Source organism: Scyliorhinus canicula, chromosome 10 (assembly GCF_902713615.1).
Source record: "Scyliorhinus canicula chromosome 10, sScyCan1.1, whole genome shotgun sequence".
Classification (NCBI taxonomy): domain Eukaryota; kingdom Metazoa; phylum Chordata; class Chondrichthyes; order Carcharhiniformes; family Scyliorhinidae; genus Scyliorhinus; species Scyliorhinus canicula.
The window spans coordinates 82,480,040-82,743,774 of record NC_052155.1 but is presented as its reverse complement, the minus strand read 5'-3'; the positions used below and the strand labels follow the sequence as shown (position 1 = coordinate 82,743,774).

Sequence of the window (263,735 nt, the reverse complement as noted above, 5' to 3'; positions counted from 1 at the left end):
GTTTCAAATGTTTGGAGAGATCAAATCTCCACAAAATACATGTACTCCTTTCATGCTAAGTTGATTTGTTTCTGAAGGTTCACTGAAGTTTGAAGCTCTTCAGGTAGTCTCTCTCTGTCTGCTTGTCTGTCCAATGAGAACTGTTAGCGGGGGAGGATCTAAAAAAAAAAATCACTCAACGCACAGGGCTGCTGGTCCTCGCATCAAACGGTATATATCACAGGCGGAGAGATGGCGTCTGTTCAAGTCCCAGACCAACTCTCCACCGAACAAAGGAAAACATCCATTCTTATACATTTTTCAAAACCGCTACACAGCCTATTCCGGCTGGACCTTGTCCAATAATATTGGTTATACATTACATACATTAGTTATATATGCAATTAAATTTGACATTACGTAAAGTGGGTTGGTACCTTATGTTATGGGCCAGGATTTAGAGAACCCCAAAGTGTATCATAGAGTTCACCTGACCCACAATTTTTCATAGATTGTGGTATCGGGAGCACACAGCTCACTCTACAAGTGTGGTACAGCAGAAATGGACAAATATTTTTAAAAACAAAACAATGTTTATTCTGTGAACTCAAGTTAACCTTTTTAAAACAAACAGTAAATATCTTGGCAACCATTAATTCAAAGATAACCCCCAAAGACTACAACATTAAGTGATCCTTCAAGCTGTCCTTTTAACATCCAAAAGACTTAACACACCTTTAAACAGGAGCACATTAGGTTCACATTCACCATTGAGAACATTTATAATTTTGAATTCACCAAATGATCAAGAGCTAGTCCTTCATGGCAGAGAGATCAACAGCACAGCTGCTTTGGCTGACTTCAGCTGCAACACACTGAAAAATGAAACCAAAAAACACAGACACACCCGAGCTTTTCTCAAAGTGAAACTAAAAAGCAGAACCAGAGCTCAGCTCCACCCACACTCTGACGTCACTGCAGTAACATGAGCAGCTAACCACTTCTTAAAGCGACATTCTCATGACACTTAAATCCCTGACTTCATGAAGAAATCACTCATACTAACTGTTAAAATTATCTTTCCTGCCTGCACCTGACCGTGGGCTGGCGAGGATACATAATGCTCCTTGTCCTGTGGAGCTGTTATCACTCGCTGGTGAAGTACTCCCGAGAAGCTCTCATGTCTGTTTCCCATTCAATGCCTTAATATCAATCATCCTTGTCTCCCTGACTATCTCTGCTGTCTGTAATTAAATGATGTTATTTATACCAGTTTGCAACATAACCCAGTTTATGGTTGTTCAGGAATGTGGCCAATTCAGCTAAAGGCCATTTTGTGTCTTTAGTTTTGCTAACTCAGCTAACAGTCATTTTGTGTAACTTTTTTGAATTGTATGTCTGTCCTTTCTGATATTAGTAATTCTTAGGTTATACACCATATATTCCTACAAATTGCCTCTTGTGCAGGCATCTAAGCCAGGATACCTTTATCTAAAATCTTCTTTGTAAATCTGACTTCCAAAAAGAACAAACAACTGGACTTGTTGAGTTTAGATATCCTGATAAATAGATGTCAAGAAACCAGGTGAATCCTTAACCCCTTCATTTGTCAAACTCCACATTGCCCAGTTTAGGTTGAACATGAATTTCCATTTCCAACTCTCAATTAGGTTGCACACAAGCTGTTGAGTAAATTGAATTCCTTTTCCTCAAATCATCAAAGTCTGGCACCAGAACTAAAAATAATTTACCAAGTTAAATCAGAACTATCACTATATGAATGTTGAGTGCACAATTAATGCATATTAGTTGTAGACTGGATTACCCAGCATTTTGAATAACAATTAATGAGCAAGAGTTATTTAATGAAATAAATAACAGATTGAAAAAGTTGTTCAGTGGTATCAAGATAACCCAGCATTAACTGAGTTTCTGGCTATCAAATTAAAGTTGAGATTATTTCTGAGACTGAAATAAATTGTTGACATTCATTGAGAATTAAATTTATTAGATAGCTGACAAATTAACAGGCTTGAAGAGATAATCTGCTGAGCAGAGTGTTTATGCTGTTGCCTTGTAATTCCAGAGTTTACAAGAATGTGTCCTCATGAACGATATTGCTGAATTGATTAATTTGGTCCCCTTTGGATAAATAACTTCTGGTGTCCCAAATCTTTGGCAGCAAGGTTAGAGAAGATCAGAGAGGATTAGCGAGGCAAAAGAGATTCTAATGAAATATGAGTGAATTAATCTATTAAGGGGTAAGCTTAGACACTTCACAGCTAATATTCAAAGCAAAAACTATTTGTCAAACTACCTAACACTCATCAATCATTCATTTCAGAAATGCAAGGGTTTTTGATCTCAAATTGGAGGCACAGATACCTAGACATGTCGAACTATACTGCACCCTTCACCTCCCCAAATTTTTTTCCATTAAGCAAGGACAATATAGCAACCAGTGAACTATTCCCGAGCATAATACTTGTTCTTAGTTAACGTAGCACTGGTAAAGAATATCGGGCTGGATTCTCCATTCTTGAGGCTAAGTACTGGCGCGAATGGAGAATCCTTCGGAGTTTCACAGCAGGAAAATCGGCACAAACCCCTCACCAATTCCGGTGAGGGGCTAGCACTGGTGCCGCATGAAACATCCGCTTAACGCTCCGCAGAATTGCCAGGTCCTCAGCTGCCTGCACCAGTCACGCCGGAACCCTAACCCATCAACTGTGACTCCACAGTCCACCCTCCACCAGTCCCTCCAGCCCTAGCAGAAGCACCCCGCCCCCCCCCCCCAATGGCCAGCAGGATGGGTCCCAGGCGAGTGTGATGGCGCTGGACACTGCCTGCAGCCGGCGCTGAGTTCCTGACCGCTATGACCACGCGTAGCCTGCGCCGTCGGGAACTCAGCCCATCGGGGGAGGAGCATTACGGGTGGGCCGGCCTGACGCACCAATGGTGTTGCAGCGGCACGTGTCCCGATGATGCTGGTATGGAGGGGGAGGAGCATGGCAGACCAGCGTCAAACCGGTGCCGACCCAATTCTGGCGTCAGAATCCATTCTCCGTCTGATCACTATTTTGGTGTCGGGCTACGGAGAATCGAGCCCATTCTGTTTACAGAAGCCTTTTCAGTTTTAGTTGGTTTTGATTTCCTGCCATTCAATTTAACTCTTCTGATACGTTTATACTAAAACCCCTTTCAAAGGGGAAAGTAAGGATGCATAATAAATGCTGGTCCTCCACCCCAGAAGCCACGGATGAACATGTATCTGAGATCACCACTGCAGCCGCCTTCTCGAAGGTCAACCCACGGAAAGCCACTGGCCCGGATGGGATACGACCCTCACCAACATCTACAGATGCACCATAGAAAGCATTCTTTCTGGTTCTATCACAGCTTGGCATGGAGCCTGCTCTGCCCAAGACAGCAGGATACTACAAAAGGTTGTGAATGTAGCCCAGTCCATCACGCAAACCAGCCTCCCATCCATTGACTCTGTCTATAATTCCCGCAGCCTCAGAAAGGCAGCCAGCAAAATTAAGGACCCCACGCACCCCAGATATACTCTCTTCCACCTTCTTCCATCAGGAAAAAGATACCAAAGTTTGAGGTCACGTACCAACCGACTCAAAAACAGCTTCTTCCCTACTGCCTTCAGACTTTTGAATGGACCTACCTCGTATTAAGTTGATCTTTTCTCTACACCTTGCTATAACTGTAACATTACATTCTGTAGTATCTCCTTCCTTCCCTATGTACGGTATGCATTGTTTGCACAGCATGCCAGAAACAATACTTTTCACTGTATACTAATGTGACAATAATAAATCAAATTAAATCAAATCTTGCCAGTGATCTTCACATTTAGAACAAATCATTTGAAAGTTTGCCAAATACAATTATATTATGTTAAAATAGATTGTCCAACATCCAATCTGACCTGCAGACTCTGTTCAAGGTACAGATTGGCAGACAGACAGATCTGCAAGGAGCTGTCCCTATCACCACCATTTTACAGCAGCAAATGTGGGAGAGGAACAGTCTGTGATTGGAGAAGCAGTGCGTGTGTGACCATGATGCATTCTTATTCCGTCTTTGGCTCTGCTCTCTCTCTCTCACCCTCCTATACAGGCGTCAACCCCTTAAAGGGGTATAGGAGTCAAGATGGCGGAGTGGGCCATGGAAGCCATGAAGAACAGCAGTTGGAGAGGAACAACATCCGGTCGGGGCAGCGCGGGACTTCGGGTGGTGTGAGGAATAGCTGTTCCAGATTCCTCCTTGGCGACAAAATTCATAAAGCTTGGCTCAAATGGGGAGAGTGTCTACGAGTGAGAACAAGAACCCTGAGATAGATAGTGAACCAGACAAACACACAACCTTCCCCTCCTCCCTCCCTAAAAGCTTATCCGCAGGAGGCCTGAAGAGAAAAGTGAAGGCTGAAAGGCAGCTCACTTCCAACTCCTCTGCTGAGGCCAGCTCGGTGTGTGTGCAGCCAAAGGCAAACCCAACGTAAATTATGGTTAAATCCAACTCTTTCGCTCGGCCCTGTCCCCACCCCTTCCCTGCTGATTAGAATGTGGGTCTCGTCACCCTGGTGAAAAGATCCAGAGTCATCGCCCACCTGAAAAGTATGAAGGCCGACATAGTCTTCCTCCAAGAGACTCACCTGAGGGAAAAGGACTGACTGGGTACGAAAGGGCTGGGTGGGACAGATGCACCATGCATGCTGCAGGTGAGCCAGGGATGTAGCCATACGACTTAACAAGAGGATGATGTTTACAGTGACGAGGATGGTTATGGATCCAGGGAACGGTACATCAAGGTTAGGATTGATAGTCCTGGAAGGGGCACCAGTGGTCCTGGTCAACGTATACGCTCCCAACTGGGATGACATGAAGTCACAAAGTAGACCTTTGCAGAAATCCCTGAGAAGACACGCACCTAATCAGCATGGGGGGGGGGGGGGGGGGGGGGAGACTTTAACTCCGTACAGGACCCACTGACAGACGGTTCAAACCCCACATCAGGGAAAACATCAAACATGGCGAAGGAGCTAGACACGTTTGTTGTGTTTGGTCCTTTGTACTTTAAGATGAACTCACCAAATACTTTGATCTATTCAATCAAGATCCTTTTATTGAGTCTCACGCAGTAGGATGGCAATCTGATACAGAACACATTACCATGGAGTCTTGCTACTCCTCTGAAACTTACAACTTCTGCTGACCTGTTACATGTACGTTTTATTACCCTCTGCCTCGTGTTCTTCCAGGTGATGGCAGGATGAGCCATTCTTCATATACAGGTCTCCAGGTCACGTGACCTTGCTCTGGAGACCACATGGTGTACCATCATCTTCTGGTTGGAGGTCTCACACAATCCAACTGTGATATGGACCATAGGCAGATCACCACAACCTTCATGAAACAGATGGGGACTGTGGACCCGTGGAAGTTCACACACCCAGGGGAGAAGGAGTTCTCCTTCTTCCTGGTACGCAAAGTATATACCTGGATTGGCTATTTTGTAGTTGGGAAATAAATGCCTCCAGGGGTAGTAAGAGCAGAAAACTCCGCAATTGTAATCTCCAACTGTGCTCCACACTACATGAATGTGAGGTTGGCACAGCCCTCGTCAATGAGGCATTTTGCGAAACAATATCACAGACCATAGACGGGTACCATGGTGGAGAGGAAAAAGCTACAAATGGACCTTGAGATGCTCTCCACTAGAAAAGCAGAGCACCAACTCTGCTAGACACAGGGGGCTTTTTATGAACACTGAGACAAAGCCAGCTGCCTGCTGACTCACCAGCTGAGAAAGCAGACAGCCATGAAGGAAATAGCGCAAATCAGGCACAATAATGGCAGACTGGTAGCTGAACTGGAAAAGGTCAATGAAGCATTTGAGGCCTTCTATTGGGGGCTGTACACCCCCGAGCCCCCTGAGGATGGAACAATTGCTCGATGGACTGGACATACCAGTTGTGGGAGAGGATAGGAAAAAGGGGTTGGAAGCATCTGTAGTCACGGAGAACATCAGCAGGCGGGGAAGGCGCCGGGACCAGATCAATTCCTGGCAGACCTCTCCAAAAACATTGTGACAGCACTGCCCTGGCACTTGCGGGAGATGATCGCAGACTTGCTAGGAAGGGGCACTCTGCCACTAACATCAGCACAAGCCTCAATCTCGCTGAAACCCAAGAAAGACAAAGACCCGACTGAATGTGGATCTTACAGACCATCACGCTGCTCAATGTAGACGTGAAAATCCTGGATTGTTTCCTTGGAGCAGAGGAGACTGAGGGGGGACATGATTGAGATGTATAAAATTATGAGCGGCAGAGATAGAAGGAGACCAAAATAAACTTTTCCCCTTGGTGGAAGGATTAATGACCAGTGGGCATAGATTTTGAGGGGATGTGAGGAAAAACATTTGTACCCAGAGGGTGAGAGTTCGGAATGCGTTGCCAGAAAGTGTGGTAAAGGCAGAGACCCTCATAACATTTAAGAAGTATTTAGATGTGCACTTGCGACCCAAGGCACACAAGGCTTTTGGCCAAGTGCTGGGAAATGGGGGGCGCGATTCTCCGGCCCCCATGCCGGGAGGGAGAATCGCGGGAGTGCCGGGCGATTCATGCCACGCCGCCCTGGCACCCGCACGCCAATCTCCCACCCCCCCCCCCCCCCCCCAAACGGCGTGTCGCGTTTTGCGACATGCCGCTCGGAGAATCGCCACTCCGGTCGAGCGGCGATTCTCCGGCCCGGGTGGGCCGAGCGGCCTGCCTAATACGACCGGTTCACGCCGGCGCCAATCACACCTGGTCACTGCCGGCGTGAACAGCGTGCGACCGCTGCGTGTGGGGCCTGTGGGGGGCGGAGGGAGGATCAAGCACCAGGGGGGGGGTGCTCAGGAGGGGTCTGGCCCGCGATCGGTGCCCACCGATTGTTGGGCCAGCGTCTCTGAAAGATGCACTCTTCCCTCTGCCACCCCGCAAGATCAATCCTCCATGTCTTGCGGGGCAGCAGAGGAGAGGACGGCAACCGCGCATGCGTGGGTGACGTCATTTAGGCGTTGGCACTTTGTCTCCCTTTGGGAGAATCGCGCCCGGGATTAGAATAATTAGATCGTTGTTTTTGACTAGCACAGACTCGATAGGCCAAAGGGCCTATTCTGTGGTGAATGACTCTATGATCTGATGCACATTTTTAAGCCTTTTTCTCACACTTGTGATGCAAAGATTCAACAACACTTTATTTTGTAAAGGACTGTTCCCACCCCATCTGTATTTTTAGAAGCATGCTCTCTATGATCTTTTAAGATGCCCTCTTCAGTATTGTTTTATTTCCCAAATTCCTTTTTCTGACTATCACTTTTATTTTCTCTCAATTCTTTTCCCGTTGTCTCGTCTAACGCTTGTTTGCCGACATGTTCACTTTCCTGCTACCAAACCAAATTCTTAGTTTCCCGCATCTGACTTCTCATGACTCAGATTTTCTGAAAGCCCAACTTACTTCATTATTTACAACTTAATTATTGTTATTCTTTGCCCTTTACTACTACACCCTATGCACCAACTAATTCTTGAATACTTTTCTTCCCCACATTCACTGTCGCCACTTACACAACTTTTCAAACCACTCCCATGCTCCTCCCAATACTTATCTCTCTCTCCATGTGGCATCCTCATTGCCCAAGAGTGCTTATCAAAGCTCATGCAATCATGTCACAATGCTTCAAGACAATGGGACAGGCTCCAAGAACCACCTTAGTCACTACAGCCATTGAATCCGTTCTGCTGGCATTCTGCACCACACTCAAATCATCTAGCCAAGGGAGCTAACCAGCCCCTCCTAAAATATTAAGACTCAATAACCTAATTAAACAAACCACACTATTTCACATCATTACCAATGCTTTGATATGTCATCATATAAATGCTTATCCTATAACTCCAGTTCAGTAGTATCACAGGAGAACAATTATTATAATAAAAGCCTTGACTGCCTTGATTGCAGCGTTCACTCCCTGGAAGTATATAACATTTTTTTGAATACATTTCTGTTGCCCTACGCTGAACTTTGTCAGATCGGCTGTGGTCCCAATGGGGGGCCAGGAAGGCAGGAGCAACCCTGTCTCAGCCCATATCCTGGAGGCCCCTTCCGATTCTGTGGAAGGCAGGAGCAACCCTTTCTCAGCCCATATCCTGGAGGCCCCTTCCGATTCTGTGGAAGGCAGGAGCAACCCTTTCTCAGCCCATATCCTGGAGGCCCCTTCCGATTCTGTGGAAGGCAGGAACAACCCTGTCTCAGCTCGTATCCTGGAGCCCCCTTCCGATTCTGCTGCCGTTGGACAATTAACTGCCTTGTTTTGGGGCTCCCATTCCTCCTACCTCCTGGAGCTGCAGGCCGATCTGAGGGCAGGCAGTTGTTCAATCAGAGCAGCACCACTGGAGCAATAACCACTAATGTGATTGCACCTGGCCAAGATCCAGATCATGGACAATGTCCTGGAATCAAAGTAAGAGGGCTTGGGGTCATTTGAATGATCAAACCCATTTTGCAATTTGGCTACCCATTGGAATTTAATTCTCCGGGTATCCAAGCTACAACCCATGGCCCATTTCAGCTACATCAATCTGGAATATGCAAATTTGTGGTTATGTTTCATCTTTGCTAGGTTTCATTTTTTTTATTTCACGGAACTTGAAATTTGAAAAGACTTGCTTTGAGCACAGTTGTCCCATTGAAAAACAAATGCCAAATCAGAACACTGAATTCCATTCAAATGTGCAGCTTGAGATATATTTATATTTAGGCCTTGAGGTTCCAGTGGCTGTGCAAAAACTGGCTCACGAAAATAAAAACCTCACACACTCATGATTTAAACATTCACTCAGCATTGTATGTTTGTATAACTGTCAATAAAAGGTTGGGACTCCGCAGGATGTTGGCATCTGAAAAGAATAAAAGCTTGGTTAATGTGTTGGGCGGAAATCATCCAGATATCCAACCATAGAATGACACTGCATAGAAAGGTCATTCAGCTCATAATGCCTGTGTCAGGCTTTTGACAGAATTATCCAATTAATTCCACTCCCCTGCTCTTTGCCCATAACCCTGCAAATGTTTTCCCTGTGAGAATGTATCTAATTACCTTTTGAATCCTTTTTAAGGAGAATGACATCGCATCTTCTCCCCAGTCTATCCATATTGAAGTGCTTCGGGTGGAATTCTCCGTCAGCCGATGCCGGAATTGGAGAATGCGATTGGGAATCGGGCATCAGCCGAAAATTGAGGCCGGTGCCAGATGTCCAACGGAATGCCATGCTCTGGTGCCTCGACAGCGGCATGAATGCATTCTACGCAACACATGCAGTAAATGTTGTTGGCATATCATTAACAGGCCTGTCCTGATATTTTCCGGGGCTACCGTGATGCTCCGCCTCCGGCAGGAGGAATTCTGACGGCGGATTCACTTGTGGTTTTAAAAACTGGGAAACAGGCACAGTGGCTGCTGAGGGAGAGAGCGGAGGTAGGACATGTTCTCAGAGATGTGACCGGGGGCTGTCGGTCCTGCCGCTGGCATGATTGGCTGGAGGGCATCTGCCAGGGCCAGAGGCAATAGCGGGGGGTGACCAGGGGATGGACTGTGGTGTCATGGTAACCCCCGGCACCCCCGGAACCGGGGTGTCAAGGCATGGACAGCCATTTCTGCGGCCTGCAAGGTAGCCACCGTGCTGTGCACCCCACAGACTATCCAATGTGGCCCATGGTTCCATAGAGTAACACTGGCTGTGTGGGTGCATCTAACCAACCCGCCCCACCCCGAACCCCTTCCTCCACACCACCACCATCGCACAAACCCCACCCACAACTGGGCACTACCCAAGAGCAACGCCCACGGTAGCCCCTATAGGGGAACGCCAGATGGGGAGGACAGAGGGTACCTTTGGCATGGGTAACCCCAGCCACTGGTACCCCTGCAGCAGGGACGGGTGCTAGGGCCGGAGGCCCCCGCGGTGCCGGCCACCGATGGAGCCAGGGGTGTGGTGCAGAGGGCAGAGTGCCAGGGGGAATGGCTGGGTTTTGGAATCCAACCAGGAATGGTTCCCTTCAGCCTAGCCGCCGCAGGCCGGGTGGTGCACTGAGGCTGTACAAGTAGGAGCTCTCGGGGAGGACCCGGCAGCAGGGCAGCCTGTCCCAAAAGGACATGAGCCAGACAGTGAAGTTGGAGAGCTGGCTGCAAAACAGGCCAAGGAGTAGGTGGGAAGGAGGGTTTTTCGAGGACCTGTCGGACCGGGCGTGTCGTTGAAGACTCTGGCTGAGCAGGAGAACCATAGAGCATATCTGCCAGATCATAGAGCACTTGAACAACGGAGGTATGGGGGAGGCCCCAGAGTCCCAGTAACTTTCAAGGTGACAGTTGCTCTGAACCTCTTTACCGCCGGGTCCTTCCAGGCGCCGAGAAGGGACCCGTCAGGGATCTCGCAAACCTCGTGCACAACTGCATCCGCGCCGTAACGGAGGCCCTGTATGTCCAGTCAGCACAATATATCAGCTTCAATGTGGACTGAGCCCACCAGGATGCCCGGGCAGCAGGGTTCATTCCCATCGCTGCGATGCCCCAGGTCCAGGAGGTGATCGACAGGATGCATGACCCCCTACGAGCATTGGCGCATGAGGGGGTGGTCTTCACAAACTGAAACCATTAACATGCAGCTGGTGCGTCACCACGAGATACACGTCTGCGCCCGATACCCAGGCAGCATGCACACCGCCTTCATCCTTGTACACTCGACAGTTCCCAGCACCTTCGAGGCGCACCCCCGGGTGAGGTGTTGGCTCCTGACTCAGTGCATTGTTGGGGGGATGGTCTCAGATGGTCTCTACCAGTGTGGCATGTGTGGTGGACATCGGGGTAGGCCAAGGCCCCCTTGGTTCACTGTGAGGTCCACCACATCAGGGCGATGCTGGTAAAAACTACAAGTGATCCGCGCCCTCGTGATTCTCAGCCGCGGGGACTGGAGAATCATAGGAGGCCCGAGCGTAGGATGCCGGGCCCGCTAAATAGAGCCCATTAATACCATTTGTATTTATTTACATCCCCTCGCCAGCATGCATTAGTGACCTCACTCACGCCGATCCTGATTTTCCCCCAACGCCCAATTTTCCGTCCATTCGGGGAATGCGATCCATGCGTCCTGGAATGGAGAATCCTGCCCACTAGCTCTGACAAGGTGGAATCTGTATGGGTCGAGTTGAGAAACTCCAAGGACAAAAACATTAGTTGTATATCGACCCCCAAACTGAAGTGCTGTTGTTGGGCATTAAACAGGAAATTAGGGACACATGCGTAAAGTAACATCTGTAATTATGGGTGACTTTAACCTGCATATAGATTGGGCAAATCAGATTAGTAGAGGAGGAATTCCTTGAGTGTATACAGGATGTTTTCTGGATCTATACTTTTTTTTTCAATAAATTTAGTGTACCCAATTAATCTTTTCCAATTAAAGGGCAATTTAGTCTGTCAAATCTACCTAGCCTGCACATCTTTGGATTGTGGGGGCGAAACCCACACAAACATGGGGAGAATGTGCAAACTCCACACGGACGGTGACCCAGAGCCCGGATCGAACCTGGGACCTCGACGCCGTGAGGCAGCAGTGCTAACTACTGCACCACCGTGCTGCCTCTGGATTAATAAATTGAGGAATCAACTGGCGAACAGGCCATCCTAGCTTGGGGATGAATGACCATAATATGATAGAATTTTTCATCAAGGTGGAGACAATGCAGTTGATTCTGAGACTAGGGTCCTGAATCTAAATAAAGGAAACTACGATGATATGAGGCGCGAGTTGGCTATGATGGATTTGGAAATGTTACTTAAAGGGATGACAGTGGATAGGCAATGACAAATATTCAAGGAGCGCATGGAGGAACTGCAACAACTGTTTATCCCTGTCTTGCGTAAAAGTAAAATGGGAAAGGTGGCCAAACCATAGCTAACAAGGGAAAATAGAGATAGTATTACATCCAAGGAAGGAGCACACAAATTGGCCAAGAGAAACAACCAACCATGGGAATGGGAGCAGGTAGAGAGCAAACAGGGAATTATAGACCAGTAAGCCTGACATCAGGGACTGAAGTCTCCGACCCCCCGCCGGGTCGGAGAATTGGCGGGGGGGGTGGGGTGAATCCCGCCCCCGCTGGGTGCCAAATTCTCCGGCGCTGGAGATTTGGCGGGGGTGGGAATTGTGCCGTGCCGGTCAGCGACCGCTCGCCACGGCCCCCCCCTCAGCGATTCTCCGGCCTGTGATTGGCTGAAGTGCCGCTCGTTCTATGCAGGTCCTGCCGGCGTAGGTTGGAGTGGGTCCCTTACCGGTGGGACCTGGCGGCGCGGGCGGGCTCCGGGGTCCTGGGGTGCGGTGCGGGACGATCTGTCCCCGGGGGGGTGCCCCCATGGTGGCCTGGCCCACGATCGGGGCCCACCGATCCGCGGGCAGTCCTGTGCCGTAGGGGAACTCTATTCCTCCGTGCCGGCCGTGTCAGCCTCCGCGATGGCCTCCGCGAAGGTGAACCCCCCGTGCATGCACGGGGATGACGTCAGCAGCTGCTGACGTCCCACGCATGCCGCGCCAGCTGGCGGAGTCCCTTCGGCACCGGCTGGCACGGTGCCAAAGGCCTTCCACGCCGGCTGGCGGGGCGCAAACCACTCCGCGCCGGCCTAGCCCCTGAAGGTGCGGAGGATTCCGCACCTTTGGGGCGGCTGACATCAGAGAGGTTTTCGCCACTCCACTGCGCCATTTCTGCCCGCCCCGCCGATTCCCAGAGAATCCTGCCCAATAGTTGGGAAAATTCTAGAGTCCATTATCAAGGATTTTACAGCAGGGCACTTGGAAAACAGTGGCAGAATCAGACAGAGTCGGCATGGATTTATGAAGGGGAAATCATGCTTGACAAATCTACTAGAATTCTTTGAAGGTGTAACTAGTAGAGTTGATGAAGGGGAGCTAGTGGATGTGGTTCATTTGGACTTCCAGAAGGCTTTTGACAAAGAGATTAACCTGTAAAATTAAGATGCATGGGATTAAGGGGTGTGACGATGTTGTGATGGATAGAAAACCTGTTAGCAGACAGTAAACAAAAAGTAGGAATAAACGATTCTTTTTCCAAATGGCAGGCAGTGACTACTGGGGTACTGCAGGGAGCGGTGCTGGGACCCCACCTTTTCACAATTTTATAAATGATTTAGATGAGGGAACTAAATGTAATATCTCCAAGTTTGCAGATGACACAAAGCTGGGTGGGAGGTTGAGCTGTGAGGAGATGTAGAGATCACTTCAGTGTGATTTGGATAGGTTGAGTGAATGGGCAAATGAATGGCAGATGCAATATAATTTAGATAAATGTGAGGTTATCCATTTTGGTAGCAAAATCTTGAAGGCAGATTATTATCTGAATGGCCATAAATTAAGAGAGGGAAATGTGCAATGAGACCTGGGTGTCCTTGTACTCCAGACGCTGATGTAGCAGGCGGTAAAGAAGGCAAATGGTATGGTGGCCTTCACAGTGAGAGGATTTAAGTACAGGAGCAGGGATATCTTACTGCAATTATACAAGTCTTTGGTGAGGCCACACCTCAATATTGTGTGTAGTTTTGGTCTCCTTATCTGAGGAAGGATGTTTATGCTATAAAGGGAGTGCAGCGAAGGTTTATCAGACTGATTCCTGGGATGGCGGGACTGACATATGAGGAGAGATTAATTCGGTTAAATTTGTATTTGAGTTGAGAAGAACGAGTGGGAATCTCATTGAATCCTATAAAATTCTAACAGGACTAGACGGGTAAATGCAAGAACGATGTTCCCAACCGTTGGGTTGTCTAGAACCAGGTGTGACATATGGATATGGGTTAAACCATTTAGGACTGTGAGGTGGAGAAATTTAGTGACCCAGAAGGTGGTTGACCTGTGGAATTCGCTACCACAGGAAGCAGTTGAGGCCAAAATACTATGTTTTCAAGAAGCAGTTGGGGAGAAGGGGATCAAAGGACAAGGATAAGGTTGCATCAGGCTATTGAGTTGAATGATCAGCCATGATCATAATGATGCTGCTCAGTGACTACTTTCTGCTTCGTGGCTATTGGTAATCTTCTCGGAGCACAGACTGTTGGTGGTACTGAATCATCTGGTCTCATATGGTATATAACTGGTAGCTTACCAATTATGTCACAGTTGAAGAGATCCTTATATGCTTTCATCTCTGGGGCTTGAACTCGAGTTGTAAGGCATAGACCTCTGGACCAAGTTGAACAGGCACTAATGGAACGCTGTCCCGAAGACTTTGTAGAGGCTTTTCATTCTCGTCAACTATATGGAACTTGAAATTTCCCTGTGTGCAGTGGAGGGTTGCTACACCTTCGCTGTGGATTGTCTGTCTGCCATAAGTCACGAGGTTCGTCTGGGTGCTGGGAAGTGGTGCTGCATACGGGTCTATTTGTCGTAACCTTTGGCTGGATAGTACATTATCCTTTGTTCCAGTGTCAACCTTGACTTTAAGTCTGTTGTTACTGTTAATTATTCTGAGAGTGGTGACGATCTCACCCTTTCCTATGATGTTGTCAACACTATTCCAATAGAGTGTTGTTGGAGGCTCTGTAGCTTTACTGCTTTGGTCGAACTCCAATTCAATCATCTTACTAACGCTCATACCCCTAGAGGATCTGCTGATGGCAGAGGAGGGCTGCAGTGGTTTGAATCTGCAGCACTTGGCAATGTGGATCCATTCCCCGCATGTTTTGCATTTTTTATTATATGCAAAACAAGCTGTTCAGTTTGGTGGGTGCTGCAGTTGCAGCAAAGTGCTTTTTGTACTGCGAATACCTTGGTTTCCCGACTAAATGCTTCTTTTCTCTGATTGATCATTTAACAGACAGATATTGATGGCTACGTCTAACATTCAGTCCTTTTCTCACAGCAGCAGATTGTGGACCAATTTGCGGTATCTTCCACAAACTACTCGATCCCTGATTAGGTCATCAGTGAGAGTTCCAAATATAAATTTTGTTGCCAATATTTTTTAGGGTAGCCGTGAAAGATTGTGTTGATTCACCTGCTCTTTGGTTTATTGAATTGAATGCATGTCTATCAAGTATTATGTTTTTACCGGGAGACATATGTTTCAAATTTTTTCAGGATTATCTTGGGTCTTTTTCCTCCTCTGTCTCGAAAATAACGATTCGAATTTTTAGACAGTCTCAGAGCCTGCGAAGTTTAATAGCATATACGCGGCACCTATTTTGAGTTGTCGAAAGTGCAGCACAGCAGTAAATATTCCATTCCTTCGAGGGCTTTTCCCAACTATCCGCAATATTTTCATCAAAGTCGAGTGGGTCAATGTGGCAAAGTCCTTGTGCCGTACTGCCAACTCCAGGCACCATGTAGAATGTTGTACGTTCCCTGAATCGCCGACGCCAAGGACTCCCAAAAAAGATGATTTATTCGAGTTCAACATCTACAACACTTCTGCTTTGCCCTTGCTCCCTGGGATAACTCCCACACTCCCGCCATGTGACCTCTTTTGTAACCGCAAAATCACATTCTCACGTGGCCAATTGGTCCACATTTATACTGATTGAGCGGGGCTGGGGTTTTCCATCATTACAAGGCAGGGTGGGCTGGCAATCTCTAAGGTTACGGGAGGAGGGGCAGGCTGGCAGTTTCTGGTGCTACAGGGAGCAGGCAGACGAATGGGAAGTTTCCAGGGTTACAGGGGGCAGGGCGGGCTGGCAGTTACTAGGGTTACAGGGGCAGGCTGGGCTGGCAGTTTCAAGAGTTACAGGGGGCAGGGCGGGCTAGCAGTTGCTAGGGTTACAGGGGGCAGGGCGGGCTGGCAGTTTCAACAGTTACAGGGGGCAGGGCAGGCTGGCAGTTTCTAGGGTTACAGGGGCGGGCTGGCATTTCTAGGTTACAGGGGGCAAGGCTGTCAGGTAGTTTCTAGGGTTACGGGGCCAGGGTGGATGAGCGGGCAATTTCTAGGGTTACAGGGATGGGCTGATAGTTTCCATTGTTTCAGGGATGGGCTGGAAGCTTCCAACGTTACTGGCTGACCATTCCAGGGTTACGGGGCTAGCTGACAGCTTCCAGGGTTACAGGAGACTAGCTGACAGTTTCCAGGGTTCCAGGGGCTAGCTGACAGCTTCCAGGGTTACAGGAGACTAGCTGACAGTTTCCAGGGTTACAGGGGCTAGCTGACAGCTTCCAGGGTTACAGGAGACTAGCTGACAGTTTCCAGGGTTACAGGGGCTAGCTGACAGTTTCCAGGGTTACAGGGGCCAGCTGACAGTTTCCAGGGTTACAGGGGCCAGCTGACCGTTTCCAGAGTTCCAGGGGCTAGCTGACAGCTTCCAGGGTTACAGGAGACTAGCTGACAGTTTCCAGGGTTACAGGGGCTAGCTGACAGCTTCCATGGTTACAGGGGCTAGCTAACAGCTTCCAGGGTTACAGGGGTTAGCTAACAGCTTCCAGGGTTACAGGGGCTAGCTAACAGTTTACAGGGTTACAGTAGACTAGCTGAGGTTACATGAGCGGGCTGACAGTTTCCAGGGTTACAGGGGCTAGCTAACAGCTTCCAGGGTTACAGTGGACTAGCTGAGGTTACATGAGCGGGCCGACAATTTCTAGGGTTATAGGAGACTAGCTGACAGTTTCCAGGGTTACAGGGGCTAGCTGGCAGCTTCCAGGGTTGCAGGGGCTAGCTGACAGCTTCCAGGGTTACAGGGGCTAGCTAACAGCTTCCAGGGTTACAGTGGACTAGCTGAGGTTACATGAGCGGGCTGACAATTTCTAGGGTTACAGGAGACTAGCTGACAGTTTCCAGGGTTACAGGGGCTAGCTGACAGCTTCCATGGTTACAGGGGCTAGCTGACAGCTTCCAGGGTTACAGGGGCTAGCTGACAGCTTCCAGGGTTACAGGGGCTAGCTGACAGCTTCCAGGGTTACAGGGGCTAGCTGGCAGCTTCCAGGGTTACAGGGGCTAGCTGGCAGCTTCCAGGGTTACAGGGACTAGCTGACTGGTTCCGGGGGCTAGCTGACAGCTTCCAGGGTTATAGGGGCTAGCTGACAGTTTCCAGGGTTACAGAGGCTAGGTGACAGTTTCCAGGGTTACAGGGCCTAGCTGACAGTTTCCAGGGTTACAGGGGCTAGCTGACAGGTTCCAGGGGCTAGCTGACAGCTTCCAGGGTTACAGGGGCTAGCTGGCAGCTTCAAGGGTTACAGGGCCTAGCTGACAGTTTCCAGGGTTACAGGAGACTAGCTGACAGTTTCTAGGGTTACAGGGGCTAGCTGACAGTTTCCAGGGTTACAGGGGCTAGCTAACAGCTTCCAGAGTTCCAGGGGCTAGCTGACAGCTTCCATGGTTACAGGGGCCAGCTGACAGTTTCCAGGGTTACAGGGGCTAGCTAACAGCTTCCAGAGTTCCAGGGGCTAGCTAACAGCTTCCAGGGGCTAGCTAACAGCTTCCAGGGTTACAGGGGCTAGCTAACAGCTTCCAGGGTTACAGGGGCTAGCTAACAGCTTCCAGGGTTACAGGGGCTAGCTAACAGCTTCCAGGGTTACAGGGGCTAGCTAACAGTTTACAGGGTTACAGTAGACTAGCTGAGGTTACATGAGCGGGCTGACAGTTTCCAGGGTTACAGGGGCTAGCTAACAGCTTCCAGGGTTACAGTGGACTAGCTGAGGTTACATGAGCGGGCTGACAATTTCTAGGGTTACAGGAGACTAGCTGACAGTTTCCAGGGTTACAGGGGCTAGCTGACAGCTTCCAGGGTTACAGGGGCTAGCTGGCAGCTTCCAGGGTTACAGGGGCTAGCTGGCAGCTTCCAGGGTTACAGGGGCTAGCTAACAGCTTCCAGGGTTACAGGGGCTAGCTGACAGCTTCCAGGGTTACAGGGGCTAGCTGGCAGCTTCCAGGGTTACAGGGGCTAGCTGACTGGTTCCGGGGGCTAGCTGACAGCTTCCAGGGTTATAGGGGCTAGCTGACAGTTTCCGGGGTTACAGAGGCTAGGTGACAGTTTCCAGGGTTACATGGCCTAGCTGACAGTTTCCAGGGTTACAGGGGCTAGCTGACAGATTCCAGGGGCTAGCTGACAGCTGCCAGGGTTACAGGGGCTAGCTGACAGTTTCCGGGGTTACAGGGGCGAGCTGACAGCTTTGAGGGTTACAGGGGCCAGCTGACAGTTTCCAGGGTTACAGGGGCTAGCTGACAGGTTCCAGGGTTACAGTGGACTAGCTGAGGTTACATGAGCGGGCCGACAATTTCTAGGGTTATAGGAGACTAGCTGACAGTTTCCAGGGTTACAGGGGCTAGCTGGCAGCTTCCAGGGTTACAGGGGCTAGCTGACAGCTTCCAGGGTTACAGGGGCTAGCTAACAGGTTCCAGGGTTACAGTGGACTAGCTGAGGTTACATGAGCGGGCCGACAATTTCTAGGGTTATAGGAGACTAGCTGACAGTTTCCAGGGTTACAGGGGCTAGCTGGCAGCTTCCAGGGTTACAGGGGCTAGCTGACAGCTTCCAGGGTTACAGGGGCTAGCTGACAGCTTCCAGGGTTACAGGGGCTAGCTGGCAGCTTCCAGGGTTACAGGGGCTAGCTGGCAGCTTCCAGGGTTACAGGGGCTAGCTGACTGGTTCCGGGGGCTAGCTGACAGCTTCCAGGGTTATAGGGGCTAGCTGACAGTTTCCAGGGTTACAGAGGCTAGGTGACAGTTTCCAGGGTTACAGGGCCTAGCTGACAGTTTCCAGGGTTACAGGGGCTAGCTGACAGGTTCCAGGGGCTAGCTGACAGCTTCCAGGGTTACAGGGGCTAGCTGGCAGCTTCAAGGGTTACAGGGCCTAGCTGACAGTTTCCAGGGTTACAGGAGACTAGCTGACAGTTTCCAGGGTTACAGGGGCTAGCTGACAGGTTCCAGGGGCTAGCTGACAGCTGCCAGGGTTACAGGGGCTAGCTGACAGTTTCCGGGGTTACAGGGGCGAGCTGACAGCTTTGAGGGTTACAGGGGCCAGCTGACAGTTTCCAGGGTTACAGGGCCTAGCTGACAGGTTCCAGGGGCTAGCTGACAGCTTCGACGGTTACAGGGGCCAGCTGACTGTTTCCAGGGTTACAGGGGCTAGCTGACAGCTTCCAGGGTTACAGGGGATTAGCCGACAGGTTACAGCGGTGGGCTGGCAGTTTCCAGGGTTACAGCGGTGGGCTGGCAGTTCTCAGGGTTACAGCGGTGGGCTGGCAGTTCCCAGCGTTACAGGGGCGGCCTGGCAGTTTCCAGGGTTACAGGGGTGGGCTGGCAGTTCCCAGCGTTACAGGGGCGGCCTGGCAGTTTCCAGGGTTACAGGGGTGGGTTGGCAGTTTCCAGGGTTACAGGGGTGGGTTGGCAGTTTCCAGGGTTACAGGGGTGGGCTGGCAATTTTCAGGGTTACAGGGGTGGGCTGACAGTTTCCAGGTTACAGGGACGGGCTGACAGTTTCCAGGTTACAGGGACGGGCTGACAGTTTCCAGGTTACAGGGGATGGTGTGGGGCTGGCAGTTTCCAGGGTTACAGGGGGAGGAGTGGGCTGGCAGTTTCCAGGGTTACAGGGGATGGTGTGGAGCTGGCAGTTTCCAGGTTACAGGGTGTGGGGCTGGCAGTTTCCAGGGTTACAGGGGATGGTATGAGGCTGGCAGTTTCCAGGTTACAGGGTGTGGGGCTGGCAGTTTCCAGGGTTACAGGGGATGGTGTGGAGCTGGCAGTTTCCAGGTTACAGGGTGTGGGGCTGGCAGTTTCCAGGGTTACTGCGGGTGGTGTGGGGCTGGCAGTTTCCAGGTTACAGGGTGTGGGGCTGGCAGTTTACAGGGTTACTGGGGGTGGTGTGGGGCTGGCAGTTTCCAGGGTTACAAGGGATGGTGTGGGGCTGGCAGTTTCCATGGTTACAGGGGGCGGGCTGGCAGTTTTCAGGTTTAAGGGGGGGGGGGATGACAGTTTCCAGAGTTGCACGGGGAGGAGCGGGCTGGCAGTTTCCAGAGTTACTGGGGGTGATATGGGGTGGGCTGGCAGTTTCCAGGGTTACAGGGGGCAGGGCTGCTGGTACTTTCCAAGGTTTAGGGATGGGGCTTAGAGGCTTGGAGTCATAGACTTTTTACAGCACGGAAAAAGGCCTTTCTGCCCATTGTGTATGCAACGGCCATCAAGCACCTATTCATTCTGGAGCAAACTGGAGGAACAGCACTTCATCTTCTGATTAAGTCCGTTACAGCCTTCTGGACTTAACATTGAAAATTACATTGAGTGAAAAACTTTAGATTGTGAACCCCATCCAATTTGGGCCATCTCTTCCCTGTCCCTAGTTATCGTTTGACATACTGCTTACCTTGGTTCTGCCATTAATACATGTTAATCTCTTAATGTGCCACGGTAGTCTCTTATCACCCCCATTTACATTCCCTTTGTCTTTCTGTCCACGATATCTTTGTCAATCTCCATCTATTGTTGACCCTCTATTCAGCCCCACTACTCCACGTACTCGCCCTCCCACAATCTGACTTTATTTCCAGTTCTCTCGAGCTTTGATAAAGGGTGCGATTTAATTGCCACACTGCTCCCGAAATGCATGGCCAGTAGAAGCCGGGAGACATTTAAGAAGTATGTAAATGAGCACCTAAAATGCCATAGCATACAAGGCTATGGACCAAACACTTGAAAATGGGATTAGGATTAATATAAGCAAATTACTGCGATGCTGGAATCGGAAATAAAAACAGTAAATACTGGACAATCGCAGAAGGTCTGTGTAGCCATTTAAGATGGCCGCCTGCAAAGGACCATGGGAATTATGGCCAACCCAGGACTCGACAGATACAGAGCCTATGTGTATCTGAAACACAGGTAACCAGACCTGATCAAAACTCTTGCTTGTTTGCGTTTTAATGGCCCATTTCCAAGGACAATAGAACTCCAATCAAGCAACTGGTAGAGCCACAGACAGATCGGTGCCACTTCCCTTACTCATAAAGCCCAACTGCCAAGGTCAATGACCTCTAAGGACCCGCCCAGCTACCAAGGCCCCCTTATTGGCCGAAATCAAAGACAGTGATCGACTGTTCCTGTAAAACTATTGGGTCCAAGATTAAGGGCCACCCCAAAGAGCGCAAAATCCCAGAGGGGTAAAAGAGAGCACAGCCCTTCGTGCAGGGGCTCCAGTTTGGAAGCCCTGGTCACGGCTCCTCTACCGCTGCCGCCGGCCAAGTACACCACCAGCCCGGTAGTGGTGGCGACCCTGCGGATATGGGGCCAGTGGAGGAGGCATGTGGGGGAGATGGGGGCGTCTGTCTGGGCGCCAATCTGCGACAACCATCGGTTTGCCCCCGGCAGTATGGATGGGGGGTTCCGAGTATGGCGGCGAGCAGGGGCGGGAAGGGTGGGTGATATGTTCCTGGAAGGGAGCTTCGCGAGTTTGAGGAGCTTGGAGGAGAAATTTGGGGTGGTAAGGGGAAATGATTTTAGATACCTACAGTTGCGGGACTTTGTTCGTAGACAGGTCCCATCTTTCCCGCGCCTCCCGCCAATGGGGATCCTAGACAGAATAGTCTCTGGGAGGGATGAAGGGGAGGGTAGAGTCTCGGGTATTTATAAGGTGCTCATGAGGGAGGAAGGGTCCCAGACAGAGGAACTGAAACTTAAATGGGAGGAGGAGCTAGGCGGGGAAATGGAGGATGGGCTGTGGGCAGAGGCCCTGAGTAGGGTAAACTCGACCGCGACATGTGCTAGGCTCGGGCTGATCCAATTTAAGGTCGTTCACCGGGCCCATATGACGGTGGCTCGGATGAGCAAATTTTTCGGGATAGAGGACAAATGCGCTAGGTGCGCGGGAGGACCAGCGAACCATGTTCACATGTTTTGGGCATGCCCTGAGCTGAGGGGGTACTGGGAGGGATTTGCGGGGGTCATGTCCCAGGTGCTAAAAACAAGGGTGGTGATGAGCCCAGGGGTGGCAATTTTTGGGGTTTCAGAAGACCCGGGCGTCCAGGGGGAGAAAGAGGCCGATGTGCTGGCCTTTGCTTCCCTGATAGCCCGGCGACGAATATTATTGGCGTGGAGGGACTCAAAGCCCCCGAAGACGGAGTGGTGGCTTGCGGACATGTCGAGTTTCCTGGGGATGGAAAAAATCAAGTTCGCCTTGAGGGGTTCTGTGCAGGGGTTCACCCGGAGGTGGCAACCATTTATTGACTTCTTTGCGGGAGAGTGAGCGTCAGCAGGGGGGGGGGGGGGGGGGGGGTTAGAGTAGAGTAGGAGGGAAAATATGGCGGGTAGTACCGGTGGGAGGGGAGCGGGCTTGTGCAATATGTTACGGTGGAAGTATTGAAAGTACGTGGATGTTTGCACATTTTTGCCTTTTTTGCTTCCTTTCTGATGATGTCTGTAACTGTTTATAAAGCCAAAAACTACCTCAATAAAATTGTTTATTAAAAAAATAAATAAAAAAAAAAAAGAGAGCACAGCCATGTGTTCTGTCTCTTTCGGATTCGGCCTGTGCCAACCCAATTATAGCAGGAACAGCCAGCCAAGTTCAAAAGCAACGATCGCTACCTGACGGATGAGCCCAGCAGAGACAGAGCCACTTCTTTCAAACCAGCCAAGTGAAATCCAGATAAAGGCCTTATCCATTTTCACAGTGCCGGTCGCCCTGAAGTTGAGTATAGGTTATTGTAGCTGATAGGTGTAGTTTAACTCATAGTATATATTGTGTTTGCATGTAGAGATAACTCTTGTGTATGTAAATAAACCAGCTTTTGAACTAACTAACTGGTTGTGTGGTCATTTGATTGATAGAAGGGAAGGCTTGTGGTTCACCAACATTATTGTAGAGCAACATTATTGGCGACTCTGGTGGGACCGAAAAACACCAACATTATTGGCGACCTCTGATGGGACCCGATTAGAAGTGATTTTGTCACTCCGAGAGAATCCACAAACTTTTAATCCAATTGCGAGAAAGAGAAAAAACCACAAGTGCAAGTCCCATATCGACCAAATAGCCAAATTTCGGAAGTGTGTACTAACCCGCATACTTAACAGGAAGAGTAAGATAAACTCTTTAGAATTGTGTACAACTATCGAGGGATTGTGAGCCGGAAAATAGCTTAAGCCATAACCGCTGTTCAAATCGCCGCCTTATTCCCCTGTCCCAAATTAAAAGTAGAGAAAGAGATAAGAGAAGTAAAGGCCACTAAAGCAATGGAAAGATTGATGAATCCACAGGAATCTGAGGTCGCAGCAACCAACAGAGCAGAGCAATGCCCCATATGGGAGGAAGAGTTAAGCAAATATTTAATGGGGAAAGGATGGCCCCTTTGGTCGCATTTTTGCACTAATGATGAATCAGGTCCAGGAAAGATAGGCCAAACTTGGTGGGAGAACCTTAGCGAGGTCCACAAGAAAAATGCAGGGTAAGTCAGAAAGCCGATGGCAATAGTGTCCTGTTTGGCACAGTTGCGAGGCACAGAGGAGATTGTGAAGACGCTCCGTAGGCAGTTAATTGAGAAGGAAGAAAAGAACGAGTAAAACAGTAACGAAAGAGAGAAGATAATTGAGCAACTCCGGGAACAGTTAGCAGCTAAGGATAAGGAAATGGCCGATGTAAAACGCGCACATCAACCTTGTCTAGTTCACCTTAGTAGCTTCCAGACCCAGTACGATAAAACTGACCAAGATACACAGCCGGCAGTCCTGGTAAGAGAAGAAACAGAATAGGTCTCCCAGCTAACTAGCAAATGCGCAGATTTAAAAACAGCTTTGAGAGCGCTCCACAACTCCACTGACGAACAAAGGCAGAGTACCGCTGACCATTCTAAATGCCGACAGAAGGTAGAAAAGTCACAGTTGCTACTCTCAGTAGAGAATGGCTTCAGGTACAGTTTCGGGCAGGTTTTAGATGAGGAAGATGCTCCCGATTGGCAAGAGTTAAACGAAAGCGCCCAAAGATACGTAGAGGACATGGGAAATCAAAATCGAACCCCCCTTGCCCGAAAAAGAAAAGCACCCGCACCACCGACTGCACAGGCGGCACACACCCCCACTCACAATTCGACCCCCATGAATCCGGTCACCACACAACGCAAGTCATCGGATCAGGATGAGCCTGATATTGTTTACACCACCCCACTATCCATAACCCAATTAAGAATAGCTTGCATGAAAATGAGTCAATTCCAGCCCACCGCAGACCCGCACAACTTCTTTGAGGGGGTGCGCCAACAAAAGTATGTACGGCCTAGATGAGAGAGAGGAAGTAAAGCTAATAGTTATGAGCCTTAGCCAGTCCGTAAGGTCAGCTTTGCAAGAACCCCAAAATGTAGCAGGAGGAACCCTACAGGCAATGAAAACAGCCATGTTAGATGCCATCGGGTATAACAAAGGAGATCTAGTCGAGGGTTTAAATCACTGCAGGCAAAAGGGCGAACATCCAACCGTATTTGCTGGTCATCTATGGATTCATTTCATGGCAGTCTATGGACAATTGAACCGCGCACACCTAAATGAGGAGAACACCACTAAATGGTCCCGCACCTTAGTCTTGCATGCCACAGATGCAGGTCAAAAGGCTTGTGTAAACTACGACCCCGTAGATCACACATGCAATGAAGTTTGGATATTGAAACAACTTTCTAGAGCATGGGAACAAACCCTACACCGACAGACAGATCAGGACGAGATAGAAGCAAACATGCACCCAGATAGGATTAGCCAGGACCAGCATGGATAAATGAGGGTAGACACGAGTGACAGCACCCCAGAGCACAGGCACCACAAGGTTGTTAAAATTGTGGACACATGGGACATTACGCCCGTGATTGCCGACAAAACCCCCCGAACCAGCACTGATACCAACAACCAAACCCCCACCTAGGAACAATGTTAGGCCCATGCATAATGTTAGCGCCCGTTCAGACGACTTAGCGTTTAACTCCAGATTGATGGTGTTCGGACTCCCCAACTTGGGTCTGTGACACACGCTGGGACAAATCAGGCAGACCAGTAGTTACAGGCACAGTCCGGGGACATACATTCGATTTCCTTTGGGACACAGGAGGATCCCACACCACATTAAACTCCTCCACCATGTTGCAACAGGACAAATGGCCCACCACAGACACCATCACCCTGGGTGAATTCACAGGCCACATGAAACAAAGATATATCATAGCTCCCATACCCATTCAGATAGGGAACATTAGCACCAACTCCCCGTCATTTTAGTTGACTTACCCCAAACCGCAGAGAAACATTTTAGGCATTGATTTTATGATCCCCCATAACCTTCCATTTGACCAAGTAAACAAATGCAGATGGCGAATGGCCAAAACAACTAGGGCTCCCGCTACGCTCACAGTAGGGGATTATGAAAACAGGATTTGCTCAGTAGGGAACTATTGGTTTAATCTGCAAACAATTAGTGCAGACTAGATGATTAGAGAGGGCCTCATAAAACACAAAGCTTTGTTTGCTCAACACAAACACGATTGTGAGAAGATCCCAGATACAGTAAAAATTTAATGTCCCTATCCAAAGCAGCAAAAGCAATACGGCTTCCCACAGCAAGCCAAGGGTGAGATTTTGAAGGTTATTAACAGTTTGTTAGACCAAGGAGTTATTCGACCGGTAGCATCCACAAATAATGCCCCAATTAAGCCCGTAAAAAAGCCCGATGGTTCATGGTGACTAAAGATCGACTGCTAAGAACTTAATAAGGTAACCGCTTTAGCAGCCCCCACTGTTGCCACGAGTCCTGAGACCATGCTCGAGCAGGGAGTACAAGCAAAATATTTCACAGTGCTGGACATCAGCAATGGCTTTTGGTCCATTCTGTTAGACAAAACCTGCCAGTATAAATTTACGTTTCAAGGGCAGCAGTACACGTGGACAGAATTATCAGAATTACTAGGCCCACTGCGATCAATCGGATGTCAGGAAAACCCCAAAAAGGACCAGATTTTAAAGGAAAAAGTTCTTTATTTATCATCACCAACGGGAAGAGAGAAATTGAGCAAAAATTGATCGAGTCCAACGTTAAATTGCCCCTGCCCCAAAATATCACTGCACTCCGGTCATTCCTCGGTTTAGAAGGACATTGCCGAAATCATATAGATGGATTTGCCTCCAAAGCAGCCCCACTCTCAGAGCTCCTTAAAAAGAATGCCCCATGGGAACAGCTTCCGCAGCACACAGACGGCATTGATAATTTAAAACGCCTCCTAGGCACAGCCCCCGCTTTGCAAGTTCCAGACCCAGACATGCCCTATGCCATTGAAGTAGCAAGAATCGACGAACCCTATCAGCAGTACTCCTGCAAGAATGACACAATCACTTAGAACCAACAGCCGATGCCTCAAGAGTATTAGACCCCGTAGAGCAAGGATTCTCAGCCTGCTAACGGCACTTGCTTGCAATCTTTTGGGCAGTACAGTACTTTACGTACATCAGAGGCCTCAACCCAGTCACGATCTTGACCGAGCACACTCCTACGCAACTATTACTAGATGGTAGATTAAAGCACGGTTCAGTCAGCCAAATCAGAGCAGCTCGCTGGACACTACTGTTATGAGGCAGGGACATTACGGTAAAACGCACCAAGACCCACACATTTCTGACTGATAATCTCCAATATACAGGGACCACACATGAGCGCCAGATCATAGCAGCCCAACACCACACAGGACCCTTTATCCCAAAGTCACTACACCCACGAGCAGGTAGTAAGACACAGGATTCCCAAACCACAGGGGATACTTTAAAAATTTATGCAGACGGTTCGTCCACAATCGAAAATGGAGTTAGAATTACTGGTTGTGGGATTTACGTGGAAGACGCGCAGGGACGCCCACTAGAAAAGATCTCTTTAAAATTGCCCGGCCCATTTGTTTATGTTAACATGCAGGCTGATGTCTGGGCATGGTGGGAGGATGGGATCGTCGTTACTGTTATGGGATTTTAGATATTTGTTGTTATTTGTTGTTGGTTTTTGATTGTTGTTGGGTGTAAATTCGGGAGAAAAATTGTGAAAAAGGAGGAGATAAAATTAAAAAAAAAAAAAATTGCCCAGCCATCTCGGTTCACAAGCAGCAGAACCCGCAGCCATAGCCTATGTATTTCAGCACCCTGACTCTTTTCCAACTCCCGCAGACATACACTCATACAGCCTGTTAGTGTGCAATAGTTTAACAGAATTCCTGCCCCTGTGGGATTCTCGCGATTTTATTTCAGCCGATGGAAAACCTCTACCCTCTGCCCCGTTGTTAAAGCACATTCTCAAGACAGCCTCAGATCACACATATGGTATAATTAAAGTAAGAAGACATCATCGCTCCTCCCCACCCGGTAATCTAAAGGCAGGCGCCTTAGCCAAAGCAGGATCAAGCCATGGTCACTTCTGGCAGCCACCCGAAAGTGAACTGATACACTCAGTCCAGGTATCCCAGTCCAATAAGGGCAGCAGGGTAGCATGGTGGTTAGCATAAATGCTTCACAGCTCCAGGGTCCCAGGTTCGATTCCCGGCTGGGTCACTGTCTGTGTGGAGTCTGCACGTCCTCCCCCTGTGTGCGTGGGTTTCCTCCGGGTGCTCCGGTTTCCTCCCACAGTCCAAAGATGTGCGGGTTAGGTGGATTGGCCATGCTAAATTGCCCGTAGAGTCCTAATAAAAGTAAGGTTAAGGGGGGGGTTACGGGTATAGGGTGGATACGTGGGTTTGAGTAGGGTGATCATGCCTCGGCACAACATTGAGGGCCGAAGGGCCTGTTCTGTGCTGTACTGTTCTATGTTCTATGTAATATTGAGGATCTATCTCAAGCCTAAAAAGCAGACAACACCCTCAAACAGTTTTAGACGGTAACTTCCCAGCCCCCTATGATAAATGGAAGGGCGCACTGACTGTACAGGGCGGCATAGTTTTAAAAAACGGAATTTGTGGTCCCCACCCAGGACAGAAACCAGCTCATTGACCAATTTCATGACGTACACGGACATCAGGAGATAGACAATACCATTGCCCATTTAAGACCTTGGTGTTGGTGGCCCGATTTAAAAAGCGATGTAACCCATTATGTTGAGAATTGCCTTATCCGTGCACAGAACAATCCTGAACGTTACTCAAAGAAAGGCCAATTATGTCACACCCGACCTGTGAATGGCCCTTGGACAAATTTGCAAATCGATTACATTGGCCCCCTTCCCTCTTGCAGAAATGGTTTCAAGTACATGCTGGTTGTAATCGACACCTTTACAAAAGCCACTCCTAAGATTTTGACCCAACAGATATTTACACGTTGGGGTCTCCCCCGCAGCATTGAGTCAGACCAACATTCCCACTTCACCGGCAGAGTCATGCAAAATGTTTTAACAATATTTCGGATCAGGCATAAATTCCATATAGCATATCACCCCCAATCCAGTGGCATTGTCGAGAGAATGAATCGAACTTTAAAAGCGACCATTAGGAAGATGGTGCAACAGAACAAAACCGCGTGGGACACAGTCCTCCCATTTGCTCTCATGTTTATTCGGAACACAGTATCCAGTTCCACAGGTTTCCCCCCACCCTCATGACCGGACGGCCCATGAAGGGTATTGAATATTTATTAAGCCTCACCCACGAAAAAGCAGTCCAACAGGTTACAGATTACATTAAAGCGGCACAACTCGCTTCCGCTGTCCGATTAGGTTCTAGAAGGAAGCATAGTAAAGCCTGCTTTGACAAAAGCGTCCACCCCGCAGAGTACACAGTCGGTCAGCAAGTAATGGTTTCACCTTACAACTCCAGTCCTTTCCTCTTCCCCAAATTTGCAGGACCCTACTCCATTTCCGACAAAGTGAGCCCCTCCATGTACAAGATAACGTACCCCAATGGTAAAACTGGTTGGTTCCACTTCAACCAACTCAAAGTCTACGGATCACAATCTAGCCACTCCCACCTCATCTTTCTGGCAGTAGGAGATGATTACGCCCCGCCCATCGACAACCTAGTCCGACCCCTACGCCAACCCTACCCCAGCCATGCCGGCATTTATCCCTTGTCTACGCCCACACAGCCGAACTTGTCTCCATCCACAGGTACAGACTTCCACCTTGCACTTGACTCCAATGACAGCGAGAGCCACCCGAATTTGATTACTATCCCTGAACACTGGCGCGATCTCTCTGCCCCAGTCAGCCCAGCCTCCGGAACCACGATTTAGATATCTTTGACCCTCTATATGCACTCCCCCAGCCACTTCCACATCCACCGCCTGACCACAGTAACTTGCCCTCCACTCCCACCGCTCTTGCGCCTCACGACAAACAAGCCCCTCTTCGGCATCGCGACAAATCTTGCAGACTAGTAAGGCACGACGATTCGGATTATCTGACAGCCCACGCGGCCAAGGCACAGAAACGGCAGACACGAGTCTGGCAACCGGGAGATGGTGATGATTTAGATACTGACTCTCGTTTTGGTAATGCTTTCACAGCACTGTTTGGCACAGAATCCTGACGTGTCCAGATGATGAGAAAGAGACACCATCTAAGTATTAAGGTGTCCATGTTCTGATGGAGCCTGCACACCTTTTTCCTTCTTTTTTTCTACTACATGGTTTTAATTCATGTCGCCCAACACACAATTACTCTTCTGATTCGAGTATACGATACCCAATGTCAGTTAAAGGCACAAATTTGTCGAGAAACAGATCACTGTTCTCCCAGTCTTTATGCCCAGTTACCACATGACTACAAACTCTTACCGTCCACCCAGGACATCCAGGTAGGGAGTAACGGCACTGATCTCTGCCCTACCTGAGGACTCCAAATTCATCTGGTCAGTTAAGCTCGGGTAGTGGAGTAACGGCACTAATCCCCACCCTAACCGGGGATTCCACCCATTCGTATCCCGCAGCAGCCCACATGCACCTCATGTTCCCGACACTTCATACGCTCTGGAATGGTTCTCTATACTCTGTGTTGCCCTTGGCAGGCCTTAGTTTCACCTTCTCTGCTCACCCTTTCATTGTGGTATAAAGAATGCATTTTGCCACGTTCCGTACACTCACCCCTTCTTTTCTTTACCTTTTGCGACCCCCTGGTCACTCCCCACCTGCTATTTACACATATGACACAATTGGTTGCTAATCACTGCTGCTATACACACTGCTACACACAAACTACCTCTGAACCCAGGGACGAAACTCTATAAATTTGGCCGCCCTGAAATTCGGCTGGTTAAGATAAGCCTCAACCACCACTGGATTCTCTGGGAAGCTAGGGAGGAGATTGCTGAGCCTTTGGCTTTGATCTTTAAGTCATCTTTGTCTACAGGAATAGTGCCAGAGGACTGGAGGATAGCAAATGTTGCCCCCTTGTACAAGAAGGGGAGTAGAGATAACCCCGGTAACTATAGGCCAGTGAGCCTTACTTCTGTTGTGGGAAAAGTCTTGGAAAGGTTTATAAGAGATAGGATGTATAATCATCTGGAAAGGAATAATTTGATTAGAGATAGTCAACGTGGTTTTGTGAAGGGTAGGTCGTGCCTCACAAACCTTATTGAGTTCTTCGAGAAGGTGACCAAACAGGTGGATGAGGGTAAAGCAGTTGATGTGGTGTATATGGATTTCAGCAAAGCGCTTGATAAGGTTCCCCACGGTAGGCTATTGCAGAAAATACAGAGGCATGGGATTCAGGGTGATTTAGCAGTTTGGATCAGAAATTGGCTAGCTGATAGAAGACAAAGAGTGGTGGTAGATGGGAAATGCTCTGACTGGTGTCCAGTTACTAGTGGTGTGCCACAAGGATCTGTTTTGGGGCCGTTGCTGTTTGTCATTTTTATAAATGACCTGGAGGAGGGCATAGAAGGATGGGTGAGTAAATTTGCAGATGACACTAAAGTCGGTGGAGTTGTGGACAGTGCAGAAGGATGTTACAAGTTACAGAGGGACATAGATAAGCTGCAGAGCTGGGCTGACAGGTGGCAAATGGAGTTTAATGCAGAAAAGTGTGAGGTGATTCATTTTGGAAGGAATAACAGAAAGGCAGAGTACTGGGCTAATGGTAAGATTCTTGGTAGTGTGGATGAGCAGAGAGATCTCGGTGTCCATGTCCATAGATCCCTGAAAGTTGCCACCCAGGTTGAGAGGGTTGTTAAGAAGGCGTACGGTGTGTTAGCTTTTATTGGTAGAGGAATTGAGTTTCGGAGCCATGAGGTCATGTTGCAGTTGTACAAAACTCTGGTGCAGCCGCATTTGGAGTATTGTGTGCAGTTCTGGTCGCCACATTATAGGAAGGATGTGGAAGCATTGGAAAGGGTACAGAGGAGATTTACAAGAATGTTGCCTGGTATGGAGGGAAGATCATATGAGGAAAGGCTGAAGGACATGACGCTATTTTCGTTAGAGAGAAGAAGGTTAAGAGGTGACTTAATTGAGGCATACAAGATGATCAGAGGATTAGATAGGGTGGACAGTGAGAGCCTTTTTCCTCGGATGGTGATGTCCAGCACGAGGGAACATAGCTTTAAATTGAGGGGAGATAGATATAGGACAGATGTCAGAGGTAGGTTCTTTACCCAGAGAGTAGTAAGGGCGTGGAATGCCCTGCCTGCAACAGTAGTGGACTTGCCAACATTAAGGGCATTTAAATGGTCATTGGATAGGCATATGGATGATAAGGGAATAGTGTAGAGGGACTTTAGAAGGGTTTCACAGGACGGCGCAACATCGTGGGCCGAAGGGCCTGTACTGCGCTGTAATGTTCTATGTTCTATGTTCTATGGTTGGAAGTAAAGAAACGACTGGTTGGAGAAATGGTCCGACCACTCCCCGCATCGACCACGAGCTGCGAAAGTCTCTACTTTAAAAATTTGAATTTCTTGTCTCTCCAAAATGGTATTTTTAAAAAAAATGAGGGAGTCACACATGGTGACAATCATAATGGGTAATTGGAGTAAGGAGAGAAAAACAAATAAAACAAGGTATTACCCGAAAATAATAATAGGTACTATGCTTGCACTCCTAGGATTACACGGAAAACAAAAAACACAGGATGAAGCAAGGAGTGTTGACATGCGTTTGCCCAACGGACTGTTTTAACAAACACCTCACCAGCCCCGAACACTACCACACAACAGGCCACCACCAGCCAGGACACTACACCACACATAAAGACAGGCAACGAAACCCCCACCTGGTGCGAAAACATTGCCAAATGGAATCCCCTTTCATACATAGTAGAGGCCTTTCTAGTAATTGCAATAATCTGCAGTGTCATTCAGACACTCCGACTCCGTAAATGGCGAGCAGAAGCCTCCCACTCCCTGATATATACAGTCCCATCCCCCTTCTTTGGAATTCAACAAAATTAAACTCATGTAACAATCGCACACTGAGGTTCCACTCGCTAGAACTCCTCATTGTAGCCAGAGATCGGGACGCCATTTTGAAATGGCGCCATGATCTCTGAGTCCCCCAAAGCGACCCCCCCATCCCCCCGAGCCTAATGCTTGGCCCCGATGCTATGGCATTTCCAGTGCTCATCTACATACTTCTTAAATGTTATGAGTGTTTTCGCCTCTACCACCCTTTCAGGCAGCGAGTTCTAGGTTCCAAACACCCTCTGGGTGAAAAGGGATTTCCTCACAACCCCTCTAATCCTCACCCTAACATCTTAAATCTACACCCCTTTGTTATTGACCCAACTAAGGGGAAAGGTTCCTTTCTATTCGCCCTATCTATGCCCCAAATAATTTTATACAGTTTAATCAGGCCCCCCCCTCAGATCTCTCTGCCCCAGGGAAAACAACACCAGCCTATCCAGTCTCTCCAGCCCAGGCAATATCCTGGTGAATTTCCTCTGCACCCCCTTTCAGTGCAATCACGTCCTTCTTATAGTGTAGCGACCAGAAATACCCACTGTACTCCAGCTATGACTTAACCAGCATTTTACACAGCTCCATCATAACCTCCCTGCTTTTATATCCTTTGTCTCAGTTAATAAAGGCAAGTATCCCATATACCTTCTTAACCATCTTATCTACCTCTCCTGCTGCCTTCAAGGATCTGTGGACATGCACACCAATGTCCCTCTGATTCTCTGTACTTCCTTGGACCTTACCATTCATTGTATTTTCTTCCCTTGTTAGTCCTTCCAAAATGCATTACCTCACACTTTTCAGGGTTAAATTCCATTTGCCACTGTTCTCTCCATCTAACCAGCTTGTCTATATCTTCCTGTCAGCTAAGACTTACCTCCTCACTATTTACCACACAACCAATTTTTGCATCATCTGTGCACTTAATGATACTACGTTCCTACGCTCCTACGTTCACGTCTAGATCATTAATGTACACTACAAACAGGAACTGATTCCTGAGGAACCACCACTGGACAGAGGCTTCCAGTCACAAAAACAACCTTCAACCATCACCCTCTGCCTCCTGCCAGTAAGCCACTTTGGACCAAATGTTCCAAATTGCCCTAGATCCCATGCAGGACCTTGTCAAAAGTCCTTACTAAAATCTATGTAGGCTACATCAACCGCACTACCCTCATCTACACATCTGGTCACCTCCTTGAAAGATTCAATCAAATATGTAAGATTTGGGGTGGGATTCTCTGACCCACCGGCAGCGGGATTCTCCGTCCCGCCAGCCGGCCAATGGGATTTCCCATTATGGGTAGCCCCACACTGTCGGGAAATCCCAGAGCATGGGTGCGCTGCCGGCATAACGGAGAATCCCAAAAATGTGGAATTCAATGCATGATCTCCCTTTGACAAAGCCATGCTAACTATCCTTGATTGATCCTTGCCTCAAGTAGAGATTAATTCTGTTCCACAGAATTGTTTCTAATAGTTTCAAAATCACCTAAAGTTAAACTCACTCACCTGTAATTTCCTGGTTTGTCCCTACTTCCATTCTTGAATAGTCGCATCACATTTGCAATCTGTGGTGATATGCCTATGGGCTATATCAATGTTGGATGCTGTACAACCTCCAACCAGCAGGTGGTGATACAGATACACCATGCAGTCTTTTGACCAAGGTCATGTGACCTGTGACTCAGATATAAAGGGAACCACATTGTGGTGAATGTATAAGCACTAATAATTCACCCGTATACTGTGTTGCATTATGCCATGCCATTAACCCTGTGGGCTCCATCTATGGGCCACTGTGTGGCTTCACCCACAGGGGGAGATGTGGAGCATGTACGGGCTCCGCCCATGGCCTCGCCCCTTATAGGAAGTATAACAGCAGCTGACCTGCGGGACCACCTTCAGTAATGTACCAGTCGCAGGCAGGCAAAGTTGTAAGCTGATTAAAACCACTGTTTACTTCGACTCGAGTCTCCGAGTGAATTGATGGTCGCATCACACATCTGACCATGGACTGGAGAACATTGAGAGGGTAATAAGACATACATGTGAATAGTCAGTGCTCACTGCAAGTTCCAGAGAAGTAGTTAGCAGACCCCATGATAACATGCTCTGTATCAGATTGCCAACTTATCACACACTCAATAAAATATTCTGGTTTGGACAAATCGAAGTGTTTGGTGGATTTCTTTGTAAAGTACAAAGGACCAAACATAACAATGACCTCCACTCCTCCAGCAGCTCTCCTGTGACCAGAGAAGATTTGAATATTATTGTTAGTGCCTCTTCAATCTCCTCCCTTGCCTTCCAGCAGCTTGGGGATTTATCCATTTTCATGCCAGCTAAAATCGTTAATATCTCCTCCCCTCAATGTTAATTTGCGCAACTGGTGTCAGTTTCCAGAGGGTTATGGGGGGCGGGACTGTCTGTCAGTTACCGGGGCGGCCTATCAGTTCCCACGGTTACAGAGGGCGTGGCTGTCAGTTTCCATGGTTACAGGAGGCGGGACTGTCATTTTCCAAGATTACAGGGGGCGCGGTAGTCAGTTTCCATGGTTGCAGAAGCGGGACTGTCAGTTTCCATGGTTACAGGGGCGGAGCTGGCGGTTTCCATGTTTACAGGGGGTGTCAGTTTCCATGGTTACAGGGGCGGAGCTGTCAGTTTCCAGGATTACAGGGGGCGGGACTGTCAGTTTTCATGGTTACAGGCGCGGAGTTAGCGGTTTCCATGGTTACAGGGGGTGTCAGTTTCAGAGTTACAGGGGCGGGGCTGTCAGTTTCCAGGGTTACAGGGGCGGGGCTGTCAGTTTCCAGGGTTACAGGGGCGGGGCTGTCAGTTTCCAGGGTTACATGGGCGGGGCTGTCAGTTTCCAGGGTTACAGGGGCGGGGCTGTCAGTTTCCAGGGTTACAGGGGACGGGGCTGTCGGTTTCCAGGGTTACAGCGGCGCTGCCATCTCCGAGCTGCCAGAGTTCAGTGAGAAGCTGAGATGGTGCGAAGTGAGTGCCTCCGAATTCAAAGAGCCGGCCCGAGGCCTCGGAGCTGATGTCCAGCAGCTCCGGTGTTTATCTTCCCGCTCCCCCCGCTGAGTCCAGCTTTCCGAGTAGGGTGGCAGCGACCGGGCCGCAGCCGGGGTAAAGCGGTTGGGGACACTCGGTGATGAACTCATCTACCAGGCACCCAGTGGTCGGGCAGCGGCCGCTCAGGCGCTTGAACCAGGCGATGGTCAGGGGTTGGGGTTGATCTTTGTCAGCCTCTTCTCAGCTAATTTCCCTGAGACTTGGACGGGTTAGCAGGCGGCTGAGAGTTGGAGCAGAGAGAATGGAATCAGCGTGATAACTGGTCAATGCTCCGTCTGAAAACAGTAAAGTCATTGCTAAATGTACAATCCCAATGTTCAGTGATACCAAACACACTCAGCATCAGAATACCTTATGATACCTTTTGATAAAAAGTCCTCTGAACTGAAGAAGATAACTCCATGAAGTTCCTATTGTTAAGTGATATCAAACCTGAAACCTCATCATCCTCAGAGTGCAATCTATGTCAGATTTAGTTTCTTTACTGAAATGCTTCAGCTGATAGTTATTGGAAAACAAGAAGGTGTTTGAGCTTCCATGTTGCCCACTTACCTCATTGATTTTGTTGTCCTACAGTTACTGAAAGTTTGATAAGGCAACGAGCAGAACATAATAACTGCGAGATATTTTCACTCGAAGAAATTTCATTACATCAGCAAGAAATAGAGAGAATTGAATACATTGACAAATGGTGCAGAGATCTGAAAATTCTCTACTTTCAAAATAACTTGATTCCTAAGATTGGTAAGTGCAATCAAATTTGCGGAAAATATATAATAGTGAGTAACAACTTTTTATTTGTCAGTGTTAAATAAACTTACTAGTTGCAGGACAGTTTAACCATCATTTTAAATTAACAGGATAAATTCACACCAGTCTTCCTCTGCAAAGAGTAGCCATTTAAATAGAAGAAACGGGTTCTGATAATATGCTGTTGGCTGAATTGACCACGTTTAAGTATCTCCAGAAATAAATAAAAAAGGGCTGCAACATCTGTTTTATTGATAAACCTGTTTTCAGCCAGATTTTGTCAATGCATTTTGACAATACCCACCTACAGGAAAGATCTCGTTACACTCAAATATGCAGGCATGGAAAAGCATGCCTTTCACATGTGCATACAAAAATGCCTTGTACATCATCTACTGTTCTTTGACAGGCTAGTTTCAGTATCAATATGTCATTGCTGTGGTAGAGGGTTTTTTTTTGCATTCTTGAGTGAAAACTTGGCATATATCCTATTGGCAATAACATTCTGGCATATGTTAAAGATGAATGAAATGAAAAGGAAATGAATAATAAAGTTAAAAATAAGTATTTATACAAATCATTCAGAAAAGGAAAAGTTTGCAGGACTATGGGAAAAGATAAGGAAGCGGCACCAGGTGAATTGCTTCTTCAGAGGGCCAGCACAAACATGATGGGACAAATGGCTGCCTTTTTCTGTGCTGTAACTATTCTATGTTTCAAAGAGCGGCTGTTTAATCACTCTTTATCAGATCTGATGGTTACAGCTCCTTTGGTGATTAGATCAGAAGACATAGGAGCAGGAGTAGACCTTTTGAGTCTGCTCCACTATTCAATACGATTATGGCTGATCTTCTCCCTCAAGCCTGTGTTCTTGCACAGTCATCCCTTGATCATCACAATCTTGGATATACTCAACAAAATGTCACTCGCCAGTATTGCAAGGTAACAGAATGCCTATTTTGCATTCTCTTGTTTGTAATGCACCAGAACCTAATCAACTCTTTCAACTGGAATCTGTGGCTGTGAGTATCAACCAAGTCGATAATTTAGAAAGAAACAATCTGACTTTACAGAGTGCTTGTCACAACCTCAGGGTATCCCAAACCACCCACCACACAAAGTGTTGTTACTTTTATCATGTGTGAAACATGACAGCCAATTGGTACACAGCAAATTCCCATAAATGTAAACAAAATAAATGACCAGCTCATCTATTTCTTAGTGGTGGTTGAAGAAAAAACATTGGTCTGGAGCCTGGAAGAGCTCTCCTTTGCTTTGTACATTGTACAACTGACAGGACCTCTGTTTAACCTGGCACCTGAAAGATGTCACCTCTGACAATGTAGCATTCTGTCGGTATGGCATTGAAGTGTGAACTTAGATCATGTGTTCAATTCCTAGGGTGGGATTGAACCCATAGCCTTCTGCCTCAGCTGAGAATACTATCAGCCAAGGTTGAATTGACTCAGACAGCCTTGGAAATATTCAACGGATCTGTTGTATCATGTCCCTACATTGCAATAATACCTACCTTTCAAAAGTAATTCATTATCCTGTGAAGAAAATTGGAATGTCTTGAATTCATGAAAGGCATGATATAAAGCAATTTTTTTCTTTTTTTTTAGATATTTTATGAGCCATTGAAGTATGTCATCTCGATTTCATTTCTTATGCTGATCAACTGTAGGCATTGGGGGTCTTGATGCTCAGTAGATAGAACTCCTGCCTCTGAGCCAGAAGTTCCAGGTTTACATCCCATTCCAGAACTTGTTGGCCACTCAAGTAGCATTCATGATGCAATTCAAACAGGTTAATCATCAGCCTGCCCACTATACGCCAAAGGGAAAAAGTGTGTGTGTAAAGATGCGATACAAAACAAACAATTGTTGGCATAACGTTACAATTTCACTAAGATGTCCTTTCTCTTCACCCACTTTTATGGCTACTGCCATATGTATTCGGCGAGGGTCCTTGTAAACTGTGAGAGGTGGCTAGCTCACCGACATTTCCCCAACAATACGGGGGTTGAGTAGGCACCGGAATTAGAAGCCCATCCACCAAATGTAAATAAATAATAAGGGTCAATTGAGTTTGTTTACAAGCAAATTGACCCAATATTAGGCTGCCTGTTACAGAGTGTCATTTTGAGTACAGAATGTTCTTATAGGTCTTTCTTCTATGTAATTGTTTTACTGACATCGGTTGAGGGTTCCGATAATGTGCGGGCTTTGGCAGGTTTTCCAGTCTACAAAAAGGTGAGCTGTATGCAAGTCCTGTTTTACTAGTGCTCCTTTTCCCATAGTTATTGCTGTTACTACTGGTCTGCTGAGTTACTGTTATTGTTAAACTTAGTTATTTATTTGTATTAAAAAGTTCCTTCTTTTCAACATTGAACTTGACGACCTCCTTTGTGGTCCCCAAGTTAACATACTGCCCATACCATAATGCTGTTGGCATGGACTGGCAGGTGGGAGTGGGCAACCCATTCTTTCAGAGAAGTTTTTTCAAGCAGTGGGGAAGGAAGGGGGGTATAGCTTTGGGGGTGGCTGCCCTTTCTGCATTGGTGCACTTTCCCGGAGATAGTACCCACCCCTTCCTTCCTCCCTGTCCACACTGCTAAATCCACACAACCACCTCACCCCTCTCTAAGGTGACTGATAATTCCTTCCTAAAGCCTCTGACTTTGAGTCCAGGATCCAGTAAAGCCTTTGTCCTGCGTCTATTTGCTGTCCTGGCAGTACCCACAACTGTCTGCTGGGACTGCAAGAGCTGCTCACCACCTGTGCATGAACTTCCAAAAGGCATTTGATAAAGTGCCACATATTAAGCTTTCCAGCAAATTTGAAGTCTATGGAATAAAAGGAACAGTTAAAACATGAATTTGACGTTGCGTGAGTGACAGCAAAGAGTTTTTTTGAACTGGAGGAACCGCGCGTTTCTTGGCAGTGTGCCATTCGCTGGTGTGGGATTCTCTGCTCCCGCCGCTTGTCAATGGGATTTTCAATTGCAGCCATCACTGCTGCTGGGACACCCGTGGGCACTGCCGGTGTGAAAGGAGAATCCAACACTGGAGTATTCCACGTCAACAAAATATTCAAATTGAATTCTGAACCTTTGGACTTCTATCACTAGTTGTACTTAAAAATTCTATTAATTTCTGTTCTACTTTTTGCCACCAGAGGGTGATCAAACTCAACCCTTCCAGTTTCTGTTGTACACTTTCATCAAGCTGCTTGCATCTGTGACAGGTTATAAATGGCAGTCTTGAATACAAATTATTGACATTTCAGTTGTGAACTAGCATTGCTAAAATTATGATAATACAACCAATAATCTGGCAGTCGTTACCATACATATCATACGCTTATTTCCCTTTGAGAATGCTGTGGAGTGTTTGAAGGATTGCAGGCTGAATAACGACCCGTTGAATGGTGTTTGAGGGTAATGTATTGTGAGGGTTAGAAAACTTGTTGGCAGACAGGAAACAAAGAGTAGGAATAAACTGGTCTTTTTTCGAATGGCAGGCTAGTTGGTACTGCAGGGATCAGTGCTGGACCCATATCTTGAATGTTATGATGTACCAAGTGCGCATTAAGGTACTACCCGACTCTACCACCCTCCCAGGCTGTGCATTCCAGTCCGTCACCACCCTCTGGGTACAAAGGTTTTTCCTCAAATCTCCCCAAAACCTCCTGCCCCTGACCTTGAACAGCTGCTCCCTGTCCACCCTGTCCAGGCCCCTCATAATTTTGTATACCTCGATCAGGTTGCCCCTCAATTTTCTCTGCTCCAACAAAAACAACCCAAGCCTGTCCAACCTCACTTCATAACTTAAATGGTCCACCCCAGACAGAATCCAGAATATAGGAGCAGAGATATCTTGCTACAATTTTACAGGGCCTGGTGAGGCCACACCTGGAATATTGTGTGCAGTTTTGGTCTTGTCATCTGAGGAAGGATGTTCTTGCTCTCGAGGGAGTGCAGAAAATGTTCACCAGACTAATTCCTGGAATGGTGGGACCCATGTATAAGGGGAGATTTTGTCTGTTAGGATTATATCACTGGAGTTCAGAAGAATGAGGAGGGAATCGCATAGAAACCTATAAAATTCTAATAGGACAAGGTAGATGCAGCATGTTTCCAATGGTCTAAAGATATGGGGTAAACCTTTTAAAACTGAGATGAAGAGAAATGTCTTCACCCAGAGAGTGGTGTTCCAGTGGAATTAGCTATCACAGAAAGCAGTTAAGGCCAAAATATTGTGGACTGTGTTGTCCATTTGGGAGATTTATGGGGTTGGATTCTCCATTGCCCGACGCTGATAGCATAATCGACGATCGGGTGGAGAATCGACTCCGCCGCCAGTTTAACGGCGGTCAGCCATGCTCTGCCCCCTCGGAAATAGCGTTATCGTGTCGCGCGCAGTTGAAATGGCATTGGCGCATCATTGGCTGGCCCTCCCATGATGCTCCGCCCCCGATGGGCCGAGTTCCTGACGGCGCAGGACGTGTATGGTCTCAGCCGTGCAGGAACCTAGCGTGGCGGCTGCAGACTGTGTCCAGCACCACATTCGGCTGGGATCCGTGCCGCTGGCCAGGGGGGCTTCCGTGAGGGCTGGGGGGACTGGTGGGCGGTGGCCAGGTAGTGGGCTGTGGGGTTGCGGATGGTGAGTCGGGCCAGCCTATGGCCGGTACCATGTTGTATGACCCCGATCGCTGCAGGTCGTCAGCCATGCAAATGTGCGGCCAGGGACCTGGCCATTCTCTGGCCGTTTACGGCATGGGAGCTGAGAGTATCTCCCGGAATCGGTGAGGGTTTCACACAGAAACTTTGGTGGTAAAAGACCACACATGCTCCGTTGGCATCAACACTTCGTCGCTAAAACGGAGAATCTTGCTTATGTTCTTCCGCCGGATCTGAACTGTACTTGTTTTACTATCTCCTTACGGTCGTAAAGCGGGATGCAATTCATGCATGGCATGGAATACGAGGGATTCCTGGGGGAATACCAATATCTGTCTGCCATCTTGAGCAGGCCGCCCAATAGTGAGGTAGTGAGGTCCCTAGACTGAGGGTGCCTGAGAGGCACTGCCAGGCTGGCGGGGCACTGCCATGGTTCCAGGCTGGTAATGCCAGGGTGCCCAGGTGCTAGGTTGGTTTGCCAGGGATCGGGCCCAGGGGACCTGACCAAATAGAGGCGGGGTAAGAGATGGGGGTGCGGTTCCCGGGGCCTCGCCAAGGTTGGGGGGATGAGGTGGGGGACCAGAAATAGGAGTGGGGAGGAGAAAAAACTTAGCAGCCAGACAATATGGTGCCTCCAAGGAGATCCCTCTGAGTACGGCCTCAGAAAAGTGCCATTGAATAGAGAGATATTTTTCTCGCCGCCTACTACACCACTCCTCACCTCTCTTTCGCCCCCCCCCACCCAACCACCCACCAGAAAGAAAATCATCAATACATTTTAATATGAGATTAAATATTTAAAATAGCTGTTCATGTAGTGAATACAAAATGCCTGGGAGTAACCTATCAGTGCTCTTTACTGTGGAATGTCATCATTGGTAGAAATCAATAAAATAAATATTGAAAAATAAATTTTAAAAATCATGCAATGAATGATTTGGTGATTGTGAGTCCCATTGTCTACCAACTGAGCTAGGTAAGCTGTGTAGGAACTCTCTGTGCCAAGTCTTTACAATTTGTTCACTTTTTCAAATAGCCTGTATTTATTTATTTGTAAAAATATCTTCCAGTGGCTGGAGTTGTTATTTATAAAATTCTGGTGGTATGCAGACACTCTGCTCTCGAGCCCATACCATCATTCAGTTAGATCATGCCTGATCTGTGTCTTAACTTCATTAACCCAGCTTAGCTCCATGTCCTTTGATATCGTTTGTTGGCCAAAATCTATCGTCTCAGATTTTTAAATGATTAATTCAGCTAGAATCCAGTTCTTTTTGTAGTTTCACATTTCTACTATCCTTTGTGTGAAGAAATGTTTCCTAACTTTTCTGCTGAATGGCCTGGTTCTGATATGCCTCCATGTTCGAGACATCCTTCACCGCTGGAAAAAAGTTTCTCTCTCTCAACCCAATCTTGAGTGGAATTTCCTTGAAAAATTGTATTTTCGGCACCAAAACCACAGCGTTGCGATCTGGATTGCAATCTTCAGGTACTTTGTATAAAAAAATGTCCTCACCTGAAAAACACCATGTCTGAGCCGCAACACTGTCTGATTCACCTGAACTGGGGATCATCTGAGCACTGCCATCAAGGGTCCATTTAAACGGCTCCACAGCAGTTGCTCACAGTCAATCCAGGAGGATGGCAGCGAGAAGATCAACTCCCAGATTTTCAGAGGGGCCCCTGACTTGATTGCCTGATGCTTTAGAGTTGGGGCAGGCCACAATTTACCCACATGTTGGCAGGATGCCCCTCAGCAAGGTCACCAATCCCACCTAATAGATGGTGACCACACTGGTCAGTACCAGGAGCCTAAGAGGACAGGAGTCAATGTAGAAAAAAATGAATGACCTCCCAATGTCAGCAAGGTTAATTGTCCCCTATCTCTCCTTGACACCCGACCCTTCCGTCAATCCCTCCACCCTTCCGTCAATCCCCGGAATATCATCTTGAACCCACATGCTTCCTCCTTGCAGGTTCCCAGCACCTCCCACCAGCAACCTCAAATCACACCCCCAGCCCTCCTCATTGGGCTGCTGAAGATGCAACTGCAGATCTGGGAATACCTGGTTTACCGAATGGAGGAGTCCCATAGGCCAAATGGAGGAGTCCCATAGCCTTCACATCAGGACTCTACTGCAGGGCTCACCGGACCTGTCAGGGCAGCACAATCGCATCTTCAGAAGCCCAGTGCACCACTCACAGACTGGGTAGCATTGTGAGCTTTGTACCGGTCCTCTACATCGGTCTCAGGCCTCCACACTGGCGTTATCAGCCATGACCTCAGCGGATATCCCTTGTCCCCAACAAGCCATCCCTGCAGCCTGGGATAACACTAGCTAATCCCAGGGATTTGAGACTGCCCAAGGATGATGTTATCATGCATGCTCCCCAGAAAATGTGCCCACACGTGCATGTACTCATCTGGACATTAAGGGAGTGGAACGTTTTCCTGTTAATAAAGGACTCCCTGATGCTACGGGGCACGAAGAGCCACGTGAGCACCATTGATGGCCCCTTGCACCTGAGACAGTCCAACTATGGTCCAGAATCTCGCAACCCTTCCTGTCCTGATAGGCCGAGTCCATGATGAAATTTATGTAGTCCAATGCCCTGGCATAGAGCACATCCGTGACCTTATGGATGCATTTGTGTCTGGATGACTGCAAGATGCCACGTGGGTCACCCGTTGTGCCCTGGAGCAATCTTGTAGCGTAGAAGTTTAGGGCTGCCTTCCCCTTAATGCCCACATCAGATGGGTGCTTTCCCCGTCCACGTGGTGCCAAGTTGGCTAGAATGTCACACAGGTGCCGCACCGTGTCCCTGTTGAGGCGGTGTTTCCTGCGGGACATGTTATCTGACAACTCCATGAAGGACACCCGGGTCCCATCTCCTTCTTTGCCTGTGAATCCCCTGGTCATCTCTCGTAGTGCATCCTGCCTTTGAACTTGCCTGTGGCCCCCTGGCCTCCTGATGATGGGTTCTCCCTGGGTGTGGCCGGTCGTTGCTGCTGGAGTCTGTGCTTCTCCAGTGCTCTGATGAGAAGAATAGTCAGCTCCACTCAATCCATTTTGATATCTCTCAAAGCTGCGAGGAATGAGAGGGACAGTCCGGTTGGTGTCTCAGGCAGTTATCTTCAGACTCTTCCCTCACCCTTTATCCTCCCAGTCCTGGAAGCAGTCATTCCTGCACCTTATCCGGTGGCTAGCGCTCACTCATGTCTGGTGCCCTTCCCACTTCGTTACTTAACTGGCCCTGGTCAGTGCCTTCGACCCTTTAGAGTCACTTGTGGCCTCCCAATTTGTATTCCTCTCCCTTAAAATATACATCACCAGGGATTCTGACAGACTGTTTTAATGGTTGCCCATCCCTCATGGGCAGAGTTGCTGGATACTTATGTAAAACTTTAGGACTAATGCACCCTCCATGGCAGGTGCCTTGGGGTCTGTCAATTATACTTACACATTCCCTCTCGATTTCCTGCATCTAACCTTTTATCTTTGAAACATTCACCCATATCCTTGACTTTGAGAATGTGAACTGCTGACTTTATGATGGCCATGAGTTTCAGGAATTTTAAAGGGCACAATTACCCTCCGAATCAGAGGTAGGCAAGACTAAGAGGCACCGTTCCTACTCCGGCTGCATCATCCCGAGATCTCATTGCTGCCAGGCCTTTATACTTCAGACTCCTGGACAATCATTCATGAATTTTAAATTCTATTATTCTGCACCCGTCCATTTAAAAAAAAATCATTTACGGGATGTGGGTGTCACTGGTTAGGCCAGCATTTATGCCCATCCTTAGTTGCCCTTCAGAAGGTGGTGGTGAGTTGCCTTCTTGAACCGCTGCAGTTCTTGACTCACTGTGCTGTTAGGAAGAGAGTTCCAGGATGTTGCCGCAGTGGCAGCGAAGGAACGGCAATATATTTCCAAGTCGGGGAGATGAGTGATTTGGAGGGGAATCTCCAAGTGGTGGGGTTCCCAGGTATCTGCTGCTCTTGTCCTTCTAGATGGTAGTGGTCACGGGTTTGGAAGGTATTATCTGATGAACCTTAGTGCAGTGTATCTTGTAGATGGTACACATGGCTACCACTGTTCGTCAATGGTGGAGTGTTTGAACGTTTGTGGAAGGGGGAGCAATCAAGTGGGCTGCTTTGTCCTGGGTGGTGTTGAGCTTCTTGAGTTTTGTTGGAGTTGCACACGTCCAGGCAAGTGGTGAGTATTCCATTACACTCCTGACTTGTGCTTTGTAGATGTCGGACAGGCTTGGGGGAGGGGTCAGGAAGTGAGTTACTCGCCGTACGATTCCTAGCCTTTGACCTGTCTTGGTAGCCACAGTATTAATATGGCTTGTCCAGTTCAGTTTCTGATCAGTGGTAACCCCCAGGATATTGATTGTGGGGGATTCAGCAATGGTAATGCCATTGAATGTCAAGGGGCGGTGGTTAGATCCTTTCTTGTAGGAGATAGTCATTTCCTGGCACTTGTACGGTACGAATGTAACTTGCCAGCTCAAGCCTGGATATTGTCCAGGTCTTGTTGCATTTGGACATGGACGGCTTCATTATCTGAGGAGTCAACTTTGATCCACTGCCAACTTTGGTGTTGCAAACGTTTGAGTCTCTTCATCCGTTTTGCATGGCTGCAGCATAGATGGACGATTTTTCTTACAGTTCTTCTTTGGGTGCTTGCAGTGTGGATTCTGAACTCCTCGTCACCATTTTTCTTTGTGGTATTTTTAAAGGATTGGCTGTAGACCACAGAGGTGCCAACAAACAGAGCTTTATTGGAAGTGTTTACTCACAGGCTGCGAGAATAGAGTGACTGTTCGTCAACCCAAACTGTCGATGACGTCATTGGTATGTCATGTGATCAAACTCTTAAAATGACCTTGTTCCAAAGACGAACAAACATGACTACACAATGATTTTAGAGGAGGCTGCCAAATAAGTGGCCACCTTAAGGACCCTCTCCAATTAAGGGCAGATGCAGGCTTCTGAGCCGAAAGGATCAATAGGAGGCATTGAAATGATGGTCAATCCCTGCATTAGTTATATAAGGAAATACAAGCACTTTGACATTTTTGTATTCAGACTCTCCACACTTTTAGTAAACAAATTTTTAACGTCAGAGATGTTGTTTGGCATGAGTTAAAACTTATTAGATCATTAAAAATATACTTACACTTTAATTGATAAGCCCTAACTTTTTCTGATGTCTTTAGTGGTTATTTGGTGGGTAAGTGTGCAAATTCACAGCCTTTATGTATTTGAATGCCGAGTCTCTTGAGATGTTATTAGTCTGAAATTTGCAGAGGAGCAGGGCAACATTTACATCACCTTTCTGATATCTCTGTTCAACTGTGTGTGCAGATGCATAAATTTGACGTCTGATTTATTCAATAATAGTGAGTGTTCTTAGCTTTACCTTCTATTGCAAAATCTGAGCCGTACTGACTATCTTTAACCTGTTGATGTATGTTTCAGTTTGAAGTTTGATTGTTGGCTCAATTGACTGTTTATTTTTTGAGGTTTCATTTGTTTTACAGAAAATGTTGGGAGACTGAAAAAACTGGAATACCTCAATCTGGCATTGAACAACATTGAACGAATAGAAAATTTAGACGGTAAGTTGATCCGAACATATATTTAAATGTACTTATCATTTAATGAATTGTCTACCTGAAAATCTTTTTTAAAAATATATTGACGATCATATCATATCTGTGCCCTCTGTTTACTGACCCTTCTGGCACTGCAAACAGTTTTGCCTTTAATCTTATCAAAACCTTTCAAGGTTTTGAACATCACTATCAAATTTCTCTTCAATTTTTTCTGTTTTAAAGAGAACAATGTGAATTTCTTTAATCTCTTCACATAACTAAATCCTAATTCTCGTAAATCTACTTTAATTTGTAAAAATGTTCCTTCCTAATCTATGTCAAATTGACGATGTGACCCATCCAGACCTGAAAGTGGTGGTTCTGAATTCTATTTTGTCAGATGGGTTCTTCCACTTTTCGGACATTTACATCCCTTCTCATCCCTGTAGCCTTCCAAGTCTAACCAAGACATAACTTAGGGAAAATAAATGTAAATACAAATAGCAGGGAGACAGAAGAAAAAGAGTAAGTAAAAATCAAATTGAAAACGTAAGAGAATGAAATGAGTCTCGGGAAGGACTAGTAGAGAATTAGGGTGCGATTTAATGGCTGTGTGCGCTTAAGCGAGAGTGCGACAAAGCCGTTAGATCGCAGGAGAGGCCAAAAATGAGAACCGCACCACGCCGATTGGTTTGCGATCCAACCAGCCCACTCCTGTTGTCGAAACCAGGAACCCGTCATGGTGTGGAGAGAAACCAGTTATCACCACTTAAGGCCAATCTCCAAACAATTACAGGAACATCCCCCTATCTAATGCCCCCCCGTGATCTAGTCCGCCTCCCCAGCAAATGGTTACACAAGAGCCAATTAGTACTCCTTTTTAAAAACATGAAACAAGGAGGCGGCCAGCCATCTTTGCTCCTGAACAATGAGCCCAGGGCCACTGGGGTTGCTGCCCCGGTCTTTGGCAGGGGGAAGGGGAGAGCTCCCAGGTTGTTGGTTTCAGTCTGGGTGGGCCACCATCGGTGGTGGGGGTGGGGGCGGGGGTGGAGGGGGAAATGGATGTCACAGTGCCCGCGGGTCCATCATGCCATCTGCTGCATTGTGTGTTCCAGGGCAACCCCAGTCCCTGCATGTGTGCCCCACCGGCCACCCAGAATTCTCACTGACTGTAGAGGCTTCTGTTCAATTGGGAATTAGCAATCATAGTTAAGTGAGCACTTCACAGCTCCCTCCCAAGTGGATCCCCGAGGGTAAGCATATCATGTAGCATGTGGGGGTTATTGCCTAGCATTCTAATCAGACCGCGATGACTGCACACTGCCTGAGCACTGTGGGAGGCAACACCTTGGATGCAGCGGCCAACATCTGAACACACAAGGGCTGGGCCCCAGCACTGGGGGCCATTCCGGCATCCAGAAGGTGGGTGTGTGAAACAGGGAGGGGACCAGCACCCAGCCCAGATAATGTTACGTGCAGGTGTCTGGGGTACAGGATGTGAGGCCCGGTTAGTGGGGGCCCACATTACGGTCGGGTATGCATGGGCATGGCATGTAGAGCGACAAGGGGTGTGTAGGGATGTTGTGGGGGCGGGGGTGGGCTGATGCGGGAGGGAGGGAACAAGTGGGAATGGAGGGTCCCGGCGTGGAAGGCCTCGGTGGTTGTCAGTCTCACACCCTCTGCAATTCCTTACACATGGTACACGGGGTGGATTATAGTCTGGACCCTGCGGTTGGCTCTTTCGAGATGAGGGGTACACGCTGAGGACCCGGTTGCCCATCAGGCCCTGGAGGGGCTCAGAGGAAACCCAATGCGACTTAAGGTTTACAGGCTTCACTGGTCTTTTGGAAAGATGATGTACAGCGTGTGCAGCAGGTGGCTCGCCTCAACAAGGGGACGGTGCAACAGCACCATGGCACCTCATGGAGGAGGAGGACACCCGCTCCCGGTGGTCCTGAACCTCTACACCTCCGGATCATCCCAAGAGAGTGCGGAACCTCACAAGCTACAACCCACCAGGACATCCGCGAGGACATGGATGCCCTGTTTGCCTGGGAAGAGAAGTATATAAATATATAAACTTTGACATGGAGCAGGCCCAATAGAATGCCTGGGCAGCAGGATTTCTCTGCCATTGATGGGATGGCCCAGGTCCAAGGGGTAGTGGATAGCACACATGTTGCCTTGCACTCACCAGACGGTCTGGAAGTGCCCTACGTCAACAGAAAGGGGTTCCACTCCCTAAATATTCAGCCTGTGTGTGACCACCACGTGAAGATCATACACATGTGCATGACACCTATATCCTGGGACAGTCGGTCATCCCCGGCCTTTTCGAGGACCACCCCAGGATGGCTGGTTGACTCTTGGGAGATAACGGGTACCCGCTGAGGACCCGGCTAATGATGCCAGTATGGAGGCTGGTGATCGATGCGGAGATGTCCCGGACTCCCATGCCCGGGGAGATGGGGCATGGGATTGCTGTTCGGCCCGCATTGCGGAAGAAAGTGCCAGAGGCATCACATTTCTCAAGTGCAACGTTTTTTAATGCTGTACACATGTCTCCCAATCCCCCAATAGTTCTGCCTCACCTTCTCCCCCCTCTCCCCCCCTCCCCTCCATTATCATACTCTGCCCCACTACCCCAATCCCCATCTCCCAGTGCCCTTTCAGTGATCCTCTACCTGCTTAGCCTTCTGTGCTCGGTCCCTACGCCTAGGCGTGTCCCCGGGATGCAAATCCGAGGCGGAGGCAGCCTGCTGCCGACTGCTTCCTGTGGTCTTTGATGCCCCTGGTGAGCGTCCTCTGGGAACCCTGCTGGAGGGCATCGGCCCTCTTGCAGGCAGCACATGCCCTGTTGTGCCACCCTGTTCCGGTGCTGACTCTGAGATGCGCCGTTGTCGGGGTTGGGAGGGGGGTGCTGGGTCTCAGCAATGGGTTGGTGGTCACTGTCGCCATTCCATAGGGTGGATCTAAATTGGCATCCATTGTCCTCTCCTCCCGGTCGATGCCCATAGGGCCCTGGGGTTCACCTCAAGATGGAGATTCTCTGTTTTAGAAGTTGTTTTCAAAATTGATTTAAGGGATGTGGGCTTTGATGGTTAGACCATCCCAAATTGCCCATGGTGATTCTTGGAATCAGACAAGCAGAGAAGGAAACCTTTGGCCCATCGTGTTGGTGCTAGCTCTTTAAAAGAGTTCTTCTCCTCCCCTAAAACATAGAAACATAATACTCCAGATACTGGAAATGTACGAAAGATAATACTGGGAATAATCAAAAGGTCGGGCAGCATATGTAGAGAGAGCAAGGGGTTGACGCTTCAGGTCTGTGACCTTTCATCAAAACTGGAATAAGTCAGAAATGTAATAGGCTTTGAGGAAGTGCACATGGGGAGGGTGGGAAAAACATAAGGGAAGGTTGTACGATAGTGTAACGGGTGTTATGGATCAGGGTTTAGAGAACACCAAAGTATATTATGGATTTCACCTGACCTAGAACTGTTTATTGATTTTGGTTACGATGAGCACAAGAGCCTGCCTTTCAGGTCTTATTAAACAGAGTTCTTAGGCGTTTTCATCAAATAAACAAGCTTTATTCTAAGAATTTAGTTAACATTTGTATAAACACACACAGTAAGCATTTTTAGCAACTACAAACATAAAGACCCCACATAGCTACAGTAATCTATGGATAACCCTTAATGAATTCCCCCTTTAACTGTTCCAATTCAGTAACAAAATCCGAGTAAAACCAGAAACCCCTTTTCAAGGCTATGGCCCGGCACTCTTACTGGTATAAGACATGTTAGCGATACTTTGTACCCCTTAGCAAACAGCAGGTTTGAATTCCTTCCAGAAAGCAGTTATCTCTTTTAAGTTATCAAGTAGTCTGGAAACAGCTTTTAAAATGAAGATAGAGAGACACTTCTTTCAACCTGTGCAGTTCAAAACCATTCCAAACTCAAAGCGAAAGTAAAACCCACAGAGCCACAAACCAGCTCCAAACCCAAAGCAAAAGTAAAAACTCACAGAGCCACAGTCCAGCTCCACTCACATAATAACATCACTGAAGCCATGTGGGACCAGAAAAACATTTCTTAAAGGGACACTCCCATGACACAGGTTATAGAGATTGAAAAGCAAAAGATGTCATGGCCAAGAGGAGTGTCAATGGGCAAGAAACCAAAGATATCTCTTGAGGAGGTGTGAGTGGCAGGATCATACGTAGCTGTTGCTGGAAAGCAAAGATAAGAACATAAGAGAGAAACAAGTGAAGACAAAACCTCTGCAATGAACATGAAACAAAACTAGGTTATTGTCTAAAATTTTGAACTTGATGTTTGAACCTAGAAGGCTATAATTGCCCATTCAAAAGTTAAGGTACTGCTCCTTGAGCTTACACTGAGTTTCATTTGAACATTGCATTAGGCGGAGGATAGAAGGGTCAGAGTGGAAACAACTGGAGAATTAAAATGGCAGGCCATCGACAACTTGAGAACAAACCGGCTAACTGAACACAGGTGTTCTGCAAAGCAGTCACCCAATTTGCATTTGATCTCCCCAACATAAAGTGAATCAAATCATGAGCAGTGATTACAGCATGCTAAATACAAGTAAGTTACTGTTTCACATGGAAATAGTTTTTGGGAGACAGTGAGAAGGAAGGGTGGAAAAGACAGTTTATTGCATCTGCTGTACTTGTAAGGAAAAGTGCTGTAGAATGGTGAGGGATTGTTGGGGGTGACTGAAGAATGGATGTGGAAAGAGTAGGGTAAGAGAAAATGTGTTTGGTGGCAGCATCACATTACAGGAGGTGAAAATAACGGAGGCTGATTATTTGAATACGGAAGCTGGTAAAGGCGAGGTCAAGGAGAACTCTATTGTAATTCTGGAAGGGATGGGAAGAGATTTCTGACACCGTATTTCCGCAAGCTTCGTTGTGATAGCAGCACCCAGCTCATCTTTTGGTTTCCTTTCAGAATTCACCGATCTTCACTTGTGTTCTTTTTCTCACCCTTTACCCCCTGCTTTCACTTGCTCAACACCTATTACGTTTCTAACGAAAGGTCACAGATATGAAAGATAACTCTGGCTGGGATTGTCCGACCCTTCCATGTTGTGATCTGCACTGGGGGGATGTGGCAGGCCAGCCAAAAATCCATTGACTTTGAGTGGGACTGGAAGATCACAGGCAGCCGGGGCTGGAATCTGCTGAACATTTCTAGTTCATTTTCTTGTTTTAAATTTATCCTGCTCTGCTTTTTCTCCATCGTATTGATCTGATTATCTCTTGAAAATAATTGTTTAATCTGCTGCAGTGCGATCCAGATAACAGCCACACCCTGCATAAAAAGGTTCACCTTATATCGTTCACCAAACAAGTCTGTGTCCCCTGGTTACTGACCCTTCTGCATTGTAAACAGTTTGTCCTCATTTACTTTTGTTAAAACCTTTTGAACACCAGTATCAAATCTCCTCTTAATGTTCTCAGTTCTAAGAAGAAAAATCCAATTTCTCCAAGTCTTTCTCCTATGACCATTCTAGTAAATCTCCTCTGCTCTCTCCACGGCTTGACATCCTTCCTCAAGTGTGGTGCCGATACTGGCCACAATATTCCAGCTGGATCTAACCAGCGCATTTTGTATTCTATAGCTCTATATATTAAGCCGAAGATCCTGTATGCCTTTTTAATAGCCTTCCCAACTTGTCCTGTACCCTTCAAAGACTTGTGTAAGTACACCCACACGTTTCTATATTCCTGCAGCTCCTTTAAGGTTGTACAATATAGTTTTAAATGTTCCAACCCCTTCTACCAAACGTAATCACTTCTGTGTGTTACATTCTACCTTTCATGTGTCTGGACACCGTCTGTCTTTGTCCTCACAAAGTCTATTACTCTCCTTCTCATTGTTTATTATATTTACACGTTTCAGATCATTTACAAACTGTGAATCTTGGCCCTGCCTCTTTGAGTTCAGGTCATTAACATAGATCAAAAAGAACAAGCGTATCCATTCAGTCATGTGATTTGGACATTACTGGCAAGACTTTGGGCAGCATGGTAGCATGGTGGTTAGCATCAATGCTTCACAGCTCCAGGGTCCCCGGTTCGATTCCCGGCTGGGTCACTGTCTGTGCGGAGTCTGCACGTCCTCCCCGTGTGTGCGTGGGTTTCCTCCGGGTGCTCCGGTTTCCTCCCACAGTCCAAAGATGTGCGGGTTAGGTGGATTGGCCAGGCTAAATTGCCCTTAGTGTCCTAAAAAAAATAATGTTAATGGGGGTTGTTGGGTTACTGGTATAGGCTTGAGTAGGGTGATCATTGCTCGGCACAACATTGAGGGCTGAAGGGCCTGTTCTGTGCTGTACTGTTCTAATTCTAACCTGCATTTATTGTCCATCCCTAATTTCCCTTTGAGAGGTGCTTTCTTGAACTGCTGCAATCCCTGTGATGTTGGTACATCCACAGTACTAAGTTCCAGGATTTTGATCCAGTGACAATGAAGCAATGGTGATAAATTTCCTAGTCAGGGTGAATGTGACTTGGAGGAGAAACTGCATGTGATATTGTTCCCCTGTACCTGCTACTCTTGTCCTTCCAGCACAAGCTTGATTATTGTCTGGGTCTTCCTGCATGCAGGCCTGGATTGCTTCAGTATCTGAGGAGTTGCAAATGATATTGGACACGACAATTATCAGCGAACAACCCCACTTCTGACCTTCGAATAGAAGGAAGGTGATTGGTGAAACAGCTGAAGATGGTTGAGCTTCGTACACTGCCCAAAGGAATTTCCGTAGTGATGTCCTGGGACAAAGGTGATTGGCTCCTGACACCACTGCCCTTTCCATTTGTATTAGATGATTCCATCCTTTCTCCAGCCAGTGAAGAAATTCCCCTCTTGATCCCAATTCTTCAATTTTACCAGTGCTCCCGAATGGCATACAAGGTAATTTGCTGTATTAAAACAGAAAATGCTCATAAACTCAGCAGGTCTGGCAGAATCTGTGGAGAGAGAAACACAGTTAACGGGCAGGATTTTCCAGTACCCCCCTCTCCAACAGCATATTTTCCGGCATCGGAAATGGCCTAACATTGGCCGATGGCAAGATTTTGCGTGGCTCCACCTTATGCCGCCAAGGAACGCAAAACCGGACCAGAAAATCCAACCATTAAGAGGTTGTTTTTTCTGAGTAATTGGTGATACATTCCATTACTATTTCCATTCGCTAATGATTGGATTTGTGCAATCGAATGTTGAGGGTGGTGAATCTTTGGAATTGTCTTCCCCAGTGTGCAATAGGAGCTCAACCATTCAGCATGTTCAAGACCGAAATCAATAGATTTCTGGAGACTAATGATATCAAGGGATTTGGGGATAGCGTGGGAAAGTGGCACTGAGGTAGATGATCAACCCTGATCTAATTGAACAGCAGAGCATGTGTGACAGGCAGAATGGCCTACTTTTGTCCCTATGTCCTGCAATGTAGGCAAATTCTCCTCCAAGTCATATTTTACCCTGACTTGCACATATATTGTAGTTCCTTCACTGCTGCAAAATCCTAGAACTGTCTATCTGGCAGCACTGTGGGTGTACTGACAATACATGGACTGCAGAGATTCATGAATGTAGCTCACCATCACCACCTTGAGGTTAATTAGGGGTGGGCAAGAACTAGGCCCACATCCCATGAAAGAATAAAAAAAATGCTGTTATGGCTTATTTATGACAGGAGTGCATTTTATTTTGAGTATATTTATTCTGTTTTATATTTTTACGAGAAACTTGCATTTAAAAAAAAATGAAAACCTCTGGAACAAATATCTCATTCTCCAAATGCGATATTATTTTCTCTTTCTTCCTTTAACAGGTTGTGAATCTTTGAAGAAACTTGACCTTACAGTTAACTTTGTGGGCGAACTGACCAGTGTGAAGTCACTCAAGCATAATGTTCACCTACAAGAGCTTTTTCTGGTTGGAAACCCCTGTTGTGACTTTGGTGGTTACAGGAAGTTTGTGATAGCCACAATACCACAGCTCAAGGTTAGCAAGTGAATGTCTAACAGCAAATGCTGGTATTCTAAATTTCCATTTTCATTACCATTTATGGCCTATGTGAAGGGTTAGGATTCTTTAATGTGGATATGGACTGAATGTGGTTGGAAATGAGAAATTTTAAAAGTGCATATATATGATTATAGATGGTTTATGATTTGTGAAATTGCATTTCCTTCAAGCAGTTAAACTGTCTGTGAAACTGGAGGCGGTTGTAGAACTATGGGATTGAATTATTTTGTTTAAACAGTTTAACAGAACTTATATGGTATATTGGTTTTGTTGTCAACATTATGTAAGTATAGCATCACACAGTTTGGAAGAATGCCATTCAGTATCCTGTCTGTACCATCTCTTTTTGAAGAATGAGCTAATTCCACAAATGTCACATACCGTAAAGAGTTGGCCATTATAGAGAAGTATCTTCTGGAATTTTCCTTGGGGTGGTTGGCACATGGTAGTGGGGCATGATGGGGAGTGGAGTCAAGTGTCTTCTCCCCCCCCTCCCCCCGCTTGCTGTATAAAAGGGCCAACATCAGATTATGGGCCCAGTTCTTTGCCCATTTCCTCATATAGTAGGTCTCCCCCTGCAGAAATGTTCTTTTAAATTACTTTTGTTATAAATTTAAGGTACCTGTTATAACCTGCCTGGACCTTATTTGCTGGGGACAATTGGTTACCCCATGTTTCTTGGGGAATATGAGTTTCCCCCAATGAGGGGGTAGGGTAATCACTAGTAGTTGCAGGTGTATAAATAGAGCTGGCCAATGTGGTACTGGCTAGAGTGAACTACATATTGTGTACATATTGTTGTAAATACAATTACTTTCTGTTTGACTACAAACTCATGCTGGATTCTTCATGGTCCTCACAATACCTTCTGGGCTCAAATAGATAGATAATATGGTTGAAATTTGACATGGATGATATGTTCAAGTTGCAATCTAAACACCGCTGCCTCACAGTGCCAGGGACCCGGGTTCAATTCTGATCTCGAGTGACTGTGTGGTATTTCCACTTTCTACCCGTGTCTGACGGAGTTTCCTCCGTGTGCTCCGGTTTCTTCCCATGGTCCAAAGATGTGCTGGCTAGGTGGATTGCCAAGCTAAGTTGCCCCTTAATGTCCAAAAGGTTAGGTAGGGTTATGGGGTTAGAGGAATAGGGTGGTGGATTGGGTCTAGGTGAGCTGCTCTTTCAGAGGGTCGGTGAAGACTCAATGGGCCGAATGGCCGCCTCCTGCACTGTAAGAATTCTATGAACGACCTTTGAGCTGTTTCCACTGATGTAATCTTGTCTAGGGATTTGGAGGCTATCTGGATCATATTGATCCAAATTGTCATCTGCTCCCATCCTTCTCCCCCACCCAAATACCTGGCAAGTTAACCAGGTCTTCCCTGTTTAGCAGGAAGTTTGGGGTTGATGCCAACCTATATTAGCTGTTGTAAGAGGTTGAGTGACCAGGCGATCAATTTCAGACAAGAAGACACTTGATGCAGTGCTATTCAGAAATTTATCAAGCAACAAAAGTTATACTTAACAAGGGAAGGCAGTTGCTATCCTACGTTAGATGGTATTTGCTTTGCACTGACTTCAAATAGCATACACGTCTCATGTGTTGCACCTCATGTGTTGTACAAAGATTTTTAATGTCTTTACTTTTAGAATTGTCCTGCTTCATTTGTATTTCTGTGATGCGACAATCCTTTTGATAATAGATTTAAGATTTAGAGAGATGAGGGACATGGGAGACTGAATTGTATAACTGTTTTTAAAGTCTCTTCCTGCATATGAAGGTGACCCCTAACTCATGTGGATCCCCACATGAAGTAACGTTTCAGATCCTACATGTGTTATTTGGGTATGGATAAAGTAGAGGTGTATTTGACCAAACACACATTGGGGTCATATATATTAGCTATAGTTGTCAGGCAATAGGTCCAATTTGAAGGTAGGGTAATAGGGTTAAATTTTCACCCCACCCCATGAAGAACTAAATGTGCATCTTAGAGTCGGGCTTAGCATACAGCAGAGATCACACAACTGTTCAAATATAGCTATGTTAAAGCATCAGGACCAAATTTGCACTTCCTAAATGGGTATGCAGTGTCTGGAAAATCCTTGACTTCACCAATCCAACTCAGAAAAATATTACCCTGCACACTTTGATTTGCGCTCTAGGGGGACATTTGATTGACATTGGAAGCCTTTGTCTTCTAGGTGGTAGATGCCAAGGTGTTGCAGATGTCAAACATCTGAAATTGGGCACTGGTGTTGGGTGGATAAGGCCATTGAAAGAGTTGTTCTAATAATGCTACGGCTTCACCCTGCAGAATATCCAGTAACTGTCGCACTGTTGGCATGTACAATTAGATCTGAAGGTCAAGGGAATAAAGTGTGCATTCCTACTAGCTCTCTTGATATAGTGGGCTCTTGCAAAGCATCAGCCATGTCTACAAGAACCTGCCACTCAGCTGGTCTGCCATTTCCATTCTCTTCCTCTTCCTCTGTCAGATCCCTGAATATGGACTTGAGCCTCCTCCTTCTACTCCTTATCTTCATCATCCTCTTCCCATGATGTTATAGTTGTTGGCCCCACTTTCTACCCTCTGGTTGTAGGCTCCTTCACTGCACCATATTGTGTAGCAAACAGCACACTACTACTATTCCTGATACCCTTGTAGGAGACTATTGTAGAGCATAACCGGAATGGCCAATGCACATTTTCGAGATGTCAGTAGTCTGCTCTATTGTATTGCGGATCATCATGTGGCAGTTTTATAATGCTATTCTGGCTCCATAAAGGAAGTCATCAGGCAGCTCCCAACCCTCGACCCCCAGAAGCCAACCATGGATCTGTGTTGGTGTTTGAAAAAGCTGAGGCACTTGCAAATTCCTCAGGATAAATTAGTTGTGGCAGCTTCCAGGAAACTGCTCGTAAGTGCAGGAACGCTTGGTGTGGTCACACATTCAGGGAGTGGAAGGATTTCCTGTTTGAGGTTTCATGTTGATGACTTGGAGCCTTTATGGTGATGTGGGTGCGGTCCATAGGGAAGTCTATTAATTTGACAACCCCTTGGCCCTCTGTGACTCCACCACCACATCCGATGGGAAGTTAATGTGTTCCTCCACTTGATGCAGCTGGTGTGAGATGCTGCAGATATCTGTGGCTGACCCCTGCTGCAATAAATCTAAAAAATTCAGATCCACTGAGTTTTAGTACCACTGGCTGGCCATGCAGCTTGGCATACCATGGTGCAAGATCTTATGAGGACTTGAGTACAAGATCAAGGATGTTTTACAGCAGCTGTACAGGGCCTTGATGAGGCCACATCTGGAGTGTTGTGTGCAGTTTTGGTTTCTTTGTCCAAGAAAGGATATTCTTGCCATAGAGGGAGTGCAGTGAAAGTTCACCAGACTGGTTCCTGGGTTGGCAGGATTGTCATAAGAGGAGAGATTGGGTCAATCGGGCCTCTATTCTCTGGAATTTAGAAGAATGAGAGGGGATCTAATTAAACGTTATACAATTCCGACAGAACTAGACAGACTAGATACAGGAATGTTGTTTCCTCTGGTTGGGGGTCTGGAACAAGGGGTCACAGTCTCAGGATATGGGTTAGGCCATTTAGGCCTGAGATGAGAAGAAATTTCTTCACTCAGAATAGCGAATCTCTACCACAGAAGGATGTGGAGGTCAAACCACTGAATCTATTTAAGAAGAAAATAGATAGATTACTAGACTCTAAAGGTGCCAAGATGTATGGAGAGAGTGCTGGAGTATAAAGTTGAAATCGAAGATCAGCTATGAACATATTTAGTTGTGGAACAGGCTTGACGAGATGAATGGCCTACTCCTGTTCCTAGTTTCTATGTTAGGCCATGGCACACATGTCACTGTCCAATTCCTTGGTTAACCATCGGTTTTCAGTCATGTCCAGATATGACTTCTGCAGTCGCTAGATCATTACCTCAGAGTAAAACCTGGTTTCCTTCTCCTCCTGCCTAGTGCGTGCTGCTCTGCCTCTAACTCGTGACCTGTTCCTTCTCTCTGGTTGCTCAGGCTCGCATGCCTCTATGGGGGTTCTGTGTGAAGGCACCATTTCGATTTTGCAGCTTCTTTGCTACAATGTGCACTGTTCCCTTTTCTGGCACTTTTTCCTTCCTCTCACCTGTGTGCCCAAGTCAGGAGGGCCAAAAATAGCTGTCCTTCTAAGGCCACAGGCCCCAATCTCCAAATCCCTTGGTGTCAACCACAATTGACACCAATTGTCATACAATTTGTGGAAGTTCTGAGACACTTGGTTAAATCTTTTAAAGCAATCCAAAAGGGTACTTGGCCTCTCCAATTACCTTTTGCTCCAATGTGTAAATCCCATGAGTCACGTTTCAGAAACCTGGGTGACAAAAATTGCTTCTAACTGAAAGCAAATGCGCCACTGTATCCATAAACTGTGCAAAATAAGTTCCACTCCCCCGTTTTCCACACCATAACCCTCCTCCCCACTGCCCAGCGCTACACGGTGGAAACGCATCTGACTCAGACATCATTTGCAAATAGAGAAACTTTACCAAATGCAAATAATGTCGCATTTTCCTCTGACACAATTTGAATGCTGTTGCTAGATCTTACACATTTACAAAAAATAATAAATATGACTCTGATTGTGGTTGACCACCGTACCCTTGTTACTTCTTGGTCTTCAGTCATTAGATGGAAAAGAAATCACTCGTTCTGAACAGCTCCAGGCACTGCAGGATTATCCAATAGTACAACAACAAGTTGTCGAGCAACAGCAAGCTTACATCCTGAAACGGACTAAGGAAAAAGAAGCATTGCAGAAGAATTCAGAAGAGAAAGAGAATAATAAGTAAGTTTGAAAAAAAGAACAAAATTCTCACTTTGTTTCTAGTCCTGTACTGAAACCAATAAATCCATGTGTGTGAAACGGTATTTATTAGTATTTTTAGGAAGAGAGTTTGTGTTTTTTGTTTGAATCAGTGGGATATTTAGTACTATATCATAAAATCATATAGCACAAAAGGAAATAATCTCTATCTTTGCTGGCTCTTGGAAGCAGCTGTAAGTTTAGCCACACTCAGTTGCTTTTATTCCAAAGGTCTAAAAAATTCCCTGCTTAAAGAATGTATCCAGTTCCCTTTTAAAAATTATTATTGCATCTGCTTCCACCACGCTTTAAACAGGGCAGACTATAACTTGCTGTGTAAGAATTTTTCCCTCCTGTCATCTCTGGTTCTTTTGACATTTATCTTAAATCTATGTTGTCTGGTTACCAAGCATTCTGCATCGGAAACAGGTCCTTCTTGTTTACACTTTCAAAACCTTTCATGACTTTGAACACCTCAATCAAATCTCCCTAACCCTATCTGATGGAAGGAGAACAACCCTAGTTTCTCTCGTCTCTCCAAGTAAATGGTTATTCTTACCCTGGCACCATTCTAGTAATTTACTTATGCACTTTTTCTGAAACTTAAATAAAATAATTAAGTAAATGTTTTCAATATAACACTGTAAAAACCATATTACACATCTAGTACAAATATAATTCTAGACTCAACCATCTTTCCCCCTCTCACACTCACAAGGAAAACAACCAAGACAAAACCCAAAGCAAATCCTGAACCCCCCTCCTAACATCTGACGGTGACCATCTCCCTGAATTTGGAAATGAACAATGAACAGCTGCCATCTTGAATTGAACCCTTCTGTCAAACCCTTCATAATATACTTGACCTTTGCTAAGTGCAAGAACTCCATAAAGTCACTTAACCATGACAAAGTACTGGGCAGAACCAAGTCCTCCACCCAAGCAGAATTCCCCTTCAGGCCTTCAACGAGGCAAAGTCCAGAGCATCTGCCTTCGCCCCTGTCTGCACCTTCAAAACATCCCATCCATCCATGAGGGCGAGGGTGCCAAGGGGAATGTTATAACCTGCCTGCTTACCATTGGCTGGGGACTAATGACAATCCCACTATCCTGTGGGAGTATGAGCTTCCCCAATGATGGGGGGGCGGAGAAATCATTAGCAGACTCCCTGCATAAATAGAGCTGGCAAGTTTGGAACCACTCAAAAAGTTAGATACCTGATAATACTGAAACAGATTTGTTCTTGGAAGCTGGAACTTGCCCAACCACTCCTCAAAACCCGCAAACCTCCCTTCTACAAACATGTGCCTGAACTGTTCCAGCCCCCCCCCCCCCCCCCTTCTCAGTGGAAAATGGAAGAGGAGCTGTAACCAAGGCCCTCAAACAAGTGGCCCTACAGGCACTCTCCATTCACGCCCACATGGACACCGTACCCATAAACCATCCCCGCACCATCTCAATATTTGCCACCCAATAAAATAACAGATTGGGCCACACTAGGTTCCCCCAATGACCTTTCCCTCTGCAAAAACATCTCACGAATCCATGGGGTCTTACCGCCTAATAAAAGAAGATATTCGTTTATTGATTTTCACAAAGAATGATATGGGAAGGAAAACTGGGAGACACTGAAACAAAAATGGAAACCTTAGGAGAATACTCATCTCTACCAGCTGGACCCTGTCTGCCAGGGACAGAGGGAGGTGATCCCACTTCCTCACGTCTGACTTGATCCCATTTACCAACCCGCAAAATGTAGTTTATGGAGCAAGACCCAATCATGAGCCACCCAGATTCCAAGATAACGGAAGCTGGAGCTGGTCTGGTGAAAAGGAAACCTCCCCAGACCGGCATTTCTCCCTGGGAGATTCACCCAAAAGCATTCACTTTTACCCAGGTTCAATTTTATATCTCAAGAAGCACCACAACTCCTTATCAGCTTCATTATCTGCTCTACACTGGAGAGAGAATTTGTCACATATAACAACAAATCATCCATGTGTAGCAACACCCCTATGTTTTCTCTCTCTCCTCCCCCCCCCACCTCCCGCCCGGCATCTCCCTCCACCTAATAGATGACCTCAATGCAACGGCCAGAGGCTCAATTGCCAAGGCAAACAATAGCGGGACCAATGGACACTCATGCCTTGTGCCTCTCTTCAACTGAAAATATTTCAAGCTCAAGACATTCATATGAATCTTGCGGTGCTGGCCTCATATCGGAGCTGGATCCAAGATCTAAATCTGGGTCCAAAACCAAACCTTGCCAGGATCTCAAACAGACACCCTCACTCAACCCATGTCAAACGCCTTTTCAGCATCCAATGAAATAATTCCTTAGCTCAGAGGCTGAAGAGGGGGGTGCAGAATAATATTAAGCAACTGCTGAATAGGCCGACAGCTGCCTGCCCTGAACAAACACAGTCTGTTCTTCTGATATAACCCATTGGACGGCAGGGCCAGAAGATTCGTCCAGCGGTGGGCTACCTTCCACTGTCGAGAAACATGCAGTGGGTGGCGTGAAAAATCCACCCCCCCCCCCCCCCCCCCCCCCCCCCCCCCCACCTCCCGCAACCGAAATGTTAGCCCTACCTATTCCTCTCCATATTCTGGTGTTCTTTGTGTTGCAAAATTCAGGATTGTTGGCGCAGTGTTCACAAAGACCACAAAACAGCTTTAACTTGAACAAAGCTATGAATTTATTAGTACTAATTTGGATTCGACACGAACACCTAATTAATACACAGTTGATAATTAACATATAATCTACACTCATGTACAATTAATCTCTACACTATAATAAACTATGTTTTTTTCTTACTCACTATATTTACTTCAGTCTGTCTCTAGCTAACACCTTTACTTCTCTCCCCCACAAGGCTCAGCATCAATGTCTTATATACTTGTAACTGTAGCTCCATTTAGTGGCTGGTCTAGGCATTTCATTAACCCTTGCCATTCTTTCATTTATGATAATACCACATCCTCCTTTCTTTGGAAAAGAAAAATTATGAGAAACTTTGTGATATTTTTCTTTGAACATTACAGGAACTAATATTAATCATAAACTTGTTATGACTTTTAACATTCATCTTCATTTGCTCCACCACCCTGGCCAAATTTAACTTGTGCAGCCTGCCCCAGTCTCGTGCCACCTGGATTCCCAAATATCGGAAATATTCCTCAACCAGCCTAAACGGTAGCCCTCTCAATCTCTTCTCCTGGCCCCTTGCCTGTACCACAAACATTTCACTCTTGGCCGTATTTAATTTGTATCCTGAGAACTGGCCGAACTTCCTCAACATTCCCAGTATACTTCCCATCCCGGCCACTGGGTCCGACACGTACAGGAGCAGGTCGTCTGCGTAAAGAGAGACTCTATGTTCTACCCCGCCCCTCACCATCCCCTTCCATCCCTCTGCGGCTCTAGGCGCCATCGCCAGCGGCTCTATGGCCAGCGCAAACAGCAGCGGGGAGAGCGGGCAGCCCTGTCTGGTCCCTCGGTACAACCTAAAGTACTCGGACACTTCTCTGTTAGTCCTGACGCTGGCCCTCGGGGCCTGATATAATAATTTGATCATATCCACCAATCCCTCCCCGAACCCAAACCGTCCGAGCACCTCCCATAGATAGTCCCACTCCACCCGGTCAAAGGCCTTCTCGGCGTCCATCGCCACCACTACCTCCACCTCACTACCCGCCGGGGGCATCATTATCACATTAAGTAATCTTCTCAGGTTGGCCGCCAGCTGCCTACCTTTCACGAACCCAGTTTGGTCCTCCCCAATCACCTCCGGTACGCAGTCCTCCATTCTAACCGCCAGTACCTTTGCCAGGAGCTTGGCGTCAACATTAATCAGGGAGATTGGCCTGTAGGACCTGCACGCCTCCGCTTCAATATCAGTGATATAGTGGCTTGCGACATTGTCGGCGGCAGGGTCCCTCTGTCCCTTGCCTCATTGAAAACCCTCGCCAAGACCGGGCCCACCAGCTCAGAAAACTTTCTATAGAACTCTACTATAGGAGTAGGTATCCATATAGGTATCTAGATATAGGTATCCATCCGGCCCCGGGGACTTCCCCGACTGCATGGCCTTTAGGCCCCCCAATACCTCCTCCACTCTAATCAGCTCCACTCCTCCAGCTCATCCACTCGCCCCCCACCTACTGTTGGGAATGTTAACCTGTCCAGAAACCTTTTCATCTCCTCCGTTTCTTCCGGCGGCTCCGAAGTATACAGCTTGCGATAGAAGTCCCGGAATACCTTATTCAATCCTGCCGGGTCCTCCACTTTGCGCCCCTCCCCATCCCTCACTCTACCTATTTCCCTGGCCGCCTCCCTCCTCCTGAGTTGCTGCGCTAACAGTCTGCTAGCCTTTTCCCCATGCTCGTACACCACTCCCCTCGCCTTCCTAAGCTGTTCCACGGCCCTACTCGTGGATAGTGCCCCCAGTTCCGCCTGTAGTCTCTGCCTCTCCCTGAGTAAAACCTCCCCCGGGGACTCCGCGTGCTCTTCATCTATCCGACCCATTTCCCTGACCAATCTATCCATCTCTGCCCTGTCTGCCTTGGCTCTGTGGGCCCCAATTGAAATCAGCTCCCCCCGCACTACTGCCTTTAGCGCCTCCCACAGGGTCGCCGCTGAGACCTCCCCCGTGTCATTCACCTGCAAGTAATTTTGCATACACCTCCGATGCCTCTCACAGATCCCCTCCTCCGACAGCAGTCCCACGTCTAGCCTCCATTGCGGGCGTTGGTAGCTCGCCCCCCCGATCTGCAGGTCTACCCAGTGCGGAGCATGGTCTGAGATAGTAATTGCTGAATATTCCGTGTTCTTTACCTCCCCTATACAATCCCTGCTTAGTACGAAGAAATCTATCCTAGAATATACTTTATGGACATGCGAGTAAAACGTGTAGCCCCTTCCTGTCGGCTGTCTATCTCTCCAGGGGTCCACTGCCCCCATTTGCTCCATAAACCCTTTCAGCTCCCTTGCCATTGCTGGGAGTCTACCCGTTCTGGGACACGACCGATCCAAAGCCGGGTCAAGGACCATGTTAAAGTCCCCCCCCCCCATTATTAGCCTGCGAGAGTCCAGGTCCGGGATCTTCCCCCGCACTCTCTTAATGAAGTCCACGTCATCCCAGTTCGGGGCATATATATTCATCAGCACCACTCTTCTCCCCTCCAGTCTGCCCCGTACCATCAGGTATCTGCCCCCCCTGTCTGCGGCTATGCCCTCCGCCTCAAATTGCACCCGCTTGTTGATCATGATTGCCACCCCCCTGGACTTTGAGTCCAAGTCCGAGTGGAAGACCTGGCTAAACCAGCCCTTCCGTAGCCTGGTCTGGTCAGACACTTTCAGATGTGTCTCCTGCAACATAATTACGTCCGCCCTCAGGGCCCGCAAGTGCGTGAACACCCGCGCCCTCTTAACCGGCCCATTCAGTCCCTTGACGTTCCAGGTGATCAGCCTGGCCGGGGGGCACAACCCCCCCCCCCCCCCCCCCCCCCCCACCCCGCCGGTCAGTCATAGCCTTTCTCAGGCCGGCCCCCGGCCCCGTGCGTCGCGCCATTCCTGGCCTCCCGTTGGCTGCCTCCACCCTCGACCTCCTTTCCAGTGCCTATTTCAAGTCCCTCCCACATCAGCAGAACAACCCCCCCCCCCCCCCCCCCCCCCCAACACCCTCCCCCGATACCCCCCCCCCTGCCATCCACTGGCTGTGATCTCCCCCCCCCCCCCCACCTGACTCCCTTGACTAGCCAATCTGCTAGCCCGGTAACTCAACACTCCGGCGCCTTCCTGTCTCTTCCCATTGTTTCCCCGTCCTCCTCCCCACTCCCCGGCGCCCCATCCCCCTCTCCAACCCACTGGAGCAAGCCGGCTCCAGTGTCCTCCGCGAGCTGCACAAAAAGTACAAATCCGCCCAAAAAGGAAAAAACAGAAAAAAGAGGAAAAAACAAAAACATGAGAAAAAAGAGAAAAAAAAACCAAAAAACCCTCAAACCAATGTCCATGAACAAAGGAAAGAGTCCCAAATGTTCCGCTTGGCACTTTTGACCCAGCAAACCGTTGAACAGCAGTCCAGGCCCATTCGGCGTACCTTCCCACGGTAATCCCCGGGCCCTAATTCGCGTCCGTGGGGCCTCTTTTCGGGACCAGCCCCTGATCCCTCGCAAAATCCATCGCTTCTTCAGGCTCGGAGAAGTAGTGGGCCTGCTGGATTGCTGAGTCCAGGGTCCGTGTGTCCGCTTTCTTAGGTCCAAGGTAAGTTTCTTCAGGTCCTTGCCTCTGTCCCCTTTTCTCTTTTTTCTTCTGCCTTCTGGACTCCCGCTGTTCCATGTGCCGCAGCTCGCTCCTCAGCACTTCCGCTGCCGCCTTCCTTCTCCCAGCTCCTTAACTTTTACCTCTTGAGCATCCAGCCTCTGATTCAGCTGATCCACTGCCTTCTGAAGTGGGTCCAAGTTGTCCTGCTTCAGCGACTCAAAACTGTTTTTCATCTCCTGGAGCATGAAAGGTCCGTGTGTCCGCCATCTTAAGTTCCAGGTCAGCTTCCTCTGCTCCTTGCCTCTGTCCCTTTCTCTCTCTATTCCTCTGCTTCCTGGACTCCCACGGTTCCATCGATTTCAGCCCGCTCTCCAGCACTTTCGCGGCCGCCTTTTTGCCGCTCCGTGATCCCGCTATCGCGGGGAATCAGCCCTAAAGCCCCGCCGAATGTGCGGCTCACTCAAACATCGCCGCCACCGGAAGTCCTGTCATTGCAGTTTTAAACAATAAAGTGGGCAAGCATTGCATTACAAGCATTTCAGCAAAAATTATTATAATTCTTAAAGAATCATTATTATAAAATAACAATTAATTTATTAATCAAATTTGATTCTACTGATTCAGTATTAATACATTGTCAATATGTTAACCATACAGTCAAATAATTGATTGATCAGTAACATTTCAGCAATAATACTTCATGTCTACTTCATCTAATGGTGGTTCAGTTGGGTTAGTGTGTATCATTCTGACAGTTGGGCCCTTTTGTTTAGTGGATAGTTCTTTGATGCACTTGATACATTGGCATGTTATGTAAATGATGAATCCATCTGCACAGGAGAATAAGATTATTTGTACTGTGGACATTCCAGTGTGTCCCAATCACCCGCAAAGTTTATCTCAGAGAGATAACTGAGGGTGGATCAAGTTTCGTGATTTCCTTTTGGATATGTGATGCCAGATCTTTAACTTCATTTGAGTTATTTGGAATGAAAGTGCAACACTCCGCACTAATCAGGGCACAGGTACCACCTTTTTCGGCTAGCACATAGTCAACTTCCATTTGATTTTGTAATGCCACAGTTTCGAATTGCTCGCATTTTGTCAGAAATTGTACCTAGGGCAGTGGCAGTGTAGTCGGCTACGTTTTGTGTAGTTATTATTTTATTCAATTCATTGCCCATCTTTATTTTCCAATAGAAAGGAATAACTCTAGCATGAATTCCATCTCGTAAGGTTATGGAATGTTTATTTCTTCGTGTGGTTGGTTCTGAAACATAAGGAAGATGAGGAGAATGACGGATGGCAGGTACTAGGTATCCTAAATAGCAAGATCCTGACCAGTATTTTGGGAGCCAGGAATATGCTCTATCATCACAAACAAAACAAGTTTTGTTATTTGTGATGTTGCGCATGCCTGTTATTTTTGAGGACCGGTTAGGTCTTTATACATTTTGTGTACGTTTATAAACTGTGTCAACATCTAAGTAATTAGTACAAACACTATTGCCCATTTTTATCCCTTTAGAGTGATTATTAATGAGGTATAATTGATCCTTTTTGTTTAATATTAGTTGGGAGGCTAACATATTGAGGATTTTTGTTAGGGTTATATTTAAGTTGGTGTCTGAAAAGGTATTTAGTGGATAGCCTGCAGATTTCCATAAGTTAATACATTTCTGTAAATAAATCTTGTACCTTCCTTTTTCACATGAATATGCTCCAGAATGGACCACTACATAGCGAGGGACATTCTGATAGATGTCCATTCTGCTGTTTCTGAGTTAGAAGGGGTAGCAATGCATACCCAACAATCGGAAATGTTTATTTTTCTTTGAGCATATATCTTTGATGTGTAAAGGAATGTGTTCTTATTATGTTCTGCTGCAACATTTACAAAGCTAATCAAATAACTGAGAATGAATATTACAGTAAACATTTTACAGATCTTAATATTAAGATCTGTAAAATGTTTACCGTAATATTCATTCTCAGTTATTTGATTAGCTTTGTATTGCTTAAAACATTGGCATACTGATTTTTAAAAAAATGATATCATGATTATATAATTCAGTGATAAACAATTAATAATAATAATTTCATGTATACAAATAAAATAATTATGTAGTAAAATAACTGAAGTTTAGTATATGATTTAGTAATATATTATTAATAATAATTCACTAATAAATGAATAATAATGCAGTAAATAATAGTTCAACAGAAACTTTCCATTTTGATGTTATTGGCTAGTGGTGCATATGAATAAATATGAACCATTTGAATTGGTGGGGTACTATGAGTAGGCATGCATTAGCCAAAGTATCTGATCAGCAACATTAGTACATAAATGATAAGTCCAAATTTGCAAAATAGGAAAATTCCCTTAATGATGTTAATTCCTGTGCCACCCAACCAATTAGAAAATCAACCCCAAAGAGTGTAATCAAAGGGTTGGTCAAGTTTTTTTTTAAACTTTGCATTGGATGTGAATATCAAGTCTTTGACATCTTCTGGATTATACACAAAAGCCTGTTAAAAGGGTTAATTTTTTGAAGAAACAAAAAGGGGTGTAGAGCTTGGAATAATGCCATTCGCATCTTTCTCAAACTTTTTTTTAATATATGTCACTCAGATGGATTGGGAGTAAAAGTTGGATTGCTGCCAAATTCCCGTTATCAATTGTCTTAGTAAAATGTATTCTCTTGGAACATAGATTTGCTTTCAATAAAAATTGTGCATTTCTTTAATTTAATTTTCAAGCTAATTTTAAACATTTATTTTAAAATATCAAACACAATAACTTATTGAATATATGACTGAACCAATCTTGCGCTGAATGTACTTGGTTTTCTGTAGATAAATTTGACGACTCTGTTAAAGGAAGCACAGCTGACAAGATATTTTAATTTCTTAAAATTAATAAAGCAACTTTCAAAATAATGACAGTTTTCTCAAGTTAACAGTTCTTGGCAACTTTTATAGCGATACGTGACTTGGGGCGTATCGCTGTAGTCAGGAGGCGGGCCTTCATCGTTGGAGACCAGTTTGGTATCATGAAATTTGAAACTCGCAAAATGGCCGTCTTCAACACGAGAAAGGAGTTTCATATCTCTTCTGGACAGATTTGTTGTTAACAGAGGAGGATAGGTAACAATTGACATGCTTTTTCTAGCGGTTTCGGACTGAGGTCTGGGTGGGATCAAGTTTAAAGCTGCAAACTGTTCTGGTTTTAAACCAGTGACAAAATGGGTTTTTGATAGATCTTTTAAATGGTTTAAAATCCAGGCTGTTGTCTTTATCACTTCAACTCCAAGCTGTTTGGTGCTTAATGGGTTAAGTTGTATTACATTTTGTTTGCCACGAGGCTCGTTGCTCAACTGAATAGGCTTTTTTTGTTTAAAAATCTCACAGACATTTAAAGCTGCCATGACAGGCTTTTGGATCGGCACCGGCAGCATTTCGTGGTCGGTTTCATAGTAAGATAACGGTTTGTTCTGGGGTAAAAGTGTCCTTGAAAGATAATTAATTTGGCCAGTCACTCCCTGTGGAAATTTGATCAGTGTATTCATTGTTTTCATGTCAGCAGCAGCTTGCAAAAATGTAGGATTTGGTTTAGATATCACTGGCACATCTTGGGCTTTAGTTAAAATGATTTCAACTCTTACCGCTGGTGGCGCTGTTTGCTTTGGGGAGTTCAGCTGATTTTTTAAAGACAGATTTGAAGGCTTTTGAGCTGTTAATTTGTCTGTCAGTAATTTGTTATGATATTTCATGGTGTCCATGTCACTTTCCAAAATACATTTTTCCTCAAGTAACTGGCAATTTTGACTTTTTAAGACCATAATTTTCTGATATTAACTGTTGAAGTTTGGATTCTGAGTCAGTATTTTTACGTTGTAATTCACCAATTTGAAATGAACATAGAACACAGAACATTACAGCGCAGTACAGGCCCTTCGGCCCTCGATGTTGCGCCGTCCTGTGAAACCCCTCTAAAGTCCCTCTACACTATTCCCTTATCGTCCATATGCCTATCCAATGACCATTTGAATGTGTTTAGTGTTGGCGAGTCCACTACTGTTGCAGGCAGGGAATTCCACGCCCTTACTACTCTCTGAGTAAAGAACCTACCTCTGACATCTGTCCTATATCTATCTCCCCTCAATTTAAAGCTATGTCCCCTCGTGCTGGACATCACCATCCGAGGAAAAAGGCTTTCAATGTCCACCCTATCTAATCCTCTGATCATCTTGTATGCCTCAATTAAGTCACCTCTTAACCATCTTCTCTCTAACGAAAACAGCCTCAAGTCCTTCAGCCTTTCCTCATAAGATCTTCCCTCCATACCAGGCAACATCCTTGTAAATCTCCTCTGTACCCTTTCCAATGCTTCCACATCCTTCCTATAATGTGGCGACCAGAACTGCACGCAATACTCCAAATGCGGCCGCACCAGAGTTTTGTATAACTGCAACATGACCTCATGGCTCCGAAACTCAATTCCTCTACCAATAAAAGCTAACACACCGTACGCCTTCTTAACAACCCTCTCAACCTGGGTGACAACTTTCAGGGATCTATGGACATAGACACCGAGATCTCTCTGCTCGTCCACACTTACCAAGAATCTTACCATTAGCCCAGTACTCTGTCTTCTTGTTATTTCTTCCAAAATGATTGTTGTTGAACTTTAAAGGTTTCATTTTCCAATAATGTTTTAATCTGATCACATTGTTCAAGTTTAGATTTTGCATCTCGTAATTCTTCAACAACTGCTACTAGTTGGTCTGTAGTGGACTTAAGGTCATGATCAAATTTAGTTTTTGCTATTGTCGCTTGATGTTTTTAGAGCTCTGCCATTACCGCAAAAGACCATTTCATACATTTTCCTCTATTTAAGTGTGTGGTTTTTCCCCATGCCTTCTTGATATTATCAAGGGACCAGTGTCCTTTGGGGATATCATATTTTGATTCAATTTTTCTTGCAACTTCAAACAGTCCAAATTGCCTACAAATCAAAGTTCTAAGATCACCCAATATATCGTCAATAGAGACATCCAGTACAGCGTGACCTCCGTTGGACGTTGTGGGAAGTAGTTCTCTACCATTTGAAGGTTCTGAATCTATTTTAGGATTGATTTCTGCCATGAACTCAACCTCACACCTAATTTTGTGGTTGTCAACTATGTGTAATCTGTGTACACTACCGCGACTATTTTTTCAGTCCCGTTTTAATTTAGTTTCAACGACCGGCACCCGATTGAATTAGCACAATTGATGCGGCTTTAAGACTTTTAATGGGTGAAAAAGATGTTTTTTACCCCAGTCTAGCCATTTTTCTTTGGGTGTTCCATCCTTCTGCTCTTTCTTTGGTCTTCTGATTTCTTCCTGGCTGGCTTCTCCCCTTCTGCCGACTACGCCAGTTGAAAGAGATCTACCATGCGGATCTAGTGGCACTTGTGAACACTAAAACTCAGTAGAAATTTGAGTTAAAACTTCTCGGGTGCAAATAAGAATCGTTTATTTCCTCTGTTTGATTACAATTGAGAAGCACTTAAATCTTATTCTCAAATAAGTCTGCTAGCAAAAAGGACTTAAAGAGAAGCAACTTGTACATAATTTAATTTTTAAAATAATACAGAAATGATTTCTTGCTTAAGGCAAACAGCTTGCATTTACTTCAAGAGTTAGAGTGGAAAAGTGAAAGTATAGAGATAGAGAATAGTTCAGATCAAATTTAGACTGATCCGGATAAAAATGGCCGTACGGACCCTCACTATTATACAAAATCATATCAGTCTTTAACTGTCTTGCAAATGTGCTGTTTTAATCTATAATGGAATTATGCTGTTTCATGCTGTTTTGTGTCTCTGTATGTTCTGAGATGACCTGAGGTTATGAGTGAATTTAAAATGGGTATTTAGAAAGACTGGGGCTTAATATTCACACTAAATAGCTATCTTTTACCTATCAGGTGTATTAGAAAATAGTTGGCTTCTACAATCACTCTATCTGATGTGTCAGTATCAATGGTAGCTCTGGATAAGGTAAGCACAATGACTAGATCTTTCCCTGTTGTATAGACTAGTGCGAAAACATAGCGCCTTAGCTTCATCATCACCCGCTGTAAACGCAGTAACATCTCATTGAGGTATTTTTTGATAATATTTACTAGCGGTCTGTGATCAGTTTCGTCGATGAAATGTGGCAGCCCATATACAGAGTTGCGAAATTTAGTGATGCCTGTTACGAGGCTAAGGAACTCTTTTTCAATTTGCGCATGGCTCTGCTCCGTAGGAGTTATCGATCGAGACGCATACATAGTAGTTTTCCACATATCCTGTTTATCCTTCTGTAGGAGAGCTGCGCCAATGCCCTGTTTGCTGGTATCAGTGGAGATTTTAATTTCCTTCATTGAGTCGTAGAACATTAGCAGTGGAGCAGTGGTCAGGGCTGCTTTCATATCCTGCCACTCAGCTGCATGTTCAGTTATCCATTTAAAATCAGTATTCTTTTTTATGAGGTTCCGTAGAGCCAGCGTGCAATTTGATAAGTTGAGAATGAACTTCCCCATGAAGTTCGACACACCAATCATTCAGAGAATCGCTTTCTTGTCCATAGGAACTGGCATTTCCGAATGGCCTTGATCTTGTCTGGATCCGGTCAAATTCCTTTTTGCGACATGATATCGCCTAAGAATTTTAACTTGCGGATTCCAAACTGACAGTTGTCGCAATTCAATTTCAGACCATAGTGCTGAACTCTGTCAAACACTTTTTTGAGCCTATCAAGGTGCTGTTCTGGGGCCAGATGATGATGACATCAAGGTAGACTCGTACTCCTGGAATCCCTTCGATTACCAGTCTCCATTGCCCTATAAAAGATTTCAGATGCCGACATTATTCCAAACGGTAGCCAATTAAAACAGTACCTTCCAAAACGCGTATTGAATGTGCAGAGCTTTCGGCTTTGAACGTCCAGTTTGTGCTGCCAAAAGCCTTTAGAGGTGTCCAACTTGGTGAATAGCTTGGCATTAGCCATTTTGGAAGTGATTTCTTCCCTCTTGGAAATTTGATAGTGTTCCCTCATGATGTTGGCATTCAGGTCTTTTGGATCAATGCGGATCCTTAAGTCTCCGTTAGGTTTGTATACGCATATCAGCAAACTGACGCAGTTCGTCAATTGCGTGATCTTGGAGATGACATCTTGCTGTTGCATGCGGTCAAGTTCGGTCTTGAGCCACTTTCTTAACGAGCTGGCACTCGTCTTGGCGCATGTATCACCGGTTTGGCATCCTTTTTTAACTGTATTGAGTATGTAAAGGGTAAGCTGTCCATTCTCGAAAAAACATATGTATACTTGTCCAAACGTTGCCCAATTACATGCTGTAGCGTGTCTTTAACCTTATTGGTTGTATGTATACACTTTACTCGGAAATAATAACCTTTATTTTCACAAGTAGGCTTACATTTATTACTGCAATGAAGTTACTGTGAAAAGCTCCTAGTCGCCAAATTCTGCCACCTGTTCAGGTATGTTATGGGCCAGAGTTTAGAAAACTCCCAAGTATATTGTGGAGTTCACCTGACCCACAACTGTTTATAGATTTTGGTTATGAGGAGCATAAGGGCCTATCTTTCAGGTGTTATTCAACAGAGGCCTTAATCACTTTTAATCAAAAACAATGTTTATTCTACAAATTCAGTTAACATTTCTATAAACGCACACAAAAGCATTTTTATCAACTGCAAACATAAATACCCCACACAGCTAGTTTTCTATATATATAAAACCCTTAATAATTTCCCTTTCAACTGTTTCAATTTGATAACAACATTCAATAAACCAGGAAAACCCCTTTTACCAAAACAGTAGGTTTTAATTCTTTCCAGAAAGCAGTTATCACTTTTAAATTATCAAGTGATCTGGACACCTTTTAACATGCAGAGACAGAGAGAGAGAAGAGAAGAGAAACCTTCTTTGTCTGAATCCAGCTTCCAACTGTGTAAACTGAAAGCAAAAACCAGGGCCACAGCCCAGCACCACCCACACAATGGCATCACTGAAGCCATTTGATAAGTCAAACATTTCTTAAAGGGACAGTGGGAGAATTCAGAATATCCAATTCACCTGACAGCACAACTTTTGGGACTTGTGGGAGGAAACCGGAGCACCCAGAGGAAACCCACACAGACATAGGGAGAACATGCAGATTCCAAACAGACAGTGACCCAAGCCGGGAATCGTACCTGGGACCCTGGAGCTGTGCAGCAACAGTGCTACCCACTTTGCTACCGTGCTGCCGTTTAATGTCTCGCTAGCATCCACCCCTATTAGTGATGACTTATCATCTTCCACCACCTCAAAGTCGATTGGTATTTTGATGTTGCTATTTCTAACAATGAGATGGCAGCATCCTCTTTTGACTACAGTGTTACCATTGTAATCGGTCAGCCGACAAGTAGATTTCTTTATTAGCAGTGTACTATAAGCTTGTCCTAAATTATTTTCTGTGATAATATTTGCGTGTTCTCCTGTATCAATTTTAAATGGTATATCTGTGCCATTAATTTCTAATAATACAGTCCACTCCTTAATTATCTTTGAGAGCTGTTGTACTGGTTTGTCATTACAATCCAGCAAATTAATCCTAGTGACTGCTTCAATCATGAAAGTATCCTTTAGCGTGTTCGGTGAGAAATCTTCTTTATCAGTTCAGATATTAGGGGTGAAATTCTCCCAATGGGAGACAAAGTGCCGACGGCAGAGTGAAAACCGGAGTGTTTCACTCCGGTGTCGGAGGCCGTTCCTCGCCCCCTATTCTCCCACCCCCAGGGGGCTAGGAGCGGCGCCGCGTCAATTTCGCGCGCCGGGCCTTGGCACAGCTTCAAAGCGGCGCCGCGTAAATGACGCGGCCGGCGGCACTTAAATGAAGTCACCCGCGCATGCGTGGTTGCCGTCCTCCCCACGGGTGCCCCGCAAAATATGTCGGAGTGATCTTGCGGGGCGAAGGAGGAAAAAGAGTGCGTCTTTTAGAGCCCACCGATCCTCCCCCCCCCCCCCCCCCACAGGGCGCACACACAGTGTTCGCGCGCTGTTCACGCCGGCAGAAACCAGTTGTGGTTGGCTCCGGCGTGAACGGGTCGGATTGGGCATGCCGCTCGGCCCATCCGTGCCGGAGAATCGCGCTCGACCGTTAGAAACGGCAAGCGGCGATTCTCCGAGCGGCCTGTCGGAAAACGCAGCACGCCGTTTTGGGGTGTGGGTGGGAGAATTGCGTGCGGGTGCCAGGGCAGCGTGGCGGGAATCGCCTGGCACTCCCACCCGGCGATTCTCCCACCCAGCGTGGGGGTCGGAGAATCGCGCTCTAGATTTTTTATCTTCACTCTGAACACTTTGGATCATTCTGCAGTGATTGTAAGACTTCTAAAATTTTGTTGCTGGAGAAGTTGTTGAGAAATGACTCTGCTGCAAAATGGTTGAGCTTGCAACAATTGGAACATTGTTTGCCTTTTACCGGACAATTTTTTTTTACTGTGGTCGTAGCCACAGCGTGTGTACGTCATCGCGCTTGTGACGTCATTCTCAAAATGGGCATCAGCCGTTGAACGCAGCATTTGCTGCAACACAGCATTAGTGGCGTCAGCCACATTGCCCGATTTTGCGCTCTTTCCGTTTGCCACGAACTCTGCATATTCAGTCGATGCGTGTTCACTGGCTTTGCACATATTAATCACATCTTCTAGTGGTAAAATCGTTCGTCTCAGCATTTTTTCACGCAAACATTCATCATTTATCCCAAATACAACTTGATAATGCATTGAATCAGAAGCTGAGGAAAAGTTACAGGACTGCGCTCTTAAGTTTAAAGCTGTTATGAAAGAATCGACCGATTTGCCTCTTAACTGCAGCCTTTTTCTGAATATGTAGCGCTCATAGATCTCATTAACCTGTGTATCGAACTTCTGTAGCATTATGTTGTATTTTGTTTTATCTTCAGCAGGAAATTCAAAGGAATTATACAGTTCTAATGCATGCGTTCCAGCCAAATTTAATAGGAGTGCTATTTTTCTCTGATCGGAATCATTTTCTAATGCGGAGGCAGATTGGAAACCTTCAAACTGCTGTTTAAAGAATGTCCAATTTTGACATGTTTGACCATTGTCCTGAAGTAGTCAGGCTTCTTGCGACTCTCCATCTTACGATTTGTCTTCTGTGTAGATTTTCTGATCATTGTAGCGGCTTGATTGTTTCTTCAATCTTCTTATGCTAATCTTTTCTAATCTAACTGCTTCTTACTTGGAGAAATAAACTCTTGGTACCATGTGGTGTTCTTTTTGTTACTAAATTCAGGATGATTGGCGTAGTGTTCACAAAGACCACAAAATAGCTTTAACTTGTACAAAGCTATAAGTTTATTAACGCTACTAATTTGGATTCGACACGAACTCCTAGATGAATGAAATGAAATGAAAATGAAAATCGCTTTTTGTCACAAGTAGGCTTCAAATGAAGTTACTGTGAAAAGCCCCTAATAATACACAGTAAATAATACACAGATGATAATATAATCTACACTCACCTGCAACTAATCTCTACACTATAATAAACTATGACCTTCTCTTACTCGCACTATATTTACCACAGTCAGTCTCTAACTAACTCCCCCCACAACGCTTAGTATAAATGCTTGTAACTGTAGCTTCATCTAGTGGCTGATCTCGGCATTTCATTAATCCTTGCAGTTCTTACGTGTATGATAATAGCGCACATACTGCTTGAACTGCTGTGCTTTTCCCTCTTATGTTTTTGTTTTATCTCAGAGATGGACAGGACTAACCTCAGCTGTAAGTCTTACGTTGCTTCCCCTTTCTCTCCCTTGAGAAACTTGCCACTTGTACAAGGCCCTGGAGGGGTAGCTTGCTCCTGTGTAATTAAGCCTGAGCAGGAATTAATATTTTCAGAAGGGGAGAAAATTGGGGAAAAAATGAATGTATATTTTTTTCTTTATATAGCACCTTTCACAATCTAGGACATCCCAAAATGTTTCACAGCCAAAAATGCTTCATATTTTGAAATGTAGTCACTTGCTGTACAGGAAACAATTTGTATTGAATGAATGGCAACAACAGCAGTAAGGGGGTGGACCCTCCGCCGGTCGCCACCGGTAGCGGAATTCCTCATGCCACGACGAATCTCACATCAGGCTCCACCCACTCCACCCCCAATACCAGAGACCCCCACCTTGATATCAAAGATCCCTCCTGATGAGATCTATCATGTGGAATTAATGAGGACTTGTGACACTAAAACTCAGTAGAAATTGGAGTTAAACTTCTCGGATGCAAACAAGAATCTTTATTGCCTCTATTTAATTAAAATTGAGAGAAAATTAAATCTATTCTCAATAAAGTCCGGCTAGCAAAAGGACTAAAAGAGAAGTAACTTATAAACAATTTAACTTTCAAAATAATACAGAAATGGTTTCTTGCTTACGGCAAAACAACTTGCATTTACTTTAAGAGTTAGAGTGGAAAAGTGAAAATATGAAAATAGAGATAGCGAATAGTTAGGCCAAAGTATAGGATGATCCCATAATAAAGATGGCCGTACGGACCATCATGTTTATAGGAAATCTTATCAGTCTTGAGCCATCTATCTACAGTTCTATGTCTTCCTAATTGGTTGGGTTAGAATCAAATGTGTTTGATTCAACGGTTGGCTGTCAATCCTTAATGTGCAACAGACGTTCTGAACGTTTCATGTTTGAATATTTGGGTATGTTATGGAATGCGATTCTGTGCTATTATCAAGACTAGTTGCGAATGGTTTTCTGCAACCTTCGCTTTATCCACATTATGAACAATAGTGCCTTCATGTTGCTATGGTGCCTGCTTCGTCCTTGATCAGATTACTGGTACAGCTTATGTCTTAATGTCAAACTGTCTTTGAAAATATGTTTGTTAGAACAATAGCTTTTTCATCTTTGCTCAGTAAAAATGTTGTTTTAATCTCCAATGAGTTTATGCATGTGTCAGGCTTATTGTGTCCCTGTTGAAGCTCTGTGTTTTATCATGACCTGAGGTTGCTGAAATCCTCAATTTAAAATGGGTATTAAAACTGGGGCTTAATATTTACACTAAATAGCCTTCTTTTACCTATCAGATCTATCAGGAAATAGTCGATTCCTATCACCTCCACAATATTAGAGACCCCCCTGCCCAATATCAGAGATGCCTGACAGATGAAAGAATCTGTTGGGGTTTAAAGCTTGGTGATGTGTTTTGGCTTTCTATGAAGTAACAACTGCTGGTTTTCACAGTTCTGTTGGAGGCAGCAGGTTTAAGGGACAGGTAAGTACAAAAGCCTTGAATATTCACTTTCTGCCTTGACTGCTCTTTAGCTTCCAGGCAGGAGTGAGTGTTGGGGGGTCTGATGGAGGGTCAGCTGTGGGGGGGGGGGGGTTGTGTTTGGTCTCTGGGTGGGGGAGATCACCCCATACGTGCATATTGTGGTGATCCATCAAATTCTGAGGGAAGGGGGTACTTGGAGCACGGATGCCCCTACTTGTCTCTGCAGTGGGTGTGGCAGGATTTGCGTTGTGGGATGGAGAGAGGCCAGCCCTCGGCTAAATAGCAGAATTTGGAGCTCTCCACAATGCATAAAATAGCATGGCAAGGGAGAGTGAATCACTCCTGGGTGCAGTTCCAAGTGCTAATATAGACCAGGAGCAATTCTAATCCGGCTTGAGAACATAGGGCTGGATTCTCCATTTGGGGGATAAATGTTCTCCCGCCAGAGCTGATTTGCACCTGTCTTACAATCCCCTTGCGGTCGTAAAGCAGGATGCAATTCAGTGTTCTGCGCCATGAAAATTTATGCATGGTGGCACGATAGCAAGGTCTCGCTGCCAGCACCCCACCCCCGCACAGCACATTGGGCCCGCCCCCACCACCACCATCGCAGGGCGGTCCCCCACCGCTGGATTGCCTGGGTGCCCACCCCAGCCCAAGTGTGGGGATGACCTAACCCGCTGCCCCCCTCCCCCGCAGGGACCCCTGTAATAGGGGCACCCCCCACAGGGATCCCTGTAATAGGGGTCCCCCCACTGGGACCCCCTTCCTAAAGGTACCCTCTCCACAGACCCCTGTCTGGAAGCTATAGAGCAGCTAAGACAGGAGGAGTGGGAAGCATCATAGTTGTAATACTTACCTTACAGCTCCACATGTCCATTCCTCACAGGAGAGCAGCTGTGATTTGTCTGGTTCCCACAGAACCACTATCTGCAACCCATTCATAGCTTTCTTGTAATGATCTGTGATTGACAGCTTGTAAAAACCATCAGCAGCTTTCATCCATTCAAATCCTTGCACGTTTCAGTGACCTAAGTGATGAAACCCCAATGTTTGCAAACATTGACCACATCAAAGAGATGCAAATGCACTAAGTGTATTCCATCTGATTCCCCGCCACAAGGACCAGAGGATCCTGCGAGGGTAGAGCATATGGCACTGGATCTGCTTTTGCATTTATCTACATGCTCCCGCGGTGCAGCGTGGAACCCGTTCACACCGCCAGCAGATCGTCGGAGCATTGCGTTTGGGTTGGCGCCTGGCACCGATCCCAATTTTACCCTGATGCCCGATTCTCTGTCCCATCGGAGAATGCATTCCGGGAATTCTGGGATGAAGAATCCCGTCCATAGCCTCCAAAAAGAAGAATCCTGCCCAAGGTAAATGACCAGGTTAACTTTTTTTTAATAGTGACGTTGGTTGAGGGTTAAGTATTGGCTGGGGCACCAGGAGAACTCTCCTCTCTGCTCTTCTTTCAATGCTGCCAAAAGACAGCACCTCTGCCAGTGCAACATTCCTTCAGTATTGCACTGAAATGTCAGTCTAGTTAAATAAGCTGAGCGCTACTTGCCCTTTGCGAATTCATACTATTAACTTAATTCCATACTGTAAATTTAACATTTCCCTACAACAGAGGTGACTAATTAGCCTATAGTTTCCTTTCCTTTCCTGAACAGGGGTAAATATTTTTCACTCTCCGGTTCTTTGTGACACTTTCTTTTGAATGGTGTTGTGAAAACTATAGTTCATGTCAGCACTCTCCCTTCTGCAATGTCCTGTTTTCTAGGATGAACACTATCTGACTTTTCAACTTGTAGGCTCATTATTTTTGAACACTTCATTCCAGAACCAGGGGCGAGATTCTCCGGACTCACGACGGGTCGGAGAATAGCGGGCGTCGGAAATTTTTACGGCGACGCTGTTCCGACGCCCTCCCGCTATTCTCCGAACCCCGCAAATTGTCGGAGTCGCGTTTCCCGACAAACGCCTCCTTCCCGCCCCTGACACGACCAGAATCGCCACTGTGAGCCCCCCCGCTATTCACCGGCCCGGATGGGCCGAAGTCCCGACGTCATGGCGCCCTGTTTGGACGTCGTGAAACACACCTGCTTTTTAAATTCGTCAACCAGTCGGCCTGGCTGACGACTGCTTGGAGGAGGTCAGGGCACCACTCTGCGCACCGCTCAGCGCACCGCTCAGCGCACCGCTCGAGTCTGGCCACAACGGGGAAGGCATCCCTGGGAACGGGAGGGGGTCCAGAACGGGGGCGGTGGGGGGGACGGAGGGGGCAGTGGGGGAGACGGAGGGGGCAGTGGGGGAGACGGAGGGGGCAGTGGGGGAGACGGAGGGGGCAGTGGGGGAGACGGAGGGGGCAGTGGGGGAGACGGAGGGGGCAGTGGGGGAGACGGAGGGGGCAGTGGGGGAGACGGAGGGGGCAGTGGGGGAGACGGAGGATGCAGTGGGGGAGATGGAGGGGGCAGTGGGGGAGACGGAGGAGGCAGTGGGGGAGACGGAGGGGGCAGTGGGGGAGACGGGGGAGGCAGTGGGGGGCGACGGAGGGGGGGGGGGGGTTTAGGTAGAGAGTGAGCCGTCCAACCCCGTAACAAAATGTCTGCCACCATGCCATGGTGTGCAGGTGACGAGGACACGGCCGCTGGTTCCCCTGTGGCTTCCGGCCACAGGCCACTGACGCACCCGTGAGGAGGACATAGTTTACTGGCCGTTGGATGCAGGAAGTGACCAGGGGTTAGGCTGACCGCGTGTCAGCAGCGCGACCAGGCCACCGGGACACACAGGTATCCCGTGGCAGGAGGCTGCCGAGGTGTCGACTAACGTCCGTCTAACATGTCCCGTTTCTCCGACCCCCACCACCCTTCTGTAGGTTAGCACGATGCATGGGAACAGAACGGCTATGTTCTGCGCAGTGGTTGGGGCCGCTCTACTGGATTTGGAGATGCAGCAGCATCCACACCCACAACCCGCAGTGGCTGCAGGGCCAGCTGCAGCAGCAGAGGGAAGGGCCGAGGAGTTGCCAGTCGTCGAGCAGCATGGGGGGGGGGGAGGAGGAGGAGGAGGAGGAAGAGGAAGAGGAGAGAGTGAGGGTGCAGCCACGGCGTCAGAGGCGACGACCAAAGCCGAGGGTGTACCGTGTCCGGGTCTCTTTCCTAACAATGCCGGACATCACCTGCAGGAGAAGACTCCGGCTGAGTAGGCAGACGGTGATACATATCTGCGAACTCCTGTCGCACCTCGCCCCACGTGGAACGGGGGGAGGACACGCGATCCCGGTAGCCATCAAGGTGACGGTCGCTCTGAACTTCTATGCTACCGGCTCCTTCCAGTCTCCGAGCGGGGACGTCTCTGGGATCTCCCAGTCATCGGTGCACAGGTGCATCCGGGATGTGACCGACGCCCTCTATGCCATCGCCGATCGCTACATCACCTTTCCCGAGGACCGAGCAAGTCAAGACTCACGAGCCCGTGGATTTGCCAGTGTGGCCGGGATACCGAGGGTTCAGGGGTCAATCGACTGTGTTCACGTCCCCATGCGCCCGCCTGCTGTGGACAGGGACGTGTTCACAAACAGGAGGGGGACATACTCCATTAATGTCCAGGTGGTATGCGACCCCCACATGAGGTTCATGAACGTCTGTGCAAGGTTCCCAGGGAGTGTGCATGACTCCTACATACTAGCGCAGTCGTTCATCCCTGCGATGTTTGAGGGACGTCCCCCCCGGCTGAGGGGCTGGTTGCTAGGTGACAGGGGTTATCCGCTGAGGTCTTGGCTGATGACGCCGATACGGAGGCCTCAGACCAATGCGGAAACACGATACAACGAGGCCCATGCAGCAACCAGGGGTGTGGTGGAGCGCTGCCTTGGCCTCCTGAAGATGAGATTCAGGTGCCTGGACCGCTCCGGAGGGGCCCTGCAGTACCAGGCCGACAGGGTCGCTCGCATTGTAGTGGTCTGCTGTGCGCTGCACAACATCGCGATGCAGAGGGGAGATGACCTGTTGCAGGAGGCGGAGGGAGAAGCTAGTGGCAGTGGTGCCAGCACAGAGGAGGAGGAGGAGGAGGAGGAGGAGGACGCTGGCGGAGTGGCGGGCGCAGCACGCAGACACGACCCAGGTGCTGGTGATGTCCAGGAGGCGGCACGACGGACCCGGCAAGGACGGCGGGCACGCGATGCCATGGTGGCAGCACGGTTCACGCATCGCATGTGACGTCCCCGATGAACACCAAACCACCACCTGCATCGCTAGTCATGCAGAGGGTCACCACACAACTGCCACCACCAAACCCCCCCACCCCCTCAGTGTACACTGCTCCACTTCGACATGACGCTTATCACTGGGTCCAGACGGAATGGCACAACATTGATGGCTGTGTCAGCGGGTGTGATCAGTGCCATGTGGAATGATGACAGCCCGCTCTGCGAAGAGCTGTGAGCTCAGAATCGTTAGAGAGAGTCTGACCCATGGCAATAGCTGAACCATCCACCTTGGTGGCCGCTGAGTTCGTCACTGACACTCCATCACGTGCCCGCGTGGGCTAGCTGTGGGAGGGGGGTAGGGGCAGGGACTGCACACCCGGCACCGAGGTTTCACCACCCGCCACCCCCAGCGACACTCGGTCACCATCACGATTCCTGTGGCTGTGGAACAATCACACGGTATTACAAGTAAGGTGGAACAGTGTGTTTAATATTAACAATTATTTACAGGTGCCCTACCCCTACAACTAAACTGGGCCCTTCACCCGTGCCAACTTACTCAGTGTCTATCTTAGTTGCCTTACGGGCCCTACCACTACGTCTAAGTGAATCCCCAGATGATACAGCAGGAGTGGAGGAGGATTGCTGCGAATCGCCCCCCTCGACTCGTTTCTCCTTGGCCAAGCGTTTCCTGGGGCGACCCGGCCTTGATGGGCCAGGCTGCTCTGCGGGCGTCTCGGGTGATATTGTGCCACCCTGCTCTGCCTGCTGCCCACCCGATGCACCAGGGATGGGACGGGGGGAGGCCGAGAATTCCGGGACGTCCCGTGATGGAGTTAATGGGACGGGCCCCGAAACCTCCTCCTCCCTCGGGGAGCCCGGTGGCCCCCGGGCCTCACTTTGGGACAGAGGTGCGAGCGGGGAGGTTCCCCGTCGCACCACCGACACCTGGCGCTGCCAGTCCTGGAGGCCTGCAACGGTATCCACCAGGATCCGAAGGTTTGCAGAGACGGAGTCCAGGGAGTTAGACATTCCCGCCAGGGACTGTGCGATCTCAACCTGATTGTGCACGACGCCATCCAGCACATGTGTCAGGCGGTTGATGCTCTCGGCGACTGACTGCTGCGACTGGCCAATGACCTGCTGAGACTCGGCCATGGCCCGCAGGGCGCCGGCAATGTCGGTTTGGCTCTGGCACATTGCTGCCTGTGAGAGGGCAACCCTGTCCAGGGCCGAGGATGACGCGTGCACATTAATCCCAACGTCTTGCATAACCTGACCCATTGCCTCCACCGCGGATGCCACCCGTGCGGTGTCGGACTGGGTCTCTGCCATGAGCGGCACCACTCCCTGCTCTTGGACGCGGATCGACTCCTCTAACAGCGTCTGCAGAGTCTGGAAGGAAGCCCTCATCCCGTCATTGTTTCCCTGGGTTTCCTGAGGCATCGGCTGTGCGGGTGGGTTGAGAAACTCCAGGAACTCTGAAAACGTCTGGGAGCCAGCTGCATCCTGGGCCTGGTCTGGCCTCCGCGAGTCCGGGCCCTCTGTTGCTCCGACCTCCACCTGCTGTACCTGCTCATCTGTGATGTGCCAACCAGACTGTGCCCCAGGAGACTCATCACTAAATAGGCCCGCCGGGGTGTGTATCTCTGGGATGATGGAAGTGGTGGGAGAAAGCAGTGCCGCAAGCCCGACGCTCTCAATGGTTAGGTCCTCGTCCAGGGTGTGGGGCCGCTCAGCGACAGGAGGGTTGTCCCTGGCCATTTCTTGTGGTGGTGGTGGACCTCGAACCCTCTGTGCGTCCTGGTCCGCAGATTGGGTTGGGGCAGATAGGGCTGCCCGCTGATCGGGCACCCTCTGTTGTGAGGCCCCGGGTGAGGTGGCGGCAGATTCGTGTCTCCGTCTGCAGCCAGACGGCCCTGGTCGTTCGGCATCACGTCCTAGGGAAGAGAATGAGACGGGTTATTTCGATTTGCTCGGCAGGCCGCTGGACGGTCCCAGTGGGCAGGGTGTGTGAAGGGACAGAGGATGGGGAGGTGTCCCAGTGGGCAGGGTGTGTGAAGGGACAGAGGATGGGGGGGGGGGGGGAGGGTGTTTGTCAGGGAGGGTTGTCTCACTTGCTGCAGTTCCGCCAACCTCGCATTGCGCGATATCGCGGGTGGCAGACCCCCCAACAAGGTCCAGTGCCCTCTGTTCAAAGGTGCTGAGGGGGTGCATGTTGGGCGAACCCCCTCCAGTCTTGTGCCGCTCACGGTGGTTATGACCGGCCTTGGCCTGTTGGGGGAGGAAACATAGGTAGATCATTACAAAACGGTAGGTCTCAGAAGTCCGTTCTGATACTGGCACAGTTTGGGGGGGGGGCAAGTTGTCATCAGATGATTGCATCTCTCCTCGGGGCCAGAGCGCTGGGTCTGTGACAACTTTGTGAACCACCCTCAAATAACTCTGCCCCAATCCCTCTCCCCCCCCCCCCCCCCCCCCCCCCCCCCCCCCCCCCCCCCCCCCCCGGGCAGTTAAGGGGGAGGGATGGTTGTGACTAGGGGGCACCCTCATGGCACTTACCCTGGCAGACCTGGTGAGGTCATGTAGCTTCTTTCGGCACTGCTCTGCTGAGCGAGGGGTCTGCCCCACAGCACTGACGGCAGCAGCCACGTCACGCCAGGCCTGGCGTACCGTGCTGGCAGGTTGGCGATGCCCTCTCCGCGGGCGGATGATGCCCCTCCTCTGCTCCACGGCATCGAGCAGCGCCTCGACGTCTGCATCAATAAAGCGAGGTGCAGCTCGCCTAGGCTCCGACATCCTGCCCGACAGATTCTGTGGTCGCCCGCGCCTTTTTACGGCGTCGGGCGGCGTCACATGGGCGGGTTCGTGTCGTCGTCGCGTTCCATCGTCATCACGCACGTAATTGACGCGGCCGCGCTGCTAGCCCATTTCCAGGAAGTGAATCGGTCGGGAAATGAAGCCTTCGCGACCGTCGTAAAACGGTCCCGATTTTTACGACCGTTTGCCGACTTTCCGCGGGTGCGGAGAATTTCGCCCCAGCTCTTCCGCATCCTGCTGCAGTCCCCATTTTCACATTCATAATTTATTTCTTTGCTTCCTTCTGTATGTTTTCTTCTGTACAGATATATATGTATCAGATACTTATTTTTAATAGAATAATAATTACCTTTATTATTGTCACAAGTAGGCTTACATTAATACTGCAATGAAGTTACTGGGAAAATCCCCCAGTCGCCACACAAGGGCGCCTGTTCGGGTACAAAGAAAACAAAGAACAACACAGCACAGGAATAGGTCTTCCTGCCCTCCAAGCCTGCACCGGTCATGATACCAACCTTGGCCAAAACCCTCAGCACTTCCTTGAGCCGTATCCCTCTATACCCATCCTATCCATGTATTTGTCAAGGTGCCTTTTGAACGCCGTTGTTGCTCTTCTATAATCACAGGTTGTGTAGACAAATAATCACACAAGTATTTTAGTTCAATCAGAGTTCATTTATTAAAAACAAGGGGCGGAATTCTCCGCTCCCCACGCCGGGTGGGAGAATCGTGGGAGGGCCAGGCGACTCACGACACGCCGCCCTGGCACCCCCAGCGATTCTCACAACCCCGCTCGGATGAATCGCCGCTCGCCGTTTTTCACGGCGACCGGCGATTCTCCGGCCCGGATGGGCCAAGCGGCCTGATGTTCCCGACCAGTTCACGACGACGGCAACCACACCTGGTCGCCTGGTGAACATGGCGCCAAAGTTTTGTTTGTGGCTTGTGGGGGGCGGAGAGGGGAGTGAGCACCACGGTCGTGCTCGGGAGGGGACTGGCCCCCGATCGGTGCCCACCGATCGTCGGGCCGGCGTCTCAAAGCGACGCACTCTTTCCCCTCCGCCGCCCCGCAAGATCAAGCCGCCACGTCTTGCGGGGCAGCGGAGGGGAAGATGGCAACCGCGCATGCGCAGGTTGGAGCCGTCAGCCGTCGTGATGTCAGCCGCGCATGCGTGGGTTGGAGCTAGCCGGGCAGCACGGTGGCGCAGTGGTTAGCATTGCTGCCTATGGCGCTGAGGACCTGGGTTCGAATCCCGGCCCTGGGTCACTGTCTGTGAGGAGTTTGCACATTCTTCCCGTGTTTGCTTTGGTTTCGCCCCCACAACCCAAAGATGTGCAGGTTAGGTGGATTGGCCACGCTAAATTGCCCCTTAATTGGAAAAAATAATTTATTTAAAAAAAGGTTGGAGCTAGCCAACCTGCGCATGCTTCAAACTAGTATTTGGCGCCCATGTTCACGACGGCAGAGCCTCTGCTTCGCACATCTCTAAACTTTGCCGCATGGACCTTAAACCTAGGTCCTCTAGTGTCCCTCCACCCTGGGAAAGAGTGCCTGCTCATCTACTCTATCCATGCCTCTCATAATCTTGTAGACCTCTATCAGGTCATCCTTCAACTTCCATCTTTCTAATGAAAACAATTCGAGTCTATTCAGCCTCTCCGCGTCGCTAACACCATCCAGACCAGGCAACATCCTGGTAAACCTCCTCTGCACCATTTCCAAAGCCTCCACATCCTTCTGGTAATGTGGTGACCAGAATTGTGCGCAATATTCCAAGTGCGGCCTTACTAAGGTTCTATCCAACTGTAGCATGACGTGCCAGTGTTTATACTCGATGTCCGTCCAATGAAGGCAAGCATTCTGTATAGTTTTGTGACTTCCTTGTCCACTTGTGTTGCCACTTTCAAACATCTGTGGACCTGCATGTCCAGATATCTCTCACTTTCTATATTCCTAAGAGTTTTGCCATTCACAGTATATTTCCCCTTCATGCGAGACCTACCAAAATTACCTCACATTTGCCTGGATTAAAGTCCATTTGCCATCTCGCTGCCGAAGTCTCCAACCTATCGATGTCCTGCTGCATCCTGACATTCCTCAATACTATCTGCCACTCCAACAACCTTGGTGTCATCTGCGAACTTACTAATCAGACCAGCTACATTTTCCTCAAACATCAGAGGCCCAGCTCAAATCCCTGTATAACACCACTAGTCACAACCTTCCATTCAGAAAAACACCCTTCTACTGCTACCCTTTGCCTTTTGTGACCGATCCAGTTCTGTATCCATTGAACCACCTCACCATGTGACTTCACCTTTTGTACCAGTCTGCCATTGGGCACCTTGTCAAAAGCTTTACTGAAGTCCATGTAAACAACATCCACCACCCTCCCCATATCAATCATCTTTGTCATCTCCTCAAAAAACAATCAGGTTAGTGAGGCATGACCTCTCCATCACAAAACCATGCTGTCTATCGCTAATGAGTCCATTTGTTTCCAAGTGGGTATAAATCCTGTCCCTCAGAATTCTCTCCAATAATTTGCCTACTACCTTTCTTAAACAGTGGTACCACATTAGCTATTCTCCCTGTAGCCATTGAGGATACAAAGATGTCAGTCAGACCCCCAGCAATTTCCTCCCTTGCTTCCCTCAGTATTCTGGGTAAATCTCATCTGGCCCAGGAGACCTATCTACCTTACTATCTTTTAAAAGACCCAATACCTCCTCCTTTTCAATGTCAACATGACCCAGACTGTGCACACTCCCTACATAAGAATAATCTTCCACAAAGTCCTTTATTTAGTAGGGTGAGGGAGAATTCAGAATATCCAATTCACCTAACAGCACGTCTTTCGGGACTTGTGTGAGAAATCCGGAGCACCCAGAAGAAACCCACAGACACGGGGAGAATGTGCAGACTCCACAAAGACAGTGGCCCAAGCCAGGAATCGAACCTGGGACCCTGGCGCTGTGAAGCAATAGTGCTAACCATTGTGCAACCGTGCATATGTAAATGTGTATTTATTTAACCTGTACCATATCTAGTTTGTATTAATCTCCTACTGCTAGTCCACTGTTCAATCTTCTATTTATTCCAACTAATTAACCTAGCCTCGGTCACCTTTCTACTATTGAAATGGATGAATTCTATACCAGTAACTTTATCCTGAACTTCTCTGTTTATTTATTTCAGTTTGATTCATTTCAGGTCACTAACTTGTCCTGTTTCATTACTTGGAGCATACATCTAAACATGTCCTTATGACACGGACAGTAATTTAAAAATGAATGCAATATTTTAACCCTACAATATTTGCAGTGATTCTTATTTCAAGAACAACGCAAATTTATTGGGCGGGATTCTCCACCCCGCCACAACTGAAAAAATATTGCCAATATTTTTTCCATTACAGTGCCAGGCTATTAGATTATAGATTTGTCAGTCATCCATATTTTATTAACAACAGGATTAGAACTTTTTACTTTAACTTTTTTGTTTTTGAAAACTCCTTTGTGTTGATTTATTTCTCACATTTTTCTCTTCTGGCTAGACTTGACCACAGACAGAATATTGAAAGTAAACAAAGCAACAGCGATGAGGAAGAGAATAAAGACGAAACGAACTTGGATGAAGATGAAATGAACAGAAAATTCTGGGAGGAACCTACAAATTACACTCCAGAATCCAGACTAGAAGTCCACAGACACATTGAGAAGATTCGGAAATTTAAAGATAAAGACAAGTAACATAATAATTATTAAAAAGATTGCTATTTCAATTAACTGTATAAATTCATTAACTTAAAGTGCTTTGTTCAAGATTCCCGAAATAATTTGTACCATAATTATTTATGAAACCCAATGGGTAGGATTTAGCAGACCCTTTTGCTGCAGGTACAAATCCCGTTGTGCCCACTAAATCTTGCAAGAGGGCCATAAAGGTATTTGCGCTGGCAAAATCTCAGTTTGAGATCTTTCCTGTCCCACTGCCAGTGATGTGATTTCCACATGCGGAGGTGAGAATAGCCCGGGGTTGTGTGAGACATGGCCGGACTTGTCCTGGAACTGCACCCTGGCACTGCCAAGGGGTAGTGCCAAGTTGACACTGAAGCAGGCACTTCCGGGGGCACTGAAGTGGGCACTGCCAAGTGGGCTCTGGTGGCGGGGTTACCCTTGTTCCGGGTGGGGAAGGTTGCTATTATGTGTGGCGCAGTGGTTAGCACTGGGACTACGGCGCTATGGACCCGGGTTCGAATCCCGGCCCTTGGTCACTGTCCGTGTGGAGTTTGCACATTCTCCCTGTGTTTGCATGGGTTTCACCCCCACAACCCAAAGATGTGCTGGGTAGGTGGATTGGCCACGCTAAATTTCCCCTTAATTGGGAAAAAGAAATTGGATACTCTAAATTTATATTTTTTAAAAATGCATGATGGGTGGGGAAGGGGAGGAAGGAGCCCTGTTCACAGAAATGAAGAGAGGGAATAGTGCCCCATGATACTTCTGTGGGGGGGCAGAATGAGTAGAGTGGCTCAAATACTTCCGTGATTTGGGGGGAGGGGGGTGTCACCCCAACGTTTGTGGGCATGGTCCTTCATGTCCATGGGGGGTTGGGGAATCTTCTTTCAAACTCAGACTAGGGTGCCCTTTAAAGATAGCGTCATGGTCTCTGTGGAACCGACCTTTTCCCCGTCAGAGTAACACTAAGTGTGATCTGAAAACTCAGCTGTGTTTCTGGTGAGAAATGAAATGAAATGAAATGAAATGAAAATCGCTTATTGTCACAGGTAGGCTTCAAATGAAGTTACTGTGAAAAGCCCCTAGTTGCCACATTCCAGCGCCTGTTCGGGGAGGCCGGTACGGGAATTGAACCGTGCTGCTGGCCTGCCTTGGTCTGCTTTAAAAGCCAGCGATTTAGCCCTGTGCTATTTGTTGGTTTTCAGTCAGACCCTGACACTTTCTAATTTTTTTGGGAAGATGTCACCCAATGTTACCGAAAAATATCATCAGATATGTTTAGAATTTCCAAATGTCTATCTGAACTGAAGATTTTGAATAAAATGGATTTTGATTCAATGGAATAAAATCAATTCACAGGGGCACAGGGAGATGTAGAGATTGAAAAGTTTATTTGTGTATCCTGTTTTTGATTTTCTCTGATAAAACGCAAGTACCTATAATTACCTGTGTGTGGGCAGGGAGTCGCGAGGGGGATGGGCAGGGAGTCGCGAGGTGGGGTGGGCAGGGAGTCGCGAGGGGAGGGCAGAGAGTCGCGAGGGGGGTGGGCAGAGAGTCGCGAGGGGGTGGGCAGGGAGTCGCGAGGGGGGGTGGGCAGGGAGTCGCGAGGGGGGATGGGCAGGGAGTCGCGAGGGGGGTTGGGCAGGGAGTCGCGAGGGGGGTGGGCAGGGAGTCGCGAGGTGGATGGGCAGAGAGTCGCGAGGGGGGTGGGCAGGGAGTCGCGGGGGGTGGGCAAGGAGCCGCGAGGGGGCAGGGAGTCGCGAGGGGAGGGTGGGCAGGGAGTCGTGAGGGGTGGGGCAGGGAGCCGCGAGGGGGGATGGGCAGGGAGTCACGAGGGGGTGGGCAAGGAGCCGCGAGGTGGATGGGCAGAGAGTCGCGAGGGGGGTGGGCAGGGAGTCGCGGGGGGTGGGCAAGGAGCCGCGAGGGGGCAGGGAGTCGCGAGGGGAGGGTGGGCAGGGAGTCGTGAGGGGTGGGGCAGGGAGCCGCGAGGGGGGATGGGCAGGGAGTCACGAGGGGGTGGGCAAGGAGCCGCGAGGGGGGGTGGGCAGGGAGTCACGAGGGGGTGGGCAGGGAGTCGCGAGGGGGGAGGCAGGGAGCCGTGAGGGGAGATGGGCAGGGAGTCGCGAGGGGAGTATATGTCTGGGGGATGGGATTGGTGGTCTGCCCGCATCACGGAACAAAGAGCCAGAGATGTATTACTGGTTGTGGTGACGATATCGTTGAAGTGTACACCACTGCCCCACTATAGATGGTGCCCCCCCCCCCCCCCCCCCCCCCCGCCCTCTCCCAGTGCACTCAGTGCTTCTTGATGTGCTTAGCTTTCCTTGCTATAACGCTACATCTAGGTTTATCTCCAGGATGCATGTCAGAGGTGGAGACAGCCAGCTGTTTACCACATCCCGTGGACTTCAATGCCCCTGGCGGGCATCCTCTGGGGCCAGAGGGCCCAGCGCACCTGTCAGTGGCACATGCACAGTTATGCTGCCCTGTTCCGGGTGCTGGTTCTGCGACATGGCCTCATCAGAGGGGTGGAACTGAGGGTTTGTTGTTGGCCACCTTTGCTATTCCATAGGATGGATCCGTGTTGCCCTCTTATCCCAGTTGATGCCCATAGGGCCTGGGATTCACCTTGGGATGGAGGGGTAGCTGGATTTTGTCCCTGCTGCCCCTGCGACATCTGGCTCTGCCACCCCTGGAGGCTTTCCAATGTCTGCACCATGGTGTCAATGCGCTGACAATACTCCTCAGTGACTGGGCCATGCTCTGCAGTGACTCGGCAATGCCCACCTGCAACTGGGACAAGCTCCGCAGCGCTTCAGCCACTTCCATCTGATAACGGGACATGTCCCGCAGCACCTCATCAAGGTCAGCCTGGTACTGGGACAGGATACTGAGGCCCTCAGCCATGGCCGTCACCGACTGCGCAATGCCTTGGACACCTTCACTCATGCTGCCAAAGTCGTGCATCAGGCTCTCCACTGCGGTCGCTACCCTAGCAATGTTGGCCTCAGTAACACGCATTTCTGATGACATCTCCTGTAGCCTTTGGGACTCTTCCAATTGGCTATGGACCTGCTGGAGTATCACTGACACCTCCCTCTGGATGTCCTGGCCGCTCCCTATTGTCTCCATCTGCTCCAGGTAAATCTGTTCCAGAGGCTCAGCATCAGGCTGGAACCCAGCTGGGTCTTGGGATGCAGCAGCCCTCCAACTGCTGTCTCGCCTGGGCGATACTGCCTCCACCTAATATGCATCTGCAACTGTGCGGCACTCACTAGATTGTGCCCCAGAAGCCTGTCCACTAACGTTTCCCACCGAGGTGCATTTCTCTGCACTGGTGGAAGATGGGGATGACAGTGTGACACATCATGTGTGGCATCCTCGGAGCTCTCTTCCAAGGTCGTCTAATAGGAGGCAGGGGTGGGGGCCACCCCGGATGGGCGGCGCCGTTGGCTTGAGGACCTGTGGGGGAATGAACACGTGGTCAGTGGGAGGGATGGGTCAGTCTGTGTGGCAATAACAACCCACGTGTGACAGTCCATTCTTGTGGTGCTGCATGGATCCTCACCTCTGCGGCGTGAACTGACCTAGGCATTGGTGATAGCTCTTTCCTCGGCCACCCCCGTAACCTCTAGGGCCCATTTCTCGAAGGTTCTGAGGTTTCTTATATCGGCATCCCTCCGCCGTTCTGGACCCTCTCCCAACGATTGTGGGAGAGCCTCTCTGTGGAGACACAGAGAGGGCATCATTAGCCACACGTGTGGTTCACATTGATGGGAGGGTTGGGGTGATGGGAGGGGGGAAGCAAAGGGTGGGTTGGCAGCAGCAGATGGGGACATGGGGGAGGCTGGTCATATTGGGGGAGGTGGAGGTTACGGGGCGGTGGTGGAGTTAACCCACCCGTGCTGTCTGGGTAGGTCATTGACCTTCTTGGAAGCCAGCCCTCCTGGTCACACTGCCCGAGCTGATGGCCATTGCCACTTCCTCCCAGGCGACACTGGCTGCCCTGTGGCTCACTCTCTGGGATCCCTCCTGGCCTTCACCGCATCTTGGAACCTCCCAAGGTCTGCGTCTCCAAACCTTGGGGACGGTCGTCTTGGCGTCATGGATGCGAGCTGAGTGGGGCTGGTTGCGCAAGTGCTGTTTAAATGCTGCTCGATCTTGTTAGAGGGGGTGGCATGCGTGGTCCCGCAAATCAGCTTATGAGCCTTCATTTTCTGCATGAAACCCATGGGACCAATTAATGTTGTATTACATTGCTGGCCTCGTCAGGCCGAGCACCAGGAAGCTCGCAGCAGTTCCCGCTCGCTACCATTTACAAATCTTTCCGGAGAATTGCAGCCAGTCTTTTCCAAAGATTGATCAAGTTGCAGAAAATCTTTTTAGGAATAGGCAGCCTGTTATTAAACAAAATTGTATTGTGGTAGTTTTTTTTGAATGCTATTGTATGGATGGTTACATGAATGCAGAGCGAGGCTGAGAAGTGGCAGATGGAGTTCAACCTAGATAAATGTGAAGTGATTCATTTTGGAAGGTAGAATTTGAATGCTGAATAGAGGGTTAAAGGCAGGGGTGGGATTCTCCCTTTGGGGACTAAGTCCCCACAGCCACTGGAAAACGGGCGAGAACCATTCTGGACTTTTTCCTCGAAAGTCCGGGGTGATTCCCCGTTTTCCAGGGGGCTAGCAGGACCCCGGCATGTGTCCCGCAGCTCTGGCTGCTGGCGGGGCCCTGCTGTACAGACCGCGTGGCCGCGCATGGTCGTGGCGACCCACCTCGCTGCGGGTGCTGCCGACACGGGCCCGCGCTACACAGCGGGAAGATAGGTCGCTCCCAGATCACGATGGCCCTCCGATCGGTCGCCCCCGATTGCGGGCCTGCCCGTCATCAAGGCCCCTCCCGGTGTCCGATCCCAATTCCCCCCCCCCCCCCCCCCCCCCACCATAACGCCCACATCAGCCGCGACTCCGAGTTCCCTTCGGGTGGAATCACATTGGGGGCATTGGGGAGGCTGGTCATATTGGGGTGGGGAGGCTGGTCATATTGGGGTGGGGAGGCTGGTCATATTGGGGTGGGGAGGCTGGTCATATTGGGGGTGGCAGAGATTTCGGGGGGGTGTGGAGTTAACTCACCCGTGCTGTTTGGCGGCTACGTGGTCCGTCGAGCGCAGAGAATCACCCGAGGGGCCTTTCCCAACGGCCCCCGACCAGCACAGCGTCAATCACGCGCACGCGAACGGCGGCGATTCTCTGGTCGCCGGAGAATCGTGTGCCGGCCTGGGATCCTATTTTGGGTAATTCTCCGCCCCCGCACCGAACACGATTTCGGCGCTGAGGGTCAGAGAATCCCGCCCAGGATTCTTGGAAGTGTGGAGGAACAGAGGGATCTTGAGATCCACATGCATAGATCTCTCAAAGTTGCCAACCAGGTTGATAGGGTTGTTAAGAATGGTGTGTTCGCTTTCATTAACAGGGGGATTGACTTTAAGAGCCATGAGGTTTTGCTGTAGCTTTATAAAACCCCTTGTTAGACCACACTTGGAATATTGTGTCCAGTTCTGATCACCTTATTATAGGAAGGATGTGGATGCTTTGGAGAGGGTGCAGAGGAGATTTACCAGGATGCTGCCTGGACTGGAGGGCATGTCTTATAAAGAAATGTTGAGGGAACGATGGCTTTTCTCACTGGAGCGAAGAAGGAAGAGAGGTGACTTGATAGAAGTGTATAGGGTGATGAGAGGCATGGATAGAGTGGATGGCCAGAGAATTTTCCCCAGGGCGGAAATGGCTGTCACGAGGGGACATAATTTTAAGGTGATCGTAGGAAGGTATAGAGGAGATGTCAGAGGTAGGTTCTTTACACATATAGTGGTGGAGTCAGAGTCATTAGGGGCATTTAATCAACTCTTGGACAGGCATGGACAGCAGTAAATTGAAGGGGTGTAAGTTAGGTTGATCTTAGATTAGGATAAATGGTTGGCACAACATTGTGGGCTGAAGGGCATGTACTGTGCATATGTTCTATGCTCGAATAGTTTAATACTGAAAGAAGTGAAGTGTATTATAATAAAACTTACAAACTCTCTATGATAAACACAGTAACTTCAGATAGTGAACGCTGAAAAAGGAGACTATTAATTCATTTGTATATTTATCTGTATTTAATGCATTTTAAATCATGACAATTTTCTGACTTTGAGAATACACAATTGGATGCTGTGAGTAACTGTACCACATGATAGATTAGTGAACCTCTTCGGCCTGTGATTTCCCATGTTGCGAGTTCTGATCAGGGTTACATCAGCAACTGACAATGGAGACACTATTATTGGTGTCATAGGAACATAGGAACAGAAGTAGGCCATTCAGCTCCTTGGGTCTGTCCCATTATTTAATTAGATTATGGTTGATCTGTGGCCTAACTCCAGTTACCTGCCTTTGGCCCATATCCCTGAATATTTTTGCCTAACAAAAATCTCCATCTCAGATTTCTAATTAACAACTGTTCTAGATTCGACTGCTGTTTGTGGGAGAGAGTTCCAAACCTCTACCACCCTTTGCAGGAAGAAGTTCTTCCTAACATCGCTCCTGAATGGTCTTGCCGTAATTTTTAGACTATGCTCTCTAGTCTTAGAATCTCCAACCAGTGGGAATAGTTTATTTTTACTTACCCTGTCTTTCCCTGTTAATATCTTGAATACTTCAATCAAATCACCCATTAACATTGTAAATTCTATCGAAAACGGGCCTAATTTGTGCAATATCTACTTGTAACTTAACCCCTATAATCCAGGTATAATTTTTGTAAGCCTACGTTACACTCTCTCCAAGCCAAAATATTCTTCCTAAGGTGCAGTGCCCAGAACTGCTCTCAGTACTCCACGTAGGGTCTAACCAGGGTTTTGTGTAGCTGCAGAATAACTTCTGTGTCTTTACACTCCAATCCCCCAGATATAAAGACAAGCATTCCATTAGATTCTTGATTATTTTTTGCACTTGTTCTTGGCATTTTAAGGATCTATGTACCTGAACCCCCAAATCTCTTTGGACATCCACTGTACCTAACCTCTTTCCATTTAGTACTCTGCTCTGTCCTTTTTCAGTCCAAAATGGATAACCTCACACTTTATAACATTGAATTCCATCTGCCACAATTGTGCCCATTCATCTAGTCTGTCAATATCTTCTTGCAATTTTATGCTGTCATTTAGGTAATCTACAATGCTACCCAACTTTGTATCGTCAGCAAATGTGGATATATGACTTTCTATCCCATCATCCAGGTATTAATGAATAATGTGAATAATTGAGGCCCCAACACCTGGTGGTACACCACTAGTCACCTTCTGCCAATTAGAGTAATTACCCAATATCCCCACTCTGTCACTTGCCAATTTCCGAACCATCTCAATAATTAGGGGCTGGTTTAGCACAGGGCTAAAGAGCTGGCTTTTTAAGCAGACCAAGGCAGGCCAGCTGCACAGTTCAATTCTCGTACCGGCCTCCCCGAACAGGCGCCGGAATGTGGCGACTCGGGGCTTTTCACAGTAACTTTATTTGAAGCCTACTTGTGACAATAAGCAATTTTCATTTTCATTTCATTCATAATGCTCTGTGGGCTTTTAACAAGTTTAGTGCAGATTTTGTTTAAAAAAAAAATCAGCCAGGGTCCATGTTGCAAATTCCTAACCAGTCACCTCAGAGTAAGAGCATTTGTGTAAATGTTAGATACTGATAGAATTGGTTAAATAGCTTACCCCACATGCTGGGTACATGCTAGAAAGGAATGGGCATTTTGGTGAGGTATACAATTTCATAGAATCTCTCCAATGCAGAATGAGGCAATTCAGCCCGTTGAGTCTGCACCAACCCTTCAAATGAGCACTCTCCCCATTTACACTCCCCCGTCCTATCCCCATAACCTAACCTGTACATCCCTGGACATTATGGGGCAATTTAATATGGCCAATCCACCTAACCCGCATATCTTTGGACTGTGGGAGGGAACTGGAGCACCTGGAGCAAACCCATGCAGACATGGGGGGGGATCTACAAACTCCACACAGTCGCCCAAGGCTGGAATTGAACCCGGGTTCCTGGCGCTGTGAGGCAGCAGTGCTAACCACTGTGCCACCGTCTGTTAATATCTGAAATAGTCCACATGTGTCACCACTTGCCAATGAGATAAGTAATCAATGGATAAAATCAGTGTCTGTGGATTTTTAACATATATCTTGAACAGCTGCTTGTTTAATCGGATACAAACTATTTTAGTGAATTTATCAATTTCCTTTCAGAAATCAGGATAAACAGAACCCACGGCGAACACTTATCACCTCTGAGGGACGAGTCCTGAATGTTAATGAGCCTAAGTATGTGACATAATTACTCCACTGTCAAAATAGAGTATTTATGTTTGACATAATTGAAGTAATTTTAACACTATTTGCATGTTAAAAATTCATCCTTTTGCTGTAGTTAACTGTTGCTATCAACCCAGTGCTAAAATAGCTTGTACCCTTAGGGGAGCAATTATTTATTTGTCATACTATACAAACTTGCATTGATTCCCTGGAGTAGACAGTGCCACAGACAGAAATAAATGTCTCACCTTTAGTTTATGCAAGGGAAGTTTTGAATTACATTTCAGATTTAATAAAACTTAGGGTTTTTTTCACACACCTTTATAACTGATAGGATTTTTGGATCAAACAGGCTATGCTAGTTTTTCACAATATAATGATGTGTGTGCAAAATACACAGTTTGTTATCAAAATTGAAGCTAATGGGATAAAAGGGATGTCAGCATAGATACAAAATTGCCTGGGAGACAGAAAAAAGTAGTGTTATGTCTGTTTTTCAGACTGGAGGGTGGTATGCAGTCACGTTCTTCAAGGTTCAGTATTAGGCTTGTTGTTTTGATATATGTCAATCATTGGACTGGAAAATAGCCAATGTTGTTCCTTTGTTTAAGAAGGGTGGCAAGGATAATCCAGGGAACTACAGGCCGGTGAGCCTTACGTCAGTCGTAGGGAAATTACTGGAGAGAATTCTTTGCGGCAGGATCTACTCCCATTTGGAAGCAAGTGGACGTATTAGCGAGAGGCAGCATGGTTTTGTGAAGGGGAGGTCGTGTCTCACTAACATGATAAGAGTTTTTTGAGGAGGTCACAAACTTGATTGATGCAGGTAGGGCAGTGGATGTTGTCTATATGGACTTCAGTAAGGTCTTTGACAAGGTCCCTCATGGCAGACTGGTACAAAAGGTGAAGTCACATGGGATCAGAGGTGAGCTGGCAAGATGGATACAGAACTGGCTCGGTCATAGAAGGCAGAGAGTAGCAATGGAAGGGTGCTGTTCTGATTGGAGGGCTGTGACTAGTGGTGTACCGCAGGGTTCCGTGCTGGGACCTTTGCTGTTCGTAGTGTATATAAATGATTTGGAGGAAAATGTAACTGGTCTGATTAGTAAGTTTGCGGACAAAGGTTGGTGGAATTGCAGATAGCGATGAGGACTGTAAGTGGACAACAGCAGGATTTAGATCGTTTGGAGACTTGGGCGGAGAGATAGCAGATGGAGTTTAATCCGGACAAATGTGAGGTAATGCATTTTGGAAGGTCGAATGCAGTTAGGGAATATACCGTGAATGGTAGAACCCTCAAGAGTATTGATAGGCAGAAAGATCTAGGTGTACAGGTCCACAGGTCACTGAAAGGGGCAGCACAGGGGGAGAAGGCAATCACGAAGGCATACGGCATGCTTGCCTTCATTGGCCGGGCATTGAGTATAAAAATTGGCAAGCCATGTTGCAGCTGTATAGAACGTTAGTTAGGCCACTTGGAGTCTCGTGTTCAATTCTGGTCGCCACACTACCAGAAGGATGTGGAGACTTTAGAGAGGGTGCAGAAGAGATTTACCATGACGTTGCCTGGTATGGAGGGCATTAGCTCTGATGAGAGGTTGAAAGAACTCGGTTTGTTCTCACTGGAACGACGGAGGTTGAAGGGGGACCTGATAGAGGTCTACAAAATTACGAGGGGCATAGACAGAGTGGATTGTCAGAGTATTTTTCCCAGGGTAGAGGGATCAATTACTAGGGGGGCATAGGTTTAAGGTGCGAGGTGCAAGGTTTAGAGGAGATGTAAGAGGCAAGTTTTTTATACAGAGGGTAGTGGGTGCCTGGAACTCGCTGCTGGAGGAGGTGGTGGAAGCAGGGTCGATAGTGACGTTTAAGGGGCATCTTGACAAATACATGAAAAAGAATAGAGGGATAGGGACACTGGAAGTGAAGGAGATTTTAGTTTAGACAGGCAGCATGGTGGGCGCAGGCTTGGAGGGCCGAAGGGCCTGTTCCTGTGCTGTACTTTTCTTTGTTCTTTTGGTACAATTTTAAAGGGAATGCGATAAGAAAGAGACCTGGTGATGTCTGTGCTCAAAGTTTTGAAGGTGTCAGGACAGGTTAACAAAGAAGTTACTTAGCAGGATTACTGAAAAAGAGACATGCTGTTGAAGCTTCTCTTCTTGCACGGATCAGAATTAATGCATGAATGCTAAATTTCAAAGGGAGCACCAATTTATACTATATGAGAAAAGGGGTGCTGAGAAGTTAATTAAGCATATGGGATTTAGGGCTTTATAAATCGAGGCATGGAGTATAACATCAAGGAAGCTAAGGTAAATTTATTAAAAACTAGTTTGGCCTCAAATGGAGTCTAATGTCAGTTTTGGGCAACACGCTTTAGGAAAGATGTGAAGACTTTGGAAAAGGTGAAAAGAGATTTACTAGAATGGTTCCAGGGATGAGGGGTTGCAATTATGTGGATGGACTGGAAAACCTGAGGCTTCGAACAGAGAAGGCGAAAGCATTTGGTGAAGGTGTATAAAATCATGCAGAGTTCAGATAGAGTAAATAGGCAATGGTTTCCAATGGTTGAAAGGTCAGTAAGAAGAGGGCACTGATTTAAGGTGATTGACCAGATCCAGAGGTGACATAGAACATAGAACGATACAGCGCAGTACAGGCCCTTCGGCCCTCGATGTTGCACCGACATGGAAAAAATCTAAAGGCCATCTAACCTACACTATGCCCTTATCATCCATATGCTTATCCAATAAATTTTTAAATGCCCTCAATGTTGGTGTGTTCACTACTGTTGCAGGTAGGGCATTCCACGGCCTCACCACTCTTTGCGTAAAAAACCCACCTCTGACCTCTGTCCTATATCTATTACCCCTCAATTTAAGGCTATGTCCCCTCATGCTAGCCACCTCCATCCGCGGGAGAAGGCTTTCGCTGTCCACCCTATCTAACCCTCTGATCATTTTGTATGCCTCTATTAAGTCACCTCTTAACCTTCTTCTCTCTAACGAAAACAACCTCAAGTCCATCAGCCTTTCCTCATAAGATTTTCCCTCCATACCAGGCAACATCCTGGTAAATCTCCTCTGCACCCGTTCCAAAGCTTCCACGTCCTTCCTATAATGAGGCGACCAGAACTGTACGCAATACTCCAAATGCGGTCGTACTAGAGTTTTGTACAACTGCAACATGACCTCATGGCTCCGGAACTCAATCCCTCTACCAATAATGGCCAACACACCATAGGCCTTCTTCACAACCCTATCAACCTGGGTGGCAACTTTCAGGGATCTATGTACATGGACACCGAGATCCCTCTGCTCATCCACACTACCAAGAATTTTACAATTAGCCAAATATTCCACATTTCTGTTATTCTTTCCAAAGTGAATCACCTCACACTTCTCCACATTAAACTCCATTTGCCACCTCTCAGCCCAGCTCTGCAGCTTATCTATGTCCCTCTGTAACCTGCAACATCCTTCCGCACTGTCTACAACTCCACCGACTTTAGTGTCGTCTGCAAATTTACTCACCCATCCTTCTGCGCCCTCCTCTAGGTCATTTATAAAAATGACAAACAGCAACGGCCCCAGAACAGATCCTTGTGGTACGCCACTCGTAACTGAACTCCATTCTGAACATTTCCCATCAACTACCACTCTCTGTCTTCTTTCAACTAGCCAATTTCTGATCCACATCTCTAAATCACCCTCAATCCCCGGCCTCCGTATTTTCTGCAATAGCCGACCATGGGGAACCTTATCAAACGCTTTACTGAAATCCATATACACCACATCAACTGCTCTACCCTCGTCTACCTGTTCAGTCACCTTCTCAAAGAACTCGATAAGGTTTGTGAGGCATGACCTACCCTTCACAAAACCATGCTGACTGTCCCTAATCATATTATTCCTATCTAGATGATTATAAATCGTATCTTTTATAATCCTCTCCAAGACTTTACCCACCACAGACGTTAGGCTCACCGGCCTATAGTTACCGGGGTTATCTCTACTCCCCTTCTTGAACAAAGGGACCACATTTGCTATCCTCCAGTCCTCTGGCACTATTCCTGTAGCCAATGATGACCTAAAAATCAAAGCCAACGGCTCAGCAATCTCTTCTCTGGCTTCCCAGAGAATCCTAGGATAAATCCCATCCGGCCCCGGGGACTTATCTATTTTCACCTTGTCCAGAATTGCCAACACTTCTTCCCTACGCACCTCAATGCCATCTATTCTAATAGCCTGGGTCTCAGCATTCTCCTCCACAATATTATCTTTTTCATGAGTGAATACTGACGAAAAGTATTCATTTAGTATCTCGCTTATCTCCTCAGCCTCCACACACAACTTCCCACCACTGTCCTTGACTGGCCCTACTCTTACCCTAGTCATTCTTTTATTCCTGACATACCTATAGAAAGCTTTTGGGTTTTCCTTGATCCTACCTGCCAAAGACTTCTCATGTCCCCTCCTTGCTCGTCTCAGCTCTCTCTTTAGATCCTTCCTCGCTTCCTTGTAACTATCAAGCGCCCCAACTGAAACTTCACGCCTCATCTTCACATAGGCCTCCTTCTTCCTCTTAACAAGAGATTCCACTTCTTTGGTAAACCACGGTTCCCTCGTTCCCTCCTATTTCCCAGAAATATTTTGTTACATGTTGAGTTGTTAGGATTTGGAAATGCCTAATAGGTTGCTAGATGTCTAATTAATTGTAGCATTCTAGAGGGAATTGTAAAAGTACTTGAGGGAAAAATAATTTTAGGGATATGGGGAAAGAATAGGGATAACTAGATGGCACTTCAAAAGAACAAACACCAACTTAATGGAGCGAATGGCCCCTTCTGTGTTAATCGTTCATTGATTCAATGTGAAAGACACGGGTCCTATTGAATGTTCAGTCACCCATCAAACCTTTGGGCAAACTATGTCTTGATTTATATTCTGAAACATCCTTCTACATGATAGCTGGACCTTAGATGCGAGTCTCTCAAAAGATTTCTAAGTTCATTTTTTTTGGGGCAGGTTTTCCAGGGAGTTTCCCTCCAGCTCTGCCGGTGAGTTCCCCACCGCTATTCAATGACACTCGGTCACTTTTTTGGGCCCTGGGGAGTTTCTCACCGGTTTAGCCCATATTCAAGTCACGATTCTCTGGCCTTGTTACACTCTCGCTCGAGCGAAATGAGGCTGATGTATAACGGGAAAGGCAGAAAACAGGAACCGGGCCAGGCGCCAAACAGTTTGCGATGCAACCGGCCCACTCCTGTTGGTGAAATTGGGATCTCGCTGTAGTGTGGCGAGAATCCAGTTATCATCTCCATGCATTTCCATGCAATTAGAGAGCTGCCAATTATCCAACAGCCTCCCATCATTCAGCAGCCTCCCCAGCAAGTGATCACACTAGCGCCGATTAGTACTCCTTTTGAAAAACGTAAATATGGCGGAAGGGCTTCTGTGGTGAGTTGAGGAGGGGAGTAACCGACTTGCTCACAGATAAAGAGCCCGGGGCGCTGGACTTGCTACCCCAATGCTTGATGGGGGCCCTCGGCTGGAGGTGGAGGACCCTCCGCAGGAGTAGGCCACCATGAGAGGCTGGGGTGTTGAGCTGGAGGGGTCAACCGGGGGGGGCAACCGTTTGCAGCACCACCATGCCAACCCCTGGATCGTGTGTATCTGTTCCAGGGACAACCCTTGGCCTGCATTGTGGAAGAAAGTGACAGAGGCATCATGCTGGTTGTGCACAAAGGTGTTTATTGTGTTTGACAATTCCCCAACCTCCAAATGGTGCTGCCCCCTCCCCAATGCCCTCAGTGATCCTCAATGTGCTTTGCCCACCAAACTTTACCACACCGTTGAGGTGTGTCCCCAGGATGCACATCAGAGGTGAAGGCAGCCTGCTACTTACTATGTCCCGTTGCCTTCTATGCCCCTCTCAGACGTCCTCTAGGGGCTCTGAGGCCGGAGGGCCCAGGCACACTTGTCAGCGGCACATCCCCATCCTGTCCCATGTGCTGGCAGCGAGACGTGGCCCAATCAGAAGGGTGGAACTCGGGGGATCTGATGGCCACCATCTCCACTCCATGGGATGGGTCTGGGTTGGCACTCAGCACCCCCTACTCCTGGTCGGTGTCCATAAGGCCCTGGGATTCCCCTTGGAATGGAGGGGTAGCTAGTTCAAGCCCCGGCTACCCCTACATCATCTGGTCTGCTATCCCTGGTGGTTCCCCATGGTCTGCACTATCGTGTCGATGTCCTCGGCGATACTCCTCAGTGACTGGGACATGCTCTGCAGTGCCTCAGCAATGCCCACCTGCGACTGGGACAAGCTCCGCGGAGTCTTAGCTATGCCCATCTGAGAGCGGAACAAGGCCAGCATGGGCAACGCCTTGGACACCTTCACTAATGGTGCCAACGTCATGCAACAGGCTCTTCACCGCAGTCCCCACTCCAGCAGAGTTGGCGTCGGTGCCACGCATTGCCGGCGACATCTCATGCGCCCGTAGACTCTGGGACTCCTCCAATCGGCTATGGACCTGCTGGAGTGTCGCTGACATATCCCTCTTTGTACTTGTGGAACATAGAACATAGACATAGAACAGTACAGCACAGAACAGGCCCTTCGGCCCTCAATGTTGTGCCGAGCCATGATCACCCTACTCAAACCTACGTATCCACCCTATACCCGTAACCCAACAACCCCCCCTTAACCTTACTTTTTATTAGGACACTACGGGCAATTTAGCATGGCCAATCCACCTAACCCGCACATCTTTGGACTGTGGGAGGAAACCGGAGCACCCGGAGGAAACCCACGCACACAGGGGGAGGACGTGCAGACTCCACACAGACAGTGACCCAGCCGGGAATCGAACCTGGGACCCTGGAGCTGTGAAGCATTTATGCTAACCACCATGCTACCCTGCTGCCCCTATCTTTCTGCTGGGTATGGATGGAGTTGATTTGTGCTTGGTGTTGGGGGGGGGGGGGGGGGGGGGGGGGGGGAGGTGGGACGACAAACTTCTCAAAGCAAATGATTTTACTTTTGGGCACAAGGAGAAACATTTGCATCCAAGGTGCAAAGAATCCCTCTGGATATGAACCTATAAATCAGACAGGACATTTTCAGCTTCAAATCTAACATTAAAAAAATTAATTTCCTACAATAGCCTTTTTATCTGTCTTAACATCGTTTAATCAAATTTATATGCTTAAAATAGGTTGCATGTTGATGAATGCATTCATTGGCTGGGATTTGCACTTAGCAATGAACATGTGCAGCCGGATTCTCCCTTCTGGGGGACTAAGACCCGATGCTGGCGGGAGAACCAGCGGCAACCACTCCGGCGTCAGCAGCCCCCGAAAGTGCGGAATGCTCCGCGCTTTCAGGGGCTAGGTGGATGGCGGAGGGGTTGGCACCGCTCCAGCCGGCCCCGAAGGGTCTGTGCGAGTTTGCACATGCGGCGAATGGCCGGCGTGATCTTGTGCATGCGCGGAACCGCCGGCGTGGTTCCGCGCATGCGCGGGGGGTACTCTTCACCGCGCCGGCCATGGTGGAGCCCTAAAGGGGCCAGCGCGGAAGGAATAAATGCCCCCATGGCATAGGCCCGCCCACAGATCGGTGGGCCCCGATTGCGGGCCAAGCTACAGTGGGGGCACCCCCCCAGGGTCGGATCCCCCGGCGCCCTCTCCCGCCCCCAGAGGACCGTCCCCGCCGACTTACCTGCCGGGTGCCGCCATGTGGGACCATGCGTATCCCACGGCAGTGGGACTGGCCAAAAACGGACGGCCGCTCAGCCCATCGGGGCCCGGAGAATTGCCGGGGGGGCCGCTGCCAACGGCCCCCGACCGGTGTGGCGTGAATCCCGCCTCTGCCCAAAAAAAGGCGCCGGAGAATATGGCAGCGGGTCGGGATTCACGCTACCCCCCGGTGATTCTCCGACCCGGCAGGGAGGTCGGAGAATCCCGCGGTGGTGCCTGCTGTTTTTTACGTTTATTCTTGCCTGCAAATTTTCTATGGATTTTTTCCCTGGGACGTCTGGGGATCAGGGATCTGTGTGAATAGGTCAAGTAATTGTGTATCTCCTTGACCAGTCATCTTGCAGAATCCTCACTGAGCCTCAACAGGGTTGCGTCAGTTAGAATTATTATTTTATTGCCAAATCACGTAGAGAAAGAGGAATAAAGAGATGTGATTAAGAGAGACAGATAAAGAACAGGGCGGGATTCTCCGTTCAGCGACGGCAGAATCGCGAAACATGACTGGGTGGAGAATCGTGCGTGAACCGTAAATCGCCGGGCGCCCAACGGAATGCCATGCTCCGGTGCCTTAACAACGGTGTGAAAGTTTCTACACTGCACACTGGCATGGGCATGCAAATTGTACAGTAAACGCCATTGGCATATCATTAACTGGCCCGCCACGGTATTCTCCGGGCCTCCCGCAATGCTCCACCTCCACCCGGAGGATTTACCAATGGCAAGGTTCACTTTTGGACATGTTCCCAAAGGCATGACTGTGGGCTGCCGGTCCTGCTGCTGGCTAGCTTGCTGGAGGAGCGTCTTTGAGGATGGGGGAGTAGCGTGGCATGACCAGGGGATTGGTCGTGGGGGTTGGGGTGTTCCTCCAGTACCAGGGTATCTAGGCACGGATGTCCATTACCGTTGTCTTTAAAGCAGCCATCATGCAGCGTACCCCACTGACCGGCTGCCGTGATCTGTGGTTGCGCAGAGCAGAGGGTGCTCCCACCACTCCCCCACTCACAACCAGGCGGCACCCTGCCGGCGGGGCATCACTCAGTCCATCCAAGGGGGATACCCACAGTAGATCATACAGGAGGGCACCGGACAGGGGCCACAGAACATACCGCTGGCATGGGTAGTGCCAGCCACTGGTATTCCTGCCTGTTGAGAGGGGTGCTGGGTCAGAGGTCCCTGGGGTGCCGGGCACTAATGCGGCCAGAGGTGCAGTGCAGAGGGAAGAGTGCAAAGGGGAACGGCTGGAGGTAGGTGTGGGGTTGGAAGAGCAGGGGCAGGAGGGGGATATGTGGGGGCAGGGGCTGCAGTGCAGGCCAGGGCCACTGTGTAGGCTGTTGGACCTGGTTGGGCACGGTGTTACGCACCATGCTAACATGTCTGCCTTTCATCGCCTGAAAGGGGGAGGAGGGAGGAGGGCGGGGCCAGGTACAAGGGCGATGCGCAGTGGCTGACCTGGGGACCTGGCCCATGCCCACATCCAATAGCCGGCCGTGACCTGGGTCACCTTTGGCGGCCATCCCTGGGGAGATTGGACCTGGATGGGCCTGGCAGTCTCTCGGGTGTCGCAGGTGGCGTGATGCTGTCTGTCCTGCCCACTGCTCATCTGATGTGCGAGGGTCTGAGGCACTGGAGTTATCCTGCACCACCCCTGCGGGGATCACTGGCACCGGCCACAACATCCTGTTCTCCTTCCGGGTGCTCGACGGCTCCCGGGCTACTCCTTGGGTCGGGGCTGCAGCCGGAGCGAGCTCCGGCAGCTCCACTGCCACCTGCCATTGCCAGTCCTGGAGACTTGCTTTTGTCTCAATGCCCGCAGCCATGTAGCACAGGGACTGGACCACCTTTCTCTGGGACTGTGCCACGTCTCTCTGTGAATAGCTCAGATCAGTCAGTGCCCGGGCAATGCCATCAACGCCCGCAGCCAAGACAGCCATGACCCTTTGTGACTGGGCCAAGCTGTGGAGCACCGCTGCAATGTCCAGATGGCCCTGGTACATGGATGCTTGTGACAGTGCTGCCCTGCCCTGTGCCTCGGCAACTGCCCGCGCAGAATGTCCCAGGCCTTGGATATCTTGACCCATGACTGATACCGTTTCACGCAAGGTCTCCACTGCGGATGCCATCCGTTCAGTGGTGGCCTGGGTGGCACGCATGGTCGGCACTACTTTCTTCCCCTGCAGACGGTTGTACTCCTCCAACTGCACCTGCAGGTGGCAGATGTTTGCTGACACCCCCTCATTAGTCCCTAGCTCTGTGTCTGCATCTCCAGCATCGATGAGGCCGCCCTATCCAGAAGCATATGGATGGCAGCTAGTCCCTCGGGTCAAAGAATCATAGAATTTACAGTGCCATTCAGCCCATCGAATCTGCACCGGCCCTTGGAAAGAGTAATTCCGCATAGACAATGACAAGGCGGGAATTGAACATGGGAACCTGGAGCTGTGAAGCAACTGTGCTACCGTGCTACCCACTGAGGTCGGTCTGCCCTCTGACCATCTGTTCCCTCGGGGGTTCCTACCTCTATCTGATGTACCGCTGCACGTGTGTGTGGTGTGCACAGGATAGTGCCCCCGGAGTCTCTTCACTCACATGCCCAACCGAGATAAATGTCTCTGGGATGGTGAAGGGTGTTAGAGACACCAGAAGGGCCCGCCTCGGCACCAGGTGATACTGCAAAACACAAGGCATGAGGCATGGTTCGACCGCGGGTGAGGGTGGTGGAGGATTGGTATGAAGGTGCTGGGGTCGTGGGGGGAGGTTGCTAGTGTGGGGGTGATGGGGTGCGGAGGTGAAGGAGTATTGTTCTGGGTTGGGGGGTGCATTGGGTGGTGTGGGGGTGGTGCAGTGGTGTTGACATGGTGCCACGTGTGCCATAGGGACACCGCAACTCAGTGGGGGCTCACTTGGACCCGATGCCGACCTCCAACTCGGCAACTGCCCGCTCTCCAGGCCCACCAACCAGTTCCAATGCCTGCCACTGTACGGCGGTTTGGGGCCACAGGTCTGACGAGCCCCCTCCAGTCTACTCTGTCTCTGCGATTGTGTGCAGTGTGATGCAGTTGGTCGCTGGCAGCACAGGATATGGGTAGCTTGTGACCTGTGTGTACAGGGCACCCAGCTATGGTGGGCGATATGAATGTTCTCATGTGGTTCAGGGTGGGGTGCGAGCAGACTGCCAGTGGGTGGGGTTCGGTCGCCCACTGAGTGGGAGGGTGGCGTATGGGTGTGTGGCACAAGGGTTGGTGCCAGGGGCACAGTGCCAGTTACTCACCCTGGCTGCCCTGAGGAGGTTGTGCAGCTTTTAACTGCACTCATGGCTGGTCCTGGCGGTTGGGCCCACGGAGCGCATGGCCTCTGCCCCGTGCGCCCAGGCCCGGTGTATGGCAGCGGCTGGCAGCCTCCTTCCCACCCCAGAGAACAGGGTGTCCTGCCTCTCCTCCACGGCATCCAGTAGGGTCTCAAGCTCCGCATCGGTGAAATGGGGGTGCCGCTCTTCAGGATGCCATCTTCTTGTCTGGAATGAGAGTGTGTGGGGAGTGGAGTATTTACATGCAGCTGCAGCATGTCAGCCTCTCGAGTGCCAATCCTGACCCTGAATCGGATGCATTAGAATTGCACTAGTTCCACCTGACACATTGGAATTGTACTAGTTCCACCTGACACATTGGAATTTTACTAGTTCCACCTGACACATTGGAATTGTACTAGTTCCATATGGCGCCGGTGCTAGCCCATTAACGGATCCTGAGTTGCTCCGTGACCGGGGGTCGTAGAAAAGGAGAATCCCGGCCCAGATTTTTGTTAAATTATTTAAGTGAAATCTGAAGGAATGCAACTCCACGGTTATAAAATATAATTTTCAGTGCCAGAGAGACCTAGATTTTCCATGTTGTTAATAATGTATTTACACTGTAATAAATAATCACTAACATTTTCTGGCAAGTTTAGCGTACATCACATAAATAGTGCAACAGCACAATGCTCAGTGTGTTTCGATATTAAATGTCTTGTTGCGATACTGAAATGTCTGGAAAATATGGGCCATACTGATAATTAGAGTTATAAATCGGTGGAGTAAACTGCAATCTGTCTTGTAACATAGTTGAGAAAGAGGTATGCTTATAAATTGAAGGGTGAATTTTTCTTTTTCTTTGCAGGATTGATTTTGCATTGACCGATGATGAAGAAAATAATCAATTCATCTTAGATCTTGCTGTTTACAGGTTAGCTCTGCAACATAATACAGCAATTGAATAAATAATGTTAGAATCTAACCGCCTGAAAATGAAATTTGAGATATTTTAGTAAGTTATTATAATATGAGGTATAAGTTGATATTTTCTGATATCAGTTGCCTGAAGTTGAATTGTTAATTAGGTGATGAAAGTAGAGAATGGGATAGGTAGCCATCATTTTGAATTTCTACCTATTTAGTGCCTATTCCATTTACAATGCAAAAAGGTGCATCTGTAACATTTGTTGAATAGCCATGAACAGATTCCTTAAGCAAGTCACAGATTATTTTGGGGTCACTTTCAATTTCACATTTCCACCATATTACTTAGTTACATGTGTAAGAAAAATATCATAACTAAAGCGCATCATTGCAAATTCAGGGTTTACATATGTTGATGGTATTTTAGTGCAAATGCTGATCTATTTTTAAAAATTAATTCCACAGACATATGGACACATCCCTACTTGATATCGATGTTCAGCCAACCCATGTTTGTGTATTGGTTAAAGGAAAGGTCAGTATCTGAGAAAAGTACAGACAAAATATTATTAATACTGCAATTATACTACATATGCCCAAAGTATATCTCGAGACTCAAAGTATATCTGATTTCACCTTCCTGTTTTACAATTATATCTGATAAATTGTTTCTTTTCAGGGTATTTGTCTAGTTTTGTCTTAAAGATTTATTGATTTAAAAAAATGAATTCCTGGGATGTGGGCGCTGCTGGTTAGGCCAGCATTTATTACCCATCCAGAATTGCCCTTGAGAAGATGGTGGCGAGCATCCTTCATGAACCGCTGCAGATCATGAGGTGGAGGTACATCCACAGTGCTGTTAGAAAGGGAGTTCCAGGATTTTGGCCCAACGACAGTGAAGGAATGACAATATATTTCCAAGTCAGTGTGGTGAGTGACTTGGAGGGGAACTTCCAGGTGGCGGTGTTCCCATGTGTTTTCTGTTCTTGATCTTCTAGATGGTAGTGTTATAAAATCAGAAAATGCTGGAAAGTCTCAGCAGATCTGTCAGCACCTATTGAGAGAGAAACAGATTTGATGCTTCAAGTCTGTATGACTTCAACTCTGTTTCTCTCTCCACAAATACTGTCAGACCTGCTGAGTTTTTCCAGCATTTCTGTTTTTGTTTCCGATTTCCAGAATCTGCAATATTTTGCTTTTATATTAGATAGTAGTGGTCATGGGTTTGGAAGGTGCTGTCTAAGGAGCCTTAGTAAGCTCCTGAAGTGCATCTTGTAGATGGTACAGACTACTGTTACTGTGCTTTGGTGGCGGAGGGAGTGAATTATTGTGGAAGAGATGCCAATCAATCGGCTGCTTTGTCCTGGATGGTGTCAAGCTTCTTAAGTGTTGTTTGGAGCTGCACCCATCCAGGCAAGTGGAGAGTATTTCACTACACCTGTGACTTGTGCTTTGAGATGGTGGATAGGCTTTGGAGTATCAGGAGGTTACTCGCCACAGGATTCCTAGGGCGGGATTCTCCGGCTATGTTCTCCCGGCGACCGGAGAATCCCGCCCGAGGTCAATGGATTTTTCTATTCTGCACAGCTCGCCCGTGGCATTCTTTTGGCGGGCGTGGTGGGAAAACCATGCCCCTAGCCTCTGAACTGCTCTTGTAGCCACCGGATTTATTATGGCTAGTTCAGTTTCTGGTTAATGGTAACCCCCAGGATGTTGATAGTGGGGGATTCAATGATGGTAATGCCATTGAATGTCCTGGGACAATGGTTAGATTCTCTCTCATTGGAGATAGTCATTGCCTGGTACTTGTGTGAAGTGAAGGTTATTTGTGACTTGTCAACCCAAGCCTGGATATTGTCCAGGTCTTGCTGCATTTGGACATGGACTGCTGTGGTGGTGCTGAACATTGTGCAATTATCAGCAAACATTGCCACTTCTTACCATGTGATGGAAGGAAGGTCATTGATGAAGCAACTGAAGATGGTTGGGCCTAGGACACTGCCCTGAGGAACTCCTGCAACGGTGTATTGGAATTGAGATGACTGACCATCAACAACCACAACCATCATCCAACTAGCGGAGAGTTTTCCTCCAAATCCGTTTTGCTAGGGCTTCTTGAAGCCATACTTGGTCACATGCTGCTTTGATTTTGAGGGCCGTCATTGTCACCTCGCCTCTGGAAGTCAGCTCCTTTGTTACGTTTGAACCAAGGCTGTAATGTGGTTAAGAGTTGAGTGACCCTGGGGCACCCCAAACTTAGCATCAGTGAACATGTTATTGCTAAGCCTAAGCAAGTGCAGCTTCATTACACTGTGGATGACCCCTTCTATCCCTTTAATGATGATCAAAAGTAGACTAATGGGGCAGTAATTGGCCCAGTTGGATTTGTCCTGTTTTTGTGTTATGGACATACCTGGGCAATTTTCCACATTGCTGGGTAAATGCCAGTGTTGTAGCTGTATTGAGAATAGCTTGGCTAGGGGTGTGGCAGGTTCTGGAGCACAAGTCTGTTGTATTATTGCTGGAATATTGTCAGGGCCCATAGCCTTTGCAGTATCCAGTGCCTTCAGCTGTTTCTTCATGTCACATTGAGTGAATCAAATTAGTTTAATACTGGCACCTGTGATGCTGAGGACAACGGAGGAGGCTGCGATGAATCATCCACTCGGCACTTCTGGCTGAAGATGGTTGCAAATGCTTCAATTTATCTTTTGCATTGATGTGCTGGGCTCCCCATCATTAAGGATGAAGATAGTTGTGGAGCCTTCCCATCTAGTCAGTTGTTTAATTGCCCATCACCATTGATGAGTGAATGTGGCAGGTCTGCAGAGCTTAGATCTGATGTATGTGGAATTTGCTTTGATCTGTCTATCACTTGCTGCTTATGCTGTTCCGCACATCATAATGGAGGCTATCCTCAATGTGAAGATAGTACTTCATTTTAGAAGGACTATGCGGTGGTCAATCCCATCGATAACTGTCATGGACAACTGCGGCAGGCAGGTTGGTGAGGATGAGGTCAAATATATGTTTCCCTCTTGTTCGTTCCCTCACCACTTGCCCCAGATCCAGACTAGCAGTTATGTCCTTTATGACTCGGCCAGCTTGGTCAGTAGTGGCGATGCCATATCATTCTTGGTGATGCACTTTGAAATCCCCCACCCACATTGCATTCTGTGTCCTTTCCCTGATGGCTTCCTCTTAGTGGTGTTCAACATGCAGGATTACTGCTTCATCAGCTGTGTGTTGAGGGGTGCATTACATGGCAATCAGCAGGTTTCCTTGCCCAGGTTTGACCTGATACCATGAGACCTCATTAGGTCGGGAGACGATGTTGAGGACTTCCAGGGCAACTCCCTCTCAACTGTATACCACTGTGCTGCCAATACGTCACCTCTGCTGGGTTTGTCCTGCCAATAGGGCACGATATACCCAGAGATGGTGATGGTGGTATTTGTGTGCATAACTGTGTCATGCTGTTCCTTGACTGGTCTGTGAGACAGCCCTCACAAATTTGGCACTAGCCCCAAGACATTAGTAAGGAGGACTTTGCATGGTCGACAGGGCTGGGTTTGCCATTGTCATTTCTGATGCCTAGGTTGATGTTTGGTGGTCCATCTGGTATCATTCCTTTTAGACTTTTTTGCAGTTTGATACAACTCAGTAACTTTCCAGGCCATTTCAGAGAGCATTTGTTTGCATAGTGTTAGTATCTGACCTGCTGGCTGGGTGTGAGAGAGAGCAGGTGATGGTGTTTCTTGAATTCATCTTCCTGCTTTTCCTCCTCTACCACTGCCTGGCTTGCATGCAGTTTCTGGGTCACTGAAGGGAAAAAGCAACATGTGTAGGGTTTCGGAAAAAAAGCCCTTAATTTATGTAATGGCTTGAACAAACTGAATGTCTTAAAGTGATTTATAGCCAATTAATTGACTTTTGAAATGTAGTCACTGTTGAAATGTAGGAAATCAGCAATCTCCCACGAACAGCAATTTGATTTTTTTTTTTTAAATAATTTTTATTGAAATTTTTTGATACAAACATTTACCCCTACTACATTTTAAATTATAACACAACAAATCCCGCCTGGAAAATCCTCCCCACGCCCTCCCCCGCGCGCACCCCCCCACCCTCCCCCCCCCCCCCCCCCCCCCCCCCCCGCGCTACCAGTCTAGCAACCAAACCGTTTTTCCCTTTCTGCCGATGGCCTCGGGCAGTCATTGCCCGCGACCCCCCGCTGACGTGCTCCCTTCGTTGCTATCCCCCCCCCCCCTCCCTTCCCCCCCCCCCTTTCTCCCCGGGTTGCTGCTGTTTCGGCCTCCAGTTCCTATCTCTGATCCAGAAAGTCAAGGAAGGGCTGCCACCGCCGGAAGAACCCCTGTACCGACCCTCTCAGGGCGAATTTGATTCTTTCCAATTGGATGAAGCTTGCCATGTCGTTTAACCAGGTGTTAACACTTGGTGGCCTTGTGTCCCTCCACTGAATCAAGATCCTTCTCCGAGCTACCAAGGACGCAAAGGCCAATATTCCGGCCTCCCCTGCCTCCTGTACTCCTGGCTCCACCCCAACCCCAAAAATCGCTAGCCCCCACCCTGGTTTGACCCTGGTTCCCACCACTCTCGATACCGTCCCCGCCACCCCCTCCCAGAACTCTTCCAGTGCCGGGCACATCCAGAACATATGTACATGGTTCGCAGGGCTTCCCGAACACCTAACACACCTGTCCTCACCCCCGAAGAACCGACTCATCCTAGTCCCCGTCATATGGGCTCTGTGCAGCACCTTAAATTGGATGAGGCCCAACCTTGCGCACGACGACGACGAATTGACCCTCTCTAAGGCATCCGCCCATGTCCCATCTTCTATCTGCTCTCCCAGCTCCGCTTCCCACTTGTCTTTCAGCTCCTCTATCGATACCTCCTCCACCTCCTGCATTATTTTGTAGATGTCCGAGACCTTCCCTTCTCCGACCCAGACCCCTGACAGCACCCTATCACTCACCCCTCTATCGGGAAGCAAGGGAAATCCTTCCACCTGTCGTCTGGCAAATGCCTTCACCTGCAGGTATCTAAACGTGTTCCCCGGGGGGAGCTCAAATTTCTCCTCCAGCTCTCTCAGGCTCGCAAACCTCCCCTCTATGAACATGTCCCTCAGTTGCCTGATGCCCGCCCTGTGCCAGCTCTGGAATCCCCCGCCAGTGTTCCCCGGGACAAATTTGTGGTTCCCTCTCAGTGGCGCCGCCATCAGACCCCCCACTTCCCCCCTGTGTCGCCTCCACTGCCCCCAGATTTTCAGGGTGGCCGCCACTACCGGACTCGTGGTATACCTTGTGGGGGGGAGCGGCCATGGTGCCGTTACTAGCGCCCCCAGGCTTGTATTGCCGCAGGACACCCTCTCCATACGTTTCCAAGCTGCCCCCTCCCCCTCCATCACCCACTTGCGCACCATCGATGCGTTCGCCGCCCAGTAGTATCCGGAAAGATTGGGTAGCGCTAATCCTCCCCTGTCCCTACTCCGTTCCAAGAACGAACAGCAATTTGATAATGACCAGAACATTTGCTTTTACATAAGAACATAAGAACTAGGAGCAGGAGTAGGCCATCTGGCCCCTCGAGCCTGCTCCGCCATTCAATTAGATCATGGCTGATCTTTTGTGGACTCAGCTCCACTTTCCTGCCCGGACACCATAACCCTTAACCTCTTTATTCTTCAAAAAACTATCTATCTTTACCTTAAAAACATGTAATGAAGGAGCCTCAACTGCTTCACTGGGCAAGGAATTCCATAGATTCACAACCCTTTGGGTGAAGAAGTTCCTCCTAAACTCAGTCCTAAATCTACTTCCCCTTATTTTGAGGCTATGTCCCCTAGTTCTGCTGCCACCTGCCAGTGGAAACAACCTGCCCGCATCTATCCTTTCTATTCCCTTCATAATTTTAAATGTTTCTATAAGATCCCCCCTCATCCTTCTAAATTCCAACGAGTACAGTCCCAGTCTACTCAACCTCTCCTCATAATCCAACCCCTTCAGCTCTGGGATTAACCTAGTGAATCTCCTCTGCACACCCTCCAGCGCCAGGACGTCCTTTCTCAAGTAAGGAGACCAAAACTGAACACAATACTCCAGGTGTGGCCGCACTAACACCTTATACAATTGCAACATAACCTCCCTAGTCTTAAACTCCATCCCTCTAGCAATGAAGGACAAAATTCCATTTGCCTTCTTAATCACCTGTTGCACTTGTAAACCAACCTTCTGTGATTCATGCACTAGCACACCCAAGTCTCTCTGAACAGCGGCATGCTTTAATATTTTATCGTTTAAATAATAATCCCGTTTGCTGTTATTCCTACCAAAATGGATAACCTCACATTTGTCAACATTGTATTCCATCTGCCAGACCCGAGCCCATTTGTGACGTTGTTTTAAGGATAAATATTGGCCAGGGCAATAAGGATAACCTCGCTGCTGCACTTCAAAATTGTGCCATGGGATCTTTTGCCCCACCTGAGAGGCGGATGGGGTCTTGGTTTCTCATTCAAAAGATGCCACTTGGAATGTCAGCTTATGTTTCTGCGCTCAAATGTTGGAACAGAACTTGAACCCACAACCTATTGAGTCAGAGGTCAAGGTGCTACTAGCACCTGACACATAAGGGCTGGAACGTTACTGGGCTACCAAAGATGAAATTGGAGGTTAGGAGGGGTGTCAGGGCGCGTTCAACCTGAAGTCCGATGTTGTGGCATCACTTCCAGATTTTACCAGTCACGGGAACCACAGACTGTGGACTTTTGACACTGATATGGTGGGATATCATTAAGTTATTTAAAAAGGCAATTGACTGAAATTTTACAGTGCATTGCTACTTTTTTCAGTGGTACACGGGAACCACTTCAGATTCCAGTCTGGCTAAAGGAGGCAGCAAGGAGCTGAGAGTTCAGTGCTGACTTTGCCAACCAGCCACCAGACGAGCCAATGTGCAGTGAAAGTGCAGGTGGGAAACTGAGGGCATCAGTAAATGACAGTGGAAGGGAGGTAGTGTCCAGGAAAAGCATGGGCGGAGGTTCGATGTACAGAAAGCGCGGGACTAGGAGAAAGCCCACCTAGCATGGCCTGAATCCACCATGGCACCTCTGCACCCCTTTGCTGTGGAGGCGGAACAGCTCAGAGGGAGGGAGGCCCAGGCATGGTTGGGGGGATGTCAGGCACAACAGGAGCAGCAAGAGAGCTAGCTTCAGGGTGGGCCCGGGAGAAGGGTATGGAGGAGTGTGCCATCTGCCTCCTGACAATCCTATCCCCAAAAGAGAGTCCACCATATGAGACTGAACTATCTTCAGTGGTCTGAACAACAGTGTCAGTGCGGACTGAGACTCTTCAGGGAGGTCATCATTGATCTCTGCACCATGCTGCAGGATGAGGTGAGATACATGTGAGTTCATGGACACCCAATACCACCCAATGGCCCTGAAGATCACTGTGGCTTTCAACATCTTTGCCTCAAGATTTTTCCAGGGATCCATTAGGGACCTGGGTGGATCTGCCAATTTGCAGCCCATTGTTGCATCAAGGAGGCTTGGAGACTACGTATACTACCGAACTGACCCAGACATTCAGACAGAGTTCCATCAGCTTCAGGGCCATTGCTGGATTTCCCCCAGCTGCAGGGTATCGATTTATCAAAGGAGGGAGGATATTGGTGGTAATCAGCAGGAGGTTTTTGTTCCCATGTCTGACCTGATGCCTTGAGATTCTATGGGGTCTAGAGTCGATATTGAGGACTTCCAGGACACTCCCTCCTGCCTGAATAACCACTATGCCACTATCTCTGACGGGTCTGTACTGCCAGGGGCACATGATGTACCAAGGATAGTGAAGGAAGAGTCTGGTACATTGGCTATCAAGTATAATTTTGTATGGAAGACTATATAAGGCTATTGCTTGACTCGTCTGTGGGGGAGCCCTCCCGATTTTGGCCCAGCTCCCTGATATTTGTGAGACGTTTACAGGTCAATTGGGTAACATAGATGTCAGGAGCAGGAGGAGGCCCCTCAGCACCTTGAGCCTGTGCCACTATTCAAATAGAATGCGGCATTAGTCTGCCTGGTGATTCAGTCAATGCTGTTTTTTCTGTCTGGTGTTATTTGACTTTGCTGTGGTGATTGATACAACTGAGTGACATGCTGAACCACTTTTCTATTCATTTGTGGGATGTGGGTATTTGTTCGTGGGGTGTGGGTGTCGTTGGCTAAAGCAAAATTTATTGCCCATTCCTAATTACCTTTGAGAAAGTTGTGGTGCACTGACTTCTTGAACCGCTGCAGTCCATTAGGAACATCCACTTCAAAGGGCAGTTAAAACTTAACCACATTTCTGTGGGTCCGGATGACGTGTGTTGGCGGACCATGTGAGGGCATAAGTGAACGTGGGACCACGTGGGTTTTTCTCCCAATCTTGTAGTTTCATGGCCATCAACATTGAGAAGCATTTTTTAAATTCCAGATTTATTTTAATTAATCACATTTTCTGCAATGGTGGGATTTGAATGCTTGTCTCCAGAACATTATTTCAGGCCTTTGTCGTCCAGTTATATTTCCATGGCTATCATTGCACTTTGTTGTGCAAGATCGGGCTGTAGGGCAGCACACTGGTTAGCACTATGGATTCACAGCACCAGGGTCCCAGGTTAGATTCACGGCTTGGGTCACTGTCTGTGCGGAGTCTGCACGTTCTCCTCGTGTCTGCGTGGGTTTCCTCTGGGTGCTCCAGTTTCTCCCACAATTCCCGAAAGGTGTGCTGTTGGGTAATTTGGACATTCTGAATTCTCCCTCTGTGTACCCGAACAGGCGCCGTAGTGTGGCGACTAGAGGCTTTTCACATTAACTTCATTGCAGTTTAATGTAAGCCTACTTGTGACACTAATAAAGATTATTATTAGTATTATTATTAGATTCTTGTATCAAATTCGTAATTTTGTCCTTTGTCTCTGTAACAAAAATGAACTCAGCTTTTCGCTCAAAGCAAAATTATTCAGACCTTTTTTAATTGAGTATTGGCCTCTTTAAACCTGTGCCATATCTGCTTTGCTCATGGCCAAGTGATACATTGTAAAATGAAGCAATTAATTTGTAATTTATTTGAAAATAAATACTGACTGTAAATGAACAGTGATAATTCTGCTGGTGTGGTATTGTTTTTTTATTGGTTTTAGATATTTCAGCTGGTGCTTCCAGGAGAAGTAAAACCGGACAGCAGTTCTGCAAAGAGATCCCAAACCACAGGGCATTTGCTTGTCACGATGCCGAAGGTACAGAGTTAAAGCAAGTCCGATGGCTTTTATCTCTAATTGCTTCACTTTTATCTTAACTTTAAATGACCAAATTGTGATGGTTTAAAATGTGTTGGAAAATTTGTTTCATTTTAGTATTCTTCTTTGGGAAGTTGCCTGCAGCAACATGACAGACAGTCAGCCCACATGTCTGTTCTTGGTCTGCTGCAATGTTCCAGTGAAGCTCAACGCAAACTGGAGGAACAACATTTCATCTTCCGGTTAGGCACGTTACAGCCTTCTGGTCTCAACATTGAATTCAACAACTTCAGATGATTAGCTCTACCCCACCTCGACCCATTTGTTTTCATCCCATTTCATTTTAACTGTAGTTTACTATTTCTTTCTTTCTTGTCTTTCTTAATATATATTAACCCCCCCCCCCCCATCTTATCAACCTTCCCTTACCCGTTCTCTCCTCTTCGCTTCCCCCTTCCCCTCCCCACACATCTACATCTATCACAGTTCACCCTCTGATGTTAGTTTCTCTGCTGTTTGGCCTTTCACATCTTTTGTTCTCTCTGGGGACTGCCATTAACACTCTTTCCCCTTGGTTTCTGTGACCATTAGCACCCGGTTCCCCTGGGTTTCTGTGGCTATGACTCACCTTTCATTCTCACTCTACAGTACAAATATGTCCCACTTTCTCTGTCTGTTAGCTTTGACAAAGAGTCATTGGACTCGAAACGTTAGCTATTTTCTCTCCTTATTGATGCTGCCAGACCTGCTGAGATTTTCCAGCATTTTCTCTTTTGTTTCAGATTCCAGCATCCACAATAATTTGCTTTTATTACAGTCAGTATTGGATGGACAGCAATGAACTCTAATCAAATATTGGGGAAAGCCCAAGCCAATTGTTTTCAGTGCCTGCTACGAACTCTATTCCTTAGCTACTGACTCCATCCCTCTCCCTGTCTAAAGCTGCATGAGACTGTTCAAAACCTTGGTCTCACATTTGTCCGAGATGAATGTTCCAGTGTATATCTAAACTGCCTATTTTCACTTCTGCAGCATTGATTGACTCTGCCTTTGCCCCAGCTCATCTGCTACTAAATATTCATTTTTGCCTTTGTTATCTCTAAACTTGACTATCCCAATGCTTTTCTGGCCCCTTCCACATTCGTCATCTAAACCTCTGCTGCCTATGGCTTTACTTGAATCAAGCCCTGTTCACCCTTAGCCCTGGGCTCGCTGACCTGCATTGGCTCGTGGTCAAGCAATGCCTCGATTTTAAAATTCTCATCCTTGTCTTCAAATTCCTTCATGGTTCCGTTTCTCTGTAATCCCCTCCAGTCCCACAATTGGAGTTCTGTGCTCCTCTAATTCTTAAGAACATCCCATTGGTTGCTGTTAACATCCCTGCTAATCTGTAAATTTGACTATGAATCTTCTAGCCTTTCTCACCACCCAAATATCAATAGTCAAAAATAATTAGTTCAATCATTGCTACAACAGGCTCACAAGTAGAATCATTTTTAAACGGGCATATCAAGCACTGATGAAGATGTTAAGATATATTATAAGTTTTCCGAGCAGCAGGTCAGCCTCAGCTTGGTGGCATCAATAAATGCACGCAGTCTGTGTAATATAGGGTTGGCACCAATGTAGTGTTTTCTCAGTAGCTGGTGGTTAAGCAGCAGTTAATGAACCAGAGAATCCTTTCATGCTCTCACCCCTTTCCTTTTCTCTAATCTCCTCCAGTCGCACAAGCCTTGCAGTCCTGTGCTCCTCTAAGTCTGACCTCCTGATTGGTTAACAAAGAACAAAGAAAATTACGATGTGGAGATGCCGGCGTTGGACTGGGGTGAGCACAGTAAGAAGTCTTACAACACCAGGTTAAAGTCCAACAGGTTTGTTTCAAACACGAGCTTTCGGAGCACTGCTTCTTCCTCGGGTGAATCACCTGAGGAAGGAGCAGCGCTCTGAAAGCTCGTGTTTGAAACAAACCTGTTGGACTTTAACCTGATGCTGTAAGACTTCTTACAAAGGGGCAGCACGGTGGCACAGTGGGTTAGCCCTGCAGTCTCACGGCGCTGAGGTCCTAGGTTCGATCCCAGCTCTGGGTCACTGTCCGTGTGGAGTTTGCACATTCTCCCCGTGTTTGTGTCGGTTTTGCCCCCACAACCAAAAGATGTGCAGGCTAGGTGGATTGGCCACGCTAAATTGCCCCTTAATTGGAAAAATTTAATTGGATACTCTAAATTTATTTAAAAAAGAAGACTTCTTACAAAGAAAATTACAGCACAGGAACAGGCCCTTTGGCCCTCCCAGCCTGCGCCGATCCAGATCCTTTATCTAAACCTGTCGCCTATTTTCCAAAGATCTACTTCCCTCTGTTCCCCGCACATTCATATATCTGTCTAGATGCATCTTAAATGATGCTATCGTGCCCGCCTCTATCACCTCCTCTGGCAAAGCGTTCCAGGCACCCACCATCCTCTGCGTAAAAAACGTCCCACGCACATCTCCCTTAAACTATTCAAATTCTGAATAGAAAACTGTGAGATAGTTAAATAAAAACTTTGGGCGGTATTCTCCGCTCCCGATAAAAATCGGGATGGCCGTCGTGAAATCGGCCGAGGTTCACGACGGCCTCGGGGCCCGCTTCCCGCACCTAATTCACCCCACCCGGGGGGCTAGGAGCGGGCCTCCGTCTTTCCCGGCCCGCGACCTTGTCGCGCCGGAAATGACGCAAAAAAACGGAGCATTTGTGAGGTCATCCGCGCATGCGCGGGTTGCCGGTTCCAACCTGCGCATGCGCGGATTACTTCATCGCGCAAACCGCGCATGCGCGGTGGCCGTCTTTCTCCTCAGCCGCCCGGCAAGACGTGGCGGCTTGATCTTGCTGGGCGGCGGAGGGGAAAGAGTGCGTCTGTTTTGGACGCTGGCCCGACGATCGGTGGGCACCGATCGCGGGCCTGTCCTCTCCCGAGTACAGTCGTGGTGCTCCCGTGCCAATCGGGCCCCTAGATGCCCCAAACGGGCATCTGGCGCCCGTTTCACGAATGCAGCCACCAGGTGTGGTTGCTGCCGTGGTGAAACGGGCGTGAAGCGCCGGCTGCTTGACCCATCGGGCTCGGAGAATCGCCGTTCACCGTGAAAAACGGCGAGCGGCGATTTTTCCGAGTCGGGGGGGGGGGGGGGGGGGGGGAGGGGGGGGGGGGGGGGGGGGTAGAATCGCTGGGGGTGCCAGGGGGGCGTAAAAGTGTTGCGAGGCTCTCCCACGATTCTCCCACGCCACGTGGAGAGCGGAGAATTCCGCCCTTTATTCTGTTTGTTACATTTGCCATGTGTTGGCCTTAAAAATGCCGTGGTTTAGCACAGGAAAAACTAATTGTTTTCCACTTAGTGGGCTGTTTTCGGACATGCACAATACAATTCACTTTGTTGTCAATGCAGTCAAACATGTTTATGCTGCTGTGTGAAACTCCAGAGCATCTCTTCAGCCTTTGTGGTATGTTGTGTCTTGTCTTGAACTGGTCCAACCATCTATCACTGCAGGTTAACTCCAGCTTCTTTGCCATGGTGACTCCCCTTTCCTGTGGGATTGGACCAGAAATGGCTGCCCTGAACCACGTTAGCAGAGCTTCTTCAACGTTCAGCTGGGCAGGCGCTCTCATCCTCTTGCTGTTTGTTGAACTGTTCCAAGATGAGGTTACGGGTAGGTGTCGGGAGAGCCGCAGAGTGATTGTTCGTAGCGTTCCTGCGGTGGTCCCAATCGCAGGAGAAGAGCCCAACAGCCACTACCAGCATTTTAATTGACAATGGTGGCCATTGCCGATTTTTAAATAAGAAGGAAATGAGGCTGTGAGCAGTTTTCTGGCCAGAAGCAGACAGGGCCGGCTCAAGGTACCGGCAACTCGGGCAGTCGCCCGGGGCGCCATGTGCTAGGGGGGCGCCATCAAGGAGTGCGTGACCGGCGTCAGAGACCCGGCGCCGCGTAAAAGACTCGGGTCCCGCGCATGCGCAGTTGGGCCGGTGCCAACCAGCGCATGCGCGGTGGCCGCCCTCCCCCAGGCCGCCCCGCACAAACATGGCGGATGGATCCAGGCTCGCCGGTGGATGAAAGGAGGCCTGCCGACAGAGAGACCGGCCCGCCGATCGGTGGGTCCCGATCATGTACCAGGTCACTCCGCCCCCCCTCCCCCCGGTGAATGGAGCCCCCCCCCCGGTGAACGGAGCCCCCCCCCCCCGGGGAACGGAGCCCCCCCCCCCCCGGTGAACGGAGCCCCCCCCCCGGTGAACGGAGCCCCCCCCCCCCCGGTGAACGGAGCCCCCCCCCCGGTGAACGGAGCTCCCCCGGTGAACGGAGCCCCCCCCCCTCGAAGGGCACCGAAGTTCAGCTTGCCCGGGGCGCCAGCAACCCTAGGGCCGTTTCTGGAAGCAGAGCAGTGTCACACACCCCGCATGTAGACTTCCAGCGCCCCATCTGTATGTACTTTTGCTGCTAAATCACTTCTTCCATTTTCTAGCTGCTAGCAAGAAAGGCAAGAGGACTGTGAAGCTGAATTGTTTTCTTACAAGTAAGAAATGGCCAGAGACACAAATAGGCAGTGTACCTACTGGCCAGGATCTCGCAACTGAATCTGTTGGAGAGAGCTCAGGAGTGTCCAGGACAGGCAGAACAGTGCTGGTGTTATCTCTGTACAGAGCTCTAGGGCCTCTGCCTGATTGGCCACTAAAAAGAAATTTAGTTCAGGAACAAAACAGTATAAACATGATTTCGTGAGGTATTGTTTTGTCAATTGTGCCAATACAAATAAGAAATCAAAGCACATGCGTGTTATATGCAGGGAAGTACTGGAAAATGATAGAAGTTTCAGATTTTGAAAGATAAGTGGTGGGTGAAAAATTCCTTTTGAGGTTGAGACCCTCGTGTCAGTTATTAACTTAGAGCTGACTCCAAATGAAAATTCTATGCTGCTGTACCTGAATGGGGATGGTACATTAAAAACACACCAAAAGCTTATGAGGCTGTCAGCATCTGGAGTAGCATCTCCGAAGAGTATCGATTGCTGAGTAAAACAAGCATTTTGTTGCTATGCCGTTCATGATGGCCTGCATGTGCGAGGCTGGATTTTCCATTCTCACAAAGGTGAAGATGGCACAAAGGAAGTGGCTGAAGTCTGCACCTGATATTCTCATTGTCCTCTCCTCCTGTGGACCTTATTGAAGTGAGATTGGGAGGATCAAGCAGCCTTTTCGCATGAAAGATAAGCAAACATGGCATGGGTCCCAAAGATCAGCTAGCGTGGGCCCCACTGATCGGTGGACACGGATACTGGCCAGTTGGCAAAAGTGTGTCCAGGGGAAAAAAGATTGAAAAACACTGTCCTACATCTGTTCAGTTTCACCCACAATGTAACTTCAGTCAGCCAAAATAATTATGATTATTTTCGCAGCATTGTCATTGTTACTTTTCCCAAATGTTAATTATCAGGTTGTCTTTGCTTTTAGTAGTATATTACTTTGATTTTTGTGTATGCATGGCAAATATATTTTATCACTTCCAATTTGAAATATCTCCTTCAGACACAAGAGATGGTGAAGGCAAAGCCTAAAAGCACAACTAGAACTCGATCTGCAACAAGCACAAAGCCACACAATCACGCAACAAGGTATTTACTGGGTACTAACAAGCAAAACATTTCCAGTTTTTCAGTAACAACAACTTGCATTTATATAGCGCCTTAGGCAAATTATGACATGAAAGGATAGGGGTGTGCAAGAGACCAGAAGCAGAGGACTGGCAAGTTCAGGAGTTATAAGGCTGGAGGCCATTGCAGAAAGAGAGAGATTCAATGAGAATTTGAAATTTGAAATGTACATGGAGCCAATAGGGAAGATTGGGGATGAATACGGGATAGATTAGTGGCACCATAGTTTCAGATGGGTTAAACGTTAAATGTTACGTAGGGTGGATTATGCCATGCCAGTCAAGAGACAATTAAAATAATGATGAATAGAGGGAACATAAGACCAAAGGAAATAGGAAGAGGAATAGGCCATTCGACTCCTCAACCTGCTCCACCATTCAATACAATCATGCATAGATATCAGCAGCAGACCTGGCATCAGGTTTTGAACACAGACAGTTGGGACCCCAGTACTGGATGGCATAAATCACCAGTGAAGCACCTTAGGATATGTTATTACATTAAAATCGCTAGATAAATATAAGTTATTGTGTTCAAAATAATGAAGAAGCTAGACAGAGTAGATTGCGGAAAAATCTTTTCCCATTGGCAGAGGAGTTGAGAACCAGAAGACGTTGATTTAATGTGAAAGGCAGCTAAACCAAAAACTGTATGAAGTAAACCCTTTGAAACACTGTCTGGTTCGGGTCTGAACTAAATTGTTTGATACTGCGGTAGAGAAAATTGGACAACCACCTGATGAAAAGATTTGCAGGGCTTTAGGGAAAGGTCAGAGGAGTGGGGCAAGCTAAATTGCTGCTGTAGAGAACTGACATGGGCATGATGTGCTGAAACCTTTCTATAATTCTGTGGATTGAACAACGAATCCCCTCAATGTTGGTAACCAAGTGTATCCCTTGCAGAATGATCCCTCTGACAATGAAAAGAATGGCAACTCAGGCTGCAAACAACAAAGCACATGCCTCCAGTACAGTCTGATAGGAAAGAAAATTCTTCAATTTTTCTATCTTCATGGATCGGGGACAGTCCTGTAATATGTTAGCAAGCATATATCTTTGTTTGTTATTGACCGCAGAGAAGGAGGCCATTCGGCCCATCATGCCTGCACCGGCTCCCAAAAGAGCAACCTAGCTAGTCCCATTCCCCAGCCCTATCTCCGTAGCCCTCTAAATTCATCACTTTCAAATATACATTCAGCCCTCTTTTATTCTCCAATGTTCCATTACCCTTCCAGGCCTTATTTCCCTTACCCACACCATCACGCTATCCCTCTTGATGAACTCCCTGCCAGTTTATTTCTCCTATCATTCCCGCACACCCCTCACCATTTCCACTTTCTCTCATTAATCCCTCCCATGACTACCTCCCATCCCCTTAACCTTTCCCTTTTGTTGTAGCTTTCTGGGCCAACTCCATAAATCTCTGGGCATAGATATCCCATGGAAGGTGACTACTTTGGAGGCAGAGAAGCATGGAATAACTTAGCATAACATCTGCCACTCCGAAACCTCCTTGCCTGCAAAGGGCTTTCGAAATCAACTTTTCTGTGAAGCACTCTCCTCATTCATAGTCTTTCTTCATCACAACTGCTGTTACTCCATTTCTCCAACTTTTGAGACGTGAAAATTTCTTCAAATACTATAAATATTGTTGCACCTCATAACATATTAGATCTCAGGTTCAATGTTATGTGTCCCCGCATGTTTTCAGTGAGGGGGCATGTAAAATAGGGCAGGTACCAACCCCACCACCTTCCCGCCCCTCCTGAGGTTGCCATCATAATACAGAGCATGAGCAGGCTCCAAATTCATCAGCCAACACGCCATATTTAAATAAATAAAAGGCGGCATGGTAGCACCGTGGTTAGCACTGTTGCTTCACAGCTCCAGGGTCCCAGGTTTGATTCCCAGCTTGGGTCACTGTCTGTTTGGAGTCTGCATGTTCTCCCAGTGTGTGCGTGGGTTTCCTCCGGGTGATCCGGTTTCCTCCCCTAGTCGAAAGATGTACAGGTTAGGTGGATTGGCCATGCTAAATTACCCTTAGTGTCCAAAAAGGTTAGGTGGGGTTACTGGGTTACGGGGATAGGGTGGAGGTGTGGACTTATGTCGGGTGTTCTTTCCAAGGGCCAGGGCAGACTTGATGGCCGAATGGCCTCTTTCTGCACTGCATATTCTATGATTCTATGAAATAAACAAGGGTCGATTAAGCTTGTTAAAAAGCAAATTGGCCCCAATAGTACACTGCCCACGCCAAACACAAGAGTGGACAGGCCATTTTTTGAAATTTCTTTGAACAGGGCGGGAAGAAAGGGTGGGCTACTTTTTTAGCGGGTTGCCCTTTGTGCATCGAGGGCAGCCCCGCCTAAGATAATACCCTTTCTTTCTTCCTACACACCTGCTCTGTAAAATATACCTCACCAAACCTAAACTGCCTAAACTCTCCCAGCCCAAGACCCTGGAGTTGCCTTGCTCCAGGTCCCATTGTTGGAATCATGGTAGTACAGTGGCTAGCACTGTTATTTCACAGCACTAGGGACCCGGGTTCGGTTTCTGGCTTGGGTCACTGTCTGTGCAGTCTCCACGTTCTCCCCGTGTCTGCGTGGGTTTCCTCCAGTTTCCTACCACAAGTCCCGAAAGTGACTTGTCTTAACAGCCTCAGTCACTGCAGTCTCCTCACAAGTGGCTGGGGAAATTCCAGAAAGACTGACAGAATATTAAGAATTTTGCCCCTCAATAGTCCAGACATGTGGGTTGTGGACTCCTCCAAACTTTAGAATCCTGTAGCTGTAATGCATCTGGACTTCCAGAAGGCATTTTATAAGGTGCCACACAAAAGATTAATGCACGAGGTAAGATCCACAAGGTTATCTATTTTGGTTGGAGGAATAAAAAGGCAACTTGTATGGAATAGAGAATTGGCTAACCAACAGAAACAGAGAGTGGAGATAAATTAACCTTTTTCTGGTTGGTAAGATTTAACTAGGGGGGTGCCATCGAGGTTCGGTCCTTGAGCCCCATCTATTTATAATCTATATTAATGACTTGGATGCAGGGATAAAATGTAATAGAGCCAAATTTGCAGATGACACTAAAATAAGTGGGAAAGCAAGTTGCAATGAGGAAATAAGAAAATTGCAAATGGATATGGATAGGTTAGGTGAGAGGGCAAAATCTGGGAGAAGGAATTTAAGTTGGATAAGTGTGAGCTTATCCATTTTGGTCGGAGGAATAAAAAGGCAACTTATTATCTAAATGGAGAAAAACATCAAAATACTTTGGTGCAGAGGAATCACGGTGTCCTTGTGCATGAATCACAGAAAGTTAGTACTAAGGTGCAGCAGATAATAAGGAAGGCAAATTTAATTTTGGCATCCATTGCTAATGGAATAGAGTATAAAAATAGGAAAGTGTTGTTGCAACTATATAGGGCATTGGAGAGACTGCATCTGGAGTATTGTCCACAGTTTTGATCCCTTTACTGAGGATGGACATAAATGCATTTGAGGCAGTTCAGAGAAAGTTCACAAGATCGATTCCAGGGAGGAAGGACTTGTCTTATAAAGAGAGATTGAACAATTTAGGCCTATATTGGCTGGATACTGGAAGAATGAGAGGAGATTTAATTGAGGTATGTAAGATGGTAAAGGGGATTGACAGGGTAGACATAGAGCAGACGTTTCCCTTTGTTGGACATTCTAGAATGAGAGGCCATGGGCTGGATTCTCTGCCGGCGGGATGCTCCGTTTTGCCGGTAGTCGGGGGCTGCCCCACAATGGGGAACCCCATTGACCAGCCGGTGTAATGGAGCATCCCGCCGGCGGGTGAAACAGAAATGTTGCGCGGCGGGTTCGAGAATCCAGCCCCATAGCTTTAGGCTGAGGGGTGGCAGATTTAAAACAGTAATGAGGGGGAATTACTTCACTCAAAGGATCATGAATCTGTGGAATCTCTACTCCTGAGCTGGTGGACACCGGAACACTAAACTAAATTTAGGGAGGAGATCGGTAGGTTTTTAATTCATGGCGGGATGAAGGGTTATGGGAAGCAGGCTGGAATGTTGAGATGAGGCTGAGAGGAGATCAAGCCAGGATTGTTTTGAATGGCAGAGCGGGCTCGAGGGGCTGAATTGCCTACTCCTGCTCCTAGTTCTGATGTTCTTTTGATGTTTATCAGAGGCTTCAGGAGTGATTTCCCCATAAACCCTAATACCTTTGGTGCTCACAAAGCATCCTTCTTTTAACGGGGTCTGGATCGCTACCCTTTCTCTCCAGTAAATGTTTTTTTTTCATCCACATGTGGCCTTGCCCACCAATGTTCGGTGCATATCGTGTGTCTTGCTGACTCAGCTCCACAGAGCTAATGTCTCGTTGCTGGCGACTGGCTATTTGCGTTGCAATGATGGAATGCTACAAAAAAGTTCTTGGGAGTTCCCAGCTTTAGGATCTTGAGAGGTGCCGGTAAAGATGATAAAATATCAGTTATTTTAAGGAAGTGAGAAGCTGACTGCCTTGGTTGCTCTAGGCCAGGAGTTCTCAACCTTTTTTAACCCATGGACCCCTTTTCCTCTTAAATTTTTTTTGTGGACCCCCATAGCCATTCCACAGAAAAAAAAGCTTCTTATATGCGTGGTAAACTAATCCTAAAGTCCATCTACCTTACCGTGAGGGTTGGAAACGGATTAGCGGTATTTTCGTACGTTGCCAAACTTATTCTAATATGAAAAGTAATGAAAAAAACTTTTTACTGACTAAATTGAATTAAATAACTCTAAAAATAACCAATTCATATCAAATATACACAGTTTCTAGTGATTACTGTGTTAAAGAGAATGAGAGAGAGAGAGAGAGAGAGGTGAATATTCATCATGAAAACAAACCTTTTTTTCTTCTACTTGATTCTCAGTAATAACAATTGTTCTGAAGTAGAATTGCTCTATGCACCACTAAAATATCACCGTGGACCCCCAATTTGGTATTTTCTTTGTGTGGACCCCCAGTAATGTTACATGGACCTCCAGGGTCCATGTGGACCCCGGTTGAGAACCACTGCTCTAGGCAAACACGTGTCATAGATAGTGTGGCACTTTGTGTCAGCCTTTGTGACGATCATTTTGAGAGGATACTGTAATGCAGTTTGTGGGGAACCCTCACAATGGAATTCCTGTTAGTCCTCTAGATTCCTCATTCTGATCAGCTTTTGAATGTTATAGTCATGAATATCCAGTACCAACTCATCAAATGCATTGGGGTCTCCAGTAGAGGCTTCTGTATCTCTAGTTAGCACTTTTCTGTGATGTTAAATCTTCTCCAGTAAGATAAGAGGTGTTAACCTTGTGCCAAGGATGACTGTGAAGAGAGAAATGTGGTGCATAATGGAGCTGTGCGTTGAAACCTTTGCAGCATGTACATGAGGGTGGCAGTGAGGAAAGAAATGCTGTGTAAAGTAGGTACTGAATGGTGATCCTTGGAGAATATGGGAACAAAGAAATTGAGAGAAGACATACGTAGAACTGCTGAACTCCAGGAAGGTGTCAATTTCCCATCAGTGATACATAAGCACATACAGGTCTCAGGCAGCCATTATGCCCATTACAGAATTCCCAGCAATGAAGACCTCCATTCACCAAGAGATTAATTACAAGTATAGTTTAAGTATCAAACATTCTGGCAATTTAATGTAGTCTCATGTCTGGACTCAATATCCTTGGCTGTCAGATTGATATCCCTCTGTAAAGTACCTACACAAAGACAATATAAAATGGATGTTAGTATTGTTGAAAAGATAGAGCCATGCAGACTTGATGGACCAAATGGCCTCCTTCTACACTGTAGGGATTCTATGTGGTGTCAATGATAGGGAAATTAATAGAACCAGCCATTACTGCACGGGCATTCACTAGAACTATTCCACTTTCATTCTACAGTTCATTTATGTTTCTCAGATGTTTCTCAGTGTTTCAACTGAAGTAACTTCTTTTAAATAAAGGAGGAATGTGCTTTCACTTTTACTTTGCTTGCCCCAGCATAATTGTACAATGTCTACAATTACTGACATCAATCATCAATCTATTAATGGTTACTGACTCTGCCATCTATAAGATATTTTAGAAAACTGCAGTGTGTGCAGTTTTCATATTCCCATCTTGTAATATTCCTATTTGGCTGGAATGTTAATATTCAGTATGTAAAGATTTATTTCTTTAGCTATTCCTGTTTAAAATTATCTTTCCATTATATCCCCAATGTTATTGTTTCTGACAAAGGATTCAGTTTTATTCCTTGATTTACCGCATTGCAGTTTAATGAGGATATGATGAGGGACGTCAGTGCAACATAGAAACTATGTCACCCCCCAAATAATAAATAACCGTTGCGACGTTTAGACGTTTTTCACATTTAAAGCAATTTTAGTAGAAGTGAAATTTACCTTAATTCCTAAAGAAGCTATTCTACTTTCATTAATAAACATTAGACTGCATTCTTCATCTGTGGAGAGAGAAATAGTGTTTCAGGTCAAGTATGACTCTTTTTCAGAATATAACTCTTCCAAAACTCTATTTGTCTCACCAAAGGTGCTGCCAGATCACCTGAATGTTTCCAGCACTTTCTTTTTTTATTATAAACTATTTCCCTTACTGGATTTTCCAGAACAATGGTGATTAGTGTTTTGGAATGTATCTGGGTTGAGCGCCTGCAAAACACTGTGGAAGCTGAATCATTCGAAATTTTCATCATAAGATCAATAGATTTTTAATTGATAAGGGCATCAGGGACATGGAACTAATTTGGGTGAAGACAGTTGGGGTTTAGTTACGGTTAAGATGCAGAATATTTGTTTCTATTTTATTGCCGCTTCTTTTTCTACTTGGTCTTTTCTGTGGCTCTGTTCCAATTCGGGCAATCAGTGAATTTGCCTTTCCTTCTATGCTATCTATGTCCGAATGCTTAGAGTCGCCAGGTATCGAATGATACCACCACAAGTTTCAACCGGCTATCGATCAAAGCCAAACACCAGTTAGTTAGTTCAAGGGCAAGGTACTTTATTTCCACACAATTAGTCATGCAACATAAACACTACTAGTTAACTACACCTATCGACTAAGACAACCTGTACTGAACTTCAGGCTTAGGTCAGAAAACAATGGCCGCTTTTCAATTCTGGATCTATCAGGTTCGAAGGAGTAACTGCTGCTCAGCTGGGCTCGTCCTTCTGGTAGCTGACATTGAACTTGGGCTCGCTTCTGGTGTTGCTACGATTGCCAATGATCGTGACCGTTGTACCAAGGCCAAAAGAAAGCGAACATATGGCAAACTCTTCTTATACTCAGGGGGTTTTCCCGCTCTTTTGGGCGGTCCTTCGATTTGGGCCTTATTAATTGGGTGATCCCTGATCACTCCATTCGATTCCTTAACCAAGAAGTGGGCGGGAATCTGGATGGCTGGGCGTGTCCCAAGCTGTCACTGACCCCGTTGTTTGCGTTTCCCTTGGGCAGGGAGTGGTGCCGAAATGTCTAGGACTGTCCCGATTGCTTGAGTACCAGTCCTTTGTTTTGGGGAAGATGGGCCATCAAATGCTAATCGGCCTGATTAACATGCTAATGAGACGTAGTTTCGATACCGTCTGGACTTTTGCTGACAAATATGCATTTCAGGCTCTGATCCTGCCTGATTCTTGGCTTGTCCATTTTACCCGTCAGTCTTTGCGAGTTGCTCTGTACCTAGTTAGAAATGGCCCTTCCAGATGGCTACACTCCGTCCTCTTGATCCTCAACGCGAAATGTGAAGGATCACAATACTGGGTCTTCTTTGTTCTCTTGGGATGCCGGGTTCCCTGAACCAAGGACAGGTTCTACTCTACTCTATCCTATGGGTCCAAAAACATTTACCTAATTTCCCTAAACAACACATGTCTAAGAATCTTTAGGGGGCCATTTAACATTCAGTAAAAGGGGGACCTCTAACTGCTTCTAACTAGACTACATGCACGCTGCTATTTACAATCAAAGAACTTATCTTACAATACAAAAAAATCGATAGCAGCAGCACATCTCTTCCTATCGCTAACATTCACATACATAGAAAAGTAAACTTTATTAACAAAACAACAACCACGGAATTTATTGAAGAGGAAGGTTCAGAAAGCGTGTGGGGTTTGCTGGAGTCCGACGAAAAGGAGCTCTAAATGTATATACTGGGGGGCAGGAGGCTCTCCTCCTCCATTTCCGCAATCTAATTGTCTGAATGACACTGTACAATATGGTTATTACTAGCAAGGCTTCCACTGTGTAGGACAGTGAATACCACTTGATGAGGTTTGCACACCATGTGGGGGTATCGGTGGCTGGGTGTGTGCGCGGTGTCGTGTCCGGGCTGGGAATGTTGTGATCGGTGTGTGGTGATATGCATCACTGTAGATACACAAGGGGTTAATGTAAGTACACGTAGACTAGCTAGACACTAGAGGGAGCACCAGAGACATGACACAAAGACACTCAACCAATAGGTCAGTAAGATAGGACACGGCCAATGGGCATTCATGATGCACACAGGGGTGACACTACCACTGGAGGGCATTACACCAACCCATATAAAAAGGACACAGCACACATGATCTTCCTCTTTCCAGTGGAGACACTCAGTAAGTACAGACACAGGGTTGATTCAACATCACACCCACCACGTGGATTGTAGCAGCCTGGTTCACCAGTCTGAGTAGCTATAGAAGGATTAACAGTAGAGGCGAATCCGAGTAGGCAAATTGTAAATAGTTTAATAAATGTGTTGAAGTTATCTCTAAATCTGAACCTTCCTTTGTCAGAGTGAACATCAAGGAAGCAGCTTATGCTACGCCAAGAGCATAACAACACATGGTACCAGCAAATGTTTCAATCTATATAGTTACAACTCAGCAAACAGTGACAACCAGCAACAACACCCAGGCAAGATGATCGAGATTCCGGTTCCACAGCAGCTCAAGTGCCACGGCAATCTCCGCGAAAACAAGCGTGCATTCAGGCAAAGGTTTGGGATCTTTCTGGTAGCAGCCGACCTACAAGACGTGGCCGATGCTGAAAAGACAGAGCTTCTCACCATCGCCGGTGCCAGAGCAGAAGAAATCTTCAAAACATTCAAGTTCTCTAAAGGGCAAAACAGGAGCGACTTCCAGGCAGTCCTGGACAAATTTGGTAAATACTGCGAGGAAAACACAAACAAACCAACAGAAAACGGTAAGCGAGGCACCAGTACTTACCACGAGGTCGAGTTCCCGGAGCAGAGAACTCCAATTTTGATCGGCGGCCATCTTGAAAAAGGTGCTGCACATGCGCAGTTGTGCGAGAAGCGCACAGAATCTGTAGGTCCGTTTGCGCATGCGCGAGCAGCCGCACATGCGCAATTGCGAAAAAGGCCCCCAGTAAAGGAACAGCGATATGCGCATGCGCAATCGCTTCCTACGACCTACGTCACACGCTTCGTGATGCCTGAGGCCCCGGGCCACGCCCACTTAAAGGGGAAATGTCCCAAAACACACAAAAAATTTTTTTAACGCTGTAAAACCTGATTCTTTCACCTGGAGCGACAGCACAATGCCTGAAATCCAACTAGTAGCTGAAAGTAACCTCCGCAGAACCCTGCAACAAGCAGTTAGCACCGCCCAAAGAGATGATACAGTCCTTAAATACTACGACCTCGACCTTGATTTCTTCTTTGGACATTGCGAGCCCAATGCCAGCTCCAACACAAACAGTGATGATATGGTCCTAGAAGACTACAACTCAGACAAAGGTTTTTTCATTAGAGATGGCGACCCCAGTACCAAATCCGAACCGCAACGAGATGTGTTCTACAGTGAAGAATCCAACACAGATGCGGATGTGTTCTTCGGATTTGAGGATCTTAAGCCCAGCATATATGATATCCCGACTGGTGAGTGCAGGATTATGCTGCGGCCTGACACCAAGAGACAGAGAGCGGTACAAGCCAAAAGAGAGCGGCCTGCTGCCACACAGAGAGTGGTCCACGCACCGCGAAGAGTCCCCAACTCCACACAGAGAGTGGTCCACGCACCGCGAAGAGTCCCCAACTCCACACAGAGAGTGGTCCACGCACAGCTAAGGGTTCCCGACTCCACACAGAGAGTGGTCCATGCATCACAAAGGGTCCCAGCCTCTACACAGGAAGTGATGAAAGACTCCACAGCGAGACAACTGCACGTCTCCACACAAGAAGTGACTCCAGTGACACAAGACTCCACAGCGAGCTGGTGGACAGACTCCATGATAGAAGAAACGCAAGACTCCACACCGCAGTCCTTGCATGAACAAGAAGTGACTCCAGTGACACAAGCCTCCACAGCAAGCTCGTGGACAGCCTCCACGATAGAAGCAACGCAAGACTCCAAAGCGCAGTCCTTGCATGAACAAGACCATGAGCATCTAGCAACCTCTTCTGAGCAACCAGCAGCAGACGATGCAAGTCTGCCACGCTCAAGTGAACAACAGAAATACTATGACTGTCTGCCATGCTCAAGTGGACAGCAAGAAGACTATGACAGTCTACCATGCTCCAGTGAACAACAAAGCGACTATGACAGTCCACCCACAATGTTTGAGCAACCAAAAGAAGACTCTGACAGTCTACCCAACCCAAGTGAACAACAAGAAGCTACTGAGGCTCTACCCACTGTATGTGAGACAAGTGACGACGGCATCCCACTTCCCATACAAGATGTGCAACATGACAGACCTCAGCTAGTGTGTACAGAGGCACTCGACAATCACAGTGAGACTACTGGTGACTCCGGTGACACCACATTACTTCACACCTCATTAGCTCGTGCCTCTCCGCAAGCCAATGAATTCCTGAATCATTTGACTCCAGACGTGGAACATCAAGAAATCTCAGCTGACTCCTGTGAACCTGCTATGACTCCAGATGGGGAGCATCGACAAACCAAAACTGACTCGGGTGAAACAGACCAGATTCCAGATGGGGAGCATCGACAAACCAACACCGACTCAGGTGAAACAGAGCAGACTCCAGATGGGGAGCAACCAAACGCCAATACTGATTCAAGTAAGCCGACATGACCCCAGATGGGGAGCGCCGCGTACTCAGTGACAGCACGCTCAAGGAAACAGCAGATGCCACAAAGCACGCTGACACGAGTAGCTGTGCGAAGGACTCGTATTGTTCATAGAGTGTGGTCCTTGAGCGCAGCGAACACAACAACAGAACCATCCAACACAACATCACAATATCACAACCTACGAAAACCATATCAAAGACAACAACACGACACGTACCAAAGGCAACATCATCGACAGCAAGCACGACAAAAACTACACCAATGGAACTACGACCGGTACGACATGGTACAACTCTGCCCATGAGGGACACTGTTACTGCTCAGCTCAGTACAATGACATACCATATGCACTACCAGTTAACTACACCTATCACCTAAGACAACCTGTACTTAACTTCGGGAACCTGGCTTAGGTCAGAAAACAATGGCCGCTGTTCAATTCTGGATCTTTCGGGTTCGAAGGAGTAACTGCTGCTCAGCTGGGCTCATCAGTCTGGTAGCGAGCATTGAACTTGGGCTTGCTTCTGGTATTGCTACGATTGGCGATGACCGTGACCGTTGTACCAAGGCCAAAAGAAAGTGAACATATGGCAAACTCTTCACCTTATACTCGGGGGGTTTTCGCGCTCTTTTGGGCGGTCCTTCGATTTGGGCCTTACTAATTAGGTGATCCCTGATCACTCCGTTCGATTCCTTAACCAATAAGTGGGCGGGGATCTGGATGGCTGGGGGTGTCCCAAGCAGTCACTGACCCCGTTGTTTACGCTTCCCTTGAACAGGGAGTGGCGTCGAAATGTCTAGGACTGTACCGGTTGCTTGAGTACCAGTCCTTTGTTTTGGGGAAGATGGGCCATCAAATGCTAATCGGCCTGATTAACATGCTAATGGGATGGAGTTTCAATACCGTCTTTTACTGACAAATATGCTTTTCAGGCTCTGAGCCTGCCTGATGCTTGGCTCTATTTTACTTGTCAGTCTTTGCGAGTTGCTCTGTACCTAGTTGGAAGTGGCCATGCCAGATGGCTAAAATGTTCCTCTAATTCAGAAGAAAAATACCCAGAAGTATTTTATATTTAGGATTTCATAGGATATACGCTGCTGAACAATCTATTCAGCCCAACCAATCTGTGCTCCACTTGAGCCTTCTCCTGTCTTTCCTCATTGAAGTCTATCATCGTAAGGCTCTATTCCCTTCCTGCTCCTGTGCTTGTCCAGCTTCCGCTTAAATGCATCAATACTATTCACTTCAACAAGTCCCCATGGTGGCAAGTTCCACATTCTCACCACTCTCTGGGTAAAGAAGTTACTTCTGAATTGCCTATTGGGTTACTTAGTAACTACCTTTTATATTGGTAGCCTCTAGTCATGCTGTTCCCCACAAGACAAAAATTATGGAAGGTTTTAATTCAATGGATACAGAAAGGGTGTTTAAAGGCCTTTATTAGATCATGACAAGCCTTCTATTTTTCTTTATATCTAAGCATACGCACACCCGGTAAATCTTCCCTGCACCCCCTCCATTGCCCCTATATCCTTTCTATAATATAGAGATCAGAACGGCACAGAGTGTGATTAGCTAAGGTTCAATACAGGTTTAGCAGAAGAGCCCTACTTTTTAATTATATCCATCTAGAAATATAATTTAATGCTTATGTTCCCCTTTTTAAATATAGGAATTACATGAGCTATCTGCCAGTCTTCTGACATTACACGTTCTTCGAAAGAATAGTGCCGCTGCTATCTTTTCTGAACCAATGTCTTTTATCCTCTTTGAGATTGATTACTTTATTCAGTGCATATCTTTTCTAAATTTTAAATGCGCTTGCCTCATTGTTTATCTCATTGTTCAATGTTATGTTTACCTGTTCTATCTCCCTGGTAAATATCAAAGCAAAATAATTATTTAGTATTGCTACAGTGTGAGGTTGTACAAGATGGTTATAATGTGGATTGTCTCTAATTTAAAGTAAAATAGAGTAATGAAAACAGTTATGCAATCTGCTACGAGTTTTGCCTTGACAACAGATCTGTGCGATTGGTTACCATGGGGACTGAGGGCCTAGGTCAGATGTTGTTGAAACACACATGTCAGGTTTAACACCTGAAAACAAAGGCAGAGGCAGATGTTCTTGTTATTGCAGAGATTTTGAACAGTAAGATAGAGAGAAAGCAAGAGAGAGAATGATAAGCTATTGCTACAGTCTGCAGAGAAAAGGCTGTTTTTTCTGTCAGCTAAAGGATAAAGTACTGCAGAGAGCTAGTCCAGTGGTCGAAGAGAAAGAACCCACAATGATTCAAAGACACTGGAAGATTTGCAAAACTCAGTGAAGGAATCACCAGAGTGACTTTACTGGTGAAAGTTGGTTTGAGAACTTTCAGAGAAGTGAGAGAACCTCACTCGGCTAAAACGCTGGCCTTTAAAGCACACCAAGCAGGCCAGCAGCACGGTTCGATTCTCGTATTAGCCTCCCCGGACAGGCGCCGGAATGTGGCGACTAGGGGCTTTTCACAGTAACTTCATTGAAGCCTACTCGTGACAATAAGCGATTTTCATTTCATTTCATTTCATGATCACTGGACATTATGATTTAGTGAAATGGGGATTTCCGGTGTGGACCATGGAGTAAGTGGTCACACACAAGGCAGCTCCTGCCCAAGGTTACAGAAAATAGTTCTTTTTTAATCAATATGGGGTGGAATTTTGATGAAAAGATGTCAGTGAATGTTGGAGGAGTACTTTCCCCCAGGATTGGTGTGTCTCTTGGTTACCAGACCCGGCAGAAACAGTGAGGGATTTGGCTGAAGCTACAACAAAGACAAAAGTCTCTTCAAGCATGCAGGCAGGGCAAGGGCGAGCTTAAAGACTTCAAGCTGACTTGAGGGCCTTTATTAAAGCTGAATTCTTGCAGCAGAGGGAACAACTGTGAAAAGATCTCGCCAAGGCCATTGAAGAAGCGGTGACAAGACTTCCGGTGGCGGCCATGGAGGAGTAGGTCGCGCATTCAGCAGCTCCTGTCTGGAACGGACTCTCAGACCTTTTCCAGGAGTTTTCACGGACTTTTTGGGGCAGATTGGTGAAGCAAACACTGCCAAAAGGATTCCCTCTCTGTTGTATGGATAGTGGATAGCTGGACCAGGAGTGGCTGGGTGAAGCATTTAAGTCCCAACAGACAGAAGCGTGCGGAGCGTGCGCCGAGGCACGGCATGGCGGCTGGTATAGACCAGGGTCCATGGGCGCAGTGGGCACAGGAGCAACAGGAGTTCCTTAGGAGCTGCTTTGCTGATCTTAAAAAGGACATGCTGGCCCGATGAAGGCATCAATAGACCAAATGATCACAACTCAGGCGACACAAGGGAAAGCGATTAAGGAGATGGAGAAAAAGCTATCCGACCATGAGGATGAGTTGGTTGTATTGGCCCTTAAGGTGGAGGTGCAGGATGACCTCCACAAGAAGCAGCAGGAGAGGCTGGAGGATCGAGAAAACAGGTCCAGGAGACAGAACTTGAGAATTGTGAGCCTCCCCGAAGGTGTGGATGGGTCGGATGCGGAAGCATTTGTATCCAAGGTGCTCGAGACGCTGATAGGGACGGGGGTATTCCCTCGACCCCTGGAGCTGAACGGGGCGCCCAGAGCCCTCGCAAGGAAGCCCAAGGCGAATGAACCGCCGAGGGCCATGGTGGTGACATTTTATCACATCTCGGACAAGGAACTTGTCTTGTGGTGGGCAAAAAAAGAACGGAGCAGCAGTTAAGAGAACAGTGTGATACGCATCTACCAGGACCTGGGTGCGGAGCTGGCCAAGAGGCGCGCTGGATTCAACCAGTTGAAAGTAACCTTCTTTAGCAAGGGCGTGAAATTTGGGATGCTACACCCAGCGAGGCTATGGGTCACGTACAAGGAACGGCATCACTATTTTGAGACGCTGGACGAGGCGTGGTCATTCGTCACACAAGAAAAGCTGGGCTCGAATTACAGGACAGCTAAGCTTTGGTGGAATGCAGTGGTGGGGCTGGGTAACACGGTACCGTTTCTAATATAAGATTGTATACCATGTTGGGTGCGTGTAAGGGCTGTGGTGGTGGCTGGAGGGTGCAGTGTTTACGGCAAAGTTGAGATACGGAGGGGGTGGGGGGCCCTGTACTTAGTGCGATTTTTCGGGAAGTTGGCGCCTTGGTTCAACAAGTGTCTCCTCATGGGGCAATGTTAGTGTCTTCTGTTTATTTTTCGTTTCGTATTATTATTTACTCACTGGGGCTGGAGAGGTAGTTTAATTAGTTTATTCATGTGGGGAGAGGGGTCCGGACAATGAGGCGACAGCCTGATCGGCGCCAGGTGCGGGAGGTGCCAGGGTCAGCATGGTTCAGCTGACTCTCGGGAGCGTTGTGGGGGGTGAGCAAGTGCCCAGCTGGTGCTTGGCAGGGGGTTTCGGGTTGTGGGGCTGTTGGGGGGAGGGGGGGATGCTGCTTTGCTGACAGAGGATGTATCAATTTCAGGGTACCAATTGAGGGTCGGGGCGGCGGCTCCCTGTGGGAGCGCTCGAGGAAGCGAAGGGCGTGGGCTCGAGGTTGGCCAAGAAAGGGCGATGGCTAGTTGGCGGGGGGGGGGGTTAGCCCCCTGTTCAGGCTGATCACATGGAATGTTTGGGGTTTGAATGGGCCGGTCAAAAGAGCGTGCGTGTTCGAGCATCTAAAGGGGTTAAAGGCAGGCGTAGCAATGCTTCAGGAGACACATTTAAAGCTCGCAGATCACACGAGATTGAGAAAGGGATGGGTAGGCCAGGTGTTCCATTCAGGGCTGGATTCAAAGACCAGGGAGGTAGCAATTGTGATCAGTAAGGGTGTGGCATTCGAGGCTGGGAGAATTGTGGCAGATAAGGGGGGCAGGTATATAATGATGAGTGGAAAGTGGGAGGGGGTCCAGGTGGTGTTTGTGAAGGTCTATGCTCCGAATTGGGATGATGTGGAATTTATGAGACGCATGCTAGGCAAAATCCCAGACTTAGAGTCACACAACCTAATCATGGAAGGAGACTTTAACACAGTCATTGACTCCGAGCTGGACCGATCGAAGTCCAGGACAGGGAGGCGACCGGCAGTGGCTAAGGAACTGAAGGGTTTTATGGAGCAGACGGAGGGGGTGGATCCCTGGAGGTTCGCACGGCCGAGAGCGAAGGAGTTCTCTTTTTTCTCCTACGTTCATCACGTTTATTCCCGCATAGACTTCTTTGTCTTGAGCAGAGCGTTAATCCCAAAGGTGGTGGGGACAGAATACTCAGCAATCACAGTCTCGGACCATGCCCCACACTGGATGGACCTGCGGCTTAGTGAGGAGAGAGGGCAGCGGCCACTATGGAGACTGGATGTGGGGCTGTTGGCGGACAAAGAGGTTTGCGGGCGGATAAGCAAGAACATCCAGGATTATCTGGAAACAAACGATACGAGTGAGATAGCAACGGCAACGGTCTGGGAGGCTCTGAAGGCAGTTGTCAGAAGGGAATTCATCTCAATTCGATCCCATAGGGAAAAGAGAGAAAGAGCAGAGAAGGAGAGACTTGTGGAGGAGTGGACAGGGGATACGCGGAGGCCCCCGAGGTGGGGCTACGGAGGGAGCGGCGGAGTCTCAGGCGGAGTTTGAACTGCTGACCACAGGGAAAGAGATAGCACAGCTGTGGGCAAGGGGGGCAGTCTATGAGTACGGGGAGAAAGCGAGTAGAATTCTGGCACACCAACTGCGAAAGAGGGAGGCGGCCAGAGAAATTGGGAGAGTAAAGAATAAGGAGGGTAATACGGTCTTGGATCCAGGGGGTGAACAAAGTCTTTAAGGAATTCTATAGTAAACTACACGAGTCGGAGCCCCCGACGGGAGAGGAAGGGATGAGGCAATTTTTGGACCAGTTGAGGTTTCCAAAGGTGGAAGAGGACCTGGTCGAGGGGCTGGGGCCCCCGATTGAATTGGAGGAGATTGTCAAGGGTATAGAGGGCACGCAATCGGGTAAAGCCCCGGGGCCGGACGGTTACCAGGTAGAATTCTATAAGAAATTTTCGGAAATATTGAGCCCACTCCTGATGAGGATCTTCAATGAGGCCAGAGAGAAAGGAACCCTCCCCCCAACAATGTCACAGGCTTTGATGTCACTCATTCTTAAACGAGGGAAGGATCCGGAACATTGCGGGTCATACAGGCCGATTTCGCTTTTAAACGTGGATGTCAAATTGCTAGCTAATATTCTGGCCACATGAATTGAGGATTGTGTCCCAGGGATGATAGAGGAAGACCAGACTGGGTTTGTTAAAGGCAGACAACTCAATACCAATATCCGCAGACTTTTGAATATTATTATGATGCCCTCAGAGGGAGGGGAGGCGGAGGTGGTAACAGCGATGGACACAGAGAAAGCCTTTGACCGGGTGGAGTGGGAGGTTCGGGTTTGGTGAGGGCTTTATTGGCTGGTGAAATTGCTGTATCAGGCGCCTGTAGCAAGTGTATGTACAAATTGATGTGTTGGGTAAGCTGGGTCTGCGAGGACTGCGTTTACTGCAGCAGTGAGAGAGACAGGCTTCCAACACTTGAAGAAATGCAACTCGATTTTATTGAACTCTTAACTATCATACATACTTTAACTGTGGGTTGACACTATGCTGAGTTGACTGGAGACCTGAAGCTAACCTGATCAGACTATCTTACTACCACATGGTGTATGTTCTAGTTGTTGCTCACGGGCTCTGACTGTCTCAGAGGCTGGATCCCAAGAGAGAGGGAAAACTAGTGCCCTCTGGCTTTATAGTGGTTGTGTCCTGTCTGGTGATTGGCTGCTGTGTTCTGTGTGTTCATTGGTCATCCTGTGTGTCAATCACTGTCTGTCTGTGCACCATCATATACTTGTGTGTATATTATGACACAAACCGGCTGAGGTTTGTGTCATAATATACACACAAGTATATGATGGTGCACCGGGGAACGAGGCAGGGGTGTCCCCTCTCCCCGTTGCTATTTGCCCTAGCTATAGAATAACTAGTTATGGCGCTGAAAGCCTCGAGGAACTGGCGGGGACTGGTTCGGGGGGTGGGGTGGAACATCGGGTCTCGCTATACGCGGATGATTTGCTCCTGTACATTTCGGAACCTGTGGAGGGGATGGGGGAGGTTCTGCAAATCCTGAGGGATTTTGGTAGTTTTTCAGGGTACAAACTGAACATGGGAAAGAGCGAGTTGTTTGTGATCCAGGCCAAGGGGCAGGAGGAGGGACTAAAAGAGCTGCCGCTCAGGATGGTAGAGAAAAGTTTTCATTACCTGGGTATACAGGTGGCCAGGAAATGCGATGCCCTGCACAGGCTCAACCTGACCCGGTTGGTGGAGCAAATGGAAGGGGACTTTAAAAGGTGGGACATGCTCCCGCTGTCACTGGCAGGGAGTGTGCAGACCGTGAAAATGACTGTCCTCCCCAGATTTTTGTTTGTCTGTCAGTGCCTCCCCATCTTCATCCCTAAGGCCTTTTTTAAGCGGGTGAGTAGGATCATTACGGGCTTTATGTGGGCGAATAAGACCCCGCGAGTAAGGAGGTCACTGTTGGGATGCAGCCGGGGTGTGGGGGGGGGGGGGGGGGGGGGGGGGGGGGTTGGCGCTGCCGAACGTTTGCAACTACTACTGGGCGGCCAATATAGCTATGATTAGGAAGTGGGCGATTGCGGGGGGGGGGGGGGGGGGGGGGGGGGGGGGGCGGTGTGGGAGCAGCTGGAGGCGGTGTCATGTAAAGGTATTAGTCTGGGAGCTTTGATAATGACTCCTTTGCTGTTCTCGCCGACCTGTTACTCCACAGTGGTGGTGGTGGTGGTGACACTGCGGATCTGGGGACAGTGAAGGAGGTACAAGAAGGTGGAGGGAACGTCGGTCTGGACCCCGATATGTAACAACCACAGGTTTGTCCCGGGTAGGCTGGATGGTGGGTTCCAGAGCTGGCAGAGGGCAGGCATAGGAAGGATGGGAGATCTGTTCATAGACGGAAGCTTTCCCAGTTTGAAGGCCCTAGAGGACAAATTTAATCTGCCGCCAGGAAACGCGTTAAATAACTGCAAGTACGAGCCTTCCTGAAAAAACAGGTAGTGGCCTTTCCGACGCTGCCGGCACTGAGGATACAGGACAGGGTGGTCTCCGGCACCTGGGTGGGGGAGGGGAGGGTGTCGGATATCTATCAGGAACTACAGGAGGCGGAGGAAACCCCGGTGGAGGAGCTCAAGGGCAAGTGTGAGGAGGAGCTCGGTGAGGAGTTGGATGCGGGTCTGTAGGCAGAGGTCCTGGGCAGGGTTAATTCCTCCTCATCATGTGCCAGGCTCAGTCTAATTCAATTTAAGGTGGTCCACCGGGCATACATGACAGCAGCGAGACTGAGCAAGTGTTTTGGGGTAGAAGACAGTTGTATGAGGTGCAAGGGCAGCCCTGCAAATCATGTCCACATGTTTTGGGCATGCCCGGAGTTTAGAGTGCTCTGGCAAGGGTTCACGGGGGCAATGTCCAAGGTGCTTAACGTGGGTGGTGCCGAGTCCAGAGATAGCGATCTTTGGAGTGTCAGAAGACCCGTGAGTTCGGGGGTGAAAGAGGCCGACATCTTGGCCTTTGCCTCCCTAGTAGCCCGGAAACGGATTTTATTAATGTGGAGGGACTCGAAGCCCCTGAGGGTAGAGACTTGGGTTAAAGACATGGCTGGGTTTCTCAGCCTCGAGAAAATAAAGTTTACCTAAAGAGGGTTGACGCCAGGGTTCTCTCGGAGGTGGCAGCCATTCGTCGACTTTTTCGGGGAAAATTAAAATGTCAGCAGCAGCAGCAGCAATCCGTGCAGTGGGGGGGTTGTGGGGGGGGGGTGGGGGGGGGGGGTGGGGGGGTGAGTGCTGCATTGGGATGGTGTGGGAAGACTGGGTCGGGTGGGGTAATGTCTATTTAATTGTTCTTGTATATTCTCTTTTGCACTATGGTAATGTTCACTCTAGTTTATTTTGTTATTATGGTTACTACTGTTTTATTATGAAAAATTCTGCAAAACCTTAATAAAAATACTTTTTTTTAAAAAAATGATTTGGTGAAATGGGGAGATGATGATCTGTTGGAAGATGGGAGTGACTCTCAACTGTTTCCTGAAAACATTGCAGTTCTGAGAAAACGTGCTGTAAAGTACATATGTGGCCTGGGGTTAAACATGAATATGGGGTTTCTTTTCTGTGGTTTAAAGTATTAGTTGCCTAGTTTTATTGCAAAGCGTGTTTATGGGGAAAGTATTAGAAGTGTACTCCATCCGATAATAATCCAGTGATATTACAGTGAAGAATGGTTTTTCAATCCAGATGAGTTGGTGCCTGAAGCTTACAGGCAAAAGTTTAGAAATCTAAAGAATAAACCGAATCAGACTTGTGGAATTTGTTTGAGAAAATGTATGAGTCACGGTAGCATGGTGGTTAGCATCAATGCTTCACAGCTCCAGGTTCCCAGGTTCGATTCCCGGCTGGGTCACTGTCTGTGCGGAGTCTGCACGTCCTCCCCGTGTGCGCGTGGGTTTCCTCCGGGTGCTCCGGTTTCCTCCCACAGTCCAAAGATGTGCGGGTTAGGTGGATTGGCCATGCTAAATTGCCCGTAGTGTAAGGTTAATGGGGGGATTGATGGGTTACGGGTATACGGGTTACGTGGGTTTAATGTGGGGTGATCATTGTTCGGCACAACATCGAGGGCCGAAGGGCCTGTTCTGTGCTGTACTGTTCTATGTTCTAATTGCCTGCGAAGTAATGTTTAGTTGGTTGATGTCATCCTTTGTTACCATAAATGTCTTCAAATTTTAATCGTTGCCCCCTTGGCCCAAATGTGAGGTCCACTACGCCAGGGCCATGATTGTAGAGACTATCCTAGGCCACCCCCTCCCCCACACCGCAAATCAGCCCTGACCAACCCCCCCCCCACACACACACACACCTCGCAGCAACCTCCAACCCAGAGTTCAGAAGATTGAGAGGTGATCTTACTGAAATATCTAAGATTCTGAAGGGACTTAACAGGCTGGATGCTGAAAGCATGTTTCCCCTTGTGGGAGATTGAGGGTGTGATTCTTCACAAACGTTTCTAAGTGTGGTAGTGAGCAGGAACAGCCGCGAGTTTCCTGGTGCTCAGCCCAATGAGACCTTCACCACAATACGTTAATTGGTCTACTTAAGGAGGCCCCATGAGCTTCACGCTGCAAATGAAGGCTCGACAATCGATTTGCTGGGACCGCGCTCACCAGCCCCTCGCTAACAAGGTCGAGCAGAACTTAAACTGCTCTTGCACAGCCAACCACATTTGCAGCCATGGCACCCAGGTGACCAACCCCATAATTCGAGGATGCAGACCTGGGAGACTCTTCGAGGCAGTCAAGGCCAGGAGGCATTTCCTGTTCTCCTGCAGATCCCAGAGAGTGAGCCACAGGGTAGCCAGTGCTGCCTGGGATGAAGAGGCAATGGCCAGTGGTGCAGCGTGACCAGAAGGACAGGCCCTGTATGTTTGCCCCTGTATATATCTGACATTTAAAAAAATTAAGGAACTAAATTTGTGAAGCTGAGTTCTGCATTGTATTAAAACATTGCAGTTATCATGGGGGATTTTAATCTACATGTCGATTGGTTTAACCAGGTCGGTCAAGGCAACCGTGAGGAGGAGTTTATAGAATGTATCCGCGATAGTTTCCTAGAACAGTATGTAATGGAACCTACGAGGGAACAAGCGGTCCTAGATCTTGTCCTGTGTAATGAGACAGGATTGATTCATGATCTCATAGTTAGGGATCCTCTCGGAAGGAGCGATCACAATATGGTGGAATTTAAAATACAGATGGAGGGTGAGAAAGTAAAATCAAATACTAGTGTTTTGTGTTTAAACAAAGGAGATTACAAGGGGATGAGAGAAGAACTAGCTAAGGTAGACTGGGAGCTAAGACTTTATGGTGGAACAGTTGAGGAACAGTGGAGAACCTTCCAAGCGATTTTTCACAGTGCTCAGCAAAGGTTTATACCAACAAAAAGGAAGGACGGAAGAAAGAGGGAAAATCGACCGTGGATATCTAAGGAAATAAGGGAGAGTATCAAATTGAAGGAAAAAGCATATAAAGTGGCAAAGAGTGCTAGGAGATTAGAGGACTGGGAAATCTTTAGGGGGCAACAGAAAGCTACTAAAAACGCAATAAAGAAGAGTAAGATAGAGTATGAGAGTAAACTTGCTCAGAATATAAAAACAGACAGTAAAAGCTTTTACAAATATATAAGACAAAAAAGAGTGGCTAAGGTAAATATTGGTCCTTTAGAGGATGAGAAGGGAGTTTTAATAATGGGAAATGAGGAAATGGCTGAGGAACTGAACAGGTTTTTTGGGTCGGTCTTCACAGTGGAAGACACAAATAACATGCCAGCGACTGATAGAAATGAGGCTATGACAGGTGAGGACCTTGAGAGGATTGTTATCACTAAGGAGGGAGTGATGGGCAAGCTAATGGGGCTAAAGGTAGACAAGTCTCCTGGCCCTGATGGAATGCATCCCAGAGTGCTAAAAGAGATGGCTAGGGAAATTGCAGATGCACTAGTGATAATTTACCGAAATTCACTAGACTCTGGGGTGGTCCGGTGGATTGGAAATTAGCAAACGTGACACCACTGTTTAAAAAAGGAGGTAGGCAGAAAGCAGGAAATTATAGGCCAGTGAGTTTAACTTCGGTAATAGGGAAGATGCTGGAATCTATCATCAAGGAAGAAATTGCGAGGCATCTGGATAGAAATTGTCCCATTGGGCAGACGCAGCATGGGTTCGTTAAAGGCAGGTCATGCCTAACTAATTTAGTGGAATTTTTTGAGGACATTACCAGTGCAGTAGATAACGGGGAGCCGATGGATGTGGTATATCTGGATTTCCAGAAAGCCTTTGACAAGGTGCCACACAAAAGGTTGCTGCATAAGATAAAGATGCATGGCATTAAGGGTAAAGTAGTAGCATGGATAGAGGATTGGTTAATTAATAGAAAGCAAAGAGTTGGGATAAATGGGTGTTTCTCTGGTTGGCAATCAGTAGCTAGTGGTGTCCCTCAGGGATCCGTGTTGGGCCCACAATTGTTCACAATTTACATTGATGATTTGGAGTTGGGGACCAAGGGCAATGTGTCCAAGTTTGCAGATGACACTAAGATGAGTGGTAAAGCGAAAAGTGCAGAGGATACTGGAAGTCTGCAGAGGGATTTGGATAGGTTAAGTGAATGGGCTCGGGTCTGGCAGATGGAATACAATGTTGACAAATGTGAGGTTATCCATTTTGGTAGGAATAACAGCAAACGGGATTATTATTTAAACGATAAAATATTAAAGCATGTCGCTGTTCAGAGAGACTTGGGTGTGCTAGTGCATGAGTCACAGAAGGTTGGTTTACAAGTGCAACAGGTGATTAAGAAGGCAAATGGAATGTTGTCCTTCATTGCTAGAGGGATGGAGTTTAAGACTAGGGAGGTTATGTTGCAATTGTATAAGGTGTTAGAGCGGCCACACCTGGAGTATTGTGTTCAGTTTTGGTCTCCTTACTTGAGAAAGGACGTACTGGCACTGGAGGGTGTGCAGAGGAGATTCACTAGGTTAATCCCAGAGCTGAAGGGGTTGGATTATGAGGAGAGGTTGAGTAGACTGGGACTGTACTCGTTGGAATTTAGAAGGATGAGGGGGGATCTTATAGAAACATTTAAAATTATGAAGGGAATAGATAGGATAGATGCGGGCAGGTTGTTTCCACTGGCGGGTGACAGCAGAACTAGGGGGCATAGCCTCAAAATAAGGGGAAGTAGATTTAGGACTGAGTTTAGGAGGAACTTCTTCACCCAAAGGGTTGTGAATCTATGGAATTCCTTGCCCAGTGAAGCAGTTGAGGCTCCTTCATTACATGTTTTTAAGGTAAAGATAGATAGTTTTTTGAAGAATAAAGGGATTAAGGGTTATGGTGTTCGGGCTGGAAAGTGGAGCTGAGTCCACAAAAGATCAGCCATGATCTAATTGAATGGCGGAGCAGGCTCGAGGGGCCAGGTGGCCTACTCCTGCTCCTAGTTCTTATGTTCTTATGTTCTTATAAGAATAACTGTACTCAACAGCATCAGAAATAATCGTGTTTTTGGTATGAATGCTCTAGAGATGATTTTGTTGGCTGCCTTAAACAGGCGTTAATGAAACCAGTGGACAAAAAATAGACAACCAGGCAAGTAAACATTAGACAGGTTAGGATGTGTGACGCGAATAAGCATTCTTTTTCAATTTCACATGTACAGTATCAGGAATAAATTGAATGATTGCAGGTGCAAATTCAACTTCCTGTAAACGGTGGTGGAATTTTGGGGAGTCTTGTTCTGTTAATAACAATGACTAATAGATCAATTGTTAATTTTAAAACTGAGATTGATAGATTTTTGATAACCAAAGATATTAAGGGGTATGGGGTAAAGGCGAGTTTATTGAGTTATCACTGCTTAGCCATAATCTCATTGAATAGTGGAAGAAGTTCTCAGGCTAAGTGGCCTACCCGCTCCTATGTTAGGCTTCTTTAATATGCTGACAAGTAGCATATGGGTTGTTTTAGGACCCTAAGCCCAAACTTATTTATTATGTGTTCAGGATCACTCAATGTACATGCAATCTAAAATATGTAAGGGTTTACTGGAAGCAACCATCAAATAAAATCAAAATCACTTTTTAGTACTCAACTTGAAATTAGAGCTAGGACAGGCAGTAAATCTGTGATCTGTTGTTGCTGCATGGTTCTTCCTGAAGACTTTGCACCCCATACTTAGCTGAGATGATTTTGCTTTCTCCCACCCCATCCACACCCGCTTCCATGGCCAACACCCATGGCTTGTGAATACTATCCTGATGAGCCTGGCAGAACCATTTCCGCTGGTGATTCCTTTACAGGCTTTAATACACATGTTATTCCTGTTCATTTTGATGAGTGCGTGGGCTTTTGCCAAGACCATTTCCATTAATGGCATTTAGACTAAGATCCTGCCAGATGAATCTTACATCTTTTATAACCATGCAATAAAGGCAAGCTAATTGACATCGCAATTTTAAAAGGACGGAAGGAAGCAATTTGAAAGGTGTTTTTGTTTCAAAAATTATTTGTCTATTTGTGTCCAAAAAGAAAATCATATTAGAATGTAAGCTGACTCTGTTGATCAAGATCAGGCAGAGACGGTTGGCATTTCTTGAGCACGTATTAAGAAATCATGAGTTAGAAAGTCTGATGCTGATGTGAAAGATCAATGGTAAAAGAGATTGAGGTAGTCGAAGAAGAATCTTTTAAAATTATACGAATGTACCACCAACAAAGATGCTTCACACCTCGAGAGCAAGACTGACCTGGAAGCTTGTGATTGCCAATGCCCTCTTAGGGCGTGGTACCTGAAAAGAGACTTGGCACTTGTCGGACAATACTTGTAGTTTTAATGTTCATTTTCTTATTTTTCATCAAATGTTTGTGAACTCATGTTTGCAATCTAAAGCAAAGAAATGGTTAAACTAATGGTCTAATGTACAGTATACTTTTCCTGTGTTTTGTGGATTAGACCATGGAAGCAATATTTGCAATTATGGAAAAGCAGTAGAAACATTATTATCAATATCACAGAAAAGGTGATTCTACTGAAAATTATTCCAGGACTTTAAAAAGATGGGAGATGTGAACTGTCACCCATAACACCAACATTCATTTCACCACAGCACCGACCTAAAAGCACACCTAGTGAAGTACCCATTGAGAAGTCACTCTTAACCTTCAGATTGGTTTCTTTAACAGCACCCAATTGCAGATGTTCATACTACCAAGTGACACTAGATGAAAGAGGACATGTCAGAGAGTTACTAGAGACAGATTTGCTCCATCATACATGATTTTAGTAACTATCTGAAGGCTCCGGGAATCTAGAGGATGATAACCATGAGCAAATGTCTCTGCAGTCCAAACCATCATGGAGCCAATTTCAGATCTATTTAATTAGTTGTAAGAACATATGAAACTAATTTGGTTAGCACAGCTGCCTCACAGCACCAGGAACCTGGCTTTGATTCCAGCCTTGGGTCATTATCTGCCTGGGTTACCTCTGAGCGCTCCGAGTTTCCTCCCACAGACTAAAGTGTCCAGGGATTTGAAGGTTAAGTTATGGGGTTACGGAGATGGGGAGGAACAGGCATAGGTAGAATGCTCCTTCAAAGGGTCAACGTAGACTCGATGGGCTGAATTGCCTCCTTCTACACTGTAGAGATTCTATGGTTCTATTGTATAAAAACAGGTATTGTCGGTAGTAGGCAAAGATATTCAACGATGGGTAGCACAGTGGTTAGCAATGTTGCTTCACGGTGCCAGTGTCCCAGGTTCGATTCCCAGCTTGGATCACTGTCTATGCGAGTCTGCACGTTCCCCCTGTGTCTGCATGGGTTTCCTCCGAGTGTTCTGGTTTCCTCTCACAGTCCCAAAAGACATGGGGCTGGATTCTCTGAGACATTACGCCAAAATTGCGAAACCCGATCAGCTGGAGAATCGGCTCAGACGCTGAAATCGGGTTTGACGCCGGTTTCGTTCCGACTTTGGATTTTCCAGACCCCCCCAACCTGACAAATTGCAGTCCCCGCGCGTGGCCCTGAGCATCTCCTTCTCTGCCCCGACGACCGATTCTCCGGGGCGTCTGCGATTTAACGGGCCGGATTGGTCGATTTCCCGACGGCGTGGTTCGAACCACATATAGAAAATCGTGATACCGGCCTGTTGGCTGAGGCGGCTGCGAGAGGAGGTAGGAGATGGTATGTGGGGGACTGCGGGCTCCCGTAACGGACACTGGCCGTGCTTTGTGTGGGGGGGGGACAGGCCGAGAGATTGGGGAGCCTGTGACGTGACACAGCGGTGCCCACGCAACGAGCACCATTACGGCAGCCACTAACCCAGGTGCTGGGTGAACGCAGGGTTAACGGCCGTATGGGTGGGTGCTACCCCCCTCCCTGGCCACCCCATTCAACAGGCGACAACCACTGGAGGACCACCCAGGGCCACACTGGCAGTCCCCAGTGAGGGCAGTGCCATGAAACAGTGGCCCTGGCAGCAAGGACGGGCGGCAGGAACATGGGCATTGACGGGGCGGGGGTGGGGGGCATGCGTGGCTGGGGTGCGCAGTGCCAACCGGGGCCACTGTGCAGCCCATGGTACCTGGTTGTGCACGGGTCTATGTGCCATGATGACATGTTTTCCCCTCGCCCCCTGCAGATTATCATGTTTGGTCATCAACCAGCGATGTTGGCTGCCGCGATGTTGGTTGCCTGCATGAGCCCTGTGGCAGCGGCGCAGAGAGGAGGTGGAGGCTGCAGTAGAGGAGCGGGCCGCAGAGGGATAGGTGGCATCCGCTCAGGCTGGAAAGCCACCCGCCCAACAGGCCTCGGAGGAGGTGGAGGAACGGGACGAGGAGGAACAAGACGAGGAGGCGGAGATGGTGGTGGTGCCAAGGAGGCACCAAAAGAGGCCCCGAGTCTATTGGCGCCACATATCCTTTGAGAAACTCCCAGACGGAGCACGCAGGATGAGACTGCGGATGAGCCAGGAGACTGTCAGACATATTTGCCACAAGATGGCACCCTGCCCCACGTGGGAGTGGGGAGGACACCCACTACCGGTGGCCTCAAGGTGAGGGTCGCCCTCAACTTTAATGCCACGGGGTCGTTCTAGTCGCCGAATGTGGACCTGTCCGGCATCACACAGGCATCGGCGCACAGGTGCATCCGAGCCGCCACTGACACCCTGTATGCCCTGGCGGACCACTACATCCAGTTCCCTGTGGACAGTGGCCACCATAATGCCCGGGAACCGGACTTCGCTGCCGTTGCTAGGATGCCCCAGGGTAATCGCTGGGGTGTGTGTTGCCCTATGGCCACTGGCGGATAACAGGCCACTGTTCACCAACCGTAAGGGGTAACACTCCACACCCAGGCAGTGTCCATGACTCCTTTATACTAGCATGTTCGAGGGATGCTTTCAGGTTATCTTTGAAGTAAGGGGTTTTAAGAGATCCAATGTTTATTTAAAAGGTTAATTTGAGTTCATGGAATAAACATTGTTTTGTTTTAAAAACCATGGGCGCGATTCTCCCAAAGGGAGACTATGTGCCGACGCCAGAGTGAAACCCGGAGTGTTTCACTCCGGTGTCGGAGGCCGCTCCTCGCCCCCTATTCTCCCCCTCCCCCCCCGTCAAAGCGGCGCGCCGAGAATGACGTGGCTGGTGGCGCCTAAGTGACGTCAGCCGCGCATGCGCAGGTTGGCCGGGTCTAACCCGCGCATGCACGGTTGCCGTATTTCCCTCCGCTGCCCCGCAAGACATGGCGGCTTGATCGTGCGGGGCGGTGGAGGGGAAAGAGTGCATCTCTTAGAGACGCCGGCCCGACGATCGATGTGCACCGATCGCGGGCCAGACATCTGACAAGCACGTCCGTGGTGCTCGATCCTCTCTCCGCCCCCCACAGGCCCCACACTTACCTGTCGCACGATGTTCACGCCGGCAGAGACCAGGTGTGGTTCCCGCCGGCGTGAACCGGTCGGGGTCGTCAGGCCGCTCGGCCCATCCGGGCCGGAGAATCGGCGGTCGCCGGGAAAAACGGCGATTCTCCGAGCGGGGTGTCGCAAAACTAGGGGGGGTGGTGGGAGAATCGCCAGGGCGGCGTGGTGTGATTCGTCCGGCCCTCCCGCGATTCTCCCCCCCGGCGTGGGGAGCGGAGAATCGCGGCCCATGTGTCCAGAATTGTAATACTACACCTGGGGAACAAGCCGTGTGCTTCAAAAGCAACAATCCATTAAAGGTGGGGGTTGGTTGAACTCCATGATACATTTTGGGGTTCTGAAAACCCCTCTCCCATAACAATTGGGGGCTCGAGGGGGATAAAAGTCTATCTATTGGATTGGCTTTTGTGAACTTAAATACAGTGAAGGATTGTTGCTTTTCCAGTGTGATATTTTAGTTTAAGTGGGGAGAGTGTTGTGAACAATGGCTCTTTCGGAGGTTCAGAAGTTTTTGGGGGTGGACACGGTAACACGTGATACCTTACTGACAGAGACTAAAAACAGACTGTTAGGTTTGGCAAAAGCATTGCAGTTAACACTGCCTAGCAAAATACGAAAAGATGAGGTACTTAACGGGGTATCTGTGCATCTACGTTTGCCTGTGATACATTCTGACTTATCAGATACGGCAAAGCTCCAGTTGCAGGTTAAGCAATTTGAACATGAAAAAGAATTAAAGCGGTTTGAATATGCAATGAAAGAAAATGAAAGAGATAGAGATAGAGGAGAGAGAAGAAAGAAACAAATAAAGAGATAGAGAGGAAAGGGAAAAAGCGAGAGAGTTTGAACTTTGGAAAATGGCTCTGAAACATGAAAATCAGTTAAAATTGGCAGACACAAAGGGACATGTACAGTTGGAGGAGGTGGATGAGGATAATGAGACAGAGCGTCATAGTTGAAGACGTGGTGGGGATCTATTTAAATATGTCCAAGCATTGCCAAGGTTTGACGAGAAGGAGGTAGAAGCCTTTTTCATTTTATTTGAGAAGATAGCTAAACAAATGCAATGGCCACAGGACATGTGAATATTACTGATTCATAAACAAAGCTGGTATGTAGGGCTAGTGAAGTGTTTGCATCACTACCGGAGGAGGTATCTGGAACGTATGAGGAGGTGAAGAAATCCATCTTAAGTGCATATGAGCTAGTGCCTGAAGCTTACAGCCAAAGGTTTAGAAATTCAAGGAAAGAATTTGGTCAAACATACATGGAGTTTGAAAGGCTCAAACAGAGTAATTTTGATAGGTGGATAAAGGCTTTGAAAATAGACCAAACGTATGAAGCTCTCAGAGAAATTATACTTTTGGAGGAGTTGTAAAATTCAATTCCTGATGTAGTGAGAACTCATGTGGAAGAAGAGGGTTAAAACTGCGAGATTAGCATCAAAAATGGCAGATGATTATGAATTAGTTCATAAATCAAAGATTGGTTTCCGACATCAGTTTCAGCCGGTGAGGGATAGAAACTGGGGACATGAGAAATACTCAAGTGGTAAAGGTAAAGGTGATCTGATGGGAGACAGTAAAGAGAGTGTACCTCAGATTAAAAAAGAAATCCAGGAGAGTGGAAAAGAAATGAAAAGTTTCAAATGTTTTCACTGTAATAAACTAGGCCATGTAAAGTCACAGAGTTGGTGGTTGAAGAAAAGCACTGGGAAGGCTGATGTGTTAAAATAAGACAGTGGGATTTGTTAGAGTGGTAAAGGAAAGCCCAAGGAAAGCGAAGGAGGTGTAAACGATTGTACAGCCTGGTCAAGAAGTAATTGTTAAGACGGTGCCAGATGTCTTTAAAGAATTTACTTGTGTGGGTAAAGTTTACTCGTATGTATCAGGAAGAGCAGGTAAAGAAGTCACAATTTTAAGAGATACAGGGGCTAGTCAATCTTTAGTGGTAAGAGGTGAGGAATTATGTAGTTTGGGAAGAATGTTGCCAGAAAAGGTGGTGATATGTGGAATTCAGGGAGAGAGGAGTAGTGTTCCATTATATAAGGTAAGGTTGGAAAGTCCAATGAAGAGTGGTGAAGTGGTATTAGGAGTAATAGATAAACTATCTTGTCCAGGAATACAGTTTATCTTGGGTAATGATACAGCTGGATCGCAGGTGTGAGTGATGCCTACTGTGGTGGATAAGCCAGTTGAAAATCAGACAACTGAAGGGTTGAAGTATGAATATCCTGGGATTTTTCCGGATTGTGTAGTAACATGGTCGCAAAGTCACAGGTTAAGACAAGAGGAGAAATCAAAGAGTGAAGATGAAGTTGAAGTGCAATTATCAGAAACAATTTTTGATCAGCTGGTTGAAAAAGAACAAGAACAGGTGGAGAATGAGGTGGATATTTTTAGCTCAGGAAAATTGGCGGAGTTACAACAGAAAGATGTAGAAATAAAACGGATATATCAGAAAGCATATGCAGAAGATGAATCTGAGAGTATACCAGAGTGTTGTTACCGTAAAAGTGATGTCTTGATGAGAAAATGGAGACCTTTACATATGCAGGCAGATGAAAAGTGGGCAGAGGTTCATCAAGTAGTATTGCCAGTCGGGTATAGAAAGGAGGTGTTGCGAGTTGCAAATGAGGTACCAGTGGGTGGTCATTTGGGAATAAGGAAAACTCAAGCTAAAATCCAGAAACATATTTATTGGCTTGGACTGTCTGTCCCCTGTATGTCTGTCCCCTGTATGCCTGTCCCGTGTGTCTGTCTCCTGTGTGTCTGTCCCTTGTATGTTTGTCTCCTCTGTGTCTGTCCTCTGTGCGTCTTCCCCTGTGTGTCTGTCCCCTGTGTGTTTTTCCCCTGTGTGTCTGTCCCCGTGTGTCTTTCCCCTGTGTGTCTGTCCCCTGTGTGTTTGTCCTCTATGTGTCTGCCCCCTGTGTGTCTGTCCCCTGTGTGTTTGTCTCCTTTGTGTCTGTCCCCTGTGTGTCTGTCCCCTGTGTGTCTGTCCCCTGTGTGTCTGTCCCCTGTGTGTCTGTCCCTGTGTGTTTGTCTCCTTTGTGTCTGTCCCCTGTGTGGCTGTCCCCTGTGTGTCTTTCCCCTGTGTGTCTGTCCCCTGTGTGTCTGTCCCCTTTGTGTCTGTCCCCTGTGTGTCTGTCCCCTGTGTGTCTGTCCCCTGTGTGTCTGTCTCCTGTGTGTCTGTCTCCTGTGTGACTATCTCCTGTGTCTGTCCCCTGTATGTCTATCCCCTGTGTGTCTGTCCCGTGTGTCTGTCCCCTGTATGTCTATCCCCTGTGTGTCTGTCCCGTGTGTCTGTCCCCTGTATGTCTATCCCCTGTGTGTCTTTCCCCTGTGTGTCTGTCCCCTGTATGTCTATCCCCTGTATGTCTATCCCCTGTGTGTCTGTCCCCTGTGTGTCTGTCCCCTGTGTGTCTGTCCCGTGTGTCTGTCTCCTGTGTGACTGTCCCTTGTGTGTTTGTCTCCTCTGTGTCTGTCCTCTGTGCGTCTTCCCCTGTGTGTCTGTCCCCTGTGTGACTGTCTCCTGTGTCTGTCCCCTGTATGTCTGTCCCCTGTGTGTCTGTCCCCTGTGTGTCTGTCTCCTGTGTGTCTGTCCATTGTGTGTTTGTCTCCTCTGTGTCTGTCCTCTGTGCGTCTTCCCCTGTGTGTCTGTCCCCTGTGTGTCTGTCCCCTGTGTGTCTTTCCCCTGTGTGTCTGTCCCCTGTGTGTCTTTCCCCTGTGTGTCTGTCCCCTGTCTGTCTGTCCCTGTGTGTTTGTCTCCTTTGTGTCTGTCCCCTGCGTGTCTGTCCCCTTTATGTCTATCCCCTGTGTGTCTGTCCTCTATGTGTCTGTCCCCTGTGTGTCTGTCCCTGTGTGTTTGTCTCCTTTGTGTCTGTCCCCTGTGTGTCTTTCGCCTGTGTGTCTGTCCCCTGTGTGTTTGTCCTCTGTGTGTCTGTCCCCTGTGTGTCTGTCCCCTGTGTGTCTGTCCCCTGTGTGTCTGTCCCCTGTGTGACTGTCTCCTGTGTCTGTCCCCTGTATGTCTGTCCCCTGTGTGTCTGTCTCCTGTGTGTCTGTCTCCTGTGTGTCTGTCTCCTGTGTGTCTGTCTCCTGTGTGACTATCTCCTGTGTCTGTCCCCTGTATGTCTATCCCCTGTGTGTGTGTCCCGTGTGTCTGTCCCCTGTATGTCTATCCCCTGTGTGTCTGTCCCCTGTGTGTCTGTCCCCTGTATGTCTATCCCCTGTGTGTCTGTCCCCTGTGTGTCTGTCCCCTGTGTGTCTGTCCCCTGTATGTCTATCCCCTGTGTGTCTGTCCCTGTGTGTCTGTCCCTGAGTGTTTGTCTCCTTTGTGTCTCTCCCCTGTGTGTCTTTCCCCTGTATGCCTGTCCCGTGTGCCTGTCTCCTGTGTGTCTGTCCCCTGTGTGTTTATCTCCTGTGTCTGTCCCCTGTATGTCTATCCCCTGTGTGTCTGTCCCCTGTGTGTCTGTCTCGGTGTGTTTGTCTCCTTTGTGTCTATCCCCTGTGTGTCTGTCCCCTGTGTGTCTGTCCCCTGTATGTCTATCCCCTGTGTGTCTGTCCCCTGTGTGTTTGTCTCCTTTGTGTCTATCCCCTGTGTGTCTGTCCCCTGTATGTCTATCCCCTGTGTATCTGTCCCCTGTGTGTCTGTCCCCTGTGTGTTTGTCTCCTGTGTCTGTCCCCTGTGTGTCTGTCCTCTATGTGTCTGTCTCGGTGTGTTTGTCTCCTTTGTGTCTATCCCCTGTGTGTCTGTCCCCTGTGTGTTTGTCTCCTGTGTCTGTCCCCTGTATGTCTATCCCCTGTGTGTCTGTCCCCTGTGTGTTTGTCTCCTGTGTCTGTCCCCTGTATGTCTATCCCCTGTGTGTCTGTCCCCTGTGTGTTTGTCTCCTGTGTCTGTCCCCTGTATGTGTATCCCTTGTGTGTCTGTCCCCTGTGTGTCTGTCCCTGAGTGTTTGTCTCCTTTATGTCTATCCCCTGTATGCCTGTCCCGTGTGTCTGTCTCCTGTGTGTATGTCCCCTGTGTGTATATCCCTGTGTGTTTGTCTCCTTTATGTCTATCCCCTGTGTGTCTGTCCCCTGTGTGTCTGTCCCTTGTGTGTTTGTCTCCTCTGTGTCTGTCCCCTGTGTGTATGTCCCTGTGTGTTTGTCTCCTTTATGTCTGTGGCGCTAACAATTATACTCAAAGCCGAGAGACTAGTACAATAGAGGCTTTATTGCTGTACGATGTTGTCCCTCCATCCGCAACTGTAGACTGAGGGTCTGAGCAGCTCTCATACATTTATACATAAGCTCCCTGTGGGCGGAGCTAGCCGGCAGGGGCTGACCGGAGGAACCTGTATTACAGGTACAGGCATACATCCCCCTACTGCAGTACACATAACTACAGTGGTTATCTCACCACATTCACCCCCTGTAAAAATGAGTCCGGCGGGGGTGACATGTAACTCTAATACAAAGGATGCTATTTACAAGAGGGTCCAACAAGGAAAATCAAGAGTCCATCCGGTTAGCAGGTTACAGGTTGAGCCGAATCGGTGGTCGGACGTTCCGCTGTGAGCGGCGTAGCTGTGGTGGTGACGTCGGCACAGGCGGTGATGGCCCCGATGGTGCAGGTGCTGGCGGTGTTGGTGCTGGCTGCTGGCGGGATGACTCCGAGAGCAAGCCGAAATCTTCCATGTCCTCCAGGGTGGGCAGGGGGATGAGGGATGGACCTGATGGGGACGAATAGGGGGGCGCTGGGGTTGGCGCAGGAAGGGGTGTGGGCATGGGATCGGCACCTGAGGGAGCCAGGTCCCGGAGCGAGACTGTGTCCTGGCGGCCGTCGGGGAACTCCACGTAGGCATACTGAGGGTTGGCGTGGAGAAGGTGTACTTTGTCCACCAGGGGTTCCGCCTTGTGGTGCCGTACATGCCTACGGAGAAGGACTGGGCCCGGAGTCGTGAGCCAAGTCGGGAGCGACACTCCGGATGTGGACTTCCTAGGGAAGGCAAAAACACGTTCATGGGGTGTACTGTTAGTTGCGGTGCACAGTAGCGACCGAATGGAATGGAGCGCGTCAGGGAGGACCTGCTGCCAGCGAGCGGCTGGGAGGTTCCTGGACCGTAGGGCCAGCTGGACGGCCCTCCATACCGTCCCGTTCTCCCTCTCTACCTGCCCGTTTCCCCGGGGGTTGTAGCTGGTCGTCCTGCTGGAGGCGATACCCCTGCTGAGCAGGAACTGACGCAGCTCATCGCTCATGAATGAGGATCCCCTGTCACTGTGGATATAGTCGGGGAAACCGAACAGGGCGAAAATGGAATCCAGGGCCTTGATGACGGTGGCAGACGTCATATCTGGGCATGGGATGGCAAAGGGGAACCTAGAAAATTCATCGACCACACTAAGGATGTAGGTGTTGCGGTCGGTAGAGGGAAGGGGCCCTTTGAAGTCCACGTTGAGGCGTTCAAAGGGGCGGGATGCTTTCACCAGGCGCGCGCGATCTGGCCGGTAGAAGTGCGGCTTGCACTCCGCACAGATCTGGCAGTCTCTGGTGACTGTCCGTACTTCCTCGACGGAGTAGGGCAGATTGCGGGCTTTGATCAGATGGTACAAGCGGGTGACCCCCGGATGGCAAAGGCTGTCGTGCAAGGCACGGAGCTGGTTCACTTGTGCACTGGCACATGTACCTCGGGAGAGGGCGTCTGGGGGCTCGTTGAGCTTGCCGGGGCGATACAAGATCTCGTAGTTAAAGGTGGAGAGCTCGATTCTCCACCGCAAGATTTTGTCATTCTTGATCTTGCCCCGCTCCGTGTTGTTGAACATGAAGGCTACCGACCGTTGGTCAGTGAGGAGAGTGAATCTCCTGCCGGCCAGGTAATGCCTCCAGTGCCGCACCGCTTCAACGATTGCCTGGGCTTCCTTTTCGACAGAGGAATGCCGAATTTCGGAGGCGTGGAGGGTGCGTGAAAAGAATGCCACGGGTCTGCCGGCCTGATTCAGCGTGGCGGCAAGGGCGACATCTGAAGCGTCGCTCTCTACTTGGAAAGGCAGAGTCTCGTCTACGGCGTGCATCCCCGCCCTGGCTATGTCAGATCGAATGCAGGCGAAGGCCTGTTGTGCCTCGGCCGAGAGGGGAAAATGTGTGGACTGGATAAGTGGCCGGGCCTTGTCTGCGTATTGCGGGACCCACTGGGCGTAATAAGAGAAAAACCCAAGGCAGCGTTTGAGGGCCTTGGGGCAGTGGGGAATTGGGAGCTCCATGAGGGGGCGCATGCGGTCGGGATCGGGCCCCAGTAGTCCGTTTTGGACTACGTAGCCAAGGATGGCTAAGCGGTCTGTGCGGAACACGCATTTCTCCTTGTTGTACATGAGATTAAGGAGAGATGCGGTGTGGAGGAATTTATAAAGGTTGGCATCATGGTCCTGCTGGTCATGGCCGCAGATGGTGACATTGTCGAGGTACGGGAAGGTGGCCTGCAATTCGTACCGGTCAACCATTCGGTCCATTTCTCGCTGAAAAACCGAGACCCCATTCGTGACGCCGAAGGGAACCCTCAGAAATTGGTACAGACGACCGTCCGCCTCAAAGGCAGTGTAGGGACGGTCCGATTTACGGATGGGGAGCTGGTGGTAGGCGGATTTCAGGTCAATAGTAGAGAAGACCCGGTACTGTGCAATCTGATTGACCATATCAGAAATGCGGGGGAGGGGGTACGCGTCGAGCTGCGTGTACCGGTTGATGGTCTGGCTGTAGTCCACGACCATCCTGTGCTTCTCCCCGGTCTTAACCACTACCACCTGGGCTCTCCAAGGGCTGTTGCTGGCCTCGATGATACCCTCCCGAAGCAGCCGCTGGACTTCGGACCTGATGAAGGCCTTGTCCTGGGTGCTGTACCGTCTGCTCCTGGTGGCGACGGGCTTGCAATCCACAGTCAGATTGGCAAAGAGGGAGGGGGGCTCGACCTTGAGGGTCGCGAGGCCGCAAACGGTGAGGGGAGGTAGGGGTCCACCGAATTTGAAGGTGAGGCTCTGGAGATTGCACTGGAAATCCAGGCCTAGTAGGAGTGAAGTGCAGAGGTCGGGGAGAATGTACAGACGGAAACGGTCGAATTCCACACCCTGTACAGTGAGTTTAACCAGGCAGAAACCCCGGATCGGGACAGAGTGGGAACCGGAGGCAAGGGAGATCTGCCGGTCGGCGGGATGGATCGCAAGGGAATAGCGCCTTACCGTGTCCGGGTGGACGAAGCTCTCGGTGCTCCCGGAGTCGATGAGGCAGGAGGTCACATGGCCGTTGACCAGCACCGATGTGGAAGAGGGTGCCAGGTTGCGAGGACGGGACTGGTCGAGCGTAACGGAGGCGAGCAGTGGTTGGTCGGCGGTTGAGTCAGATGAGTCCGATGAGGAGCGGTAGCGACCCGTGTCCCGTGATGGCGGCCCCTGGAGACGAGATGGCGGCATCCGCAGTACCTGTGGGTAAAATGGCGGCGTCCATGGAGCGCACGTTATGGGGTCGGAACAAAATGGCGGCGCCCATGGAACGCACATGGCTGTGGTGGATGAAGATGGCGGCGCCCATGGGGCGCACGTGGCGGGGGCGGCAAAAGATGGCGGCACCCACTGATTGCACGTGGGGTCGGGGGAAGCGGACGGCGGGGCCCATTGAGGGAGCGGCTGAGGCGTGGGGACCGGCGGCGCGATAGCGCCGACCGTCCGGGACTGACACACCGCTGCAAAGTGGCCGTTCTTTCCACAAGCTTTGCAGGTCGCTGTGCGGGCCGGGCAGCGTTGGCGAGGGTGCTTCTGTTGGCCGCAGAAGTAACAGTGGGGACCCCCAGGGGGTGCGGTGCGGCGGGCAGTGCAGGCATAGTGCGCGGGGGCGGCTGCTGGGGGGGCCGTTTGCGGGGTCCACGAGGGGTGGGACGGATGGGCCTGGGGAGCCGTTTGCGGGGTCCACGAGGGGTAGGACGGGTGGGCCGAGTGGCTAGCGGAGTAAGTGTGCGCACTACGGGAGGCGGCCGTCATGGAGAGCGCCAGGGCCTTTGCGGCCGCGAGGTCGGGGGCGACCCCTTCCAGCAGTCGTTGCCGGATGGGGTCCGATGCAATGCCTGTAACGAAGGCATCGCGCATGAGTAAATCCGAATGTTCCGCGGCTGTGAGGGCCCGGCAGTCGCAGTCTCGTACCAGAGGTATAAGGGCCCTCCAGAAGTCCTCAATCGACTCACCCGGCTGCTGGACGCGAGTAGAAAGTTGATGCCTCGCAAACAGGGTGTTCGTCGATGGTGCATAATTCTCCTTGAGCAGTTCCATAGCTGCGGTGTAGTCGGTCGCATCTCGAATGAGCGGAAAGACGCTGGAGCTAAGTCTGGAGTACAGGAGTTGCTTTTTCTGAGCCTCCGTCGAGGGAGGGTGTGCTGAAGAGATGTAGGCCTCGAAGACTGCGAGCCAGTGATCAAAGTCTTTTCTGGCGTGAGGCGAATGTGGATCCAGCTGCAGACGGTCAGGCTTGACTCTGATGTCCATGGTGACTGGGAAATCGTACAGCAATAAATTGTGGCGCTAACAATTATACTCAAAGCCGAGAGACTAGTACAATAGAGGCTTTATTGCTGTACGATGTTGTCCCTCCATCCGCAACTGTAGACTGAGGGTCTGAGCAGCTCTCATACATTTATACATAAGCTCCCTGTGGGCGGAGCTAGCCGGCAGGGGCTGACCGGAGGAACCTGTATTACAGGTACAGGCATACATCCCCCAACTGCAGTACACATAACTACAGTGGTTATCTCACCACAATGTCTATCCCCTGTGTGTCTGTCCCCTGTGTGTCTGTCCCTGTGTGTCTGTCCCCTGTGTGTCTGTCCTTGAGTGTTTGTCCCCTGTGTGTCTTTCCCCTGTGTGTCTGTCTCCTGTGTGCTTGTCATCAAATTTGTATTTGGCAGGTAGTTTTATAGGCTGGTGCCCTTCAAGTCACTAGTCCTCCTGATTTATCTGGGCTAGGGAAGAGCACAGATTATGATGTCTTGCCTGAACCAGAGGCTGGATTCTTCTGTTCGTAGCATGTCCTGGAGCGGGACTCAAACCTGGGACCATCAGTCTCTGAGGCAGAAGTGTTGCCAACTCCACTCAGGCCCCCCTGTAGCAGAAATGTTACAGTTCTTTTATGGGTGACATTCTTAATACGTGAGTGTGCTAAAGCTTTAAATTAATTTGCAGCTGTAATATGTCCAAAGGATAACATAATCACCAAACAAAGAGCTTGGCAGAGTCCAGCAGTGAATGTTTAAATGTATTGCATGGTGGAGAGATTAAAACAATGCAAAAATCTTATTGAATGTCTTGTCATATTACTCCATAGGATAACTCAACACAGTGAGAAGTTAGAAGTGGATCCAAGCAAGTGTTTATCTGTTGACTTGTCCAATATAGTGACAGAGAGGAAATCAGTTGCTCAAGGTCCCCTCAAATTTCATCAACAGAAGGAACCAGGAAAGATCAGTGATGACTTCCAAGATAATCCTGAGGTGCCACCATTGATGGATTAACATAGATATGAATCAGCATCATTTATCTGGACATCTGATATAGTGTAATTCTTCAACTCATTTAATTAATTTATAAACTTCAACTTAAATAAGAAAAACTGTATTGTGATTAAGCAGTATTGAACATAAAGGTATCCATCACTAGAACTATCTGGCTTTGTTGTTGTTTCTTATTAACTCAGGTGATCCTGTATACATTACAAAGGCGCAAATTGAGTTGAGACAAGAGATATAAATATATAAATATTGTTTTGTTAGTTGACTGTATTTCATAAGAATCATACGAAATCGGAGCAGTAGACTATTCGGCTGATTGAGCCTGCTTCACTATTCAAAAAGATCATGGCTGTTCTGACTGTGTCCTTAACTCCACTTTCCTGCCTGCTCTCCATAATTGTTGACTACCTTGCAGATCAAAAATCTGTGCAAGTCATCCTTAAATAGATTCAATGACCCAGCTTCCACTGCTTTTTGAGGAAGAGAATTCTAAATACTAATGACCTGCTGAGAGAAGGATTTGATTACAGAAGTAAAGATGTCTTTATCAATAGAACTTTGGTTAGCCTGCATCTAGAGTATCTGTACAATTTTGATTACCTTACCTGAGGAAGGATTTCCTTGCCATAGAGGGAGCACATCAGAGGTTCATCTGGAATGGAGGATCTGTCCTACGAGGAGAAATTGGGGAGGCCAAGCCTTTACTCTCTGGCGTTTAGAAGAATGAGAGGTGATCTCATTGAAACTTATAAAATTCTGAAGGAGCTAGAAAGTGTAGATGCAGAAAGGATGTTTCTCTGGCTGGGGTTGGAGAGGGGGGTAATTGTTGAGTGTTGAGAACAAGGGGACACAGTCTTAGAATAAGGGGCAAACTATTAAGGACTGCAAAGAGGAAGAATATCTTCACTCAGGAACTTTGGAATACCCTACCGCAGGGGGCTGTAGAAGCTCAGTTATTGTGATAAAAGTCTTCTTCATCTCTGTCTTAAATGGGAGATCTCCTATTTTTAAACTGCCTCCAGTTCTGGATTGCCCCACAAGTCAAAACATTTGATGGAATTCTCCATTTTGTTGCCAGATGATTTCAGCAGCGCCGTTCCTGCTGGCTGGAAGGGTGGGAACTTGTGCCCAATTCCGCACTTGGTGCCCAATTAATTATGCACGAGCGAGAATCTCTCAGAATCATGCAGCAGGATTCATCAGCATGCCATCAGCTGGTGCGTTTGAAGGACCTGGTACAGTGCAACTCATTCATACATATACTTTCCAACCCACTGATCATCAAGAGACTGTTCAAGACAGCATTCTCATTGATTGCAACAACTTCCCCACCACAGAGGTCAAGTTAACCGGTTTATATTTTCCTACTTTTTGCCTCTCTTCCTTTTTGAATAGGGACATCACATTAACATGTTTCCAATCCACCGGGACTCTTCCAGAATCCAGGAAATTCTGAAATATCATAACCAATGCATCCACTATCTCCGCTGCCATCTCCTTAATAACCTAGGTTGCAGGCCATCAGATCTCAGAGACATATCTGCCTTTAATCCCATCAGTTTATTCAATACCGTCTCCCTAGTAATGGTTATTGCATCAAGTTCCCCTGCATTAACTGCAGTTTTTGGAATTTTTTAATTATCCTCTGCCATGAAGACAGAGGCAAAATATTGGTTCAGTGCCTCCGCCTCTGGTGTTCCCCATTATTACCTCACCATTATTGCCCTTTAAAGGGCCAGTATTTACTTTAGCTGTTCTCTTCCTCTCTATACACTTATAGTTGCTTTTGGTATCAGTATTTACGTTTTCTGCCAGCTTCCTTTCATAGTTATTCTTAGCTCTTTTGATTTTATTTTTAGTTGTCTTTTGCTGAATCTATAAATTCTCCCAATCCTACAGCTTACGACTAGATTTTACAGCATGGTATGCCCTAGTTTTTGCCTTTATGACTTCCTTGATTAGCCACGGAACGTTTTTCTCTCTTTTACAATTCCACTTCCTCTCAGGAATAAACATTAATTGAGAGGTGTTTAATAGCTCCCTGAACATCTGCCATTGTTCCTCAACTGTCCTACCCTCAATTATCTGCGTCCAGTCCACGAAGGCCAACTCTTTCCTCAGGCCTGTATAATTACCTCTGCCAATACTAAAACTCTAGTATGACACTGTCTTCTTTTGCTGAATCTGAATTTGAAATTCTAACATGCTGTGATCACTTCTTCTAAAAGGATCTTTAACAACAAGACTATTTATCAACCCTTTGTTACATAATAGTAAATCTAAAATAGCCTGCTTCCTGGCTGGCTCCATAACATATTGCTCTAAGAAACAATCCCTCATACACTATGAAATCACCCTTGAGGCTACACTTACCAATTTGATTAGTCCAGTCAATATGCATATTAAAATCACCCATGATCACCACTGTGCCCTTCTCACAAGCCCTCTATGCCCTACGTTTGAAGTATTGCTCGTGGGCCTGTAAATTACTCCTACCAAGGAGTTTTTTTTCCCCTTGTTTTTATTTCCACCCAGATCAATTCAACATTTTGACCCTTAGTGCCAATATCATTTCTTAATAGTCTTGATGTCATCTCTAATCAGTCAAGCAACTCCACCACCTGTTCCATCCTTTCTATCCTTTCGGAATACTGAGTACCCTTGGACATGCAACTCCCAGTCCTGGTCAACCTGCAGCCATATTTCAGTAATCCCCATCAAATCATACCCATTTGTGCCGTCAGCTCATTGACCTCATTGACCTTATTCCGAATACAGCATGCATTTAGGTACAAGTTTTTAAAATATGACCTCAGTGAGTGGACTCCAAATTAACTTTGAAACTTCCCAGCATGAAAAAGATTTTCGTGGGATATGGGTTTGAGTGAGTGGTGACCATAGGGCAGGAACACAACCTTCCTTCGTCAATTTCCACAGAGGACAGATCTCGACAGGCCAGATGGTGTCCTCAGCTGCTCCCTCTGTGAAGCTATATATGTAGTTCTGTCTGAAAGTGCTCTCTGCCAGGTCAGTCCCCGCTTTGTGAGCATGTGTCAGGGTCACATGAGTGATTCCCTGTTGAGGTGAGATTTGATATTGTTTCAAAGTTGCCCTGCACACAGACTTTGTGAGGACATGGGTAAAATCACAATTCTACTAGGAGAACGGAGCACCGTGCACGTTCTCCTGCATGCATTTAGCACCAGGGCTCTGCATATTACCATAGTTTTGGACCTGGTTGGGCACCGGGGTACGCACCATGCTAACATGTTGGCCTTTCACTGTCTGCAGACAATGGATATTGGAATTCAACCAGCAATGGTGCTAGTAACCGCAGGATGCGCTGCGGCTGTATGAGGTGGAAGCTGCAGCAGCGGAGTGTACAGCAGCAGAGCCTGCTCCAGAGGAACAGGAGGCAGCTGCCCAGGATGGAAAGCCAGCTCCCAACAGGCCAAGGAGGAGGTACCAAGGAGGAGCCGCATGAGGCCTCATGTATTGGCAGCGCCTGTCATTCGATAACCTGCCGGGCCGGGCATGCCATCGAAGGATCCGGCTGAGCAGGGAGACAATGCGACAGATCTGCCAGATCATGGTGAGCCTGGCATCATAGGGGAAAGGGGAGGACACCTGCTCCCAGTGGTCGTCAAGGTGATGGTTTCCCTGAACATTTATGCTACGGGATCCTTCCAGGCACCGAGTAAGGACCTGTCTGGGATCTCACAGACCTCGGGTACAGGTGCATCCCTGCAGTCACTGAGGCCCTATATGCCCAGGCGGCTGAAAAGATCCATTTCAATTTGGATAGAGCCCACCAGGATGCCCGGGCAGCGGGATTTGCCCTCAGACCGACAGGATGCTTGTCCCTCTTGGGAGGTTGGTGTGGTGGTGAGGGTGGGGGTGAGGGTGAGAGTGGTGTGAGGGGGTGGTGAGGGTGAGATGGCGAGGTTGGCAGTGGTGTGAGAGCATGTGATGGGCGGATTGACACACGTGTCACGGGGAACCGCAACTCAGCAGGGTCTCATTTCTTTGCCCATGGCCGACCACCACTCTGGTGACTTGCCTTTACTCTGGGCCGCTGACCACGTCCAGGGCTCTGTGCTCTGCCATGGTGAGGGGCCGCAGGTCTAACGGCCTCCCTCCAGCTCTCTCCCACTCCCTCCAGTTATAAGTGGCATTCGCCCGGGGTGGGGTACTGAAGACGACAGTGTTAGACAGTCCAACGCATGCAGCGCAGTGGGTGGGTAGGTGGTGGCTTCAATGGCCAGGGCACCCGGCCATGGCGGCCGATATGGATGCAGGGAGGGCGTTCGCCAAGCTCCAGGTTGTGGGGGGAGAGGGGGGGTGCTTATGGGGCACTCACCACAACTTTCTGAAGGGTAACTAGGGATGGGCAACGAATGCTGGCCTAACCAGCAATGCCCACATCCCGTAAAAATTAATTTAAAAAAGTGCTCCCAACTCATTGCTGGAAAAAAATATTGATGTTAAATATAATTATCCAGTCTTCAGCTAAATTTGCAAATGACTTCCAACCTCACAGGGCTTTTTACATATACATTAAGGCACATTAAAATTTGATCTGATTATTTTAAAATATTGGTTTTATTAACTGACATTTCAAGTTCGTTAATTAACATTGGTGACCTGAGAGCATCAGTTTTGAATAGTGAGCCTGTTTATTTAGTTTTAATGGGTTTAATTTTTTTAATTGCCAATATTGCCAATATAACCTTGATTAGGTTAATAATAAATAAACTGTTGCCTTGGTGTTGTATGAGGGGATGATTTGTGACTTTATTGTATCCTACCAAAGAACTGGGCAAAATCTATTTTGTCATATATTGCAATAACAAAGTTGTTCTTTCTTTCCTGGAGCTTTTAAACATAACGGCAGGTTTTGCAACAGGAAAGGCACGCCTTATAATGTGACAGATAAAAAGTATGTTGGTGCTAATTAAATAAAACTTAATTATTGTAGCAAACACAAAACTCGTTATAATCTTAATGCGGAGACGGTTGGCTGGATTCTCCGTTGTTGAGACTAAAGGCGGGATTCTCCGACCCCCCACCGGGTCGGAGAATCCCTGGGGGGGGGGGGGGGGGGGGTGGCCTGGCATGCGATCGGGGCCCACCAATTTGCGGGTTGGCTTGTTCCGTGGGGGAATTCCTTTCTGTAGGGCTCCGCCATGGCCGGCGCGGAGAAGAGAGCCCTGCGCATGCGCCAAAATACGCTGGCCTGTCTGTGCATGCGCGAGATCACACCGGCCCTTCGGTGCATGCACAAACTCACACCGTCCCTTCGGCGCCGACTCGAGCGGCGGCAACCCCTCCGATGCCGGAGTGGTTGGCGCCGGTTCTCACGACAGCATGGGGACTTAGTGCCAGAAGGGACTAAGTGTTGATGCCGGGACAGGATTCATGGAGTTCTACGACAGCAAAACTGGTGCCGCCCCTGGACCGATTCAACAACTGTTAAGGGGCTAGCACCAGTGTCACGTAGAACGCAATCGATTCCTGTGAGAAACGATTCTTCGGGGCAGGACTTTTCGGATTCGCGATCTTCATTCAGGAGGCTGAAAAACTGCAGCCGCATATACACGCTTCCCTCCACACACACACCATCCCAGTCAATAAGACAGCAGCGAGGAGGCAAGACAGCACCCTCCTGGACACGATTTAGGAGAGGCGGGTTACCATGTGATGTGTTGGCGAGTGTAGACTTGAGAGATGAACAGACACTTCCAACACTGATGAAGGTTCAACTCAATTTTATTAACTGTTTCTAACTAACTAACACGTGATGGCTGTGGGTCTAAATGATGCTAACTTAAACTAGAGATCTAAGCCTTGTCCGAACCAGTTGATTCTCTCAGCACGTGTTGTAAGTCTGTGCTGGGCTGGATGAGTTCCTGTTACACTCAGAGGCAGCACCCAGAATGAACGGGAACCGTGGTGCCCTCTGCCTTTATAGTGTGTGTATTCTAACTGGTGATTGGCTGCGGTGTTTGTACATGTTGATTGGTCCCTGTGTGTGTCCATCAGCACGTGTCTGCACCATGATATACTGGTGTATATTATGACATCCCTCCTTTTATAAAAAAATGTTGATATAGGCATGTGATAATAAATAGTGTGGGTGTGTGGAGAATGTACCTAGCTACGTGTGAGGTGCAAATACATATGTACAAAACTACATACAGGGAACAAGACTATTTACAGAGGAAGATGCCTGGTGCAGATGACTACCATGAACTGGAATATCCAACAAATCTATTTACAAATCACTGGATAACGAATGCAACAATAAAGGATATAGGAAAAAAACACTTCAGAGAGTCCACATGTGTGCAGAGTTAATAAGTTCAGTCTCTGAGGTGGGCGCCGAACTCTGGTTGACCGCCTCAAAGGTGGGGCAATGGCTGCCGCCTCAGGAGCTGGGAGGGCTGCAGCACTGTCAGGGGCAGGCAGAGTGACCGGAAGCGCCACACAGTCCACGGCGGGATCAGTAGAAGAGCTGGTCGGAGGATCCCATAACAACCCTGGAACCAGGCGAAGAGCACACCTGTTGCGGCGCCAAATGGATCCATCCGGTAAGCGGACCAGGAAGGAACGGGGGGGCAACCTGCCTTAGAACAACAGCAGGCGCAGACCAGCCACCATCCGGGAGGTGGATGGGAACCTTGTCGCGTGGATGGATGTCGGGATGGTCAGCAGCCCGTGAGTCGTAGGAAGGTTTCTGCTGCAGTTGAGACATGTGCACGCGGTGGAGCACGGGGACATAATCGAGGTTGGGAGCGAGAATTGATGGCACCGTCGTTCTGAGGGTGCGGTTCATTAGCAGCTGAGCAGGCGACAGGCCAGTGGAGAGCGGGGCGGAGCGATAGGCCAGCAGAGCAAGATGGAAATCTGAGCCGGCATCGGCGGCCTTACTGAGCAGCCGCTTAACGATGTGGACCCCCTTTTCCGCCTTCCCATTGGATTGGGGGTATAGGGGACTGGACGTAACATGCTCGAAGTTGCAGTGTCGGGCGAAGCTGGCCCATTCCTGGCTCGCGAAACAGGGGCCATTGTCTGACATGACCGTCAGCGGAATACCATGTCGGGCAAATGTCTCCTTACAAGCCCTGATCACAGCCGAGGATGTGAGATCATGCAGCCTGATGACCTCCGGGTAACTGGAGAAGTAGTCGATGATGATGACGTAGTCCCTGCCCAATGCATGGAACAAGTCGATGCCCACTTTGGTCCAAGGCGATGTGACGAGCTCATGGGGCATCAGGGTCTCCCGTGGTTGGGTTGGGCTGAAAACGCTGGCAGGTAGAGCAGTTGATCACCACATTGGCGATGTCATCATTGATGCCCGGCCAGTAGACGGCTTCTCTGGCCTTGCGGCAGCACTTCTCGATTCCTAAATGGCCTTCATGGAGTTGCTCCAACACTAGCTGGCACATGCTTTGTGGGACGACGATGCGATCCAATTTCAGGACCACCCCGTCGACAACCGCCAGGTCATCGTGGACATTGTAAAATTGCGGGCATTGGCCCTTGAGCCACCCATCTGACATCAGGCACATCACCCGCTGCAGAAGTGGATCAGCCGCTGTCTCGCGGCGAATTTGCATCAGTCGTGCATCCGTAGCTGGCAAATGGGAGGCTGCAAACTGAACGTGAGCAGCTATTTGGCAAATGAAGCCGTCATGATCACACGGAGTTGTGATCGACCATGAGAGGGCATCGGCAACGGCAAGGTCCTTGCCAGGGGTATAGATCAATTGAAAGTCGTACCTGCGCAGCTTGAGTAGGAAACGCTGGAGGCAAGGCGTCATGTCATTCAAGTCCTTTTTGATAATATTTATATTCAACCGTGAACTGCAGAAGTCCATAGATGTAGCCATAGAACTTCACGACTCCAGTGAGAAGGCCGAGACACTCTTTCTCAATTTGCACATAGCGCTGCTCTGTGGGAGTCATCGCCCGCGACGCATACGCAATGGGGGCCCATGATGAGGCCTCGTCTCGTTGCAGGAGCATGGCACCAATCCCCGACTGACTGGCATCAGTAGAGATTTTGGTCTCTTTGGTCGGGTCGAAAAAGGCCAACACTGGGGCCGTGGAAAGCTTGGCCTTCAGCTCCTGCCATTCACGCTCGTGAGCGGGGAGCCATCGGAAATCTGTGGTTTTGCGAATCAGGTCTCTGAGGGCCGTGGTGTGTGAGGCAAGATTCGGGATGAACTTCCCGAGGAAATTCACCATACCCAGGAACCGGAGGACCGCTTTCTTGTCCTCGGGCGTCTTCATGGACGTAATTGCTGCAATCTTGTCCTCGTCCGGATGCACCCGCTGATGGGAGATGTCATCCCCCAGAAACTTGATACTTGACTGGCTGAAGGAGCATTTGGCCCTATTGAGGCAGAGGTCGTGTTCGTGGATGCGCCTGAAAACACGCTGAAGGCGGGCAATGTGTTCCTGCGGGGTGGTTGACCAGATAATAATGTCATCGACATATACCCGGACAGCGTCGATCGTCTCCATCATCTGCTCCATGATCCAGTGGAAACTTCGGATGCAGAGATGATGCCGAATGGCATCCGGTTGGAGCAGAACCTGCCAAAGGGTGTGTTGAATGTACACAGCTTCCTGCTTGACTCATCTAGTTGGATCTGCCAGAAACCCTTCGAGGCATCCAGTTTTGAGAATAGTTTGGCGTGGGCCATCTCGGACGTGAGCTCCTCACGTTTTGGAATCGGGTAGTGCTCCCGCATGATATTCTGATTCAGATCTTTAGGATCAATACAGATCCGCAGCTCGCCGGACAGCTTCTTGACTCAGACCATGGAGCTTACCCAGTCTGTGGGTTCCGTGACCCTAGAAATGACTCCTTGGTCCTGGAGGCCCTGGAGCTGTTGCTTGAGGCGGTCCCTGAGGGGCGCTGGAACTCTACGAGGTGCGTGAACGACAGGCGTTGGGCTTGAGTAAGATTTTATACATGTACGGGAGCGTGCCCATGCCTTCGAAAACATCATAGTATTGCCGGATGATGGAGTCGAGTTGCGCCCTGAAGTCTGTCAGAGGATGCAGACACATCGCTTGAAGAGAGACAGTGTACTCTCTGCACTAAGTGGAGCAGCTTGTATGCCTGCGCACCAAGCAAGGAGGCTTTTGATGCAGGAACAATCTCGAATGGGAGAATGACTGTGTGAGCACGATGTGTCACCTCAAGACGGCTGGAGCCACTGGCGGCGATGGCATTGCCATTGTAGTCTAGCAATTTACACGCAGATGGCAAAACAGCAGGCTGTACGCAGAGCTTGCGAAAATCAGATGACGCAATGAGATTGGCAGAAACGCCAGTGTCCAGGCGGAACCTGACAGGGGACTGGTTGACCGTAAGGGTGGCACACCACTCATCATCCTGGCTGCTGCTGTGGACGTGGACGGGTTCAGTGCCACGGTTGGGGGACATCCTGTTCGTAGTAACGATGCCGATTTGGAACGGGACTTGTGGGTCATTGCAGGCACAGTCGGAATCAAGGTCGAGAGTAGGTTCATTGATGGCAGGCTGGATAGCCCTGACGTCTCTGTGGGGCTGGGTGGACCTTCGAAAAACAGCAGGCAGGGAAGATCTGCACATTGCAGTGTAGTGGCCTCGTTTGCCACACTGCAGGCAGCGTCGGGACTTCGCGGGACATTGCCGCTTTAAGTGGGCGGAGCCACAGTTGCCGCACGTCGGAGCGTCGGGACGTTCGTCGCGCCACCGGGCATGCGCGGTCCCTGGCTTCGAGGTACAGCTGGAAGTGCTGTTTGAAAAGTTTCCAGTTCGAGCCCAGATCCCCTGCAATGCGGAGAGGCGGCGCCGGACGAACGGAGTCCATTCTGTAGGATGGCGCGAGACTGGTGGAAGGCAGATCACTGAAAGGTAGGTCTCAGAAGTGCTAGCATCCCTCAACTCCTGGTACTATGAAGTGTTGGCTAGTGTAGACTTGAGAGATGAACAGACACTTCCAACACTGATGATGGTTCAACTCAATTTTATTAACTACTTCTAACTAACTAACACACGATGACTGTGGGTCTAAATGATGCTAACTTAAACTAGAGACCTAAGCCTTGTCCGAACCAGTTGATTCTCTCAGCACGTGTTGTAAGTCTGTGCTGGGCTGGATGAGTTCCTGTTACACTCAGAGGCAGCACCCAGAATGAGCAGGAACCGTGGTGCCCTCTGCCTTTATAGTGTGTGTATTCTAACTGGTGATTGGCTGCGGTGTTTGTACATGTTGATTGGTCCCTGTGTGTGTCCATCAGTGTGTGTCTGCACCATGATATACTGGTGTGTATTATGACACCCTGCACCCGGCCCGGGAAGCAGGCTGCCAGCCGTCGCCATTTGCCATGCATGGGCGCAGGTGGCAGAGGTGGTGGGTGCGAACAGCAACACCGTCCAGACCAGCCAGCACTGCTGGAAAAAACTGCACAACTTCCTCAGGGAAGCCAGGGTGAGTAGACAGCAAAAGCACCTGGGCACTAACCCCGTCCCACACACCGGTAACCCTATCCCCTCACCCCCAACCCAGAGGGCGGCCAAACCCCTATCCTGCACCCAGAAAGAGATGGCGCAGTCGCTGGCTGATGTGGCACAGACCCAGAAGCTGGTGGCACAGTCGCAAAGTGATGTGGCGCAGTCCCTGACGGAGGTGATCCACTCCCTGTGCTGCATGGCTGCGAACATGCAGACGCTGGCCAATGGGGCATTAGGCCTCCAGGACTGGCAGTGCCAGATGCCGGGGAAGCCTCATGATATAGCTCTGCTCGTATCCCTGTCCCATGGAGTAGCCCGGGCATCATAGGGCACCCAGAGGGAGGGGGAGGAGATGGCGCCCCTGCCAGTGACTCCCGCAGCGGAGGTGCCGAGACACCACAGCACCTTTGATTCCCTGCCTCCTGTCCCTGGTGCACCTGGTGGGCAGTGGGCGGAACAAAGTGGCACCATGGCACCTGAGCAGCAGCCGGGCCCATCCTGGGCCAGTCACCCCAGAAGACACCTGCCAAGGGGGGCCCAGGTCGCAGGGTCGCAGGCCACCTCCACTGCTGATGTACCATCTGGGTACATTAGCATTAGGGCCTGTGAGGTCTCAAAGTTAGACACTAGTTAAGTTGGCACGAGTGCAGCGCACAGTTTAGTGAAAGGGGCTATGGCACAAATCTGCAAATATGTTGACACATTGAACACCTATGCACAATCTTATAACCTGCCTCGGTGTTCTATCGGAAGGGTGTGGGCTGGTCTGGGTTGGCAGAGGGAGGGTGGAGGGAATGGGTGGATATTGGGCTGGGATTGGCTCAGGAACTGCAGTACAGCCAGCGCTCACCTCTCCGGTGCTCCACTCCACCCCCCCCCCCCCCCCTCACTATCAAACCTCCGCCTCCCCAGGGATCCAATGGGACCATGTGACGGATGATCAGCTTGCATACAGGGATCACCCAGGTGGACAGTGGAAAGCGCTACAGTGGATTGGATTGGATTGGATTTGTTTATTGTCGCGTGTACCGAGGTACAATGAAAAGTATTTTTCTGCGAGCAGCTCAACAGATCATTAAGTACATGTGAAGAAAAGGGAATAAAAGAAAATACATAATAGGGCAACACAAGGTACACAATGTAACTACATAAACACCGGCATCGGATGAAGCATACAGGGGTGTAGTGATAATGAGGTCAGTCCATAAGAGAGTCATTTAGGAGTCTGGTGACGGCGGGAAGAAGCTGTTTTTGAGTCTGTTCGTGCGTGTTCTCAGACTTCTGTATCTCTTGCCTGAAGTTGGAAGAGTGAGTAAGCTGGGTGAGAGGGATCTTTGATTATGCTGCCTGCTTTCCCCAGGCAGCGGGAGTTGTAAAGTCAATGAATGGGAGGCAGGTTCGTGTGATGGACTGGGCGGTATTCACAACTCTCTGAAGTTCCTAGCGGTTCTGGGCCGAGTAGTTGCCATACCAGGCTGTGATGCAGCCCGATAGGATGCTTTCTATGGTGCATCTGTAAAAGTTGGTAAGGGTTAATGTGGACATGCTGAATTTCCTTAGTTTCCTGAGGAAGTGTAGGCGCTGTTGTGCTTTCTTGGTGGTAGCGTCGATGTGGATGGACCAGGACAGATTTTTGGAGAAGTGCATCCCTCGGCCCTGTTGATGCTGACAGGGGTGTGCGCAGTACTTTGCTTCTTTAGTTTTTCTGGCATTGAGGGAGAGATTGTTGTCGCTGCACCACTCCACTCAGTTCTCTATCTCCCTTGGGGAGCCAAGTCCTAGGTTTTGGAGCTTTGATATGAGCTTGGCTTGGATTATGGTGTTGAAGGCGGAGTTGTAGTCAATAAATAGGAGTCTGATGTAGAGTCCTTGTTGTCGAGATGCTCTAAGGATGAGTGTCGGGCCAGGGAAATGGCGTCTGCTGTGGACCGGTTGTGACGGTATGCGAATTGCAGTAGATCAAGGCGTTCTGGGAGCATGGAGGTGATGCGCTTCATGATCAACCTCTCGAAGCACTTCATTCCGACTGAAGTCAGGGCCACCGGACGGTAGTTATCGAGGCACATTGCCTGGTTGATCTTTGGCACCGGTATGACGGTGGTCTTCTTGAAGCAGGTGGGGACCTCGGAGTGGAGTAGGGACAGGTTAAAGATGTCCGCAAACACCTCTGCCAGCTGGTCCGCGCAGGCTCTGAGTGCAAGACCAGGGATCCCGCCCGGGCCCGTCGCCTTCCGAGGGTTCACTTTTAGCAAAGGCCGATCTGACTTCGGAAGCTGTGATGGTGGGTATGGGTGAGTTATGGGCTGTTGGGGCACTCGACAGCGAATTGTTGGTTTCCTGCTCGAACCGAGCATAGAATGCATTGAGTTAATCGGGGAAGGGTGCCCTGCTGCCGGAGATACTGCTCGGCTTCACTTTGTAGCCCGTTATGTTGTTTAGGCCTTGCCACAACCGCCGAGAGTCTGTCTGTGACTCTAGCTTGGTTTGATATTCGCTCTTGGCATCTCGGATGGCTTTGCGGAAGTCGTACCTGGATTTCTTGTATAGGACAGGGTCGTCTGCCTTGAATGCCTCAGATCTGTCCTTCAGTTGGGAGTCAATCTCGCGGTTGAGCCATGGTTTCCAGTTGGGGAACGTATGTACTGCTTTCTTTGGCACGCAGTCATCCACACATTTGCTGATGAAGTCTGTGACGGTGGTGGCATACTCATTTAAGTTGGTTGCTGAGTTCTTAAATAAGGACCAGTCCACTGTCTCTAAGCAGTCACGTAAGAGCTCTTCTGTTTCCTCGGACCAGCACTGCATGACCTTCGCTGGATTCTGCCGCTTGAGTTTCTGCTTGTATGCTGGGAGAAGGAGCGCCGTCATATGGTTTGATTTCCCAAAGTGCGGTCGGGGGATGGAACGGTAGGCACCCTTGATTTTTGAGTAGCAGTGGTCAAGAGTGTTGTCGCCCCTGGTGGGACAGGAGATGTGCTGGTGGGATTTTGGCAGTACACTCTTGAGGTTGGCCTTGTTGAAGTCTCCGGCCACGATGAACAAGGCCTCCGGGTGTTCTGTTTCGTAGTTGTTTATAACTGTGTACAGTTCGTCCAGCGCCTTCCTCACTTCTGCCTGGGGTGTGATGTAGACCGCTGCGATAATGGCTGAAGTGAACTCACGTGGAAGATAGTATGGGTGGCACTTCACGGTCTAGGTCCGGGGAGCAGTAGGTCGCCAGGGTCGCCAGATCCAAGCACCAGGAGGAGTTGATGAGGAGGCAAACCCCTCCACCCTTTGCTTTGCCTGATAACACAGTGCGGTCCGCCCGGTGAATTGAGAAGCCTTCAGGTTGTATGGCACAGTCCGGTGAGGTGGGGGTGAGCCATGCCTCTGTGAAACAGAGCACACAGCAGTCTCTTACTTCCCAAGTCTTGCATTAGGTTCATCCAGCTTGTTTTCAATCGCTTGGTGGTTTGCCAGGAGTATGCTGGGGAGAGGGGTCTTGAAACCGTGTTGCTTCAGTCTAACCTGCAGACGGCCGCGTAGGCGGCAGTCAGACATTGTCAAATGCTGCGGAGCACCAGACCTTATTGCAGAGTGGGTTGACATCATCCTTCAACCATGGACCAGACCCACTGTTGCTGCCAACCCAGGGCCCACACCCAGTAATGATGCAGGTTTTTATCACGGAGGGGTTTGCAGGCGAGGGGTTGGGGGAGGGAAAGTGAGGGGAAGTGGGATGCTGTGTCCATGTCACTGGCCAGTCCACCCCTCTTAGTTGTAGAATCTGGAGGCAACCAGATCGTCACGTGCACTTTGGCCCTGGCGCACACACTGTACAGCCTCCATTCCTTTCTGGCCTCATGTTCTGCCCATCCTCTCCCTGCCCTGTATCCTCCTCGGAGGATGAGGACTGGCATTAATCTACCTCCTCCAGCACATCGCCCCTCTGCTACGTGATATTATGAAAATTTAAAAAATGAAAATCGCTTATTGTCACAAGTAGGTTTCAAATGAAGTTACTGTGAAAAGCCCCTAGTGCCACATTCCGGCACCTGTTCGGGGAGGCTGGTACGGGGAGGCTGGTATGGAGGATGCTGCAGGCCATCACGATACAGACGGCCCTCCCAGCGCTATACTGGAAGGCCCATCCAGAGTGGTCCTTGCACCTGAAACACATCTTCAGGAGGCCGAAGCAACACTTGATCACACCCCTGGTCGTGGCATAGGTGTCGTAGCAGGTCTCTGTGGGCTCCATATAGGCATCATTAGCCATGTCCGCAGCGGATAACCTCTGTCGCCCAAGAGCCAACCCCCCATCCGGGGACGGGGAAGGATGCTTGAAGAGGCCAGGAACCGATGAATATGCCAGGATGAAGGCGTTGTGCACACTGCTCGGGTATCGGGCGGGGATGTGCATGATTCGCAGCTGATGGTCACATATTAGTTGCTCTTTTTCGAATGGAACCCCTTTTAGTTTGTGTAGAGCGGCCTGCCATCTGCAGGTGCTCGTAGAAGGACATGCATCCCGTCGATCACCCCTTGATCTGGGGCATCTCGACGATGGTGGCGAAATCTGCTGCCCGGGCATCCTGGTGGACTCGGTCTACATTGAAATGGGTGTATTGTGGCGACTGGGCATACAAGGCCTCTGTGACGGTGGGGACAGGCATAATACGGCCAGGCACTCTGCAGAACCAGGGGCCAAGTGGGTGGTCAGTGGGGTGCGCAGGCCGTGCAAATGTCCATGCCTGGACTCCGGCCCAGTCCCACAGGGGGTCACCTCAGTCCCAGGCTCATCCCACATCACTATCCCTCCCCCCCTCTCGGCATTTTGCAATTTCAGCGTCTGCCGATGGAGAATCCTGCCCAGGGTTTGTTGGGGGAAATGGAAGAATGTGGAAAAGTATTAAGCATTGGGAAATGCCAAAAGATCAACTTTGTCTCCAGTAATTTGCTGCATGTTCTTTAGGAGTTAGGTCGTGGATCAGCCGTAATCTCATCGAATGGCAGAATAGGATTGATGGGCTAAAAACCTTTGTTCCTATGAGGGGCGATGGGATTAATTTAGGTACAAACTGTAAACTGGAACTGGGATCGCAGGGGAGGATTAACTGGTGCCGATTCATTGCATTGCAGGCAGAACAGTGAATTCCTGCTGCTGGTTGACATTATCACTGAAGTCAACCAGCACTGCACATATCCGCACAGAGCCCAGTACTCTGATTGTCCAGTGTCACTTAAAGTAGATTTTAAAGGGGAGCATAATTATGGCTGGAATAGGAGTTGAGAGCCCTCATGCACCAAAGATTTTAGATACTGCACTGAAGGATTGGTTGAATATTTGGAAAGGATATGAGATGTCTGTAATTTACATTGGGTCAGGAGGCCCTCTAGACATGTGCTCGTGAGGCAGTGAGAACAAGTAGCAATGGAGGTCAATACAGGACTGTTGCTCCTGCAACCTGGATGCTGTGTTCAATGATCTGACATAAATCGTCAAGGTAAGTTCATGGAGCAGCGCGGTAGCATTGTGGATAGCGCAATCGCTTCACAGCTCCAGGGTCCCAGGTTCGATTCCCGACTTGGGTCACTGTCTGTGTGGAGTCTGCACATCCTCCCCGTGTGTGCGTGGGTTTCCTCCGGGTACTCCGGTTTCCTCCCACAGTCCAAAGATGTGCAGGTTAGATGGATTGGCCATGCGAAATTGCCCTTAGTGTCCAAAATTGCCCTTAGTGTTGGGTGGGGTTACTGGGTTATGGGGATAGGGTGGAGGTGTTGACCGCGGTTAGGGTGCTCTTTCCAAGAGCCGGTGCAGACTCGATGGGCCGAGTGGCCTCCTTCTGCACTGTAAATTCTATGAAATTTCAAATGTCCCATCCAAACAACTGCACCACCAGTGAATCCACCAGAAATCTCGATCAAGTCTCTACAATTCTTTGTCCTCATGCGGTCGCACCAATGCAAGCCTAACACTCACAGTTCGCACACATAGCTGATCAACCATAACGATCTAAATGTATTGCATAACAGTTACTGACAACTTACCTCTTTCTTGCAGGTGAAGGTGTTGCACAACAGGAAGTAGCAACAATGACCTAGGGGAAGGCAAGTGCATCTGTCCATGGAGGATACAGAGTTGGCCATCATGGGCAGGGGCATCAAAGGCCATGCTGCCAAGTGTATAAGTGGACACTGCTTACTTGATCCTTTCCATCAAAACAACCCAATCCTTTTTTCATTTCAAATACCCAAGAACTATAACTTGCCCAGTGTTATGGACAGGAGGGGGTTTAGTTTAAAGAGTCCTGATATTTCCTGGCATCCCCCATCCATAAACCAAAAGACTCTTTGATTTGAGTCCCCACTCGTTCTAAGCAGTGGTGGGTTTCCCAACCCTTCGGTTTTGTCGTGATCCAGTTTTCCATTAATAGCGCCACAGCATGAAGTCAGAGAGTTAATGCCACAGTGGGAGTACTGTGTGTGAATTTGGTCACCACATTAGAGGAAGTATGTGATTGCACTGGAGGGGGTGCAGAGGTAATTCACCAGGATGTTGTCAGGGATGGAATAGGAGTTTAAGTCATGAAGAAAGGTTGGATAGGCTTGGGTTGTTTTCGCTGGAGCAGAGAAGACTGAGAGGTGACCTGATCGAGGTGTACAGGTTTATGAGGGGAATGGACAAGGTGGATACGAGCAGTTGTTCCCCTTAGTTGAAGGGTCAGTTACAAGGAAACACAATTTCAAGGTGAGGGGTGGGAAGTTTAGGGGGGATTTGAGGAAAAACATTTTTACCCAGAGAGTGGTTGATATACTTTCAATTCACCAAGAGGCAGAGAGAGCGAGTGAACATTAGGTTTTATTAATCATGAACTTGCCTAGCCAGAGTCGGTTGTACAGATGAATGCCGCCCACAGGCGGCTGGTCTACATATGGCCCTGGTGACGGCGGAGCCAGAGGTGGAGCCCACTGGGGTTACAGTACAGTACCTGGAAGCAGCTCGTATCATCACTTCCAGGTTATAAGTTACAGTATCATACATGCATTAGGTGAATACATTCACCACAGTGGTGATGGTCTGGAATGCACTGCCTGGGAGGATGGTAGAAGCGGGATGCCTCACATCCTTTAAAAAGTACCTGGATGAGCATTTGCCATGTCATAACATTCAAGGCTGTGGGCGAAGTGCTGGCACGTGGGCGAAGCTAGGCAGGTCAGGTGTCTTTTGTGCGTCAGTGTAGACTCGATGGGCCGAAGGGCCTCTTCTGCACTGTATTATTCTGTAATTCTGTGGTTAGTTTATTTGCATACAGTCAAACATGAGAGGAGGGTAACAATGTTGCCCCATTTTCACTATTATAGTTAAGAGGAATAGAGAATTGAAAGATTTACAGCACAGAGAACACAGAGGAAAGAAATACTGTTTCAAACATGTCCAAAGTCCAGAATCAAAGTGCAATGGTGTATTCCTTCATAGAAGTTGGTAGCTGAACTGATGCTGGATAATTCATTGTCTTCCACAATGATATAGGCACGAGGTGTGAATCAGCCTTGTAGGCAATGGTACAACAGCTCTAGTAGAAGGGGCCAAGCATTCAAACCTATACAGAGCCTCTGTCCTGCGTTGCTGCTTGGCAGATGGGAAAACAACACTCTGAGGTTTGAAGTATGGCAAGACAATATAATTGGTTCTCCCAGCTAGACACACATAACTTCCATCTCTTCACACCACCTTTGACAAAGGACGCGTATTCTTCGTCTGTGTCTCCGAAGTTGGTGAATGTTCCAGCCATTGAGAATTGATGGAAGGGTTGCAGGGCTCTTTGTCTTAGCAAACTAGTGGACTCCAGTAAGGAATCTGGGTTCTGAAATACAGATGGCCTTTGTACATGGTCTCTGAAGCCCACCGGAAGGTTGTTAGGGTCTCTTCAGAGGTAACAAGGTGTCAATTTCTGATACTGCAAAATAGCTCGTTATGTTCAGAGTTGCAGACAGACATAGTTTTAGTCATTTCAAAAGGACATTGTCCAGTTTTTAAAATATTAGAAATTGGCGATGTGGATATATATTTTATAAAAATAGAGGACGAGGTCTTAGCTCCATTACACCAGTCAGTGGAAGAAGATAAAGAAATATGTGAAGATGAGTATCGACACATTCATTCAACCTTAGAGTCTTAAAGTCTTAGAGATGAGATGCTGAAGCTTCCACAGTACCTAACATAACACAAGTACGTTTACTGTATAAAATTAGTTTTGCAATTAGTTTATTTTGTTTTCCTTATTGTGTAATAGTTGCTAATGATGAGCAACACTTGCATCAAGATGTAGAGGTACATGGGAATATCATGCTCAATATTAATCCTAGCTCAGGTATGATTAAGTTAGTTGATTGTTGTTGAGGTTTATGAGCTGCCAAAGTGAGGATGGAAGACTGTTAAACTGAGATCAGTAGGCTGTCACTGAAATGGTATTGATGATTGTACCAGCTCTCGCTTCTCCTCTTGACCATTATCAACTAGCTAAGCAGAACGTATCTGCTGAGACTGGATGCTATCTCTTTGACAATGCAGAGCTGGACCCGTGATCATGAGCCAAAATATAAACAGATAAAGCTGGACATAGTCTACAAGTCAGGCAGCATCTGTGGAGAGATAACGAGAGTTAGCATCTCAGGTCTGTTACCGTGGTGGCTCATGAAGCACTCCGGAGGCTTCCTGTAGGAACAAAGGGTTTATTAAAGAAAGGCAAAGGCTAGTATATGTACAGGTATAGAACACAAGAGGATGCATCTTATCTCTTCAGCTCCGGGGTCTGCATTCGACAGGACCCCTGCTCCCAGGCCCCACGCTAGCCCGCTATAATCCGGGTTCGCGCATTCCCACGCAATTGGCCCTGAGCCAGTCACGTTGGCTGCCAGGCCCGCCCCCCCCTCCCCCTCCCCCTTAAAGGGGCTGCGCTACCACAGTGGTCCTTTGATCTGAACTCCCTGATTAGACATGAGGAAGGAAATATAAAGCAATTAAGGTGAATGAGGTAGAAGAGAAAAAAGGAAATCCTTCAAGAGAAAGCAGAACTTTAACTAGGTTGGCATTTCTGGATGAGAAGTGGCCGAAAATTATACATTCATTCGAATGGGAAATATTGCAGCTTCTGGAATACTGAAACAAAAATAAAAATTGCTGGAAATACCCAACCGATCAGGCTGTATCTATGGAGAAAAACACAGAATTAAGGTTTCAGATCTGTGACCTTTTATCAGAGCTGGTAATCATGAGCTTCGACAACCGAGCAGTGGTTTCCAGTTCCTCACATCCTGCTGTGCAAGGTTGGGGTCAGACACATAATGCAACTGTACGAGTGTAAATTATAAATTTGTGTAAATGGACTTGGAGATGAAAAGTAAATCACCCTGCCCTGGATATTGTAACTTCTGGGATTCAGTATTAAATTTACATGAAATTGTCTGTGTGGTGACAGACCCATTAAAATCTCTATTCAGACACCAAGCGGGTCGCAGATCTCTGGGTGAGAATCCCTGTTTAAAAGAATAGGATACAGGAAAAGCATGCTTTGACCTCATTTTTGCCAACCTGCCTGCTACAGATGCATCTGTCCATGAAGTATCAGTGGAGATGAAGTCCGTCTTCACATCGAGGACACTCTCCGCCATTGTGTGAGGCACGACCACCAGGCTAAATGGGATGGATCTAGAAACTCAACACTGGCAACCATGCGACCTTGTGGGCCATCAACAACAGCAGAATCATAATCAACCACAGTCTGTAACCTCATGGCCGAACATACCCATTATCATAAAGAAAGGGAATTATCCCTGGTTCAATGAAGAGTGCAGATAGATATAAGAACATAAGAACTAGAAGCAGGAGTAGGCCATCTGGCCCCTCGAGCCTGCTCCGCTATTCAATTAGATCATGGCTGATCTTTTGTGGACTCAGCTCCACTTTCCGGCCCGAACACCATAACCCTTAATCCCTTTATTCTTCAAAAAACTATCTATCTTTACCTTAAAAACATGTAATGAAGGAGCCTCAACTGCTTCACTGGGCAAGGAATTCCATAGATTCACAACCCTTTGGGTGAAGAAGTTCCTCCTAAACTCAGTCCTAAATCTACTTCCCCTTATTTTGAGGCTATGTCCCCTAGTTCTGCTGTCACCCGCCAGTGGAAACAACCTGCCCGCATCTATCCTTTCTATTCCCTTCATAATTTTAAATGTTTCTATAAGATCCCCCCTCATCCTTCTAAATTCCAATGAGTACAGTCCCAGTCTACTCAACCTCTCATAATCCAACCCCTTCAGCTCTGGGATTAACCTAGTGAATCTCCTCATGCACACCCTCCAGCGCCAGTACGTCCTTTCTCAAGTAAGGAGACCAAAACTGAACACAATACTCCAGGTGTGGCCGCACTAACACCTTATACAATTGCAACATAACCTCCCTAGTCTTAAACTCCATCCCTCTAGCAATGAAGGACAAAATTCCATTTGCCTTCTTAATCACCTGTTGCACTTGTAAACCAACCTTCTGTGACTCATGCACTAGCACACCCAAGTCTCTCTGAACAGCGGCATGCTTTAATATTTTATCGTTTAAATAATAATCCCGTTTGCTGTTATTCCTACCAAAATGGATAACCTCACATTTGTCAACATTGTATTCCATCTGCCATGAGCAATCTGCCATATGTCAGGAGCAATACCAGATATATGTCAAAATGTGATGTTAACCTGGTGAAGCTACAATACAGGACTACCTGGACCCGTAAATGAGTATAAGCAACAACTGATAGAGCTAAATGATTACACAACCAATTCATCAGATCTAACCTCTGCAGTCCTGCCATATCCAGTCATAAACAGTGGTGGACACTTAATTCACTGGAGGAGGACGCTCCACAAATATCCCCGTCCTCAATGACGGAGGAGGCTAACACATCAGTGCAAAGGCTGAAGAATTTGCAAGAATCTTAAGCTAGAAATGCCAAGTGGATGATCCATCTTGGCCTCCCGTGGAGGTCCCCTACATCACAGATGCCTGTCTTCAGCTAATTCGATTCAGTCCAGGGAGGAAGCTTCAGATGCTAGGTAAGTCTGTGCCTCCGGAAACCACACTCAGCAAACAAAAATAGGGACAATTTCTGGCTTGGAATCTTGAATATGTTCCCCGGCATGAACAATAATCCACACTCCACGGCAGTGTACTAAAGATGGCCCTAATATACTGGGAACTACTCAAGTGTGTTGTGAGGGAACCCAAATTTTTAAACTTAAGTTGTATGTTTTTGGGCAGACCCGACCTCAAAACAGGAACTGAACTGGAAACAAAACTGAAAAAGTAGAAAGGTCAACATCGAAATGAAATTGGAATTCCCAGTTTTTAAGGAAATCAAAAACAAGCTGAGGTTGGGAAATTAAAACTAAACCTTTTGAAACATATGAAAGGACACAACTCCATCCAAGCTAGGCAGTAACAGTAGAATACGCTGGAGCAGAACAGAGAAATTGAAGAACAGAAGAAGGTTAGATCCCGAGGCTGAGAATAAGCAAAGTGAATAGGTTGCTCCATCTGTTACTGCAACTTGAAGATAATAGTGGTGGATCTTCCAGACTGAGTTGGGCAGGTTCTGCGTACATGTGCCATTAATGGTGAAGACTATGTCCGTGAAACTTGGGTTGGTTTCGAGTTACTGTTGCTGGGGATCAGACTAGTTTCCAGTAGGATTGGTGTAGAAATTCATGAGGAAAACAGTGTTGGAAGGATTTTGTGACTGAGTGGGATCATTCCAATCTGAGTGTGTTACTGAACCAATTTGTAAAACTTATCTTCGTTGAATCTGCGATTTATTGACAATTGATAGTTCATATCTAGCCACAATTTGTCTTTTAATTAATGTTTAGCTACTGCTAATTCTGGATGCTAGAATTTAGGATAGATTATACTTCGTGTTAGCTTTGTTGACGTTTATACAGTAAACATTCTTCTGTTTTAAATCGTGAAATCTTGTGGCTTCATTCCTTTAGTGAATAACTAGGATTTTGTATTTCTTCTATGCAAAAAAAAAACTACGGCCCTGTACTGAGATAGTAACAAAACCAACAATGCTCTCTCCAGGATACCAGATACATTCGACTGAAACACCAGTAGCAACTTCTGAATGGCTCATCTCTCTGTACCCATCATCTGATAGAGGTGCTGTCAACATCACCTGCAGTTATGCAACAACTTTGCGTGCCAGTATCTCAAGAGATCAAATCTAACTTTCTCCACATGACATTCTGGGGCACATTTCGAATAGCGAGAAGTTATTCATCCGAAGTGATGGGCTATTTTTAATCGCCGGGCCTTATCAATGGATTGTGCTGATTGGTCAGGTTTTTCTCTGGAATGTTCCTTCCTCTGTGAGACTGTTTTCAGTTTTAGTTTTGTTTTGAACTCAGAGCTGAAGGAAATTCTTTAGAGTTTCTCTCTCCCTGAAAGGGCAAACCTCCCTGAAACAACCGGTTGGAGACTCTGCTTTCTCCTCAGTAAAGGCTGCAGGACATTCCAGTGAGCCTGGAAACCAAATATCAGTAAAAGCCAGGCTGAGAACTGGGTTTGAGGGGAGACAAGGACATTCAGACAAGCCACCAGCTGGAAGCAGGGTCAGTAGTGGGTTTTTAAAAACCCTTTTAAAATTTTGCGTGTGTTTTCATCTCAGAAAGGCTGTTGGCCATTCTGGTGGAGTTGGAAACAAATACGAAATAAGAATTACACAAGCCTGAGGCTGTTCATTTGGAGTGAATGCCCAGGTTAATAAAAGTTAAAGCAACATCCCAGAGGGAATCCTACAGTGGATTTTGACTGAATACTACTGCCAGAAGATCCTCATTCACGATCCAATGGGTGCTTCCAATCATTCCGCATGCTGGGAAGACTTCAACATCCGAAGCCAGACACTCATCTCCCATTTCATATTAATTCACTTATTATTTTTATACCTTCCCCCCCCCCCCCCCCCCCCCCCCCCCCACCATGTGTGTGTGCCTTGTGTATGTTTAGGTGAAGGATGGGACAGTAAAAGGGGGGAGTAACAAATTAGGGAGTAACCACATGCTGTGGTGAGGACTGTCAACAGGCAGTGCAGTTGAAGGTGAGTAATGTACCTTCCAAGAAGTTGCAATGACCCGACAAGCAGTGGAAGCACTCTCTGAGAAAAGAAGTGCTTGAACTGCAGCCTTTCATCAGGCCATAGTTGGAGCTCTTAGTGTAACTGATTAATGTATGTCATATCTCTATTGTTGTTATAAATAAACAGTTGTGTTAAACTTACAAATCTGGTGCCTGTAAGTCATTGGAGTAGTCAAGGGCCAATGATCTCAGAAACATGATATGAATTATTGGCTGATTCACTTTTGTGGGACTCTGGGGTCTGTGGGGCTGGGATCGACCACGCACGAGCCCAGGGTGTCATAACAGCTGGTAGGAAGGGGGTGGCTGGGGGTCTAGAGAAATGAATTAATCTGCTGGGGCTACCTCTGGGCTCCCCCTAACCTTGAGGTGGTCCACATGTTTGGGTACGGCCCATTCTCTGGTCTTGACTGTATAGGAGATTGGCCCCGATTTCTCGACTATGATCACTGGTATCCACTGGGCGCCGACCCCAAAATTCCGGACGTAGACTACATGCCCAGCAATAGCTACCCTTCTCATAATGCTCCACTGAGAAGGATGACTTGTTCCAGGAGGCTGCATAAGTCGGCAGCGACCTGATGTGAAAACCGGAGTTTCCTGAGACACTGATGCTCAGATCTAAAGAGAGAGGTGACCATTCCTCTGCCTGTTTACTGTGTGAGGCCTTCCCTACTTCCAGCTGGATCTTGTTGTCTATATCCTCCTTCCTGTCTAAGGGTGAAGAGAAAGTAATTGTTTCTCCTCTTGTCCTTCATCAGAGATTCAAGGTGCAGTTACATAAGCTGCTCCCATGCTGTGGTGAGGACTGTCAACAGGCAGTGCAGTTGAAGGTGAGTGATGTACCTTCCAAGAAGTTGCAATGACCCGACAAGCAGTGGAAGCACTCTCTGAGAAAAGAAGTGCTTGAACTGCAGCCTTTCATCAGGCCATAGTTGGAGCTCTTAGTGTAACTGATTAATGCTTTCCCAGCTTGTCAGTTTCACTGAAGAAACATTTGCAGCAATGCACTTATTGCAGTGACTTTGGAAATTGTTGATAACTTGGAAAATAGGTGCCTTGGCTGTGGAATTAAGAGTTTAAAATGTTCTTAAATGACTTTTTAAGTATCTTAATTGGTTTCCTGGTTAATCCTTGCTCTCCTTCAATCCTGAGAACCCTGGAAGACAATGCGATGATATTGGGATTAATTCTCCCACTAGACTAGGCACCTGCACAGGAACTGAAAATTTCTTGGGCAGGTTGTGCGCAAATTAGCCCCTTTTAAGATAAGTGGCCATGCAAAAAAGAGCCATGCATTTAAACAAATGCTTACACACTCAATAAACAATTAAAGGGTAAGTTGGATAGGATCTTGACATGATGCCTTTTTAAGGGATTTAATTCTCTACACACATGCAAACGTGCTTTCCCTTGCCTGAGAAAAATTGCCCCAAAATGTTAAAGTCACAATCAAAGTACTATACAGATGTAACAGCCAGTGTCTGGGCTAATATTATAATATATTTGCACTTGGTTGCTGTGTGTTAGCCTTGATGGTATTCCAATAATTATGGCAATTATCATAATTCAACAATGTCCCCGTAGCCATAATTAATATTAATCATTGGTTTAATAGAATAAATTAAATCCACTAATACATCAACTAAAATATTTTCTTGTGGGTGAATCCTGACCTGCTGAACATTAGAAGACCAAAGACATAAGCTCTCCTTCAAACTCAGTACCCTTAACACCAATTTAAGACTCCTTCTGGCCACTGTCTGAAGTTGAACCAATTTACAGTCTTGGTGTCGCATGATATCTTGAATTGTGACTAAAATTGTATCCAATTCAAACTAAAAGTATTGCAAGGTGAGGCCTGTTTTATGAAACCTGATCTTGGCCTATACTCTGAGTATTACAGGAAATAGATAACATTCCAGCTTTAAAGTAGCGCTGGCAAAATAATATTAGGTTTATTGTGGCACTTTGGCAGAGGACAACTGCCAAGTAGCAGTTATACTGATTGCTAAATAGTAAAATATAATAAAGGAACAGCTGAGTAGCATTTGGATATATGTGTAATGAACAAATGCTTTAATTTCCTTCTGCAGTATTTATCACCTTCTGAACATATTGGTCAGATTTCAAAATCGAAGAACATTTGCAAATAACTCCAAAGCTAATTAAATATACTTGCATTGTTGATGCATTTAGTTTCCTGTATCAATTTTAACCTTGTCCATAAATGGGTAACACTTTGAGTGAATTTCAAGCCGCAATCGTGCCTGGCATGGGGGGGTCAGAGAATGGGGCGTTGGGCCAGCCGCCCGCGCGCAGTCGACGTGGCGCTGGTCGAGGCCCATTGAAATCGCCCATTGCGGCGATTCTCTGCGGTCTACCAGTTGAGTTCCTGCTGGCGTGGTTCTCGTATAGTTCCACCCGGCAGGAGCTCGGCGTCACAGCTGCAGTGACCGTCCTGGTAGAGGGCGGAGCGATCAGTCTCCGGGAGGGGGCCTCCATGACGGCCAGCCCCGCGATCGGGAGCACATGATCTGGGGGGGGCCTACCTTCTTCTGCGCGGCCCGCTGTGTGGGTCCACCATGTCACGCAGAGCTGGCACTGCAGGCCGCATGCACGGAGCCGAGGCCGGAACTGCAGGGCCCAGTATTGGCAGCAGGAGCTGTGTGGCGCATGCTAGGGCCCTGAAAGCCCCCTTAAAAGCGGAGAATCACCCTGGACATTTTAGGCGGGCATGAGGACATAGCCCCATTAATAGCCCCATTATTGGAGAATCCAGGCCCATATCTCCAAATTTTCAGACATCAAGTTGGGTGGGAGGGTGAGCCATGAGGAGGATGCAGAGATCCTTCCATGGAATTTGAACAAGTTGAGTGAGTGGGCAAGTGAATGGCAGATGCAATAAAATTTGGATTAATGCAAGGTCATCTTTGCTACTTTGGGAGCAAAAGCCGGAATCATGGAATTTACAGTGCAGAAAGAGGCCATTTAGCCCTTCGGGTCTGCACCGGCCCTTGGAAAGAGCGCCCTCCCTCCACACCTCCACCCTGTGCCCGTAACCCAGTAACCCCACCTAACCTTTTTTGAACACTAAGGACAATTTAGCATGACCAATCTACCTAACCTGCACATCTTTGGACTGTGAGAAGAAACCGGAGCACCTGGAGGAAACCCACGCAGGCACGGGGAAAACGTGCAGAATCCGAACAGACAGTGACCCAAGCCGGGAATCGAACCTGGGTCTCTGGAGCTGTGAAGCAACTGTGCTAACCACTGTGCTACCATGTAGAAGGCAGACTATTATCTGAATGGCCATAAATTAGGAGAGGGGAATGTGCAACGAGACCTCGGTGTCCGCGTACACCAGTCACTGAAGGTAAGCATGCAGGTGCAGCAGGTGCGATAGAAGGCTAATGGTATGGTGGCCATCATAGCGAGAGGATTCATGTAAAGGGTAGGGATGCCTTTCTGGAATTATACAGGGCCTTGGTGAGGTCACATCTGGAAAATTGTGTGCAGTTTTGGTCTACTTATCTGAGGAAGGATGCTCTAGCTGTCGAGGGAGTGCAGCGAAGGTTTACCAGACTGATTCCTGGGATGGCGGGACTGACGTACATGGAGTTATTGAATCAGTTAGGATTATATTTGCTGGAGTTTGGAAGAATGTGGGGGATCTCATAGAAACCTATAAAATTCTAACGGGACTGGACAGGATAGATGCAGGAAGGATGTTCCCATTGTGGATGTGTCCAGAACCAGGGGCATAGTCTGAGGATACAGGGCAGACCATTTAGGACAGAGATGAGGAATATTTCTTCACCAGAGAGTGATGAGCCTGTGGAATTCATTACCACAGGAACTGGGTGAGTCCAAAACATTGTATGGTTTCAAGAAGCAGTTAGATATAGCACTTAGGGTGAAGGGGATCAAAGGATATGAGTGAAAGCAGGATTAGGCTATTGAGCTGGATGATCAGCCATGATCATGATGAATGCCGGAGCAGGCTTGGAGGGCCGGTTGGCCTCCTCCTGCTCCTATTTTTGCCATGTTTCTAATTAAATTTCACTTGTTAATATTTCACATTACATTGTTCCACAAATTACCTTAAATCTTTGACTCCTCTACTGAGGTAAATAAATTACTCCAATTTAATCTACCTAGGCCACTCATAATTTTATACACCTCAACTATGTCACCCCATAGCCTTCTCTGTTACAAGGAAACCAAACAACACCTATCCAATCTTTCCCCACAGCTAAAACTTTCCAGTTCTGGCAACAGCTTCATAAATTTCCTCTGCATCATCTCCTGCAAAATCACATCACCAGAACTTCACACTGTTCTTAAGCTGTAGTCTAACTAATTGTATACAGTTCCAGCATAATCTCCCTGCTCTTATATTTTACGGGTGTGATTCAGTGACTCCGACACGCCCAACGAGTCGCCCAACGGGCGCAACAAACGGATTGCACGAGAGCCCCAAAAACGAGTGCCAAGTGCCGGGCCAATCGCAAGTCACCCAACTCACCCCGCCTGCCTCAAACCGGATGTCACCCTCACTGGGCGAGATCCTGATCAGCATATTTAAATTAGCCTAATGACTCATTTAAATACCTGGACACCAGATTCACCCAGTGACTGTGACTCAACGGCCACACCTGTGAGATGTTGCCAGGGCACCGTTTAGTACTGACACACACAAACATGGACCGGGCGTAATGGCACCTTGGGGTGAAGACCCCCATGTGGTTGGTGACAGGGCAGTGTGGTACCCTGGCACTCCCCAAGACACTTGGGCACTTTGGCACTGCCAGTAGTCAGGCCCAAGGGGGCCTTGCTGATAGGAGGTGGGCGAGGGGCTTTCCCTCTTTATTAGGAAAACATTTACCCAGGTCTCCTTATTTGCAAGAGTTTACTCCTTTGATGAATTTCAGCACCTTCAGTAGGGTCTGTTGAAAGGAACAGAGCTCTAAGATCTGGTAGGTGTCATCTGCAGAATTATACAGAATCTTGGCTTCTATTCATCTCTACCTGTGTATTAGCCAGCAAACAATATCATGAAACTCTCATGTCATTCCTTCTGGCTGAAAATTGCATGAAAATTCTATCGGCTACAGATAAAAATCTACCAAATAGTTTTGCCCCTTGTGCATTTCAAAATGCCTAGATGGCTCTCCTCCTGATCCTGCAAATTTACTAGTTGAGTTTCACAGCAAATACAATTCCAACAGCTGCCAGGGTCAAGTTCCTCTGGATTTTCAGGGCTCCATTTTAACATTGGTCTCAACAGATGTGATTTACCGACTAACCAGCGAGATTTTCTGGTACCGCTGTTGTCAGCGGGATTTCCCGTTGCCATTTTCCTCTTGGCAATGGCATCTTCCGATTAGGCAGGTCACAGCCTTCTGGACTTAACATTGAGTTCAACAACTTCAGACTGTGCACTCTGTCCTCCACCTTCACCCCATTTTTATTTCTATCAATTTATTTTCATTTCTTTCATTGATTCCCATTGGGCTAACTGTTCCCTGTTCCCAGCTGCTCTTTGACGCACTGCTCATCTTTGTTCTGCCATTCACACATTCTAATCTCTTTATGTGCCACTATCAGCACCCTGCTCAACCTTCATCACCTCCAATGGCATTCCTTGTGTCTCTCTGTCCACAGCATCTATGTCAATCACTTGCCCCCTATCCTAGCCCACCGCTCCACGCCCCCCGCCACAATATAACTCTGACCCTATTTCCAGTTCTCTCCAGCTTTAACAAAGAGTCATCCAGACTTGAAATGTTAGTTCCATTTCCTCTCCCAAGATGCTGTCAGACCTGCTGCAATTGTCCAGCATTTTCTGTTTTTGTTTCAGATTCCAGCATCTGCAGCAACTTGCTTTTATCTTCCCATTGACTGCACCCCTCATCGCTGGGAAACCCATGGACCTTCGGCGGGACCCTAATATCCCGCCGGTGTGAACAGCCGGTAAATTCTGTCCAACATATTTCCAGTTTAATCAGTTCACATTTTATAAAAGTCAATGGATAGGCAGGTTCTGCAGCGCATTTCCCATTGGCCAGAGTGGCACCTTGAACGTTCATCAATTATGCAGAGCTCTCCAAATCGCATGGCAGGTCTAGAACAGATTCATCTGACCTGACATTACCTTATGGGGTCAAAGGTCCAGGCACCATATTTAAATGTCACTCAAGCACATGAATTTCACTCTCTCCACCCCAGCTGTCTTTTAGGAGAGCTGTACAGATATCTGCACAGCAAGAAAAACACGTTGTCCTGAGGTTTAGCCTCAAACCTCTCAAGGCATACCTACGGGAGGTGTTCTACCTGAAGCCTGATTCCAGGAAGCACATCAGCCTTACCTCTGTAGCCTAGCGGATATTAGCAAGCTAGGTCAGCGCGGCTGACAGCCGACCACACAATGTCATCCAGTGCAGGAGGAGGATGAATAATCTCATTCCCTCCACCAGGGTAAGTCAACCTTCAGCTCACTCAAATCTCACGCTCTCACCCTGGCATCATCCAGTCTAAGGGTTACACTCTTCGGAATCGCTCACTATATTGGTGGGGGACGCACATCGGCATTGTCTGCCTCATGGGGCTGGTTTAGCACAGGGCTAAATCGCTGGCTTTTAAAGCAGACCAAGGCAGGCCAGCAGCACGGTACAATTCCTGTACCAGCCTCCCCGAACAGGCGCCGGAATGTGTCGACTAGGGGCTTTTCACAGTAACTTCATTTGAAGCCTACTTGTGACAATAAGCGATTTTCATTTCATTTCATGGATACTTTCACCACCACTGTCTTATCTATCGTGCTGCACACACTCCATCCTCGGCCCTTTTTAGGGAGGGCTCAGCACACACGGAAGGAATACATATTTCCCAATTTTTGCTCCATCCCTTCTCATCACATTTAATCATTTGCCTTCATGCCGTCCAAGCTTGCCCACAACAGAAGGGGAGATCCCAGACTGAGGAGGGATGGTCAAATCACAGAGCTCTCCAAATTTGAGGAGAAAGCCGCTGGACTTGCCAATGAGATCAGCAATTGCTCCTGTGGGTAAAAAGATTGACTTCTCCCAGCTTCCTAGAATGATGATACCTGCCTGAGTTCAAGTGTGAATCTCACATAAAGATGAGCCTTCCAGCAGAGGCTATCTGTCATATCCTGGTCACATTTGTGTATAGGGTCCCCAGTGGATCCTTGAGTTTATCACCTCATGACATTCACAGCGAGTGACATGCAATCTTGTATTCTGTCTGCTTATAAACTAAACCTCTCTTCTCTCTCTTGCAGGCACCATCAGGTCCAAATGGGGTCAACGTAAGCCTAGCCCCCAGCCCACCTCAGAAGAGGATGTTGAGGAGCCAATAAAAGAAAACTGTCACTGTATTCAGCCTCCACCAGCACAGAGACACCCACCTTGGTGGCTCATAGCTTTAGATTAGGTTCAGGGTAACTTTCTGGAGAAAATCTTGCTGACATGTCTCCACAGGAATCGCAGCAGTAACAACCCAGATCGCTGACACTCGGAGGGCTGCGGGAGATTAGGCACTCACGGAGTCTGAGTCCAATAATGAGTCTCTATGAGTGGCCACTTACACAATGCTGCAGTTGCAAAGACAGGCAATGGAACATCATGCAGTGATGTGAGAGTCACTCAACAGACTAGAATGAAGAATGAAGGAGTCTGCCCGCATTCTATCTGATTATATGATTCCGACATGATGGAAAAGGTGGTGACGGTTATATATTACTCTTTGAACCAGCCGTGTTGATGAAATAACCAATAACCTTCTTTGAAAGATTAACTAATTTAATGAGTAATATAAATAATATTATGTGAGTCCTTTGTACTTAATACTCAACTATTAAAAGAAATAAAATACAATCAAGATAACTAACTATACAATGTAATAATGAAATTACTTATAACTTCTCTCTCTCCAGCTAATATAAGTCTTGTCTGTTCACTCTCCTGAAGTACACTCTCTCAGAAAGAGCGGGAAAGTCGTACTTATACCATCTGATAGTGAGACATCTAGTGTTGAAATTACTATACTTCATTTACGTACATTGATTATGTATATTCATATACAGAGATCACTACAGTGATGGCCTTGGAGACCTTGGTCCAGGAGATGTTTTCCAGATTTGCACAGGGAACTGTACTCCATAACTGTCGGCATTGATGGGATCCTCCATCTTAGTGCTCTTTCTCCTCAAGCAGTCCGGGCGGGGCCTGCAGATTGCATGCACCTTACTCCACCTGCAACTTTTGTGACTCAGTGTGTTTCCCATGGTGGGCTTCTTCGATGCCATCATCGCACGGAAGCTGATCCTTATCTCCCTCTTCATGGTCTGGCTTTCTTGCTATGCATCATTCGAGAAGCTCTCAGCCTTCTCTATTTCTCCCTCTGGCAGGGGAGTTCTTACTTGGATGTGAAGGCACAACAGACCACAACAATGTGGGAGACCCTCTATGGGGAGTACTGTGGAGCTTCACCAAACATGAGAAGCGCAACTTTAGGATGCCAATGGTCTGCTTGATGCTGGATTGGGTAGAGCTATGCGCTTTATTGTACCTGTTCACCGTGTAGGCACTCTGAGGACGACACACAGGTGTCATAATCCATTGTATGAGCAGGTATACCCTTTGTCTCCAAACAGCTACCCCTATACTTGCTGAGGCCCTATGAATATGTGACGCACCTGGGAGTGACTCCGGATGTATGAGTCATTGGAATTCCCAGGGTGCCTTGCACAAGCGTGCACAAAGTTAAAAGTGCTTCTAATGTTTACATAGCAGTTGAACATTGATGGAATGGAAACCTTTCCAGTTGATAAACATTGGAGCTAATGCCATGGAGCTCACAATGCCATTTGTGTGTAGTTGATTGCATTCTGTACTCTAGGGAAGCCTGAAATTGCCGCATAATCATTAAATCTAGCAACCTAACTATCTTCACCAAGTGTGAACCTCACATATAGGTGAACTTTACAGTCGAGGGCATCTGTCACATCCCAGACGCATTTATGTATGGGGTGCCCGGTGGATCCCTGAAATGATCTACAGGCAAAGAAAATGAGCTTTAGAGCCACAGGCAAGGAATGTCATCCACTCCACAGGGCATTAGATCCACCTGCAGCTTGTGGCAGATGTGACCCACCAGATCTCTGAACAGATGCAGATGAGCGTGGAATTTTCTCTCATTGATCTGCCGATAGGAGAGCTTGTGTCAATAGACCCTTGGTCGAGACAGTTGCCTCCATGATATGGGTCTGATCACCTCAATGTCTGACTCTTGCTGAGGCTCCTTCTGAAGCTACAATTACATTGGAGAAATCAATCAAGATAGCTCAGGTGACAGGGTGTGGCAAAAAAGGCATCAGTGGGCTCCATCGCTGAAGGGGAAGTCAATCAAATAGAGGGAAGATTGGCTGCAAGGTGTGTGGCAGGGTCAACAGGCACAGCAGAGAGCCAGACACGGTCCTCGGGACTTGACTGGAATTCAAGGTGCGGAAAAGAACAGGACATCAACCTAAGACAGAGGGGACTGTTATTGTTGTGTGTGTGGGGGGGGGGGGGGGGGGGGAGAGAGAGAGAGAGAGAGAGTTTGTGTTTCCGCTGTAATCATAGAGGCTTTATTCAAGCATCTTGCCGCAAAAGACAAAGTGCGGCATTAATAAAAATAACAGCAGCAGTCCACAGTGCCACTGAACAAAGTAGAAAGGAGCTCTGAGGAGGAGCACGCAATGTATCATCTGAACTCAGTCCAAGTGAACAAGACAGCCCCCACTGAAATCATCCTAAGTGTGGTAAACCCTTGAAAATGGAAGTTGACACCCAACCCTCAGTGATAGCTTTTTGAGCAGACCCTCAAGTATATCCGTGACAGAGCTCAAACATTTAAATTTGTGCAGCACCACTGCCAAGCTTTCCACTTACATTGGGGAAACCTTGAACATCCTTCGGACCACCAACATACCAGGGTCTTATAACAGTAAGAGGCCCATCTACCCCTGGTTGCCATGGACATAGACGTGGGCCCTTTCTTTGGCAGGTTATTCTTAGTTTTAGTGGATGCCCACTCCAAGTGATCACTACCTTGGTGGCTGAGTGTTCGCCAAAATGGACTGCCAAAATCCATTTTATCTGACAACATCACCCCTTTTACAGGGGATGACTTCCAGAATTTTGTTCAAGCAAATGGCATCCGCCACACCGGGACAGCCACTGTGTCCAATGAGTTGGCGGAGAGGACTATACCGACTTTTTAAAATGCCTTGAGGAAACAATCCAAAAAGTCTCGGTGCCAGAGGTTCACTATATCCAACCAACTCCCCACACCACCACGGGGGTCACACCTGCTGAATTGCTGATGGGCCACCATCTCTGAACCTGGTTGGATTTGGCATTTCTTAACTTGGTGGGGAGGGTGTAGGCACATCAGGCCTCTCAGGGAAGTCAATGGGCTACACAGCAGGGCGACAGACTATTCCGGGTAAAGGACCCGGTCTTAGTTCGGACGTTCATCTTGGGTCTACTTTGGTTAGCCGGGTGGATAGCGTCCCAGTCTGATCCCATGTCGTACATGGTAAATGTGAATGGAAGGACCGGCAAAAAGCACATTGGTCATTTGCGTTTCCAAGGAGCGCCAATCCCGATTTCAGAGCAATTAAGTCCCACTAGAGTTGTCGAGACTCCTTTGATGTTCCTGAACAGAGGGAGCTGAGAACTCCTGTGTTAACCCAACCAACTGTACTGTTGGAAGTCAGTGAGACCAGTTCCCCAAACAAGTAAATGGTACTGAACTGTTATTGGCCACTGACAATTTGACTTTCTCGGAGGCTGTTGAGAAGCCTCCGGGGGTCCGGGAGGACTCAACTCTTTGATGAACTCTGTCTCCCTTGATATTTTTGCCATATGAACCTGTACATAATTATTGTATAAAATATAATGAGGGACTTAAAGGGGAAGGATGTGCAGGCACAGCCCTTTAAGAGGGGAGGCCTGGCAGGGCAATCGCGCAAGAGCGAGCGAAGCCCAGCCAATAGGGGGTTTGCACGGGGTCCTGGGAGCAGGTCACCGGACAGGGTGGACCCCAGAGCCGAAGAAACGAGATCCAACCTATTGTATCCTGGGCCTGTATAATTATCAGCCTTTGTCGTTCGTTAATAAACCCCTTCCAGAGTGTTCCTCAAACTACCACATTTTCCTACTTCCTTTTTCTAGTTCTTACGGTCTGTTTGACACCTTTTGCTGTTCCTTGTACCTTTCCCATTCACCAGGATCTCTGTTATTTTTGCAATCTTATGCTTTTTCTTTTAGTTTTATGTTTGTCCCTTAATTCATGTCATCCATGGCAGATTTCTTTGGCAAATAAAGCTTTTTCCCCTGAGGAGTATAAACTGGTTCCATATCATGTTGAAAACAGATATTTCCAGGTTACTGTGGACAGTCTCCATCTCATATCGTGTTAAAGTCAGTCTCACCTAAATCTGGAATCTTAATATCAGTTTTGGGTTCAAAAACAATATTGAGCTCAATCATATTCCAGCTATTACACACATGTTCATGCGCTGTTAGGATTTAACTAGATCGAGCTAATTTCTCATTATTAAATCTGTTATGGTACGCTCCCTTGTTGGTTCCAGGTCAGAACTAATTATCCAGAAAACAGACTCAAGAATTTCATTACCTTTCTGACATGAACTCATCTGCTTATCCCAATCTGTTACAGAAGTTAAAATCGCCTATAAAAGCAACTCTGCCTTTATTATGTTTGCCTATTGTCTGAATTAATGCATTCTATTTCTTCGCAATTGTTACCCTGGGACCTATAGCAATGTCGCAAAACCGTCCTTTTCTATTTCTTAATTCCACCATAAAGTCTCCAGTGACTGCTTACCTCTTGTTATATAATCTCTTATCATTGAAGTAATTTCATCCTTAATGATTAAGGCTTTTCCTCCACCTCTACTAGATTCCTTCTTCCTGTGGACCGTTATAACCGGGTGTATTCTATTCCTATCCTGAACATCCATGTCCCAGCAATGGATATCATGGGGTATCTTTGAATTTGAACACTTGACGATGTTAGGAAATAGATTATTTTAGGTAATTTATATTTGTATTTGTGTATGCTGGGCATAAGCAATAGCTTTACATTTAAGTTTCAGCTTAATTTATATTTCTGCAGTTGTGGATTAAGGAAACTGGAATTTTGGTTTCACTTCTAAAAAGCTGCCTTTTGTTGCATACTTGCATTTTAACGGGTTTTCCAACCCTTATAGTATGTAAAAAAAACAATGCTGTTGCTTAGCCACAAGGGGCATTCAGTTGTACATTCAACTATGTTGAAAGAATGCGACCCAGAAGTCAGCAGCTTTTTACAAAACCTGCTGGAACTGGCATGAATGGGGACTACAGGGACTTAAAAAGACTGGGTTTACCATTTCCTAACAGGGCAGAAAGAAAATATTTTCACCAATTGACAAGAAATTATTGATCTGACTTGAGGTAAGCTTTTTTGAATCTTTTCGCACTGCATCTTCTCCTGACATATCAACTAGTTTATGATGGATTGAGCTCATCCTAGTTTATATAATAGTCAACATTGGCCATTGTTGAATGAAAATGGAATCAACGACACTGTCCTGCAAAATAGATTTTCAAAAAACATTCTTGGAGCGTCTACACTCCTGCTTACCTTCGTAAGCTTTTGCCTTTCTTCTTAGTATAACAAAACACTTCTACTAGCAACACAAAGGTTAGCTGATGACAACATTTAGTAATAATAATCTTCATTGTCACAAGTGGGCTTATTTTAAAACTGCAATGAAGTTACTGTGAAAAGCCCCTAGTCGCCACATTCCGGCGCCTGTTCGGGTACACAAAGGGAGAATTCAGAATTCAGAATGTCCAAATCAAACCTGAGACCCTGCTGCTGTGAAGCAATAGTGCTAACCACTGTGCGACCATGCTGCTCACTGTGCTACTGGCCACCTTAAATGAATAAAAAACTAATAGAGGAAAAAAATCAGTTTATTTTTCAGAAGGATACAATAAAATTAACTCCTGTAAGCTTCAATTATGTTGCATAATAAAATAATAGTTGTATTTATACAGTGCCCTTTGTTTTGAAATATTTCAAGTGCTTCATGCAACAAAGTAAAGTGTTTTGTTAGGTACAGTTGTTCAGTGGTGTGTGCCAGGCAGTTGCCTGTTGAGCACCGCATTGCATTTTGTGGTTCAAGCATTCAGCTGCTGGACTGCAGGCAGAAAGCAAGTGCACTTAGAGCCATAGAATTATTTCTGACACAAAAGGTAGTCATTCAGCCTATTGAATCCATGCTGTCTCTCTGCAGAACAATTCATTTAGTCCTACTCCACTGTTTGGTTGGTCCTTGTACCCCTGCCAGGGGTAGTGTCCAACCAATTCCCTTTTGAAATCATCACCTTTGTGGGCAGTGAGTTATATAGGTCATTACCACTCGCTTCATAACAAGCTCTTCCGCACATTCCCCAGCATCTCTTACCCATCTTCCCCCCCCAATCCACAATTCACAGTAACGTCATTGCAGTGTCAATGTAAGCCTACGTGTGACAATAATAAAGATTATTATTATTATTATTATCCTTCTGCCAATTATCTCAAATCTATGCTCTCTGATTATTGACCTCTTTACTCAGGGACCTAGGCCTTTCCTTTACACTTTATCGAGGCCCTTCATAATGTTAAACATCTCAATTAAATCTCTACTCAGCTGCCACTGTTTCAAAGCAAACAACTTCAGCCTCTCCAATGTTTCCTCACAGCTAAAATTCACAAATCCTCATAATTCTCCTCAATACCTTTTCTAGTGCAATCATATCTTAGCTGCAATGTAGTTTACCAGAACTATATACAATACTCTAGTTAAGATCTAACTAGTGTTTTTATACATTTCTCATATAACCTCATTTCTCTTATCTTCTATGCTTGGCTAATAAAGGAAGGTATCCAGTGTGCCTTCTTTACCATATTAACTACTTGTCCTGCTACTTCCAGGAACATGTAGGCATATACTGTGGGGTCTGGGTGCACCTTATGAACCAGAGCAGTAACAGGAAGGAAAACCTTAATTAATTCTAAATGTTTGGGGAACCTAATTGTTTTAAAAAAATGTTTGGACAGTTATTTTAAGAGTTTCTATCGCTTGTAAAGGGATCAATTATAATTCTTGGGTAATGAGAGATACCGGTCCATGGACCCTGGCTCCCATGACCAGGAAGCAGCACAACAGGAAGGAAGTTGTACTTCAGAGGCAAAGTGGCGGACATAAAGAGGAAGAGAGGGAGGGGATGTACAGCAAGCTGAGTCAGGAGGCTGAATTCCTGAACATTCGGAAAGCATGTTTGTGACTGCTGCTTCTTCTTTCACTTCTGACTGAATGCCATAATCAGCCATACTATGTAAAGGTAAAGGCATTCTACCGCGACGAGTGGGATTTAAGAAATCTCCGGAAAGCAGTGCACCACTGTGGTAGAAGTTTGCACGGGTTTACCAGAAGCTGCTGCACAGAATCCCAGAATTCAAATGCCACAGACGGAGGCTATTTGGCCCATCAGGTCACCACTGGCTCTCTGCATGAACAATGCACTTAGTACCATTCTCCTGCCTTCTCCCCATCACCATGCACATTCTTCATTTCAGATACCAGTCTAATTTCCTTTTCAATGCCTCAATTGAACCAACCTCCACCACAATCTCAGACAGTGCATTCCAAACACTAAGCACTCGCTGTGGAAAAAAATTTTCCTCGTATCACTTTTGCTTTTTTTGCTCGTTACTTTAAATCTGTGTCCTTTCATTCTTGACACCTTCGCAAGTGGGAATAGTTTCTCCCATCTACTCTGTCCAGAACCCTTATGATCTTGAATGCCTCTATCAAATCTCCTTGCAGCCTTCTTTTCTCTAACTTCTTCAGTCTATCTTCATAACTAAAGTTCCTCATTCCTGGAATCATTATCATGACCCTCTTCTGCACATTCTCTAATGTCTTCACATCTTCTGAAATAGTGGCACCCAAAACTGGATGCAATACTCCAACTGAGGCTGAATTGTGCCTGCAATGATTCAGCTAAATAGAACATAGAACATAGAACATAGAACAGTACAGCACAGAACAGGCCCTTCGGCCCTCGATGTTGTGCCGAGCAATGATCACCCCACTTAAACCCACGTAACCCATATACCCGTAACCCAACTAACCCTACACTACGGGCAATTTAGCATGGCCAATCCACCTAACCCGCACATCTTTGGACTGTGGGAGGAAACCGGAGCACCCGGAGGAAACCCACGCACACACGGGGAGGACATGCAGACTCTACACAGACAGTGACCCAGCCGGGAATCGAACCTGGGACCCTGGAGCTGTGAAGCATTGATGCTAACCACCATGCTACCGTGAGGCCCCTAAATCTTTGAAGGAAAAGGACCGGAAGCCAAACTGAGGAAGATTCGAGCTCGGAATAACTTTGTGACTGAAATTGGTGCCATACAGACAGAGTAAACTGTATAGAAAATCAATGATATTAATCCTTGTTTTATTGGCTATTCTATGCATCTGGTCACCCCACATCTTAAGACTATGCAGCGAGAGATGAACTGGGTAACCACTAGACAGTTAGAAGAGGCAGGCAGTGCAGGATTCCACTGAGTGCATTTCATTGTCTAACCATATTCAGTTCTGATGCTCATGATGGTTCATCTAGGGAGTACCGCCAGAATCAAGACCATAACACCAGGGGCACTTCGATTGTACAGGAGAATTAAAGGAAGCTAGGACAGCAATAGTGATTTGATAGTTTGGGGAAACATCAGTACCCAATTCTTTTTTTTCCAATTAAGGGGCAATTTAGAATGGTCGATTCACCTATCCTGCACACAGACACGGGTAGAATGTGCAAACTCCACACGGACAGTGACCCAGGGCTGGGATCAAACCCGGGTCCTCGGTGCCATGAGGCAGCAGGGCTAAGTACTCTGCCATCGTGCTGCCCAACATATCTGCATTTATGCGGTCACAGATATGAATCCAGGATGATGTATTGCCTCTTGTTGTCAGGGCTAAGGATGTCACTGAGTGGCCGCAGAGTTAACCCTGAGGGGAGAGGGTGCATCAGTACCAACGACAGAGGTAGAAAGAGGGATATGGTCCTATAGTCAGAAGTAAGTGGCTAGGTTGGAAATGAATAACTAGGCCATCAGGGGCTGGATTCTCTGACCCGCCGTGCCACATTTCTGCCCTGACCCGCCGGCGGGATTCTCCTTTACGCTGGCCGGTCTGTGGGGCAACCCCACACTGTCTGGCAAAACGGAGAATCACGCCGACGGAGAATCCCGCCCCAGAAATAGTAATCTCCGAATTAATCCCAATATCACATGCAAGTGAGTATAGGAATAGGGATATAAGGCAGATGAATGTGTGGCTGGAAAGATGCTACAGGAGAGAGGGCTTTAGATTCTTCAAACATTGAGAGCAGTTCTGGGGTGAGAGGGACCTGTACGGGCCGGACAGGTTACATCTAAACAAATCCCAGACTGAGGTTTTCTACTGCTCATTCGTGGGATGTGGTCCCGCCGGCATAAATTAGAGCTGGTATTTACCGGCGGGACCTGGCTCTGCGTGCGGCCTCCAGGGTCTTCGTGGGGAGGTGCGGGCGATCTGGCCCCGGGGGGGGGGGGGGGGCATCCACGGTGGCCTGGTCCGCGATCGGGCCCACCGATCCGCGGCCGGCCTGTGCCGTGGGGGCACTCTATTCCTCCGCGCCGGCTGCTGTAACAGTCCATGATGGCCGGCGCAGAGATAAACCCCCCCCTGCGCATGTGCTGGGATGCCGCCAGCACACGCTGGTGCTCCCGCGCATGCGCCAACTCGTGCCGGCCAGGGGAGTTGGCGTGGCGCCAAGCCCCTTCCGCGCCGGCTGGCATGGCATAAACCACTCCGGCGTGGCCTAGCCCCTGAAGGTGCGGAGGATTCTGCACCTTCGGAGTGGCCCGACACTGGAGTGGTTCACACCACTCCTTCGCGCCGGAGTTTCCCGCCCCGCCGGTTTCCGAAGAATCCTGCCCACGGTTCCAGGGAATGAGATGGGCGAAGTGGATCAACTGTCGGTTAGGGAATATTTAGGGGGTCAAAAACAGAAAATGCTGGACAATCTCGGCAGGTCTGACAGCATCTCTGGAGAGAGAAGGGAGCTAACATTTCAAATCTGGATGACTGTTTGTCAAAGCACTGTCGAATCATCCCCGGACACCCCCACGAGAGAGGGAATCTGGTGACCCAGACAGTGTCCCCTCTCCCCCAACCAGTTAATGGTTGGAAGATAATCGTAACTAAGGAATTAACCATGATGAAGGACGAGATTAAGGCGAAGATTCAAAGGGCAGCCAAGGTGGCCATGGTGGAGGCGTTGGCTGCCATACAGATGGTGCTGAGTGGCCCGGGAAAGAGGCTGGAAGACCAAGGGAAAATGATATGGGAGCTGGAAAACCCATTGACGGATCGAATTGTTGCCCTGGAGGCAGAGGTCAAGAGGTTGGTGGTGATCCAGGGAAGCCTGAAAGGGAAGGTTGAGGACAAGGAGAACCAATCCAGGCGACAAAATATCCAAATAGTGGACTTGCCAGTGGGAATTGAGGGTAAAAAAACAGCCGATTATGTAGCCCAGATGCTGGTCAACCTGGTTCCCCAAGCCACCAGAGAACAACAGGACCCACAGGTCGCCCAGGGTCAGGGAGCAGCCGAGTGTGATAATATCCAAGCTGCACAGATACCAGCATTGGGAGAGGATCCTGTACTGGGCTCGGCAGACAAAGACACGGAGCTGAGAGGGACACAAGATAAGGGTAAACCAGGACATTGGGGCGGACCTGGTGAAGCGTAAAGTCAAATTGAGCCAGACGCAGTTAACCCTGCACAAAAGCAATGTTAGATTCAGGATGTTATTCCCAGCCAGGATTCTGGGTAATGTAACAGAACTGAGAGCATTATTTTACTATCCTGGCAGAGGCGGATGCGTTTGTCTGTACGAACGGACTAGACAAATGACTAAGGAGGCAGCGGTGAGGAAGACACAGAGAAAGCGATTGAAATGGACAATTTTGTGCGAGACTGCACTGCCTCGCTATAAGTAAGGGAACCAGCTCATAGGAAGGAAGGGGTGAGGGCAGCAGAGCACAGGGGAGGGTGAGGAGGACACAGCGAGGATACCAACAGAGTGGGCGTAGAAGGGGGGGGGGGGGCACCACACCAGCAGGAAAAGCTAGTGCCAGGAAGCATAGGGGGGGGGGGGGGGGGGCGTGGCGCATCTTCCAAGGGGGAGAGAGCATCTAGCGGGGGAGGAGGACACAGTGATGGGGGGGGGGTGAAGGTAGGTGAGTAGATAGAAAAGGAGGGGGTAGGGGAGGGCAGAGGGGGGACAAAAGGGGGAACCCAGACCAAGGGGAGAACACAATGATAAGGGGGGAGAGGGCTCTGGACAGGCTTCAGCAGGTCAATCAATTTCTTAAATGTGGAACAAGATGGCACCGTAAGCAGCCACTTTAGCAGGTCCCTAAATAAAGGGAAACCCCGGAGTGAAGGGTCTCACCCACATGGCGTACACAGAGTTGGCAGCCATGTTGGGTGTCCCCTGGCAAAAGAAAACACTGGAGCACAGAGGCCGGCCTCATGGTGAGAATAGTGACTGAGGCCATTTTGAACGGCCCCCGAGCAAAGGGGAACCCCGGAATGCAGGGGCCTGTCCACCAGGTAAGTATGGTTGATCTGGCAGGAAAGGGGGGGAGACAGAAATCCCTCACCAGGATAGTCACTGGAACGTTTGGGGATTTAACAACTCAGTGAAAAGATCCAGGGTCTTCACCCACCTGTAAGGGATGAAAGCTAATGTTGCCTTTCTCCAAGAGACACACCTGAAGGAGAAGGCCCGACTGTAGGTAAGGAAGGGCTGGGTGGGACAGACCTCTCATTCCTGCTATGGGACGAGAGCTGGGGGATAGCTATTTTGATAAACAAGAGGACGGTGTTCACGCCGACAAAGACGGTCACAGACCAAAGGGGACGGTATGTCACCGGCAGGCCTGGTGAATGTGTGCGCTTCCAACTGGGATGACACGGAATTTATAAAGAAGACCGTGGTGGATATCCCCGACACAGACATGCACCGACTGATCGTGGGGAATGCCGGTTGTTGGGAGGGGGGGGGGAATTTAACAGTACACTGGACCCGCTGATGGACAGATCAAACCCCAGAACAGAGAAAATGACAGGCATGGCTAGGGAACTGGGAACGTTTATGAAGCAAATGGGGGGCAGTGGACCCATGGCGGCGCATGCACCCAGGTGAGAAGGAATTCTCATTGCACTCCCCAGTACACAGGACACACATCTGTATTGACTTCTTTGCAGTGGGGAAATCGGTCCTTCCATAAATAGTCAGAGTGGAATACTCCTCGTCTATAATCTCCGACCACACTCCACTCGATGTGGATGTGAGGCTGGAGACAGGTCATGCCCAATGCCCCCTATGGAGGTTGGACATGACCCTCTTGGCCGACAAGGTCTTCTGCCAGAAGACATCACAGGCCAAGAGGGTCATGTCCAACCTCCACAGGGGGCATTGGGCACGACCAACCGGAACGGGGAAGTCTCACCCTCCGCGTTCTGGGAGGCGCTGAAGGCTGGGATTAGGGGAGAAATTATTGCCTAGACGGCCTGCAGAGATAGGGTAGAGAGGGCAGCTAGGCAGCAACTGATCAACACCACACTGATTGTTGGCAGGTGGCACTCTGAGACCCCAACCGTAGAGGTTCTGGTGGAGAAGACAAAGCTACAAATTGACTTTAACCTGCTATCCACCAGGAAGGCAGTGCACCAACTCCACCAGGCACGGGGGGCCTTTTACGCGCATGGACACAAGGCTGGCTGCCTGCTGACCCACCAGCTGAGAAAGCAGGCAGCCATGACGGAAATAGCCAAGGTAAAGTATAGCAGAGGTGGACTAATAGTCGAACCAAAAAAGGTCAACGGAGAATTTGAGGCCTTCTACTGGGGACTGTCCACCTCCGAGCCCCCCAACGGTGATTCAGGGATGAAAAGGTTCCTCGATGGACTGGGGACATGTCAGTCATGGGAGACATTAGATGGAGGGAGCTGGAAGCACTGCTAGGATTGGGAGAAGTCATGAACAGCATCAATCCATGCAGGCGGAGAAGGCGCCGGTACCCGATGGGTTCCTGGCAGACTTCTACAAAACATGTGTGCTGGCATGCACCCCGCATCTGCTGCAGATGTTCACAGACTCACTAGCGAGGTGCACCCTGACTCCAACGCTAATTCAGACCACCATATGGCTGATACCCAAAAAAGCCAAAGACCCAGTGAGTGCAGACCATGGAGACCCATTTCGCTGCTCAATGTGGGCAGGAAAATACTCGAAAATGTCCTGGTCAAGTGACTGAAGAACTGCGTACCAAAGTTGGTCTCAGAAGACCAGACAGGTTTTGTTAAGGGTAGATAGCTAACTGCGAACATCAGATACCTGCTAAAGGTGATAATGACCCTATCCGGGGAGAGAACACCAGGGGTAATCATCTCCCTGGATGCAGAAAAGGCCTGCGACAGGGTTGAGTGGAATTACCTCATTGAGGTACTAGGGCGGTTTGGGCTGGGGATAGGGTTCACGTCATGGGTAACGCCCCCAAGGCTAACATATGGACCAACGCCACCAACTCTGCATACTTCCAGCTACACAGAGGCACAAGGCAGGGATGCCCGCTGTCCCCGCTCTTATTTACTCTGGCAATTGAGCCACTGGTGATCACCCTGCAAGAGGCGGGAATTTGGAAGGGACTCAAAGAGGAGGCAAAGAGCACAGAACCTCACTCTCTGCGATCACCTGCTCCTCTACCTCTCAGACCCTAAACGACATGAAAGAAATCATGAAGCTCCTGGGAGAGTTGGGAGCCTCCTCTGGCTGCAATCTCAACCTGGGCAAGAGTGACGTATTCCCGGTGAACCTAAGAAGGAGTTCGGCAGAGCTGGAGGGTCTACTATTTAATATAGCTTGGAGCAAATTCCGCTACCTGGGGGTCCAAATAGCCCATGGGGGGGTGGGGGATTGGGTGGTGAGTGAAGAATCCTAGGATCCCCAAAACAACACTATAAATTAGAAGAAACATGGGAGACCTGGCCTCTCGACCCTGCAATAGTACCACTGGGATTGTTGAGTGTTTTGTTGGCGGGGATGAGAGCGCTGTTGTGGCGAGGGCCCGGAGGGTCAGCCATTGAGAAAGAGTGCAACAGCGTTCCCATCCCCACCAACAAAATACTCAACAAGCCCCTGAGAACCTGGAACCAGATGAGGCAGCACTTCCATCTGACTGAGGTATCCATCATGGCCCCCATCTGCAGCAACCATAGGTTTCCACCAACCTTGCTCGACGCCACCTTTAAGAGGTGGAGACAGGACGGGGGACACTGACGGTTAGGGATTTTTACACTGAGGACAGACTAGTGACCCTAGAGGAGCTGATGGGGAGATTGGAATTACAGAATGGGAACCAACACCGACATCTGCAGGTCAAAGACAAAGTACCCAAGGACGCCAAGAAACACAATGCTAGAGGAACTACTGGATGTAGACAGTCCGGGGAAGGGAAACTGTACGGACAACGCTTAGAAAGGAAACGCTCCCCACTGGAAGAAACAAGAGAAAAATGGAAGGAAGAGCTGGAAATGGAAATAGTGTGGGGACTCTGGAGCGAAGTCCTGAACAGGGCCAAAGGAGGGCCAACTCCAACTCCTCCTGTGCGAGGCTAAGCCTCATGCAGCTAAAAGTGGTGCAAGAGCACACTTAACAAGAATCCAAATGAACAGGTTCTTCCCAGAGGTGGAAGACAAATGTGAATGGTGCCAAGGAGGCCTGGCCAACCACGCCTACATGTTCTGGGCATGCCCGAGACTTGTCGGGTTCCGGACAGTCTTCTTCGAGACAATGTCCAAGGTCATGCAGGTGAGGGTGGAGCCGTGCCCAAGAGTGGCAGTCTTTGGGGTATTGGACCAGCCAGAACTACTTATGGGAAAGAGGGCAAACGCCCTTGGCTTTGCTTCCCTAATTGCCCAACAGAGAATCCTGCTCGGCTGGCGATCAGCAGCACCACCCAAAGCTGCAGATTGGCTGCCAGACCTATCCGAATTTCTCAAACTGGAGAAGATTAAGTTCACCATCCAAGGGTCAGAGGAGGGCTTCCACAAAACGTGGAGGCCATTCACTAATTTGTTCCAAGACCTCTTCAAAGCCAGCAACCAATAGAGCGGGAGAGGATGCATGGGAGCCAACGGGATCACAGGGAGAAGACAGAAACAGGAGGGGGGAATAATGGGGTGGAGGGGATGCTAGAGGAAACAATAAGGGGGAGGCCAGAAAGCAGCTGACATAGAGGCCAGAGGGCCTAGCACAAGACCACAAGAAAGAGAATCCTCAAAGACAGACTGACACCAGGATAGGGAGAGGGGAGAAGAAGAGGGGGAGACCAAGTGACAAAGGGAGTGGCTGGGGAGGGAGAAGGAGGGAACCATCACAAATAAACACCAGACAATTACCCAAACTACCCATTGTAAAGTAGAGGGCCAAGGAAAGGACCTCGAAGTAGAAAAAAAAGGGGGGGAACGCAGAAAAAGAACTTGTAAATTGTAACCATCGCATCGACCTTTAATGAGTGTACAGTGTATAAAATGTTAAACTTTCACAAAAATATATTTTACAAAAATATATATTTTTTAAACTTCAGTGGTGGGGGAACTTTTAGAGACAATAATTTGGGACAAAATTAATAGTCTATAGACAAATGTGGCTTAATTAAGGAAAGCCAGCATGGATTAGTTAAGAGAAAACTGTGACTAACTGTTGGAACTTTTTGAAGAGGTAATGGCGAGTTTATGGACAATGCGGCACAACACTATGAGAAAAGTTATAGCTCATGGAGTAAAAGAGACAGTCGCAAAATGGGTATGAATTGGCTCAAGAACAGGAAACAGAGAGTAGTGGTCAATAGATGATTTTTGATTGGAGGATGATTTGAGGCAGCGTTCCCTGGGACTCAGTTTTGCGATACTTGCTCTTCCTGATATAAATTAATGACCGAAACCTTGGTGTACAGCGCACAGTTTCAAAATTTGCAGATGGTATGAAACTTGGAGGCATTGTAAACCATGAGAGGGACAGTGTCGAACTTCAAAGGGAGATAGACAAGTTGGTGGAATGGGCAGACAGGTGGCAAATAAAGTTTAATGCAGAGAAATGTAAGCTGTTTCATTTTGGCAGGAAGAACATGGGGAGACCATATAAAATAAAGGTTACAATTGTAAAAGGAGCAGAATGACCTGCGTGTCTTTGCACATAAGTCAGTGAAAATGGTAGGACATGTTGAGACAATGGTTAACAAAGCATACAGTATCCTAGCTTTATCAATAGGAACATAAAATATAAGAGTAAGGAGGTTGTGTTGAACTTGGATAAGACACTAGTCTGGCCTCAGCTGGAGTATTGTGCCTAGTTTTGAATGCTGCACTTTAGGATGTGAAGGCACTGGAAAGAGCGCAGAGAGTGTAGAAAATATTCATGAGAATGGTACCAGGGACAAGGACAAGTTCTGAAGCTAGATTGGAGAAGATGGTTTCCTTGGACAAGAGAAGGCTGAGATGAGATTTGATTGAGGGATTGAAAATCATGATGGTCTCGACAGAGTAGATAGTTTCCAACTCATGAAAGGATTGAGAAAAGGAGGACAAAGATTTAAAGTAATTGGCAAAAGAAGCAAAAGCGATATGAGGAAGAACTTTTTCACACTGGGTGGTTAGTGTCTGGAATGCATTGGCTGATAGTGTGGTGGAGGCAGGTTCAATCGAAGCATTCAAAAGGAAATCAGATGTCATCTGAAAAGGAAAATTGTGCAGGGTTACAGGGAGAAGGTGGGAGAATGGCACGAGGTGAGTCAGTCATTCACAGGACTGGTCCAGACATAATGGGCCAAATTACCTCCTCTGGCCTGTAACAGTTCTGTAACTCTGTGGTTCACTCTACACTTCTCAGTATTCTGCCATTTGTTGCTCGTTCCCTCGTCTTGTTAATCTTCCAAAAAATGCAGTACCTCACACTTCTCTGGTTTGAGTTCCATTTGCCACGTTTCTGTCCATCTGACTAGTCCATTGATATCTTCCTGTAATTCACAGCTTTCTTCCTCACTATCAACCACATGGCCATTTTTTGCACCATCTGCAAGCTTCTTTATCAAACCTCTCCATTTAAGTTTATATACATTCTGTGAAAAGCAAGGGACCAGGCACTGAACCCTGCAGAACCCCATTAGTGTCAGCCTTCTACTTACAAAGGTTTATGGATTTTTACGAATAAAGGCTATTAACAGAATGGAATTTAATAAGGTATAATTCGTTGACCTGCCATTTCAACTATTGTCCACATGTACTAGTAACAATAATTGACATGGTGACACAGTGGTTCGCACTGCTGCCTCACAGCACCAAGGACCCGGGTTGAATTCCAACTTTGGGTGACTGTCTGTGTGGAGTTTGCACGTGCTCTCTGTGTCTGCGTGGGTTTCCGCCAGGTGCTCCGGTTTCCTCTCACAGTCCAATGATTTGCATGATGTGGAGATGCAGGGCTTGGACTGGGGTGGGCATAGTAAGAAGTCTTACTGCACCAGGTTAAAATCCAACAGGTTTGTTTCAAATTACTAGCTTTCGGAGCACTGCTCCTTCCTCAGGTGAGCCAATGATTTGCAGGTTAGGCGGAATGGCCATTCTAATAAAAGTGAGGTTACAGGGGCAGGGGCATGGGCCCAGGCAGGGTGCTGCAGACTCAATGGGCCGAATGGCCCCCTTCTATGCTTCAATGATCTCACGAATAAAGTTGGAATATTTAACAGAAAAATTACAAAAATAAATACAGTTTACTGATGTAATTCTGAGAGGTGACTGGGATTTTAAAAAAATCCTATAAGCACTCTTATAAATAAATCAATGTGAACCCTCTGAATATTGAAATTGTATTCTGGGTCTTTCTATAGTTTGTATTGGTGTGCTAAGCAATAATCACAGCAAGCCTTCAGTTGAATTAATTGCTCTGTGCTGAGTTAGCCAATCTCTGGAAGAATAGCATTGAGGCATTATGTTGGGTTCAGCAATTTGGTGCACCACTGGACGAGGCCAGCAAAACAAAACTGAAGACACTGCTCAGTGCTTTCTGCAAAAAGTACAACCTCATGGACATCAAATGTGAGCGGAGTTAGTGCTGATCGTGTTTGGATAGACAGCTCACCGCTACTGTCCAAGGTTATAACAATAACAAGGGTGGTGTACTCAGGACCACCCTGGCCCATGAACTTGTGAAACAATGTAAGTTGCCAACTTCAGCAATGAAGTATTAGAGGAGAACATTGGAGGAGGAAAATCAACAGTGTTAGTGATATGTGCCACAATTTAATTCAGGCAATTGTGGTCTTGCCTGCTGACTGCAGAGTTGTCTACTTTGGGGAGGACCCCTCATAGTAAATGTCTGGCCAGTGGCGGCAGGTCTTCCAAGGAATCAAGGACTTTGAGGGGGCAGAGATCTCATCCCCTGAGAGTGGCCACCCAATGATGATGCCAATAATTCTTCATCACTGTCAGTGCCACCAGGGAGGTTGTGGTAGCTGCTAGCAATGCACCAACCAGAGGATCAGGATCAGCGAGGGAACCAGGACACAGGTGAGTAAGGGCGCGAATGGACTTACGGCGAGAGGATCACTGGTTTGAGGAGGGGTGAGGTGGTGGGAAGTGGGACAGAAGAAAGGGCAGGGGGTGGCTCTCAGTTGGCCTGCCCTTCCTGATGCTGGGTCCTTTGATCATGTGCTGAGTGCCCTGTGATGAGGGGCCCACCCGGGAACTCGCAAGCAAACCCAACAAACTTTTACTTTTCAGGCACACTGCGGCACCTGCCCAGCCTGGCATTGGTTGAATGCCAGCACATAAAGCTTCGACTGGTGACAGGGCAGGAAGGCTGCACTCAGGCCTCAATCAGGGCAGAGGTGGAAAGGTGGCTGGGTCCCAACCTTGCATCTCCAGCCCAATTAAATACCCCTGCCTCCAAAGTCCAAACGGGTGCTGGTTTAGCACAGGGCTAAATAGCTGTCTTTAAAACAGACCAAGGCAGGTCAGCAGCACGGTTCAATTCCCGTACCAGCCTCCCCGAACAGGCGCCGGAATGTGGCGACTAGGGGCTTTACACAGTAACTTCATTGAAGCCTACTTGTGACAATAAGCGATTTTCATTTCAAGTCGTCTCGGGTGAGGGCATTAAATTCAACTACAGTGTTAACATTGTAAATTATATTGGATGTGCGTAGATTGATATTAATGTATTGATTTGTTTTGGAAACCTTCACAACTCACTATGTTTCTTCACTTGTCATCTGCAAATGTAGATAGAAAACTCACTTTTCCTTCATACAAATTATTGATATGTTCAGGGGGCAGCACGGTAGCATTGTGGATAGCACAATCGCTTCACAGCTCCAGGGTCCCAGGTTTGATTCCGGCTTGGGTCACTGTCTGTGCGGAGTCTGCACATCCTCCGCGTGTGTGCGTGGGTTTCCTCCGGGTGCTCCGGTTTCCTCCCACAGTCCAAAGATGTGTGGGTTAGGTGGATTGGCCATGATAAATTGCCCTTAGTGTACAAAATTGCCCTTAGTGTTGGGTGGGGTTACTGGGTTATGGGGATAGGGTGGAGGTGTTGACCTTGGGTAGGGGGTAGGGTGCTCTTTGCAAGAGCCGGTGCAGACTCGATGGGCCGAATGGCCTCCTTCTGCACTGGAAATTCTATATCTAGTGAACAGCTGAAACCTCTGTCCATACGATGTGCGGGTTAGGTGGACTGGCCATGCTAAATTGCCCGTAGTGTCCTAAAAAGTAAGGTTAAGGGGGGGGGGTTGTTGGGTTACGGGTATAGGGTGGATACGTGGGTTTGAGTAGGGTGATCATTGCTCGGCACAACATCGAGGGCCGAAGGGCCTGTTCTGTGCTGTACTGTTCTATGTTTTATGTTCTATATCTGAGGCAACATCACCAGCCACATCCTGGCAATCAGAAAAAAATCCTTTTATCATTACTCTTTGTGTCCTATATTCCCAACCAATTAAAAACCCATGTCACAAGTCATTCCGAGTGATATTATTCTGGAGGTTGTATTAGTTTTGCCCTCCCTTTTCCAAATTATCACCACAACATGCTGCCTCTCTTGGTTTTCCCTGGAATGGCTACACCACTGACAAATGCGTATCATTTTAGGGGTAAACATTTCATGTTTACAGACAGACAACATACAAATTTGGACAAAGGGAATTTATTATGAAAATACAGAGGGAAGGAGCGGCACTCTCCATTTCTGAGACTAACTGTTGATGTCAACGCAGAATTCGTGGACTTCCACAACAGCAAAACTGCCGTTGCACCTGGACTGATTCTGCTACTGATAAGGGGCACCAACACCACATGGAACACAATTGATTCCAAGGAAAAATGGTGCCGGATTTGCCGGATTCGCGACTGACACTCAGGAGGCTGACAAGCTGCTTCCGCATATACACACTGCACTCCCCACACACATCATCCCAGCCAACAATGGGGCAACCAGGAGAGCAGCCCCGAGGTTTACTAATGCTGAACTGGAGACCCTCTTGGCCATGGTGGAAGAGAGGTGGAAGATCCTGTACCCCGGTCCAGGAAGGATTCCCCCATCCCCTCACCCCCGGCCCCGTTCGTGGCCGGCACAGTGGGGGCTTCCGGCCCTGGTGCCTATTCCTGATGCCAGTACTGTCGGCTGGCATTGCCCTTGCCAGCGGTACTCCACTGCCCCTGTGGGGACATCTGCGGGCATTGCCCTGGGTGGGCCACTGGCGGGTGGTGGCATGGTGGGTGGGGGGGATGTGATGGAGAGTGTGGTGCGGGGATGGGAGAGTCAAAACGGTTGGTGTCACTCTGCAGAACCAGTGGCGAGAGTGGGTGGTCGGTGGGTGCACAGCAAGATGGCCACGGTAATGGTTGTCTATGCCTGGACATCGCCCCAGTCCCGTGGGGCTTACTTTGGGCGCTGCTGTTGGGGTGACGGAGAATCGCGATTTGGCACCAAATCTGGCGCCCGCCCCAATTTTGGCGGCAGAACCGATTCTCCACCCAATCGCATTTCGCGTATTCGGGGTCAGCCAACGGAGAATCCCACACAAGAACTTTAAACTAGGAATTGAATTACATCTGTGTGAACTGGGTCAGTTGTTCACCCATCAGAAATGCAAAGGCAAAGCAGCTCATGCTAAATTAGGACTTGGAAAGGAATGAAAAAACAAATAGGAAAATATTGTAGTGGAAATCTGCTTATTCCAACGGTGTTAAGTTGGGTTTTTCCACAGGTGAATTCAGTTAACTTAAGTTGCGAACTGTAATTTTGTAACTTGCTGCTTGGAGGGTAGGGTGTAAGGGGAGGGGGGTGATGGAAGTGGAGATTGTCAATGATTTCAAAAGGAAATTGAATGGAGTTTGAGTGGGAATGGGACTGACTGGAATGCTCTACAAATAGCTGGCATGGACCTGACCACTCTCGGGATGGGAATTTCCGGCAACTCATGGTGGATTCCCCTGCTTAGGATGTTGTGGGACAGCCAACGGCCCATTGACTTTAGCGGAACTGGAACATCCTGCCGGTGGGTGGGGATGGAAAATTCCAGCTTATGACGATAAGACCATAGAATATCAAAGTAATGCCTGCTCAGAACATGTTCCACTTCTACATTTTCTTTAAGGCTGCACGAGTCAGGAAAAAAGGGGCATTTGATCTTTGGGGGCTGCCCTTTGCAGGTTCCATTTAAAAAACAGTGCCGCCAGATCCCGACCGGTTGATAGCAAGCCTAATCACCCCTTGACTACCTATTGTGGCAGTGAGCTCAGGGGTGAGTGAGCAGGTGGTGGGGTTGACATCCACCCTATTTTATGGGCGCCCCTATTTGAAACACGCCGGCAACGCAACATAAAATGTAGCACATAATCAAATATAGAAGGACGTTTGAAGGTTCATCCTCCCTGTTCTGGCTCTCTGAAAGGATTTTCCACCGAGTACATTCTGCTGCTTTTTCCACATTTAAATGTGTTTTTTTTTCAAATATTTGTCCACTTGCCTTTTAAAAGCTGTTATGAAATCCATTACGTCTTCCGATATGCATTCTACGCTCTTCTTTACAGAGAACAGTGCATATTCAATAAGCCTATGCTTCTAACTGATATTCCCAGAACCTGTACCTGAGGCTAGTGGACCTATGCCAGACGTGTAAGAATGTTCCAATGATGTTATCACACCTCGGTTGAGTTGACCAGTCTAACATCATTACAACAGCCACACTCTGAAGTACTGTTTTGCCAGAGGGGAGATGTAGCAGCTGTTCCCAAAACCGGCATAGCTGATTAGCTCGCAACAATGAGACACTGGAATATCCCATCACCAATTTATTTGCAAATCAGTTTTCTTTGCTTGCATATTAACTTGATAGAATATTAGACTCAAATAGCTGACACCACAGGAAGCAGACTGCACCCAGAGATGAAGGGCTGGATTCTCCATTCTGGAGACAAAGGGCCAGATTCTCTGATTCTGTAGCTAAGTACAGAGGATCTGTGGCGTTTTATGTGGTAAGGATCAGCGGCGGCCCTTTACCAATGCTGCGACCGGTGAAGGGCTAGCAGCCGCGTCACATAAAACTCCCAGCCTCCATGAAATAAATGGCCGGAGAATGGCCGGGTCCGTGGCCACTGAAATGATATGCAGGCATGTAACCAACTGGTCATCAGAACAAGACCCAGCCAATGAGTAATCAGAACACCCAGCGGTGGCATCACCACAAGAGGACACCACATGACCACTATAAAAGGACAAGGCACACAGGCCCTGCCCCTTCCACCGGCAGAAACCTAGAGAGCAAGACGTGTGTAGTTAGCAGCACCGCCACACCATTGCATGTGGTCGAGAGCAAGTTCATATAGTTAGTAGAGTGTACTGTGTTACTAGAGTCAGATTAGTAGAGTGTAGAACTCATTTAGGAGCTTTGTTAATCGCTCAATAAATACATTCAACTTACCTCAAGGTCTGGAGTATCCTTCAGCAACGCCTACACCAAGTAACAGCTTATGTTACTCAAAGTAACATAACAACACATGGTAAAGGAGCGGCTACTGAATCTACCTAGTTCAACTCAGTAAGGTCAGAGACAAGCTCAGACAGTTCTTTGGCAACAGAGCCAACACAAACAGCTACCGAATCCAGGCACGATGGACAAGACACAGTCTCCTCATCACCTCAGAACCACCAGTAATCTTGTCCTCACTGGCGTTCGTTTAAACAAAAATTCCAACTATATGTAGAAGCATCCGACTTGAATGGCGTGACCGATGCTCGGAAGATAGCTCTCCTACTGACCACTGTGGGTGACCATGCGATAGAGATCTTCAACTCGTTTCAATACACAGAAGGACTGGACAAAACAAAATACCAAACTATCCTGGAAAAATTCGATAGCCACTGCGAGGTTGACACGAACAAAATATTTGAGCGCTACATCTTTCAACAAAGGATGCAAGGTAAAGATGAATCCTTCAATAGTTATCTCACTAACCTTAGACTGCTAGCGCAATCCTGCAACTTCGGTGACATAATTGACTCCATGATCAGAGACCAAATCATTTTTGGAATCCACTCTGATCCTCTGAGAGAGCAACTGCTCAAAATTAAACATATGACCTTAAAGATCGCTATTGAAACGTGCACTGTGAATGAGCATTCAAAAAAATCGCTATTCACAATACAAAAATGCCGAGAGTGAAAAACAAATCTCCTACGAGGTGGAGAGCGTTCAGGCCATCTCCTGGATGCAGCGCCTCCACATCTCTGACGGCAGCCATCTCGCGCGCTCTTCCTGGGGTCCGGCGCATGCGCAGTACGACTGGGAATACGAAACAGCCGAGAACTGCACCGCGCATGCGCGATGACGCACGGAATGTCATGACGCCGTGTACAAACTGTGGAATTGCCCACTTTAGAAAAAATTGCCTGAAAAAGGCAAACAATGTCTCCAACGTGGGAAACTCAACCACTATGCAGCCCTATGCAGATCTGCACCTCAATTCAGGAGTCAGCAACCAAAGTTCAAACAGAACCGCATAATAAGTGTGCAACACCAAACACATGACTCTAATCAAGGTAGTGCAACAGATACAGACCACGACTACCTGGATAAAACATTCCGAGTAGGCATCATCACGAAGTGTGAAAACACCACACCGGACATCTCGCAAGTGCAATCAATCCTTGCCGTTGATTCCGAGGATGAATGGAATGCAGTGATGGATGTCAACCGATGCCCCATCCAGTTCAAACTGGACATAGGTGCCTCCGCTAACCTGATCTCGAAGTTTGACTTCATGAAAATCAAAAAGACTCCCAAAATCCTTCCAGCTGCTTGCAAACTCCTGGGCTACAATGGCAACGCAATCACGGCACTGGGGTCATGCCATCTGATAGTGTCCAACCGACACATAGAGACAAGCCTGAGATTCAAGATTGTCCAACCAGACAGGGCGTCCCTGCTAGGTGCCCAAGCCTGAAAGCAACTGAACCTAATCAAAAAGGTCTACAACATGAAGCCGTCTCATCAGGATCTTCAGGCCCGCATCGACGACATACTTACCCAATACCCAGATGTCTTCAGCAGAATGGGCACACTTCCATACGAGTACAAGATTCTACTGTGGCCTGATGCAAAACCAGTGGTCCACCCACCAAGAAGTGTTCCTGCTCCACTGAGGGATCGATTGGAAGCAGAACTCACAAGCCTACAGAAGAAAGGCATCATCTCTAAGGTCACTGAACCAACTGACTGGGTCAGCTCGATGGTGTGCATCAAGAAGCCTTCGGGGGACCTACGAATCTGCATCGACCCTAAGGATCTGAGCAAAAACATTATGCGGGAACATTATCCAATCCTTAAAAGTGAAGAAATCACGAGCGAAATGGCTCTTCACAAAACTGGACGCATCCCAAGGATTTTGGCAAATCCAACTTGAAGAATCCAGCAGAAGGCTCTGCACCTTCAACACGCCTTTTGGCAGATTCTGCTACAACCGAATGCCATTTGGCAACATCTCAGCATCAGAAATATTCCACCGCATCATGGAACAGATGATGGAAGGAATAGACGGTGTTCGTGTCTACGTTGACAATGTCATAATCTGGTCTTCAACTCTGGAGGAACATGTGTCGCGACTGAAGAGAGTATTCCGACACATACATGAGCATGGCCTCAAGCTAAACAAATCCAAGTGCTGCTTTGGGACGTCCACGCTAAAGTTCCTGGGTGATCAGATATCGAACCACAGTGTACGCCCGGACATGGACAGAATAAAAGCTATTGAGGCAATGAAAGTCCCCGAGGACAAGAAAGTGCTTCCTTGAAGTGGTAAACTTCCCAGGCAAATTCATCCCGAATTTGGCCACACACACAACGTCCCTAAGAAAACTGATCAAGAAATCAACCGCCTTCGAGTGGAAGGCGGAACACCAGACAGAGTGGTTGGAGCTGAAGGCCAAACTCACCACTGCACCCGTCCTCGCATTCGTTGACCCAGATCGCGAAACTAAGATCTCGACTGATGCGAGTCAGGATGGCATTGGAGCGATACTGCTACAGAAAGACGACACATCATCATGGGTCCCAGTTGCATACACATCACGGGCAATGACACCGACGGAGAGCAGGTACGCGCAGATTGAAAAGGAGTGTTTAGGTCTTCTCACCAGCATCCTCAAATTCCATGACTACATCTATGGACTGCCAACATTCACTGTTGAAACAGATCACAGACTTCTGCTCCACATCATCCAAAAGATCATGACGCCCCGATTGCAGAGAATTCTGCTCAAACTCCAGAGGTACGATTTCCATCTTGTGCGCACGCCTGGCAAAGAGCTCATCATTGCAGTTGCATTGTCCCGCTCCGTCACCTCACCGAGTGAGCCACTGGAGATCATCCAGCACAATGAATCTCAGGTACAAATGTGCGCAAGCAACCTTCCGGCAACAGACGAAAAACCCGTTCTCATCAGAGAAGAGACGGACAAAGACCCCCTGTGGCAGCGAGTCATCTACAACCTCAACAATGGGTGTCCGACAGGGCAATGCCCTCAATTCTACAACGTCAAAGACGACCTAACGCTGATCAATGGAATCCTGCTAAAGATGGACAGAATAGTCATCCCGCTGTGTCTCCAGCGCATGGCACTGCGGCAGATACATGAGGGACACCTGGGCATAGAGAAATGTCGGCACAGGGCCTGACAAGCCGTCTACTGGCCCGGCATCAACCAGGACATCACGGACATGGTCCTGGACTGCGAGACCTGTCAGACTTTCCAACCAGCACAGGGCAAGGAGATGCTCCAACAACATGACCTGAAAACCTCTTCATGGTCCAAGGTCGGCATTGACCTATTCCACGCGAATGGTCGCGACTACATCCTACTCATTGGTTAATTCTCAAACTATCCCTAGGTGCTGAAGCTGTCCGACCTCACCTCAAAGACTGTCATCAAAGCGTGCAAAGAGACATTCTCGTGGCATGGAGTCCCGAATACTGTCATGAGCGACAATGGCCCGTGTTTCCACAGTCGAGAATGGATCACGTTTGCTAAAGGCTACAACTTCAAGCTCGTTACCTCCAGTCCGCACTACCTGCAGTCCAACGGCAAAGTCAGAAAGGGGGTGCACATTGTCAAGCAACTTATCCACAAAGCCTCGGACTCCGACTCCGACATACACCTTGCACTACTAGCATACCGGGCAACTCCCTTATCAACTGGCATGTCACCAGCTTAACTGCTGATGAACAGGGACCTGAGGACAACACTTCCAGCTCTACACCAGCCCTACCCAGATCACCTACCAGTACTACAAAAGATGCAATAGCTTTGTGACAGTCAGAAACTGCACTATGACACACTTGCCACCGATCTGGACGCACTATCCCCAGCAGACACCGTCAGGATCAAAACACCTGATGGCGGGTGGTCTGCCCCAGCTGTTATCATTCGGCAGATCCTATGTGATAAAAACGGCTGATGACACCATCATTCAACAAAATCGAAGGTCACTTCAGAAAATCATACGCCCACAACCAATTCCCCCTCCACTTCCGTCTGTTGAAGCACCACCTCAAGACACCACGAACCACGATTCCACCAGTCGTGACTCCCACACACCTATCAAGTCACCGGCATCCCCTCCGCAACCAGGTGGTCATCAAGAATAAGACGGAGACCCCAGAGACTAGACTTATGAACATTTGCCTTCTTATGTCTACTGTCTATCTAAGTCATGCATATCATGTTATTTTCTTTAATACTGTCAACCATAGCTACCATCGCCACATTAGACAGGCACACAACAAAAAAACAAAATAAAAGAGGGAGATGTAATGATATGCAGACATGTAACCAATGGGTCATCAGAACAAGACACAACCAATGGGTAATCAGAACACCCACCACAAGAGGGCACCACAAGAGGGCACCTCACGACCAGTATAAAAGGACAAGGCACACAGGCCCTGCCCCTTCCACTGAAACCTAGAGAGCAAGACGTGTGTGGTTAGCAGCACCGCCACACCATTGCATGTGCTCTAGAGCAAGTTCATATAGTTAGTAGAGTGTACTGTGTTACTAGAATCAGATTAGTAGAGTGTAGAACTCATTTAGGAGCTTTGCTAATTGCTCAATAAATACGTTCAACATACCTCAAGGTTTGGAGTATCCTTCAGCAACGCCTACACCAAGTCGCGGCTGCACAGCCACCACCCCCCACCGGTCCCCCCCCCCCCCCCCCCCCCCCGCCCTCACGGGGACTCCACCGGCCAGCAGCACGGCTCCCGTCCCACTGTGGCGGCGGCGCTGGGCACAGTCCGTAGCTGCCTTGCCGAGTTCCAGAGTGGCTGAGACCAGAGGTGATCCACGCCATCGTGAACTCGGCTGCTGGGGTAGAGCTTAGGGGCAGGACCTTCAGGTGACGTGCTGAGGCTGTCCCAACGGTGTGTGCCATGATGACGCCGTTTGAAAGGAGGTGGAGCATACGAAACCGGCATAAAACAGGCACCCCCAGTGATGTTGGAGTCAAAATGGATTCTCGCCCGATCGTCGATTACGAAATCGGGGTCGGGGAACGGAGAATCTCGCCCTCAGTGCTCCAGCCAGAGTAGAATTGCACCTGCTCTCTACTGGTGCTAGGAGTGGTGCCCAGAAGTGAGTCCCTCCTTTTTTCCATGCATATTTATGCATGGAAGAGAGCTCACGGAATTCTGTGTTAATTCTGGTATCGAGCCACCATTTTGAGTGGGTAACCTGATACCAAGGTCTGATCGTTGGCCCCCCTCCCCCCTCATGACACAAATCTTGCCCCCATCCCTCCCCTGACAAGTAGGGCATCCACCCACCACCACCAAGGGACAAATGAGTCATCCCCCACCGCACGCATATATGAGGGTGACCTGAATGCCTCACTAACCCACCATAAGACCCCACCACCAGAGATCCCCTCATCAGAGGTCCCTGGCTGAAAGATGAAGAGCTGTTCAGGCAGTAGGTTGAAATATAAGTGCATTTCACTTACCTTTTCCTAACATCTTCTGCCTCAGACACAAGTGTTTAAAGCAGCAGCGTATATAAGCGTCAGAGGCGTCCTCATAAAGCCCAATACACTTCAAAGGGCTTGAAATCCCTTGAAAGCCTTTAAAATGCAAATCATCCATTCAATTGCACACAGCAATACATTGCATTAGCCAATGATTGACTTCTAATGGCAGCTGCTGGGTTGATTATTTTTTGATCTTTCCCTTCATGCTTGAATTCATCTCCATTGCCCTTCTTTGATGCTGACCACAATGTTTTAAAACACTCTGTTGGGGTCCAATGAGGAGGTCTGATGGGTCTCTGTTGAGTGAGGGTCTGGGGGGCCTGATGGGGAGCTGGGGTTGTCTGTTGGAGGTATCTGATGGGGGTCTCTGTTGGGGGTCTGACATGGGGGTCTGATGGGGGGCTCTGATGCGGGTCTAGGGTCTAATTGGGGGGCTTCTGATGGAGGCATAGGGGACTGGGGGCGGTCAGGCAGGGGGCAGGATTTGAGTTGTGGAAGAGGTGGACCTTCCACTGAATTTTTGGGGGGGTACCTCCGTTCTGCACTGACACCCTTGACCCATCGCGAGGTCCACCATGTCAGGGCCACACTTGAAAAGGCCTGCACAATTCAAGCCCACGTAAATCCCTGCTGAGAGCCATGGAATATCACAGGGGCCTGGAGAATTGGGCTTCTAGCCCATTAATTGTATGCAAATCGGTTCAAATGACCCATTTTCATCTTGCCGCCAGCGTGGGGTACGTAGCTCGTTGACGCCGCCGGTGGAGAATGGGAGCATTGAAACAGGATCGGCATTCAGCGCCAATCCACTTTTTCGGCCAATGCTTGATTCTCTACCGGATCGGGAACTTGCTATCGGCAGCAGGCAGTGAAGAATCCATCCAAGTGGCTGGATTGATCGATTCTGGGGCTATGTCCCCACGCCGGCATGAAACACTGGCACAAAATGGCCACCGATTCCCTGTTTTTCTGGGGGATAACAGGAAGGCAGCATAGAGCACCCGGCTCTAGCTGCCGATATGCCCCGGAGAATTGCCAGGTCCGGGTCCGTGGACTGCAGTGGCCATGCCATGCTACATGGTGGATGAAGCCCTGGGACCCGGCACGCAAAATAGTGCCCCCTTTGGCTGGCGTACGGACCCTGGACCACCGGCCCCACAGTGCCCCCAGCCCCGAATAATGTCCCCACTGCGTGTAGATCTATCCTCCCCCGACTGTGGCGGCGCTGGACTGAGTCCGCAGCCGCCATGTTGAGTTCCCGACAGATGAGACCAAGAGAGACCCATGCCGTTGGGAACTCGACCGGTCGAGGGTGGAGCATCAGGGGTGGGCCTCAGGCAATGTCCTGAAGCCACCGATACGTGACGCGGCACACGCGGAGAGTACACCGCTTTGGAGGGGGCAGAGCATCGCGAAAGTGGCACCGCCCCCGATTCTGTCGTAAACTTGGCTTGTCCGGCAGTTTGCTGAATACGATTTCGGCATCGGTGACAGGAGAAGTTTTTTGTGTCTTGAGTTTTCAGTCATCTATTTTTGGCTGGACTGGCTGTTCTGCCAGTAATTTGCCTATTTTTCCATAGGCTCATGAGAAGGTGGCCCAATAGAGGCATTTGAACAGGAAATTACTTCTTGCACTTGACAAAACCCTGACATGATTGCAACATCAACAGCCTCCTCAAGTTTCTTTGTGTGCCTAAATTGGAGAAGGGGCTGGCTCTTCTGAAAAAGTTGTATATGAACTGTTTAATGCAAGAGGTTTATGGCTGACTGGCTATATGTAAATAACTCATGGGTGAACTGGATTTCCACAGTGAAAGTGTGGTTCTTTAATCTCTGAGGATCCTATTGCACGAAAACAGGTGTCTTTTCTGACTCTTCCTTGACAGCTTTCTGGGCAGCTTTCCCCTCATTCTCCTGTTGCTTCTTCTTCATCCTGTTCCTGTTCCTCCTGCACCTCCCGCAAGAGTTGCCAGAATTGCTCCTATGCTCAAGGGCAGGCATTGTCAAACTCAGGGGTGTGACCAGCGGGTGGGTCGTGGGCGGGTGTTGGGAGGGTCGCGGAGCCGTCCGTCGCGGCGCTCCCGATTGCGCAAATCCATGCGCAACAGCCACAGCAGCCGGCTTTTAATAATGCCGGCTGTGAGCTGAATTCAGAATGGCCAGGAACAGATAAAAAAAGTCAGCCGCAATACTCATGCGTGCCCGATCATCAGTGCGCATGCACAAAACTATGCTCATGCGCACCGATGATCGGACACACATGCGCAGCGCGGCCGCATTTTTTTAACATCGTCGCAGCCTTTTTTTTCCAAGTTCAAGGGGGCCAAAGGGACCAAAGAGACAAAGGGACCATTGGGGCCAAAGGAATCCAAAACCATTTCCTCCATTTGTGTCAGCAACAAACAAGGTGAGAGAAAATGGTGGGTCACGCAGGTCGGCCGGCGTGGGCCGCAAAGGTCGGCTGGCGTGGGCCGCAAAGGTCGCAAAATTACATGTCTGAGCCTTTAACTGCAAGTATGTTAAAAAAGCTGTCAATCCATTCACCTGCCTGCTGTGTACGCGTGCGAAAAACATAGTCCTCAAACGTTTTGTTTTGTTTCGCTGTGCAATGCTCATTGAACTGTTTCATGACTTCATCAAAGTTTTTTTTATCAGCTTCATTATTGAAAACGAAGCTATTAAAGATTTATACCGCCTGTGGACTTGCTACAGTGAGCAGCAACGCTATTCTCCTTTCATCAGGTTGTGCCTGAACATCCAGAGCTGCTACGTAGAGTGTGAATTGCTGTTTAAAAATGCACCAACTCACATCTACGTTACCAGTGACTTACATCTGGTGTGGTGTCTTCAGACCTTCCATCCTGGACTCAATGGCGAGTAGTGCTTTGAGTGAGATTTTCCAGTACTCAACATGGTTAGAAGAAATTATTTTTCTTCTTTCTTCTCAGTTACCTTTGTCTTTTTGGATCTTCAAAACCTATCCTGGTATCTTGTTAGATATTCAAAGCCAGACCTGGTACCATGCTATGTTCTGGTGCTTGGCAGGTAGGAATCATGCATGAGAAAAAGTCTAGTTCTTGACTAGTTGAAAGCTTATTGCTAAATAATTACGTGGGTTAGATAAACATGAGAGGAATATCAAAAACTACTAACTATTATAAATTATCCAAGAGTCACAACAAAAATGGCCATCCACTATGACGACTATGTGCAGAGTCCCTGACGTAACAGTGTCACTTGGGTGTTCTCTATTGCCATCTGCTGGGTGGTGGTAGTATACATTATTATTTATATGATTGCTTATGCATATCATCACACACCTCGTCAGGGCCATACCTGTGAAAACCTGCACCAAAGTCCGGTGGATTTGATGCTGTTGGAGCTCAGATCATAACAAGGGATGGCGACTTATGCTTCAGGCCTGTTGATAACATTGACATTTATTTTAATGCTTTATTTGCATCCTCCCGCCTTTGTGGGGTAGGTAGTGCGCCCAGGTCTCTGGCAGGAGTGGGAGCATTGTAATGGTGCCAAACCTGTTTTCCCCTTGATGCTCCATTCTCTTCCAGACCGGGAATCCAACTGGACTGGCATTGAATGGATAATCTATTCCTATATTTCTGATTAAGTCAATGGTATTGTGAGATTAACTGATTATCATCCAGTGAAAAATCAAGTAGAGTGTTATGGAATGAACATTATGTTAATAAGAAAATCCCTTTATATTTCTGTTCCCTCTGTTCTCAAGGTCTCTTTCCAAACTTTGTGAAATGATGGTCTGTACTGGGTTCATTTGAGTTAAGTAACAAACAACTTCTAACATGTTTATTGATAGTAGGCAACCTTTTTTCATTATTTTAACTCCTGTATTTTATTTCTGGCAATAATTCTTATTTCTACCTCTCAAAAAACAACTTCAGATACTATGGTCTGGATTCTCCACTGCCTGCAGCAGGGAGCGGAGTCCCGATGTGGCGGAGAATCCAGCATCGGGGAAAGATCAGGATCGGAACTGGGTGCTCATTTGTTTCCAGTGCTCTGGTCCCCCGCTGATGTCAGGATCAAGATTCCCGTCCTGCGCCATCGGGAGGTTGAAAATGGGTCATTAAGACCCATTTACATCTTATAATTCTCCGGGCCGCATGATTGTCTGCCCCTCTGGGCCGGGAATCACGTGTCCTCCCGCACTGGAACACGCAATGGGCCATTTGGGTTACTCTTTAAGGCAAATTCATTTTCCCTATGATGTACTATCAATTATGACGAGACGAGAGTAGAATGTAATCGAGGCTTTATTACACAGAGATGTGTGGCCTCCTACAGCAGCTGGCGAAATGGCTGCTGTTCGGAGAGCCCACACATTTATACTCCGCCTACTGGGCGGAGCCAGCAGGCAGGGATCTACCCCCATACCTGTAGTACAGGGGCCTGACCGTAATACCAATATATACAATATAATACAACAATGGTGACTACCATACCCTAATACTAAACAAATGGCAGCTTTTGCTGCCTGGTGTGGGTTCAGGTGATATGAAGACACATTGCCAGCGATACTGTAACGCTTGTAAAATGCCCAAACAAACTTACATCAAGTTTGAAAGGGTGAAAAGCCACAAGGGTAGAGGTGGTCCAAGGGACATGGAGCAAGTTAGGAAAGTGCCCCCTCCAAAGCCAAAAGCCCCAGCGAAGAAGTCAATGATTGATTTAGCTGATAGCTTTTAGTCAAATTTCAATGGGAAGCAGGAATGTTCCCAAACTAGTCCAAAAAGAGTGAGGGTGATTCCTCACTTAGTTGAAATGACTAGAAGGTAGAGCGAGAGTTGACCATCCAACAGAGGGCAATAGTGTCCCAAAAGACACAGCGTTTACCACCCAACCGACCAGCAGAGAGTTCCCAAACAGAATGGATCCCTCCACTCACCCACCTTAATGCAGAACCATTAGGTGACCTGAGAGGGTTACCCCCAGCAATTAAAATAATCCATAACAACTCACCAGGCTACGGCATTGTAGTCCTACCTGGTATGAATGAAGAAGAGGCTTCTGCCAGAAGGCCAGCTTCCTATCATCGAGGCCCAGAAAGGCTAGTCCAAGTTCTGGAATGGGTTGCCCATCTGTTGCCGTGTCAACTTAAAGCACCTGGCAACAGAAGCTGGAAGTCTCCAGTTTTGTTCGGGCCAAGGGGAATATTAAAGCAGAATCTCCGAAGCAGGCCAAAGTCCCTTTAAAAATCTCCTGATAATCAATCTAACCACATTCGCTGGGTCTGAATAGCTGAATCCATAGGATATCAAGGTGGCAAGCAGGAACTAAGCTGGACAAGAGCCCCTCAACCCGATGATCAAAGGATCTGGCAATCACAAAGTAAGATGCCCATCATTACCTGGCAGATAGTCCTGAGCAGCTTGACTGTCACTCACCACTGTGTGCCAACCATCCTGAAAAACCTCCAGATTCTTTAGAGGACCTTAATCAGGCTTGAACAGGCAGAGTTCTGAAACCAATAGCTTTGCTTATGCCTGATTCACAACAGAGGAAAATTCAGGGGCTGGATTCTCCGCACCCCGATGACGGGCGGAGAATCCATTTCCCCGCATGGAATCAGGACTGGTGCCGGTTCCCTGATTCTCCCGGCCCGGAACTGCATATCACCTACCAGCGGCCATTGCCTGAGGCCCGCCTTGCAATGTTCTGTCCCCGACTGGCCGGGTTCCGACGGCATGGGTTACGTGTACTCACATTGTCCGGGAATCTCGCGTGGCGGCTGTGGACTCAGTCCTGGGCCGCCACAGTCGGGGAAGGGCAAATTCATGGGCAGGGGGGGGTTTCATTCTGGACTGGAGGCACGAGTGGCCGGAGTAGAGCTCTGCTTTGAGGTTTGGGTCTGAGTCCGCCATGGAGCACGGCTAGGCCGCTACAGGCCGCCGCCGTGCACATGACCGGTCACAGAAACATATTGGCAGCTAGAGCTGCGTGTTCTACACTGCCTCCCTGCTGGTCCCCAGCAAAATGGGGAATCAGTGACCGTTTTGCCCCAGTTTTCCCGGCGTAAAAGACCACTGTTTTCACGCTGGCATGGGGACTTCGTCCCAAAACCGGAGAATCCCACCCTTAGTCTCAGGAACAGTGAATTCCGCCGTATATTATTTTTAAAATATTTTTATTCAAGGCATTTTCTTATATAAAAATAGAATCAGAAGAACAACCAAACAATTCAGTAAACAACCAGCAACCACTCGCCACCCCGCCCCCCCCCCCCCCCCCCCCCCCCGACGCCAACCCATCCTCATATCCCGCCTTTCCCATTTAACCCCCTCACCCCAACCCCCCCCTTGGTGACCTTCCACCTCTGGTTGAACCGCTCTGCCGACCCCCTGAAGGCGAACCTGACCTTCTCCAGCCTCAGGTCTTCTGCCAGGTCACTCACCCACATTCCCGTTTTTGGTGGCTCTGAGTCCCGCCACACGAGCAAAATCCGTCTCCGGGCCATCAGGGAAGCAAAGGCCAGTACATCGGCCTCTCTCACCTCCAGGATTCCTGGGTCTTCCGACACCCTAAATATCATCATCTCTGGACTCGGAACCACTTCCATACCCAGCACCTCGGACATTACGGCCGTGAATCCCTGCCAGAACTCAGGTTTCCTCCGGGTGCTCTGGTTTCCTCCCACAAGTCCCGAAAGATGTGCTGTTAGGTAATTTGGACATTCTGAATTCTCCCTCCGTGTACCCGAACAGGCGCCGGAATGTGGCGACTGGGGCTTTTCAGAGTAACTTCATTGCAGTGTTAATGTAAGCCCACTTGTGACAATAATAAAGATTATTATTATTATTGTTAGTCTTGGACATGCCCAGAACATGTGGACGTGATTCATGGACCTCTCCACGCATTGCCAGCCCCTATCCTCTACCCCCGCAAAGAACCTATTCATCCTTGCTACTGTGATATGAGCTCTATGTACCACTTTGAACAGGATGAGGCTTAATCTCACATATACCGAGGTCATGCTCACCCTCCGCAAGACCTCTACCTACGTCTCAGCCCCCACCTTCCCTCCCAGCTCCTCCTCCCATTTTCTCTCAATATCCCCCACCCAGGGCTCCCTCCCACTCCATCAAATCCTTCTCAACATCCAACACATTCCCCTCCCGTATTTTGTCTTCCAACAGCATCTTATCCTGAAACCCCAGGGGAGGCAGTACAGGGAAGGACGGCACCTCTCTCCTTACAAAGTCCCTATCCTGCAGGTACCTAAAACCATACACCTGGGGCAACTCGTACACTTCCTCCAAGCCCTCCAATTCTGCAATTGGGAATGAGACAACTCACTCCATTCACTCCAGAGCGCTGTTAATAAGTCTGTTGGTTTAAATAGATTCCATTCACTCCAGAGCGCTGTTAAGAAGTCTGTTGACAGTACTGTTTTATTGGGCTGGCGATGAGTTGGGCTGGCGATGAGTTGGCTGGCGATGAGTTGGCTGGCGATGAGTTCGGCTGGCGATGAGTCGGCGGCGATGAGTCGGCGGTGATGAGTCGGTGGCGATGAGTCGGCTGCGATGAGTCGGCGGCGATGAGTTGGCGGCGATGAGTCGGCGGCGATGAGTCGGCGGCGATGAGTCGGTGGCGATGAGTTGTCCTAGATCCTCTGCAATTTGCCCCCGATAAACAAATCGCCAAAATGCTCAATCCTGCCTGCTGCCACTCCCGAAACCTCACGTCCAGCCCTCAGACATATTCTCCTACATGATGCCGCCTCCATCCATTCCCATGCCGACCCTTCCCCCATGGCCCATTTCCTACCCATAGCAATATTCACCGCCAGTAATAATTCATCATTTCGACAATGTCGTCGTCCCCGTCCCCCACTCACCCCCGCTCCAAACATGCCTGCGGGGTCTTCCCCGCCCACACAAACCCCGAGATCAGCCCCCATTGATCTTCCTAAAAAACAACTTGGGGGCAAAGGTCGGGAGGTTCTGGAATACAAACAGAAACATTGGCAGCACTGTTATTTTTACTGTCTGCACCCGCCCTGCCAGTGACAGCGCAACACCTCTTAAAGTCCCCTTTATCTGCTCCACCAACCGAGTCAGGCTCAGTTTATGCAACTGCGCCCAATTCCGCGCCACCTGGATACCAAATTACCTAAAACTCGCCCCCACCACCCTAAATGGCAGCTCCTTATGCGCCCAAATTGATATTAACTCCCCCCTGACTACCGTCAGTGTGGCGGCCATGACCTCCTTCCCACGTTTAGCTCCATGTAGCCACAAATGGCTTCCCTCACCTGCTCACACACTTCCTCATCTGCCAGCAACCCCACCCCCCTTACCAGGCGACTCGCAAATCCACTCAGACGGCGTGTGGTTGGAAACCACAATATTTCGAGCCGGCCACCCCCGCCAGCATCGCCTTGTCCGACATGAAAAAATCAGTCCGGGAGTACACCCGGTGCACATGGAGGAAGTATGAAAACTCCTTCGCCCTCCCAAACCTCCACGGGTCCACCCACCCCAATGCCCTCCATAAACCCCCCCCAGCTCCTTTGCCACCACCGACACCCTTGACGACTTAGGACTTGAGAGGTCCAAGCTTGGATCCATGACCGTAGTAAAATCCACCCCCCCCCGGCATAAGCACCCGATGCGAGTCTAAAGCTGGAATCTTCCCAACACCCGTCTCACGCAGTCCACATCATCACAATTTAGGACATAGACGTTTACCAGAACCACCATCATTCCCTCCAACTTCCCACTAACCATCACACACCTCCCCCCACCCCCCCCACCCCATCCCTCTCCATCCTCCACCCCCAACCCCCACCCCGCGGGTCGGCCACCATACTCTCCACCTCAAATGCAACTCACATATTAACCAACACCGTCACCCCCTCGTCTCCATATCCAGCCCTGAATGAAACACCTGCCCCACCCATCCCTCCCTCAACCTCATCTGATCCCCAGCTTCAGGTGCGTCTCCTGCAAAAAAGCCATGTCAGCCTTCAAACTCCTCAGGTGCATGACACACGTGACCGTGTAACCGGCCCATTCAACCCCCTCACATTAAACGTGACCAGCCTGGTTGGGGGGGGGGGGCTCCACACCGCCTTCCCCTGCCAATCAGCCATACCCCTTTTTGAGCCACCCCCCAGCCCGCATCATGCAACCCTCCAGGCCCGCCCTTGGATGTCCAGCATCACTGCTCTTTTCCCAACTGTGCCACACCAACCACACCCATGTCAGCAACCCTCCCCCCTCCCCCCCCACCCTCAAACAAAAAAACAACTTCATCCCCCCACGCCTTCCTCTTGGCAACCCACACTTCACTCTCATTAACTAGCCCGCCCAGCTAGCTTGATGGCTCCCACCCAAAGCCTCCAACTATCCTTCCTCCCTGCAGTTACCCTCGCCCCCCCCGACCAACCCAACCATCAATCCCGAAAGAGTAACAAAAGGCACACTCACCATCGTTGTTCCCCTATGGGAACCTGCCCCAGAAAACCCACAACCAACAATTTAAAAAGCACACAAAACTCCACCAAAGTTCAATGTCCTCACACTCCTCCTAGTCCATTGTCTCTCATAAATTCCATCGCTTTCTCTGGCGTGTCGCAATAAAGCTCTCGCTTCTGGAAAGTCACCCACAGGTGGGCCAGGCACAATACCCCAAACTTCACCCGCCTATCAAAGAGGGACGCCTTAATCAGGTTAAACACAGCCCCCCCTCTTCACGGGTTCTGCAACCAAGTCCTGATACACCCGAAGCTCGTTCTGTTCCAAGGTACATTTCCTGGTCTGCCTCGCCCATCGAAGGATCTTATCCTTGTCCAGAAAGTATTAGAACTGCACCAGCATTTCCCTCGGTGGCTCGCCTGCCTGCGGCCTCCTTATCAGTGCCCTGTGCGCTCGGTCCACCTCCAGGGGTCTATCAAAGGTCCCCCCCCCAGCATTTTCTCCAGCATCCTTGCCACGGCTTCTGGACCTTCCATGCCTTCAGGTATCCCGACAATCCTTAAGTTTTGCTTTCTGGAGCGGTTCTCCAAATCCTTCACATTCTCCCTCAGCCTCTTCTGGCTCTCCCGCATCACTTCCATCTCCACCACCAACGGGTCAACTGCACCTTGTGCTGTCCCACCACCTCCTCCACTTTATAAATCACCTGATCATGGGACTCCAACCTCAATCCCATATCTCAGCAGTTCCACCACCTTGGCGAGGTCTTCCAGGGCCTCTTTCCTCTGTTGTCGAAACTTAATATTTTGGAACTGCACCAAATGCTCCGTTGACCATTGGGCAGGCAGCAAAGCCCCCTTGACTTCCGTCATCTTTTCCTGTGGTGCATCACGAGGATTCTCCCGCTCCCGCAGCTATTTTCTTCTTGCATCACTTCTTGTACATGGATCCATCCACCAGCCACACAAGAGGAGTATGATCTTCCCCAGGCACTCCTGTACATTTGTCCCTCAAATCCAAAGATGTGCGGGTTAGGTGGATTGGCCATGCTAAATTGCCCGTAGTGTCCTAGGGTTAAGGGGGGGGGGGGGTTTGTTGGGTTACGGGTATAGGGTGGATACGTGGGTTTGAGCAGGGTGATCATTGCTCGGCACAACATCGAGGGCCGAAGGGCCTGTTCTGTGCTGTACTGTTCTATGTTCTATGTTCTAAATACTTTGCCCTTCGGGAGGGGTGCTGGGGGGAGACCGAACAAATCCGCCTTGAGCGGGAGCCACCAAACATGTGACCATTCACCTCATGGCCGACACCGGAAACAGTATATTTTTATTAAAAAATATATATATCCTTAAGGCTAGTTTCTACAATTTAAAAAACTCGGCTTTAAATGGACCAAGTGCTGGAAAATGGGATTAGAATAGATATGTGTGTAATGGTTGGTACAGACATGATAGGTCAAAGAGATTCTTTCTTCTGCTGTAAAACTCTATGACTCTACGAGAGTCTACTAGTCTGCTAGAACAAAGAGTCCCACAATCTTCCTTTCAAATATTTAATGGTTGGAACATTTACAATCTCAGGAACCCAGGTAAAAGGACCCATTGTCAAAGCCAAAGTGGAGCCGTGGGAGTAATGTGTCATGACCCCACCCCCAGCTGCCTTGTGGAGCTGAGAATCCCAGTCTAGCTGGCTGACAGGGTGGTGGAAACAGATTCCATCACAACTTTCAAACGGCAATTTGAAGAAAATCTTGCAAAGTTATTGGGAGAAAGTTGGCGTGTGGGACTAAATTGGACGGATCTTTCAAAGGTTGCAGTACCAAATAAACCAAACTGTGCTGTACCAATCAATGATTTTATGCCAGATTAAAGTGCGACTACTAGAGAACGGCGGGGATCTGTGGAAAATAATGGTACTTTGCTACCGTAAATAAAAAGCAAACTAATATTAGAGGAAACATTTGGGGGCTGAACATATACAGGGGTGGCGGATAGAGGTGATATGGGTTGGAGCCAAAACAAAAGCATTGCCCTTTTAAGTATGCTCATATTATTTGAAAAAAATAAACCAATTGAAATTGCGGATATGAAAGTCTTCCTTCAAACTGGTTGTAGTAAGATCCGTGGAGAATGTCTTTTTGGGATGTGGATTGTAATGCTGGTCACGTGCTGATCGAGCTGAATGTGCTTCTGTGCTTCCTGGATGTCGATGACTGAAGCTTTGGCTTCAACCATCAATATTCCTTCCGCCCCGGAACATCCTCCCAGCAATTCCACATCCCACCTCTCGGTAACAACACTGTGCAAACACTCAGTATTGAGAGCTGCCTCCAGGAGAACAACAGGTAAAGCAGAAAGTGAGGGATGTGATGCTCAGCATCCAACCTGATTCACAGAGGGAGGGGTAGAGACAGAGACAGAGGGATTGCCACTGCCCAAACATCCTGATGGGACCTCTCCGCCTCAGCTCTGCTCTCTACTTCCGAGCCATGGCATTTGCCTTCCACACGCTTTCCGCCACCCTGCCTACAGTGAGCATCGGCGCGCCTGCTGACCATGGGGCTCAAGTCCAGGAATGGTGATGGGTCTGGCGACGGCAGGAGGCTGCGGGTGGGCTTCGCCGCTGATTCCGAGCCCGGGATAGTGGGACTGGGGCTGAGCTCCGGGGCGGACCGTGACGGCGCCTTGCTGCTGGATGGACGGAGCCGAGAAGACGGCAAACCTGGAGCCAAGGAAGGTCTCAGCCTCCTGACCAAACCCCTACGCTACAGTCAACCAAGCAAGAGGAAAGCAACCTACAGAAAACTGCAGAACTTTATCTACGATGCGCTGGAGAGACCTGGAGGATGGGCACTGGTTTACCATGCCTTCGTGTAAGTCCTTCTCTCGCTTTCAGCCGGGCGATTTCAGTGCGATTTCTTCCTGTTTTGTTGCATGTCATTACAATGACCCATCTCGCTTTGTCTAATCCTAAAAATCCCGGCGATGAGGCATCCTTACTCCCGAAGTCAGTCAAACACAAACCATGACAGCCATTCGTTACCGTTAATGTATCATTTATTGACAACATTCGGTGTATATTTTATTTGGCCGATTTTTAATCACATTCACTGCCAGCAATCCGCGGTGTTGTTCTCTACGCTGTTTCTGTTGCCGGATCCTGTACAATTCCAGTTTAAATGACAAAGGCGAATGTGTTTTGTTGCTGGACTCATTCTGCGTTGGTGCCAGAGAACCACACCTAAATCTGATTTAGAGAAATGTGCCCTGGGTATGCAGTATTGTGGAAGTTTAACTGGCACGATGACGGATCAGGGCATTGTTATTGGTCAACCTAAGGACTGAATTTTGTGCGTCTTGCTGAGTACGAGATTAAACCCGTGTGAAGCGGAGTCTCCGATGTCGGGTATCTCCCTGATAGTGATATGCAATAACTGACTTTACCAGTTTCACCTGTACTTCTAAGTTCATACATAACTTAAGTGTAGGAGACATTTTATGGGCAAGTTACATTTTAAAATTCTGTTAATATAATTTATGATGTCATAAGATTAAAAAAAATACATATTCAGTTTTCGGTAGAAAATGATTTCCCCCTCTGCTTTCCATTGAAAATTGCGCATGGATGGTGACTCTTTTTGTCCAAAGTAAAGTTTATCCTCCCCTTTCCTCATTTATTCCTGGTCGGAGGAATGTTCCCTCTCATCATTCAGACCCCATTAACCATTGCAATGGAAAGAGTTAACCTGTACTTGTACACTTGGCAAACACATTGATGTGCACAGGTGTAGACTCTAATACAAGTACAGTCATAACATCAGGGTTTTCAATATTTCATGAGGAAGTAATGCATGTCAATGAAGCTGTGTCCCACCCTTGCTTCATGACACACAAAGTGAACCTTAACAGTTGTGTGTAGTCTGCAAAACAATATTCGGGTATATCATCTGTTAACACACTTGTGCATAATTCAAAATAAAATCAGAATATGCCAACTAACGTATTTTATATTTATTGCATTCATGAAAATTGTTACCATTCCTTCATATTTGTACAGTTGAGGGCAGCATGGTGGCTCAGTGGGTTAGTCCTGTAGCCTCACGGCGCCGAGGTCCCAGGTTCGATCCTGGCTCTGGGTCACTGTCCATGTGGAGTTTGCACATTCTCCCCGTGTTTGCGTGGGTTTCGCCCCCACAACCCAAAGATGTGCAGGCTAGGTGGATTGGCCACGCTAAATTGCCCCTTAATTGGAAAAAATGAATTGGGTACACTAAATTTTTTTTTAAAATAAATAAATAAATATTTGTACTGTTGAAATTTGTACCATTACTCCACACTTTAGAGGTTATGTAAGTTCAGAAAATGTAGCGTAAATATGAAAATATATTGAACTGACGACGATGCAGTATGTTTTCTGTTCATGGATAGAAAGTAAATCAAAGTCATAATCTGTGCTGTTTCCGTCAAATAATTCTCTTGTGCACAGCACAAAAGATCGCTCCCATTAGCCTACACCCCCTATAAAGTGGAAAGTGACTTTTTACACGCACGGTATCTGTTCGTGGAGTTTTGCACAATGTTGAAGAGAAACTCTACAATATGTAGTTGCTTGAGATTGACAAGCTCTTTTGTGTTCTCTTGGTCTTTGGATAGTAGAGGAATAAATAACTCCCAAGCCGTGTGATTCAGACTATAAAGTATGTATCCAGTTTCTTCAGAGTCAAAGATAGATTGTAGTGGAAAGTCAATTCACTTGATTACAACACCTTATACTTTAAATAACTGTTTTGGTCAAATTCTCACAGCATTTTGTTCACCTCTTAATTGGCTCCCCATGTTGATTTGAGAGTGACACTCTCATGTTTGGAATTGCTACTTTCTGAGTCTCTTGTGTTTTGTATTATTGCATATTATTTCAGTGAATGTGACTCACCATGCAGTTTAGAATGAGATTTCATCTACCATATGTCTGCATAAATAATCCCGATCTTTAGCTGCATCATACTGTTTCACTGCTGTAACCACTTTATTCACAAATTTGACAATCTCACAGCTGATCCTAGATCACTTACGTAAATTAAACACAACAGTGATCCGAACAATTAAACCTGCAGCGCTCCCCTAGCCTGACAAAAGATCTCATTGTTTCCTGTCCTTCAGCTAATTTCCTATCCAATCTCCTATTTTACCCTAGAAGCATATGGGATTCTTACCTTTGTGCAATAGAGGCATGAAAAAGAAAGAAGTTATGAGAAATCCATAAAACACCGTCAGATGGATTATTGTGCTCAATTTTGGGCACCACATTTGAGAAATCGTTTTTGCTGGTGGAAAAGACAGTGACCAGAAGGCATAGGTTCAAGATGATTGCTTAAAAATAGTGGCAACAAGAGAAGTTTTGTTTCTGCACAGCAAGTTGTGATTTGGAATGCACTGGTGAAAGAAGTTTTAATAATACATTTCAAAAGGAATTTGGATCAATAATTGAAGAAGAAAAACATTGGCAGGGTAATGGGGGAGGGAGTGAGACTAGTTGGATAGTTGTGCTAAAGAGCCAGCAGAGACAATTAAGTGAATGTATCATTCTATGATTCCAAGTTTTGACTTAAGTAGAAACCTTTTATATGGAATCTTATCAAAACCCTTTGGGATAAACTATATCAAGAAAACCCAATGTCTACTTTTAACATCCTTAAATAGTTGAATTATATACGTGTGACTTTTCTTTACTGAAACCATGTTTTTAAAAGTTTCTTGGATTATTCCTGTACAAGTGTTCCTCCAGTGAATGGTTTTCATTACTTTAACTCATATACAAGTTAAGCTCATAAACATCTAATTATCTGCATCAGATTAGTTTCTCTTTTTAAATATATGCTAAGATTGACCAATGTTGAAGCTAATCTGCTTAAAACCCACTAAGTTTAATTGCTGTTTGTAAATGTAGCCTGAGGTTTTTTTTATAAATGTTTTTTTATTGGTTTTTTGAGCAAAGTATATTTACCGTTATGTATACAGAATAAGATATATATATATATTTATAGAAGAGAAGGGCACACACAAACATACCAAAAAAAAGTTATAATAAAAAATAAAATAAAAAATAAAATAAAATAACTGGTAGGGTATTATGCACCAGCTCAACTGCAGCAACTCTGTACAACTGGCAAAATTATTTACAACACATAAGTAGGCGACTGTTTGTGGGGGTGGAGGGGGGGGGGGGGGGGGGGTGGGGGTGGAGACCAGGGAGGGAAATATACATTTGGGTGCCGGAGAAACAATTACAGAGGGCAATACTCAAATGGGCCTGGTGTTGGTGTTGTCACTTGCTTCTCCCGGACGCATCTCGCTGCCGTTGTCGTCTCGCGCTCACCTCCGCTTTGGCCGTTCCTCCCGTCTTTCGCCTGGATTATCCTGGTTCTCTGTTCCTGTAGATGCCAAGTTTGTTATCGTTTCCCATGCCATCCTTCCGGCTATCATTTCCCTGTCTCTCCCCCACCTCCCTGGTTCGCCTCTCTTGTTCACTGTCTCTTCCCTCTTTCCCCCCCCCCCCCCCACTTCTGCCCCCTGCCCCCCCCCCCTCCCCCCCTGTGGTTCATCTTTCTTTCCTCTTAGGTTTAGCTGTCCTCCCCCTCCAAGCCTGAGGTTATTTGAGGGTTTCATTGTTGAGATAACTTTAGAAAATGCTCGGCTGGAGATTAAGATGCTGGTTGCTATCAAACTGCATTTCACAGATTGTTATGCATCTCTAATAACTGTGCCATCTGGAGTGTGATGTCTGACTGGTGCTGACATAAGAACATAAGAAATAGGAGCAGGAGTAGACCATAAGGCCCCGAAAGCCTTCTGCACCATTTACGGTAGATCACAACATATAAGTAAACCTGGCAAACAAGACCACCTTTGTCCAGCTCCAAAAATTGTAATTTAGCATATACTTGTGTATAAACTGACCCACTGCCCTTCTCAGACATGGGCATGCTATACACACATGAGTAAGCAGTCTCGCTTTTTCATTCTGCAAGTTCATATTTACGTATCTTATTGCTGGGCGCAAGGGATAGAGCAGGTGATAAGGATTGTGCTGGGAAGATGCATGGGAGTTCAAGAAATGCCCACACAGAGGGCAAAGAGAAATTAATCTTCCAGCAAAACAAATAGAGCATAAAGCTAGCTTCTAGCTGAAGTTGTAACATTTTCTAACTGTCAAATAACTGTGCTGCCGCAAGGTAATTTGATTTTTGTGAAAAAACTGATGCAAAAATAGAAGAAGAAAGAATCCATCCCGCACCAAATGTGTCTTGAGAACAGAGGTGAGTTGCTAGCCTGACCTTGGGAAACAAGTATCGGAATGGGTGCTCACTTAAAATGATTAAGTGATTACATTGTCAGTAGAAATGCAAAGCAAATATATGCACTTGAGTGTGCCAAGCAGTGTGCAGCACGATGGTTAGCACAGTTGCTTCACAGTTCCCGGGTCCCGAGTTTGATTCCTGGCTTGGGTTACCGTCTGTGCGGAGTCTGCACATTCTCCCCATGTCTGCGTGGGTTTCCTCCAGGTGCTCCGATTTCCTCCCACATTCCAACGATGTGCAGGTTAGGTGGATTGGCCATGATAAATTGCCCTTAGTGCCCAAAAAGATTAGGTGGGGTTACTGGGTTACGGGGATAGGGTGCAGGCATGGGCTTGCGTTTGGTGCTCTTTCCAAGGACCGGTACAGACTCGATGGGCCAAATGGCCTCCTTCTGCACTGTTAATTCTATGATTCTGTGAAATCCTGGATCCAGCAATGATTTCAGAGAAACAACTGGTTGGCATAGCTGTTTTGTGGAAGGAAAATGTCTGGTGTTGCAGCAGAAGACCAAGATCACTCGGAGATTACCAATTGGCCCAGCTGCAAAAAATAGCAGTTTCTAGCAATTCGTCAACAGACAATGACCAAAGCACATGTACCTTTCATGCCACATCGGCAGCATGGGAAACAGCCATGAATTTCAATATGCCAAGCAACTGAGCTGTGAAATGAAAGATTCAAAAACAGTTCCAGTGAAAACCACAAGACATGGGAAGACAGAATTTATTAACTTACATTAATAAAGTTAAGCATTAACTTGCATGGCTCTTGGAATTAACTGAAGGCCTATGGTAGTTTTCAAATGTAAAACAATGCTGAACATCAAGTTCTGTGCAAGGGTGTTTGTGCATGCCCATGACAATGGTTAGATAGATGAGGATGGAGTAAAGTTATGGGTTGATAATTTGAGGAATAGGCCTCCTGGTGGCTTCCATAAAGAATATATTTGTGGGACATATTCAGATTCCATATAACCGATGAGGTGCCTGTGAAGAAATTTGATCTGCACTGCAGTTAAAGCAGGATGTCTAACGTCCGTAGGACAACCTTTGGACGCGTGCTTCATAGAACATAGAACATTACAGCGCAGTACAGGCCCTTCGGCCCACGATGTTGCACCGTCCTGTGATACCCTTCTAAAGTCCCCCTACACTATTCCCTTATCGTCCATATGCCTATCCAATGACCATTTGAATGCGTTTAATGTTGGCGAGTCCACTACTGTTGCAGGCAGGGCATTCCATGCCCTTACTACTCTCTGAGTAAAGAACCTACCTCTGACATCTGTCCTATATCTATCTCCCCTCAATTTAAAGCTATGTCCCCTTGTGCTGGACATCACCATCCGAGGAAAAAGGCTCTCGATGTCCACCCTATTTAATCCTCTGATCATCTTGTATGCCTCAATTAAGTCCCCTCTTAACCTTCTCTCTAACGAAAACAGCCTCAAGTCCTTCAGCCTTTCCTCATATGATCTTCCCTCCATACCAGGCAACATTCTTGTAAATCTCCTCTGTACCCTTTTCAATGCTTCCACATCCTTCCTATAATGTGGCGACCAGAACTGCACACAATACTCCAAATGCGGCCGCACCAGAGTTTTGTACAACTGCAACATGACCTCATGGCTCCGAAGCTCAATTCCTCTACCAATAAAAGCTAACACACCGTATGCCTTCTTAACAACCCTCTCAACCTGGGTGACAACTTTCAGGGATCTACGGACATGGACACCGAGATCTCTCTGTTCGTCTACACTACCAAGAATCTTACCATTAGCCCAGTACTCTGCCTTCCTGTTATTCCTTCCAAAATGAATCACCTCGCACTTTTCTGCATTAAACTCCATTTGCCACCTGTCAGCCCAGCTCTGCAGCTTATCTATGTCCCTCTGTAACTTGTAACATCCTTCTGCACTGTCCACAACTCCACCAACTTTAGTGACATCTGCAAATTTACTCACCCATCCTTCTATGCCCTCGTCCAGGTCATTTATAAAAATAACAAACAGCAACAGCCCCAAAACAGATCCTTGTGGCACACCACTAGTAACTGGACACCAGTCAGAGCATTTCCCATCTACCACCACTCTTTGTCTTCTATCAGCTAGCCAATTTCTGATCCAAACTGCTAAATCACCCTGAATCCCATGCCTCTGTTTTTTCTGCAATAGCCTACCGTGGGGAACCTTATCAAACGCTTTACTGAAATCCATATACACCACATCAACTGCTTTACCCTCATCCACCTGCTTGGTCACCTTCTCGAAGAACTCAATGAGGTTTGTGAGGCACGACCTACCCTTCACAGAACCATGTTGACTATCTCTAATCAAATTATTCCTTTCCAGATGATTATACATCCTATCTCTTATAAACCTTTCCAAGACTTTTCCCACAACAGAAGTAAGGCTCACTGGTCTATAGTTACCGGGGTTATCTCTACTCCCCTTCTTTTACAAGGGGACAACATTTGCTATCCTCCAGTCCTCTGGCACTATTCCTGTTGACAAAGATGACTTAAAGATCAAAGCCAAAGGCTCAGCAATCTCCTCCCTACCTTCCCAGAGAATCCTAGGATAAATCCCATCTGGCCCAAGGGACTTATCTATTTTCACACTTTCCAGAATCGCTAACACCTCCTCCTTATGAACCTCAAGCCCTTCTAGTCCAGTAGCCTGTATCTCAGTATTCTCCTCGACAACTTTGTCTTTTTCCTGTGTGAATACTGACGAAAAATATTCATTTAGCACCTCTCCTATCTCCTCGGACGCTACGCACAACTTCCCACTACTGTCCTTGACTGGCCCTACTCTTACCTTAGTCATTCTTTTATTCCTGACATACCTATAGAAAGCTTTAGGGTTATCCTTGATCCTACCTACCAAAGACTTCTCATGTCCTCACTTGGCTCTTCTTAGCTTTCTCTTTAGAGCCTTCCTAGCTAACTTGTAACTCTCAAGCGACCCAACTGAACCATCACATCTCATCTTCACATAAGCCTCCTTCTTCCTCTTGACAAGTGTTTCAACTGCTTTAGTAACCCATGGTTCCCTCGCGCGACCACTTCCTCCCTGCCTAACAGGTACATACTTATCAAGGACACGCAGTAGCTGTTCCTTGAACATGCTCTACATTTCCATTGTGTCCATCCCCTGCAGTTTTCCTATCCAGGCGATGCATCCTAAGTCTTGCCTCATCGCATCATAATTGCCTTTCCCCCAGCAATAACTCTTGCCCTGCGGTTTATACCTATCCCTTTCCATCGCTAAAGTAAACGTAATCGAATTGTGGTCACTATCACCAAAATGCTCACCTACCTCCAAATCTAACATCTGTCCTGGTTCATTACCCAGTACCAAATCCAATACGGCCTCGCCTCTCGCTGGCCTGTCTACATACTGCATCAGGAAACCCTCCTGCACACATTGGACAAAAACGGACCCATCTAAAGTACTCGAACTATAGTGTTTCCAGTCAATATTTGGAAAGTTAAAGTCCCCCATAACAACTACCCTGTCAGTTTCACTCCTATCCAGAATCATCTTTGCAATCCTTTCCTCTACATCTCTGGAACTTTTCGGAGGCCTATAGAAAAGCCCTAACAGGGTGACCTCTCCTTTCCTGTTTCTTAACTCAGCCCATACTACCTCAGTATTCGAGTCCTCATCAAATGTCCTCTCAGCCACCGTAATACTGTCCTTGACTAACAATGCCACCACTTCAAGTAGCTAATCATGTTAGCGCCAAATAGAATAGGTGGATGGGTGATGGAGAAAAAAATCTTCACAAAAGAGTGGCAGTATGATCATTTGTTTTGTGTGGTTTTGTCCTAAAATTGTGGATATTATTAGTGCTCAAAATATCATCAGATCATTGGAAAGGAAGATGATGATTTATTGTGGAGGGATGATTCTGAAAACATAAACATCACATCTGATCCACAGTCGGATCCCTACAATGATGCCATGGTCAAAGTGACTCTGAATTAATTCGATGAACTCTTTGCATCAGGGATGCCAGAGGTAATGCATTTGACAGGTTTTAAAATGCTTTTAAAATGATATCGTTGCACAATTATTGTTTTCAATAAATTGTGCCATATTAATTTCATACGGATTATCAATGTTTTGTTTTACATTTCAAGATGGCGACCACCCAAATTGGTGGCTCAAACTTTATACTTAGTGTATAAGTCAATCTCCAGTTTTGGAATGATTTTTGGAGGCTTCAACGGTCGATTTATACACTGGCATCCATGGTAATAAGATCATGGCTGGCCCTTGACCTCAACTTTACTTGATTCACTGAGAGTCAAAAAATGTATCGATCTCAGCCTAGAGTATATTCATGAAGGCATATGCCATGGCTTTCTGACATATGAAGTTAATATTGTAAACATAAGCTTGAAACCAGGCAGATTTAATACCTGTAATGAAAATGAAATGAAAATCACTTATTGTCACGAGTAGGCTTCAATGAAGTTACTGTGAAAAGCCCCTAGTCGCCACATTCCGACGCCTGTCTGGGGAGGCTGGTACGGGAATAAAACCGTGCTGCTGGCCTGCTTGGTCTGCTTTAAAAGCCAGCGATTTAGCCCAGTGAGCTAAACCAACCACTGTGCCATAATATGCCATAAACATCCACTAATTATCTCATGATGGGATCCAAGTACTTCAGAGTTTGTGGGTCCCGTGACATTCACACTGCTAGATTCCCCAGTGAGTGGGTGGGCAGGGGCAGTAAATAAAAGAACAAATATGTAGGGAAATTTCTGAGAAGTACAAACTCAATAAATTAGTAATAGTAGGGTATTAAAATGAATCTAATTAAATTGGATAGAATCATTGTAAAACATATAGGTTGGTTGACATACCATTTACGAAAGGTGAATGCAGCTTCGGAACTTTTGAGGCGAGACCAATTGTTGAACTTCTTTTGATGGCTTAACAAGCTGATTCTGGAGAGGCAAAGTCTGTCAAAGTACCACACATGAGGTTGTCCCCTGCCAGTGATGCAGGATCTTTACTAACACGTTGTTTGCAGAAAGAGGGCCTGTTTTGGAGCTTCTGAAACCCCATGTTGTTGTTGTGGTGGTGAGTCTCTGCCCATAACTGGTTTCCCCATTTGCATTGATTGTCAGCTGGAGATTCCCACCTGTCATGTTTGTTGACGGCCTTCATGTCCCTTCTGATGGCATCCATGAATCGGAGATATGGGCTGCCTGATAATCTGTGGTGACGGGCCACCTCCCTGTGTAGGATATCTCATCCTGTGCACGTACCCAAGTCAGCAAAGCCTCCTGCTTGGTCAGCACTAGCATGCTTGGCATGCTTGCTCTAGAAAGGATTGCTTCACTGGCGACTGTGTCTTTCCATTCCATGTGATGCCAAGGTTGTGCCATAATCATCGGTGAAAAAAGTTATTAAACATTGTTTTGGTTGGAGTAAGTTGTTCATGTTCGCTGCCAACATCAATGTTTTGATACAGAGTCTTGTAGATGAGGATATTGGTCTTGTGAGCCTGCTTTATTTTTCATACTTCTATTAGTTGACAAAGTTGGTCGCTGATTTCCCAATGCGTGTGCTAAGATCTTTGCCAAGAGTCAGATTGTCTATCATCATAAATCCAAGGCATTAGAATTTGCTGATTGCTTCCAGTGGTGAGTTATTAAGTATCATCAGAGGCGGAGACAAAACACAATGTTATATAACTGCGGTTTTCTCGACACTGTCGCAGGTATGGGACAGATGATCCATGAGCCTTTGGAGTGGAACTTCTGTCTGGGCAACTAATGAAGCATCATCAGCATGCAGATGTTCCCTGATCAGGACATGCCACATTTTCACCTTGCCTTTTTTTCCTGATAGGTTGAGGACAGGAGGGTCTAGGATATGGGGTTGCATTCAGTGCTACTCACAGTGACCCATGCCTTCGGTGGGGTGTTGGGGGGGGGGGGGGGCGGGGGGGTGGGGGGCGGAGGTCAGGCACTACCGCCCGCTCTTTCAAGTGGCCTCAATGTGCTTTCAGACCAACACCAAAGTTCTGTGGTATACGTGGTTATTGGTTTGAGATCCCAGGTCTGCATGGCCATATCTTTTAATAATAGGAGTCAAGATGATGGAGCAGGCTGGGGAGGGCAGGAGGAACAGCAGTTGGGGCAACAGTGAGCCACAGGTCACTTGGAGTGATACACAGAGATGAGAGGAAGCATGTCTTGCCACCTTCACAGTGTCTTACTCCTCCTCAGCGAGAAAAATCTCCAGGCACCTCAGGCCCTGGGGTTAATGTGTGAAAACTGGATGTGGAAAATGCAGTAGGCCGTATACTGTGCAACATTGAGCACCCTCAGAGAATATCTACGTAATAGAAATGGGGCATTGCAGGTTCACAGCACGTTATGAAGGGTGAGGAGGCAGAGTTAGGAAGAGAAGCTTGAGAGGCGGGATTCTCCGCCTCATCGTCACCGTTTTCCGGCGCAGCGCGCCCACGCCAGCGGCGGGATTCTCCGTTCCCGTAGCCAGCAAATGGGATTCCCCATTGTGGGCTACCCCATGCCATCGGGAAATGCACGGCGTGGGTGTTCTGCTGGCGGGGTGGAGAATCCCGCCGACGGAGAATCCCGCTGGAGATGTTTGGGCTTTTTCATGAAAGCTACAAAGAGAGAATGGGTGTGTGTGGGAGTGAGTCAATGTGAGCAGGGCCAGAGAGAGAAATCATGGGCTCTGATGCTTCTCCCATTTCCAAGCCCCTTAGAGCCACCTCCTCCTTTATCCCTCCCCTCAATCATGCATAATATTTCTCCTCTTTCAAGATTCACCAATCAATTAATCAAACAATCACAGGACCTCATAAAATGATCACGCCCATTGTTGGTACCTGGTTATAAACACAATCGATATACATGTATAATGGGTCATTAATATTAAGAACAGCAACAATGTAATGGTGTAACTTTCTGTGCGCTCTATAGTCGATCCCACCATGATTATTAAACAAACCAGAAAGTACAATTTTTACTTTAGTAGCATTGTGCTAAAATTGTATTAAGTTGACAGGAAAATATCCCATTAGTTATTTATAACACAGTGCAGATAGTATGAGCCTTCATGAGAATGTTCTGCACATTGTATCAGATGGACATGGTGACAGTAAATTCATATTTGGGTGAAATATTCAATTTTGCAACCCAGATGAACTGCACAAGACCTTTTCCATTCTGTAGAAGAAGCAGAAGACTTTCTCCTGCCTTATATTATTCAATATATTCAATATAATTATTTTATACAAGGGATTTAATTAGATTCTGTTGCAGCAGTAATCTCGTAGGATGGAATGATCAAATGACTCCTGAGCAACATAGTTAAATGATTGAACAGCATTTGTCTGAACTGACAATGAGAAGTGTTGAAGTCCTTGGGTGTCTCTTATTTTTTTTATTCGTTCTTGTGATGTGGGTATCTGAGGCTGGGCTGGGCCAGCATTTGTTGCCTTCGAACTGAGTGCTTGATAGGCTATTTCAGTCGGGGCAGTTAAAGCCAACCGCATTGCGTGCGGGTCTGGAGTCACATGTAGGCCAGACCAGGTAAGGATGGCAGAGTTCCTTCCCTGAACGACATTAGTGAACCAGATGGGTTTTAAAGACAATCGGCAATGGTTTCATGGTCATCATTAAGCTTTTAATTCCAGATTTTTAATGAATTCAAATTTCACCACCTGCAGTGGTAGGATTCAACCCCAGAGCATTACCCTGGGTTTCTGAATTACTAGTCCAGTGACAATACCACTATGCCACTGCCCACCCATGCGGGACACAGCATTTAAGGGGCCAGAGGAAAAAGACTGAATGGTTCACAGCTGAACCTATGTTTCCTGATTAACAAGTGTTAAGACTGCTGATTGCTGCTTTTAACTACAATATATTTTCAATATCAACTATGCAGCACAACAATATTTCAATATCTCAAAAAACCCATAAAAAGCGCCAAGATAGAGTGGGATGATAGGTATTGTGCCCAGTTTTGGTCTCCTTATTTGAGGAAGGATGTGATGGCATTGGAGGCAGTCCAGAGGAGATTCACCCAGATTGATTCCAGGGATGAAAGGATTAACGTATGAGGAGAGGTTAAACAGTTTAGGTTTATACTCGCTGGAGTGTATAAGGATGAGACGGGATCTGATTGAGGTATATAAAATACTGAAAGAGATTGATAAAGTAAACAAAAACCAAATGTTCCCCTTATAGGGCAATCTAGAATGAGAGGTCACAGATATAAGTTGAGAGGTGGTAGATTTAGAACTGAGAAGAGCAGGAACTACTTCTCGCAGAGGGTGGTGAATTTGTGAAACTCGCTGTGTTCCTATGTAAGTCGGCAAAAGGACAAGATTGAAGTGAATGGAAAAAACACTTGAGAATCATATGCAGTATAAAAACGGTTACTGATTCACTATGAACCTATTACACATTCTGGTCTTGGCAATTTCATCCACAAAGCCTTCTTGATAAATCTCCATTAGCAACAAAATAAACAGAACTCCCGTCATGATTCCATCCTCTGTTCATAAAATAATAATGAATGACAAAATCCAGCTAGCCAAGTTCATCTTATCCATCCCAGAATGACGTATGAGCATGTATTGGGAGCAAGAGAAGGCCTTTCGGCTCCTTGACCCTGCTCTGCCATTTGATAACATTGCTTACATTATAACATTGACTGCAACTTAAAAGCACTAACTGGCTATAAAGCAACCCACTTCTGATCCACTTTCATATGAATTCCACTAAGGCCAGCTTGGACTGAGCACAACCAGGGGCAAATGCAAGATTGGTGTTCGTTAAACCCACCTCCTTAGCTTGGCCGCGGTTCCCACCCCATTCACTGGTGACCAGGACCTGCGGCTTTGTCTATCTCTAGTTCTGGCTTATTAAACAAAAAGGCAGAAACTGATTTATCAGTTAGCTCTGTTGCTTGGCATTTCTTCGTGGTGTGTTTTATTAATTACTTATTTTTCAAATGATCAATTTATTGCTTTGATGGTGTTTATATTTTCTTCATCCCAGGCAGCTGCTGCTGAGTTTCTAGCTGAAGGAGAATGAGAGGCTCATAAGGTAATGATTGCCTTTTGGAGGGCTGGCAATAGGGATTATTTTTTGCTCCAATAGAAACAGGAAGTGTTGGAAATGATCAGCATGCATGGCAGTGCTGTGCAGAGAGAAACAGAGGTCAGTGAGCCTTCATCAGAACCATTGTAATTTGTGCACCTGAAGCATTAACTCTTTTTCTCTCCACAGATGCTGCTTCACTTGCTGTGTATTGCCAGCATTTTCTGTTTATTTGTCAGACTGCCAGTACTTTGCTCTCTTATTATTTATTCCATGCTGGGCATGTGTAAGTGTGGTTAGTTTCAATTTAAAATTAGAAAATATATATCACTCAATGCAAAGTATAATTTTTCTAATAACAAAGCCCACTTGTGTGGATCATAACAGCACATTATTGCAAGAGATTTGGTTGGTGCAAATTTACTGGAATGTTTTGTCACTTTTAAACTTGGAATTGAAACTAGTTGTCATGAGCGAATAAAATATGCCGCAGTTAGTCTAATATTCTCACATGGACATGGAATTGTTGTTTGCAGTGTTTAAGGTTCAAGTCTATTGGATGTTGCTGCCTCAATATTGCATAGGACCAGCTTTAAGAAGCAGAGATAGTTGCATAATCTGAATGATGGAGTTGTGTGACAATGCCGTGGTTGTGAAGCACATCATCTTGAAATCTGAGCTTTCAATGGGCTTTATAAATAGTGGCATAGTGTACAAAAACCGTGGGGTTTTGTTCAACCTAGATGAAGCAGTACAGCCCCACTGTAAGTATGATTCCCAATTCTGGGGACCCAACGGATGGAGGGTTAAAGAGCCCCATGGCATGAATTTGTATAGTAACTGCAGCAACAGAAATGTAACAATATATAATGGAATGCAACATGCCCAGCAACAGGTAGAAATCTGCCTAGTGACAGCAGTAGCAAGTATTCAAAAGGCTGGATGAGAAGCATCTCTCTCAATAATGAGAATAAAAACATTTACATAGAAGTGAATATCTTATGAATAGAAATAGCTTACCTGGATGATTGAGATAGACACATGCTGATGTCTAGAGTCAAGGAATTCGACAGGAGAAGACTGTCAAATACACAAAAGACAGGATCAACGTGGAACAAGTGTATAACTGTCAGGACCCTCAGAAGCAAGGGAGGCCAGTTGACATCTAGCGGCCTCAGAATCAGACAAGCCAGTTTCCAGCTAGCAGCCTGGAGGCCACATTTTACACCTAAAGTATCTAAATGCTGGAGCTAAGGAAGTGCAGAAACCTTTGCAAGGGGAGGTTTAATATATTCGCTGGATCAGGAAAAGCTGTTTCCCAGACTTGACCATCAACCTTGTATTGTGTAGTAATTATAAGCTGGATTGAATTCATAGATCTATTTAATTTGGATTTTGTTTGGGGAACGGGGAAGTCTTAAGAAGTTCAGGGATCACAGATATATATTAGATAAGGGGTACGTTCTATATAAACTGTGTGCGTTTAGAGGTTTATATACCTAATTGGCTTCGAGTATTGCAGTCCTGTTTGTGTTCATTTATCTTTCCTTAAATTCCTTTAGTAATTGTTACACAATGGCAGGCCTGCTTATTCTCACTGGTCTTTCCCTTGATTCCTCATACCATTCCAAAAACAAAACTATACACTCCCACTCACCGGGATGCCCTCACAGAGGGCAGCACGGTAGCATGGTGGTTAGCATAAATGCTTCACAGCTCCAGGGTCCCAGGTTCAATTCCCGGTTGGGTCACTGTCTGTGCGGAGTCTGCACGTCCTCCCCGTGTGTACGTGGGTTTCCTCCGGGTGCTCCGGTTTCCTCCCACAGTCCAAAGATGTGCGGGTTAGGTGGATTGGCCATGCTAAATTGCCCGTAGTGTCCTAAAAAGTAAGGTTAAGGGGGGGGGGGGGGGGTTGTTGGGTTACGGGTATAGGGTGGATACGTGGGTTTGAGTAGGGTAATCATTGCTCGGCACAACATCGAGGGCCGAAGGACCTGTTCTGTGCTGTACTGTTCTATGTTCTATGTTCTAGATAACATCAGCATGATTCGTAACACCCGTAAATCAGAGAAGCACCAGAGCCCATGACTTTTCTCCCTGGTCCTGTGTGGAGATACACTCCTTCCATGTCAGCAGGGAAAGCATTGGCCTTTAAGGGAAACAAGACACCAAACAGTGTAGGGCCTAGCCGGAGTCCTTGATCTCCAAAATGTTGGAGATGGAGCCGTCACACTGAATGGTGCGGTGTATGTTACCTTGGAGATGACAAAGCTTGGGAAGTTAGATGATTTTATCGAGTATCCAGTAAATATTGAAGACCGGAACGCTTGCATGCATTCAGGAAACCTTGTTTTCAGCCAGCACACAGTAAAGAAAAAAGGCGCAAGCAAATTATGGGGGATGGTGAAAATCTGATATAAAAACAGAAGATGCAGGAAATAGTCAGCAGATCAGGCAATATCTGAGGAGAGAAAAGCAGAGTTAACTTTGAGGCCAATGACCCTTCATCAGAAGAGAAAAGGGCAATCCTCGACAAGATTTAGGGAATGAAGCTGTAGGTGGAAAAGCATTTTGGTGTTGGTGATCATAATTCATTTGTACTGAGTGAAGTAATGGAAAAGGATAAAGGTAGACCTAGAGTCAAGGGTTTCAACTGGGAAAAGGACAATTTTTCGAAGCCGGCCTGTGATTTCGAAAAATGCACGAGAAGCAGCTACTTAAGGCAATAACAGAGCAGACATTCCAGAAGGAGATGGTGAAAATTCAAAACAAATATGTCCTCAGAAAGTGACTGAATGGGACTGCCAAATCCAGAGCCTCCTGCATGTATGGAGCATACAGGAAATAAGCCAAGAAGGGAAACTGGTCAGATTCTGTTACAGAAGCTTACAGTACAGAAAATGCTCCCCTGTCTTGATATTCTATATAATGATGTGTGGGAGTAGTGCTGAGATTGCTACCCTCAAGGCCCTGATCTTTAATTGATCACTTAATTGCTGAAACTTCATTTGCAGAATCCCAATTTTATTTTTCCTATGTTGTTGGTTCCATTTCTGGCTGGTCCCTGCCTTCTGCAAAATGCTTGGCATCCACTGTGTGGTTTGCCCATCCTTGCAGCTGGGTGATAACGCACTATTTCAGTTCCTTGGTTGCTGTCACAAAAGTACTAGCCTAATCGTCTGGTTTTGGAATTCATTGGGCGCGATTCTCCCAAAACGGGAGAAATCGTAAGGCTGGCGTCAAACCCGGGCGGGTTTGATGCCAGCGCGCCCCTTCCCAACCGGGAACCGATTCTGGTCCCCGGTCGGGGCTAGCAGCCCGACGCCGCAAGCTCCGGCATCACGGGCTTAACGAAATTCGTTAAGCCCGCTTGCCGAAGTTAGCGCCGGCTGACGCGTCATATGACGTCAGCCGCGCTTGCGCGGATTGGAAGACTCCAACCCGCGAATGCGCGGATGATGTCATCGCGTATTTGCGCGAAACCCGCGCATGCGCGGGCCGGGATGCCCCTCAGCCGCCCCACGAATGGATACTGCGGGGCGGCGGAAGGACAAATCGTGCGCGGGCAGCGGGCCCGCTGCCCATGATCGGTGCCCACCGATCGCGGGCCCATGGCACGCTTGGCACGGCCGTGGTACTGCCGTGCCAATTGGTGCCATGGTTATAAAAAGCGAGTTGTTCCCGCCGTTTTTACGAACGGCCAGACCAGGTCTGTTTGCCGTTCGTAAAAACAGCGTAAAGGGCTGGGACTTCGGCCCATCGAACAGCTGTGAATCGCTGCCGGCCGTAAAAAAACGGCGGCACCGATTCGTGTCGGTAGTTGGGCGGGGGTGGGGGGGGGGAGAATAGCGGGAGGGCGGGAAAAATGTCGGGAAGGCCCTCCCGCTATTCTCCGACCTGTCGTGGGGGTCGGAGAATTTCGCCCATTATTACTACTATGTTTCGGCACTTTACTTCCAAATGGCAAATGCCAGCGTAACATAAAAACTTAAGAACTAGGAGCAGGAATAGAGCATCTAGCCACTTGAGCCTGCTCCGCCATTCAATAATATCATAGCTGATCTTTTTGTGGACTCAGCTCCACTTACCCACCCACTCACCATAACCCTTAACTCCTTTACTGTTCAAAAATCTATCTATCTTTGCCTTAAAAACATTCAACGAGGTAGCCTCAACTGCTTTACTGGACAGTGAATTCCACAGAATCACAACCTTTTGGGTGAAGACGTTCCTCCTCAACTCAGTCCTAAATCTGCTCCCTCTTATTTTGAGGCTATGTCCCCTAGTTCTAGTTTCACCCGCCAGGGGAAACAACCTCCCTGCTTCTATCCTATCACTTCCCTTCATAATTTTATAAGTTTCCATAAGATCCCCCCTCATTCTTCTAAATTCCAATGAGTATAGTCCTAGTCTGCTTAGTCTCTCCTCATAGACTAATCCTCTCAACTCCAGAGTCAACCTAGTGAATCTCCTCTGCATCCCCTCCAGTGGCAGTACATACGTTCTCAAGTAAGGAAACCAAAACTGTACACAGTACTCCTGATGTGGCCTCACCAGCGCCCGATACAGTAGCAACATAACCTCCCTGCTTTTACACTCCATCCCTCTAGCAATGTAGAACAAATTTCCACTTGCCTTCTTAATAACTTGCTGTACCTGCAATCAATGTTTTGCAATTCATGCACAAGGACACCCAGGTCTCTCTGCACAGCAGCATGCTGCAATTTTTTACAATTTAAATAATAGTCCATTTTGCTGTTATTTCTACCAAAATGGATGACTTCACAATTACCAAAATGAAACTCCATCTGCTAGACCCTTCCCCACTCACTTAAACTCTATATCCTTCTGCAAACTATCAGTGTCCTCTGCACACTTGGCTCTACCACTCACCTTGGTGTCATTTGTGAACTTTGACATATTACGCTTCGTCCCCAACTCCAGATCATCCATGTAAATTGTGAACAATTGTGGGCCCAGCACTGATCCCTAAGGCACACCACTAGCCACTCAATGATCACCAACCAGAAAAACACCCATTTAGCCCCACTCTTTGCTTTCTGTCAATTAATCAATCCTTTATCCACGCTAATGCATTAATGTAACGCCATGCACCTTTATCTCATGCAGCAGCATTTTGTACGGCATTTTGTTGAATGCCTTCTTGAAATCCAGATACACCACATGCACCAGTTCCCTGTTGTCCACCATGCTCGTAATGTCCTCAAAGAATTCCACTAAATTAGTCAAACATGACCTGCCTTTCATGAACCATGCTACACCTGCATAGTGGGACAATTTCTGTCCAGATGACTCGCTATTTCTTCCTTCATGATAGATTCAAGCATTTTCCCCACTACAGGAGTTAAGCTAACCAGCCTATAGTTGCCTGCCTTTTGTCTACCTCCTTTTTTGAACAGTGGCGTCACATTTGCTCTTTTCCAATCTGCTGGAACGACCAAAGCACCCAGCGAATTTTGGTAAATTACCACGAGTGCATTTGCTATTTCCCCCGCCATCTCTTTTAGTGCCCTGGGATGGATTCCATCAGATTCAGGGGACTTGTCTACCTTTAGCCTCATTAGCTTGCCCAACACTACCTCCATAGTGATAATGATTGTTTATAGGTCCTCATCTGCCATGGCCTCCTTGCCAACAATTATTGGCACGTCATTTGTGTCTTCCACTGTGAAGACTGACACAAAATACCTTTTCAATGCTTCAGACATTGCTCATTTCCCATTATTAAATCCCCCTTCTCATCCTCTAAAAGATCAATGTTTATCTTAGCTACTCTTTTTCATTTTATATATTTGTAGAAACTTTAGCTATTTGTTTTTATATTCTGAGCGGGACACATTTGTAAATATTAGTTGCTCTTTTTGTTGATATTGCTGTGCCCTTCAGCTTTTCAATTTTTGTAACTGTCCACCATTGTGTGTCCATGCCATTTCTAAGCTCATTTCTGTTGTTCCAGAAAATAAAATCAGTTTAATTTCAGTCTTTCTTTTACATTAAGGCAATTGCATTGCTAAGTCGTTGCATTTCAGCACATTTCTGCGTAAATAAGTGCAAATGCCTTGCCACAAAAAGCAAGAAAATTATCAAAGTAACACCATGAAAATCTAGTGCTGTGTTCAGAGGCTGGAGAAAAACATATTATTAAAATTTAAATAAAATAGAATCCCTTAGGAGACCACATAGAATGCGGTGCAATATCATGAATATTTTACAGTCACTGTGGTGTAAATGAATCTTTTTCTCATTGTTTATACATCCCAGTGTCCAACAGACAATGTTGTATGTTTTGAATGTCCTATGTTACAGATCAATTAACATTAATTTCGACTTGTGACCCAGTAAAGGGGGAACTTTGCCATCAAATTCCAAACTCAGGAAAACAGGTGTGCAAAAAAAGGATTGCATCTTCATTACTCAGTATTTTACAAAACTGATATACATTCCCAAGTCAATTCTTCTGTAGTTTCTGAAATTCTTTAGAATCTAATTGCAATTGGGATGCAGCATGCTTAGATGGATTGCATGTCACAATTATGAGGGTTATAAAGTTGTATTTTGGGACTGTGGCTTTAATTTAGGGCAAAATGAAGGTGGTCATGTGACTTGTCCTGGAGTCTGCCTGGCAACAAGCCTGGGTGGTTTCTTTGTTAGACATTAAAGGAAGCCCAGATTGTTTTGACGGGAAGAATGTGCAAGGTTCTTGCAAGACAATGGTAGCAGTCTGCGTGTTAAGAAAGGATAGTCGTTGAGTTTCTAAAGTTCTAGAAAAGTGTTGAAAATGTTAGTAGTTTTGTAAGTAGTTTTAGTTCAAACTGTCCATTTAATTCCACTATAGAAAGGATTTGGGGTTTAAAGAATAGTTCACCAGCATCTCCACCTGGATACAAGGCCTGATTCACATTGCCATGGGGAGGAGCTTTGAGATGTGAAATCCATTTTAATATTTTGTAAAATATCACTGAATGCTACAGGCATGTTAGTCTGTCAGGGCTCAGGAGAAAATGCCAGCTGGAGGCTGAAAGTCTCTATGGTTCACTGTGCTGGAAGATAGGTGAAAGCTTGCACTTAGATTGAAAAGACCAAATTAGTGAGGAGTCAAAATGAAGCTGGAAGATTCACCTAGTTTGTGTTGAAGGGAGGTTCTACAATAATACACTCACCATTCAAAAAGGTTTAAGAAAGCATCTCACCATCGCCTTCTCAAGGACAACTAGGGAAGGACAATGAATACTGGCCTAGCCAGCAAAGCCCACATGCCTTGAATGAATAAAAAAACCATGAAAGACAGTTCTGTTGTTAGAAATTACCGGGCCAAGAAGGAAAAGAACAGAAGCACATCCTCAGTGGCTGAGAATTGTTTTGGATTGATTCTGAGATCATTGAATGTCTACTTAAATGGCATTGTAGCACATAACTGACTTTTTTTCTCTTCGGTTGTGTTAGAAGTTTTGTTCTATAGTTTAAAGTGTAAGTTGCCGTCAAAAAATTGTTTTGCCAATCGTGCTTTTAGCCTGTTGTTACAATAAATGCCTTCAGAACTTGAAATCTTGTCCTGTTATCCTTTCAGCTATTAACCAGAAGTTTGAATTTTTTTTACAATTTATCAGTCTCTACAAGGATCACAACAAATGTAACTGTGGACTATCATGTGACTGTCAGGAAAGTAGAAACTAAGCCAGATCGGCCTTGCTTATTTTGAGTCGAATAATTTCTGTGTATAACTCTTGCCGTCAAAAGGTAATTCGATCATAATCTGTCAATCCAGAATGATCCCGAATCCCTCCACTATTATAATATCCATTGTTGTCTCTTCCATGATTTTAGTTTTTTTTTCCTCCAATGCTCTATTTGCAAATTGATTTCATATGTTGATCACTCTTTGTGTAAAAACAAAATCTGGTATCAAACCTTAAATTATCTTTATTCATGAACTCTGAACTTTACAAGATGATTATGTTTTAAAATGTACCTTTAATTTGAAGTTAACAGAGAATTCCAGATTTTTAAAACACTCAACTCAGAAACATGTCCATGTGATCTGGTTGCCATAGGGAAAGAAACTGATGTAGAAACTCATTGCCATGGGTCTTTGACACAGAAGCAATAACAGTAAGGAAAATGTGCAATTATTTTAAAACGTTGGGAATCTGTAATTTAAAAAAATATTTGAAATGGACCTTGAAAAGTTTGTATTATTTGTTAAGCAGAAATTATAGTTTTTGAGTAATAAGAAATGCTGATTCATGTAACCTGGCAACCATTAACCAGGAATCAGTATTAGTTGGGAAGGAGGCCTTGTGCACACAGACTTACAGAGGAAAGGAGAGAGCTGGGTAGAGGTGTTCCAGTAGATCCATACTACCATGACTGGCAGAAGATATGAGTTGAGAAGGTTCTGGAACAAAGTGTGCAACAGAAGGAACATTACATGGGCAAAACCCTGTTCCATGCAAGTTGGTGGCTGTGGTATATAGAAACATAGAATTTACAGTGCACAAGGAGGCCATTCGGCCCATCGAGTCTGCCCCAGCCCTTGGAAAGAGCACCCTACCTAAGCCCACACCTCTACCCTATCCCCATAACCCCACCCAATTTTTTTGGACACTAAGGACAATTTAGCATGGCCAATCACTGGCTGAGATCTTGCACCCTCTCCACATCCAATTTGCGTGCTTGTTCCTCAGAACCCACTGACACCACCAGCACAACCCCTTCATGTCCACGTGCGGTGCCCACACATGCCACCTGCTATAAACCCCCCTAACCCATTAATTGTGCAGCTCACAAAGCCCTCCATTTGTCCCCGCAGGAAAAGATAGCTCATAATAATGGGAAAAGGTCAAGATGAGGGCCGGATTCCCAAAGATTTGAGTCCTCACCCACTACGGGACCTGGAAATTGCAGGGTTGTCTGAGGAGGGAGCAATCACCAATAAAGAGGTTGGCCTGTGCTACAGATGTGAGGATCCATTGCCCCTTCACCCAAAAGATCTGTCTCAAGTGAGTCGTTCATGCCAGACTAAATGATCCTGCCCTCTCACTGTCCAAATGTCCATTGTCTTGCAGGATCTCCATCTGTTAAGGCTGAGCCATCGGAGTTGCTCCCCCGCAACCCAAGGGAATACCTCGGAGGAGAGCTCCGAGGAGAACACTATCAAGGCGTAACAGCTGTCACCCACATCTTCCACCGGCGCAGGGACACACACCTTGGTGGGGGAATTAGCAGACTATGAAAGAACAAGAAGAGTGTCAAGTACTGAGTGGGAAATGGGGGTGGCAGGGGGGAGGGTGGCGGCGGTGTGGGTCTGGGGGTCACGGTCTGTAGCTTGGCAGAATGGAATTGTCAAATGCTCACTATTAAGACATGTTACATCTGACATATGTGAAGCCTCTGTCACGTGAATCTTCACGGCAAATCTACCTGCACCCCCACCCTCTGCTACCCTCCACTCCCACCAACCCCTGCCCACCGGGCACAGTGGTCCAAGGTCAAACGTCCCTGATGCAGACGCTGTACAGAGGATGGGTGTGAGAGTACTGTCAGCAGAAAGGCAGGAGTCAGACTTTGGCATAAACTGAGTAGCACCAGAGCTAACCTCACATTAAGTTGTCATCGCTCTCCTGCCTTGTATATTGACCCGCTGACATTGCCAACACAGGCCCATTTCCCTGGAATGATATTACACAGGTCCTTGGCGGGAAGAACAGGTGGTTGGGGAGGGAGAGGGTGGTGGGTATTTTGAAGAAACGGTTGGGGGAGGATTGAGGGAGGGGGAACGAGTGAAAAGGAGGAATAAGTGTTCGGGAAGGAGGAAATTGTTGGGGGATGGGAAAACTGTGCTGGGGGAGGGAGTGTGCTGATGAACACATGAGGATCTGATGAGGATGAGGGCCTCACTGGTCTTCCGGGCATGCTGGAACCTTGCCTCCGCCTGTCCTCCATTCTCCTGAGGCTCCTCCCCGGGCTCATCCTCCAGCCCCTTCTGGTCTGCCTGCTCCTCCTCCTTAATTCAGACAACATATCTCTCCTCCTCCAGCATGTTGCCCCACTGCGGTGCCAGGTTGTGGAGGGCACAGCAGATCACCACAAAGCGGGAGACCCTCGAGGGAGATGTACTGCAGGGCTCCATCAGACCGGTCCATGCATTGGAACCGCATTTTGAACAGTCCGATGCACCGCTCAGTGACAGTACGAGTGACATAATGGGCCTCTATATCGGGTCTCTGCCTTGATCTTTGTATCAGCCAGGACCTCAGCAGGTACCCCTTAATACCGAAGAACCAACCCGTTATCCTGGGGTGGATTTGAAAATGCCACAGATTTCTGAGTGCCCTAGGATGTAGCTAGCATGTACGCTTCCTGGGTAGCGGGCACACACATGCATGATCTACAGGTGGTGCTCCCACAAACAATCCGAACATTCAGGGAGTGGAACCCCGTCCTGCAAATAAAGGCCTCTCCCAGATGGCCCAGTGCATGCAAGGTGACATGCGTGCCATTGATTGCCCCCTGTACCCAGGACATCCCGGTGATGGCAGAGAATCCTTCAGCCCAGGCAACTTGGTGGGCCTGGTCCAGCTTGAAGGTGATGTAGTTGGATGCCTGGGCATACAGGGCACCCGTGACCTCACAAATGCGCTTGTGGGCTGTCTGTTGTGAAATGCCACACAGGTTCCTGCTCGAACCATAGAATGAGCTGGTTGCATAAACATTCAGGGCAGCGGTGACCTTCATGGCCACTGGGAGCAGGTGACCTCCTTCTCCACAGGGTGCCAAGTCCACCAGGATGTGGCACACGTTCAGCACTTTCTCTTTGTTGAGAAGGAGTCTCCTTGGCACATGCTGTCCATCATCTCATCGAAAGACCAATGACGTCTGTACACTTTGGGCCGTCGCAGGCCTCCCCCTCTGTGCTCCTCCTTGGACTGATGGGTGGTCAGGTCTTCACGGTGTGCGGTGGCCCCTTGCACATGGGGTGCCGTCTCCAGCCTGAATCATCGCTGCTGCCTTCTCCAGTGTCTGGCTGCCTCGACTTTCACCAGCAATGTGATGGCAGCCACTGAGGGAACAGCACCACATCCATTTTGCTTTCTGGAAGTAATTGGAGAAGGAGATAAACCGACAATCAGTTAGAGCTTCCATCCGGGACCCTCAAATCCCCCATGTCACCCCTACCCTTTCATGTTCCGCCTTTTCTCAGAGTGCCAATGAGCAATCCAATTGTGCTGGCAAACGTTACTCTGCACACTCACCCCCGGCCACATCAGGAGTTCCTGGACCTCAGACCTCTGCCGCGGACATTAGGGAGATCATGCTCAGGTGCCCTCCCCTGATCCCCACACCTACCTTTTGGTCACATGAAGATTCCCATTGCTGAAGCCATGCTGTTTAGTGTTTGATTGTTGGCAGCTGCCTCTATGGTGCTGATGCTCCAAGAGTTCAGGCACACTGTTCAGACTTTAAAGTTTGATTGAAATGCACTAATCCACATGTGCCGTTGAGAAGCCACTTGAGAGTTGAGAAGTGTGAAGTACTCTCAAACCTAACAAGGCCAATTCCTCACTTGCAATAACCTTCAGATGTGAAGCTAGAGGCTGCTCATAGTCAAAGGGAGTTAAAGTTACTTTCAGTATAGAACCAAGCGCAGAACAAGAATTGTTTGGTCGGACAGAGAGGCTGCTGCTGTGGGTGCTGTGGTTGTCCCTGTTGTCGGTCTCCACAATATTTAAAGATGGCATGAAGACCTCACAGATGAAAAACCCCTCCTCCGATTAGCCTAGAGGTGACCCACAATTTACATCGCTTCAGCACAACGACCAAACCCAACCCCCCTGAGGCTTCTGCATCAACTTCAGTCTTGCTAATGAGATTAAAATGAATGCAAATAAGGGTTAATGAAATGCTCGCCATTTTTGGAGGAGACCCGGAAATCACCATCGCCAATGGACTGGGCAAATTGCAAACTGGTTCAGGCCCAGCGTGAATCTCAATTTTGGCCTTTGCCGCTGTTTACCTGGTACTCCCAGGTCTGTGCCGGACACAACACGATGGTTAAATCGCGCCATTGAATTTACTGGCTCCATTCCTTTCAGCATTTCATATTTCCAACATTATCACTTAATGTTGCTATTCCAGAATACAATCTTTAGCTTTTGCAGTCTTTCCTCATATTGTTTTGTTTTTTTGTTTTTTCCTAGCCCTCGCCTTTGATTTCACTGTCACTTTTGGTTTGGTGACATTAGCAAATTTGACCACTTTGTATGTTCTTTATACAAATTAGAAGCAGTAGTAACCACAGCCCTTTTTTTTCAATATTCCTTCTCAATGTTTACCCTGAATGCTTATAACTTTGACTTCAATTTTAATTTAACTGTAATTGCTGTGCAAATGGGTCTCAAGTTTACACCTTACAATCATTTCTATAATATTCCATGAATGGAAGCTTAATGATGGACCTGCTATTGTCTGTTTCTAGTTTTTTGAATAAAGGTACTACTTTAGCCTATTTCCAGTCTTGCGGAACCTCTCCAGAGTCAGATAGTTCCCATGCAATTATTGAGTGTTTTGCAAATCAACCTGGGCTGCTATGTCAATTATTCCTCACTTTCTCACCCTGTCCATATTCTTCCAGAATCTTTATTACATCTGTCGCTTTCTGTCTCTCATGTAATGCAGCCAGTCTTTTCTGATTGTCCAATGAATATATATCCAAATTTCAAGGATATCCTACAACTAAACTACAAGTAGTATTGTCGATGTTGAGGGAAATATTTGCTTCATTTTTAACCAAAAAGCACTTTTCAACCCCTCCAGTTTTACATTTTTTCTTTTCTTTCACATAGGTACATTCAGCGACAAGTACCATTCTTTGTTTCATGGATTTTACCTCCTCATCAGAGTTTCTGTAATCACAACTCTTATCTCCAATTAGTAATATGGACTGAAATGTTTTGTGCTTTCCAGATTTCAACTGTTCTGCTTTAATTTCAGAATCAGAGGATAGCACGTTATTGGCGATATGCACATTGTGGTGGTTGTTAGCAGATGTGGTGGCTGAACCACTAGATGATTCTCCATCCAGTTTCCTCTTAATTTCTAAAAGGAATTGATAGCTGACTAATTTATCTCCCTTGCTATTTGTTTCCTTTAGGGCAGCACGGTAGCACAAGTGAATAGCACAGTGGCTTCACAGCGCCAGGGTCCCAGGTTCGATTCCCTGCTGGGTCACTGCCTGTGCGGTGTTTGCACGTTCTCCCCGTGTGTGCGTGGGTTTCCTCCAGGTGCTCCGGTTTCCTCCCACAGTCCAAAGACGTGCAGGTTAGGTGGACTGGCCATGATAAATTGCCCTTAGTGTCTAAAAAGGTTCGATGGGATTATTGGGTAATGGGGATATGGTGGAAGTGAGGGCTTAAGTGGGTCGGTGCAGACTCGATGGGCCGAATGGCCTCCTTCTGCACTGTAGGTTCTATGTTCTATGTTTGCCTTGAAGAGGCACTGTGGACTTTTAAAATGATGTGGGTTAACCAACTGTTCACTTGGTATCACTTCATAGTCTTTGCTGCTCTCTTCTTGAATAACTGATGCCATGCTATTGTCTATATTTTCTTTCAAAGTAGGCATTCTCTCGTAAATAATTACAGCTGAAGTGAATGGCAATGGGTTTCCTGCAACAGGCTGTAACGTATTACTTTTAGAAAAGTCCAACTCACTTTCTTATTCCCATTTGCTGTCTTTTTCCTAGCTTTTCTGAATTACTTGCCATTTGTTCAAGATCAGTTAGTGACAGGACTATCCGGTAACAGCTGTTTATCATGACTCCATAATCAGAACCAAAATCGATTTCAGAACTCTCATCTGACTCCTCATCACTGTTATGACTATTAGGTTTGGACTCTTCGTTCTTAAGACGTTTGGTCTTAGAATTCTCAGAATTTGGTTCACTACCATTGACATTTGACATGTAATCAACATCTTTCAACAGCTGGATTCTCCGATTCGCGGGTTATGTCCCCACGCCGCATGGGAACGTTGGCGTTTTACATCAGAAAAACTGGCACAAAACGGCCACCGATTTCCCCGTTTTGCTGGGGGCTAGCAGGATGGCAATGTAGAGCACCCGGCTCTAGCTGGCGATACACCCCGGAGAATTGTTGGCTCCGTGGCTGCGCATGTGAACGGTGGTGGCCTGCAGCGGCCGCACCGTGCAACGTGGCGGAGGCCGCTTGCGGATCCAGCCGCAAAATAATCCCCCCCTTCGTCCAGCTTGCGCGTCCCAGACCAAATCCCACAGTGCCTCCAGCCCCAAATAATGTCTCCCCCCCACCCATAGATGGGCCCTCCCCCTCCCCGGACTGAGTCCGCAGCTGCCACGCCATGTTCCCAACAGGTGCGAACATGAGAGACCCACGCCGTCGGGAACTTGGCTGGATGGGTCTGTGAGTACGCTGCTTTGAAGGGGGCAGAGCATCGCGAAAGCGGCGCCACCCCCGATTCTTGGATTCTCCGGTCGTTCAGCGAAGGCGATTTTGGCGTCGAAGACCGGAGAATCCAGCCCAACATTTCTTACTTTGAGTTATTTCATTCCCCATGAGTTTTCTAACCACCACATGCCCTTCGATTGGCATCTCATGAGATATCTGCAGGGCTTCCCTTGGACTCTCTGTATTCATGGGCGAAACTACAACCTTCACTCCTGCCAAATCATTCCCCTAACATAAATCCACTTTATCCATTGGAATTTCCGTAACCACTCTGACAACTATCGGACCTGACAGTAAATCACACTCTAATTGTACGTTATATAATCAAACTGGGATACAATCTCCACTGATCCCATTCACTGATACCTCAGCTTCCATTGAGCTCGCTAGAGGCAAATTCTTCTCCTGTAGGAGAGCTTGAGCAGCCCCTCTGTGCCTTAAGATAGT

At 47.7% G+C, this 263,735-nt stretch overlaps 2 protein-coding genes across 9 annotated transcripts in view; both read left to right on the top strand.

Moving 5' to 3' along the window:
* The first annotated feature begins 35,320 nt into the window (after nucleotides 1-35,320).
* lrrc6 (leucine rich repeat containing 6) lies at nucleotides 35,321-194,954 on the top strand. Of its 8 annotated transcripts, none has more exons than XR_005462052.1 (13): nucleotides 35,321-35,407; nucleotides 36,065-36,232; nucleotides 46,473-46,550; nucleotides 54,393-54,565; nucleotides 59,279-59,442; nucleotides 88,678-88,869; nucleotides 97,158-97,232; nucleotides 109,138-109,203; nucleotides 109,662-109,731; nucleotides 118,404-118,499; nucleotides 122,022-122,181; nucleotides 124,053-124,138; nucleotides 194,342-194,954. XR_005462052.1 is itself a non-coding variant. In XM_038809248.1 (13 exons), exons 1-12 carry the CDS (start codon nucleotides 35,398-35,400, stop codon nucleotides 187,861-187,863), a joined length of 1,248 nt encoding a protein of 415 aa, XP_038665176.1. In that variant the 5' UTR covers nucleotides 35,321-35,397; the 3' UTR covers nucleotides 187,864-187,865; nucleotides 194,342-194,954. The 8 variants fall into 8 exon arrangements, 4 of the variants coding, with proteins under 4 accessions (XP_038665176.1, XP_038665177.1, XP_038665175.1 ...); XR_005462051.1 differs by lacking the exon at nucleotides 194,342-194,954 and adding an exon at nucleotides 163,159-163,357; XM_038809248.1 differs by lacking the exon at nucleotides 122,022-122,181 and adding an exon at nucleotides 187,794-187,865.
* Nucleotides 194,955-234,435: 39,481 nt separating this feature from the next.
* The window catches only part of kcnq3 (potassium voltage-gated channel, KQT-like subfamily, member 3), a 471,023-nt gene continuing 441,723 nt past the window's right edge, over nucleotides 234,436-263,735 (top strand). Inside the window, exon 1 of the mRNA XM_038809241.1 lies at nucleotides 234,436-235,200. Coding sequence (XP_038665169.1) covers nucleotides 234,884-235,200 — 317 coding nt within the window. The 5' untranslated portion in view covers nucleotides 234,436-234,883. The remainder of the gene's footprint in view (nucleotides 235,201-263,735) is intronic.

Bases quoted from the DNA above. Each gene is read 5' to 3' on its own strand.
- lrrc6 (XM_038809247.1), top strand. The intron at 46,551-54,392 runs GTAAGTTGATCC...TTCCTTTAACAG, and splicing joins ACGAATAGAAAATTTAGACG to GTTGTGAATCTTTGAAGAAA. The intron at 109,204-109,661 runs GTTAGCTCTGCA...TTAATTCCACAG, and splicing joins TTAGATCTTGCTGTTTACAG to ACATATGGACACATCCCTAC.